At 40.2% G+C, this 288,358-nt stretch overlaps 7 protein-coding genes and 3 long non-coding RNA genes across 34 annotated transcripts; 5 read left to right on the top strand and 5 right to left on the bottom strand.

The window, feature by feature from the left end:
• Positions 1-45,511: 45,511 nt before the first annotated feature.
• On the bottom strand, positions 45,512-77,625 carry LOC115606823 (nodal modulator 1). Of its 2 annotated transcripts, none has more exons than XM_030483345.1 (31): positions 76,001-76,152; positions 75,526-75,615; positions 74,175-74,220; positions 73,639-73,739; positions 73,409-73,515; positions 73,146-73,218; positions 72,474-72,626; positions 71,198-71,335; positions 70,324-70,413; positions 69,589-69,694; positions 69,002-69,152; positions 67,549-67,726; positions 66,661-66,802; positions 65,670-65,801; positions 64,816-64,952; positions 64,454-64,541; positions 63,484-63,547; positions 62,320-62,415; positions 59,695-59,904; positions 59,289-59,371; positions 58,121-58,280; positions 57,873-57,999; positions 57,137-57,250; positions 56,334-56,461; positions 55,629-55,770; positions 54,669-54,752; positions 53,077-53,187; positions 51,098-51,199; positions 50,777-50,896; positions 49,947-50,039; positions 45,512-49,043 (listed from the first exon to the last, which is right to left on the bottom strand). In XM_030483345.1, exons 1-31 carry the CDS (start codon positions 76,142-76,144, stop codon positions 48,912-48,914), a joined length of 3,642 nt encoding a protein of 1,213 aa, XP_030339205.1. In that variant the 5' UTR covers positions 76,145-76,152; the 3' UTR covers positions 45,512-48,911. The 2 variants fall into 2 exon arrangements, with proteins under 2 accessions (XP_030339205.1, XP_030339206.1); XM_030483346.1 differs by lacking the exon at positions 76,001-76,152 and adding an exon at positions 77,556-77,625 and having other exon boundaries at positions 47,224-49,043.
• LOC115606821 (multidrug resistance-associated protein 6-like) lies at positions 76,253-100,913 on the top strand. 5 transcript variants are annotated; one of them, XM_030483341.1, is made up of 31 exons: positions 76,253-76,387; positions 77,515-77,691; positions 78,044-78,169; positions 78,557-78,694; positions 79,770-79,895; positions 80,472-80,533; positions 81,346-81,477; positions 82,065-82,277; positions 82,979-83,156; positions 83,615-83,776; positions 84,799-84,891; positions 85,300-85,503; positions 86,102-86,248; positions 86,979-87,066; positions 87,351-87,420; positions 88,113-88,239; positions 88,679-88,855; positions 89,290-89,457; positions 90,823-91,006; positions 91,470-91,533; positions 92,060-92,180; positions 92,486-92,693; positions 93,796-94,106; positions 94,845-95,044; positions 95,505-95,631; positions 96,246-96,347; positions 97,083-97,229; positions 97,751-97,909; positions 98,148-98,314; positions 98,767-98,961; positions 99,506-100,913. In XM_030483341.1, the coding sequence occupies exons 1-31, from the start codon at positions 76,346-76,348 to the stop codon at positions 99,612-99,614; spliced, it is 4,524 nt and encodes a 1,507-aa protein (XP_030339201.1). In that variant the 5' UTR covers positions 76,253-76,345; the 3' UTR covers positions 99,615-100,913. The 5 variants fall into 5 exon arrangements, 4 of the variants coding, with proteins under 4 accessions (XP_030339201.1, XP_030339202.1, XP_030339203.1 ...); XR_003991010.1 differs by lacking the exon at positions 98,148-98,314; XM_030483342.1 differs by lacking the exons at positions 92,486-92,693; positions 93,796-94,106.
• LOC115606825 lies at positions 79,582-81,402 on the bottom strand. Its single transcript, XR_003991015.1, has 2 exons — positions 81,320-81,402; positions 79,582-80,529 (listed from the first exon to the last, which is right to left on the bottom strand). It is a non-coding gene; the product is annotated as an uncharacterized LOC115606825 (long non-coding RNA).
• Positions 91,473-98,839, bottom strand: LOC115606827. 2 transcript variants are annotated; one of them, XR_003991018.1, is made up of 2 exons: positions 98,761-98,837; positions 91,473-92,621 (listed from the first exon to the last, which is right to left on the bottom strand). It is a non-coding gene; the product is annotated as an uncharacterized LOC115606827 (long non-coding RNA). The 2 variants fall into 2 exon arrangements; XR_003991017.1 differs by lacking the exon at positions 91,473-92,621 and adding an exon at positions 93,597-95,052 and having other exon boundaries at positions 98,761-98,839.
• A 5,017-nt stretch (positions 100,914-105,930) lies between the features above and the next one.
• ABCC1 (ATP binding cassette subfamily C member 1) lies at positions 105,931-159,951 on the bottom strand. Of its 5 annotated transcripts, none has more exons than XM_030483340.1 (31): positions 159,779-159,951; positions 146,513-146,689; positions 145,620-145,745; positions 144,124-144,261; positions 142,874-142,999; positions 139,758-139,819; positions 138,702-138,833; positions 137,448-137,675; positions 136,603-136,780; positions 135,727-135,888; positions 134,867-134,959; positions 133,391-133,594; positions 130,783-130,929; positions 130,318-130,405; positions 128,795-128,864; positions 127,755-127,881; positions 126,346-126,522; positions 125,149-125,316; positions 124,593-124,770; positions 119,458-119,542; positions 118,057-118,195; positions 116,931-117,138; positions 115,852-116,162; positions 114,817-115,016; positions 114,231-114,357; positions 113,772-113,873; positions 112,673-112,819; positions 111,300-111,458; positions 109,632-109,798; positions 108,679-108,873; positions 105,931-107,402 (listed from the first exon to the last, which is right to left on the bottom strand). In XM_030483340.1, exons 1-31 carry the CDS (start codon positions 159,824-159,826, stop codon positions 107,294-107,296), a joined length of 4,578 nt encoding a protein of 1,525 aa, XP_030339200.1. In that variant the 5' UTR covers positions 159,827-159,951; the 3' UTR covers positions 105,931-107,293. The 5 variants fall into 5 exon arrangements, with proteins under 5 accessions (XP_030339200.1, XP_030339196.1, XP_030339197.1 ...); XM_030483336.1 differs by lacking the exon at positions 159,779-159,951 and adding an exon at positions 147,495-147,515; XM_030483337.1 differs by lacking the exon at positions 125,149-125,316 and having other exon boundaries at positions 159,779-159,916.
• Positions 127,030-140,785, top strand: LOC115606826. Its single transcript, XR_003991016.1, has 3 exons — positions 127,030-127,041; positions 129,660-129,662; positions 140,643-140,785. It is a non-coding gene; the product is annotated as an uncharacterized LOC115606826 (long non-coding RNA).
• A 450-nt stretch (positions 159,952-160,401) lies between the features above and the next one.
• CEP20 (centrosomal protein 20) lies at positions 160,402-174,446 on the top strand. Of its 6 annotated transcripts, none has more exons than XR_003991013.1 (7): positions 160,437-163,051; positions 163,566-163,763; positions 164,923-165,007; positions 165,870-166,009; positions 168,226-168,288; positions 171,658-171,756; positions 174,377-174,446. XR_003991013.1 is itself a non-coding variant. In XM_030483347.1 (6 exons), the coding sequence occupies exons 1-6, from the start codon at positions 163,024-163,026 to the stop codon at positions 171,684-171,686; spliced, it is 546 nt and encodes a 181-aa protein (XP_030339207.1). In that variant the 5' UTR covers positions 160,437-163,023; the 3' UTR covers positions 171,687-172,041. The 6 variants fall into 6 exon arrangements, 3 of the variants coding, with proteins under 3 accessions (XP_030339207.1, XP_030339209.1, XP_030339208.1); XR_003991012.1 differs by having other exon boundaries at positions 171,655-171,756; XM_030483347.1 differs by lacking the exon at positions 174,377-174,446 and having other exon boundaries at positions 171,655-172,041.
• A 25-nt stretch (positions 174,447-174,471) lies between these two features.
• Positions 174,472-235,411, top strand: MYH11 (myosin heavy chain 11). Of its 2 annotated transcripts, XM_030483335.1 has the most exons (42): positions 174,472-174,551; positions 181,035-181,393; positions 185,972-186,128; positions 194,041-194,068; positions 201,639-201,741; positions 205,852-205,944; positions 206,866-206,929; positions 208,298-208,396; positions 209,414-209,557; positions 212,247-212,342; positions 212,725-212,843; positions 213,009-213,161; positions 213,583-213,756; positions 213,945-214,118; positions 214,582-214,696; positions 215,616-215,809; positions 215,974-216,095; positions 216,211-216,280; positions 216,426-216,586; positions 217,477-217,585; positions 218,512-218,643; positions 218,950-219,156; positions 219,549-219,686; positions 220,344-220,467; positions 220,928-221,099; positions 221,679-221,891; positions 222,031-222,175; positions 222,264-222,470; positions 223,519-223,623; positions 223,739-223,891; positions 224,308-224,556; positions 224,823-225,035; positions 225,718-225,930; positions 226,579-226,740; positions 227,406-227,534; positions 228,113-228,201; positions 229,003-229,126; positions 229,292-229,500; positions 230,061-230,169; positions 230,562-230,734; positions 231,817-231,848; positions 234,710-235,411. In XM_030483335.1, the coding sequence occupies exons 2-41, from the start codon at positions 181,052-181,054 to the stop codon at positions 231,842-231,844; spliced, it is 5,811 nt and encodes a 1,936-aa protein (XP_030339195.1). In that variant the 5' UTR covers positions 174,472-174,551; positions 181,035-181,051; the 3' UTR covers positions 231,845-231,848; positions 234,710-235,411. The 2 variants fall into 2 exon arrangements, with proteins under 2 accessions (XP_030339195.1, XP_030339194.1); XM_030483334.1 differs by lacking the exon at positions 231,817-231,848.
• Positions 235,412-240,396: 4,985 nt separating this feature from the next.
• Positions 240,397-261,062, bottom strand: NDE1 (nudE neurodevelopment protein 1). 4 transcript variants are annotated; one of them, XM_030482030.1, is made up of 11 exons: positions 260,109-261,062; positions 259,293-259,394; positions 257,292-257,411; positions 251,657-251,786; positions 250,495-250,648; positions 247,281-247,429; positions 246,806-246,942; positions 245,621-245,800; positions 244,357-244,448; positions 243,174-243,310; positions 240,397-242,017 (listed from the first exon to the last, which is right to left on the bottom strand). In XM_030482030.1, exons 4-11 carry the CDS (start codon positions 251,740-251,742, stop codon positions 241,924-241,926), a joined length of 1,029 nt encoding a protein of 342 aa, XP_030337890.1. In that variant the 5' UTR covers positions 251,743-251,786; positions 257,292-257,411; positions 259,293-259,394; positions 260,109-261,062; the 3' UTR covers positions 240,397-241,923. The 4 variants fall into 4 exon arrangements, with proteins under 4 accessions (XP_030337890.1, XP_030337889.1, XP_030337891.1 ...); XM_030482029.1 differs by having other exon boundaries at positions 259,293-261,062; XM_030482031.1 differs by lacking the exons at positions 257,292-257,411; positions 259,293-259,394; positions 260,109-261,062 and adding an exon at positions 256,606-256,684.
• Positions 261,063-261,150: 88 nt separating this feature from the next.
• Positions 261,151-287,393, top strand: MARF1 (meiosis regulator and mRNA stability factor 1). 6 transcript variants are annotated; one of them, XM_030482024.1, is made up of 27 exons: positions 261,151-261,212; positions 262,547-262,758; positions 264,309-264,974; positions 265,862-266,036; positions 267,059-267,285; positions 268,191-268,308; positions 269,036-269,208; positions 270,015-270,449; positions 270,972-271,141; positions 271,248-271,409; positions 272,116-272,305; positions 273,015-273,193; positions 274,090-274,170; positions 274,522-274,758; positions 275,534-275,653; positions 276,014-276,189; positions 276,433-276,653; positions 277,375-277,517; positions 278,923-279,056; positions 279,610-279,812; positions 280,290-280,517; positions 281,328-281,558; positions 281,660-281,872; positions 282,650-282,710; positions 282,804-282,944; positions 283,982-284,152; positions 284,678-286,864. In XM_030482024.1, exons 2-27 carry the CDS (start codon positions 262,612-262,614, stop codon positions 284,905-284,907), a joined length of 5,232 nt encoding a protein of 1,743 aa, XP_030337884.1. In that variant the 5' UTR covers positions 261,151-261,212; positions 262,547-262,611; the 3' UTR covers positions 284,908-286,864. The 6 variants fall into 6 exon arrangements, with proteins under 6 accessions (XP_030337884.1, XP_030337885.1, XP_030337887.1 ...); XM_030482025.1 differs by having other exon boundaries at positions 261,184-261,236; positions 262,551-262,758; XM_030482027.1 differs by lacking the exon at positions 261,151-261,212 and adding an exon at positions 261,215-261,236 and having other exon boundaries at positions 262,554-262,758.
• Positions 287,394-288,358: the final 965 nt, after the last annotated feature.

Here is a 288,358-nt window from a genome sequence, read left to right as displayed (position 1 = left end):
TCCCAAACACATCAATGTTTTGCATATTGTAAACAGAAGTGCACTTTTCCTGCTAGTAACATTGTGCTGCAGTTTGGCAGGAGTTCCAGGCCGAGCAAATTACTCTTCTCCCAAACTAGAAAAGATTTATTTAAAATAATTGCAAGCTATCAGAAAGTCATCTCGATTTCAACTACATAAAAAAGAAATCTCTGGGGCTCAAGCATGTCTTCTGAAGACATTAAGCCAGAGCTGCTTAATCAGAGCTCCTGGATTCAGGCTGACTGCCAGTGTTGAAAGTGCTGCCACGGTACCACATACAGGGGAGGAAAAATAAAAATAATCACTGAATCACTGCATTATAATGAAAGGGGAGTTCACAGTCTGCCTGGTGAAATAGGAAACCTTCTTCCCATTATAGATTCTGTCCAAAATGTTGAGCATGGCAGTAGCAGCGTTAGAATTGCAAATAGTGTGCTGCACTGATTGGTAAACTTGCTAATTCTTATTTGATTTTTTCATCCAAACTACACCATTACTGGAGTAAACTAAAATCAGAATGAGCAAAGAACCTTCCTAATACTAGTAGCAAACCAGTCAAAGTTGGGAAGAAGCTTGGTCCTCAAGTTTCCAATTTTGGCTACTTTTCCCTGTTCAGAACTGTCTTAATATATACAACCAAGGAAACTAGACAGAGGAATCCACTACCCTGGTGTGTAACACATCAGTTTGTGAATGGAGGCTTCAGGAGACTGACTCTGTATACACACTTGAGGATCAACATGCACATTTACAAACAGCACCAGGTAGGACAACGCTGCAGTCAAATGAATCTGAACAACCAGCAGTTCTGGATAAGGCACTCAGTTTAGTGCCTAAAATGTTTAGAGAAGAGAGTGGCCTAAAATATAAGCTCTGTTGATAAAGGGCAAAAGGAATCTCAGTGGTCTTTGTGGCACAAAGGTGAATCTGGGATGTGTGTATATGTACATAACGCAGCTACTGAAAGGTTTGGTGTGACCAAGAGATATTTTAATAGTAATTTTAATCTGATGCACAGAAATATTGACTTGCACAGCATTTGCAGACTGGAAGGAGCAGGCCAGAGAAATGCCAGGAGATAGATCAGAGGGCTAACAGAAAAAAGAATCAAAAAGAAAGGATGTGTTATGAAATACCTTCTAGCCCAAACGCTTCATTGCTGGTAGGAGGGAGAAGTATGTCTGGATGTCACAACAGAGAACTCTGCTACAGACACCCACTGAAGCCAACCACAGAGGTCAGTGAACTGGAGCAAATTGATGAGTTGGAAGAGCAAAAGGGCAAACCAGCAAAGATCTGAGCTACAGACCCTAGGCACCCAGCAGGGAAGCCTAAGGGATCAAAAATGCAATTAAAAGTCTGCAGACTGGAATGGAAATATTGACCAGGAAAGTTACAGAACTTCAAATGTAGAGACAGCAGGTAACTCCACAGAGAAGGGGAGAAGCATTAAGGTCAACCTAGGCAGGATTTCAATCAAGAGGAGCAAGGTAACACCTGGTCAGAGGCTAAGAGGGTGTGAAAATTAATCTCCTAATGCTGTAGAGGAGCTAGCCTACTGAAAGAGGAGAAGTCTGCTTTAAATTGGACAAGTAGAACACAGAACACTAGGAAGTACTGCAGACACACTATACCAGTAGAATTGCCTGACCCTGGCTAAATATTTTTATTAGATCAACAACTGATTGCTGCTTACTATTTCAGATAAAGACAAAAATATTAAGAGAACAGTAAAGACTTTTATTCACTCAGCAAGCACTGCTGACATTGGAGACCATGTCGCCATCACTTAGCTATGTGAATATAGCTCCCATTCCATTCAGAAATGGACAGCCAAGCCATTTCTGTTACTCTTAGCAGAACTTGTGTTTTGTTAAAACATCTCTTCCAGAAAAGCTATTTAGTCCTGTTTCAGCAATGCAAGTAACTATATATTAGTGCCCTAGGCTTTTTCTTCATTCATTAATACAAATGCGTTTTCCTTTCTTTGTAATGAAAATCTGCACGACTCACATCGAACATGAAGTTCATTCGCATGACTTCATGTTGAACATGAAGTTCAACAAGGCACAATCATGCATATGGATCAGGGCAACCCCAAGCACAAATACAGGCTGGGCAGAGACCGAATTGAGAGCAGCCCTGTAGAGAAAGACTTGCGGGTGATGGTGGACAAGAAGCTCAGCATGACCCAGCAGTGTGCGCTTGCAGCCCAGAAAACCAACCGTATGCACTTTGGGCTGCGCCAAACGGAGTGTGACCAGTAGGTCAACCCCTAATTTTGCAACATGTATTTTAAATCTCCAGGACTAGGTGCGACAGCGAGACATTTTCCTCAAAGCCCTGCTCATTACTGCCCAGAGTTCTATTTGTTCCTGTCGCTCTGGGGCACCACACTTCTCTGGATTGCCCTGTATATCACTCTCCCAAGAGGATATTGTTTCTCCAGAGTAGGCATTTCATTCAACACCTATCACAGCTCATCTACAGACTTAGGCCGCAGTGGATGTGACAAAAATCCTCCTTTATTGAGCACTCCCCTAACTCTCATGTCATATCCAAACAATACTACAAAGGTTTTATGTTACTTTGTGATCACTGGATAAAACATTCATCATCAGGTTTAAGAACATGCCCCACAAAAGCTGATCTCAAGGGTAGATGCCAACATGACACATATCAGTTTGTCCATTCCTAATACACATGCTTAACAGTGAAACCAATAAAGACTTCTAAGTTAAGAGTCTTTAAAGAGTTTAAGGGAGTTAAATTAATGCAATTATACCCAAACTTGTAATCTCAGGAGAAAGCTCTAGACTTGCCATGGGTTATTTTCTACAAAGCCATGTAGATGGACTTTAATTAAATTCTTCTACTTATACAACTGGTATTTCCCCAAGAGCTTTGAGCTTTTAGACATCCTTATTAAAAGTTATACAAATTCCAAAAATTCTCCTTACAACTGTTCTTTTCCTAGAAACATAAGACTCTGCTTTTACCACCAACTGCTCAAGGACTCTCCCCTTCTGCTTTTATTTTCACTTCCATGTCTTCCTTTTAATATTTTTAAATAGTTTTTAACCTTTCATTTACATTTATTACCTTTTACTTCCTACTTCTCTCACCACTCTGTTGGTTTACAATTGCTGGTTTCGCTTCACCATTGAATGAGGAAGTTCTTCTGGTTAATGCCATCATCCATCTTGACTAAGGAATTACATTTTCGCTGCGCAATGAACTTCTCCTTGGGAAGTTCCAATTCTATGTTCTCTCTTAGAATTTTTAAGGTCTTAAACTTTAAGAATTTCAAAAAAAATAAAAAAGTATTATTTTTCCCCTCAGTCTGTGGATGATTTGCACTTTTGAATCACCAGTCTTAGATCTTGAGGCAGAACATTGTGTCAGACATACCATGCCTATCATAATTATAGTACATACAGTGATATTTTTCGCACATGATCTTATGGGAGCAAAGTGTTATTTTTAAGTGCCTTTATACCATGTTCCCTTGGCTGATAGTTTTACCAAATAGGACAGACTGCATAAGCAGTTGACATCCATCAGCCAGCTACCACTTCCTCCCCTTTGGCCCTGCAAGCACAGAATGACACTCAAGGTAACAAAGATGTGTACCGGTGGTATGGCAAGCCAACAACAGTACTGCTGCCTACAGCTTCTCCTTTACATAGAATACATCTGTAATGTAGGAAGCATAACCTGTCCAAATGCCACAGATCCAGCAGGTGAAGGCTAGAGAAAATGCTTGGGTCTTCTAGGACAGCTGCATTTACTGAACTTCCACATCATACAACCAGAGGTCAAAGGAGATTGTTATGAATTACTGAGTGAAAGTTTCTGTAAATACAATTGGCAATCAACAGCATAAATGTAGATTAATACCGGTTATATAGAAATTACTACCCCTTTTTAGATAGTAGCTTGAAACCAGGATAAAGCTTACACTGATGCTCCAAGGTGCATTTAAGTAAGCAGTAGCTCTCATCAGTGGTGCTGACTTTGCAGACTTCATTTGCCTGTCAGCCATGCTTTACTCTTATTATTACTTTGCCATTTGGGCTAGTCATGTCTCAGTCACATCACTAATCAGTTTAACAGAGATGTGAAATAACTCATTATACTAAAGTCTCAATATACAATTAGATTGCATTGTGAAAGACAAATGCAGTGGTCAGACAGTTATTTAGGCATAATGCATTTAAACCTGCCTACAAACAAGCACATCTAAGAAGTGTCCCAGGAAGGGTAATTACTTTCCCTTTGTAGTTAATTTACCTTTCCCTGAAGTAGTATCACTCCATCAGACCTTTAGGAAAAAAAATCCATAGGACTTACTGCACCATGAACTTAATTTACCAATCAAAAATTAAAACTCCAATTTGAATGCTTTTTGTTTTTCCCCTCTCTCCCATCCCTTGCTTTCACAAAACACCCAAGCATAGCTTTTAGCTTCTTACACAGCTACTGAGAGCTCCATTCTGCTGTTTGTACATTACAGAGTCTATTATACTTTGGCTGATATCTAAAATTGATGAAGATTTTAAAGGGTAAGTTAGTGAGTTTGGGATTTACATAGAACAGTGAATTGAGCACTCCAGGGGACCTGGAAAAAAAAGAGTAAAAAAACCCACACAACAAAAACCTGCTGAAAAGTAACAAAGTGTGACAGTAGTACATACCAATTGTACTGAAGGTGAACTGTTAGATAGTGGAAAAAAGTTACAATAGATGCATCTCAATCTACTGCAACACTAAACAAGTAATGTTCTCTTTCCAATCTAGGTTATTGTTGAGCCTGCAGTACCATTCAGTATACAATTGTGTGAGGTATTACATCTGCAGCACCATCCCGTTGATAGCAGATATCCCACAACTACTGCACATTGCCCAGTGCAGCACTTGCATCTAACCCCAGAGCACAGCCTGTGCCCCCCAGCAGCCAGCTCACCTTCTTTGCTATTGGTGAGTTATGAAGTGGTAGGAAAGTACCAGGCAGCTGGATCATGCTGTTTGGCCATCCACAGGTCACAGATAAAGCAGCACCACGCTACAAACTTTCACAGGAAAGATGGCAGCAATCCTGACAGGAATTCCCTTTTTGAACACAGTCCAGTTATGACCATTTCTTCTTTGGTCATGCAAGTCCTTCCTGGGATATAGCTCTCCATAAGCAGAACCATAAGAAGTTTTTCTTGCTGCATGAGTCACTTCTCTATGCTTAACATAAACACCTCAGATGTTACTCAGAGCATTCCTGGAGATGCAGATCTACATGAATAATATATGCACTGGGTTGGAGGCAGAACCAAAATACACATTAAAAGTTCATTCAGCTCACGCAAAAAATAGAGTATTAAGGTGTTTTAAAGGAAGATAAATCCTTCCTTTTTTAGGTCAATCTAGTTTTACTCTGCAGGATTTTTGAGAACTAAAGGTTTAAGAATAGCTTAATTGCAAACATTTATTTCTAAGTTTTAACAACCAACATTCCTGAAATTTTTTCTGCCACTTTTGGAATACTGCATTATGTTTGGGGAAAAAAAAAAAAACCCACAACCTGTAACCCAAGTTTAAGTGATTTGACTCCTCAAAAAATGCATTCTTTAGTAAATTTCTTCTCCAGAAGAAAATTCTCCAGTCCTAATTGCACATAGATGTGCTTGACTCCCTGCTTTTCAAATTTCAGAGCTGAGACTGAATGAGAGTCTTTAGTCCTTCAAAAAAGGCAAGTTAGCTCTAGCCTACATACATGCATGTTGGAAAAGCATATCCAAGTTAAGTTTTCCACTCCTTTTTAAGTGCATTAGTTAAAACATGAAATTACTACATGGACTCCCACTCTGGCAGGAGCTGCGGACGTCAGCGTTTGTACCTGATGTGTGACCTTGGGCGTATCCCCTACCATGGGGTACATGGGAAAAAGGGATCATCACCCTGGAAAATCCTGCAGCATGCAACAGGCCTGAAGATGCTTAGCCTTCCTGTACTTTATAAAAAGTAAGATAAAGCCGAATCAATACCAGATTAGGCTGTTACACAGGGCACTTAGACATTTCAAGTTACACACGAACACTCAATAAAACTGTGCCTGTGCACCCATATTACAAAGCTCCTCATTACTGCACAGCTTCATCTAATCCTGCACAAATGTGTTTACCTGCAGAGTCTTCACCAGCACCCTGTTTCAGTCTATGCAGTCTTTATTTCGGATATGTGCGTGTTCTAATGTGTCTGTTTAGAAAAGTGTTTAGGACAACAATCAGCTTTCAAAGCATATTTAACTATACAGGGAAGATACACTTGCTGCCTGTCCGCCTTCCATCAAGAATTACCCAGTGGTAAAATGCCGTGTTCTAATGCCATGAACAGAAAAATACGTTTTTGATATATGGGAGGGAATTAAGAAAATTCACTACTTGAGGTTACCAGCTGTATTTCAGTGATAAGACCTTGAACTGTCTCCTTCTGCAGTTTCAGTATTAATGCATCAAAACTGCCAATCTAAATGGTCTTGATACTTTCTTTAGATCTTAAGTGTACATCTATTTATAAATAAAATAAATTATAACACACACAAACTTAAGAGATGTGGGTCATTACACAGGAGTATAATTAAATCTGACTGGGTCCCTACAAGAAGCCATGATAAGATCTTCTTGACTTGGATTAAAAATAAATTACTGAGTAAATTAGATTTCCTGGTGTTTTATCTAATTAATCCACCTCTTAACTCAAATTGGTTGGCTTTTTAATTACCAGCTAATCTCTCCATATGATGAGGGCTTTTTCTGCTCATACCCTTTCTTTTAGGTACGCTACAGTTTTGGTGGGCCTGGGGGTTGTGGGGTTTTTTGCTTGTTTGTTTTGAAAAAGGGGTCTGGCTTATTTACTTGCATGGGCATATTTTTGAAAACCAAGACTTGGGTGATGTAGTTTAAGGAGACTGTAATTTGTGTTGCATTCTTCTACTTTTACACGACAATTTTGCACAACTATATAGTTGGGATGCAATTCCAGTACATCTAACGTATAAAAGTCAAATAAATTACACTGCTCTGCAAAATAAATTAAAACTCCCTGCGTTAAAGTCTCACAAACATCTCTCTCAGTTTCCTCAAAACAGCACTAGAGGATGATAGTTTAAATGCAATTCTTGAATAATTTTTAAAAAGCGATCTCTGTTTCCCCTTTTCCTCCTTCCTGAGCCATGCGGAAACAGCAGACTTGAAAGCAACCTCAGTTTTTAGGATTTGCCTGGTCCAGGAGGGAAAAATAAATTCAAGTAAACATGAAGTCACCAGGGAATCTCAAAAACTCAGGTAGGTTTTACATTAATTGTAAGTTTGCTTGAATCCTGTGGGAATCTCAGTCAGATTTAGAACGTTGTAAGCTGCAGGCAGTGTTATCTTGACTCTTCTCTTTACACTTTTCTCATTTTTACAGGACAGTCTCAAACTCACAGAAAGCATCCTCCTGCACCACAGCCATTCCATTTTTCTGTTTGCTCTAATGTTGGTGTCTGCTTCCAGGAGGTAAAGGTAGGAGCCTTTACCACTTTGCATGGACACACCTTGCTTAATCCCAGAGGGAACTGCAGCCTCCAGGTAATCCCTTCAGTGACAACTTTTATCTTGCTGCCCATATGTCCAGCTTGCCAAAACCCACAACCAACCCCAAACACAACCCTACATTTATTCTTTCACCCAGACACACAAAAATCAAGAAAAAGATTTCCTTGAAGAGGCTGTACACTTTACTCATATCTGTACATATTTGCTTTTACCTTGGAAGCCTTAGCAAGTATTATCGAACTAGATATCTTGACCTGTGGATTGGGTAGGCCTGTCTCAGGCACCAGCTCCTTTCTACTGGTCACTGCCAGACAACATCCCCCCTTCCACCCTTAAAACACTGCAGAAAACTCCCTTAGCTCACCTTTGTCCTACCCAGGCAAGTGTTTCTGTATAACACTTTCTGTATAAGCTGTTTATCATAGCTTTCCTCAGAGAAACAAAACTGCCTGTCTAATGGACATTCAATTTGCCTGTTGTTTCCTCAGAGAATTTCTATTCCTCCTTACAAAGCCTTCTACCTCTATTAATCTTCTCCTGCCTTTTAACTGGCTGAGAATTAATTATAAATTTAGATCAATCCTACTTTCCCTTTCACTCCTCCAGCCAAACAATAGATACTAAATCTGTTGCCCCTGGACATTACAAAGGTAAAAAAAGTGCAAATGGGTTTGAGAGATTAGGTGAGTCCATAGTGCTCACCAGGGATAAGAATCATGACACTCAGTCTGCAGATCCCAGCTAGGGTGGCACCAAACCATAGACTCCCAGAGAGGAGACTGGAGAACTGACACTCTGTACTTTTTTATATTCCCCCCCTACACTTAACATCTATCTGCTGAAGACAGAATGTCTGTGTAGAGGCACCTCTTATCTGATCACACAGATAAACTGAGGCGTGTGTGTCATCCATCAATTCCTATCACTCCCTTCCTAGGCACTGGATGTTTTAATCTTGCATTTTATTTAATAAGGCCAAGAATAGGCACCATGCCAGAGAAACGGTGATATGGCCAAGCTCCATGTCTCACGCTTTCAGAAGTTCCGAGGAAGCAGCTCACTTTGCCTTTTTTAGAATTGAAGAAGTCAAACTTGGCTCATTCTAGGTATATTAGAGATACAGGCTTTGTAGGAAGTCAGCAATGTGACACCACCAAGGAGAAAAATAGGCTTCTCAGAGAGACTGAACACATGGTAATATCCCAAAAAGACAAACTTTGTTGTATATTAACAGCTTATTCTTCTAAACTGAAAGTCAGTTTTCTTTAGTTCCGTAATCATTCATGGAACACATTGCCCTCTTGTTTAAACTCTGCCCTGAAGCTAATCATATGAAATACCTCCCAGATTTTCTCATTTACAGTGCTAGCTAAACCCTCCCTGCTTGAAGTATTACTTTATAACAGTAGCTAGATCAGACTAAAGTTCTGATTCCTTGTCCCTGGGATATAGGAGCAGCACAGAAGTCCTCCAGGTTAGCCATTGATTTTTTTTTTAATATAGTGCATAGGGTTCTGGAAAAGTATACTGGCATGAATTTACAGAACACTGTAGTTTAGTATTACACAAAGAAGCCAGAAATTTAAAATAGTATATGTAAAGTCACCAAAATTTAATCTTAAAAATAAAACCAGCTCTCGCAAAAAACCAATGTTGTTTGAATGAAATCTATTACCTCTAAACCCTCAAATGCAGCTCAGATTTCAAAACTTTGGTCTGTTGACTTGATGTCTTGCCAATACATACCACAATACTTTTCTAGGTTACATATGAACAAGGAGGAAGTGCTAAGCTTCATTCATTAGCAGCCTTCATTCATTTTTTAAGTGTCTCACTCTTGCAAGGAAATTGCATTTTCCCCACCAGAAGCATCATTCACAATGCTTCCATCCACATCAGCTGCCACCTTGCTTGGTTTACACCACTTCAACCAAAATAAAAAAAATAAAAAAAAAACAAACAAAAAAAAACCCCACCAACAAAAAACCTTCAAACCTGAAGTTTAAATACTATAGGCACTCCTCTTGGCCATCCAAGAGTGTTTTCCAGCATGAATTCCCCAGTATTTACACAGTCATGTTTCATGCAAGTTTTATACATCCCTCACAGTATACAGCTCTATCTGCCCAAGTTGATCAAACACAGAATCACACTTCTTAAGCTTTGCTAACAACACAACCTTAAATAACACATTTCCTTTGCAGAAATTGTGGAACAGTTTATGCTGCTCTCAAGGAACTCTCTGTACAAGCACCTCTGTCCTGTTTGGCTGCAGAGGAAGAAGCAGGGCATATGAATTGCTATTAGTAAAGCATATTTATTGGGTAATCAAAACATTAAACACTAAGAACATCCACACACTTTTTAAAAATACATTAATCTAGCTTTATACAAACCAAAGGAATTGCAAGATAAATGGGAAAACAAGGCCACTGCTTGATGTATTTGAGTCTCATTGAATTATGTCATTTGATAGTGGAACCCCAGCACCTTACAAGATGACGCTACACAAAAGCAGAGAGCTGTCTTCTGGCTACCCTGCAGATCCTGCTCCTCTAAGCCAGTTGCAAGGTACCAGGTAAATCTTGAGCATTGGACATTCTTGTTGACTGCCTGTCTCAATCCAGACTGCAGTCTCAGAGTGAGACTGGGATTTTACACTCTTGGGAGGGGGGAAAGATGTGGTGGGAAGGGGGACATTCAAATTTTAAGTTCTCAGATCTCCATCCAGGAGAGTCAGGAGGCAGAACAAGAGGGCTGAGCATTCTTTATACTAAAAGATCTCATGGCAAGAGACAAACAAACAGCCTTCAAAGTATAGCAAAAATAAGAAGAAAACATTACTTAAGAGAACCTCAAGGTTTCCAATAGCAGCAAAAATTGAGGCAGCAGGATCATTTGCCACAGTCTAGAAGCTAGCAAACTTCACTGCAGGTGCATTCATCCTGGCAGTATCTCTGATATCTTACAAGTCAGCTCTTCAAGGGGCTAGAGTTACTTTATACACATAAGCACTCACCAGTAAGATCCAAAATTAAAATTAAAATACAGCAGTATAAGCGTAAACAACATCTCAGAGTCAAAACCAGATGGGGCAGTTGTTAGCTCGAGAGCTATACATAAGGCAAGGACAGCTTAAATAGGGAGAGACTGACATGGCAAAAACACGTTAACTACATTCCTACTTTACCTTAGGAGGCATTTTGACAGGATTATATAAAACAATCAAGTTTTCATGAATAACCTTCCCTGCAGATTACAGCAATATCTCCATATAATCTCTCTATCTTTTCTGGGCATTAACATTTGTATGTCAATTTCCATAGAGACATGAGGTGACAGCAAGATCGATGCAGACATTTAATACATTTTCATAGATTTGTTGAAGGGGAAGATTAATCCAGTGATGTACAGTCACAGAGTTTGACACTGGAAAGTCTGCATAAGTGGCTGCAATTCAAATGCATGGTATTTCCATTTGAGTGAAACCTTTACAAAGCCTAAGCAATGATTTATTGTGCTCATCAGTCTACTCTCCACATTTGAGGTGTGCCAGAGTAGTTTACAAGAAAACAGGAGAGGTTATGTGTAGTTAGTAAATACTAATTTAAAATGGCTAATTACACCCTGACCTATTATGCTTTCATAACCACAGGTGAACATATACAGCCATAATGAACAGTGTTATAGCAGCACTGATGCACACCCTGCCATGGCTGTTCGTGGTGGACAATTACTTCACATCACACGCTGGTTATCTCCTGCTTTGACCATCACTGGCTCCAAGCTTTCTAAATTACCTAACTTAACCCCTGAGCTTGCTTGCTGAAGCCTCTAGAGCACTCCTTCACTGCACTGCACACCACTCCTCCATACTGTGGACAGAAGGATTGCTCAGTGGGATAACACAGTATTAGCACTATGCTAATATACTCTATATTATAGATATAGTATATTATACTCTATAGAACTCTTGTTCTATCTTTCCAAACAACCACTAACTCCTTGAAAATATGTTGCCTGTGTCTCTATGATACCAAGATAACTGTGTTTCCTCAGTTCAGTAGTAAACTTTCTTCAGTGTGTGTGCTCATTTTATGGAATTATTTTAGAAAAAACATACAAAAAAACTTTTTTCTGTGGCCACTTAGAAATAAGTCAATATCCCAAACCTGTGCCAGACAGAGACACCAATGATGCTGGGCTGTACATGACAGAATCACACCTTATGCTGTTGGTGATGCTTCAGGTGGAAGGCTGTGTCCAGGTGGCAGGCACCACACCTCAATATTGCAGGTCCATTAGAAAGCCCAGAAATTAAACAGCAGCTAATTCAATAATTACAATAATCAGCAGTTTAGAAAATTATCTGCAAGGAAGACTGAACATGCTGTCACTGTTTAATGGGGGGGGAGGAAATTACCTCCTTCCCATCTCACATTAAATACACCTCCACTGAGACTCATGAAGTGTTTTTGTAAATACAGCCAATTGTCATCATGGAATCATGAAATGGTTAGGGTTAGAAGGGACCTTAAAGATCTTATAGTTACAACCTCTTTGGATCTTGGTGGCAATCATAGAGACTACGCTATGTGCAGGGACACCTTCCACTAGACCAGGTTGCTTAAAGCCCCATCCAACCTGGCCCTGAACACCGCCAGGGATGGGGCAGCTACAGCTTCTCTGGGCAACCTGTGCCAGTGTCTCACCACCCTCATTGTAAGAAATTTCTTCCTAATGTCTAATCTAAATCTACTCTCTTTTAGTTTAAAGCCACTCTCCTTGTCCGATCCCTAAACGCCATTGCAAAAAGCTCCTCTCCAGCTTTCTTGTCAGCCCCTTTAGGCACCAGAAGCTGCTTTAAGGTCCCCCCAGAGCCTTCTCTTCTCCAGGCTGAACAAGCCCAGCTCTCTCAGCCTGCCTTCATAGGAGAGGTGCTCCAGCCATCTTCATGGCCTCTTTCAGACACGCTCCAACAGGCCCATATCCTTCTTATGATCAGAGCTCTGACTCCTCAAAGAACAAGCTCAATCACAACTTTAAAAAAAAAAAAACCAAACCAAAAACCCCAAAAATCTAAATATTTGCTTTCATTGCACACCCCTTGTAAAACCTGTATCTTTAACATGTTGTTAAAGATCAGACACTTAATCTTCTGGTACAACTACACTTTCCCATGTGACAGCAAGCATGGAGGAATTCTTAGGTTGGAAGACAAAGTCAAGTAATTTTTCCAGCACTGCCCTTACACAATTCGTCACAACAACCCATCATAGCATATATAGCATTGTACTTTGAATGATTGATATTGTGTGTAGTAGTGAACGTATATCATGAAGCGTTGTGTTACACTTGATGATAAATCCAAATAGTTTTCACTCAAAGCTAGCAGGCTAAGGTTTCCCTTTCTAGATACTGCGTACAGTGTGACAGCTCTTAAAAATCTATTTAAATGCCCCTGATTTTTAATACAGTCACTGAGCTGAAATTCTGATAGTGCTAAACCCTGTATTTGTGGTCCAATGACTTCTTAATCTTTCCCTTTTACACACAGATTATAGAAAGAAGTTGATGTTTCTAACCAGATTTTCACCTTTTTTCTAACTATACATATTTCCTTCTGACTAGATCAAAACACTTTCCATCAACTGTCTGTGACTTACAAAAAAAGTAAGATGGATGAATTCATACCGTTTTCAAATATATTGACAAAATCTCACATTTTTCATTTCCACTGATTCAGCATTTGCTGGCAAAAAAAAAAAAAAAAAAAAGCAGCCCTTTCTCTTCTGCAATTTTTAATACTATTATGCTTAGTAGAGCCAATGGATAAAGAATCAAGGATGCATAAAAAATGAACCTGGTTTTCTCCAAACTCATCCTTACTTTCACCATTCTTGCATTCACCTGGGTGTTAACTGTTAGCCACAGGTTACTCCTATCTGACAAGTCAATGGATTCCTCAGCCTGGCAAATTCTAGACCTTGCTGTAAGTTCACAAAATTGCAATAGCCCTCAGGACACTAGAAGTTATAGCCCACTATCTACAATTAGTCTGTCATTTGACATTCTTTGGTTGGGTACATTCTGTTAAAGGTTGAATTAAAAGTTCCCTCAGACCAAGATGAAGTAATACCATCAGAGCTGCACAAAACAAAAAGCCTCTTCCCAATCTATATGCAGCATGTCTTGCACTAGCCAAATTCAATGCTATTAATAACTTACTTTTACAAGCATTCATATAGCACTATAATAAAACTAAACACTGAAACATGCTGAGGTATATTTATTATTTTTCAAATCTTCAGTGCTACCTTGCTACCAGCAGGGTTACAAACGCACAGCTTGGAAGCAAAGAATAAAAACAACAGCTATCAGAAGTTGTGTCAATCAGAGAAATACCTACTAGTCTTTTGTTCTCAGCATGCAACTTCAGTGCACTCCAATGCAAACCAAAGCTACTGTGCTTGCACTGGATTTACACAGAAGAAATTCTCGTGTGCTTCATTCATAGAATTATAGAATGGTTTGGGTTGGAAGGGACGTTCAAGATCATCTAGTTCCAACCCCCCTGCCACAGTTCCAACCCACCAAATTCAAACCACCCATTCAAGCAAATTGAACTTATTAACAAATCATACTCATCCATAAACACTCATACAAGGAGGCTCTTAAAACCTGCTGGGTTCATTCTGTCTTGACTGGTTCATTCTTGCTGACTTGAATGTACATCGAAGTACCACTGCCCTGAAAAAAAGCATACTAACTTCCACATAAGGCCAAGAGCAACTGCAAGCAACACAGAAGACCATATTATTTGTTTTATTTTAAGATAAGTTTTTTCTTTATGTGTTTTCCACACCTAAGAGAGTGATTTTCAGTTTTTTTCAAGGGTAGAAATGTCTACAATGTTCGGTACTTAGTAAGCTTGCACTTTCAAAACATCTCCTAAGCATTAGAGAGGCTGCTTTGTGAAGACATTCAGAAACAGACTCACAGATTAAATTTTATATATATATAAATCAAGGAGATATTTCCCTGTGTCAGTTTCCCCACCTGTAATCTGGAATTAACCTGTTTTGGAAATAGGAAATAATTAATACGAGAAGACTTTTCAAACCACTGTTAAAGCCTTAGGAAAAAAATATAAATCCCTAACTCATAATTCACACCTCCAGCACAAACAGACATTCATTCCTATTTTGCTGGTAGAGAAAATAAGTCAGGGAAGTTGGGCGAAACCTCTTCTGATTTGCATACTACAATATTAGGCACCTATATTTCCATATAGATAACCACATAAGTCATCAGTTACTCAGAAAGTAACGCTGTGTCCAAAGTGTCTGGTACTGACAATAAGGCAGGCTTTTCTGTTTACTTATGCAACTCCATCTTCATTTCTTGAGTTTCACTTCTATGGCAATATCAGCATTTGGCAAACAGTAATCTAGAGATGTGTCCATTTTCTTTTTACTTTGAGGCAAACCTTTTCCTGACAGCCAGTGTAATTATTTCTCCAGGACCCTGCTCCGCCATCATTAGTTATGTTGAATAACCTTTTCAGCCATGAACGGCTATAGCAAGTCTAAAGCAAGTCAAGGTGTTTCCAGGCTGTGCCAGGGAATGCAACATGCTTTCCATGTGTATGTATATTCCTTACTGTGTTTTCACAAGGTAGGCATCAAACAGCCTGCCTAGGCTAGCACATACAGAGGTAGCTAGTTTCCCAGCTCAGTCACTCTTAAATAAGAAAAAGTTTTAAACTTAGCAAACAGGAGAAGAAAGGGTACAGAGGCACCATGTCTAGCGAGAAGCAAGAAAAAAAGATGGCTTGGGAAATCAGAATAAATGTTTTATAGGATTTAAACAAAAATAAACTGGATCAAACCTTTGACAAAATTAAGTCTATGAACCACTTCAAAAGGAAAATTGGGATTTTGAAGGACAAACTGCAATAGATTAGGACTACAAAACTGTTTTAAGTACACTAACTGTTCCCTGTTGGTAGCTCAATCAGTACTGCTACCCACAGGACAGGTTTGCTGAGGGCCAGTCAGTGAACCCTTGTTGTTTGCTCTGCCCCCTGGGAGGGCAGCAGGCTGAGTTTCACACCTCACCCACCAGGAGTCCCAGCTGAACGTGAGCAAGACAGACCTACAAATGTACAGTCTGCTCCATTTATTTAAGGCTTGCAATAAACATTTGCATGACTTGACATCTGAGAGAAAGCATACAATAACCCACAGAACTCCTGTATAGCAATTACACCACAATGGAAGTTCAAACCAAGGCTAATTTAATAACATCCTATTTTTTGCTCATAATTATGTCTTCCCTGTGCTCTTGCCTTATCCCTAACTTGGAGAAGCACAGGCTGCAACCCAGCCACTAGAGCTTTTTGTATGTTGCCTGTAAGCAATAGCAATAAACTCTGGTAGACTATGCAAGTATTACAAAGCAGCTTCTGTAAAAGGCTGTATATAGTGATTAATCTGATTGTTCCTTGAATATCAGAGAAGCTGAACAAGGTACACGGACTACATTTGAATATTCATAGGACTGTCACTGCAACGTACCCTTTTCAATATAATCTCTTTCCACTGTTATGACAGCTGTTGAACTTCCAGTACTAGAGTCTTCTGCTGTGCCTTTTGATTTCTACATAAACAGAACAGGAAGATGGCAAAAATCTCCATTATTTAGAAAAGGGTCAAGAAACACACCAGAAACTAAAAAGCATAAAGTTTAACATCTGTTGCACAATAAATCTTGGAAATTGTCTTGAGATGTGCAGGAAGAACACCTGGCCATACACAGTTGATTAACAACAGGCTTGCTGGCATTTCTGGGAATAAGCTACCATTTTAATGCATTTCCCAGAAGCATTTAAGCTTTAAGCAAGCAGCATACTGTTCCCAGAGATGCACTGGTTTTGTGTAGTGATATAATCACTTAGAACTTTTACTGTACGGGAAGAACACACAAGAAGGCATTAGAGGTCTGTTGTATCTGTCCATCTTGAATGCCTGCCCTGCTGAACATATCCTTTCAGAAACTGGAGCCAAGTAGTTAGATAACACTCGTGCACTAAAGAGACAAAGACTCAGGTCACCAACAGCTCCTTCTTAGCAAGGAGATGATTTCACAAAGATCACTGGTGACTTGACTCTGCCAGTATATGTAGCCGTCCACACTAAGCAGTCCAAGCTAGCATGCTTGGAAACTAGTTGTAGAGGCTCAGACCAACAGAGAGCCAAGAATAATATTTTCTGGAAGACAACATGCCAAACGAAGAATATTAGAATGCACCATGAGAAACCAGCAATGTCTCCCCTGTTTGCACCAAGTAACCTAATTTTGTTCGAGGGCAGCAACTTTTAAACCACTAAGAACTCCAGTCAGCTTACAGAAAAGCAAGGGACCTCCTCCAGAATTTCACAAGCTCTTCCCTCATGGCTTTACCTAGATATGCAAACACTTGTTCGAGTGTTGTAAGCTCAGCAGTTCATGAGGTATGAGAATCTGGCTCCACCAATTCCTGTAACAAAACTCTTAAACATCATCCATGGATACAGATGTTGCTGTCTGTACGCCTGTCATGGCACACCATGAGATCAAACCTCACAGTGCTGCTTTTGAAATCTGATTTCTAAACTTCTTCACATGGAAAGCCTCTCTGCCAAAACACTGAACATAAATTTCAATCCTAACCCTCAAATACATGTCTAACAATAAAATCTGTATATGTTTCTGTATAATGTATTCCTATTTAAAAGGAAGCTTTCATTCACAGAGTTTTCAGTTACTGAAATTAAGACCAAGCTGTGACAACCCCCCAAAAAAACCCTCACATAATGTAGAGAAGGCAGGGACAAGGGAACAATATAAATGAGTTATTTTTACGTAGGAAGAATGTAGATGATCCCACATCAGGACTCATGAAAAAACATTAAGGTACAGAATAGAGGCTCTGAAAGCAGGATGTGTTTCAAATGCAGCCACTGTACCCATGGGCTCCTTGGTCATTACTCATATGAAGGATATTAGCAAGCCCTGGTCTCACACCTCAAGATACAGCAGCCAGTCCAGGGAAAGATGTCTTTGACAGCTCTTAAAAATGAACTGCTTTCTTTTGCTCTAGAACTGCAGTACTCGATAGGGTTTGTCCACAGACCATCTTGCAACAACAGAGCAGTGACTGACGCATACTGGACAACAGATAAAAGGTCACACAGAAGGGTAACAGATGATGCAGCCAGAGTAGGGCTTTGGAAATATCTCTTTTTAAGGCAAGTCTCACAAACCATGCTTAATCATCCTCACATCTGACCTGTAATGACTGGCAGCCTCAGCTAACCTATACATGTGCATGCACATGTATAAGCCCAAGCATATGTGTGCAGTTACATCCACTTAACTTGTAGTCAACCTCTCATCTATTACCATATTAAAACATAAAATACGGCATGATCTACCTATTTTTCATTTTCTCTGCTAGCTAAACTTTAAATCCTGTGCTTATATCCAAGATTGATTACCAGAACTTTCTCTTATAGCACTTCAGGAAAATAAAACACTCAGACTGAGGTCTTGAGGAAAATTCTTCTGCTGGGCTTCAAATTCAAAAGACAACAACGATGTGTTCCAAGCCAAAGTATAACTCATCTTACAAGAACAAAATGTCTTGTAGAGAATATGCTATGGATTTCCATTACCTTGGGAAGAGAGAAGGAAGTTGAAGGGAAACACTTGTGATGAAGAACTTAAAAATTAAATACCTTGCTTACACATATGAAAGTATAGATGCGGTGTAAGAAGAAAGTGAATACAAAAGTAGGTGAACAGAACATATCAGCCATGACAAGAAAAACAAGTATAACAATTTAGTGACATAACCAGGAAGGTGCCTCTTCTTGTCCTTCCAACCCTTAAAATAATCAGAAAACACATGAAAAGCCATTCGGATTATGGGAATTGTAACACTTGGTCAGATTCCAAGATCATATACCAGGAATACAAGAGGTTACAGATCCTTAGGGGATCCAATTCAAAACAAACCACTGCCTCCATACCCCTGATACGGAAAGCAAAGCTGGATTCTCCCAGCAGAACCACACTGGTGGTGGCTCCATTTACCATATCCGTGTAGACCTGGTGCGCAGCCAGCTACCATACCCTGAAGGGAAGGCTCCTTCCTACACTACAGCTTCCTTTTTGCAGTGAGGAAAAAAAAAAACCAATCCAAAAAACAACAAACAAACAAACACACACTAAACCAACCAACCAAAAAAATCACCAACACAAAACACCAAATTGCCAAGGGACTGGCTCTAGTCTTCACCCAAGAGACCAAAAGCAGACACTCATATCCAGAGAGAAGAACAAAACAGCTCTAGAAAGCAGAAATCCCTTTTTTTTAAGCCCATAATAGAAGGAACAAGTGATTAGAAAAGGGGTTGTTCAACAGTCACTGTCTTCTCTTTTGCATGTGTCTTTCCTCTTGCAGACCTTGTTCACACAAGCTTAAAGGGATCACTGCTGCTGAGGGAACACCCATAATTTACTGCAAAGACAACCTTTATATAGAACCGCATGAACCGCATTAAGCTTCCAAATGGGACTGCACTGGGTGAAGCGCCTACAACGCAGCAATCTGTGCAAGGGACAGAAAGCTGTCAGCCTCTGGATGTCTCACATTCCAGGCCCAACCATTCAGTTCTATCTTGCATATTCCCTCCCAATTCTCTTCCTCTCCATCAAACCTCTGAGCTAAACACATCTGCTATGTCTCTCAGCCACTGCCAGACCCACCCACTGTGCAGGTGAAATACAGGAGATCAAAGAAATTAAGTTTCTTTAAGAGGAAGAGGAATGACACCAGTCAGGTTCTGCTACACCATATTTGCCTGCAACAGTGACTTCAGCTTCAGCAGGGTTGTAGACTGCTGCAGCAACAGCAATAATTTCATCCAGACCTAGCACCCTCAGGGGCTGCACAACAGAAAGGCATGGTGTAGAGGAAGGGAGAACAGGCCTCAATGTAGAGTATGTGTATAGTCAGTGTATGTGCATGGTAAGCATCATGTAGCAATATAGGTTACAAAAATCCTATCCTCACTGATCAGAATACCTGACAATATCATTATAGAAGTGCTTCATTATTAGTATGAAATTATACAGGGCAGAACTCTTAATCAACATTAAGGACAAATGCCACGTAACTTGAATTATGCACACCAAAATCACTCAATATCAACTGTGCCTCGGTCATAAAAGGCCTGGAAAAGCAGAAAAATTATTTCATGAGTAATCTGAGCCCAGGTGAATCAGACAGAAAGATCTTAATTCTCCTGTCTTCTCTTAACTCTCTTGTGTGAGATTTACCATCAGGCCCCCCCATGTTTTAATGGCTTGATGAATCCCCTTGCAGCAGCTGTCCCACTAGTATTATTTGTAATTTCACTGCAGAAGGGAGTAATGCATTTGTGCTCGTACTCTGTGATATTTTGTTTGTCATAAAAATCAATAGAAATTTTCAGAAAGGGCATTTTGTGCTCCAAATGTGCTAATGTGACATTCACTGGGCCAAATTCATTCCTAAAGTAACAACTGGCTTCCTGGAGTTCGTGCTGTGCCTGATTCAACACAAGAGCACGGATTCTTTTTTTCCTGCTATCTGCAACAGGGAAAATCCCACCCTTATCAATATGCAGAAGACAGCAAAGAAGTTACGACAGTTCCACTTCAGACTTGCCATCTCTGTTTCAGTTTGTCATTCTCAGGCTTTTCCCAAATAAGATAGAGAAGTTTTTCTCCTCTGATTCACCCCCCCCACACACACCCCCTTTCCTTGTAGACTAGCACTGCATCTCTTATTTCTTAGAGAGAGTTTCACACACTTATGCTGATCCACAAACATGTTATGTCTACAAATCCATTGAATTTGCATACTGAAAACACCATCCTGGCCAAACCCTCAGACACCCACACTTCACAGCACATCAGGCATTTTTAGGGGTCCAATTTACTGATGGGCTCCAAGAGCAGGACAAGGATCTTTGATTTGGCAGATATGAACAAGTAAGAGAATGAGTTTAACCACAAACCTGATTTCCCCAGACCCTCAGGAGAAACAAGCTGGCTTCCACAGAGCTGACAGCTGTACTCTACCCTTCAGGCCAAAGACTCAGGTATATCAGCAGGACATACCTTCTGCTAAACCTTGAAGGTCAGCTTTGAACATCACTACTTACCACTAGGACTTAAAGATTGATCAGGTGAAGGTGGGTTAGAGCTCTTGCCAAGGCCAGGTGGCAGAAGGCCAAAGAAAAAGCTTAATTACAGATGACATGCAGGCTTCCACAAGGAACAGCAACAACACTGTGTCAGAGACATGAAAACAAATAGCTTTCAAAAGGCTCAGAGGATGCAGTTCAGCAGTCACAAACCAGTAATCACTAGCAGGGCTGTGCTAAGGATTGTTCAACACAAACATGTTAAAAATCACAGGTGATTCCTGAACCAACACCTAAAAAAAAAAAACCAAACAAAGAAACAAAAAACTTTTAACAGCTCTTTTCAACACCATTCTGCTCCTTTTATGAGCATCTGTCCTGTGCCCCTGCAGCTCAGCCTCACACCCCCTCACTGAGGGCTGCCCACTCCCAGCAAGGTCTCTGGCTGGGCACCTAGTTTTGTCCCAGGCTCACCCCCTCCACCCAGCACCAGCTGACAGTCCTCTGCTTGACCACTATAGTTCAGCAGCTGGGTTTTCTGGGGTTCAGAAGCACAAAAAGGGTAGCCAGCTCTTCTACAGCCAGTCCTGGGCAGTTCTGTCTACAGCCAATTAGGGTAAGATACAGAAGCTGGCAAACACCCGGGGCAATCCCGTTCACCTCCACTGCCATCTAGTGTAGTTTAAGAGAAAATACAAATCCACAACAGCAGCAAACATGGACCAGCGGCAACATTTGCTGCAAATCACGCCGGCACTGCTTTCCATCTCTAAATGAACCTAGCCTTCTCTTAGCACCCTCCTTCATGCACCCTGGAATCCATAAGCACTGCCTTAGAGGACAAGTTACTTAAAGTAGAGATGGTCCTGAACTGAAGCTAGGGTCAGAGCATGCCCATCTGCCAAGGATGGTGTAAAAGGATAATGCAAAAGCCTTATTTAGGGCTCCACTGATCAGATTCTCCGGTTTGGCAAAAAGAACATCCTTCTACACATAGTCTTTCCTCAGACTGATGGATACGTGCTGAACCACCAATAGCACCAGTTCCTCCACAACCAAATGGCCAGTCCAAAGGAAGGTGAAGGTAGCAAGGGAGAGGAACATAACTGCTGGCCACAGAAAGTCACTGCTTCACATAGATGCAGTGAATGAGAACCCTGCCAGTGTCAGGAATTGCCTATGTGTTGATGGATTTTCAATATCCCACAAGGAAAATACCACATTAATACAACACCAACCTAGAAACCAGAACTCAAGCAACAAGAACAGCCCAGCCTCCAAAAGTCTTGTGTAACACTGTACTGGTGCCTCAGTGTTGACCATGGATTACTGAAAATACAAAGAGATTTGATCTCATACTGAATTGTTAAAGAAAAGGGCTTTGGTTTACTGCTTAAAAGCTTTTAGAGACCGGGTATATAATTCATCTAAACAGTATCTGCTCTATCAGACATGAATTCTGGACAGGTTAATGCCGACCTGTCACACTTTTCAATAAGCAGCGTCCTTATCTTGCCCATGTAATTCAAATATTGTGCATAAAATGCTGGGAGGAAAAAACCTGAGAGATTGAAGAATGTTAAAGTGAAACAGAATTAAAATGCATTTACAGTCAGGAAAGCAATGGTAACAAAAGGCACACTACTCCACAGCAAAGCTGTACAAGCAAATTGATTTTTGGATTCACTGACGGGAAAAAAGAAAAATGTTTTTTTGACTCAGACTAACCAGTGTTACTTTACCCCTATTTAAATAAAAGTAGAGCATTTTGAAATTTAGTCTTTGCAAGTGAATAATCTAAATATTATGCTTTTAACTTTCCTCCCTGACCCTAACAAAAAAGTTAAGTAGTTTCAGTTGACCAAAATTTTCTTGTTAGTAAGAGTGGAGCAAACATCTTCCTTTCAGGAAGTCTCAGCAGACCCAACCACTCTGCACATCCATAGGTGTCTGTCTGTTAAAATATTTGCCCTCACGTGAGCATCTTAACTTTATGATGGCCTGAAAGCTCCCCAGTCACACAGCCTTGGTAATAACTCTTTCCTGATATTGAAAAGCTGGAGAACACTTTTGGACAATTAGTGTTACCAATCTACTGTGATACTGAAGAGTTGGACAGTTCTTACTTGCACACAGATACATGTAATGTTTAGGAAAGAAATGTGATGATTGTGCCATTGTTCCCCCCTCACCTCCGCAATAAAAAACTGGCTTAGGAAAACAGGTGAAGATTAACCAGATTACAATTGAGCACTTATGAACAACTCACAGCTGCAGTAGTTTGTGTATAAACACAAGCATCTACAACACACATTTTAGTGTCCACGTATACATATTAATCACAAAGTACATCCATACATTTCGGGGCTCCAAAGGATACTTAAGGCTTAGAAATATCTTTTTCTTAAAAACATTTTAATGTAAAAAATTCTATTGTCAGCTGGTAAATAGCAAATTTAATAATAAAGTTCAGATGTCAAAGCTAAGCAGTTAGTCTAAATTTAAAATGTGACCTTTTTGAAATTACTAACATCAAGCAGGCATTATTTAAACGCCAGCTTAGAGGTTTTTTCTTTCATGACTTTGTCAGAGTACTGCAGAACAGCTATTTCACATAGAACACACTCTGCATCTTTCCTAAGCTGCTATAAATAAAACATTCCAAAAAATCTCTACTCCAGTGATTCTCTTTTCCATCACAATTCACTTGCAGTGTTATTAAAAAAAAAAAAAAAAAGGCTATTGCACAACAAAATGTAAGTGGAGCTCATGTGTTCAATCTGCACTCCCACCTCACAGGAACAAATTCTATTTTCGATGACATTAATTACTTTTCTTAACAGTCCTCCTCCATTCACAGCTCCCATTTTAAGCCATTGCATAAACTTCTGGCACGGTAACCCCTGTTTGAGACAGATTAACACAATAAACTATTTCAAATTGATTGGTTTATTATTTACTGAAGGATCAACTCATTGCTGGCAGTCAGTAAATGCATGCTATTTAGGAAGCAATCTAATTATTTGTTATGTTTCCAGTTAAACCTGTTAATAGTCCATGTCCATGTAGTGGTTTGCGACTTATTCCTCAGTAAGGTGCTCAGACTTGGTGGTGGGGGTGATGTTGCACTGCATCTGACATCATAGCTAATATAGCAATAATGCGTTTCACATTGTAACTGCTTACTAGCAGTGAGAAAACACCTAGTCCCACTTCAGTGAATAAAGTGTTGCAGCTGATTTCAGTGCAGCCCGGGTTTATGTATCCTTTAGTATTACAGTAACCTTTCATGTGAATTTCTAGAATCCAGCTGTTTTCAGAGCCTTAACATTGCTCCTGTGCTGCCAGGTAGGAGGAAGTTTAGACTGGTATGACAAGAACTCAGGATTTTGGTGAGTAGCCAGATTTCAATTCAGGTCTAACTGCTACAGCACTACGTACTGCCAAACAGAGGAAAAAAAAACCAAAACCAAAAACCTGGATAAGTAGAAATAAAAAATGTTAATATAAAAGTCATGATCTAAGCGTCATGGATACTTTTTCCTACTGCAATATCCAAATTGCTCTTTTCTTTCACTCAAGCTTCCACATATCCAGTGCAATCAGGAATTTCAGGATACAGAACAACTAAAGCTTCCACCCATAATGGTAATTGGGTGGCAAGAATAGGGTCAGACTGACTCTGTCTGTATTATCTCGTAATTCAGGGCTGCAGTAGGCAATCAGTAACGAAAGCAGTTGGTGCTAAGGCACCAACCTTGACACCTTGTAAAATCTAAGGCTTTTTTCACTTTGTACTAGACTAGGCCTATGTGTTGTATATTTCCACCATGCATGTTTTAAGATGTCCTGCAGACTTCTTCAAAGACCACCTGCATCAAGAGGTGAAATGCACCTACAGTGGATGATCTCGATTTATTTTGGAGAAATCTGAACTATCACATGCACTAAAGTTATTTCCCAAAAAACGACGTGTTTTTTGATGGATACATGGATGACTGGAAGATTCAATTCAGGATAATCATGCAGTTTTGAAGTGAAATGCTAACAGAACCAGTCTCATTGCCTCTCATGGCTTTTCCTTTAAATCTCCACCATTTCATCAGCAATTTACCCAAAACTGTAAGAAAAGTCACACAGGAGTCAGATTTCTGGGCCAACTATTGTCTAAGTAAAAAGGCTGCCCCCAGGAATCTACAGAAGCTATAATCACTTTATACCTGTGCAGTCATTGTTAGGAAATAATGTCATGTTTGTTTTAAGTAGGCAGGAGGTTTTTTGCACCTTTACCGATGGGTACCTGAAAAAGAAAACATGCCCCACTCTCACTAGATAATCCCACCTGTTGGGACTGACACCATAATTATCAGTTAATCAGGAAGATCTTATTCTGTGGCTTTACACACTGGATAGTTACTAATGACTGTCCTGTAAATCTCATAACAGAGTTGAATGGGAATGATAAATAGTTAATCAATACTTCTTAAAGTCTCCCATAAATATTAGAATACAATGCTACAAAAAGACCATTTGTATCCTAAGAGAAGATTTTGTCATCTAAATGCACTAAAGATGAGAAAAGAGAATATTAATGCTTATTTTACAAGTACAAAATTACTATTCTGGCTTTTAGAATGAAGAAAGAATTGGTAATCTGAGGATTATACTAACCTGGGCTATTTATTTAATTAGAAAGACATTCTTTCTGTATCAAACTTGTGCACAGAAACAACTTGGACATCACCACATAATTACCAACATTTTTCAGGAAAATTAGCCTGAAATTACCTTCGGCAATTTCAATAATTCAGGAAAATTATCTACAGAAAACTACCCATGTGAAACATCTGACACACAACAGCAAGCAACAGAAAAGATAACTAAACAGAATTACAAGCCATCAACAAAGTTTTCTTTTCACATAATCCCATGTCCAGAGACAATTGATACATTCTGTTTAGTTTCCTTTTATACTATCCTATAGGCAGCAGGTGGTATTTGGTCACCAACAGCCAGACCAAGGGTTATGGCTAAACAGTAAGGAACAGGTCTTTGTATTTTTGATCATTGCCCACATCTCTGTGATATTACATCTTTTGCTTTTATTATTCACTAACAGAATCAAGCGTTTTACCCCATTTTGTGGTCAATATAACTCCCATCTGAAGACAGCAAAAGGCTGTAATCTTTAAATGAGAAAAAGTAGATATTAGGTATTGATGTACACTTCCGACTAATTCTGTAGACTTAGCAAATGTAATATTCTCATCTCCATACACATTCTTCATCATGTGTTCAAGTACGATTATACAGACTCTAATATTTCTGAATTAAGTAAAATGAGCCTCTTGTGGCTAGAGGTGTTTATTATTCTAAGTATTTTAGGTTGTTCGGCTAATTTTATTTAAATTACTATCCCCTGCCTGACACCCTTCATATTTTTTATTTATATGCCTTTGGGGTTGTACTTTACCCTAAAGTCAACTTTGCTGAAGCAATAAATTCCCTTTCAATTTACCTATAATTTTACCATTACTAATTCTTCACAGATGTTCCAATATAGCACATCCCTAATAATACTCAGTGATATGGAGACACTTTTTTTTACCTATTCCAATTGGGTCAAAACCAAGTTGTCAGGAAGAGCATGCAGCTCATAGTAGTGCATTCTGCCTCCTGCAGTGCCTGCTGCCCAGCCACTTGCCAACAAGAGTGGGGCTGAGCACAGGCCAGACCTTGCTACATGCACATTCAGCAGAGCCAGGCTGGCTGATACCAGAAGAGCGCATGGCCCTCCAGAGAGCAGCAATTTCCTAATGTTCCAGAAACTCGCATACTTTGGAGTAACCTTGGTAGTGATTTCTTCCCAACCTTGTCATTCTTACAGCTATTCATGACTTCATTTTGTGATCCACAAATAACACTAAATGTTCCACACTACCTCCTCAATCAAGCAACTCCATTCGGAAGAGACAAATCTTAACATTTGCAGCCTTAATTTTCCAATCAGTTTTGTCATTTATAAAATAACATGCAAACTTTAATTCATGAGGCTTTTTGTTCGCACAGTCAAGCTTCAAGTGACATTTTTTCAAGCTCTCTGCAATACAGTTGTCTCTTTGCTCCCCGAAAGCGATCAACTTCTCATCCTTCAGTGGCATCTCAGCCCCCAGCAGGTCTCATGTTGCAACCACGACCAGAACACTCACTGCCCTGCTCACATCCAGACATGGCAGTTCAAGAAATACCCCACATCTCCATTGAGACTTAGAGCCAGCTAACTACTTCAGGTAGCGGTGGGAGCTTAGACTGCATCATCCCAGGAAAGCTGCAGGGAGGTTGCATTGAACAGTAACCACACTACTCAAGAAGGGGACAGAGATGACCCCTCAAGAGCCACACCACTGCAAGGAAACATGCCACACTTTGTTCCAGCCTCACTGCCATGCTTAACATGTAACTGGTATAACTAAATCCTCAGCACAATGCTTGGTTTTCATCATTGGTGGTATCAAAGACCATCAGTTTGTGTATCAGCCAACTAGTCCATTCAAACAATGCTTTCCTATCAGCCCCCCACACAACAGAATTCAACTCATAACTTTTCTGCCACATACTGTACAGTATTTGTGGTAATAAATATTTGTCACTAAAGGGTGACTGGGGAAATCACACAACATTAGCAAAGCAAGGTTTTTAGTGCAGAATAAGAAACACATCATTTCTAATTATGAGTTTTACAATGACTGTGTGATACAGTAATTGGGATGGATTTGAAGTGCCTTCGGCAAGCGCCATTTAAAGAAAATTTGAGATAGCGAAAAGCAATATTCATTATGTTCAGCCATTAGTAAATATTCTCAACTAATACAGTAATGGGAAAACACAATTCCTAAAAGAAACATTTTTGGTTTTCCTACAATTACTGGAAATCAAAACGTAGTTGGTACAATGAAAATTAATTACTTGCCTGCATTGACAAACTTTGCAGCTATGCAGGGTTTAGTTTGCTTTTTTCCAATTAATGAAACATTGCTTCAAGAACCAAACTCATTTTCTCATTTATTTCTCCACTCCTATTCACTCCTTAGATTAACAAGATGCTATTTCAGAATTAAAGCATTATTCTCCTAATACTGTGTAACTCTTAACATTTATTGCAATGACTACACACGCATTTGAAAAGCTGAACACATTCAGAGGCATCATTTATTGCTTCTAAGTGTCTGAAATTTGGAATAAAGTATCTGAGCCTTGTGGTTTACTTTCAGCGCACATCCAAGCCAGCAGCATACTACCAAAATCACTTAGAGAAGATCTGATGAATAAAATGTTATTCTGTCAAAGGTACAGTAATTCAAAGCCACTACAAAAATCAATAGGAATATAAACTGATTTAACATGACACAAACCAATGTATGTGCAAAATTCTGAGCATGTGTAGAATGTTGGTGCCCCACCAGTTTCAGTTCATGTCAGCCAAGATCCCAGCTCCACAGCAGCCAGCCTGTACTTTATCCTCAGATCCAATGCTGGTTGTGCATCAACAAAGGAAAGTATGACAAAAAACCCACAACACAAGGGAGGCACCAGTTGCCAATTGACTACATAGTGTGTTCACTACTCTGTGTCTTAGCCCTTACCACTATTTTCATTCAAGAAAAACACAAAGCACATGTCAAAATTAATTCCCACAAGTTCTTTTGATTTGGAATTGTTCTTTAAACTGGCATGTCTGGTCTGTGTATTAGACTGCATGATAAACTAGCTACAACATCTTGTGATAACATCACATACAACAAACACTGCCATCATAAACCTGATGATTTCTCTAATATGATTTGGATATTTTGTCCTTGTCCTTGCAAGTGTAAATTACCTCCTTTGCAACTCTGTTATCACTGGAAGGTCATCACGCTATTATCAGCCACCATTCAGAGAATGCCAGTTTGCCAATAAAGTGCTCAGTGAAGCCTTCCATCCATACATCCATCTAAGGACTGGGGGGGAGCAGGAGCTGGAAAAAGAATTATGCCATTTGAAAACATAATTCAGTGTCAAACTGGCTTGTATGCCACAGTATCTCAAACTTGCAGCTCAGATGTGTACTGTACCATGACTACATCCTTTGATATAATCATGGTTTTCAGCAGGTAGCTAAGAACTCATTCACTGCATCATGCAAATTTTACTCAAGCATGTCACTGGAACACCGAATCTGGCTAAAACCAATTTGAGGCAGATACCTCCAATGAGATTCTCAAAAGCTCCAACAAGCCAGATGCACACCTTCAAACAGGATTCAGTTCTGTCTAAGAGACACTGGCCTCCCTCCCTAGCTCCAAATGCATATCTGCACTCAAAACATTCCTGGTGATGGCCTCCACGCTGCCACCCTTTACAGCAGCTCCTTCTAAATGAAGTGCTTGGAGGCTTAGCTAGAGTTTGGAAATCTAGAGCTCAGGCTCTATTGTTCCCTTTACGATAAAGATAAGCTAAACCCTAGGAATAAACCAGAAAGTGTTAAATGTGCCAGGAAAACATGTACCCAAATAATTATAATATGTCATTAATAAGGATTAAACATATTAATAAAATTACTTGCAGACGGTTCAGTCAATTGCTGGTATCTTTCATGTTAATTAATACTTGGCACAGTATAAATACTCAGACTGTATTTTACTCCATTATATTCATATGAGACGGTTTCCAGAACATTTTTAGGTAGCTGCTAATGAGAAATAATGGTTGTCTGAACAAAGCATTGGACTAAGTTGAAATACAAGGCTTAGTTCCAGAATTTTAAAATTGCCTATAATTCCTGAAATGAGGACTTTCACTCCAACTTTGATTTAGACCCACAGCTAGTGCAGATGGGCAAGCTTCCCTAGATGCAGGAGCTCTGCCATACACATCCATCTTTATCTAATTTGCAGGACCATACCCCGTACTTGGGATTAGCCTCAGAAACATAGCGGTTCTGTGTATCTGCATATATAAATCTCTTCCGCGCACCTCTTCTACTTACAAGAAAAAAAAGACAGGCTTAATTCATTTTTCAAGATCTAAATACACATTTGTGTCTTATCTGCAGATCAAATGCTAGAAGAAGTTTGTCTGGCATCTTCATCTCTCAATGACCACCACAGCAGCCCTCATTTTGGCACACATTCTTTCCAAAAGGGACAACTGGGACCTATTTAGCTTCAATCTGGCTGCATGAAATAATTCATTTGGAGAGTCAATAATGCTACTCTCCAAAAGGCCAGACAAACACTGCCAGCGAGAGGCTAAAAGGCCTTCAACTCAAGCTACAATACTGGCTGCTTCACAACTCTGAAGTTCAGATATTCATTTAAACAGCAATTAGGCACCCTGCAGTAGTGCTTACCGTGGCTACAGAATTATCTGACCTGTCAGATGGGAACAGTTGTCCCTGCTGACCGTGTATCTTCACAGCTCCAGAGCGGCACATCACTTGGAAACATTGCCTGCTTCTGTACCCAGGAATCATCCAGTGCCCATTTAGGATTTCATCTGATCTGTTCCCAGTTACACTGCATATCATCTACTCACTTTACCAAACTGAAACAAACTGTCAGTGCACTGCCAAATTCACACATTAAACAAGAGGGGTAACGTCAACTCTTCCCCTTCAAGGGATAGGTATCTCTGGTAGCAATAAGATTTCTGAAAGAAACATGATACTCAAGCTAATTATTTCATTTTTTCCACTGATAATTAAACTGTAATACTTAGGTCAGGTTGTCCTTAGTGGCCAGTCAAGATGCTCTGGCTTTATTTCTGCAAATGCTAAAACAACCCTTCATGCTGCAAGAAAATAGTCATTCCTTGGAAAAGTAGAAAAAACCCACAACTTCTCCATATCCTCCCTAGGTCATCAGGATTTTTTCTGGTCCTGCCGAGCTGAGAGGACGACAGCACTAGACAGGTTATCATCACACTGTCAGAAATTCATCAAGCTGCCAGCTGCTGCTACTTCAGCCTGGTTTTCAATAACCACAGCTCACCATGCTGCCTGCCAAAGTCTTCCATTGCTGGCACACAGTCATTGCTGACTGGCAGGAGTGCTTCAAAGAGGAGAAAGGCTTTGCTAGATGTCTGCTCCCCACCTCCTCAAGGAGAAAGTGCCATTTAGTGACAGGTCCCTGTCAGCCAGAAATGACTGGCAGGTTGCTTGCATTCCTCTCAAGAAAAAATTTTGTAAATACGTGCTTAAAACTTGTAAGAGCCCACAAAAAGTTTAACAGTAGTTCTTCAAGTACAAGGACAACTTAAGGTTAACTGCTTCCTTAATGTGCAATAGTAAAATAGATTTACATAAATAAAGTACTTGGATTTCAAATACCACTCTTTCTCCTAAAATAGTTCCAGAGGAGACATGACCTCATTCAAGCACCCTTTGAACTAACAGCATAGGAAATCTTTCAGATGCGAGAGACACAAGCTTTCTAGATTCAGCTGACTAAAGGAACTTTCTCCCTACAGCAGGGAAGAAGATCAAACATTTGTGACAGGTTTTGCTCAATAATGAATAGGTTTGGTGGAGCAAGGAGAGAAAGCTTGGTAGGGACCTAGGCTGCACTGGTACAGCCCATCCTGCAGAAGGGCCAGCATAAACCACAGCCAGGCTTTTATATATACCACACTCAATTTTACACATACCAGGCTTTTAGAGTATACTAGTCAGTCTTTTCCTCTTTGACTGTCCTTTCCTACTGCCTTCTCAGGCAAATAGAAGATGATACAGTACAAAATGCCATCTTTTCCAACTCCCACCCTGGCTGGTTGCATGAGAGTTCTCATCTGAGACTTTGCTTAGATTTCAGTTGAAATCCAAGGCAAGGGTACACAAAGCACATTTTGTAGCACCCCTGAGGAACCATGGCCAGGACTCTGCACGTACAGGAGTTCGCACTCTGCCAATATTTTTAGAAGAAAAAAAAAAACCACCCCAAAACAACAACAACAACAAAAAAACCACCTCACAACCAAAAAAACCACCACCACCAAACCAACAAAACAACCCCAAAATAACAGACTTGCCACAAGCAGCAGAGTCTAATCTTAGACAAAACTCATGAGATAAGACCCTGATCTAGAAAAACACATCCTTGCAAGTGTTTCTTACTCACGTTTGCAGGGTTTGAACAGTCACCAAATGCTTTGACTGGCATGGGTTGGAAGCAAGTTCCCTAAGGACAGCAGCAGGCACCTCCCGGCCATCTTGTGGGGAGCAGCAGTTTCCATTGTGTGGAGAGAGTGGAAACCTGAGGAAAACATGCTTTCCTGAAGGAAAACACTCATATACCCTAAAGCTTGCTGGTTCTTCCAGCTGCAACCGTTGGTCTAGCAAGAGATATTACATGTCGCTACAAACTTTGCTTTGCTATTCTATGGGCAGAAAGAAAATCGGGTTATCATTCTGACACTGTGATCTTCCTCGCACGTCTTCCTCCGTTCTCATACAGGCACGCTCAGTACTGAGCCACAGGGGTCACTAGTACCTCAGCTCGGCTATCCTGTCCCACACGACCTTCCTTTTCCATCTCTGAGGTAACACCAGCGCCATCTTGTGTGCCCGGAGCCATGTCGAGAGATGAACATTGAACACCTATTTTCAGGGGTGTTGGCTGTTGTTAACACCTCTAGGTGCCGTTATGAGCCTTGGGAGGAGCAGCTTGCACCCACACAGAGCACTGAGTCTCCACAGCCCTGGAGAAAGGCAGCCCGGCCTCCGCTGCACGGCATCTGCCGGGGCCCTACATGTGCAGCTCCCCTCACCCAGCCCGGGCACAACCAGTTCCAGCCAGCTCCACAGCCCTGAGAGGCACAGGGGATGAACCCGCTGCACCACAAACGCTTCCAGCAGGGCACTGGGGAGGAGGTCTGCAGACAGCCACTTCTCATGAAGGAGCAGAAGGGAACACAAGGAGTGGGATAACAACACAGTCACAGGCACACAGCCCCACTCCAACCTCTGATCGCCTTGGGGGAGGCATTTTGGCATCCACGGCAAAGATGCAGAAAGTCAAGATTAGGGAGGGGAGGTGATACTTTAGCCCCTGTATTAATTTTTCCTCAATACCCAAATCAGTGATCTGAAGTTTGTGCTGGCTGGCAGCAAGTTCAGTAAGATACCCCTCACTGGAGGCTGTGCTGCCCACAGGAGGAGGCAGTCATGTTTCCCTGCTGCAGCTCTCCGCCAGCATCGGCTCTGTGCCTGTTTCTGTACCCAGCTGCATGATACTGGGTCGTTCACAAAGCACCCTGTAAATGCTTTAGATTAAATCATTGATTATTACAGTCATTAAGATCCCTTTTCAAGATTTATCTTCTTCCTATATTCCCATTAAACTAATTGGGTGTTAGTTTCCAGTTACACATTTTGCAGAAGCAAATCCATCGGTGAACAAATACGGTATTTTCACACATTAACTCCAGATCTCTCCTGCAAGATAGTTTGACTTCCCCCCCACCCCCTAATTTCCAGGAAAAGGGATGGGTCAGTCATACAGAGTACTGCTGCCCAGGCACTGTCATGGAAAACAGACCCACATGAGGAGTGACATGGCTTATGAGATCAGATCCTACACCACACCAGAATATGCCTCAACAGTCCTCCAGAAATAAAAGTGACCTAGAGACGCTTATTGGAATTGACTCTGCTCAAAAGCAGAGGCCTCCTTGAGGCATTCTCACACAGCAAACATGAAATCTTAAAGGTGTCTCATTTGGAAGTGATGGATTGTTTGTCTGTAGCACTGTTTCCAATCATGTGGAAAAAAAATAATAATTTGTGTAGAAATTAACACAAGAGCATGTTTCTAGTCTTTCTGAGCTTTCCCAGTGCCCTGCAACAGTCTGGGTTCTGGTTAACACATCTGTGATAGTACTCAGTGTGATTAATCCTGCACTACTCCAAAGGATGAGAACAGAGAAAACATACATGAACCTTATTTAAAAGCAAGAAGGGGGAAGAATTATATTCAAGAAGATTAATCCACAGACAGAAGTCTGGCAAGTAACTACACAGTTCCATTTAAGCACTTAAATTCCTTTCTTGTTTCCTTGTAGATCAGTCTCATCCAAAGCACACAAGCACATGCGAAATTAAAGTGAAAAACTGGACCCTAAAGTACTTGACTGGAAACACCTGGCAGTGTGGAGCTATCAAGTGAAAGTTTTCTCTGAGTTAGTGAGATTATGAAGTGGATGGTAGTCAGTCCCAGGAAAACCCCTAGAGCTGAAGTTTGATGCCACTCATTGCTATAGGCATATGCCCAGCAGATGTGGGGCAGGAAAGCCATAAGGAAAGCAGCTATATGGGAAGCAGGCTTATGCACAGACCTACAGCAAGCTTCCTCCAGGACCCTACAGAAACTTCTCAGGTAGTTGAGTCTTACCGGATAGGCAAATAGTAACTTGTTCTACAAGCAGGCTGAGAACTGGACTACTGCAGTTAGGTTAGAGTCAGCTTAGATATGTTCACATGAGCTGCCATTAGTGAATAACTATACCCTGTGTATGTAGGGTGGGTTCATACAGCTGTGTGGTACTCAGTCCAGCACAGCAAGTGCCAGAGAGTGAACCTACTCCTGTTCCCTCTACTACAAACCTTCCAGTCTCTTAAAACAGAATAGAGAGTTTGTCTAATAGATGAATTCTGGATTATAATATTGTTTTATGTTTGCCCCTGATAACACTTCCTCTCTTTCTCAGACTGCCAAGAGTAGAAAAATCACTGCAGAATTAAAGAGCACATCAGATGCTACCAAGGCTCATTCTGATGTACTTTTTACGGACAGTCTCAAGACCAGTAGCTCAACAGGTTATGAGAAGAAATTGGCACAATATCAGCAGTTAATTTAATAAGCATTGTCTGTTATGTTACGGACTCAGAATTCTTCCCTTTACATCCACAGCATTAGAGTTGGATATTTGGACAACTTCTGAAAACTCTGTCAAAGTCATTGGAAATACAAGCAACATATCAGTGAGCCAGAGAATAATATGTCTTAGAAAAACATGATCTGCACAGCAGGTGGAAGTTCCACCCCATCCTCCAATGGTTCATACATTATTCTCCAGTTGAGTATGAAGATCATGATGGATAAGGGTGCAGAGAGGACATCCAAATTTTGGGGTTTCTCATCTTTTCTTACAATTAATCGTTTACTTTTTTTTTTTTTTTATTAAACTGAAAGCATCTTGGTTTATGCTATTGGAAGACTAATGACTACAACATTCAAGTACCTCAGATTCTTAAACAAAACCCCACAATCAAGCAAAAGGAACAGTAACCAACATAGTGAGCCTAAACTCACAGAAAGTAAAGCACGGGAAGGTAAAGCAGCAGACAGAAGCAAAAGGTCCAGTGCAGTTTATATGGGAGAGCAGAGGTAAAAGCAAAGATCTTTCCAAAATCTGTGTCCCTATCCTAAACTCTCAATGAACCTGCCTCTCTTAAGCCTTCACCACCAACTCCTTCCTCCAATTCTAGAAAAGGAGGAAAACACTATTTTGATGAATTTTCAGAATTGAAGTAGTGTATGTTTTGGAACACATCTCCAGGAGATGCAACTCCTTTTGGTTTTGGTCCCCCAACTCCACTTCTGAATTCTGTTGTTTGGTTCCACTGTTATGAAATATGCATTCCAGTAACTCTGCATTATTTTTGGTTACACTATTTTCCTGATTCTAAAAGTGCATGAGTAGGAGAAATTCTTACAGTTCTTCAAAAAACAAAACAAAACACCCGCATTAATCATCCTTTAAAGGCTCAGAACATTGAATCGACATTCTGAATAATGGAATCTTGCTATCTCAGTCCCATAAAAGCTCTCCAGCAGGGTTAGAGAGGGTAGAGTCAATGGCTTTCCATGCCTGTCAAGTCAATGTTTCTCCTGAACTGATGGACACTGATGCTATACCCAAGAGAGATGCACTACTCTTCAATAGGAAGCAAATTGCATTCTCCATTAAGTTAATTTCCAGACTAAAGAATGTGTCTAATTTTAATTTGTTACACGGAGATGATTGACTTTGTACTGAAATTGCTGTCATTTAATGTTTACCATATTCAGATCTGATGAGCAACCTGTAGAAGTAGAGTAGAAATTACTCTTCCCAGGTTTATTTATGATATCTTTTCTGCTTACTAGAAACAAAAAAGAAAAATCTTTGGCTCATTCCCAGTACGCACATTGAGTCATCCTGTGATGACCATTTTATGTGTGACATACCGTGAAATTACGTTTGTTTATCACACTTATTCAATACTATTTGCAGAGATACTATGTTATTACTGCAGCTGATACTTTAATCAGGAATGCCAAGATACAGCTTTTGTTTCACCCCTAAATTCTTCCATTCTTTGGCTCTTCACTGTAGCTCACTTACCTACTGCTCTGCAACTTCCTGTTCTGCACAGATTAACACCTACTCATCAGAAGTCTGTACAGCATCAATCTGTGCTCCAGCATGGTCGCACTCAGATATTGCACAGTTCTTCCTACCACTTCAAGAAAGATCAGATGTGTTTTGATACTTCAGTTCTCATTGTATCAGCAAGACTATACTCTTCTTTCTTGAAAGCACTCAACACTAAAGATACTGCTTGGCTTACAGCCACATCATCTCATATTGCAATCCTGAGAGAGAACATATGCACACTAAGGATTATGAAAAGCAATGACAGAGAGAACAGTTGTTCTAGATCACAAGTAGCGCACAGGAGATGATTTTTGTTTTAGATCACAGTGGGTCAATATGAAACCCTAACTTTCTTTTTCCCATTATAGAAGTTACATTTTAAGTTTTGCATGCTATCTGAATTGATCCATAATTATATCCTACTAAAATTCCATTATCTATCCAGCAGCCCTAGGGTTTTTTTCTGTTTTGGGGCATGCTGTACCTATTAAACAATTCTTCTGCTTTGAGACCAAAATAACGGGCAGGAAGTAGAAGGCAGGACTTCTGAGAGATGTCGCTATTGCATAGGAATTGTGAATACCAATTATTTACAAAGGTCTAGGGAGTACCAGGTTGTTCATACTACAGAAAACACATAGCATTTTGGGAATGGCAATATGGCTCAGCACAAAATGAGAGCCACTTGGTAGTACTTCCTACTGGAGGGCATATGTCATTACCACATGGCAAGTCAGGAAACTGTGAAATAGGATTGTTATGATCTCCTGCCCCCCATTCTGAAATAATGATAATGAAAACAATCTATTCCTCACTCCTCCCAGTAACAGCAAGATGTGAAAAGGAACAAGAAGAATATTAAAACAAAAAATACAGGGGAAAAAAAGGGATTTTTTCAAAGTTAGTTCCAAAACAATCTACAAGCTCAAGTGCTTTGCTTGCAAAGTGTATTTTCATTTTAGTAATAATTAGATCCCCAGTCAAAAGAAGCTGTATTCAACAGAGTAGTACTCATTCACATCAACTGCAGCACAGTGCAAAATAGCACCTGAAGAGCTCAGACTGACCAGGATGTTCGGAGCTGAGCAAAGGAAGCCTCAGAACACCATTTGCAATGAGCAATCTTTTTTTTGGTCGTAGAGAATCCAGAATTTTGCTACAGAGTTCCTTGCTTTCCAACTCACCTCCAGACACAGCGGACTCCTAGAACAGGTCAAATAGGACTTGCAAACCACTGTTAAGCTTCTGCACAAAGTGCTAAGCCCCAGTCTTCTGGGGAGAACATAATTCTTCATCCATAAAAGAAAGTGCCCAATACCAGTGAACAACACCTCAGTAACTCCAGGAACTGGAAGCCAACTCTTCTGTTATTACCCCGCTGATGGCAGGTATATCTGCTCCCATATACAGAAGTGCTGAGGCACAATGTGTCCCCAGAAGTGATAAAGTAGCTAGTAGGGAAACTTCCCTCATTGTGCATGAGACGAGCTTGTCTCTTTGCTGTCTCCTTCTCTGCAAATTCAGCTTGCACTGCAGCCTTCTAGAATAAAGTTTTTCTTCAAGAGACTACGATGGTAAACCCCTTATCTCACACAATATGTGTCTTTTGGCTGTAAGGCAAGTTTGTTGGGTTTTTATAAGTTTTGGAGGGCTTAAACATGGCCTTCTCCCATGGCAGGGGAAAATTCTCAGGCCCTGTTTCTGCAGGGATTTCAGTTACAGACAGGTCCCTCCACTGCTGCCAGCCCCAACCATGCTTGCAGCTCTAAAATTGTCTCAGTCCTTCCCCCACAAGCCTCCTTTCTCACAAGTTCACCCTAAACCTAGGCTTCACCTCTCTGTGGGCTGGGCCTTTTATACCAGCCCACAGCCACAATTCATCTTGCTAACGAGCAGGGTTTTCCCTGTGAGCCTTTTGCTCTGAAAGGTGAACAGTCCAGTAAACCTGCTGCTACCAGCATAAACTTAAGCAGTAAAGCTGTGTAGCCAGGTTATTTAAAAAGTGGGGAAAAGGAGAGTAAAAGTGGTGGCCCTCTGAGATAGTAATCAGGGAAACTTTTCTGAAGCAGGAAGGTGTGGTGGTGTTCTTTGCGTGTATGCTGCTGACCAGCCCAGGAGGAGCATGTGAACTAGGGCTCATATTTATTCTGCAGAGGGGAAGGAGCACATCCTGTAGGAAATACTTCTGCTTTCAGGGGTTTACATGAGCCTAGTGATGCTGCAAAAGAAATACTGCTGAGCAGGCTGAGGCCACCTCCCCCTTTGCAAGACTGATACCAGCAGTTCAGTGGTCCTGCTAACACCACATGCATTGCACAGACAGAACCACAGAATGGTTTGGGTTGGAAGGGACCTTAAAGGTCATCCAGTTCCAACCCGCCTGCCACGGGCAGGGACACCTTCCACTAGACCAGGTTGCTCAAAGCCCCATCCAACCTGGCCTTGAACACCGCCAGGGATGGGGCAGCCACAGCTTCTCTGGGCAACCTCTGCCAGTGCCTCAGCACCCTCATAGTATAGAATTTTTTCCTAATGTCTGATCTAAATCTACCCTCTTTCAGTTTAAAATCATTATGCCTTGTCCTGTCACTATGACCATGTCATGATTTCTCAGGAGGCTACTAGCATCCATGCTCTGAGTAATAGCCTGTCTAGTACTTTACATATTATGAGCTTCAATAAATCTGTCTGGCTATTTATGTCTTTCCCTGGTTAAAACATCCTCATGGCAACAATAGGTTGGACTATTCAGAGATCTGGATTTTGTTAATCCTGGCCCCAACTCCAGTACTACCTGGGATTATTGTTATCTACAACTGCAGAACATGTAATTGTTGTTAGCTGAGGGGATGCTCACAGCCACCTGACTGCAGTGTATTGCACAGGCATCTGAGCTCCCTAAAACTACTTCTCTTCAGTGCCAGTAGCCTTTTAACCAGGGTGCTGTGAAGCTACCATCCCTGATTTGTTTATTCAGCTTTTCCTGTGCTGGATTCAACACTGCAGCAGCTAATTCACAGCCCAGATCTGTGTCTGCTGGCATTACGTTTAAAACACCCTCTTGAGATGCTGAGATTCCCTTCACACAGTCTAGCAGGGAGGACTGACTGGAATCTAAATGATTTTATACTCTCTAAATAATTGCTTCAAGTGGCAAAGGTGGGACTGGATGTAAAGAAGTGGGAAATATTTCAGGGAAAAACCGAGGAAGGGTTTATTTATATCCTAGTCTGGAAAAGGAAGGCAAAAATTTCCAAGCTCCGAACCACTTTAGGGATCTGGAAAATTCTTTCCTGCTCAGACCTAATTTACCTTCCTGATAGATTTCCCCTGAGGAGGGTGAAGGATGAGGCAGCAAATTTCTGCAGGGAAAGAAGCTTGTTTCTCACAATGGCAAAGACATAGATGAAGGACTCTAATGCCTGCCAGGAATGCCAGGTGTATCACGTACCCACCTGAATTTCTCAGATTAGACAGCTGTCCTCTGTAAATGTGAGCCTTCAAGAAAAGGCTTGGCTCACTGCAGAACATTCTGGGTGCTCTGACTGGAGCCATTTGAATATACAGGTTTCCTTTCCAGGAGAAAGACTTGGCAATTTCAACATGGGGGGGGAAAAAAAATAAAATCATTCAGTAAAATTAAAATTCCTTTAATTTTTTAGGCAAATACAAACCTGCTTTTATTAAATTAAAAAATCTTGCTCCATTTTTTATTTTATCATTATAGTGTAAAATTTTCTGTAAAAGATAGAATAGAAAGAAAAAAATGAAGACAAAAAATTTACCAGTATGTTTCTTTATTTCCAGTCTTATATTGAAATCAACACTTCCTCGTTAATTTAATCCATCACAATTTTTTTAGATTCTTATTCCCAGCATTAACCAGAGTACTTAGCTTCTGTAGATAAAAATGTGATGACACGCTGTAAAGTCACAAAGTATTTTCATCTGGAGTATAAACGGAAGTAACCTTTCCAAACAGAATATATTAACATACACTGGATAATCCATTAGTTATTCTGAGACCTCTTTCTTTCAGTCTTTAATCACTAAAGCCATCATTTCAGGGTCGGCTTTACAAATGGCAAAAGGACCAATAGCTCTCTCGAGAATGTGTTTGGTTTTTCTTAATCTGGGCAAGGTCTCACAAATGTGCTGTATTCCAGTAATTATTTTTTAAGCAGAAATGTCATCCCGTTCCCTAAAATGATAAACAAATCTGATTCTTCAGAATTCCATTAAGCTCCTTGCAAATGAAGTAATCCTCATCTGAGAAGTACAAATACGCAGATGGCTTCACCCTGTTATATCTTACTCTTTTAAACAGAAGGAAATCAGAAAAAAGCAGAAACTAACAAATATTCTCAGGCAAGATTTGCAAGACCCTGAAGAAAATGGAGAAGTACATCTGTTGCACTTCTCCTCTTGTGAGACAGAGAACGAAACTTATACACTACACCTAAAAAGGGGTCATGTAAGGAGAAAGGAAATGCAGTAAGTTGCCAACCGCTCAGGAGAGCTGTAACATCATGTTTTTTAAAAAGACCAACTCTCTCTGCTCTATCTTACATCAATGAAGTGCAAGCTCCTGCCTTTAGGAGAAGATGCAAAGCTAAGGGTTTCAGTGGCAATACGTGCTTTCTTTCAGTCCCTTTTTTCCAGATCCCATAAGCACCATGCTGTCTTCTTGAACGTACATCCAAGGGCTTTATCCATTGATGTGGGGGTGTGGATCATTTAGCAGGGAGCAGCTACGTGGAGACTGGGCGCTGCAATGGTCAGTGACTGTGGCGGATCTTGATCTGTTCTGATCTTGGTGGCAGTCGTATAGACTCTGCATGAGCAAGATCACCTTCCACTAGACCAGGTTGCTCAAAGCCCCATCCAACCTGGCCTTGAACACTTCCAGGGGTGGGGCAGCCATTAACTTCTCTGGACAACCTGACAATAAAGAATTCTTACCCTCACAGTAAAGAATTTCTTCCTAATATCTAATCTAAATCTACCCTCTTTCAGTTTAAAGCCATTCCCCCTTGTCCTGTCACTACAGGCCCTTGTAAAAAGTCCCTCTCCAGCTTTCTTGTTGGCTGCTTTTAGGTACTAGACAGCTGTTCTAAGGTCTCCCTGGAGCTTTCTCTTCAATTCGAGGTGCCAGCTCATGGTTCATCTCCTCAGGGCTGCTCTCAATCCGTTCTCTGCTCAGCCTGTATTTGTGCTTGGGATTGCCCCAGCACAGCTGCAGGACCTTGCACGTGGCCTTGTTGAAATTCATGAGGTTTGCACTGCCCCCTCTCAAGCCTGTCAAGGTCCCTCGGGATGGCATCCCTTCCCTCCAGCATGTCGACTGCTTGATGTCGTCAGCAAACTTGCTGAGGGTGCACTCAATCCCACTGTCCGTGTCACCAACAAACATCATCATCACTATGGGTAGGATCTACAGCAACCTGAACAATATGGTCATGCCATGCACGCCCAGCCCTATCTAATGCTGTGTTCTGAGCGTACAGAAAAGAGCTCAGCTGGCTAAGAGCACATCTGTGTCTGTAGTCAGGACATACTGAATGTTTTGTTTTCAGAGATACAAATCACCCAACATGTAATCGATGCAACTTGTCTGCCTCAGTTTATCTTGCATAATATAATAAACACTAACTAGCATTGGCTATTTTTATGAAATTGCACTCTTTAACTTGACACTGTACTAGCTCTCTGCTTCCCTCCCAGCAACAGCCCACTGTACAGAGGAAGTTTGATTTGGAACAAAAATCTATTTGTTTATATAGATCAAGGCAGAGGTATTATTTCCTATATAGAAATTAATGAATGCAATAATCACAGACAGCATTCACTAGCAGAAAGAACATAGGCTCATTGACCTAGCAATAAGCTCAGGCAGCAGATTAGTGGAGTTTTTCACTAGTTTGATGGAGAAAAGAAACATTGCACAGCATAATGAGGAATAAAAGCTAAATAGCCAAATATGTTATATGTTTGTGCCCTCATCTTTTATCTTCTCTGCCACTTCCTTTCCATATTTATTCAGCTTATATTTAAATGACTGAAAACTATAACAGAGAGGAAGCCGCCTAATTGTATAAGCCATCTATTCTTTATTGGTATAATGAGCTTTTTCAGCGTTTTGCATTTTTGCTGTAGAAGATCTGTACAAATAGCTGAAGTGCAAGAGAAACATGCCTAAAGACTGAAGCTATATTTACACACAGGCCCACATCTGAGCCTGAAGCTACACAACAAATATTTGTCTCGGGCATAGCCTCAGTCTTCTGGACAGATCATGCTTGCAGCCTGGTAATAGGTGTTTGACTACCCAGTGCCCTTGTGGTAATGGAGGCAGGAAAAACAACAGCTCATTTATGAAATAGTCATCTATTCTATCTATTTAAGACACAGCAGGGAGAGCTGGTACCAGGTTTCAAGGACCAGAAGCAGAGAAAGGTAGCAGGCTGCTTGTATTTTAAGGAAGATGACGAAAATGTCCATGTGGGATAGCAGAGCATCCAGCTAAGGATGATCACCACTGGGCTGATCATGTCTGAGAAGCCACTTACTCTCTTACAATGAGAACGAAAAAAAGAAAAAGTGAGCAAATAAGGATAAGCCAGGTGTCTAATTCGACTACCAGATAGGACAAATGCCTGTAAGTCATTAAATTTATTGAATATTCATGTTCCATGAAGTACATTATAAATCTGTTGTTTTTATTGAGGGTTTTGTGATGTACATGCAAATCGGATTCAATACTGATGATATTAATCACGCCGTCTTCCTCAAAGACCTATGGGTATCCGTTGTCATTTCCCATAGTGACTAGCAGTACTGTGTCTCTGTTTCTTGCTGTTTCTCCCTTCTGCAATGCGGCAGTTCTGTAACGTACCATGTAGAAAGGGAGAGATTTGTTTTGTCTTGTTCACAATGCCTGAGCTGCTCCAGACACACGGGTCAGCCCAGGATCTGAATCTCCATGAACCAAAGTGTCAGCTCTTAGAGTTACACACAGACCAATAAAAGTTAATTCCCAAAGCACCAAAGTCTCCTTTGGTCATCTTCTGCCGTGGTGCTCACCAGAAATCAAAAGCTTTGAAAGCAAAATCGTCCATCCATACTATGTAAAGTGAAATTCATGGTCTTATTTCCCATCCTTCAGTCAGTGCTCAGTGCTCAGAACCACCACGGCATCACTTAGTCCATTCTCATACCTGCACCAGAGAGGCAATAAAAAATTTACTGGAAAGTAAAAATATAAACACAATCACAGAGATTTACACAGCTATAAACATGAAAAGTGTCACATTAATACACTTTTTAAAAACTTGTTTACTTTGTGAAGTTCTAACTTTATTGTGTATCACCAGTTCCACATCTGCTCACCATGACTTGAGATATCGCTGCTGGATTGAGCTTTGTATGAGCACACAGAGCCACATGAATCCTCATTAAAACAAGCTTACAAAACTTTACAAGCTTGTTTCAGAGCTGACACTTACTAAAGTTGGTCTTTCCTTCCTTTATGCCAGAAAGAATGAGAGAGTCCCTTGTATGCGTACTCTGCAACCGCAACAAGCCTCCCCAAGGATGATAGTACATACAGCTGGAGCACAGAATAAAAGGGAAACACCATTCCTGATTTTAAATGCATAAGCAAATTTGCATCCAATTTCCATGCTTATTAAAATAATTTTTCTCTCTGCACGAGGGGCTCGGCTCCTCCAATGACAGAGCGGGCTGTTTCACACGGGCTGGGAATCGCAGGTGCTGGCTAAACTTTGTCAGGCCTGTCTGCACAGCAAAAACAAACAACCCAGGCCCCAGCCTGCAGATGTGCACTTAATGAACTCTTGAGTTCATCTGCAAAGTGAAATCATCCATGGCTGTGACACATTCCATGTACTGAGGAAAGGGGAGAGGAAGGCCCTGGTGGCATCCATCCTCTCCTGGAAGAAGCAAGCCCTACAGTACGGAATGGAGCACACCAATCCATCATCTTTCTGATGGCTGATGTAGAAAACGCTTCAATGCAGCGAACACTAGAGACCATAGAAACAAAATAATTCCTTTTCACGTGTTTTACTTAAGCCCCTATTAAATTCCTTTGTGCCTGAGAGCAGGAAGGCTTGGAGTGAAGGTTTGCTGATGGTTTACCACCAACCCTATGCTTTAAGAAAAATAAAAAATGTAGCTAGAGTCAGTGTGATGAGAGACCTGTGAAGAAATTAGAGCCTTCATGATGGGGATTTAATTATTCTAGTATTGACAAAAATGAGAATTAAAGGAGGAATCAACTTGCTGGCTTCCACAGGCAGTAAAAAACAGGTTTATCTTTCACTGTTTATTGAGCTCATAGATATGATAAATTCAATAATGGTCTGGTGGGTGTTTAGTGCTTTACAGTAATATATCACTCGGCTTGAGGTAATCATGGTCTTGGGCTATGAAGGTAATGAGACTTCAGACAGCATCATGCTGCTAAGCTCAAATATTCCCAGAAAGATGTTGGGAGAGGAGGGGGGGGAACAAGGAAAAAGTGGTATTTAAAGCACACAGAGTAAATAATGCAATCATATTGATGCCAGTAATAGCTAACAGTTAAAAGTGATAATGGAAGTTACTGAAGTAAAGCAACAACATATCAAACATGGACAGAAAGCAATTACAAAAGGTACAGTAGAAAATTGAAAGGACAAGCTAACTCATGTAAAAAGCTCACAAAAACTCTGTAAAACATTCAAGGGGAAAAAGTTGCACTTGCTAATAATAATCCATGAAGGTTTAGGGAATGCTAATTAGCATAGAGCTGCTCTTCGTTTGTACAAGGACGTATGGTTCTGTTCCAGGTTTGAAGAAATGACTGAATGGCAGAGACTAAACTCATTGGTGTTCTTTTAAAAGTGAAAAACCCCTAGAGTTCTGGCATTAGTCAATAATGTGCCAGAAATACATTTACTGGATTTTCAGAGACTTCCAGAGATTTTCTAAAACCACCAAATCATCTGCAAGGAAAACATGAGTTACCACAGGTAACGTGACCCCAGCACTGGGTGAGATGTGAGCCAGTGCTGTTGTGCTCAGCTCAGATTTGCTCCCTTTCAGGTCTTTCCTACATCACTCATTTCATTGCTTCTACCTTTCCAAGAAACCCAATTTAAATTACTTTTGGACTGGAAAAAGTAGACATACAGATACCATACAAAGCAGTGAATACTGAACAGGAGGAAAGTAAGACACCAGTCCTCTCAGGGTCCAATTCCATGTTCAGCCTCAGCTTTTCTGGACAGTTCAGTTACTCAGATGTCTTGTAGGATTTTCAATGCCATTTTGACTTCAGAAGCCTCAGTGCTTAGTCCATGTTTTCTCAACCCAGGGTTGAGAATAGTACTCAGTACTATGAAAGGGATAAGTCTATAGTTGCCCTTTCAATATCCAAAGAACAAAATTAACACAAGGAAGATTCATACAACCATGTATCTTACATTAAGTAATGCAACTCACCAAATATTTAGATTTTAAAAATAAACACAACAAAGACTATTAACCATGAAGAAACCTGTGCTTCTCCACCCTAGCTGAGAATGCTAATTTCTCCGTTTTAAGTATTTGTTTTCTTGCTTTTAAGCTCATTTGTTTTTTTTAAACCACTGTATCTTTAACAACATTTTGTTTATGCATCGAAAACACTTGTTTTGGGAATCTGACAGCTATCTAATGAAGATGATGCTTTAGAACCTAAGCTGAACCGTCTATGAAGAAATTTTAAAATTCAATATTAATGATCCATTTCATTCTTAAACAATAGAATTCTGTGCATCACTGATGAGCCAACTAAATCTATGTAATACTCACTGTTGCTTTTGATAGAAAAATCATGCCATCTTTATCCAGATGGCCTTACTCTCATTCCCAACAGAATTCAGCCATTTGCCCATATTTAATTCACCAAGCAAAGGAATTAATCATTCTTTCACTATTGTGCCTGCAAAAAGGAACAGTCAACGCTTAGCCTTGAATTTTTTCTAGCAGAAGTCAGCATCTAAATGTTAGTTCCATTCTGCATTTGTCTTTTGTATTAACATCAATTCATTAAAGATGCAACAAGCAGCTTTAACAGACATTTCAATAGGAAATACCTAAAAGGCCAGCCCAACTGGTATAGAAGTCTTGGTTTTAAGAGCACAAAATCAACTGCAAACCACAAATATGCAGAGCAAGCGATACCTAAATATTCAACAGAAGAGTACAGAAGGCAATCCAAAACTGAACCCAGCATTTCTGCACCAAAAAAGCACTGTAACGCTGTCACATTGTATGAAGGAGATCCTCTAGAGCTACATGTTCTAGAGGATATATATGATAGGTTATGTATATGAAGGCAGAGCTATTACCACGCCAGGTCTATAGGTAAAGGGCTGTGAAGACAGCAGAGGTACCAGGTGCCACCTGGAGTGGGCAGCTGAAGGCAGGAGTTGTTTGCCCATGCAGACCACCATGTCCACACAAATACTCCCTCCCAGTGCCCCAGTCAGCCTGTCCATGGCCAGCATGGACAGAGCTCTGCCTAGCCCCATGTTATGTGTGTGGCTCTGCGAGTTTGGGAGACCACACTGGTTTTTCCGCTTGGGTCTGTGTAGTTGATTATTGGTTTCTAAATATAATTGGAGATACTGATTTCTTGGCATTTAGTTCTGCTTTAGGAAATTATCTCATGTGTTAGTTTTCTCCATGTTCTCAAAGAGCACCATGACTTCTCTGCCAAGTAAGAAACTGCAAGCTATAGTTTCTGTTAGGAACAAACACTTCAAAAGCAGAATAAACCTTGAAACACAAGCGTTGGAAGCAAGGAGGACACCAGTGTGCTGCAGAAGGCAAAGAAAAGAAAATTTTGAGAAAAGACATTGGGCAAATCCTGGGTTTAGAAGCACTAAATTAGCAATCATTAGCACTTTTTTCTTTTTATTAACAGCATTTCCAACGTTTAAGGTAAATCATCAGCAAGTCCCACAGTTCAGAGGTCAGGATATCTGGTACTCTCTGAAGGCACATGGACATGTGCAATTCTTCCTCATGCATTCCCCCAAAGTGGCAATACTTTTCTTAACATTCACTAGCTTAAAATAAAGATGCATTGAAAATGTACAATGTAATTACAACACTTTGTTTTTTCCCCATATATTTCATCACAGCAATATAAAATTCAAGGTCATTAAGCAGTGAGCATGACACTTGTTTATTAGAGCTTCATCTCAAACTCCATACATGCATGCTTTGTCTTCTTTTTTATTATGATCTTGATAAAATTTCCCTCAGAGAGATTAGAATGATCACCGAATGAAGTTTTAATTATTTAGGCCCAAACTAGTACAAAATGCCAACAAAAATAGCATGAAACCTGTAGCATCCAAATTTCTAACAATGATAGAGTTTGTAAGCTTCAATATTTAAATGTAAAAGGACTTTATTTCAAGTACTGTAAAAGAGAAACATTGCCACTTACTGGCGGTACCAATGTCTCTGCAATATTTGTAGGCATTCATGTGCATCTTTCAAAAGCTCTATTAACCTTTATACTATTTGTCAATAAAAAGCCCCATTAACATTTAAACTGTGTATGTCCAACTGTTTACTTCAAACAGGAATCAAAAGATAGCCTGTAAGAAACAGCTGTTTATTACAGACTACATTATTGGGACTGTACGCATTGGAGAGTTTGAAAAGCTCACATTTCTTAAAGTAAGGAAAAAACAAAATTAAAAAAAGTAAAAAAAGAAAAAAAAAGTCAATCACTTGGCAAACAGGCTGCTCATGGCTGAGCAGGAGATGTGACAGCCACGCAGGTGAATGGGTATCACCAACAACATCAAACAGCTTTGGAAAGAATGGTACAATCAGCTGGTGCCACTTCAGGAATACTGGAGGTGTGAAAAGATCACACTGTATACAAAACTGAAATTTAAACACTGCTTTTGCAGTAGGATCATCAGAACTTACCTGACATCAACAATCTGTCTTCATCAGGCAAAAACCTGATTTTAATCAAAGATAACATAATCATTGGATAAGAACTGAAATCACAGGTGTGCAGATGACAGACTCTTCAATCAAGCTGCTGAACTGGAAGTGAAAAAGACATAATTCACCAGTTCATGTATGTCCCCCAAAACTTTGTTTCAAGCACCACCGATTTAGTAAAATCCCTACCTGCTGCTTCTGTAAAGTTGGTGTCAAGGCAAAAAGATCTCAAAACATAGAGACTGAAAGTGAAGTCAAGCAGTCTATTACTACTGCTTGTACAAATCATTAATAAGGACAGCATGACCTGTTCCACTGCAGAGAAAAAATAAATCATTAATTGTCTTCAAGTATGGGAGATGCACTCACAGTGACAATAGAGGCATTCATTTCATTACTTTAAAACAAGGAAATCTATAGACTCCATAAAAAATTTACAACCAAAATGGAGCTAGTGTGACAAACGGTGCTCGTATAGCAACGAAAATGTAAAGTCCACAAGTTCAACAAAAGTGTATTTCAGTGGCTTTGCTTCCTCAGGCTCCAGTTTGACGGAGCACCACTGCATGAAGTCAGTCCTTTCATCTCACGTCCGTCTTGTCTTCTGTTTTTTTGTTTGCCTCTTTGCATCCTCTGAGCCACCTGCATCAGAACCAGTCTGTCCGAGAGCACGCACTCCTTGCAGCCGTGTTGTCAGCTGTAGCAATAAGGGAATAAGCTGGGCAAAGAAAAGGGTAAGCAGGTTGTGATTACAATGGTATGTAAGGTGCGAATGATAACCTTCCTCAGACCTGTGCATCCCCAGACAAAACAGAATTTATTGCAAAAATGGCACATATACAAAGATACCAGAAAATGGCAGCAAGTCTTGGGAAGGAATCAAACCAAACTTCTGGAAATTTCTGACAATCAAAAACTAAAATGCCTGTCAGTAACTTTTTTTTTCCTGCAGTAATCTAGCCAAGAACAGCAGTTTGAGTCCTGAGTCTAGAAAACCACTGCTGTTTTCAGTGACAGTAAAGAATATCCCAGAGAATCCCATGTTCTGAGCTCTTACCTATGAGAGGAAATCAAATGGCACAAACTTCTTTTCTCTTATCAGCAAAACAGAAACCCAGGCATATCAGTGAAGATTAGAAGAGCGTGGCCAATTAGCAAAGCCAGAGGGGTTATATAGTAGGTAGTTATGTTTCTCTTGAGAGCTTTTTCCCTAGGGAGGGTATAAAGCTAAAGAGACCAGACTCAATGACTTGCAAGATTCTTTCCAGTCTGATTGTTCCTGAAGCAGATCAAATAATTATTTTCATTCCTATTATCACTGAGTTTGATTATCTGAATTTGAATGGTGCTACATTGTTTTTTTTCCCAGAGCCATCAAATGAGAAGATAAAGTTCAGAAGTGCCACAGGAACTCACCATCACACTAAGTGTTTTTTAAAGGAAGGTAATTGTCCAATAACTTGGCTACATTGTGGCTTTTCTTAAAATGTGTCACAAAAGGGGACTGCTGACTGCATCTCTGTCTGGATAACAACCTCAACAAACCCTCACTTAACACAGTACAAAGTATTCATTGATAAGACAAGGGTATTTGGAGAAGACAATACCACCCATGACCTACCTTATCGTGGTTGTAACCAGCCAGCAACAGAAGCAGCGTCAGTGGTAATGCGATGTAAGATCCTTGGGCAATATCTTGTTCAGGCAGCTTTCTCTGAAAACAGTGGGTACCATGGATTTTTTTCTCTCTTCTTTTTTAAACAGTCATTTTGCCTATGAAATCCCTCAGCTTTAAGCAACTTCAGCAACCGGATCATGTTGCATGTCCAGCCCTTCCCATCTGACTTCCTTCTAAGTGCTGCCTTTAAGATTTACTTTAGCTTCAACTTCAAAGCAGTCCCCTTGGTGAGATTCATTCATATTTTACCTTCTTCCTGGGGTTTGCTGTTCATTAAAGCTAACTCACTAATGGTCAGTCTCCACTTTACAGTTTCCTGGTCTCCTTAGATTTACCTGCTGCACCTCTGTGATCCCTGTGATCATACTACAGCAACCATACTAGCACAAAAATCTTTCAGGTACATATTCATCCTTCATTTATAACTGCCATTTCAAGTTCCCCTCATGTTCTGCTGGCATCTGAGCATGCAGTGATGCAGAAGATCAATTCAATATTACAGAACAAACACTTCACTAAATTGACTGCACTATGTTCAGAAGTGCAAAAATACACACCACCTTCCTGACCTCCTTACCTGCCTCCCATAACATACCAAGTGATGCCTTAAATGTGGCTACAGCCAAATTCATTGTCACTTTAATGCCTTTCATAAACCTCTTTATATTTACATTAATAGAAAGTTTGGCCAAGACCACAAAATACATGCAGGCTACACTACCAGCCATTGCTCTCAAGGTGAACACTTGAATATTTAAGTATTTTGTACTTACAGTGGGACTGAAAATCAATGTAATATGTTTATGATATCCAATAGCAGTGAATGAAACTTGAGGCAGGGTGTAATCATACTGTGATTTAGACAGTGTAGAATCCAGGAGCACCACATAATTCTGTGGGTAAAAAATACACTCAGTATACAGCATCAGTAGCAGCCTGAGACAAAATCAGATTTAAAGGCAAACGACAGTTTAACAGGCTTCAAATCTTCTGAGACACTGGTCGCTTCAGCATGAATACACCAGAAATAAACTTCCATGTCTTTAGAGAAAAAGATTAAATGACCTAAGCTCATTATTCATCAATGTCCTTACCTCACCATCTCGGAGCAGTGGTGGGAAATGGAAAAATAGGGATAGTCCCAAATTGACTGTATGAATTGGGTTGTCAAGATTTTCACTTTTGTAGAGCTTCACCTATGAAGGAAAGAAGAAAGCACAAACCAGGTACTTTTAAGCCTGCAGTACAATAGATATTTCAGACATCCCACATCTTAAGGGATAAAAGCACTTCAAAATTCATCATGTGTTTTGTAAACAGAAAGTTGTCAAGTAAAAACACCTGGAACTGTTCTAATCTGGGATGCGAAAAGTCACAGAAACAGTCTTTTCACAGAAGTTGAAATAATCAGAGTAACTGATGTCTGACATTTTCACTATCTATCTAGTGTATTAAAAGTAGCCTGTGCTGTGCATCAACCAGAACCAATTAATTCTTTGAAATAATCCCAGCAGCTTCATAGGAATTTGCAGCTGGGGGTTGTTTCTATTTCTCCAACAGGCTCATTTTGCTTGATTCCAATTTCTCTACACTTAAATTTAACAAGCTAGACATTCTCAAGCTATAGAACAGGCCTGAAGTCCACAGCAAATACAGTTTGCTTCGTGACCAACACAATTTAGAGAGGGCTGTATCATAGTCAAGTAAGGCTGGTAGAGGCAGCAGCACCTCCTTACATGAGGCTGCCTGAACACACCACCGTTTATCAGCCACTGTGCCTCCTCCAGAGGACACAGTAAGCAAAGCGATGGGCTTTGTGGACCACTCTGAAGCAGCATCTATACCACTGTTTGTAAACCTCTGTATCAGGTATCTTTCAAGACTCGGCTCTCCTTGCAGGCAGAGCCCAACTAAATTCTCATTGCTTCTGCTCAGTGCTACTGCGGTTGCAGCTCAAACCACAGCTCAGCAGAGCATTTCCAGTTGTTTCATCAAGCCCACACAACCAGAAGGGACCAGACCGAGGTCATAAAACCTCTCACTTGTGTCTGTATCAAATCTCAGAACATCTTTCAAAGACAAAAACTTCTGCCTTGAAAACAAAGCGGATGATACGCACTAATCAACAGCACATGTGCATTACAAGCAACGCAAGACCCAACCTCATATGAAACATGTACAGGCTTGGGCAACTTCCTTATAATGAAATTTTGACATCCATTCCTATTTGCTTAGGCTGAACTGCAAGGGCCTAAATTTCCCCAGAAGGATGGGAAGCTTGCTCAGGTATTCTTCAGTAAGGCGATACATCTTCCCTTCACACCTTCTCTGAGCATTGGATCCTTTGGATATCTCCCAAAAACCCAACAGCTTAGCATGAGAACTTGGCAGGTGAGATGCGCAACACGCTAGTCTGAAATAAATCCAGGCATTGCATTTATATTTGTAGGTAACGTTTCAAGAAGCTTTCAAACCTCAGAAGTGGTACTGTAACTCCTACCACACTAATGCCTCTTGTAGATGCTTCCAGCGTTTGCATGCTAAGCCAAAGGGATCACGGGTGTTTAGCAAGTTTTTTTCAGCTCATAGTGCAGTCTTTTGAATTTTGAAAATTTCAGCTTTACTATTTGTCTCTCTTATAACTGTATTTTAAATTCATGTGTCCTATGGCATCATTGCATTCACATGGTATCTTCTTGCTAGCAGACATGCATGTCAAAACTTCCAGGTATTTCAGGAATTAATGCAGTTCTCTGGTACAGAGGACTCATTTCACCTCTGGTGCCTTGCTCTCCCTAAGGACAGGGAAAAAGACCCACAAAGGGACAGGCCAACTGTAAAAAGTATTTCTTAAACATACTCCCATGAAAAAACATGGAAACATTAAAGCAAAGCAGTCAGGAACACTGGAATCTTAATCCTACCAGGAATTCAAATTCACTTTCATTAAAGTATTAGTCATAATTTGAATTAAATGTGTGCTCTGGCTACTGAACAATTTCCAGTGACCTTGCAAAAAACTATTGTGAAACCAATGGCAAATACACTTAAAAGATGAAAGGCTTGAACTTACACACAACGTGGAGAGATACTCAGAAGACGTAATTACATTTCCACTTAAATCAAATTGATTAATTTGCCGAAATGCTATAATATTTACATCACCAATGTCACTGTTCCCAACCTGCAACATAAAACACAGTCATGTTTTTACCAACAGAGAAGCAGTTAACAGGACACCCAGCACAACACAAATACTGCCCAACTGTTTAAACAAAAAGCGTATTTTGTTCTATACTAACCACATGGAAACTTGAAGGCTTTCCAAGTTTCTTTTCCAAATACTTTTCCTCCAGAGTGAACAGCTTGCAATTAAAGACTTGTGCATTATCAGTACAAGACTGATGGCATTAAGTTAAACTAAAAATGGAAGAAGTATCAAAAGCATGCATTATTTTGTAAGAGGCTGAGTTACACACAAAGGAAGGCCTGGTATCTGAACACTGGTCTCCCTATTTTGCATCTGTGCTGAGAGATGCATATTACTATGCTAGGATGTTTATGCAGTTAATTAATGAAGAATATGCTCATATAATATAACCTACTTTGAAAATTCATAACTTTATACTCTTCAAAATTGTTTAAAATATGAAACATTTGTGTTTCTACATCTGAACTCTGATCAGAGCAAGGAAAGACATTTACTCAAATAATAACTATGGCAACAGACAGGTTATGGTTAGGCCAGGAGCTGTATCAACAGTCTGGTGCCACTAAGGCTGTACATTTTTCCTGCAGGTATCTTTCAGATCCTGGAGAAAATGGCAGGCTAGCAAGGATACTATTAGTACAAGCTGCTGCATACAGCTGTCATTTGCAATGCATAACCTTCAGATGATTTTCTGGAATTTGGGTTGCTCTTCCTCTTCCCAACCAGCAAGCACTCTTAGCAAGAAGACACTAAGGACTTGAAAGATTTCTGCCTTTCTGTTTTGCTGCAAAGGAAGGCACCCTGGTCTGGGGAGTGTCTGAGCTCAAATAATGACCATCTCCCACTGAAAAGTTCTGTACAACTAATGAAGGCTAATTAACCTTTGCTGGATGTCAAGAGATAAATGCAAGGCAGCTAATATGCATCTGCAAGGATGGCAGAATATTTAACAACATTTCATCAGTTTTCAATTCAAAATTATTATTACGTTTTATAAAGATTTGCTAGCCTGAATGACAATTTCACCTACATCAAGACTGCAGGATTTGGACAAAATAAAGCGTAACAAGATCTAGCTATCAATCAATAACTAAATACACAGATAGGAAAATATGACAATTTATGACATCCTCAAGTCACTGCTGCTTTGTTCCACATCATAAAGAAATGCTGAAAGGTATTCTACACATTTACTCTCTTGTTTCTTGATGTATAGTTTTTGTGACTGTGAAAGAATCTTTTCCACTTGTTCACTGTTTGGGCTTATCTTACTTCAGTTTTAAGCTATGGTGCTAAAACACACAATATGGGGCCTGTATTTAGGGAACTAACTTGCTGAAAGCTGCTTGTCTAAACAGAATGCATTCAAGTACATCGCTGCTGACAGAACAGACATAATGCCCTGACAGATGCATTTCATAGTTAAGTTATAATACAGAAAAAGAAAAAATTACCTCAATTGCCCGATGCTGTGGTAAAGCTCTTTCAATGTGATCATTACCTTCAGCTTTGAGTTGCACATGATACACACAACCAGGCTAAAAGCAACATTCAGATGATAAATCCCACCACTGAATAATACACATTTTAATTTTAGAAAACATTAAGAGCATTTTCTAACATTCCATTTAGGATACACCACCCAAACAGATCTAACTTTACCCAGTTAAAGTCTTCCTTTTCCCAAGTAGAATATTTAACTCAAGAACACTATTAAGGGTGTTTACTGTCAGCAAATATGAAAGGGCTATCACAGAACTTTCACAAGTTTATTACATTACAGCGTTAAATCATCTGCTGTGAAGTGTTTTAGCTAGAAAGAAAATGCATTAAACAGGAGTAAAACCTGATCAAATACTGCTTTCTACTTCAGCAAATTGCTTACTACGCATATAGTGGTCCAATAAATTCAGCTTCCACATTTCCTGCAGATCAGCTTACTTCAAATACATGCCGAACAATCAACATCAGACATACACCAAATATCCTGACCCAGTATTTTCACAAGAGAAACGAAATGCTTCCCCAGATTCTTTTGCCTAAGGCAATTCTCTGCTCTAACACCCGAACACTGCTGCACAACTGTTAAGACATCTTCAGTACCTCGACTGGGGGCTCAGGTCATGTAATGAGAACTGTTCAGTGTTTGTGGGAGGCCATCAAAGTGTACCAGCAGCAGGTTCTACAGACTTTAGTACTAAAAGTCTGTTCTGCTACTGGTACTTTTATCCCCCTTTCCTAGAATCAACATTCACTACACAACAGTGTTTCCTAACACAGACAGCCTCAAGGGAATCTGAGCTAGCAAATGTGATGGGGAAACAGAAATTGGTAGCTAATTAATAAAACACGTTTTATTGCTTCATCATCACATTAACATAGAAGTAAATGACAGAGAGCACTCTAATCCTTACCAGAAGGCCACGTAGCCTGAATTTGCCCTCTTCATCAGTTATCGTGTCTTCTCCATAGATGCTACAATCCTTCTGCCCCACAGCTTCTACTGAGATTCCCTGCTCAGGCTCTCCGTTTAAAGAAGAAACTGTGCCGTAACAGCTAGAGGTATAAAAAGAACCAATTGCTACAGATATGCTGCAAATTGATGCACATTTTTAATATATTTTATTGGTATAAATGATGAAAAAAGCACTTAATATATTCAGCATAGCATGGAGAAAGTGAATTTGTAATGTATAGAATTGGCTGCAGTTCAGAGTACAACTTCAGTAATCCAAGTTCCCTGACCTCCGTGAACAGCAGCACTTATCCCTGAGGGCAAGAAAAGGAAGGATCTTGAAGTCAGGTATATGAATTGATCTGCCATCCCTAAAATAGTCCTCTTCCACTGGATGCAGCACAAGCCACTTCCAGTGCCACCGACATAGTGCTTTCATAGCAATATTTCTCCTTACAGAGCTGCCATCTGGGCTTAGCTATGTATCAACATGCATGAGAAAAGGCTAAGAAAAGTACTTACACACAGCATAACAAAGTTAAATTGTGCTTTCAGAAGTACACTCCAGACCTTCAGAACAAAAGTATATTAGAAGACACATATTTTGCACAATGCCTCCCGACAGAGTACATAGCATTTTGCATGGCATTTCAGCTCCACTGACCTGTAAGCTGTTCTGTATCCAGTTATCCGAATTTTGAGATTCTGTCCTTCCTGCACTTCAATCATTTGTGATGATGGTTCAAAGCGAAACTCTTTCATCATGGGTTTAAAGTAATACTGCCCTGGGCTCTGCAGAGAGGCATAAACCAAGCTGTTTACTGATAGCGGCACAGAAATTCACCAATTCCAAACAACTGTATTTCTACAGGAGATCCCTGAAGAGCTCAAGATCTCTGTCCCAGCTGTAGGTAAACTGGTCAAAAGATGTGAGCACTGAAAAACAGTGAGCACGTTGGGCAATAAACCCATGAAACTCCACTAGGTGATAAAGCCTGAAGGAGGAAAGGAAACTATGGCCCTAAAACCTTACCACAAGACCTCAAGGACAAGGAAGTGACCAGGAGAGAAGGGTGTCTGCAAGGAAACTATACAGGCATGTCTATGCACATATACAGATCAATAAATCTGATTAGATTTCTTTCCTCTAAAGACTCTCAAATGACCATCAACAAATTGGCTTGTTTCACGTTTACAGACTGCAAATTAGTAACTGAGATCCATCAACATCATCTACTACCTGTTGGGGAGAATCTCTTATTAGGTTAGATTTTGCATCTTTCACTTGGTAAGAATTTAAGTGCTGTCCACCCTGAGGGACCCACATGGCTCATTGTGGGCTTCAATTTCAAAGGAGGCCATACATCCCCCTACCACTGAAGGGAGCCAATAGCACCCCTATTTTGGAGGGCAAGTAACACAGCATTGCACATGCAGCCACAATCAGAAGAATCAATTTCAACTCACCAGATTGGAAAAAGTCAGCATGCCATTATCCTGTGTAAGGAGGTTGGACCGAAACACCCCTCCACTGAGAGACAAGAGAACTCCAGCAAGAGCCTGGTCATCCTCTGACTTGATCTATTTTTGAAAAAGCAGTAATTTTAGGTGTAAGCGAGGGCTGCTTTACGAAGAAAGGTTCAGTTCAGAAGCCCTTTGCAGAGTGCACAGATAGGCTGGCTCTGAACGCTCGGCCACAAGCAGAAGAAAAGTAGCCACATCTACAGCACATCCCCTTCTGTGAGACTGCAGGGCTACAGAAGCTTCTGCTGACAACATCTGGGCAGTCCCAGCCACGCATAGCATGTGCCACCAGAACAGTCATTCTCTATCACTTCACAGGACATTTGGGGGCCAGAACAAAGTATCCCAAAGACTAGAAGCAGACTGTACATGAAAAAAATCACCTTGAGGGATAAAACTCATTAAGAGAAAGTGGACCAACTCTACATAAGCAAACAAACCCAGTCTTTTGGTCTGCAGGCTCTAACTTTCACTCTAAAACCTTGCAAAATATCTTTTGCATGGCAAGTCATGCTCTACAACTAAAGTCATCCACTGAGATTTGTTTCCCCATGACAAAATTATCCCCAAATCCCACACCCATTTGTGTTTGGCTGGGAGATGTGAGCTAACTTTTTTACCTGTCTAGCTCTAACTGCACACACTATTCATTTAGAACCCGAAGTGATTAGAACATTACCTCAAATGTCACCCCAGCAAGAGCAAAAGCTTTGAAGTCCCCAACTGTTCCTTCCACTGCAGTCAAAACAAACCCTTCTTTCTGAGCAGTAACTGTATATTCCAAGTCACTGTGGAGTGGCCCAACACTTCAAAGAAAAGGAAAGAACTCATTTGAAAAAAAGCACCTGGATGGCACATACACGTTGTCAAGTCACCATTGCACTTTAATTACAGGATCCAAAAGATCAAAACTAATCTGTTAATTACCTGTAAGCACCTTTGTCATCAGTGAAAACTGTGATGAGTGGGGAAGTTGCTCCCTTTTCACCAATGATAATCTCAACACCTTCCAATTCAGGATGAATTCGCCCTTCCAGAAATAAGCCTGCTTTTCCATGAATCTCTATCAGCTTTCCAGGACAACTCTCTTGGTCGTTGCAAAGGGGATTTAAGATAAACAAGAAAGTCAAAATACACTCACCATTCTGTCTTACACCAAGAGTTTAACTACTTCCAAAGTGACCGGTTGATGTTCTTTAACCTCAGAATAAGAGATCAGCCCAGGCAATTGCATGGCCTCTCAGCACATCTCAAAACACCTGAACATTCACAAAATCAATATCCGAGTTCCAAAGCTATAAGCACATCTCCAAAACAAACATTCTGGATTTGCTAAGTGCTTCAAGGATTCATTAAGTTACATGTACTGCAGCCATGAATTGGAGAACATTCCAACAACATGCCCTTCTAGCTGGTATTATACATAACTTTGACAAAATTCTTTTGAGTTCATATTCGGGTCAGCATATTTCATGTTTAATGACATGAGCAGCATTTTATTTCCCCCCTCTCCAGTGTATTTAGAACAGGTACAACAGAGAGGCATATAAAAAGAATTACCTAACATTATCTAGTGATTTCAAACGAAATCTCTTCACTTAGCAACCTGAGGGCAAGATGGACACTGACTTACAAGTAGCATCGACTGATTGATGATAATCCTGACAATTTTGAAGTTTACTTTTTTGTGAATATTTTTATTCTTGTAATTTACTACCAAACAAACCCTAACAAACTTAACAGAAACGTGAATTTGGGATCAAACTCAAAATACAAACATTGCTTTTGCACAACTATTTTTCTAAATGAGAGTAATATGAACAATTCTGAGCATCCAACCCAGAAATCCAGCCCTTCCTCTTGTGTCAGGTGGTCTTTCAGCACTTGAAAGCATATTCTGCTGATACAAACTGTAGTTGCACCGTCTACCAAATACCACGCTTCCAAATTCCAGAGTGAAATTGGCCAAAAGAAACAGCTACAACTGGAACTTTCCTAACATTACCTTTGAAGAGCTATTCATACATTCATCTGTAAGGATACATTTCCGCCTTAAAAATCTACTCCTTTCAAACTAGATTTTATTTATATTTACCTCCACTAACAACTGTTTCCACATACGGTGGGTAAAAAAGCAGCTCTTTTGATGATGGTGTTACAGTAATTTTCTCTCCAGACCTGCAAAACACAAATAAGATACAATTAGAAGAAAATCGAATTAGCAGCTCCCATGTAGAATAGAATATTCTATTCTATTCACAATATCAACTGCATATTGACCCAAGAATCCATCTAAATACCCCAAGGAAAAAGCATCAACAATAACCTAAGCAAAATTCATACTATATGGTACTAGTTTTCATTTAGCTGACAGTCAACAAGAACAGGCATGGGAACCCATACGGCACCTTTCCTGAATGGAATATATCACTATTCCGTTTGGTGGCAATGCTGAACAACAGAACAAAGATTACACCTTGTCCACTGGAGCTTGGTATTACCTTGCCCAGTAAGAAAATTCATATAAGAAAGGTCCTTGGAGTTCCTCCACCATTTCTTGCACTGGTGGCTTTGTTCCTTCCTCCTCTTGACCCTTCTTTTCTCTCTCCTGTCGGCGGGTCTCAATTTCTGCCAGCTGCTGCTCCCTACGTAACTCCTGTACAGATTTCAGGGGCCCCAAAACTAAGGCAGGTTCACTGTCAATGGATGACCTGAAAACATGGGGGAGAAAACAAAATCAGCTCCTTCCACATGGAGGGATAAAAGCTTGTTATATCTGATAATTATTGCCTGCATATCACAGCAGACAAGTGCCAGGATTTATTTTTTTAAAACCCATTCCTGCTACTTATTCCAATCACAGCTAAAACTTTTAACCTCCATATCAATCAGCTACAAGAAAGGCACATTCATACCATCTACAGGTGACCTACCTGGCCTGGCAGGAAAGGACCTACTTGCAACTCTCACAAATTCTACCTCATCATGCAATAACCATTTAAGAAGCTACATCCCTGTTGCCTCCTCCTCCTCTCTGTGTGCCTCAGCATTCCACTGCAGAGCCAGGGTCACATGCCTACATCTCAACCACCTTGCATTGTCCTGCATTTTAGCTTAGCTTATGGTAAGTAGAGTCTTGATTTTGCACCAAGTACCACACACCAGCTCTGCTGCAGGGGCAATAACCTCCCACAACAGCACTGACAAGCCAGCAGGAGTGATAAATTTTTTGAGCCAAAGGACCAGTCTGCAAGCGCACTTTTAACAAAGCCCTAAACTGAAAGAGAAAAGCTGGAATTCCAAACCTGACAACAAGCTTAATACAGAAAGGATGAGTTACACAAAATAAATAAAAAGACAGGTAAGCTCCCTTTTTTGATTCATACTAGGACCTTTCCCTCAGAACCTACCTCTCAGAAGTATGTAAGGAGAAAACAATTCTATCACAAATAAATACTTCCAATAGCTGGCAATTCCCAGGAAGAGCTCTGAGTTCTAGCCTATCTGCCCTATAGATTTGAACTATCTGGCTATCTTGTCACTGTCCACTGAACAGATTGCTAGGTAAGTTTAACCACGTTCTTTCTATCAGCTCAGAACAATGTTTCCCTTTCCCGGATCTTACACACTCTCTTTCCTAGCAATTTCTTCTAGTCTCCAACCATCCTTTGTATCTTATCTTCTGTCTCTTCTGCAATAGCCTGAAAAACTGTCACAGAACATTGCAAAATTCTCTGAGTGACCTGCAATGATCACGATTACTTTCCCTACAACCACTTTACATTATCAGGATAGTTCTGTCTCCTGCTTCAGTCTTCACCTATATTCTGTCTTTTTTAAGAGAAACAGATACTATTGCTCTATCACACTGAGTTTCATGAAGGCTTTAAATTACTTCTCTGCAGTGCAGAGACAATGCAGAAACGTATTAAAAAATACTGTCTTAAAACCTATTAATAATATGCATAAACACACACTCAGTCTCACGATATCCATAATAAATTACTACAGTGTTATTTTTCAAGCATAACAAGCCATCATCAAAAATTGTTAACAATCAGCTTTATTTTTAGTTTGGGTTGTTCAGATTGTTTTGGTTAACTGAAAGTTAACAGGTCACTGCCATGGATCTGGTACACAAATACAGACTTGTAAAAAGGCTTGCTTTTAAATCCTGAGCTATTCCTTTTATTTTGATGTCACTTCACAAATTGGACTTTGGCTGAAAAGCTTCAGGTAGGCTTGAACAGTCTGTGGCAACTGAGCTGCTTTCAAAGCACTTGTCTCAAAGAAACAACCAGCCTAGAAGGCCAGTATAATATTCATCTCCTCACTAAGTTGTTTTTGAAATCCTAATGGCATTCTGCTGTCTCAATGTTTCTGTTCCAACTGCTGTAGTTGCCCAGCAGTTGCAGCTAGAGGTTAAACAAACTCAGGGAACTCAAGGGAATGCTCTGCAGGTAATTTGTTCTCTGAAAAGATGTTTCTACACTCCAGAAAGTTTAAGAAACCGTAGTCTAGAACAAGGAGACATCAGCAGAGCATTAATAAAGCGCTCATCCTCAGACACTTCCAGGCAGATCTGGCACCTTATACAATTAAAGCTGTCCACAAATCAGTGCTCTCTAGTGAGCTGTCTGCTCAGCTAAATATAAACTGGCACATTAGTGTGTAATCACTCTGCATGGTTTTCCTTTTATAACCCTCTTCACACCAGCAACAATGCTCTAAAGCAGCAGATTCTCATTCTGAGGAAACAAAAGAAGAAAAAAAAATAGATGCCAGTGCTGAAGAGCTCACATCTGAGCTAAAGCAATATCCCTGAATTCTGAAATTTCAGTTCATTAAAGTGTGTAAAAACTCAGATAATCATTCCTTATTATGACACACAAGTAGAAAGGGGCTATATTGAAATGAAGAGACAACGTTCAAAACAAGGGCTAGAACTTATTTATCTATCTACAAAGAACCAAAGCGCATCTCAGCATAAAAACCTCTTGCAGTCCAGAATTGGATGCCACCTCTTTAGAAAGCAGCCACTGTGGTATTAAAACCAGAGTAAAGCTTTACGAGAGAGATGTCTTTTTCTTCCACCTTTTATAGCACCAAGATTTCTTTGTTCTTACTTAATGGTAATAGTCACATCCATCAGTTTATCTGTTACAATTGTGCCAAGGACATGGTGTCGAATCGCAGTGAGCGTCAGTATACTAGGAGAAGACCTGTAAATCAAAGTTACAGAGGTGAATTCAAGGTCCCCCTCCTAAAGAAAATAACCATATTTAGCAGAGTTTATGCTCTCATCTCTAACTTAGAAGTGCTTTATAAAAGACAACATACAAATTACACAGCAAAGTTGCAGTGCTGAGATGACAGCATATTGGAAAAGGAGCATTTTCCAACTTTGAATCCCAAACCATAGCATGACAATAGGCTAAACCAATTCCTTCCTTTGTTCCTCCTGCTTCTTCTCAAGCTAAAACTGACTTGATTGATTTCATATGTACTTTACACACAACAGAAGGACACTCAAAAGTTTGTCATATTAGACATAGTTCACCAAGATGCCAAAAGCCTAATGGTGCTTTGCTGCCAAGAGGGTTTCTGCTTCTATCCATTCACTCACGCTGTGCTGACTCTCCTGTTGAGCACATCACTTTTGATTCACTAACACAGCAGAAAAGAGTAAGACCTTAATGCTGAGTTCGTTTTCTGCCATGTTCATGAATTAGAAGTAGTTTGGGAACAGAAAACCTCTTTTTGGAAGCAAAGAGCCATTAAGCACATTGCCAGACCACAACCTACAAACAACTAATAAAACATGGCTGACCTAGGAAGATCAGCACTGCTTACTTGTCAGTAGGGTGAATATTTATTCAGCTTGCAAAAACTGGAGAGAGAAGAATCAAATCACCAGAGAGTCATGGCTCTGGGGATGTACAACAGGTAGTATATACCTCTGAGTAAACTTACTATCCCATCTTTTGCATTTCAACTCTCTCAAGTGATCAACAGTTTCCACTGAAACATCTCTCCTTTGTTACAAAACAAAAAAACCAACATTAGACAAAAGGCTGACAAAAATATCCAGTTAAAGTACCAAAAGCATCTTTAAAGCCTATCATTAGTTACTTTTTTAAGACTAGAAAAGGCAAGAGAACATCTGATACACTTTGCTGAAGCTCCCCTCTATTGGTCAGAGACAGCCATAGCAATACATCCTGAATTGCTGAAAATAAAGTAGCTGCAGCAGAAGGAAGCTTTATGAAAGCATATTGGTAGGCTCTTACGTGTCATAAGTGTAATACTCATGTTCAAACTGGTGGCAGGAACGTGGAGTCACTTCATATACACCTGTAAACATTAAGTCAAAGAATGATCTGCTGAAAAAAATCAAGGTTAGTGTTGGCTGCACTCTCAAGAGATTTGAGGTATAGAAACAATTATAAAATCTGACTGTACATCTCCTCCCTTTCGCACAAATGCTTGTCAATTAATTCATCTCTGTTCAGTCAGAGATCACTACTGGAAGCTGTGCAATTTCTCATGCATGCTGACACAAAACACAATTAGGCCTCACCACAGATAAACGTAAATACAAACAGAACAAACCAAACAAGCTCAGATGTAACCTATTATGGTCCCATAGCTGATACCCTTTGACTGATTATAGAACCATTGTGTTTTTGTATTGTGAATGAGACCAGTGGCTCTAAGGATGAAATATTCAAAGTTGAAAACTGGATCGAAATTAAATAGATTTGTTAACTGTTTTGCTAAGGTGGCATAACAGAGAATTAGCTCTAAGATGTTAAAAGGAGGAAAAAAAAAAAATCAAATTTAAAAGTCTTTTTTTTTTCCTGTTATAGATAACCCTGTGGTACTTTTACCAGTTATACCTCAAGAATCCTGTATTCAAATTCAACTTCTATTTGTCGGTCACATTTTCATGTGAGTGACAAATGGAACCCATATGAACAAGAACACTTTAACATGCTTTTCATTTATTGAAGATCAAAGCCCTTCACCGAGCAAAAGAAAATAATTATTTTACTTCTGGAATCTGTACTTAAATAAAGGACTAAATAATATGAGATTTCTAAGAACTTAGAGCATTTATATACATATATATGTATATATATACATACATATAAATGAAATAATGCCTCTCAGAAACCACGAGAGATTTTTTTTAATACCCAGCAGTATTACTTGACTGGTTCTTTTTTGTTTTTTAAACTAACATTTTAGAGCTGTTACCTGGCTTTGAGAGACAGAATCTATTAACTCCTTTGGACAGGTTATAAACACCAACATTCTCTGGTCCATTTCCATCTTGATAAAATTCCTGCAAAGCCACAACACAATTCACTGTTACTAACTTCCAAACAACAAAATTAAAACAGTATTTGCTTAAAGATACATTAATGCTTCTCCTTCATCGCAGCTAACAACATGACCATTTCACTAGATCCGAGAGACTAATCTCAAAGCACTCTAAACATGAATGTTGCTGTGCTTTATGACTCCCTAGAGACATAAGAAAGCCTTGATTCCAAGCATATCCCAACCTGCCTTCACAAATTCACTAAAAAATACAAGTATGTCTGTTATCTACTTACCAGTGTAATTGCATGAGAAAGAGAACACCTGAGCATATATCCAGTCTGCCTGAATTCTACTCCTGAAACATCTTCCTCCATGACTTCCAGCTCCAAAGACTTATTCTTCCAGCACCAGTCTTCATGTACAATGCTTACTAGAATATACATCACATGAAGCATTTTAGTAATGTAAAACTGTGTGAATAAGAGCAGGTTCTGTGGTATACAAAGTTCATATCAATCTACCTTCCCTGACAATAAACTTCAAAGCCAGATAGACAATGACTGCATGAACAGACCTGTCTCACAGCACTGCAGCATCACCAGGAATCCAGCACATCTCATAACAGAAAAGCTATTATAAAAAGGATTAATGAAGTCTAGTCACCCTGGGAAGTTCTGCAATGTGCACTACCACTGTGACAGTCAAAGAAGCCTAGAGGACATCAGAACCTAACCTCCAATTTCACCAGGTGGAAAGATGTTCTGACTCATGTATAAAAAGAGCAATCTGTACACACTGCTTCTACACCTTCTCCTGGGAAACAATTTATTCTCGTAGTAGGTGAAGGCAGGCTGGCCAAAACACATGCTGCTCTTAGGAGAAGTATTCTGGAAGCAGGGTCTGGCCCTAATCTTAGGCTTGGGATAAGTCAGTTCATTATTAAGTGAGCAGCTGCGTGGTTCTGAGTTACCAGCTGGGTTTAAACCACGACAACTCTTGTATAGTATTCTTCCAGATTCTCTCAAGTTTCAGAACTAGTTCCATGCTGGGCATACTGCAAATGGTATCCATAATAAGAGAAGTATACAGATTGAGTCACAAACTTAGCTACTAAGGTAAGACTTCAAGTAGTTCCCCATAATCCAACCTTTGTATTTGCCAGGTAGCACATTTTCAAATGTGAAGGCCACTGAGTCCATGTTTCCAGAGAGCTGCAGGTTGCGTTTTTCACCCTGGCGGCTCACAGACTGTAATGTCACCACCAGATCACCACAAGTATCTGTTCAGAAAAGACAGAGAAAACGAGACTGCATTCTGGCTTGCCAGCATTGCCTCCAAAACCCCCCCTCCAAGCAAGCTTCATGTGTACTAAGGTTAAAATGATTACTCTCTTCCAGTAGAGAACGTTTCCAATTAAAATTCTTATATCTTAAGCACATGTTCTCCAGTGCTTTTTTGAATTTGTCAGGAAATTTGAGACTGTTAATCATATTCTTTTATTTATTGGCAAGTAACAACCAGAGGCCAACATTAAATCCCTGGGTCCACCTTGCTCTGCAGATGACAGAACCCAGTAAACACCTGAAAGACAGAACACGAAGTGCAGAGAAGATTCAGAGAGAAAAAAGAGGTAAAGTCAAGCTCCAATCATCACCTGCTGAAATCAGTGGGTAATCAAGAAAAATGGCAGCAGAGAGGAACCTTAGACTAAAATAAAGAGTAAAAGCTTATGAAAAGGAACAGAGATTGCAAGCTTCTGTCGACAGCTTGAGGCTCTAGCCTAAAGGTTTTTACATGCCTTGCCTTTTTATTTCTTGATGTCTTTTCGCCTCCAATACTCCTCTGATTGATGTACAGTACATCTAGTGTCAGCCAGGAGCATTTCTTTCTAGAACTTACCCATCTTCTGAGGAAAAGGGGTCAGAATTCCTTCCTGGGGAAGGAATACTTGCTTATTCCTAGCAAGCATTAAAAATAGGTACATAATTTTACTTCAAACTTTATCAAGGTACGTTATTAGGCTGTAAGGTTTCCCAAAAAAAAGAGCTGATGTGTCTTGATCTAAACAGTACTCATTCAAACATGCAGTGCTAAAGTTCTCTGTTCCCATTTCCACTTCACTTTCAGAACTGGCTTACCTAAACAAGAGATCTTCCCTGAGACAGAAGCCAAAAACTGAGAGAAGGTCACATCCATTATTGGTCTGTCTGTAACAGTAACAGGGAACATTTTGGGTTTCAAAGCCAATCCTGCTCTGGTCTCAGCCTCTGGAATAATCACCTGTAGAGTATATGACATGAAGACATCACCAGCTTTTAGATACCAGTTCAAATACACCACTCTGCTGAGTTCGATCCCCTTACCAGAAATTAGAAAATGGAAATTTACCGTAAAACCCAGTCAAAGCAAAACCAGCTTCCCAAATACGCTTTCCAAAATGCCGTAATAAAAATCTTCCAAAGAATGGCAATAAAACTGAGCTAAAAATCCTCCAAACAGCTCAGTTTCAAAAGTCTGAGTGAACTTCACTTCAGGATGCTTCTGCATTAGCCTATTTCATTATCTATGAGGACAGTTAGAGGCATTATAACCATGCACTTCCTTGTCTTCCGGCCTGCACTATCTTCCACAATGCAAGATTCATGCTGGTTCTGCTACAGGTTCTGCTGTGACCTATAATCTCAGGAACCATTTAGGCACCTGAGAAAAGTAAACATTACATGTCTCACAGGATAATATATTAAGAAGCAGTCTAAGGGATATCACAGCTAAGAGGAGAGAGAAATAAGAGCTTTCAACCCAAATGGCCTGATCTCCTTTTAACAAGTGTAAAGAACAAGGAGCATGGGAATCTCAGCTGATTAATGGAAAAAAAAAGGAAATGACTGTCAGTTTAAATAGTGCAAACAGGAGAGAAAGACCAGGAAAATCTAAATTCAACTTCTCAAATTTTAGAGATTAACTGTTTAAAATCTTCTAAAACCTCCCAACAGCCCTACAATGAAGAAATGGAAGCTTATTCTTACCTGAACATTGTATGTACCCGATTTTGCCTTAAAACAAAATGCTCCATGAGGGTCGGTTTCTGTTGTAACTAGTGATGCTTTGTCCTTATCTTGAGGCATCATCGTTACCTTGTATTTACTAATCTGTTTGACTGTGTCAGGGAAACGAGTTACTGAGATCCGGCCACACACACTGAACCTGTTAAATAAAAGCCAGCCCTCAGAATAAGTATCTTGATTTGACAAAGCTCATAAAAGAAAACCTTGGTTTAAAACATCTTCCTTAAAAAGTAAACCTCACTATGTTGAGGTACTAACACATGAATTGAAATGGATTTCTCCTGAAAGAGTATTCATACGAAAGAGATACTATAAGCAAACACAGTGGAGCAAGCGCAAACTCATGTGCGAATAATGGGATCTTTTCTTTTACAAAGTCACCATGATGTTATGTTACATTTTTATTTACAAGCAACTTGTTTCACTCTTCCCTACCACCAACCCAAACACTTCAAGACTTTTTTCTTGTTTTTCTTTTTCTTTTCTTTGCCCCTACGCAGCAATTGACTTAGGATTACCATCCTTCAAGTTTAAATAGTTTGAAATGTTTTGTGTCAAAGACCTCAAATACAATAGGTAATTCACTGGAACACAATCATAGTACACCTACACTTGTGGGGAAAAAAAAAAAACCCAAACAAAAAATAAAACAAACCAAAACCAAGACAAGATGCCTAATCAGAAGTTGCTAAGTTTTACTTTTCACCTTCAACAGCACAATGTATTTAGTGACTGAAAAAAAACTTGTAACTGATCATTTCACGTCACACAGGGGTTTTTTCTATTTAGCTAGCTGATTCTGTATGACCTAGCTGCCATTTGCCTTAGCAAATTCCTAGTTTTCACTTTTCTGGGAGGTTGCCACTATTTCCTCCCCAGGGTAAACTCCTGGATGCTGAACCATGCCCCATTTGCCTTCCTCAGCTCATGCTGTATCTCCCACCACTGCACAGATTTACACTTCCAAAATCATCCTGTCACCATTACACAGGCTGATGCCCAAGAAAAAGATTATTCACATAAGACAAACTATGACCTTGAAAGTGAGCAATAAAATGTAGAGATTTGGTACACCACAGCGCCAGACAGGTATGTAACTCCACTCTTGCACATAAGACTATCTGACACACAGCATCAGTGGCAGAAAGCCACTTGGTTCACATGCTGTTCTAAAACTGCTCAATATACCCATATCTTGGTGTCCTCATTTGCAAGGAAGAGGTTAAGAGCATACTCTAAACCTTAACTAGTACCGATAAAAGTATTATCCTATTAGTACTCATGCTGTCCTATTTACCTTGAATTTCTCAAGCAACATTTAGCTCCTGACAACAGTACATAAATCTGGGAATGACATGGGAAAGGACCCTGTCCACATAACAAATGACATTTTCATCACACCACCAGTACTTACCCTGTTGCAATGATGTTTGCTAGCTGAGGTGTGTTTGGTGCAATCTTCACAGTAATAGTATCAAAGAACAGATGCTCTTTCCTGGCATGAATTGTGTATGTACCCGTTGTTATGTTCTCAAGGCGGAAAGAGCCATCAGCTTTTGTTTTTACTGTAACAAATAACAAGAAGAGTTAAAAAAATAGAGCATGTGTTGATTGTCTATCCTTACGTGCCAAAAGACCCAAAGGGCATGCACTGCTTTAGGCTATTTTTAATTTATATTGCACAACAAAGAAACAGTATTAAGCTTCCATACTAGAGCAACATTCATTTCTGTATTTCAAAGCACAATTTGGCACATGGTTGAAAGAAACTAAGAAATTTTCAGCAGCAAAATAAATGAACACCTAGTTTTCTCATCTAAGCCAGAAAATGCAAAATTAATCAACTGCATGAAAACCACTTTACTATTTAAAATAAATGGCAGCAAAGGTAGTGTATTATCCTGAAGGATTAATTCCATCTCATACATTACTACTACTACTACTGTACTTGAGCTTAATAAAGGCTTCCCTGTAGCAACAAAGACCAAGACCACTGTATACCTTTAATCTGATTGTTCAGAGTCACAGTGGCATCAGGAACTCCTTCTCCTTCAGGACCATTCAACACTCTGCCTGTGACAGAGAAACCCATCACATGGAAAACAGGCTGAAACGGGGGAAAAAAAGTTAACATTAATCTTTACTCAGTAAAAGCAAACACACACCTACACCAATCAACACTGTTTCACACACACATATATAAAGGAAATTTATTTCCAGCTTTAGAAAAAAAAAAATTGTACCAGGATAATCACAATGAAAGTACATATCAATCTCCAGGCATACCATTTCCCTACGTACAGGAACTGATTCTCAATTTATCTGCATGAGGACAGTTTAGAAGACCCAATCACAGATCATAATGCCATTACATAAGGCACTCTGCAAACCTTAAAACCCTACAGGCCCTTCTCCAGAGATCTGACAATCTGAATGAGAAAATTTAAGCAACCTGAAAGATTACTGCCCTGTTTGCAACACAGACATGGAGGTGAACATAGCAGACATCTTTTCCCTATCTTGTTTCTTCGTAGTAAAAGGGACTGAAGTGCAGAAATACAGCATGATGCCAGATATTCTCTTCAAGCTGCTGTACAACAGGGTATGCACCCTCTTTAATGTTTTCAAACTTCTTACAAAGAAGGTTTTTCATAATACACCTGTGTTCTGCTAAAATCAGTTACACTTTTAGAGGAATGAATGGCAGAAAAAGATTATTTCCTCTGAATGACTTACCTCAATCTGTAAACTGTCATGCTCTACAAGGAAGTCCAATCTAGACGGCGCAACATCAAAGGTAATTCTCTCTCCCCTGTAGAAAGGTATCTGAAAGAAGACAAATCACTTTGACTCCTAAGAAGCAATGATGACAGAATTGTTTTCCTTCACCATTTTCCATGTCCTTATCACCGTCATACACCTCTAAGAAAGGTCAAATGGGCTGCAAACTTCCTGGAAAAAATAACTCAGAGGGATGGAGACAAGAATAAAGGCAGTATTTCAAGAGTGTTTGATGAAAACCATATGAGATTATCCAAAGAGGCATAAAAGTAACCCTCTAGTCAGAATACAGGAAAGGTACTTTGATGTCCAAGAGCTTACAGATAGGAGACTATATGATCGCTTAGAAGGGTTAAAGGAATGAGAGAAGTTTGAATCCCACTTCTAAAGCATGCAGACTGAGAATGCAGGGCCATCACTTTAGTGTTGCACTGACAACCATGCTCCTACACTACCTGGATATAATAAAGAGAATGGGCAAAAAGAAAACAAGAGAACTTAAAGTACATGAGGCTGTAGCCAACTGAAACTTCCAGTCTCCCAGCAGCCTCTAGTGTTGTTCCATGACTGGCCAGTGCATTCAGGTAACTCAGAGCCTGATTTGCAGTAGTCCTTCCTCAGAAACCACACCAGAGAGCCCTATCACAGCAACTTATTTCAGTATATACTTTAAGTTGGAGGTTCCTATTCTGATTATTTCATCAAATTCAAAATATTTCAACTATTTATGTTTTAACAGCTACAAAGTTATGCAATTAGAAAATGAAAGTTGAAAAAAAAAAAAAAAAAATCAATGGACAGACAAACAATGAACTTCCTAGATACTTACCACAGTGTATTTCCCACTCGGGAGAGAAAGAAAGCTGAAAGATCCATCTTCTTTTGATACAACATTGCACAAATAGGAAAGAGACTCATCTCTTGACTGGAATCCATCTACAGGAGAAATACTGCAGCCCACGACATCCTGTGGCAATAAATGCAATACAACTTTTTTCTCATGAGAAAAGAGAGAAAGTAATCTCGGCGAATGTAGGAGGGTTCAAAATACTATACTGTGAATGAAGACTAGGAAGTACAAAACCATTTTAGAGGCAAGGTTTGACAGCATGGCTTAAAATTCATGTGTAGGTAAAAGGCAGAAAAACCAGCCAATAATCATAGTAACAAGGACACAAAACTGGGAAATTCAACATCCCCTAGTACCCCAGAATTGCACTGCATGTTTTAACATTAACTGACTTCAGTTCTGTGGACATGGTTATCATTACAGAACAGAGTTCTACGAATCACAGAACATGTCCAAATGTCTCACACTCATTTCATAACACACTTTTAAGGTGGCAAGAGAAGCTGTTGAACTTTGTCTTCACATCAAGAGGTCAAAAAGCAGTTAGGACCTCATGCTGAAGACAAATTACAGCTGCTGTACAGTGAATTTCAGGATATGTCTGGCAACATCTTGTGCCAGAAGCTGGTCTTCCACCATGGAAAAGCATCATCCTCGTGAGGGAACACATACACTAACCAACATTTAACATGCTAAAAGGCGTAACTGGAAAAATACTTTTAAAACTGCAGCCCTCAACCCTGCTGACCCACAAGGAATATACAGATCAATAACATGCTGTGAACTGCACTATATTTTGCACTTGTTCCCTGCTTCAGTTCAGATCTTAGTTTTCTATGCCCCTGAGCAGCCTGATTGTTGAGGAACCTGGTTATTTGAAAACAATAATGAAGAGTTCAAAAGAGTTGAAATTAAAAGAATTTTCTAATTTCTTGTGTTCAAAAAATATGTAGACCTTAGGCCTCAATTTTGCCACCATTTAAACAGATGGCTATTGTGTTACACATCATGTGAAAACTCAGCATGTACACAAATGTTGTATTACAAGGGCCTTGTTGAAAAAAATAAAGGGGGGAAAAAAAGCAAAGAGCAAACAAAAAAATACAGCTTAAGGGGCTGTACAGTTTATGTTTTCTATAAGCCAAGCTCAATGAAGGACAGAGATGAGTATCAGGACAATACGAATCTAGAAGCTATTTAGCTGTTTCTTATTTATGTCCATACTCATACTGAAAAGGTACAGATACACCATTACCTCTTTAGCGACCGAAGAAGAGAAAAGGAGAAACATGACCCCTTTCATTGGTTCTCCATCACTCCGTACTGACCCAGAAACATTGTAGCCTGCAACAACCAGAGGGCTAGCAGCGTAAGCGTTAGAACTCGTCACCCGTACCACTGTGTTTGACTGAAATACAGAAACACATACATCTCCATCAAAAGCAGGCATCTCATTTACAGCACCTAAGTAACAATCAGAAGCTGCACACGCAACAACAGAAACAGAAGCCAGAGCAGCAGTACTCAAAGAGGCTATTCAAAAACACAAAGACACTAAAGCAAAGATACTTTTCAAAACAGTATTCTTCCTGGTTTACTGATTTAGGAATTGGTTGGGATCTCAGAGCTTCTCAGAAAGCAAGCAGTCTGAGAGGGAGGGATTAGAGCATCTGCTACAATATTCAAGCTCTTGCAAAATGTGTAAGATTAGAAGATCGAAAGCAAAAGCTCATTTGCCAGTCCTGCCCTGGTTGACTCTACTATCTCCAAACTGGGCCTGCATGAGGCAGTTTCCTGACAACCTAACTTAAATGTATATTAATCTTGTCCACTCACAAAAACCCTTCCTCACCCCAGTTGATCAATACAAGGTCTAGCAGATCCACCCTCACTGAACAGGTAAAATAGAACTTTTGTAGGCGCTAACCTCTTTCAACATCCAGGTAGGATGAGATGCAAAGATTTCATATTCGCCAGGAAGCACTTTAAAGAAAGCAAACCTGTGGGGCGAGAAAGGGGTTACATCTCTTCAGCAATAGTCACAAACATCTGTTTATACAAAAACAACTCAGACTCTAGGCATATTAGAAAAAACATTTCAGAACTGCTGTAATCCCAGTCGATATGGCTGAATTGAAAGAAGCTTGTGTAAATGAGCAGATGAATTAAGTATGTAACACCCACACTCACTTTCCTCCAGGTTGTGTAACAGTTGCTTGTATGTTTACGTCACTGCCAGCATTTCTCAGTACAACCTGGACTCCAGCAGGACCTAATGTCTGACCTTTACTGAGAACCTGTCAAAATGAAGACAAACCAGGGTGTGAATGGATAAAAATAACTTGCAGGGCTGAAGTACAATGTTTTTATGAAGACAGAATTAGCATAAAATGGAATAAAGAAAGATAGAGGAGACTAACCTTTCCATTCACAGAAAACCCTGTGAACACAAAGTTAATATCACCTCCTTTTGTGCAAATGTCATTAATGCCATCCACATGGATGTCTACACTGGTTGGTTCTGGAGGGGAAGAACAATGAAACAGTGTGGTAGTTAGTGAGAGAGCAAACATGAAGCAATTCTACTTTAGCTTTACAGAAGTCTCACAGACATGCATTAGCTCAAGCACACAAGGGTTGCTCTGGAACTCTTGCCTCAGCAAAGTTAAAGTACCCACAGACCCTGATGTTGAAAATCCTCTTCCTCCCTCCCACTGCAGCCATTTTTGTCAAGAACCCACATTCCTTCGAATCAGTTCATGGGTTACTTTGTCAGTGTCTACCTTATAGCTTTATTATCCTCTGGTACAGTAAGAACATTTTAGTTATTAAAACCATACAGTCGGGCTTATCTCTTTTGAAAAGCACTTTATTTTCCCTGCCAACTGCAAGTCAAAGACAGTTAAGTCCCACATTGCGGATACACTATCCTATTGTAAGACATACAAGCACTTACCAAAACTCCACCCTAGGGGAGGCTCAATTTTAAGAATGAAATCCCCCTAAAAATGAGAGGAAAAAAAAAAAAAAAATAAAAATCAATAACTGTCTTCACTGATCTAAATACAATTTAGCTAGAGGATGAAAAAAAAAGAAAAGTTGGAACATAAGCATCAAGCTACAGAGCAACACAAGGCTCAAGTGTCCATCTTCTCCCTTCCTCATACCTAAGATACTCTGTTTAAAGAAGCAGTAGTATCTACCCAGACAGGCTGGGATGCTGGGCTCACATCCAGCCAGCTAAGAGCAACATTAAGTATCATCATATTTATACTGCTTCCAGAGCAAACCTGGCTCATGTTCAAGCAGCTCAGTGTTAGAAAGTGTTCAAATGTATCTCTACCTACCCCAACAGATGTGCTCTAAATCAGCCTTTAGTATTTCCACTAGGAGGTCCTGCTCAACCATTCTGCCCAAACAGGGGATAAAAAAATTTCAATCCTACCAAAAGCTTTGCGCCAAAAGAGTATTAATCTAAACAGGGATCCTCTTAAATCAGTGTGCACTGCATTATGTTCTGCCACATTTCTGTTCTGGAGTTCATTCATGGAAAGGCTCAAAGACCTAAGAATGAAAACACTGAGCTCACAAAGCATCTCATGTTCTTAGATTGGGAAGGGAAGGATTTCTTTTGAAGTTGGACTAGGTGACCTTTAAAGGTTCCTTCCAACCCAACCCATTCTATGATTTTATAATTCTATCTCTGATCCCTAAGTTAACCAGCTCTTTAAAAGAGCAAACACTTACACCATCTGAGGGCAGCCTGCGTTTAATTTGAATGTAAACATCTTTCCAGCCTAAACGGACATCAAACTTCTGATACATTCTGAGCTTCCAGTATTATTTCATTATGACATTTTTAACATCTGCCATTAGTTATTCAAGTTATTTTCAATTCAGTCAGATCAAAACACATTCTTATACAGATTTATTTTCACTTCTATAGGTAACTGAAAGCTTTGTCTGTACTGTGTAGGAAGCTGCACTTTCTGTGCAGTATTTGCACTGCTGCTAGCACATGGCTGCTGGCAGTAACTCAGGCTGTCAATGCTGCAGTCATTCAGAGAAGCAGCACAAATGCAACACTGCAGCTAAAATTACCTGGATTTTCTCATAATACGTAGCACAGAGAAATAAAATAGTTGCACTACAAAAAGAAACACTTGGAAGTCTGGTCGAAAACAAAACAGATGATGTTCTGTTTCAAATGTTTCATGGGTAGGCAGTGTTCTGCTGGCAGATCTGAACGTGAAAACAGCTCCTGCCTCCAGCACAGGGCAGACAGCACTGGTATTTCAGTTTCTTACCTTATCATAGAGGGGAATCATGAAATACCCATTGTTTGGAGCACAATCTGTCTGGTATTTCAAGGTACCATGTTTTGTATACAACTTAATCTAAAAGAAACAAACAAAAAGATACTTTAAGAAAACGTGAGCAACGCCTGAACCAGGCGTTCTCCAACCAAGTGTTTTACACAGCAGCGCCCGAGTATCCCAGCGGTTAAGAGGGAAAAGGTTTATTGCAAGAAGACTGCAATCTGCCAGGCGAAGCCGGCCGAGTTCAGCCCCGGACTCCTGAAGAAAAGCCCACTTCAACTGAAACCAGGCCGCAACCACAGCCGGCTCAGACAGCGGCCATGGCACAAGGGCTTCGGTCACGCCGAGCAGGCGGGCGCCCAGGCCGCGGCTCCGCAGCCGGGCAGAGCACAGGGAGCCAGGGCCGCCAGCCGCGCTGCTCCGTCCGGCCCGGCCGGCAGAGGGAAGGGGCGGCGGCGCCCACCTCGATCAGGGAGTAGTTGATCTCCACATCGGACTTGACGAAACCGCCGCAGCCCACGACGATGTCCTCGGAGCCCCGCGCCAGGGCGCAGCACAGCGCGCACACCAGCCCCCGCGCCAGCCCCGCGGCCGCCGGGACCCGCATCCCGCCGCCACCGGCTCCCTGACTCAGCGCCGCCCGCCGCGCTGCCGGAAGAGCCGAGCCGGCCTGGGCTGGGTGCTGCCCCCTGCCGGCCCGGCGGGCTGTCCCGCCCCCGGCTTCCAGGAGCTCCCGAACCCGCAGCACCTCCCGGCGCCCGCAGCCGGGACGGGACGGGGCGCCCCAGGGCACCGAGCGGCGGGCGAGATGGCTTTCGGCGGCGCGCTGTGCGGCTCCGCTGGGTTCTGGGTGAGTGAGTAAGTGAGCGAGCGCCGCGGCACCGTCCCGCCGGCCAGAGCCCCTCCAGAGGCCTCTCAGAGCCCGGCCCGGCCCCACCAGCCCGCGAAGGGAGCGAGCGGCGGCCAGACCCGACCCGACCCCGCGGTTTGCGGGTTCCGCCTGCGCGGGGCCGCTCCACGGGCAGCACCCCCGGCGGCAGGGGCTGGGGTGTATCGAGTAAGGCAGCAGACACAGTGTGAGCAGCGAAGTATGTTCCCATCAGAGAGTGCTGGTGTGGTGGACTTTGCCTTCCTGGGGCTCACCCAAATCCCTGGGTCTCTGTCGGTTACAGCAAATCTGATGGGAGTTATGTGGGAGCCAGTCCGGCTGCACTGCTGGAAGGGTACTGAAATCAGCCCCTTCCTGAGTGACACATTGAAGAAATGCCTTTAAAAGGGCTCTAATGAGTTACCAGTGCAGACTCACATGGATTTCCATCCTCAAGGTTGATAAACTCCTATAAGAATTTGTGAGCCATTACCTGCCTCCTCTTTTTATCAAGTGATTCCTTTCCCCATGTCTTGATTTTCATCATCTCCCTCACAGAAGGGGCTCAAACCACTACAAGATGCTGAAGAAAAAATACCCTTTCCTGTTCATCTACAACATTGTTATGTTTGCAGATGAGATCTAACTATTCAGTCAAAAAATTACAAAAGAATTATAAATAGAGCTGAGGAAATGCAGTTGTGATGCACTTTGTGCACTAGGACACTTCTTCCCTCCCCATCTCCATTTCACTGGTCATTCCCTGCTGACTATGCTGATAGTTCCCAAATGCTGATAATACTTTTTGTATCCAGATTACTTTTTTCATTCCACATTCAATAACTTAAATTTTTTCCTTTTTTTTTTTTCCTCTCTAGTTGTAATAAATGATGCCCTTTCTTTGGCATCCTTCACTTTTCCAACATCTCCCCTCTTTCTACTTCCATTTGCTCCAAAAGATATTGCTGAGTCCAAGAGATTTTTACATTTGAAATCCTAAAACAAATTTCTCTAACATTATAGTAGATCTCAATTATACCATTAGAAACTTGCATTAGCTGGTGAAATTCTGCATACATTCTTTCACTTCCATGTTGATTCTGTGACAGGACTGGAACCAGACATGGTACACAAACACCCCAAGATTTACCCGGTGTTTTGAGAGTACAGTCATTGCTTGGATCCCTTGTGCCTATCTTTGGATCTGTTTTCCTTTCTACTACTTGTATCTTCGACACAAAGCCAAAGGCTATATCAGGATGTCCCACATCTTCAAAGCCAAGATGGTAAGGGGTTTGATCCTAACATTATCACAACTTCAATGCAGAACTTGAACTTAATTTTTCTAAATCATCTAACTTTTCTGATGATCCATCTCTGTGTTTGCTTTGACATTTACTGACTCAGGTGAAGTCTGGTCAGTATAAATCAAGGAAAATTTTAGGATGACTTGTCATAAAAGCTTCTCCCCTGTACTTTCATTTGGTTCCCTCGCTACTTCCATGATGCTCTCTGTCCCAAACCTGCTCTTCCACCTCTATAGTCTTACTGCCCAGGCTGCTTGGAGCACTCAGTTTGGTAGATGGTCTCATCATCGTTTCAGTCCATTTCAACATGTGTTTGCTGTCTCTGACCCAGGTCCTTGGATTCATGCTGGTAATACTGTGTTTTACTAATGTCTTCTTCATATTGTGGGAGATAAGCCAAGGAACCTCATGGGCTCCAGTGTTCCTCATTAGCCCTGCTGTAGTGGGAATCACAATGGTAATTTTTCATTTGTTTTGTCTGCATGTGGCCCAGCTTAACCATGTAGTTACCTTAACTATGGTATGCAATGTGGTTTGGTTTAGAACAAAACGGGATTCCTGTTCAACCTAAATGCCTATTTTCCCCTTCTGTCATTGCGTCTTTATAGCCTAGATCCTCCCACAAGTTTTATTACTTGCCCTTTCTGGAGAGACATTCTTGACTGTAAAATTGCATATAATGCTTTTCAAGTTTTAGCCTTTTAGGAACAATACTGCAGCTCTGAATATCTTGAAATGTTTGGGCAAGGAACTGATTTTCCCTTATTGTATCTGATAATTTAATAGTAATGTTTGGCGTTCCGTGACCAGCTATTTATTTGGACAAATTTGTACTTCGTTGCAGATCCTTGCCATGTTCCTTACCCAAGTAGAAAGAATGATGGGCACCCAGTCTTCAGGCATCCTGTTGATTTACTGGCTACTCTCATTCGTGGCTGCAGTTGTGATGTTTAGTTCCAAAGTCCAACATGCCCTGGAAAGAGTAAGTGAAATCACATATCTTTAACCTGCAGGGGTATGAAGTTTCTAAACAACAGGGCACTTTTGCTTCATTGATTGTGAGGTGGAGAACCAAACTCCTCTCTTAAGATATGTGCTGAGAAAAATGATTAATGACACTTGTCATCTCTATTCATGGTATCCCTTTCAATGTAGACAATATAGTTTTCTGGGAGCTCGTTGGATTTCATATATGAATAAAAGCAAAAGAAACATGAACACCATCCCTAAAAACTGGCCTTATATCAAATTTTGTATCTGCATAAATATGCTGATATATTATACATTTTTATTATTTGGGTATTTGTGGCAAATGTTTATTTGTGGAGGAGTGCTGGGTAGGTTTACACATCTGACGCTTAAACATAAGTGGCTGTTTTCCTGAGGTGAACAGTTGTACCTTTCCATCACAACAAGGAGTAGACAAAAGTTTATGTTACCAGTGTGTTTAAATAATAGGGGAAAAGTATGTGGCCACTAAACAAAAGACAGCTGGGAGCTTGCTTGTTCCTGCTGTTTTGAATGGTACTTGGGCTGCAGGTCTCTTGTAGAAATAATACTTTGCTACTTCTTGCTACCAAAATACAGCTCCAAAAACATTTTTTTCCCTGTTTTTTCTCTTTTTCACTCATAAAATTAATTAGAGCACCCTTCTTGGCGCCTCTCAGACACACCATTTATAATAAAACCTGGAAAGTGCTTTATTTTATCAACAGCTCTTCCCACTAAGTGAGCAAGGAGCTTCTGTCCCTCAGAGCACCCAAGTTTCCTTGAATAATGCTGCAATGTGGATGTCTGACTTGACTAGACTACTATGAAGTCTCGTAATAAAACCATCACTATAAATAATAAATATGTCTATTATTTAGCATTTTCTGATATTTCACTTTTAGGAATTATCTATTTAAGTAGTTCTACATAACTAACAGTTTAAATAAATGCATCTCATGCTTCAATCCAAATCTCAGAGCTTATGACTAGTAGAATAGAAGTTATCTTTCTTAGTTGATTTCATGTGAAGGTTCTTGCCTCATTCTCAAAAGTATTTTGTTTCTTAGGGTTTCCTGGAAGACCATTTCCACCACATTACAACTTACCTTTATGGTAGCCTGGTGTTAGGAGAACTTGTGTTATTCTGCTTAGTTGATCACCCTCCCTTCTTCTCTAAAGTTGTCAACGATCCTGTAAGTATAACGTAGCTTTTCGTGAGGCACTGCTTCATTGCTCAAACAGGAAGTTAAATTTATGGGGATACACAGGAACATGAGTATCTGGGAGATACAAAATGCATCATTCTGTGTAAAGGTTGGCAGTTTTAAAAGGTAACCAGCAGAATTTGGGATAACAGTACTCTGTCTCTCAATGTGTGTTTTGAAAAACTAAACCCCTCTTCTATCCATACTCATCTTTATTTTCATTGAAATGAGTAGGTAGGGCTCACATTGCTTCCCCATTCTCTCTCGTACAGCAGTACTCTGAGGTATGTGTATGGCAGAGCTGTGTGATTCAGAAAATAAATGTCTTGGGGTATGAAGAATGATGTTCTTTGTTCCTCCAGCTAAGACATTATTCAAAGTCTCATTCCGCAAAATCCCCCGATCCCATTGATCCTCCACAATACATTTACACTGCCAGGGTCAATGAATGGGGTGTGTGTAACTTCAATTGCTTTTTCTGGGGAAGCACAGAAAGGAATTATATTTATCTGACACAAGCCCTTTTCTATATATAAATATCACCCATGTTTTTCCTCCCATCAGAATCAGTGTCCAGAAGCCAGCAGCTCTTTTCTTTCCAAAATCACATACTGGTGGTTCTCTGGGTAAGAAAAAGATGTGGTTTTGCTAGAATATCAGAAAAAAACCCCAAACAAACTCAAAACCAAACAAACAAGCAACATAGGAGAGGGTCTAGAGAGCCAGTAGGAAATAACTCAGCCCCTGAGTTTATGCAGTAAGGATTTAAATTCTTTCTCTGGGGACTTAAGGTATTCTCACAAGATCAAATTATAAAGAATTAACTTACTTTTCTCAAAGTAGTTTAAAACACAGATTTGTGATTTGTGATTCTAGATAATTCTCTTCCCCCTTCCAGCTACCCTTCCAGTACCCTCCCAATCTTGAAATAGACCTCAGCAATCTCAAAAGATCACTGCACAGCAACCACAGCCCTGTTTTGCCTGCAGACCTTCCCATAACAAATGCTGGGCAAGGTGAAAATAGTGAGGAGGCCCAGCCTGCTGCTTAGGAATCAGAAGTAAAATGATTACATACCTTAGGCCTAATGTCTGCTATGATAAAACCTCGTCTGCATTTCGCTGAGCCGCAGAGTAAATTAAACTGAACTTTGTCGTCCACTGCCTAAGACCCAGCTCTCAGTATGGATTAGAAATTGGGGCTTACTTGCGAATCCTCATTAAGTTCACGGAACATAGCACAGGGATTTGAAGCAAAACTGCTGTTCCTGACCATTCATATTTATTCTGGGAAAGGGCAGCCCTGAGTAGTGTTTTATGTGAGTAGGTCCCTATGTGCTCACTATGGTGCACTAACTTAAAACCCATCTGTTTTCAAAATGTTACGAGGGCCACAAATCCTTCTGTGCTTACCTTACAGCAGTCTGTGTGTTCTCCAGGCTCCTCTGGAAAGGCTGTCAGCAGTCCTTGGGGGCAGATGACTTGTGGCCAGTGAGGAAAGAGGAATCCTCTGAAGAAATTGTTGCCTGGGCTGAAAGAGAGTGGAAGAAGTGTCGTAGCAGAACCCAGCAGTGAGTACTTGATGGAGAGAGTGCATCATGGGCTCAGCTGGGCAGTTTCTCTCTTGCCTCTAGATAGCACAAGCAAATATGCTCACTGATGCTGGTGTGCCATCTCAGAACAGGCTATAAGCCCCCCCATTCCCCACAAAGTGCTAGACAGACTGCTTCAGCATATATTCAGGCTCTGAACGTAAGCTCTGCTAGGTGCTTCCTGTCTGGACAATACAATAGTTGAAAGAGTCAATCCCACTGATTTATTTGTCCATTAAACAAGAAGCAGAAAAGGATAGTGTATATAAAATGGTCCAAGTAACACTCTATGAAAACTTGGGGGTCTTAAGTCTTCAGTGGGTGAGTGCTCAGTGACTTCCTTTGTGCAAAATATGATTTCAAGTGTTGAAATCTGCTGGAGAACATCTTTTTGTTCCTGGAAGCACAGAATTGTAAATTTTTTGTGAGAGGGATCATTTTTTCCTGAGCATTTTTACTGGACATGGCATGAGACCCAGTGTGAGATATTTAAGGATTTTTTGAAAGCACAGGATTCCCAAGCTTTCTCCAATTGTGGTTAGTTTTCTCATTGCTTCTTTCTTTAGAAAAATGGAGTCTGCTGCATTTAAAAAGGGTCAGAAGAGTGAAACTGGCGTAGCAGAAGCTGAAGAGACAGAGGTTCTACTGCAATCAGAGCAAAGTCAGAGCTGGCCCTTACTGAAAGTGTTTTGGAGCATGTTTGGAACCTATTTCCTTCTTGGCACTGTCTGCTTAGTTATCTGTGATGTCTTCTTGTTCTCCATCCCAAAGTTACTGAGGTATGCACATATTTGTAATGTGTTTCTATGACATGTGCAAGATTGCTGTGTGCATGAGCTCACACAGAGATGTCTGTATTCCAGCAGTGGAAAGGGCAGGCTGCACTGAGCCTTTTGACAGCTCTACATGGTCAGGAGTGAGTTACTGGATGGTTCATATCACATCATTTGCACAGGCTGTCAGCCACATGCTGCAGTCTTAAGGCTTCATGTCCCCTGATTAATTCTAAAGAGCACAGCTCTGCATCCTATACATCTTAAATCGCTCCTTTAGTCAGCTGACATAATGCTTTGTGGACTGTGTTGGTACAACACAAACGTGCATTACAGTATATTTTCAAGGGCAAAATCACTTTTGAGTCATTAAGAGTAGTTCTGGAAATGTCAATGATGACTTCCTTAAATTATGGTTCTCAATTTGCATATGACTGACAAACTCATAAGATTTGGGAGCCATACTTAACACTGAAAATGAGGTCTCGCCTGAGAAGATGCTGAGATCAGAGATTGCTTCCAAACCAAGAATAGCTCAATATCAAAAATCAGGATATTATACAAGATACTCAGCAGTTTTTTTCAGTTCTTCTCCTATTTTACTGATGAACATCAGCCAGAGAGAATACACAAAAATTCCTGGCATTTATGCATTTTTGTGTGTCACTTCTACATGGATTCATCAACATTTTGCTCCTGTCTTGCAGCCTTTTCCTGGAGTTCATTGAAGATCAAGAAGCACCTACCTGGCATGGCTACTTCTATGCCTTCACCATGTTCCTTTTGGCTTGTCTCCAGACTCTGTTTGAGCAACGATACATGTACATGTGCCTTGTTCTGGGGTTGAGACTGAGAACTGCAGTAACAGGGCTTGTGTACAGGAAAGTGAGTCTGTAGCTTCCTTTCAGCTTCATTGTTTTCTAGCCCTGTGTTGGTAGTTATGACATTGTTGGTACATTGTTTGTAACAATATCAGGGGAGATGTTATTAGAAACTGCTTTTGGGATGGAACTCTGTGCTATATTTGTCTCTGAACGGTATGTGGGAGGAATTTTACTACTTATTTTTCGGATCTTACCTTAATGAAAAGCCAAAAAAAGGAAAGAGGAAAAAGCAACATCAGCTTTCTTATGCTGTAGATGATGGTTGGGGAAAGGAGTAAATTCTTCGTCTTGAAGTGAAGTCATATCCCAGGCAGCAGCATGTTTTCAGTACCTAGGATTTGGCATTTTTCTTCCTTGCTTTTTTTATTTCCTTCTTTCTTTATAAGGAAAAGAAAGTTTTATTTTTGGACCAAAGCTGCTGTTTGATGATGCCTTTCCTTTCTTCTCCATCCTATCTAGATCCTAGTCATGTCAAATGCATCAAGGAAAGCAGCAACAGTAGGTGAAATAGTTAATCTGGTGTCTGTTGATGTCCAAAAGCTAATGGATCTGATTATCTATTTTAATGGGACTTGGCTTGCTCCTATTCGGATCATTGTCTGCTTTGTCTTCTTGTGGCAGGTAAAATATGATGGCAGTACTTATCAATCCCTTTCTATTCTAGGTATAAAAGGAAAAATGAATTTCAAAATTCTGCTTAGAGCGGAATTTTCTCAGCAGCATAAAGGCCTATTTCTTAGAACCTGTTTTTGGCAGCTCACCAAAAGGAAGTGTGAGCACTATAGAGACAGCTGATTCCCAGGAAGTTTGCAGAAGCCTTTGAGACCTTCCTTTGCTACCCAGGGTGGACTGTGCCTCATGTCTGGCAGGATACTATGATGCTGGAAAATTAGTAGCCATGGTATAGGCTGTTGAAAAAGGATCGTCCCTTTTCTAGAAATGTTGACAAGTTGAATGTGGTTGCATGTAGCTGGAGCATAATTAACACTATTTGCTAGTATTCATAAACCATTTGTGTAGAGAATACTTTTATCTCTCTGGGTATACCAGAACTCACCTCTCCAGCAAACGTACGCCATCTGATGTAACTAAACCATTTCTGATATGTAAGTCGTTATGAGCCCTGTTATCCAAGACCTGTCACGAGTACATGGCACAGTATAATGCTACCATTTAATCTCACTAGTTGATGTAAATTCCGACAGGGTGGGTTGTTTGTGCTGCAAGAATAGTTTGTTGTGGGTTTGTTCTTGAACCAAAACCTGGGGTTTCGGGTCACTTACTTAGGCCAGCCACAAGATGTCCTCCTTAAAACATCCAAGAGCAGATGGAAAAAAGAAATTACTTGAATTGCCAGCTGTGTGTCTGGATCTCTTTCAACACTCATCTAGTTCCTAAAAGGGAAATGAATAAATTCAGCAGAGCATGGTGACACGAGTTACCCTGCCTGGAGGGTTAACAATCCAGGGTGCTTAGGGAGCACAATTGTCAGGAAAAGCAAAAGCAAGATTAGAGTAAAGCCTTAGCCATGAGGGATGTTAGGCATAAATTCAAGTAAGGCAGAAGGTGGGCAAGGGGAATGTAAAACACTAATTTCTAGTAATCACTGGAAGTTCTTCCTCTTTCATTTTCTCTCCTGGCAGCTTCTTGGGCCCTCTGCCTTGACTTCAATTGTGGTATTCCTTTTTCTTCTGCCTCTGAATTTTGTGATCACCAAGAAGAGGAGTCAGTTTCAGGTACATTTTGCTTCATAAAAATGAAGTGGCTTTCTGACTTGAATTATGCGATGGCTTAATATTTATTATTCATGCTTATCATGGCTATATGAAGGAACATAGGGGGATCCAAAGCCTGCAATGTTTCTTGAAGTTTACAGTAAGCTCTTGCATGCATGTTCAGTCTTTTACCTGGTTTGCCACCTTTTCTGTGTTTTTTATGAATTGCCAGTAAAAATAAAGCTCTGAAGATGAAAAGCAAAATATTTCCCAGCCTGGAAGATTATGAATAAAAACAGTACACACTGCTCAACTGCAGGGAAATTTATTCAGGACTCATAGGCAGGAATAAGGTGGTTCTTTTTTCAGAATAATTGCACTGTTAAATATTCAACCTATCAAATGATAAAAGTCAAACATTTATTACAGGAGACCCAGATGAAACATAAAGATGAGCGAGCCAAACTCACAAATGCCTTTCTCAGTGACATTAAAGTAATCAAACTGTATGGCTGGGAGAAAACCTTCATGGAGAAAGTGCTTGGTATCCGGACGCAAGAACTTCAGGCCCTAAAAAGATCTCAGATTCTTTTCTCAGCATCTCTAGCTTCTTTCCATTCATCAACTTTCCTGGTGAGTGGTTCACTTTCCTATATAAAACATGCACTATTACTTCCATTTCTCTTTGCACTCCTGTCTGCACAGATTTTTTGTGTGGGACAGTCAAATATAGTATCTGCCTGGAGCAGTTGGTCTCACAGGAGTTGCTGAGTTCCAGTGGAATCAGCCACACAGATAGTTGCACTGTCCTAACAGTTCCATGGACAAGTCATCTGGTCTGGCAATGTGCTCCAGGCAGACTGAGCCTGCTGTGAAGAACCACCTGGAGACCTCATGGCACAGTCAGTAGCTGCAGAGGCCACTTTTGCAACTTGCTGTTGCAGCTCAGCCATGTGTTTTCAATGGGAAATGGCTGTGCTTTCACCCTGCTATGGTTGCAGCACCAAAACTGCCTTAAAGGAGAACAAATGTCAAATGATCAGTCTTGGTTTTGTCACCAACATCCAAGACCTTTGCTTATGATACTTGCAGGATAGGTACTGTGTATATGTGTGATAGCCTGGATTTAACTAAATGGGTTCCAGAGTCTTTAGGAGGAGGCTTGTCACTCTTGAAGCATTCTCTTCCTTGTCTGAAGCAAATGGTTTGCTTTTCCTTTGCTTCCTTTCAGATTGCATTTGCCATGTTTGCTGTCTACACCCTGGTGGATAACACTCATGTCCTGGATGCTCAGAAAGCCTTTGTGTCTGTAACACTGATCAACATTCTTAACACTGCGCACTCCTTCCTGCCATTCTCCATAAATGCTGCTGTTCAGGTTAACTGCAGCTATGTTCCTTTTTCTTTGGCCATGAGTGGGTTTGTTACATATCACCATTAACGGGTAAATGTTGGGATTTCTTAGGGCTCTGAACGTCAGCTATTTAATTGCTATTATGAAACAGTGAAGTGCAAGGACTTACAGCTAAAGGTACTTTGTAATACTGTTTTTCAGAAAGGCTTCATATAAGGCATAAGTTAGTCAGCAGGAACAGCTCTGAAGTCTTTCGGAGCCAATCATAAGCACCATTAGATCTCAGAAGTGCTTCTAGTTCTGTTTCCAATCACAGAAATCAGAATAGATGAGGAAAATCTATGGTAGATTAGTGGAAACTCTGCTAGCACAGGCCAGAGAGAAAAGCAAGTCATTGTCCAGTAAGAAATTAGGAAATTCATTTCACTCTTGCACCCCAAGAAGACTGTCACAACTTTTCACATACAGGAGCAATCACTGGAAAGATTGCAGGATGAATTGGAGAAAAAAGCACCAGTTTTCACTGTGTGAACATAAGGGAAAACGCAGGGAAGAATATGGGGTTTTGCTAAGCCAGGTGGAAATAATGCCAGTTGACATAAGGAAGAGCTGCATTTGTCCACCTAAACCTACAGCATCTGCAACGTAGCACTTAATCAACATTCTAAGTGGATCTTCAAGTTGAGTCTTCACTTTGGGTTTTAGCTCCCTTTCTATTCTAAATCTTACTCTTTTGTATGCTTCTTCATTTCAGGCCAAAGTTTCTTTAAACCGCTTAGCAGCTTTTCTAAATCTGGAAGAACTGAATCCTGAGAGCTCAAGCAGAAATACTTCTGACTGTGGTGAGTTTTTGTCTTATGAGAGGAATAGCTTCCATTGATCAGCTTCCACTCTTAGGGTGCCTACCATAGTCATAAGAGAAAAATGTTTGCCCCTTACTGTCACTTTGTCTCTCAGGCCTAATTATTTCTAATGATGAAATCTAATCTGGTGATTAACCTCTTCTTTTCATACTTAAGGTTCATTTTATGTAATGTAAATACACACTGAAACATAGTCATGTAAATAGGGATGCACCTACCCTTTGCATTTACAAGTGTTCTTTCTGTTTCTCCTTGTATTTCAGCACAGGCAAGTATCACCATAAGAAATGGGACTTTTTGCTGGAGCAAAGAAATTTCTCCTTGTCTTAGAAGGTACAGACTTACCTTTAGTCATCTCAATTCTGTAGGTCAGGGTGGATGCTGAATGAACTAATTCCTCAAGGCCTAAGTGAAACTAGCGTGAAATATCTAAAGAATTCTGAGTTTGCTTCATATTTAACATTGAATTCCAAAAATTATAAAGTCAGACAGAATGTAGTCTTACTTTTATGCTTGGAAGCACATAAAGGGGAAGGTTCCTGTATCTAGATATTTCCTTAATATACAGAGACTACTTTCTTTACACAATTTTCTTGTCCAAATACGGAATTGCAGCAATTGAAGTCAAAAAACTAGAATGCAGATATTATATGACATCACTACATGCTTATTTCAAAAGGCATTGCCATGTTAGAGAAGAAGCAGTGTTGAAAAGTTCTCATCAGGAATGTTTCATATCCAGTGCTTTGGGCTAGCCAATCTCCAGAGCGGTGATCTGGGTTTTAAACTCAGATGGGAATGCAGATCAAGACTTTCTGGTTGGAGGCACCTTTGAAGGGATGACTCCTGCTGCAGAAACTCAACATGATGGAAGAGTAACCCTGTGCAAGTGAGGCCTCAAGTATGAAATCAGGGGGTTTAGTTGGTACATTTTAATTGCTACAAGACAATAGCAAGAATTTTGGTGATTTTCTTTTCAGAAATTGTATGTAAAAGGTGGTAAGAGACTAATCTTTTCTCAATAGGATAGATCTTACCATGCCGCAAGGCTCCTTGCTTGCTGTAGTTGGCCAGGTGGGTGCTGGAAAGTCCTCCTTGCTGTCAGCGTTACTTGGTGAGCTGGAGATGGTGGATGGCTGTGTGAGCATGAAGGTAAATTTTCCCTTGAGCGTTTGCTTCTAATTAGGCTGTCTGCAGGAACAGTAAGGTATGAACCAAGGCATCAGGTACTGGATGAAAACCCATTTACTGCTGAATTTTAACAGAGGCAGTATGTAGCAGCCCACATTTAATTATCTGAAGATGCTTAAGACTTCTCAGATGAGCCTGACCCTTAAGAATGGGAAGCCTGTTCCATTTCCCACTCTGACAGTGAACTGAAGTGGCATCCTGGTAAATCACATCATGTATTTGCACCTCTGTTTCTTCTCTGTAAGATAATGAGAGTGCAGACTCATGTTTTGCAAAGCCCTCCAATTCCAGATTTCTATAAATCTAATTGGGAGAGTTTTTCTTCAAAGACAGGTTCCCACAGTGTCAAGCTGAGCTTATGAAACAGATTGTTAACATTATTCCACTTCCATTTTTATAGGACACTGTAGCTTATGTCCCCCAGCAAGCTTGGATACAAAATGCTTCAGTGGAAGACAATATTCTCTTTGGGAAAGAGATGGATGAAACATGGTTCAATACAGTGATAGATGCTTGTGCACTGAAACCTGATTTGGAGAGCTTCCCTGCAGGGCAGAAGAGTGAAATAGGAGAGAAGGTACTGGCTTAGGTTGATATTTTGGCCAGCTTTTTCATGACTAGTTACAACTTTGGGTGTCCTGTTTAAAACACCTACAAAAGCACTAAACTTGCAGGAGGCAGGTTCTCAGTAATTTCTGAAAAGTCAGGCCATGATTTAGTGGGGTCTGAAGCCCGCCTCCTGACAGTTAACCTAACCAGAGATACAAGAGATGCTTAAGACAAAAAGCAACAAATCCAGGTCATTCTTAGATCCTCTTCTGTAGGAAAATCGAGTTGTTCAAGAAAATCTGTCTCTGCATCTCAAGAGCACTATTTGGACAGAGGAAGAGAGAGAGGAAGGTGCACTAATGTAAAAATAAGGAAGTCATAAAACTGCAGTGTAAAAATGGAGTCAACAGTTGGCAAATATACTATAGCTTTGGAATAAAGACTGTCAATACATTTTTACAGGGAATAAATATATCTGGAGGACAGAAGCAAAGAGTGAACCTTGCTCGTGCTGTGTACCAGAAGGCTTCGGTTTACCTACTCGATGATCCCCTCTCAGCTGTTGATGCCCATGTTGGACAGCACATTTTTGAACATGTTCTTGGACCCAATGGCTTACTGAAAGACAAGGTATGTTATAAATCCTGAACTTTAAAAGATTGCGCGATGTATCTAACTAACAGGGCCCCGAAATCTTTCCAAGTAAGGTGGGTTACTCACTTTTTTGCTAGTGGCAGCAGGTACTGCTGTTAGCAACAGCGGGATGGGTAACCTCTGCAGTCCATAGAGCACCTGGAAGTCCTGTGGTGAATCTCACTTAGGAGGAGGAAGACTGAAAAGTTAGGTTCTCCTGAAAGATTGTCTTTATCCTCATGCAAACCACATGCCTTGTGCCAGCCTTACTGCTACAGCAAGTTTATAGCTCTTTGGTCTTCCACTGACATTATCCTATTCTCTTTTTGAGATTTACTTCTAGTATAGTTAGGAAGAGCTGACTGATCTCTTCCAGCTCATCGTATCTTATCATAATGTCTAATCACTTTTGAATAGTTCAGTGGCATCTTTACAGTACAGTTCATCACTTAAGTATTAAAATCCATCTTAAGCACTTCCATTCTTTTTTGCATTGGTTGCATTCTTTGGTATTTCTCTGCTGTCAAGCAATCTGGGTAATAAATGTGGTTACATAAGAAGGAAGGCAAGAGCAGCTCTTTTTGCTTGATGGTATTAATTGCCTACAAATACTTGATTCAGTTTCACATTGTAGAAGAAAAACAGGTAATTTCTTTCATTAGGAAGTCCAATTAAAACAGATGTCTGATGACAAATACCTTTCTCTTTTCTCTTCATGTGGATTAGTTGCAAGTATCAGAATGTAATTATTGTATTGAAACAGAAAGACTGGGGGGAAAAAAAAGGTATTAGACTTAAGCAGTATTCAAAGGACTTAACAGTATATTAGAAATATAGAACATGTCCTTTCTTACCTGTGTAAATATGCTCAGAAATTTAAATGAAAAAGAGGTACACTCTAACTCCATTCAGGTTGATGAAGTTTTCAGGCACAAACTTAATTTTGAAATAGTGATATCAGTGACAGTAAGTGTGACATGCTTCCCAATCAACATCATTCTACTTTAGAGCTTCAGTCTGGGGGGAATCAACAACTTGGAACTGGTCAGTGAGCCAAGCAAAAGGTCCCTGCACACAGAGTGCTAGCCTCGGGCTTCAGGTTTCAGCTCCTATCCTCACTCTTTTATGCTGTGCATGACACAAAGCAAGCTGATTCACCCCTCCAGTCCCAAGTTCTTCAAAATGGGCACGAAGCTGTGCTGCAAAGTTAAACTTCATTGAAGAGGCAGTCAGAAGTGGAATAACAGAAACGTCTCCCAGTTAGCAAAAAAGGACACTGAATACATGTCTTTCTTCAGAAGACAGCTGACTGACACAGCAGGGGAACACCAGAACAATTGTAACTGTTCCCTCTTTATTCAGACTTGTGTGCTGGTGACTCACACAATCAACATTTTGCCTCAAGTGGACAACATTGTTTTTCTGGTGGATGGAACGATCTCAGAAATTGGTTCCTACCAAGAACTTCTACAGAGAAATGGGGCCTTTGCAGAATTCCTTCATTCACACGTTACTGCAGAAGAGAACGCAGGTGCTGGTTTTCCAGGTAACCCAAATGAGTTGAAATAATTCTTCCTAAGTCTATCAGTCAACTGTTTCCTTAGTAGATACTTAAAGAACTGGGGAAGAAGGGGAATCTGCTGCTGTTCACAGCTGGGAAGAGAGATAAGAGAATAAAACTGGAAAAGCCATTCTTAAATGTTTTTTTATAGACATTTAAAGCCAAGATCCAATCACAGTAAGCTGTCACTTCGGGGAAAAATAAGCTTGTCAAGTTAGCTGACTCACCACCTTAAAATTGGTTCTTGAATAAACAGTTCTATCTTAGTAGACAACAATCATGCCATAAACAGAATAAACTACATGTGCTATTCTTCAAGCCTCACCTTGGTATTTCTACCCTTAGAAACAATTCCTTGTAATGCATCTTTGTGTTACCGGTCTCTCAAAGGCCATACAATGCAAAATGGGATTCTAAAGCATTTTTTTAAAAAGCATTTATTTCACAGGTATAGGAGACACCAAAGGCACCATCACCTCTAGAAATGATTCATCGCAGGAGAAGCTCTTTAGGTAAGCTTGAAGTTGTCTCAGATACTGAAGAACTTGCTCCAAAAGCTCCTATAAGCCTACATGGAGGCTGTTACTGATATAATACAGGTTTGGGATTGATCTGTAAATTAATAATGAGAGCAAACTAGCAAAAGTCAAGAATAGATAAGAAACTGCTCTTGAATGCAGAGGTTAACTAACATTTTCTCCGTATTTCACAAGGAGCCAGAATTTGTTCCAGAGCTCACATACAAGGCACGTTGGTACATTTGCTTGCTGTTCACTTCTCAGTGGAGCTGTTAGGTCTGACTCATCTCAACCCAGCCATGGCTACTGAATGCTTAACTCAGCTTTGCTTGTTGATAGCTTGGCAGAGTCCAGTCCCTGTGACAAGTGTGGACAATGGTTGGGGTCGCTTTGGAGGACCCTGAAAACTGCAGCCCTCAAAATAAACACAAATACAGGGGTGAATGGGTAAGGAGATCCAGCTTTAAAATACTCATTGCCTTGGCTAAAAATTGAAAGGATTTTTGTTTTCTTTATGAAGTGACAATTCAGCCAAGTCTTCTGCTATGGGAAGGGAAACCACTCCTGGAAGTCAAGACTGTACCACTGCTGCAGACGCCAAAGGAAGATTAACCAAGGGTGAAAAAACTCAGCATGGCAGGGTAAGCAAAGCACCTTCCTATAAAGGCAAAGGCACATACCATGGGTTCATTACTGACCACTCACAGCAGGCAGGTCAGCTCACTGCCTAAGTTAAACCAGTACAACTCCAGAGAAGTCAGCTGAGCTGTACAAGTTTGCCCTATAATTGAGACACAGTCATTTCAGCCTTATTCTACATGGCCCCTTCTCTGCAAACTGTATCTCCCTGGATGCCCTGATCCAAGCACTGGTACCAAAACAGGAATAATGCACATACATTGCAGAGAGCACATGATGGAAATGAGAGGGAAATGTTTCACTCTAGGTTCATACTTCGATTTATGCAGCCTACCTGAAGGCAACAGGCTTACCACTGTGTGTGTACATCATTCTGTTGTTCACGTGTCAGCAAGTGGTGTCATTTTTTCGTGGTTACTGGCTCAGCATGTGGACAGATGACCCTGTTCACAACGGGACACAACAGCACACAGAGCTGAGAGTTGGAGTCTTCGGTGCACTAGGAGTCATTCAAGGTTCGTTTAATTTGCTCACCTAGTTCTCTGTATTTCCATCTCCCTTTCCCATATCCAGGATGTTTTCTCAGAACATAAACAAATTCATACCCATGGGCTTTTAGCCTCCCAGGCTTTTGGCACCAGCCCTAAAGGTTTGGCATGGGACCTAAATCTACAGGCTCTGACGCACAGAGAGGATTTCTAAGGGATCTGAACAATATTTCCAGTGTTACTGCCTGAAATTCTACTTCATGGTATGCTAGAAGCGTTCTGTGCTTTTCAGCAGATCATGATCAGTAGTGTATTCCTCTATATTTCCTGCTGAAACTAAATGACCTGAGCCCTTAAAAACCATTCAGCAATGGAAGAACTACAACATCCTTATTTTTCTCTCCTGCCCCTTTGTATCCAATATCTTCTGCATACCTTTCTTCTTCTTACCCTTTACATTCCTCCAATATAAATAAATCATATCAAAGTGCAAGCAGTGGCTCTTCTCCATGCTGGACTAAATCTTGGTTTAGGTCTTTTGAGTGTAAAAGAGAGGGAAAAAGAGGAACTTGTGGAATTCTACATTTCTTTAAATCTTTCTTTTTTAAAATTACCACAATTCTTTTGGTTACTCTTAAAAAAAAGAAAAAAAAAATCGGAAAAATCTCAGCCCGAGTGACAAAAAACTGGAAAAGTTGTGAACAAGTTGAAACAAGTGGGAAAGTTGGGTACCTTTTTATGTAACTGAATCCGTAGGCAGGAAACCTAAGATTGAGTAATTCAGTGTAATTCCAGCCAAGCTCATTTTGTGAAGAATAAAGAATTTGTCCTGCATGTTTAAGTTGCTGAATCCATGGCCCCTGTCAAGCTTACTTAGAAGGTCTTCTGCCCCATTTTAATTACTTTACCGAAAACGTAGTTTACACTGCAGCTCTGAGGCTTGGCTTAATTATTATCAAAGAGAAAGTCAGCTCCTTTCACTAGTACGTTATTCACAGTACTAAGTGAAAATTGTGATATTGCAAAGCAGAGCTCCAAGGTGAGTTTGTTCAGACCTAGTGCTGTGGTTTAATTCTATCCCAGCCAAAACCAGGACAGCTAGTAATAATGATTATTTTTGGTATTGCAGCCCTTGGCAGATTTGCCTCCACAGCAGCAGTCCTTCTAGGTGGCGTGTTAGCGTCGCAGAAGCTCTTTCTGCAGTTGCTGAGGAACGTTGCTAGATCCCCAATGGTCTTCTTTGAGCAAACACCCATTGGAAACTTGCTGAACCGCTTCTCCAAAGAAATGGATGCTATCGATTCTGTCATCCCTGACAAGCTGAAGTCCTTGCTGGGATTCTTGTTCAACTTGCTGAAGATCTACATTGTGATTATAGTGGCTACACCAAGGGCAGCAATGGCCATAGTGCCCTTGACTGTTCTTTATGCTGCATTCCAGGTAGGAACTCGGAGAGATAGACAGACAGGAGAGGCTGAAGCAGCATAGCCATGTCCCTGCAGAACACCTCCTTCCATTTCTTAGGAGCAGTGACATGCAGAAACTAGTTTCATCATCTCAAATTGCATCTGAAGAAGAGCAATGTCCATGGCTCTTCCTGCATCACCTCAGCCTTCCAAAGCATCCCAGAGATCTCACAAAGAGGCTTGTGCTTCTCTGATACCCAGATCAGACCCTACCTATATTTCTTGTCTCCATTAGTGGAAATGCAATCATATGAGGACAAAAAGCATTTTACCTTTCCTCAAGAATTCCTACACTGCTTTTTAATATATCCATGTATGCCATGCAGCTCTCCAACTGGGCTCTGAAATGCTTTACCAGCTAAGACTGAGGGAAGGGCAAGTAAGGGTGCAAGTATGCCTCTGTTCTCCATCAAGCAAAGGGCTGGCCTGCAGGAGAAAGTCAGTGTGAGCATAGAGGCTTTGCGAGTTCAGAGTACCCTGGCTTCTCTGCATTAACTAACCACAGGGTTATTCTTAATGAAGATAGGACATAACACAGGCAGAATCACTACCACACCTTTTAAGGGCATCTCCTACCTGCACATTAGGTTTTATAACACTAGTATAGTATGTACTATTGCACTTGTTGAAGCCTTCCCAAATTTTCTGTGGAGCACCTCCATGGAGGCATAAGCCTTCTAATCACTTCCCCTTCCATTTCTCTTTGTACCAGCACTTCTACGTTGTCACCTCCTGCCAGCTGAGACGCATAGAGGCAGTCAGCAGGTCACCCATCTACTCCCACATTTCAGAAACCTTCCAAGGGAGTAGCGTGATCCGTGCTTACAAGGACCAGGAGAGGTTTATTTTGAAGAGCAATTTCCTAGTGGATGAGAATCAGCGAATATGCTTCCCCGGAGCAGTTGCTGACAGGTAGAAATCTGCAGTGTGAAGAATATATATATATATATTACTCTCATGGCCTTGGTGAGTGGAGATACGAGGCCCACCATCATATGACAGAGTGTATGAGGCCTCTGGTATATGCAGAACCCAGCAGACAATAAAGCTATCAGCAATCAGTCACAAAACAAATGAGTACCACTAGGAGTGAGAGATGTTAAACCAACTCATCAAAGAAACTGTGTGCTGGCTGCTCTCATCCAAAAAACCTTGGAGAAAATCCTAACAAGACCACAAGCCAACTAGTTTAGGCAGATTGTAGCCATTCTAGAGCTCCAGGGTAGCTGGATAAGAGCAACCAGGGCATGACAAGCTTTGTTGAGCATCCTGTACCCCAGCAGCTCCACAAGTGTTTTGCAAAGTAATCACAGATTCTGTTGGGAGAAAGGAAGAGGGCACCCAGTAACAGCCCTGTGCTCTCCTCTTGCAGATGGCTTGCTACAAACCTGGAGCTTCTAGGCAATGGCATCGTGTTGTTTGCAGCACTGTTTGCAGCAATGGGCAGGACATATCTTAGTCCAGGAACTGCTGGCTTCTCCATTTCATATGCTCTTCAGGTAACTGAGTGTTAAAATAATACCATGCTTGCCTTTCATCAAAAGCAACTTGCATTTTAATTTCTGCTACCATTTAATTTTTAAGAAATCATGAATTATTTCTGTGGCTGGCTAGATGCCTTGTCCTACCAAAGCCTGCTGTCATTGCTGAAACCCAGAGCATCTGTTGGACATGGCCCCTTAAAGAATGAATCTCAAACACATGCACCAGCCATCTTTTTCCTCCTGTACTTGAACTCACACAGAAGCCTCAGCATGTTCTGAGCAACTGAAGCAAGGTCTTCAGCATCTGTCTTACTTGCTTGTAGACTAGGTACACAATAGCCTAAGAAACAGCTACACATTCTTTTAGCATCCAAGTACTAGCATATCCTTCTCTAGAGACTGGCTGAGAAGAAACAACGGAGGGAACTGGCTAGGCTCTTTAAACACAGCTTTATAAACTTTCACAGGGATCCATGGTTATTTTTTAGCCTTTTAAGGGATGATTTCTGAAGTAATTAGCTGATAAGGAGGTCTTCATAAATAAACACTAAGACAAAGTACCAGGTACCTTAGAAACACAGGTCAAGACTTATTTTATCTGCCGTAATGCTTCTGTTACTTTCTGCTAGATAACTGGTGTTCTGAACTGGATGGTACGCTCCTGGACAGAAATAGAGAACAATATTGTTTCTGTGGAGAGAGTGAGAGAATACTTGAGGACTCCTAAGGAGGTAGCTAACCAACTACTGTCCTTACTAGCAGAGGTCAACACAGGTGAAAACTAAACAAGTAACTTCTCTGTTCCACCTGGACAAACCCTCTAGTTTTCTCCTTCTAAAAGGCCAGTTATATTTCCCTTAAAGAAAGGGGAAACAAAGGCATTTGGTTTTTATCCAACTGACTAGATTTGTTTTATAACCTCTGATCATCATTATTTCCTTAAGACAGTTAAACATTAGATTGCCATTAAAATAGCTTCACTTGGTAACACTCATGGAATGAGCTGTATTTTCTGCCCATATTTGGAGTATTTATTGTGCGAGTTCAGATGCAGCCTTCTGATAACTGATGGCTGCTAGATAGCCTTTTAGCCACTACAAGTCTCCAGTGCAACCATTTCTATTCTGTAATCATTAAAATTATTTCTCCATATGCTGCCCTGAGATCCTACTAAAGGAGACTTTTACAGGACCATATAAATCTTTTTTTATTGAACTACTCAAAATGTCATAACTCTGACATGCAAACAAATGTTTATCCCCATTTTCAGTTAAGACAATTGGCATCTTTCTATAAAGTCAACATTTGCAATATAAAAGTCAGAGGCCATTTTCTGTGGTGAAAACAGTAAACAGATTGGGGAAATTTCGCACAGATGTCTTCATAAGCTGCTTGTTTCAGTGTGGCTACTCGATTTGGTAATTTAAATTGGCTTTATCCACTGCTGTTTGTTTTCATCTATTTAGGCACCCTGGACTCTGAATGACAAACCTCAAGGTCAGGTTTGGCTCACTGAAGGAAAAATTGAATTTAGAAACTATAGCTTGCGATACAGGCCAAATTTGGAGTTAGCACTGAAGCATGTCAATCTAAGCATCAAAGGGCAAGAGAAGGTAAGCAAAGCCACTTGGTTCAGAAGAGCTACAAAGTATGAGCAGTACTTTGCAGTGATCAGATCGGGGCAGATAAAGTCCCTGCCCTACACCAAGGTAGGGTAAATTATGAGCCCATCTACTGCACTGCACACCTCTCCTAGTATGAAGTAGTGTTTCCAGGATTGTTGGATATATACACACGACATTGTTCTGAGTGAAGTTTCATTTCACAGAAGGTTAGTAGTTACACAGCAAAGGAATTTCACTTTTTAAATCAAGGCCATGTTGTAGCTGCTAAGTCTGGTAGTTATTTTTCCCCTCAAAAGCTTTCAAGATTCCTTTTCATACAAAACAATTATGACTTACAAATTATTCCCTTTAGAATGTATTGCTAGACTGTGAATCTTGAACAGTCCTGAAGATCTGATCCATGCAAAGCTGTATCTCTTCAAAAGGTCAAAAGGAATTACATGATAGGTCTGCCCAACTGTGGAAAACTGTCAATATCAGAATCAAAAGGTTTCCATTGCTCTTTACAGATTGGCATAACTGGAAGAACAGGAGCTGGGAAATCTACTCTTGCTGTGGGATTGCTGCGATTAGTGGAAGCTGCGGAAGGAGCGATCCTAATTGATGGACTAGATATTGCTCAACTAGGTCTCCATGACCTTAGATCCAAGATAACTGTCATTCCCCAGGTATGAAATTAATTTCCAAAATGCTTCAGCAGTGTTGTAGGTCTTAACACCTAAGAAAAGTTTATAAAGATTCTCTGAGGGACATTTGGAAATGTCAAAGTTGGAAATAACCTCTATGCCACGCTAGTCTCCTGTTCAATGTAACATTAGCCACAGGTTTTCACCCACAGCAGGGAAAACTGGAGAACTCATTTTTGTAACTCATTTCAGGAGTTGTTTGTACTGTCTCTGTGTTCAGGATCCAGTCTTGTTTTCTGGCTCTCTAAGAATGAATCTTGACCCATTAAACCAATACACTGATGCAGACATCTGGACAGCTTTGGAACTGACTCAGCTCAAGAACTTTGTTGCAGATTTGCCAGATCAGTTGGAATATAAGTGCACTGACCAAGGGGAAAACCTAAGGTACCTTATCTGCAGAAAGACAGTGGCAGGGCAGCGCTGGCCTGTAGTCTAGGAGAACGTGGAGCTAGTGGGACAAGGAGTCCAATTCATAAAAACAGAAAAAAATGGTACCCAGACAGCAAATTGCTGCATTACTGTCCTGTTTAACAGCATGAGATCAAGTCATAAGACACCAAGTGGAAGACCGTTGATACTTAATCATTGTGGTGGCTTGTGTTTGTGCAGTACTTAAACCACTGGAATCCTGTTCCAAGTGCAGATCTCCTGGGGCTATAGTAATACACTCCCTTTGTTTCCTTAGGCTGTTGCATGCTGTTACCTGCAGTGCTGCCAGCCTCAATCACCCTTTCAGAGAAAGGGAACAATCACCTTTTTATTATTATTTTCAAATGAATCACATATTCTGATCCCACGGAAAACTCTCAGTTTACCATCCCTCTTCTTACTTGCAGCACTGGTCAGAAACAGCTGGTTTGTCTGGCCAGAGCACTTCTTCGGAAAGCCAAAATCCTCATTCTGGATGAGGCCACAGCAGCAGTAGATTTAGAAACTGATCTTCAGATTCAGTCCACCCTGAGGACTCAGTTCAAAGACAGCACAGTGTTAACAATAGCTCACCGGATAAACACCATCATGGACTGCGACAGGTAATATCTTCAGCCACTTACCTAAGGAGCATGAAAGACAGACACAGGCAACTTGTGTGAACTAGACAAACCACACAGTGTTCATGAACAATTTAATTTCTGTCCTTTTCTTTAAACCTCAAAGCTTTGCTTTAGAGGTTGTAGGAGCTATCTTAAATCAGCTAGGCACCAGTAGGTTAATCAAAGATCATTTATTCCCACGTGGTTCATTTCATGCTGTGTCATACCCCTCTTTGCCCTCCACTGACTACATGTGTGACTACAGCTTTGCATCATCTTAAAATGGTGAAACTAAAATACACGTTCACAAATCTTACTCCAATCTCAGTTGCCAAACAACTCTCCCTCCCCCCCCCCCAACTCTGTTCTTGAACAGTCACTCATCAGAAACCTCTTTCTATCCCACAGCTGTTTCCTAGCTGAAAAGCTTGGTTGAATAACAAGCAAGTACTGAAATTTATTTTAGAAATCAGTGGAAATAACTTAAGTTTATTATAACTGCTGGTACATCCCCAAGCTTACACTTGTGTTTTAATGTTCACAGGATTTTAGTCTTGGAAAATGGTCAGATAGCTGAATTTGATACTCCGGAACACTTAAAAGCTGAGAAGGGACTGTTCTACAAACTGATGGAAGAATCAGGCTTTGCATGACTCACTCATGGAGTATGCCACAGGGCCACCAATATCAGGAATAATTAATCTCATAATTGTTATCTTGGTTTCACTCTAAAATGCATTGCACAACCAAATCTTGGTTGAGCTATAACTGCAGTGAGTAGATGAAAAGGGATGACTTGGGATGGAGGTTATTGCCATAAGAAACTTAGCAATTCCATTTTCATTATGTTTCCGGATACCAAAACTTCACTCTTCTGTTGCAAGTGAGCCAGTAAGAACTTAAACACCTTGTTGCTTTTATGATATAAAAGCAAACAAGCCAAAAGACCACAGCATGTCCAATTATACCATAAATGGAGTCCAAACAAACTGTCATACTTAAAGATTATACATATTCTTTTTAAAAGCCAACAAGGTTTTATGGACAGCAAGCAAGAATTTAAATGGTAGCAAGGAAACTTAACTGTTCTACAGCTTGTTCTGAGTTCCAGGCAGAACAAATTTAGTCTTTTGACAATGTCTTAATGGCTGCTCACCTGAACGCTGTTCTTGCATAGATGCGGACTCCAAGGCAGCAGGTGGATCTAGTCACCCAAAGTGCACAAGCATGGGGCTATGGGGTGACACCAAGCATGAGAGCATACAGGCTGCCTATGGGCCCCGTCTCTTTCTGTGTCAGCTTTGGAGGGGTCCTGAGCGAAAGCATGCTGTGCAGAGGGCTGACAGACTGCTGGAAGAAGGGAGCCAGCTCAGACACGGGCTCACTGATGCAGAAGAGAGTAACTTGGCTGGAAGTGGGCAGCAGAGTGTCATTCCTTCTGCTTGAAGGCTTGGAGCAGCCCTGCTGCCAAATGCCAGTCGGTCACAGCAGAGCATGTGCAAATGCGAACACCATGTCCAAACTGAATTTGACCACAAGGAATATTTGTGTGGTGGGAAGCATCCTCCTCTGATCCCTGCAGCATGGCAGTCTGGCAGATGGGGAAAGCAACAGGGACTCACTCATCTGTCAGCCTGGTGGTTCATTCCTGGTTTTCTTCTTGTGTGCAAGTTTACCTCCTGCATGTGCCACCCTGGTGCTGCAGAGCCTCTGGCATGGACATCTTCGAGATGTTGCTTTAACAAACCAAAGCAGCAGCTGAAAGCAAAGCCTTCCTGGGCTGCCCGCAGTGCCAAGGAGCTGCAGTCAGATCTGTCCCCAAGTCTCTCCTCAGGAATCACAAGACAACGTGACAAACAATCACACTGTGAAATACTGCTGTTTACTGTGACTTTTGTTAAAGCACTTAATTTTCTAGAAAGCTGAAATAAAACCAGAATCAAGTATTGAAATGGGTCTCTTCAGTAAGTTAAAGTAAATAAAGTATAAAAAGGAGTAATGGGGGAGGGGATGGGAGAGTTCAAACTGGGAAGAGTCAACCCAGACCAGCAAAACCCAGCAGTTTCTTAACTGAGAGCTGTTCTGTAGCCTGTTCACCCATGTTAAGAGCAGTTAACAGTTTCTGCTGGACAAGTACCTAAGATATCGAAGTCCAGTGCCTGCTGCCATACTGCTGCTCAAACACCAGGAAAGGCAATTTTTTTCCCTCTATTTTCTCCAAACCTTACTCAAGGGCAGAGACAAAAGAAAAATTCAAACAACAAATGCAAGTTATGAGCACTTGAAAGGTTTATCAATGGATCTCAAAACCGGGAGCATCTAGAAGTAGTGGGATAAAGATAAGTTAGATATTTTTTCTTTTTAACTGAGGTCAAACAGAAGTGACCATGTTGCTGGGTAATTCCAAGACAGACATCTTTTAGCATACCATAATCTCCGATATAAACATCTTCCAAATGCTTGCTTTCCGTTCCTAAGTTGGTAATGAAGAAAGAAGGCAACAGAAGTGGAAAATAATCAAAACATTCTTTCACACTGGTAATCTTTGAAAGGGCGCAGTTTTGCTGTTGGCTTGCACAAAGTAAGAGCAGCAAAAATACCATCAGTTTTCACATGTCAAGCTGTGCTTGAAAAGGCAAAAGGGATTCCCAAAATTACATGTGACAAAACCCCCTGTTTCAGATGAGGCAGAGTCCTCAGCTTTATGTCCAACTGGTACTGTAAGTAAGTGACAAACTAGGAGCTCCAGTCTCACAAGAAAAGTAATAGTCATCAGAAGGAAGTCATCTGGAACTGGTTAAAGCAAAATATATAAAGGAGTTAATGCTTGGAGATACCATCCTCTCTTGAAAATCTAGTTCAAGGAACAGAAAGCACTGTTTAAAAGGACAGGTCTGTTGGGTCTTTCTAAATGTACTTCTTTGATTAGACTATTTGATTGAATTTTGCAATTAGCACAGGAGGTAACTACAGCAGGCTCAGAACTATGCTAACAGCCTATTTCATAAGTTGCGCTGAATAAATGTTAATACTAAGAAATAAAAGCTTGCCCAAAATCTCCAGTAATGTGAATATCAAGAGGTGCTCAAGAGGAGAACCTGGACTTCCCCGTCTACACATTTGCAGCATTCATTTTTAATAGCTATTGTGCAGCACAAGTGCAACAATACACAGAGCAGCTGTGTTTAGCTCAGCCCAAATAAAATCCACTAATCTAAAGAGAGTTTATTAACATCTCAGTGGCTTTCCAAGTCTATTTTTCTCTTTGGAGCAATGAGGTCAAGGGCTTAATTAGTACTAGCACTGTTCCAGTTGTCTGTCCAATCTGGACATCAAGAGTTAGTGCTTTCAATTCCAATTTACTTCTTTTTTTCCTTTCCTTTTTCCTCCTCATTTAAGGCTATCTCAAAGTGAAAGCACAGCATTATGCAGGAGAGAAAAATGACATTAAAATACTTGTCTCATGATTCCAAGTTTAATACTGAAACTGCTAAAGCTAGAAAATAAGAATGAAAGTGTCATGCATTGATTTACATGAAGTTCATGCCAAATGTAGTTTATAAGTTGCACTCCTAGTTCCCTAGATGGTCACAAGATGCACAGGAATGCCCAAATGGTAAAGGCATCAGTGAGCCAGAGCACAAGCATTTCTGTGCTACTCTGTGGTTGAACTACTACAGGATATCTTCAAAGATGTCTCCAGGCTGGGGACAGTTTTGTAGGAGTAGCTGTATTCACACACATGACTAACTATGGTGTTACGTGCAGGTCTCCTGAAACTCCTGAGCTGTTTCTTCAGCAGAATCAGCTCTTCCAGATGTGAGATATCTTCCATGCTGCAGCAAATAATGTCAGCCAGGATATATCAACATGCACTGAAATATGGTACAGTAAATTCAACAGTTTTCTCTTACTCTTTTAAAAATATTAACATGTTTATAACAAATATGTTGATGTTTATTAGTATTAACACCACCACTAGCCTTACATGGGCTGCAGTGGCACAGACATTACTGCTGAAAGAGAAGATACAAACCAGCAGGATCCAAACTGGCTTCACAGATCCTTAACATTTTAATGAAGAAATTGGAACAAAATGATTCTGAGAGAAAGGCAACAACTTTGCTTTAAAAGAGAAGGGTCTTTTCAAAGACTGGAAAAAACAGTCCAAAGAGCAAAGAGTGCAGAATGAACTGGAGAGAGGCACAGCCTTGCTCCAGGTAAGAGAAGAGGCCACTTACTTTTGGTCCTGACAGGTATTTGGCAAATTTTTCACAACACACAGAGATAGCCAGCAATGCAGTTAAATAAGGGTTCCTTTTTTCCTGCTGATCTAAATGAAATTAACTGTGCCATCTTTATAAAAAAATCAGGTTGGGGGGAGGAAAACCATGGAGCAAGGCTTCCACATGTTCTATAGGAAGTCAGAACCTACCCACCTTCTACCCACAAGACTACCAGCTATGAAGATCCTCCTGGTGGGCAGATAATTCCCCTCTCCACCAGGAGGGGACCTGGAGGACCAGAACAGAATGAACTCAGGCCATGCCACAGCAATACACTTCAGGGAAACCCTGCTCTGCAGCAAGTGGATGAAGGTGCCCAGCTCACCTCTTTCCCAAGGACTAAGCTGCTCACTGCAGTACACACTCTCAGGACGGTTCCTACTCCTCTCCCACATGCTGTCTTTCAGAGCTGGCATTAGCTTTCCTGCATAAAGGTAAATATGCTGCATCAAGGCATTTGAAGAAAGCAAGTGTCTGCTACATGACTCTCAGCTCAGCTGCTGGAATTCAGTGTCACACTTCTGAATTTACCAGTGCTTCCCCGCCCCCTGATGAGGGGAAAACTCATCCCCCTGGGCTGGGATATCACTGATCCCTGCTGGAGGCCACCAGGCTCTCCAGTACTGGAGGTCACATGCCATCGGGCTGCATTTACATACTCAGAAGGGGTAGAAGTGTCCCAAGCACTAAATAAGCTGAGTTTAATGCCAAATTCTAGTACTTCACCTTGCAGCAAGTTGTATCATTTTCTGCAGTTTGTCCCAGTAACACTACATGCAGGGATCAGCATATGACCCTCTCTTTCCTACCTGAAACAGGACCTCACAACTATACCACTCCTACTCAAGGTACCTGAAAGTACCTATATGACACTGCTCATACACACAGGTTCTGTGGAATAAAGCTGCACTTGTTCAGCCACCCCTGTGTAAAGTTAAGGTTTTCAGTTAAAATTAAGATGATTCAGTCTATCCTGGTCATGTATTAGCACAATTTTGTTCAAGTTACATCCAGCCAAGGTATTAATCATTTTTATGAAGACAGACATTTGGAACCAGGATCATAAATCAATGCAGCAACACCACAAAGCAGTGACAGGTGTTTAGAGCAAACAGAAAAGAGCACCTACTCCAGAGCTGGGGCAGAACAGCTTGTGCTAGCAAGTGTGTAAATACATAAAACTGGGAGAACAGATTGATGCATATTAACGACCACATCAGTAAATAAGAACAAGACTGAAGCACACACCAAGAGCAGACTTCTGACCCCTTGCTGCACTATTTAGGTTATGCCTGCAAAATACAGCATTTTGGACACAAAAATTTGCAGTTCCCCAAATGATGGCAAACAGCCCACAAGTAGGACAGAAAACATCCAGTGACACTTTCCAGTTACCCAGTTTGAGATTGCAAATGCAGTTTAAGTCATTCCTACACAGACAACTCCACTGCAAACACTTTACTCAGCAGAAGCATAATTCTGCAAGCTCTGTATCAAACTAACCATGCTCCTAAGTGCAGTTCCATTGTTTTCCAAGGACTTACTCACATTCATATGTTAAGGCTTGTAAATCTCTGTCTATCTGTGTGCAATGGAAAGCATCATTTCCTCGAATCTGGAATCAGTTTCCACAGAAGTAAGAGCTCCAGCAACATAACTTTCTTTGAATTCAGTGCCGAACCTGCAGAGTACTTGCAGAGTCCCCAGCTCAGCAATGAGCTGCACTAAAGCCACAAGGCTTTTCAAAGGTATTTGAATCCCATCTGAATTTCTTTACTGGATGTTCTCTGCAGCCCTGCCTAGGTGGTGTTGGTGGTAACTTGTTTGGACAGGCAAGGAAAGAGCACAGGGAGCTTTACTGTCTTGTTGACCGATGCCGGTGGTCCCTCTCCCTTTTACTTCCCAGGGCTCTTCTAGGAAGGGGTGGAAGCGGAAGGATCACAAAGTGTTCCTGGAGGATGACTGACCCCAAGCAAGAAAGGTCTCATGGTGGTATCGCGGTTCCTCATCTGGGTCTCCTCTGCAGACAGATCTGTCTCCATTTTAATGCAGCTGAGTAAAACAATACCAGCCACACACCATATCTGAGAAGCTCATTTTTCTGCTCTGCACCCTGTTCCTTACAGTTTGCTCCAATCTTTCCACCCTTCTGTCCATCACAATGCTGTACAAGTGTTGGGCGATAAAGTCCAAAACCCACTGCTCCTCCCCAAACTCCCCCAACACCCCTTGCTCAATCCGTTTCCATGGGGGAAACTGACACCAAGCTGCCCCAGAAATGTGACAAGGCATAGGCCATGGATACCATGGATATGACAATGAATCCTGCTCTACTGATCCATAGTTACTACCTGGTCTGCCCAACAAACTCCAGTACTGAAATTACAAGACAATCCATGAGATGTGGTCCAGCCCTGCCACAGCATACTGTTATTTGCACTCCAGGTTTCTTATCCACTCTAACAGCCCCCAGACATCAGGCCTAGTGGCCTGGCTGGTCTAAGCAGTACCAATAATTTCTATTTTCAAGGTGAAAACCTGAACTACAGAAGCTAACCCTTTGTCAAACACAAAGCAAGAGATGACACATCATGTTATCTTCCAAACGATTTTTTTTACTGCACCTTCTTTGCAAATATTTGTATAGTCATTACAAAAAATACCAAAGAAAATTTCAGTCTACTCAATTTCAGAGAGTCTTAATTTACAAAAAAATAAATATCTTTACTCTAAAGAAGACAATTGTCTAGTATTAAGGTCAGCAATATCATTCACGAAGTCCACATTCTCAGAGTGCTGAGTATTTGAGTCCATCTGACTTAAGTTTGCCTTCTTCCAGCATTTTCCTTTTAAAATAAGACTAATCAGAACATGAGAAAATTAATTTTTCTTCCCATAGAAAATGGAACATTCAACATAGATCTTGCAACCCAGACTCTGCCAATTGAATCGTCAGACCCCTCTGACACACAACTAAAAACAGAAAACTTTTTTGTTTTTTAAACAACTGTAACAGAACAGCTTCTCACGAAATTGAAGAGTCAACAGCAGCAGCATGAAGGGCAGGTTTCTTTGATGTAAGGCTAATGGTCCTTGATGTGGCAGAGCTTCTTCTATTAAAGCACAGAGCTGCCAAAGCCAAGGGTATTACAATCAATGTGACGTCGAGCTCGCAACCTCCGCTCAGGCAAATCCTCACTTCTCAGCCTAGTCCCCACAGACATAACCAGGATTCGCCACCCAAGTCAGAATTCCTGAGTGAAGTGGGTGTAAGATCAGGTACTGCACCTGCAACACACCAACTGCTGTATGAATTTGGTTTTGGAGTGATTGTCATCCTAGACATGCTTGAATACTGCTCTGAAGTTGTCTGTGCTTTTTCACATCAGCACTACTGATACTTTACAGTGAACTTGCTGCTATACACTGTAAACACATGAAACCTTTAGGACAATGCATAAAAGCATTAACCATGTACAGTAAATGCCATAGTGAGATAGTCTGGCACACGTTATTTCACACGAAGAAAAAAATCTTTGGACTATTGTACTCTATGCCACAAAATGTTCCAAGTGCATCCCACAACAGACAGCTCATCAGATGAGGAATCAGCAAACAAGCAAATAACTACCATTTGTAAAACTGGTGTGGTTTGTTGGGTTGGGTTTTTTAAAAAAGGGAGGGGAACTTCAGAGCATAAGAGCAGATGAAAAGAAAAAGCTTTCTGAACTTCTCTGATGAATCACTCCACCTTACATTCCAGCATATATTGACAGATTTCAGGCAAAAATGAAAAGTCTCTGAAGTGTTTTGCACAGTGTATGTGCATCTTCTCCAGATGGCTAAAAATCAATACTAAAGAGAATAAAAAAAAAGAAAAAAAAAAAAGAAAAAACCTGCATTTTCATGTTACTTCCGTCACCATGCCGTGGCTGACTTCACTAGGTCTGAAACTGCTCTGTGTGGTTCACACCAGTTCTGAGGAAGTTCTGTTCTCTGAATGTATCACCTCCCTCTTCCTCACAGGAACTAACCAAGTTCAAATGCTACACCAAGCCTGAATCTTTGGCCATGCTATAGAAAACGCCTTTTTGCTGAAGTAGGTGTTCTGGGCTACCACACTCCACCACTTCTCCTCTGTCCAGGACTAAAACTCTGTAAAACAAAAAGAAGAAGAAGAAAAAAAAAAAAATGGTCACAAGGAGATGCAGAAGGCCAGTGAACACAGATGTGTGTGTACAGACAGAAACCGACTGCAGCGCAACCACTATATGCAGGCAAAGACAGTCCAGACCGTATGAGTGGACAGAGATTCTTGACGCCATCCTTCCTGGCCTCAATGCTGATCCTGCCTGGTCTATTTTATATGTAGCAAATGTTTACCCAGTCATTTTCAGGCAGCCATGAGACTTTCAACTGTGCTCTGAGCCTGCCAGAAACTGTCTAGCAGCACTTCTTGTCAAGGTGAGTCAGTGTCCCCAAGACCTTGCAAGACCTGGGATAACCCTCCCATAATGCTGCACCATATCAACTGCTGTTATACAGCTTCTGCTGACAAGATACAAATACAGACACAGCTTGTGCAAAACAAACCTGCAACTGGAATTAGGAAGCTTAAAAAACAAGTTACCACAGTCAGTAAATCAGCTCACAGTTAAAACACTGCCTTCAGCTACCTCCACTAATCGGCCAGGCACTGCAGGGACGCTTGCTAAGTCCTGAGCTGGTGCTACTGCAGTGTTACTGTGACTGAACTGGGTGATCATCGGTGACGGTGGTGCTGGTGCTGGGCCTGGAACAGGCAATGTTCCTGTCACTTATCTTTCCCTATTGACAGCACAAAGATTGGTCTATAGAAGTACACAAATATCTTATCACTGGTCACTTTGCTCTCTGCCATTCTGTGGTAAGAAGGATAAGAGCACTTAAATTGAAATTATGAGACAACAACTCTGCCCTCAACCACACCTTAGCAAGTTGAGGATGAGGGAGGACGTATGAACTATAACCAACAGCGATGGAAACAGAAACATGGAATAAACTTCAGAAAAGCCCAGGACCTGCCCCTTTGATTCCTTATGCTGTCTGAGCTCTCAAAAGTTCTGATGTCTTGTCCAGCTGTGCCTAAATTAGGTCAAGACCCAGGAATAGACTCATGTCGTTGCCTCCCTCCCCCTCCTAGTTTGCCTGGACAGGAATGGCATAACAGCGGTGCAACAGAGGGCTCAGAGGAGCTTCCTAGCCCAAGCATAGCCACCGCAAGCCAGAACACGCACATCACACCCATCAGAACAGGGATTCCAGCAGCTCTCTGGAGAGGTGGCTAAAAACGCACTGGCAAGCATTTAGCAAACACAAAGATGCTCACTTAAGTAGAGCACAGTACAGTTCACACATACCATTCTTCAAGATAAAAGTGGTATTACTTTACCTTGTGTAGTCCATGATTGTGTTCAGACGATGTGCTATAGTTAATACAGTACATTCTTCAAATTGAGACTTTATTGTTGACTGTATAAGCTTATCTGTTTCAAGATCAACAGCAGCTGTGGCTTCATCTAGAACCAGGATTTTGGACTTCCTGAGCAGAGCTCGTGCCAGGCACACCAGCTGGCGCTGTCCCACACTACACAGACGGAACGGGAGGGTGGAAAAAAAAGTTAGAACAAGTTTGCAGTATTCATTTTGAAGCCTAGCAATTCCTTATTCTTAAGTACAGGTGCCAAGAATCCTGCAAAATAGATAGGGTTGTCTTACTACTTCACTGCAGAGTATCTAAGAGCATCTGAAACTACAGCCCCCTCACAATGAAGTCCTGGCAATGTAATAAGAGAATACATTACAAATGGTTTCAGCATAACTGCATCAGGCTGATTGACTGAATTGATGAGTATTGAGGACTGGACTTCATATGGTTTCTACTGACTGAACATATATCTCTGTTATGGTGCAAAAAGCAAATTAACAGCTTAGAAAACTTGCATCTGTTGGGCAAATGTTATCGTAAATTCAGAACGTCCACTCTAAATAGCAGGCTACTAAAATCCTTTCCAAGCCTGCCCAAGCTATCAAACCTTGCAGCATTCTGATTATTTCTTAAATTACTTTAAATTCCAAAACTTGAGAGTTTAAAATATGTTGAATAAGACCTAGTTGGTTGACTGCCTAGTCATGGATTAGGAATTCCCCAACTCCCTCCACAAATCTCATACAGGGCAGCCCACACTGCATTGCTACTGCTAGTAAGCAACATACAGTCCCAAGTGAGCTGTAAAGTTTCTGGAAATGGAGAGTCTAGTTGCAGATAGGAGGGCACACACACACGTGTCTCAGTTGCCATTTCGTTCTTAAGGCCATTTTCACAAGCATAGCACTTTGACATACCTGAGGTTCTCGCCACCTTCAGCACAATCATGATTAAGTTTAGCAGGAAGGGATGATACAAAGTTTTTCAAGTGAGCCAATTCCAAAGACCTCCAAATGTCTTCATCAGAGCATTGGTCAAAAGGATCAAGATTCATACGCAGAGAGCCAGAAAACAATACTGGATCCTAGTTGCAGAAAGAGGTCATTGAAAATGCACATAGAACATGGCAAATGCTCTGAAAGTATTTCTTAGTGAAAGAAAAATAACATGTCCAGACACAGTTGCAAGCACACTCATCTACTGGATTTAGGAGTGAGACCTCACTTTTTCCAGTAACAGCAAGTTCTTCTCCCTCATCCTTACTCCTTATGCCTCTTCGGGGCCTGACCTCTGCCCCTCTGCAGACTCTGGCACTCCAGACCTTACCATGAGCAGTAACTCATGAATCCAGGAAGGAAAAAACCAAACAAACAAACAAAAAAAAAAACCACAAACAGACAAACAAAAAAAAAAAAAAAAAAAAACAACCCAGAAAACAAACCAGCCTGTTTTCTTTTTACTGGGCTACTTAGTTAAAGAACAGCTACTCCCTGCTCAACCTTCTGCCTGCAGGGACTACTAGGTCAGCTTTCCACTTCTTAGTGAATTACACCATTTGTAGATATTTCAGAAAGCTTCAGCTGCAGTATTAATGGAATGAATGCATTTTTTTCTTCGACATGGAGAAATACTACTTTGGAAATACTTTTGACCTAGTAGTGTCAGACTGATGCAAAGAAAGAAAAGTTCTCCCCAGATTTCCAAAAGAAGCAGTGCAGAAAACCTTCTGCAGTGTGCTCATTTTTGCCAGCGTGCTGCAATGATGATTTATACAACTACATTTTATGATCTTACTGTGAATCAGAAGAGGCAGGCAGTAAAGGCCACACAGTAAGAACAAGACTTAAGACTAAGCCCAGTACTTGTAATACTCTATTTCCAAATGTTTTGGACTATCAAACCCACAGTTGCTGGGCTAGACTGGGATGGTTACGTACAGGTTTCTGTGACTGAACAGTACTGCACACCTCACTCATGAGATCCTTCCAAACTCAGAATTCTTTGTACAAAGGCCCAAAGAGTGCATATCGAGCCTGAAATCGCAATGCAAAATCTCAATCCCTCACAAGTAGACTACACCGTACCTTCATTCCATTTCTAAAAAGAATGGAACTACCTAAAATGAAAGTGGAAACTGATCTCTAAAAAAACCTCCCCTGAGGGCTCTCCCCGGCTGAAAATACTTGGACTTTACTTCCCCTCTACTGGCCAAAAAAGCAATGGTCTCAGTTAACCAAGGGACACCCACCAGGTGTTCATCTGGAATCAGACCTCCCCAGTCAGTAAAAGCTGTCTATAGTAATTAAATAATTAGCGTGGGATTCTGACAAAGCCCATGAGTCCAAAGGCCAAGGTTTTGCTTCCACATTGCAACTCAGCCATAGCCAAGATCCTACTTGTTACCAGCACAAACAAATGGAAGCCAGTCTAGGAAAAAAGCTTGGTTTCAAGTTCCATGAAAGAGCATGCTGAAATGACTCAATTTCATAGCTATAAATCAGAAAAGGAAGATTGTCCCCAGTATATATTACAGCAACAGCATTGTGACAGACTGAGTTCTGGTAATGGCAGGATTTCACACCTACCTGAGGGATGATGGTGATCTTGAACCGCAAGTCATGGAGCCCTATCTTTGCAATATTAACTCCATCAATAATAATTTCTCCTTCAGCTGCTTCATTAATCCGAAACAAACCTAAAGTAAGTGAGGATTTTCCAGCTCCCGTTCTTCCAACTATTCCAATCTGTTGGGAAGAAATACAGGAACAACTTACTCCACAAGAGTTAAAGCATTTCCAAGCATCCACCTGAAACTGACATATTTTCAGAAGGCTGTCATATTTGCTGGGCTATTAAAGCCCCAAAGCAGCATAACAAATTGAAGCTGATCAAAGTGGAAGAAAAATCACTGGATATGAAAAAAAAAAAGGCAAGAACAAAAAGAAGTCTCAAAATTTGCAATCCAATCACTTAAGTTCTCAATTTTTCTAGAAAAGCAGATGGAACTGGGTAGAGCAGGCCAAAGTTCCCTAATCCTTTGTTTGGTTCATGCTTCACAGCCATACTTGCTGACTTGACATTTATCTTGCTTGAATTTATAGCAAACACACACCAAAAGCACTTGGTTTCATCCTGCATGTTTTGCCTCCCAGTTGACTGAAGTCTCCACCAATTCTTTTTTGATTTTTTTAAATAAAAGATTGCTGCTGTGGTCAGTTGATCTCTCTCTTGCCATCTGCCCTTTCTAACCACTCTTGAGGCAGTATTCTGCCCATATAGGTAGAAAGTGGGCACTCAGGAAAAAAACCAAATGCCTACTTGGATACCATAAATAAGGAAGCCAGGCAATAGATCTTGCAGCTACCTTTTATGCTGCCATGCAAGAACACATTATTGTTAGACATCACAGAATCCACATAGGACTGAGGAAGGATGCATGTGAGCACATGTGCAAAGAAGCAGCAGGAGACACACACACACATATCATCGTTGGTTTGGCCAGATCCAGAGAACCTATTCTGAAGTCCCAATTTTCCTGCAGAGCCTCACCTTGCAACTTCAGTCTTACTAGATCAGGGCTTCCCCCCTCTACTTAGTAGCTCATTTTCTTAAGACTATAGTTAATCTCTCTGCAACCTGTACTCCTCTTTGGTTACAGCAAACAAATTAACAAAATTTCCTGGGAAGGGGAGAGAAGACAGCATAAACCTCACCTCCTTATGAATCCAGACCAAAAGATACTTCGCAAGCCCGCATAATAGTTTATCCCATGATGCAAGACACCTTGAAAAGGATAAGAGCCCACGGTATCTGCCAGTTACATTAAGACTGATTCTACAGAAGCTTTTCTAGTTCTTGAAGACACAAGACACACTACAGACCAGGGTTAGACCTCTCTTTGGCTTACGCATGCAGGCTTATGAACAGTAACACTCTACTATAAATTCAGGTTCATTACCTTCTCACCCCCATTTATGGTAACATTTATGTTTTTCAGAACCAAATCCAAGTCTTCTCGGTAACGTAAACCATAGCCTCGAAACTCAATCTTCCCTTCCTCAGGCCAGGTACTCGCTGGGGCAGTTTGTTCAATACTCCATTCAGCCTGAAAGAACCACACAAACACATCTGATCAGTTCCTCCTTCAAGTGAACATGGGCTCAGTATAAGTGTGTAATTTGCAAATGGAACTGCGATGATGATGGGAAAAGAAGGAAAGAGCTGCCTCAAGGCAGATGAAATGGCATATACAGCCAAGGGCTTTGCTATCACAAGTCCCACTTGCTAATTAAACTTTCCTTTTATAAAAGGCAGAATCATACAGGCAGCACGTATTCAAATAACCTAATTGTACACCCCCATCACACTAAGTAAACCACTGGGGAAGCCAGACATACGACTAGAAGCAGTTTATCTGAGGCATAAGCACCAGAAGATTAACAAGCTGGTAAAGTAAACAGCTGCTGCCTCAGCCTCCCACAGAGGTGGGAGAGGAGAGAACCTACCCCACTGAATTCACTACCAGTGCCAAAAGGCTTTTAACTGTATAAACACTGAACCTGAAAAAAAAATTTAGGAAGGGTCCTCGTAAGTTTTGGCTGCAAGTTCAGGTTCAAGTGACAGGCAAGGCAAATAGAAGCCATGGGGAACTCCGTTCTGTAGCCAATTGCAGATAAAATGAGTTGTCAGGCAATTTGAATCTCAACAAAACAAGTAAAGCCTCTTTACTCTCCACACTGAGAGCAAAAAAGAAAAATACAAATTAAAAAAATAATGTTTAAGGACATAGGAAATCAAAACATTTGTACAGCTCTACTGCTTAGCCCAGGGCAGACCAGCATATTTGCTAAATAACGTGTAAGTATCAGTGGATACACTTCAAAAGCAGTCACAGGAACTACCGACTAAGATCTAGACTGTCTCTAGAGGGAGGGCACTGACAGCACTAAGCTCTACCCTATCCCTCAGCTCAGACGACAGCTCCAACCCTGTTCAGCCAAGCTTGAGAACTCAGAACAGAGCAGACTTCTACAGGTGTGGTGGACAACTCAATGTACCTCTTTCTCCATTTCAGCATATTCTTTGACCCTTTCAACAGCAACAATGTTGGTTTCCAGCTCAGACGACATGCGAACTAGCCAGTTCAAGTATGCTGTAATCTGCAAGAAGAAAAGAAGTCCAGAAGCAGTTTACACTAAGTAAGTTCCCTGCAATAAATAAAGAATACAGAACAACCAAAGCACTGCAAGTTCATGGAATGCATAAACATAGACAAGCTCTTGGCTAATCAGTGCTGGACAGTAGGAAAGTCCAGATGCTTTTAATATGCAGGGGATCAGTTGTCTTTGCCACATCCCCTCACATAGGCAAGGCACAGAAGGAACTTCCCATCATCTTTCTACATGCTACTTGTAGTTATTCTCTTCCTATGTTCCCTCTAAAGCCATAGCAAGGTTCCGACTTTATGATGCAGTCTTACAATTCAGAGCCTTTTTTTTTAATTAAGGTAAAATCACCTGTAGTGAGTAGGACACTGAGAGGCCAACCAGTCCTGCACTGAGTTTGTTGCGTGCCATCACTGCAAACAATGCTGCAAAGAGGACAATACAGTTCCCCACGTACTCCAGTCGGACAGCCAGCCACCTGCAAGACAGAAAACTGTAATGCATCTTTTTGGTAATTCACCAAGAGAGTAATTAGAAACATGGTCAACCAGTGTTCTGTCACATCTTGGTTTTGAAAAGATTAATAATATGGCATCTGCATACCACCAGTGACACAGGAACTGAGAGATATCTGAGGTTCTGCTCCAGCAGCATGCAAACCTAGAGGCATCCAAAATTAACAAACCTTTCATGTGCATAAATTCCTGTCTTAGTTCAGAAAGCACTTGTAGTTAACATTGGGGTCAATTAATCAAAGTCAGGAACCCTCAGAAAGAAAAGAAATTCAGAAGATCTTAATTCCATCATAGGAGTTTAAGCAAAACATCTGTGAAATATATATCTACACAGGCTCCCCTATCCTGGACAAATATGCTGAGAGCTGTGATTGATGTCCTCCCTATATAACTGCCTTTCAGTATTTCAACCCCACTGTTACCTGTTTGCAACAATGCTTGGATAATAAGCTTTCTGATTTTCATCCACTTTCTTGTCATTCTGCTTTATAAAACGTTTCTGCTCCTCAAAGGCTCGAATGACGCTGACTCCCAGGAGGGTCTCATTGAAGTGAGAATACACAGGAGAACGACTGACGGACTCAAGACGTTTGAGCTGGCGAGAAGTGGCCACATAAAACCTCTGCAAATCAGAGTATGAGAATTATGGTTACATCCAGACTGCGTCTGAAAATACAAAGGGAATCATAAGGGAGTCTCCTGCTGTTTGGGCTGTTAGTTAGAGGATTCAACTTTCACATGGGAATACATGCCCTCTCCAACACTTTTGGGCCTAAAAGACCATTACATACACGCTGTGGTCTTTAAACAACTGCTAATCAAACTATCTCATGAGATGGCCATTTTCTCCTCTTTCTCTTCTCTGCAAGCTTAGTTCAACAGTAGAAAACACACATCACCACCTTTGAGGTTTACTAATGGAGCATAAGAGATTCACTAATTCATGAGTCTAAGCCAAAATCCAGCTTCTTCTCTCCTATCTGGCTCTACTAGACTTCTAAGAGTAAAGCAAGAGTGAAGCAAGCACACCCTGCCTACACAAGACAGGAAAGGCTGCCATCGTTTCTCTTGCCCTGTAAACAATATTCTGAAAAAACAGGCACACCAGCAATGCATACGTTCCCCTCTAAAGGTTACCCTTTTGTCTGGAAGTTTTAGAAAAGCTCATAGGTTTTCCGTATTTGGGCTCTGAGCAACAAGCTATGCGAAATTTGCCCAAAAATCTAATGGCGTTTTTATAAAGTTTGCTTAGGTATTAAAGGATAACTTTCTGCACAGAAGCCATTCTACAGTTGATAATGGATGAAAACGCTCTGCTAACATCAGCTAATCAGTAAACCATGCAAAGTACAGTCAGCCAAGCATGACTCAAGTCAAACACTAGTGAAGAGTAAGAACTGCCTTAAATAACCAAGGGTGAGTGACTGCTGGTCCCAGTGCCCCCAGGGACTCCTTACCTGCACAAACAAGTAGACAAGTCCCAGAGGTGGAATAATGACAGCAGCTATAGGTGTGGCCAGCAGAATGATGATACAAGCCCCTATCACATTAAATGTTGAACCCATGAACATCTTGATGATTGGTGGAATGGCAGAGTCAATGGTATCTAGCTCCTTAGAGAAACGGTTCACCAGATTTCCACTGGGTGTACGTTCAAAGAAACTCATTGGAGACCTGAGTACGTTGTGCAGCAGGTTAAGGTGCAGGTGTCGTGAAGCAAATATTCCCCCTACTGACACAACCATTGAGTAGCCAAACACAGCAATACCTAGAAAAGAAGACTTGTTTTTAACTGCTTCAACCTCTCACACAAAACATCTTCCTCATTTTGCCATCATTTACCATTAGCACGTGTATAGTATGACAAAAAGAAAAAAAATGGTGAAATCATTGCATTTCTCTCATTAAAAAATTTTGTGTAACATTTGAGTGCTTTCCTTGAGTAAACCCACTGAATTTTAATGTGGTATTTAGTTTTTATTGCAGGATTTTTATGGCAGTTCTGAAGTAGGGTAGCTGGAGTATTAGGTTTAATGGCAAACAAACTTTGACCACAAAGACACATAACGAAAAGCTGCTGAGCTGGACTTGCCGTGGTGCCATAGATAGACCCACAAGTGGTCAGATGAAACACCAGCCTGAGCAGCTCAGCCAGGTTGCGTCTGCAAGGAGGTAACGTAGCCATGGCCTCCAGTGACAAACTGTCCCTGCAAACCAGGCTAGCACAGTTTGTTGACAGGCCAAGGAGCCATTTCTCAGGTCAGACATTTTGTCACCAACTGCTGCTCATCAGCCCCTGCAAACCACTTTTGTTCTCCTTTTGTACAAATGAAAGAAAATCATATTCACTACCTGAATGATTTTACAGGTTGGTTTGCTTGCCTTGTTTGTTTTAATTCCAAGTTTTTCAGCTTTCTATGAAAAACCACACTCAAATCCTTAGCAAACTGCTGCTGCAGTTCTCAGGATACAAGGTCACCAAGAGCATTAGAAACATTCTGAACCAGCTACTTAAAATAGGTAAGAACAAGCAAACCTTGAGAAATTCCCAGTGCTCCATACACTCCCAGTCTGACATTTGTGTAGTGCTGTGTCCCATTGATAACAGGATCATCTGTCCATAAACTCAGCCAGTAATTGGAAGCCAGGGATGCTATATGATTACACATAAAGAGGAAAATGCTCAAGAAAGAGATGAAGAGTCCAATTGCTTTCATATAGTCCCAGTACACTGTTGCCTTTACCTGAAGACAGAAGGAAAAAAAGAAATATTCATTTTGCAGATCAGGTTTCAAAACCAGCCGTTTTCCCTTCTTCAACACCTATTTAAAGTCAGTATCCCTGCATCAGGCCATAAAAACACAACAGCTGCACTCTAGAGAGCCACTGCTTGGGAACAAATGCTGCAAAGCATTCTATGGAGACATGCCAAACCCAACATCCCTTCAGGGCAGGCACACATCATCTTTCCCTTGTCTTCCACGGGAAAGGGAAGAGTAGGGATAGAGCTGCCTGAAATAACACAGAGTATCAGTGGCAGAGCCAGAAACTTCACTAAGGAGTTCCAGGTTTTGGCGCTCTCTTTTTACCACAAGATTATATGGCCTTTAATTAGACCCTTGCTCACATGGCTCCTATCCTATGATCTATCTTTAACCAGAGGATTCAAGCAACATTGCTAGGAGGTGTAACTGCCATTTTCCCAGGAACCTCACTCTCAGGTTTCTCAGAGAGCCCTGGGTATCCTGGGATTCGATACTTGTGTCTCCAGTGGAAACTTGGCTTAAATTCATCTGATTCAATTCCAGCTCCTTACACTGAAGGGCACATTTCATTAGGTCACCTCATTTGTCACAACCTCTCTCCAAGAAACAGTTGCAAGGTTTTCAGTCCTTTTAAACTTTGATGCGGTCAAGCCTGTCATCTTAAACAAAAGGTTTGGTGTCAGCACTCTTTCTGTGGGCAAACCTGGGGCTCAGCTTCAGGAGCAGAGGACACAGCAACACTTTCATGAAGTACTATACAACAGGCAGCAAGTCCAAGAATACACTCAGCCCTTTCTCACGCCAGTTACATGGGCTTCAGAAGCTATTTTTTCCTGAACCCTGTGGATTTTTCTGAAACTGAAAGAGGGTGCAGGAAGTGGGAATAGGAGACCTTACCCTCCCTGTCTTCGCTGTGTCAGCCTCCGTCAGTTTCCAGGAATTCTTTTCAGCCAGTGGCTTCTGCAGCTCTGCTGTGCTGCTGTGGTGCTGTGACTTCCCGGTGTCCCGGCTGTATGTTGAAGAGTTACTGAGTTGCCTGTTTGAAGACATGTGTTTTTCAGTCTTGGCATGATACAGGCCAGGTATGTGTTTACTTCATAAATAGACTTGAACAGTCCATGGCTCCACCTCAGTGTCTTACATTACGATGGTCATAATCAATCTCCTAACCAGCCGTCATCAGTGGTTATTAGTGCTTCCCTCCTCCCCAAACAGTGCACTCCTAATCCTCCCTGACAGCATTCAGCTCCCAAGTGCCCACCTTCAGATATGAGTAACAGGCTACCCAGTCAAAGTCTTGGTTGTGTAATCAAACTTCAGAAAGAGAAACGCCTGGTAATCACCAACATCAGCCTTTACAAACCCTATAATCATATACACACTGCAGCCACTGAAGTGCAAAAAGGGTACCCGCACTGGCATCAAAACGGGCAATTTTACTGCCAGGCACTCATTAGCTTCCAGAAATACAGGATCTCTAAAGTGCCGTAAGAATAAGGCTATCTCATAGACTATGAGATGATTGGGGGAAGGTATAATCAGAGTGATTGCCTTTAGCCTCTCTCAAGCATAACAGCAGCTGTATTAGGTCAGACTAAAGGCCTGCTTGGCACTTTATCCCATCTGACAGCAATCAAATGCAGAAAAAGCCTCAGGAAAGCATACAAAAGCTGGACTAGCCAGTGCGATACTCTCCCTTTTATGCAAGAAAACCCCCAGTTCGTTATAACACAATAGTTTCTTCAAATGGAAAGAACAGCATGAGAGTGCTATGTGTGCAGACACAAATGCACAACAATTTGTACCAACAACTGGAGCGTGGCTCCAGCCTCAGAAGCTCATATAGCCAGGTATGAGCAACTGGGAAGACTGGGATCTAGGGGCAGCTACTGGGCAGACTGAGCATCTAAGCCCATCTACTGGAGGGATCCAATGTGTACATACACATATAATATATTCTCACTAGTGAACCTCCATCCTGCTCAGCCAGAGATGGGAACAGGATGAGGCCATTTGGTGCTGTGTTTCAGGGATGCTCTAAGTGTCCCTGATCTGTGTGGGTGGCCATGTGCATAGTATACTCTACATGCACATGTCTGATGGTAGTACACCTTCATCCTTCCTACTGTTGGACCTGGAGCCATGGAGCAGCAGAAGCCTTGACTGTCTCAGGCTGCTGGATCTAGCATGATATATTTTTCTCTAACAAACACTATAAACACCAAATTACTGTTTGTCCACAGCTGAGTAACAGGATGGAAAAGGGATGGAAGAGAGACAGACAGACAGACTACACACCTATGCATCAACTTTCCAGGGGCTTCATTCACAAGGATTCCATTTTCTACCGGCTTTCCTTCCTTTCCAGATGGACTATTTGTATCTGGAGGGATGAAAGCGTAAACAAGGACACAGTGAGGCAGTGAAATACAAAGGTTTAATTTCAATCCTAAATACCAGGTGTGGTCCTAATGTGCCAAGAAACCAGGGAACACAAATATTTACAGATACCAACAGATAACCGACCAGGTGAACAAATCAGTTTAGTTCCATCTCCAACAGGATTAGTTGTTATTAGGGAACATTTATTTTTCTATCAAATGTAGGTCAGTAATGATCATGTAATGTAATTGTGAGGACTTACGTTAAAGCATACAACACCAAGTCACATTACGATTCATTCAGGGGAAAGGGGCTGATGGGGACACCCACTTCAACCACTCGTCTTCAAACCACACCTTTTACACAGTTAACTATAAATTATTTTCATCTTAGAACTCAATGAGATGTTCTAGTAAACGAAAAAGCTGCAATAACAGCAGGCATGTACTATTAATTTTAGTCTTGTTATCCCACACCATCCCATTTGCAACAAGATGCAGCACACGAGACAATTCTCTAAAACACTTCACAGAACCTGTTAGCTCGAAATATTAAGCTTTCTCTGAGCAACTTAATTCAGTGTAATACAGTGCCACGAGTAAAACTTCAATGTTCAACTTATGTTACCATTTTCCTAATATAAACCAAATGATTGACTCCTAAAGAATTAGCTGTCAGGTGAACGGAACTCTATTTTCAGGTATGAAAGTCAATCCAGAATCTGTAGCAAAAAGAACTTTGCATTTTAAAGGATCTATGCATAATTTATGCAAACAGAAAGCCCCACCTGCATCTATTCAAAAGATATGCACGAACATTTGTGTCGATCTGCAGTCTGAAGGTTTCATGGTTTTATACTAAAGCAAAATATATATGTATAAAAAAAACAGTTCATAAGTACATTAAGTGTGGACTGCTTGAACATAAAGCTGTTCCCTCCTGTGTCTGCAAACTGAATATTGGTTTATTACTCTAAACACCCAAAGTTAAACTCTTCAGTGTGATCTAGAAGAAGAAAAAAGGCAAAAAATGTGAAGTAGTGAAAAGTTGAATGACTCAGTTCTTATTTATATGGATAAGAGGAAACCAATATGGGACTACTGGTTATTTTAAGCACTGGACAGCATTTATTTTTAAAGGCTCCCTTCTGAAAATCAGCAAGCATTCCAGCCTCATATTGCTCAAGAGAATCACTGAAGTTCTAAACCCACATGAAGAAAGTAATACCACAAATAAACCATCCTCCCCTAACAGCTCTTAAATTTGATTTCATGTCATAGGCTACAAAGATATCCTTCCTGCTTATACTGCATTTAACTTTTGAAAATGAAAAATGCCATAGTACATCTGGCATGTGCACATAGGGAACAAGCTCACTGAATGAGAGCTGTTGAAAAATGTGTCTAGAAATTCTGAAAGGGAACAGCTGCAAAGTACAGAAAACACGAGAACAAAAAAGACCTTTGGGGCTCAGTCCCGAATGATGCCTCTTTGGGTACACTCACTACAGTCTTAAGTCCAGCATGCATCTTTAAAATTTATCTAAAGCTTCCTCATGGAAGTGTTTGAGATAAAGAATTCCTGCTGATCGAATTACAAGCTGACACATCAACTGTTGCAGAATCACAGAAACAAGCACCATGCAAACCAAGCAGTTACCTTCTAAGGTGCAGACAAAATTCTTCTAGTAACAACTCAATCACTTGTAAATGAACTGCAGCTACTCATATTACTCCAATGCAAGCACTAATACAAAGTCACATGGCAAAAAAGCAAGTTACCTGTTTCCAGAGGTTCAACTGTTCCTTCTAATGAAGGATCTGAATCTAAAAGTATATGTAATTAACTTTTTCCAGAACACACTCAGCCATTTTCAATCTTTACAAACACAAACACATCCAAGTAGCACAACCTAAACCACAAAACCACAAATGCCCAAGGCAGGATCAAATTTGCTGAAATGGACTTCTTTTTAATCCCAAGCCTCATATACAGCCAAAAAAGACAACCTTGAGGAAAAAGAAAAAATCCAAATCAGACAGCTCCCAGTGAATGATCAAGAAACTTCCTTTCTTTCAAGATATGCACTAATGAAGAGAGAATCAAAAAAAGTGACTCTCAAGTGGCCTCATACTGACAATCACAGAAAAACCTCACCGTGTACAGGGAACTACCATATGCATTTTCCCCAGTAGTGACAAAGAGACTTCATTCAAGTCTCTGAGCTTAACATTGAAGATGCAAAGCATCGTTTCATGGCAACTTTTGTCCACATGGCTGTATCTCTCCTCCCGCAGCTCTGCTATTCTTAGAGGAGAGCTGTAGTAGTACAGGTTTACTTAATCCTATCTACTCTGTAGTCCCCAGTCATCATCCTAAGTAGACAGTTTATGAAACAGTGAGATACTGCACCCTTCCAAGCATCTTGATACCCTAACAGCACCTCATCTTGAGTGAATATTTGTTTCTACCATTTGGGGCAGAGGCTGCAAATAGCTTTTACTTTATGAGAGAGAGAGTCGAGTTTTGCTAGAAATAAAAAGAATTTAAGAGAAAGTCAGATTATTTCCTGACACAGACAGGTGTTTCCTGAATTACCACAACATTTGGAGAAGAGCCAGCACATTCAATGCTTAACTCTTGCCTTCCAAGGAGTCAGAAAGAAGCACCCAACCATCCCTACAGGCATCATACAAGCTATCTTAACTATCCAACATTGCTATTAAACTTATTCAGCTCATGCTGTTACAAAGAAGCACAGCCACAAAATAGAGGCATGCCGGGCTATACTGGGAGACCGTGTTGATCATGAAGCACAATGCTTTTCCTTACAGATATGAAATCCCAGCTCATAACACCAAATTCATTTTTATAATGAAATACACACTAGGTACAAAGCCAGGAAGCTGTCTTCCTTTCAAATTCAGCACTTGAAAAATAAATATTTTTTTTTCCTTGCTGCTGCAATTGGGAAGCAACTTATAGAGGCCAAGCAAGGCCCTGCAGATCTTACTCCTGTACCATACTAGCTTTTCCAGACAGCACCCTTCTACTTTGTATGGGAGAAGAGCTGGCATTTGGGGAGCTAAGTCCACAAAATCTAAGAAAAAAAAAACCCAAACCAAAAGACATTCAAACTGAATAGCTACCAGTGACACATCAAGACAATTCCTTTCAAGATATGTAGATAGTTGAACCAAACTGTACAGTCCAGACAGTTAAAAAGTATTTCAACCTTATGATGCAGTTTCAATTCTATGGAGCCACTCTTACTCCCCACAAACATTGAATACAGCTCTAAGCTTTCAAAGGACAAACCAAAGTTTCTGCTGAAACCATTCGGAAAAAAACAGCAAAACCCCAACCCCCTCAACACGTTAAAACAAAAATGAAATCTGCTGCATTAGTTTGTATGAGAGACAAGGGAAAAGAGTCATAAGAAAGGTGATCTTAAAGTAACTATTTGCTACCTCTAGACCAAGAGGTATTACAGGAACAGTTACAGGGTGGGGACGGAGGAAGGGGGAACACAGGACACATCCAGATGGGGACATAGGATGACACCAAAAAAGACACGCACTCACAGGGGTCAAGGGCACGTCCATGACTCCAGACCAATCTGCACAGGCAGGAGTAGTACTGGCATCAGCAAATCAGCCACACTAAATGCCAGAGAACGGAACAACCGCTAAAAGCAAACTGAATTCGGATGCTTTGTATACAACCTGGGAGGTTATTTTACAAGTAGTTCCAGTTACTTTGGAGAAGATTACACGCCACAGACGCAGTAGGACATCCATTTCATGTACCCACAGCTGAAAGCAGCAGCACTGCGCATTGCACTCCCTGTGGCTGAGCAGCTACTGCTGCCACTCTTGTCGCTGCCTTGTGCGTCAAGTAGGATGCTCAAGAGGAAGAGGGAGCTCACACATCTCCTCTGAGCCATCCTGCAGACTCGCATGGGGGCAGCTTTCTTGAGTGGGGCGTTTTTCCCCACTCAGAAGAAATCGCATGAAGCTGAGGATGGGAAGGGAGGCAGTACAGCACACTGACAGCAGGTAACCCTCAATGGGAGAGAAGGCCTGGGAGGCAATGGGAAGCAGACTTGCAGCCAAACCTCAGAGGCTGGGTAGGAGTAGAGGCTTTCCCACTCTTGAAGAAGCAGAATGTATTCCAGTGAGAAAGCTCCAATCTAGAATTTTCTATTCTGCTCCATCTTAAGACTTCAGACATAAGGAAGCCTCCCTTTCAACATACGTGTGCACATCCTTTCCAGCTAGCTCAGGCTGACTCCCATCAGAGATTACTCTGTGTTTACTCAAGAACCTGTGATTTTTTAATATTTAGTGATCTCAATCCCTTCCTTGTTCTGGAGAGCCTGCTCTCCAGCAGTCAACAACAGGCATTTGCTACCAATGAGGCCTCAAGCACATGGCAACAACTTAACCCTCAAGCAAAGTGAAAGCACCCCTCATACTTTTCAGCATGAGCATATGAGGGAGTATCAGAAAGTCACCACAAGCAAACCACTGAAGAAAACAGGATGGAGGCAAGAGACTAAGTTTCCTTTTTAAAATCCAACACGACCATCTACAGCTGAAATATCTAAAGTACATTCCTGTATCAGTGCAGCTCTACAGCTGTTTTGTAAAGCAGAAGCAGGAGTCGAGTATCTGTTAGAAAAATGAGCTGCTGCTTCCTCCTCCCCATCCCCAACTGAACTATCTGCATAGAGAAGACATATCCTAATAAGCACAAGAAGGGTGTATAAACCCCTGCTGGCCTTTACTTGATCTCACAACCATCTGCATCATGCTTTAAGTGAAAGCAATTTTACTATAGATCTGCTTCACATTTTGCTGATTTTTAAGAAATAATGTGCATTTAATCTCAACTTCCAATGCCCTCAAGAAATAAGCACCTTTACGTATATCACAAGAAATAGTAATTTCTTTTAACCTTACTTCCACTGCTGATGTTTTTCCATTAACATGACTCCCTTAACATGTCGCACATCACCTTATCCCAAGAAAATTTATTTGTAAGCTTACCGCTGTTCTCCATGCTTTGTTCAGCGTTAGCATATGTACGAAGAAACTCGGCAAAAGCCCGATCTTGCTTCAGCAGCTCCTGGTAGGAGCCCATCTCAGAGATTTCTCCATCAGACATTACCAGAATCGTGTCCATTTGAGGCAGATAGTTGATCGCATGGGTTACCAAAACCCGGGTCTAAATAGCAAAAGAAAACCAAAGGTTTTTCTAACATCTCAGATTAGTAAATACAACGGTGGAACTACTGCTCATACTGCTTGAATTCTGGGTGTGATACAGTAAGAACTGTGGACAGGCATGTAGCATTTTTAAGAAAAAATACTGTCCTTGTCTTGATTTTTCTATTAGAGAACTGTGAATTACAGAAACCAGAGCACATTTCATTATAAAAACTCATGTGTTTTATAACAGTCCTCTAAAATCTCAGAAGGATGCTTTCATTTCTCAGACATTTGAGACAAGTTTGAATATGCAACTTGACAAACTTGGAATCTTTTAAACTCAGAAAAGAAAAACAGATCATTCTCTAGAGACAAGTATCTCATTATGACATACTTTATTTTTCAGGATTCCTTTTGGTCCAATAACATTTTCAAAAATATGTTTCCCAACATGAGCGTCAACAGCTGATAAAGGATCATCAAATAAACAAACATCTGCATTACAGTAAACTGCCCGAGCAAGACTGACTCGCTGCTTCTGTCCTCCAGACAAATTCACACCCTGGGGAAACAAGAAAATATGATCCCTTTACTCACAGCTGGAAAGAGATGTCTTGCCAGTTTGTGCATAAAGTCACAGGTGCTTTATGCAAATTAGCAAAATTTCATCATTGTATGAAACAGATGTCCATCGCAAATAATTTCACCACAACAGCAAAAGCAATCACAGTCAAAATCCTCTTGGAAAGAAGCACATCTATTCAGTTCTCACTGTCAGTAAGGGGCTAGTCAAGTGGTTGCTAGTCTTACAAAGCAATTAACCCAGACCAACCTACCTACTCTGTACATTCAGAGGCTACTTCTCAGCTGTATTTCTGCAGCGCTGCCTCTCATTTAACAAACTCTGTTCACACTCTACAATTTGGTTGGCCTACTGAGCAATAAGGAAGATAAAGCTGCAACCTTTACTGAATCTGGGGCTGTCAGTTGGCAGCTATACCCCTCCTATAACTAGTCAGCAGGCAAAGCATATACCCCTGTCTTCTGCAGAACATCAGCCCAGCAGAATACTACGCAGGTTACATACCCATAGCCTGCTAGCTATGTGGCTAGGGGATGACTAGTCCTGCTTCCATAGCAGAGCACTACAACATCCATGCAAGTTTCTAAATCCCACACCTAACATGTTTTCGCAACTAAGGGCCAGTTTTGTGTGGTAGCTGGTTTTAAGTTTTGTTTTGGAGGTTTGGGAGGGTGGGGGTGTTTGTTTTAAACGAAGTTACAGCATTCAGAAGATTCTCCTCCTCCTGTTTCCATACATTTTTGTGCTCTACGACCATGGCAACTTAAGAGATAATAAAAAATTGTCATTGCAAGATGCTTTTGCATTTGTAATGGGGGAGGGGGGTGTCCTCCCCTTTGAGGCTTAAAGACAAGGAAAACATACTACTCAAATTTGCCTCTTATTCTAGAGGATTTCTACTCTGAATGTTTTAAATTCAATACAACTTTAAAGATAAAGTAGAATAGAAGTCATACAGCCTTAAGTACAAGCAATAGCAGTGATATGGTAGAGTGGGTATTTAAATACCTTTTCTCCTATTTCTGTTTTGTCTCCTGCAGGAAGAATCTCTATATCAGGCAGCAGTGCACAAGCCTCAATCACACGCTTGTACCTGCTCTCATTCATCTCCCTTCCAAAGATAATGTTATCTTGCAGAGTTGCATTTTGGACCCAGGCTTGCTGAGGAACGTAGGCTACTGAGCCCTGCAAGAAAAATAAAAGTTCCTTATTTAGTACCTTAGACTAAAAGTCTGCACACAAAGTCAAAGCACAGCAGAGCTTTGTGAGGCAGGCAGTGCTAACCACCTCACAAACTGCCTATGGTCATTTCAAAACTTCGCCAAGTAGTTGTTGGGCTACCACCTCCTCCAAAATGTTATTTTTATAAAACTCTATATAACTGAATGTAACAAAGTATGTTGGTAGAAAACTGTAGAAAGTAAAAAACACAGAAAGTATGCTGGTAAAAGAAAACTTCAAATAAAATATGATTCTCTAATGTAAACTTGAAGGAAACATTTGTTTAGAGAATGCCTGCACAGTTATTGAATGTGAAAAGTCATTAGTTCTTTCATAAAGTTATAAATTATGTTCTGCATAAAACAAGTTAATCTGGAATGCAAGTGTTTAACAAATGCATCCCTGCCAAGAGACTTCTGCAGAAAGAAGGGGAAGTAGTTTTCACGTAAGTCACTTCAAAGGAGGAGACTGAGGTATTTCAATGTATTTTGAGTATTAGTTCTGCCTTCTCTTCCTGCACAAATAATCAGTGATTCAGATCTCACATGCTTTTATTTTTCCAGAATAATTTTGGAGGTGACCACATGTGCATTTTATTAAATGCAACATACTTGTTTTGTTCCAAAAATAATTCCCTTTCCACACATTACAGCAGCAGAAAAATCTAAACCAATGATTTTTTACTTATTTACTTACTTACAGGTCATTTTTCATCTGTTAGCTCTGCGCAACTCTGATGTTTAAGAAAGTACAAATTACAACAGCAGCTTTTCCCATGTTTGGGTAACTGGGTATACCCTCTCTCCTTGTAGTTCTCTGGTGTCTAAGAAGGTATGAACCAATACTGTTGGTTCATATAGGACTTCTAATAGGAGGAGGACTCCTAATAGGGTCTTTCCACCTCATTCCTGCCTGCCAGCAAGACTCACCAGACCAGAATGCTTACCTTTGAGACTTCCTTCATTCTGTCTATTTGGCTAAAACTGAAACCAACAGATTTAGAAGTTGTTGGGTCAAGGCTTAACAGGCAATCACACAGAGTGCAGGCTAAGGCATACACATGGCTTGCCAGGAAATCAGGCTAAAACTGCATTTATTTGAGAGGCTGTCTCTTACCCTCTTCAGACCACTGGGAAATCTAGAATCCCTCTGGCAATACCCACAAATAGCTGAACAGTTCTTCAGACACATCATACCTTGACAACCACATAGCCTTCCTTTTTGTCCATCTCCCCCAGTAATGCAGACAGCAGCGAAGACTTTCCACAGCCAACCTGACCGACAACAGCTACCAAGGAGCCTTCAGGAACAGTGAAATTAATGCTGAAATAAAGTGCACATAATTCAGCTTTGCTTACTGGCACATCCCAGTAGTTAAACAGTCCACTGATCAGACCATATAAACCCAGGTGCAATCAGAACATCCACTGCAAATGCTGACATAGCATAGAAACTTTGACTATATGAAAACGCAAACCTCTCATTCAGAAAGCACCAAGGGGCCCTCTTCTTAGGACATAGCATTTTAATATGTAATTAATCAAAGGGGGAGGGGAGTGTGTAGAAAAAAACAAACCACAGACCACTGTGACAGCACCTGTCCAATATTTCTCTCTCATCCAAATACCAATGGATGCTTCCCAAATAGTATCCTTGTCCCAAAGAATATGCAATTTAAGGCCCAATAAAAAGCAGCCAAAATTAAAGAAGGGGACAGGGCACAGGGAAGACACAGCTTGTAGCTGCATCACCCCAGTTTCTTTGTTAGTCATACCACATGCAAGGCTGTTAACTAGTCTCCTCCAGCACGGGAATTAAGAATGGCTACAGTTCAGCGAGAATAAAATCTTAAAAGGAAGACTCTGAGGACACAGCGCAAACAGAAGAGACCAGGGATAATTACAAGGAGCTAATCTGGCTGCTTCCTCTAGATGGAGTTCATTCCATCTGCAGCACACAGCAAGAGCTTGTAATCTCTGATGCTTTCTCGCCTCCCATTACACCCATTGCTACTCCCCTTTATGCATTCCACACATATAATATACTTTGTAAATTCCTCTAGTTCATGAAACCCCTGGTTTAAAAAAAATAATATATATATATATAGAACAGACATTATTTGTTCTCCTGTTCCTCTACGGCAACAAACTCTTCTGCATATAGATTTTATAATTCAAATACCAATCCTTTATGATGCAGCAAGACTATGGACTGAATAAAAAGTACTAATTCTTACCTGTTCAGTAAAGGAGGATCATTTTTGGACCAGCTAAACGTTGCATTCTTTACAACAATGCATCCTTCAGCTGAGAAAAAGAAAATTCATATTTATAAAAGTGCCACTGCAAGCAGCTGAATTGCATGCTTTGGAACGTGCCACAGAAGATAATCCAACCACAGAGAGGAAGAGGTATAAAGCTACTTTTCCAGCAAAACAACAACCCACTGCTTAGCAAAAGCTTGTGTTCTGCTTTTACTGAATTTATCAAGACAGCAGAGGTTCTGAGGTTACACTTCTTCAGTAACCAGGAGATGCATGAATGTCAGCTACACAAAGATCCTGACTTACTCAGCTGTACCCTCCTTTATTCAGCAACTCCACTGCAACATGCAAAGTCAATTCAGGAAACAAGCAGCCTCCATTTGACTTGTGCTTCATTGGAAGCATCAGCTAAACTGCCAATTCTAAGGGTGAAGCCAAGTTAATACAAGAATGACAGGGGAAAAAAAAGAAAAATTTCAAACTACCAAATAAAATAACCAAAAACACTGTTCAGTGAAATGTTGCATGGTGCTGGCATCTGCAGATTTTTATAGCAACAACTCAAAATATACCACTCCTAATTCAACCAGTATGCAATGAATACTTCGCCTAGATAAATATGTACATTAGCATATAAGTGCCACCCATTATTGGACAGAAAAAACCCCATACACTAAGGATTTGTGAGCAATGTATTCATAGTTATCAGCTGAGAAAGGGGAAGGGATATTCCCAAAAGGAAGCTGCTTATCATAAAGCCAAGTGACTTAAATCATAGAATGATTTGGGTTGGGAGGAACCCTAGAAGTCATCTAGTTCCAAATGATACAGAGTTCAGCTAGTCGCATGAGAGGGAGCAAGTGGGATTTCACCATCTTTGTAAAAAGGATATAAGAAAAACAACATTTAAAAATTACTGACTTACATTTTGTTTTGCAAGAAAAAGGCATTAGTTTTTCAGTATATCTGCCTTCATGCTTATCTGTCTCCTAAATGGCTCTATGTAACTGGACCAGCAACACTGGATACTAGTGGAAGTGACACTAGGAGTGACACTCCGCACAGAACCGAAAGCAGAGGCATTCGCCTAACTGGGACTTAATCTTTTCTACTTCAAGAGTGCTAAAGCATTACATGATTACTCTTCAAAACATTGGGGTTTGGCACAGCATTAATCATTCAGTTAACTGCCTACAAAGTTCAAATGACTACACTGAAAGCAGTCTAACAGGTAATTTTTAAAGTGCCCATCTGTGTCTGGATGTAACCATTCTGTGGTTTGGACAAAGGAGTTGGAGAGATGAAAGAAATACCTGAGAAGGCATTAGAAATTTTTCATATATTTTCATTTTACAAACTCCCTTCTCTCCTTTCTGGCTAAAATTTATCAGTGAAATACACCAAAATGCAGTAAATCTGTTACAGAAAGCAAAAGAAACACTGCAAAGCCACCTAAAACCTGCATACACTGATTTTCAACAGGAAAAGAAACTCACCTGCTGTCATGGGACCCCTAATTATGCTGTCTGGATCTAACTCTTCATGAGACAGGAACACCCTAAGGCGCTTCAAGGAGACGCTGGCCTGCATGGGAAAGGGATGTAAAACTATCTTACGCTCTGCTCGTTATATTTAAGAGCTTGCTGTTTTGCACCGCATATGTATTACATCATTATTATGCACTTCTAACCCCTCCTTGAATCCACTGCACAGTTTCTTGGATAGTGACCAAACTTGCACTTCCCAAACACACGAAATATGGTTGATTTCAGGAACACCCATCCACCATAACTGAGATTGATAATTTTGCTTGCACAGCACTTAGCACACAGGAAATGCAAAGATCCCTTTCTGAACTGGCTGAATTTCACCAGTGGACATTCTTTTAAGCACAGGAATGTAATCTTTCCACCCAGCAGCTACTTCTGCACAGAAACACCCATTAATGACTAGAGTCTTACTTCTACTATGCTGCTGATAACCATAGGAAGCATGTTGAGTGGAAACCTGAGGATGTTGAATAAGGCTAGGGAAACAAATGCCTTCTGAGCATCCAGGATGTTGTTCTTGTCTATTGTGACATACACAGCAAAGGTGGACAAGGCAACCTGAAACAAAGTGTAATGAATACGGTTAGGGTAACTTTAAAGCCACTAACTCGGGAGTCACACAGTCTGACAACTGGAATCAAAGAGTAATGTTCTAGTAACTTCCTTGTTCCTGGTAACACTTTCTGCAAAACAAACATTTGATTTAAATCTATTGTTGTAAAAAGAAATTGATGGCTCCTCTTGGAAAGGTGTCAAGTGCTCACTTTCTTCATACAGCAAGTGTGAAACCACAAAGGCAGGAGAAGGGAAGGAGAGGCATGATCACTAGTCTTCCTTGCTGCTCTTTCAGCTTTGAGGCACTCCCCATGGTACCAGATAGTGGATCAATAACATATATAGACAAAAAAGTTATAAATACTCCAACGTTAACCCATTTTATATTTTGTAAAAAATACCACAAACCTAGACTTTCAAATACAGCCCACTTTTAATGGACAGTTTGTTTACCAAGAAACTTGAAACACTACTGCGTTACAAAGATGAAGCTTTATAGTACCTCAATGGTTCACAACAGAAAAGCTTAAGATCCATGCTGAACAAGAAAATTACACTGAAACATTGTTAACATCAAGCATAAGGAATAAAGATAATCTTAAAAAAATCCGTATACTTATTTACTTATTAAAAATGTATTGATTAAATTATAGCAAAACTAAACTAAATAAAGTAAAACCAAATGTTCACCTTCAGATCTATTCCCCTCACAGTGTTTTCTTCCATGGTAACAACACTCATACCCCAGTATAACACAAGATCCAGCAAGTCTTTCCCACCAACTGCCACTTAAAACAAGAAATGAAGGTAGGCTAACCTTTAGCATTCCCCCTCCCGCAAGACTTGAAACAATTAGCTCAAATGCCTAAGGAACAGCCTCTTCCAAGCCCAGCATCCATGAAGACATTAGTATTTCTGTTAAAAATATGACTGCTGTGAGGACATGTATTGTTCTTCTTACAGCATCTGACTCCGCTGTGCCTGGTACAGTAGCTTGTTTGTACAATCCTTAGTTTGGACAACCATATCCCAGGGAGAGAGCTCTCCCACAGAGACCAAAAACAAGACAGGGTCCAAAGAACAACCTCACAAGCAGCATGCCTGCACTCTTGTGTTACCAGCAACTAGTCTGAAACACACCCTTATCAGGACACATAACAGTAGGGGAGGCACTGCAGAATGGTTTCCTGGTACCGTTATTAAGAAATGTTTTACAGAGCCCTGGCCACAGGAAACAGAAGGAGTAGAGGAAATAAAAGTTTTGCATGTCAAAGTAGGCACCTGCAATAATTCTTTAATCAGAAGTTCAGAAGAACACATACAAAAGAAAAAAAATCCAAGAAACGGGATGTTAAACAGCAGCCTTGCACTTGGGGCTGTACCCCAGTGGCAAATACCCAAAGGTGTAGAACCATACCTACACATTCACAACATGTGCTGGAACAGAGCTACTCATTAGGCAAATTTGTCTTCTCAGACTCCACAGAATAGCATTAAGGAGTCCCCCTGCAGAGTTTTATTTAGAAACTTCATTTAATAATGTATTTATATTAAAACCATCTCAGACTTATTTTAGAAAAGCATTCACTTAAGAATGCAGCTGATGTTTCCTATCCAGGGCACTGCTGCTTCTGCCTTTCATCATGCCCTAAAGATAATGTAAACACTAAAAATGTTTATTGGGAAGGAATCTGAGACTGGAAAGTACACTTAGACACCTTCAACTGGAATGGCACATATTTTATCCTAATGTAGTCATGCCTTTTGTTTGCTTCAGACAAGCAATGGCCCATTGTTCCAACAGGGTCTGAAGACATTTTGATGTGATCTCACCCTTCTCTCCCTTTAATTAGCATAAATGTAAGCTAACCACAAACACAGTGGGGATGCCTCACATATCGAGAATATCTTTTTTCAAATGAGAATCTGAAGCAATCCCAGGGTATGCAATGGCTTTACTTCTCCACATTGTTCTTAAACAAATGCTGGGAGAACCCAGGCCAGAGGTACACCTGGTGCACAGTGTCCCACTCAATCAAGGAGTCTACCTAAGGACCTGCTGCTCTCAAAGATACTGAAATAAGGGAAGTTTTACTCTCAGCCACAGCTACCACCTGGAGGGTACTGTGCCCATTAGTTAACTCTTCTAAATCTGACAGTACATGTAATCTTCTCGAGTACACCACCAAAAATAGAGGGGGATGCAGAGGAGATTTTTATTGTTTTAAATACTTCAGCCATTAACTTCTAGAGTAATTCTAACTACGATGTTGCTAAGTTTCAAATAAAACAGTAGTGCCTTCTCATAGAGAAGTGGAGACACAAGTGTTCAGTTTCTCATTGCTGCAGAGGGCATTTTGATTCTTCCGCTCATTAAATCCATAACCGAAACAAGTTCTCAAGCATTGCCTCGGAAAGCATGATCCCAAAAATAAGGGCAGACTTCTAGATTTGTTTCACTTACCAAAAAAGGAGCACAAACCCAAGTGAACGTTGCCATTGCAGCAAGGTAAGCAGATTTTTTTAGGACTTTGAGTTCTTTCTGTCTGATCTCTAATACCTTCTCTCTGAAGGCTAATTCCCAAGCATAAAGTTTCAGAACTTTAATCCCATTGAGAATTTCATTCATCAGCTTAATTCTGTTGTCTTTGCTCTTCATTTGAGCCACCTAAAAACAACATTGCAAAAAATAATTAGCAGAGCACAATACTTGGCAGAGTCACAAAGTTCTGAGCTTCGTATTTTGCAATGGCAAAATTTACCTCATTATCATCAAACGCTTACTAGCTTCCCAAGCAGGAAATCTGAGATGCTATCTGAACAAACAAACACGCAGAATTAACAAGATGTTTTAAACAAATTAAAAGAATGATTCCTGCAACTAAAAATCCGAACCAAGATCAAAACAATTGTGGCACTGGTTCAAAAGAGCTTAACCTTTCATCAGGGAGCCCTGGGGCTCAGGTTCTTCCTAGGTAAAATGCAGTTAAAAAATAAGCCACTATAATCAAGTTTCAGCAGTGTGCAGTTCACATCCAACCTTAGACCAAACTTGAGTTTGCTTCATTTTCAGCATTATTAACGGCTTTCTGATGGTGTGCTAAGGCAAAAAGCTTTCTATTGAGCCATAAGATGAAACTTCTGTCTTCATAAAGTATTTTAATGAGGGCAATGTAAAGCTGAAATGATGTTCTGACTCAGCACTAGGCAAAGTCAGTAGACTGCACTGGTACAGCTACCCCAGACAGCTGTTACTAGTGGCAATGTGGCTGTGGCAGGCTTGATATCCACACTTCTTCCATGTGGCAACTAAATGCTGTGGTATATTTTGATGAATGTTCAGTAAATTCAGTTAGTAGTGAAGTCTGTACCTGAAAGCACATGGTGGGGTAGTAGTTTTTGCAATAGAAAAACATGAGAGTTTGAGTCTACATTTACTTATGTGTAACAAACTGACCCCCTCTAACTAAAATCAACAAGGCATCAAGAACAGCCAACAAATAAGACTTCTCCTAGAAGACAGATGTGAACAAACCACACCCCCTACCACTGCAACAACCATCCTGGAAATGTGAATATTTCACTCATTAAAGTTCATTAGGCAGAAAGTAGTTTACATTTGCACTTTAGTTCTTAGGCAACGAGATAATACTAAACTATTTCCAATCCAATCATCAGGTATTTCATGAAGCTGGTTAACCTGCTACCCTGGTCTTAACTACTGGAAATTTTTTAGACCATTATGTACAGATAGGCTGAAAAATACGTGTGTGTGTTTTTTTCTGCGTACACAGCACCTCTGACCTTTCTTTCCCTTCCCTTTTTTTTAAGGAATAAATAGAGGGAAGGAAAAAAATTAAAAGGACAAACCACAGGAACAAGCCAAAAGGACAGAACATGTTTCTTAAAAGCACTCTGACACATGTATAAAGGTTCTAACCTGATAGGTTTTTGTCTTCATTGCCATCACAGCATTTATTGGAACCAGAAGGATCATGACAGCCACACCCGCCAGCACTGAAGGACCTAAATTCTGAAAGGCACTTTATTGTAAACACTTATTCAGACCCATTTTTAAAAATCTAAAGTCAAACCACTGTACATGCTACCGAAAAGCATTCTGAAATAGATTTTCAACCTCTTCTTCACTTTTCAAAAGCAGCATGGAGGAAAGAGGATCAAGTAAGGGCTTGAGTTGATGTTTATGTGCTTTGAGTTTTGAAGCAAACACAAATATAGCCCTCAAATAGAGAAGTATATTGAGATACAGATCTATCTATCCATATATATAAAGCTCTATACACAAATCCAGAGATCATTTAATGTTTTCCAATTTTCACTGGTTTGTGTCTTCTTCTAAAATAGAGATCCATGCAAGGAGTGGCCAACTTCTTGGGGAATTTCATTACCTTTCCAACTGATAGTGAGAATTGGGAAGTCAGCCTGGTGCCTACCTGGACTAGAAACAGCAAACATCTCATATGGGAACTCTCAGAGTGCAGAACCAAGACCACTTCTCTTTAAATCAAGTGAAAAGTGAGATAGATGCCGCAGTCCCTCAAAAGATAGTAGCCTGCACCTGCGAACTCTTCCACATGCACTCAGCACGCAAATTAAGAACCTCCCGCCTTCTTTCTTGAGCAGAGACAAAAGCAGCACTGAATGGCTTCTAAACAAACAGAATTTTTTGCACACTGCTGTAAACCCTCCAGTAGTCTGAACAAGAGCTGTCTGTAGTCATGACCAGAAGCAGCATCACGTTGCCCAAAGGCAAAACAATAAACAACACGCAATACTCACCTGCCACAGTAAGTACAGTGCTAATATCACCTGGAAAGGTGCAGACCAAATCATGTTTATATAGGTAGCCAAATCCATGAATCTCTGGGCATCCACAGACATTAGATTCACAATCTCACCCACAGTAGAAGTCTTTCTAGCAGAATTGGTAATAACAAGTGCCTAGGTGAAGATTAAAAATAAAAAACAATTAAGGCAACATGAAAGAAGACTTGACTCATTTGCATTTTCTTCACAGAATTCAACTGCTTTATAGAGCTTCATTTTTAGAAGTATAAGCAATCCTCTTCCTGCTTCATATTCTGTTTAACCTGCACATCTTACAAAATGCAAGTTGTATAGTTTGAACCAAGCAGCTGGGTTTAAAAGTAATACAGAATTAAAGAGAACAAGCAGTCTTTGGGGTTAGGGCTGGTTGATGGGTGATTTTATTGCTTGGGGGTATTGTTTGCTTGGCTTGGTTTTTAGTGTAAGAACTTTCACTTCTTATCACACATTTTTCTCACACAGAGCAATCAGTCCACAGCTTTCCAAAATGTTCCAACTTATTCCAAGATGAGGTAGCACTGTTGCTAAATCCTAAATGAAGCTGTAAATGTAGATGCATCCTAATTTCTGCAAAAACTGAAGCAGTTTCACATCCCTGCTCCAAACAAGACAAGGTTTCTTGTTTGGCAGCAGGAAGAAGGTGCCTGAACTAGTAAATTAGAAAGTTGTTCTACCTTAAAGGCTTTTATTTATAAATGAGACACTCTCTTATTTCTATTAAGAGTTAGGAATCAGCCTAACAGTCTCCTAACTAATTTAATTATTCACACTAAAGTAATGCATTTGCACAGTCACCAAGAGGTATTGTGTATTTAAAGAAACACCTACCTTTCGATAAATTACACCAACAATAGCTGTTTTAAGCCTCATTCCAGTTACAAAGCAAATATGAAAATACTGGTGAAGAATCAGTGTCTGAAGACAGGCACAAACAAACAGCAGCCCTGTGTAAAAGTAGCCTTGCCAGTCTGGGGCTGCCTTGTTATTTACGAAGCGGATCAGCAATCTGTGGAGAGAGGGATTAGCTCTCTTGATATATGAAAATGAAATGTCAGGGTTACAACCTCAGATTACGCCAAATATTACATGGGTCATGCAAGCACCCAAAATACCAAACTTTAGATAAAACATTTCAGCAAACTTCTTAGAAACGTTTTATAGTAGCACACATCACTCTTCTTCTAACAATGTACTACTTCAAACTGAAGTATCACATACCTTACATGTGCAGCATTCTCTTGCAGCTACACTAAAACATCTCATATTCCCTCCAGCTAAAATACAACTGCTTACAGTTGTTCTACATCTGTCACCTTCAAGCAGTACAACTCCTCCTACCCTCTTAGCTCTCTGTTGCTTCACATATTGCAACTTGTAATCCCACAATCATTACAGGTTAGAATTAAATAAACTCTCCCGCTGTTGTTGACTAAGTTCCTGCCTGGCCTTCCTAGTGTTGGAAAGGAACATAAAAAGTCAAACACTTGATATATGATGTTATAATTTTTGAAAATCAGTGGACCAAAATCACCCACATGCATGATCTCTAGCTTGCATGAAACTCTTCCCCATTGAACCAGCTGAAGGCAAAGCAGCCTGGTGAGTCAAACATCAGTGTGTTTTAAATTCTGTCCACATATTTTTAATACCATAATAAAGTATATAGGTCTTACTTCAGAATTTCTGGGCCTGCAAACATCAAGAGATCATGTGCAGCTTTAAACAGGAAGCTCATGAGAAAATATGGTCCAAAGGTTTTATATAACACCTTGAATAAAGATGCTTCAGAGCTCTTCTGAGATGGTTTTATGATCAAAGCTTCAGCCTCTTCTGTCACATCACCATTCGAGTCGCTTGGTTTTTGCTGCTTTTTCGGTGAGTATACAATGTTTAATGGTTGCCTGAAATAAGAGAAGGTATGTAATTTAGCCTTTATTTAAGCATAAAGCCAACTGGGAAAATGCACAGTACACAAATGAGATTTTTATAAGCTGTTTACTCCTTAACAGTTTAACCGTGTTTTACTGCCAATCAAACATCTTTTTAATCATACAACCATAGCTATACAAACTGGCTATTCACAAATAGTCTTCTTTGCAGGGATAAGTAACGTTCCTGCTGAATCTCTTCTATAGGTCTGCCCGAGGGAATAATGGCTGTAACATGTATTAAAGAGCAAAGGACATTATTATTCCAGAACCCAGCATGCTGAACTTTCTTCAAAATCAAAGCCTCACTGTACACTGGAGTTAAAAGCTTGCAGTCAGATTTATTCCAAGTCATCTCCAATGGACTGAACACATTCATTACATACATCTGGCTTATGCCAGACTACGTACTTCCAAACTTCTGAGGACAAGCCGTATGTAAAAATACACTGTGTAAGCAAGCAAGCAATTTTCCTTCAATGAAAAGGTACTTCTATTTCCTGCAGTAAACTATGATGAAAGTCAAATGGAAACTGCAGGCATGCACTCTTTCTAATTTTAGTCATCTGGCTTAGATGCCCAGGCTCCCTATATAGACAAAGGAAAGAAATAAGCAGTTCACTTTTACACCCTGAACTGCCCTCCTGTGGCTTCACTAACTACAGAGGGAGCCCAAGCTCCTAAATTATGACTGAAGTTTGACTGTGTAAAAACATTCCCTCCCTAGGGAAAAAAACACACATCAAAAGAAACAATAATCAGCTTTAGATCATGGAAGACTAATGGAAACCTGATGCAGCTTTTCATAAAGATGACACACGACACCCTACTTAGTTCCTGTTCTGTATGCACCTAAGGACAAATACAGAGCTGCCACTTGGGCCTTACAAAAAATGGCTTGATAACGGATGACAAATACCTCTAAGCAGTGGCTGAGTAACTTGGGCTTTTGAACCTCTACATCTTGGAAGATCCATCAGCCAGGATAACTGAACTTACCTCTTGGCCTTTGCCCACTCTTTTGTCCAGTTTCTAGCCAAACCTGGCACTACCTCATCTGATTTGTCCTCTTTATTTAACGACCACAAATCCTTGGCTTCCAAAGGTCTCCGGTAACCCTGAACCATCAACCTGTGTTAGAAAGAATCAGCACTATATATTTAAGAACACTAGAGATACGTGTCTACGTGTGCATGTATATATATACACACACATATATACACATATACATACGTATATATGTATATACATATATATACACATGCACATATATGTATGCACCATAAGACAGTGGTTCTTACACCTAGCCCCAAAACGGAGCCAACTCTTCACAAAAATGCATTCAAGAGTTAGCATCTGTAGCAACGGAGGTGCAGATGCTAAAATATACAACCTCCTGTCTTTACTTTGAGAATTAAGACACCGAAACATCTAAGGATCCAGGATATGCCACTGGATTCAAATTTCAGGGAAAATAAAAGAAAGCATGCAGTGATCTCATTTGAAAATCAGCCAGGCCATTAATATTCCCATGCTTACAAAGTTTCAAAATCTTTATTAGCCTTTAATTTTACAAAGCAATGCCTTTCATCTAGCTTTCTGTTGGAACTCTGGCCAAGCACCAACCACAACTATATACCACTATTATTTTACATGTTTCTGTGTTTTAACTCACACGAACATGTGCTGTGATAAAATTATACAGCATAACTAAAGCTAAATTAATGAAAAATAAACAGAACCCACACCTATTGGAGCTAACAGTTTTGAATGCCCTAGTTTCTAAATAGAGCACATAATTTCTATCTTCTTATATTTCCCAAAGAATTTTCATTATATTCTTTCAGCAAACATACTAAATACATACTGGCAAAACTTAAATTACAAAGACTCCACAAAGGAAGTAAAAAAGATTAATAAAATTAAAAAGGAAAAAAAAAAATTTATCTACAAAACAACCAAAATCATTATTGCATGAGTATTGCTAATTTAATTCCGAAAGCAGGTTCCTAAAATGGCATCTAACTGGTGCTTTATGCATCATCTTGATCTTACCCAGTGATCCACCAGAAAGTGATTCTGGAGAGGAAAGAAGCACTGAACTCTGGACATGGATTCTGAAGGAGAAGAAAAGAAATCAATCCACATACAAAGTGAGCAATGCAGAGCCAAAAGAAACAAACCAAACAGAAAAGACACTTTTGAAATTCCTTTTGTTTATAGTATTTATTTTCACATTACTAATCTTGTCATTTATGCCACTGACAGCTTGTTCAGAAAACACAAGCACAGCTTCAGGGCTGTCAGCAGAGTAGACCACTGGGGCACAGGAATAGCAGTATCCCATATTAACAACGCAACAAATAGTTGAGGGAATCTGGTAAGACAGTGCAGGCCAGGCAATCTCTCAATATGTCATGACCAGTGCCTACCAGTAACAATGCAAGGTGTGCTACCATATGACAGCATAAATGTTAAATGGGCAGTTAGTCATAAATTAATAGTTCAGTTGTACTGTTCTAGCAGTTAAGTGTTGTGACTCCATCAGAACAGATGCACAAATGAAAGAAAAAAAATTGTAAACTCCATAACAGCATCCCAAAACAGTCCCTTTTAAACCCCTGCATTTCATTCATCAATAAGCATGAGAAACTTCAGTAGCCATAAAGGCACACAGCTAGCTCATATTCTATATCCAGACTAATGGCTGTCTCTTTTAACTACTCTTCAGGTTAACATCCTCTCCTAATCTGGTTGGATTAAAACAGCAGAGAGGAAGGCTGGAAGAATTTCAAAGGCAGTAAAAGTGATTCACTTGCAGAATTCCAGTGCAGATTTCTCTCCTCCCTCTTCCACTGCTCTCAACAGCACATAAAGATGCTAAAACTGGCCACTCCTTCAGCACACAAACCACTAGCTTTTTATCAACTATAATTGGAGCAGAAGTCACCAAACATCATTAGAGTACTGCAATCAAAAAAGCCAGAGCTAAGAGTTTCCAAGATTTGCATTTTTCAACTCATGTTTGTGTAACGTGCCTTCTCCACTAAGCTATAATTGAAGTGTGTTGTAAACATACTACACGAAACAGACTCCTGAATTTCCTTTTCTGCACACGACAAGATTTTGTGCAACTTTGTAGGGAACAATGAGAATATGTATGAGATGGATGCTTTTTGTGACTGGGGATAAGAGTTCAACATTTCCAAAGTATTTAAATACTTGCAACAAAATGGTTGCAAACAAATCCAACACCATCACTTAATGAATAAATACAAGTTTTAAACTCAGAGATACTAAAAAAAAAGGGGGGGGAATGGAGCTAGGTAATTTCAGCCTTCAGCCACACCAGCATTCTTGACAGACACATTTCTACTTCACCAAATACAGAGGATACTTTCAACTTCACAAAATTACAAAATATTCTGAATTTTATATAAAATGATGTATTTTTTTTTTTTCCTTTATACTTTTTTTATCTACTTGCAGATGGAAACTCTAAATTCAAGCGTCCACTAGATCTTATACCAACAAAACCTGGACTTCATTTGCATAAAGCAAAAGTTTTAAACATAAAAACATATTAGATTACAGTTAAAACAGTACTATTTTTAATAAAATTAGTTGTTACACAAAGAACTATTAATCCTACTGACATTCATGCAGACAGGATGAAGACAAGTTGTAACAAGTCTGCACTTCAGTGATGCAAAGAAAGAGGAAACAAGAGACACAACACACTGTTTGACTTCTATACACATCAGCACCTACGTCTCAGAAATTTCACTGTAGTTTTTTGGCTTAAGTAAACACATAATAAGATTTTACTCAAGACTTACAAAAATTTCTGGTTGGGAAATGCTTGGCAGAAGGGAATAAAGCAGAATTTAAGACTAACTTATACGACTTGCTTTGTTCTTTTCCTCATCATAACACTCAACAAACACAACGCTCATGACAAGAAGGTTAACATTTGAAGTCTGTCCTATTTCCTAGAGACACTCCTAGAAATACTCAGAACACAAAATCAAACCACTGTGGTTTCAAAGCACCTTTGTAATTATTTTAACTATGATCAAAGCAGAAAACAAGGTTTCCATAAATTCACAGTATCCTGTCATATACATTTCAACCCTGCATGAGATGAAAAGAACCCAAAGATGAAGAGGATCCAAAGACTGAACAATATACTCTTTCCTCCAGGCACATATACACAGATTGACTGCCAGTGGTAATGCAGAGCATCACTGGCACACTGGATACCAACAGAAAGGTAACTCTAATTTAGTAAGTGCAACTGTTTATTGACCTTTTCCACAGTTAAAGGCAACACTTACTTACACACACACACATATATCACACCTTTCTTCACCAGTCAGTGCCACCTAACAGCCATGAAACCAGAATTACACCTTATTTAAAACAAATAAATAAATAAATCCACAAACATGAGAACTGAGGTTTCTAAACTTGACATTGGCACATCCAAACTCCTGGCAGTGACAGGTGTCACTCCAGTGTGACCCAGAAGGTCTAGCCTAGGGCTAAGCAAGCACTGTAAGGATCCAGCATCCCTTGGGTCCCTTTAGATCCATGCCATATAGCTAACACATACAATTAAGAACATATGCAAAAAGATCACATTTAGACAAAATTACATTTCTACATGCAGACCACCCTATAATGCTAATGCTTTTGCAATTGAGCTAGGTACATTTCTGCTTGACACAAGAAAGCAGAATATGGAAGTCAAATGCATCTATCCAGATCATAGTTTTCCAGGTGTAGACTCTTCCTCATCTTCAACAGGAAGGGAATGCACATCCTTATGAGTTACTGCCTACTGAACAGTATTGGATGACTAGGAGGACAGCATTTAAAACCAGTATTTCCCACTGATTTCCAGCAGCACTTCTGAATAAAATACATATGACTTAACCTTCAGGAATGCTATTCAGAAATGACTGAAACAGTATTTTTTTCTCTAAAATACAACCCACCTTGTTTTGCATGTTACAGGCCTCATCTTCTGCATCACCAACTAAAGAGCAGAAAAAACACTACTGCAAACAAGTCACGTAGATTTTAATTGCTTGGCATCTGGGAAACTAAGGCCCTATAACTCACTGTACAGAATATTGCACATATGATAGTACAGACTGAACACTTACAGGATCATTTACTGTTTCAGAAAACAAAGGTGGTCGTTCTGGAAAACAACACAGGATGAGCTGTACAAGTAACAGGATAAAGTAGATGCAGAAGGTGGCATAACGAAATGCATCCACTTCAGCACCCTACAAAGGAAAGTAATATTCCAATTAGCAGGACTGAGGAATTTCTTTAAAACAACATGTTACTATTAAACATAAACCAGCTGTAAATTCTACAAATGTTACACTACTCAACCCCATGCAAATTAAAGTCAATGTCTCTATTGGTTAAGGGAAGGTAAAGAGAGGGGGGAGGAGATGAAAGATACCAGTTATTTTTAAACAATCGCTCTGATAAACACACAAAGCATGAACTTCTTCTCTGTAGAGAAGTTCTCTTTAAGACATGGTTTGTACCAACACAGCATGCCCCAATTTGAAGTCAAGCTATTCTTTACAGGAGTAAGGCATTTATGCACTGGATGATAAGAAGTTTTCAAGGTAAATTTATTATTTACTATGCAGATAAAAATAAGAATTAGAGGAGCAGAATTTAGATTACAGTTTGTTGCACTGTGCTCAAATTCCAGAGTTTCTTCCATTTTTTAGACTAGGACTGATACATAAAGCATAAGCCACCAAAATCAAAGCACAGGACAGATAGACACACACTCCCACACTCACCAGTAAAATCCCACTCGCAACAGCTAAAGACAAAAGTTGGCTGAAAGTTCTCAAAATTCACATTACAGCTTAAAGGTTTCAAGAAATCAAAGTGATATGCTGTTTTCAGGCAGCTCCACAATTAATCTGATATTTGAGGTGGCCTTACGATAAAGCAGACTGACATAAAAATATTTCACTTGTACACTTTCATTTTGTCTCAGCAGATGAGACTACATAACCATTAAACCAAGTGTTTCCATAAATCCACTGTACAATCAACAGGAAGACGAAGTAAACTCCCAGAACAGTTTTCACATCAAAGATTATACACTTTTATTGTACTCAAGCAGACACATCCTCTTTCTGGAACAGCTAGCAGAATTTTCTTGGCAACTGTTGCTGCAGTTAAGATCACTATGGATTTCACTAGCATCTCTAAGCAAGAGCCATTACGTCTTTCTTATTTTGCTTTTGTTCTTCAAGGAATGAAGGTATACTGAATAAATCATTCACTGACTTGACTGGCACAATTAGAAAGCAACTAGTCTATCTCTGCAGTACTTTGGATTATTTTCAACTGAATGAGGCCAGCAATCACTTACCGTATTTAAGGCATGTTTTATTTTGGATCTAAAAACCACTGTGGCACATGACAATGAGATGAGCCAGAAAATCATCATGATGCCTGAAGATTGGACTCCTTTTATTCTTTCATATTGTATTAAAAATGTGGCAAGCAACTGTAGACAAATAAGATAAAAATACATTTACATGCTTTAAGTTTTACAACATTATACACATATATATTATACAAGGTACTGTGTCAATGTGTGCTTATTTAATATTCCAAATCCAGTATCTCCCAGGAACACCCAGAGATTTTAAGTGTAATTCAAAAATATCTTTAAGTATTAAATGCTCTGGAGCAGTAAAGATAAGAAGTGGACAAAAAAGTGAAAAAGAATCTGTATTACACAGAAGTAAATGACCACATACACAAAAGCACTGTCAAAACCTGCCAGACTTTACTACTTTAATTTTCTGGTTCTATATCACAAGTCAACATGCAGTTATAGTGACACTATATCCTTTCCAAGAATTTCCTGACCAGTTCTTTTTAAAATAAAAATACTTCTTTCCATACAAGCCACAACGCCAAACAACACTGATCAAATATTACTCGATTTCTATATTTTGTGTGCTTTCAGAGTCCTTTAGGAAGCTGGTACAACTTAGTAATCTCACTTGGCTGCTGCAACATGCATTTTCAATCAGCCCAACAACGGCTTGAGAATTGCACTATTAAATGACCACAAACTATCTAACATCATGCTCTTGCATCTGTCAGCATGCTTTAGGGCAGTTGGGTTTTTTTGTTTGTTTTTTATTGTTGTTGTTGCTGCTGCTGTTGGGGTGGTTGTGTCCTGTCCCCACCTTGAGTATCATGTTTAATCACTACCATTCCAAGTCTATGATAAATATAAGGCAACTGTCAATAAATGAATAGCAAGGCATTTTTGCATTTTCCTTGAAACGGAGGCTGCTGGTGTGAAAATAAACAATACTTGTGCATCTAGGTAGAAAAGAGTTAGCTGGGGATACCTGTGTGCCTCGTGGCATTTAAGGCTTTCCACCATGCCATCAAATGAAAACACGCACTTAACGAATGTTATATGCAAGGGTTTGTAGCAAGAAACTTAATAATGCAATGCCTTCGACACTCTTTTACTAAGTGCAGTGTGATTTGCATTATCTAGGTTTAATCAGTTCTCCCAACTCGATTTCTCAGCCCCATGCTTGAGTCAAGCTATTAAACGAACAGCAGCTCAAGCCTGCCAAACTAAGGCAAGACAACTAGCACTGGCTTGTGTGCTGATATGCAACACATAGCACAGCTGGCTTGGGAAAAGGGGAAGGGGGTGTCCTAATTCTTTATTAAAAAAAGTGGACATTTCAGAGTAAATATTTCACAGTTCAACTGCAGACTAAGTCTTTCTGTAAATACTGTAGTTTAAAGAATTGCAACACTGAATAATACTAAGATGTATGTTATTGCTTAAGGCTTCGCATGAACAAAGGCCGTAAAAGAAAAACTTACCATTGTTATACCCAATACTGTCGGCCCAACAAGAAAAAATGGAGCTCGAAAAATATTTTGACTTCTTTCCCAGAAAGAGTAGAAAAGGTCTGCCCAGCAGACTATCCACAGTATTAAGCCCAAAGCCTGCAATACAAAAGTGTATTTCATACATCAGTTCACACAGATTAGGCAGCACAATATATACATGAACACTAGATGTTCTGTGCCAGTAGAAGAGGAGTCATAATTAGATCATCTCTTTTGGGCAATTCTACAACATGCTCAAAGGAAGAGTAATTTGGCTTTACCTACTGGATCCCCACTAGAAGAAAAGTGTTCACTAATCTTTAGTACCATGTAATTCAGTGTATTATGAAGCAGAAAGCTGGTGAATCTCATTGCTGAATAACAGATTGCAGAGGGAAAATCTCTCCAATACACTATTCTATTATAGTCCTTAAAACTTTTCTCTTATTCTACAGGGGGCAAAAAAAAAGTAAGAAAACCTTAAGTACCTATTTCACAACAGAAGTGGAATAGAATACCTGCAGCAGCTCTAGGAATCTATGCTGTGTAACTTAGGAAGCTGACAGGATCATAAATTCTTTTTATTATTGAAATAAAGGCCTTGAGATTGAGTTGCCTTAAAATAGTCTTCTCCATCTGGTCTTACAAAGCATTTGCCTCCTTTTTTGCTCTGTCCTAATATATTTTAGAAAGCCTACTGATAAAAGGGCAACAAACACATAAGGCGTGGAAATCAAACACAAGTAGAAGAAGTAAGTTACAGCCTAAGTGTGCACACAGGCCAAGACCGATGCTCAACAAAAATAGCATGCTAAAACATAGCTGAGAATAGAGTCAAACTTCCAGATAAGCTGAAAAGATTCTGCTTTTAAGAAGTCACATACCGTTTTGGCTTTGTTGAGGTTTGACATCTGTATGTATCCCCTGTCATGATAACGAAGGTACAGGAAGTACACTGGGAAGCAGACCCACAGGTAAATGCAAGGAATCCAGACCAGGACTGTGTTCTGAAAGCACTGGGTGAAGTCTGGATTTTCTGTGTGCCATGTCAGATTCCAATCCTGGGGAGAAAAAAATCAATCAAGTTAAAGAAAAAGCAAACACAGAACTTCAGTGTTAAAATAAATAAATTAATTCATTCATTCATTTAAAAAAAATAGAAATAGCCACTACCTGTCTTCTTGTGTATCTCTTGTTGTGTATTTATTTCTACTTCTATTGAACTGGCTCCATTCTGTGGTGTATCTAATTTTATTGCACTTTTTGTAGCTTAGAAGCTTTAAACCTTCACAAGATGACATTGGTTATACACAGCTACCATAACACATAAATGTAATACTGGGATCTTTCACAGTACTGATCAGGATCTTTAACAGTATTAATCAAGGACTTTCATATTATCATTGCAGAAAAATGACATGACAATGCTAATCTCCCATTATAATCACTGTGCACGCATGTATAAATACTCGGATACACCACATTCCCAAATTTCAATGTGGAAACATTATCTGGCACACAGTAAAAGTGAACAGCGCAAGACAACACCAGTTCACTATTTGTAATGTTGTCTCATAGCTCCCAAGCTGTCTGCAGCAAACCCAGTTGCGACTTTCTGGTAATTCATAACAGGGCATAGAAGGAAATAGAAGGCTTGCCCTTGCAGCCTGTTTCCTACTCAACAGGAAAATGTAAGTCAAAGTAACTCAGTGTTTTCCTATTTCTCTCAACACGATTTTCAAAAACAAGATAAACCACCATACAATCAACCAAAATTTACAGTAATAAAAACATGATCACAATTTCCATTACTGGTACAAGGACTATTTACAATGACAGACTATTGAGTAAAATGAACTTTCGTACCATATTTATGATTGGCTTCAGTTAGGGAAATCTCCTGCAGGAAATTTTACCTTATAATTACTGACTTTGCTGTTAAATTATCACAAGGGACACTTCCTCTCAAGTGCTGTAGATTTCTAACTCTCCAACAAAATGATGCAATACAGAGATATCGCTGCTGTAGGTGGACTGCAATAACCAACAGCCAAAGCAGAGCTGACAGGCTTCTGCCTAAAGGCTGCACAGCCAAGAGTAGCAGTCCCACGCCCAAAGGCTCAGCGTCATTTTCAGTTGCAAAGCATTTTTTCAGCCAATTGCACAGCTTACGACCGCACAGAATACCAGTACCAATACTGGCACATAATGGTAGTCAGTAATCCTCCTCCTCTATAAAAGCCTGAGCTAGTCACAGAAATAAGTGCCACCATCCACATTTTATAGATGAGGAAACAGAACCAAAAGGAGCTGTAGTGTCTGACCCTTCTATTCCAACATCAAAGCTGGAAATAGATCCCACTGCTGAGAACTGCTATACTTTGATCCGTATTTGTCCCCATCTTCCACTGATTAAACAGTTTCAAACACAATCATAATGAGAGGAAAATAGATCTGAAGAGAAACAGAACATACAGCTTGAAAAAATTTCAATTTGAGGATAACCAGTCATTATTTTAGCACAGAGCAGGTTTCCCCTTAAATATGACCGTTCCATATTAAGATGTTTGTTGCTTGGGGGGGGGGGGGGGGGAGAGATAAGAAAAAAGAAAAAACAACCTTCTTTTGAAAAGGTATTAACAAATGTATTTTCTTTCCCCACTTCCCTCTCAATTTCTGTCAGAATCTAGGACTTTTTCTCTGTTAGAAACAACAGACAGTATGCACAGGACACACAGCTGTTACTTTTCTCCTCTATTTTCACAGCATTCTAAAAATTCTTCTCACTTCATACCATTTTTAATTTGCCAGTTAAAAAAAAATTAAAAAAAATAATTAAAAAAAAATCTCTGAACTTAACACAGCCAATCCAAGGAAATGAACACTGGTAGAGCATAAAAATGCCTGATTATGTTTTACTGTGTCTGCATACAGGTCAAGGAAATTGTTCGTGACAAGGCAGCGGCTGTGAGGTACTGTGGGCAATTCACATGCTTATTAAGTTCCCTGACTGCAGAATATCATCAGAAATTTCAGCTGAGTCATCCTTACATTTAGCTACTGCACGAATGTTGTTGGCTTTCTAAGTCCCAGCTGCTCCGCTCCAGCACAACAACCAAGAAAAAGTCTCATGACTCTGCAGAACAGTTTACAATTCACAAATTAAGACAGTTCATAGGATTATACAAGTAAATTGAGAGGATGTAATCAGCTTTACAACAAACAAACAAGAACACTGATATTTTATGGAGTAATTTTTTTTTAAGATCTACATACTGCTTCAGAAAGTTTTTCAGTATTTTTAAATGCTTGTTGTAAAATGAATCAGGCAATTACCAGAAAGGACAGAGCGGGTAATGCACATGTCACTGCCACATGGCTAAATAAAAGAAGGAAGTGCTATATGCATGACTGCTATGCATATTGGCTGGAGGATGTTCTAGAAACGTGCAATCTCTCATTTCACTGTCATACTTGCATGTTTCTGCATGAAAGGCAAGAAGGTACAATGCAATGGTATTTCAGGGTTAAGGACAAAAAGTTGGGACAACAGGGTGGCTTGGAGAAAGATTACTGCTAGGATTTAACAGCTGCAGCAAGATGAGTGTATCTTCTTTCACATTTTTCCAGGATTTGATCCAGAGGCTGTTGATATCAAATAGGAGATTGCTTAGGCTTAAACACACTATTATTCTCTGTACAACAGAAATGGCTACACACAGGTGAGATGCAGAAGCCCCTTCCATCTCACATTCATTTCAGATGACAAAAGATGGGGAAAGCATGCATAAGAAGATAAACATGGTGGCATTTTTTCCTGCCAATTCCTTAGGTGCTGTTCTGTCAGGCTATGTCCACACAAGGCAGTAAGCACAGGCAGGAACAGAGCTGTAGACCAAATACTTCCTGCTGAGCACCTGATGCCCTCACAAGATGTCTTTCCCCCATGTTCACACAATATGAGTTGCAGGCACCCCTGCAGGCTGACCAGACTGTTCATCAGCCTCTGGGAGCATGCTTCCCAGTTAATGCCTGTTCAAAAGGCACTCAGGCCACTCTTGAGTGAACCAACAAGCAGGGCAGGGGACTCTCAGGAGGTCACATCAGAAGCAGGCTACCAGTCTGAATGGAGATGCTAATGCCTTCAGTGTGCAAAGTCAAGAGGACTTCAACCCATTATGAAAGAAGGGCACACCCTAAGTCCTATATGGAGGATACCATAGCTTTATGCGGTTCAGTCGTGCCTGGAAAGCATGTCACTCATCATGAAACCAACATGTACTTCTATTCAAATCACAATGTTCAGTTAAACAAGTACAGACTAATTCTGCCAGTTTAAAGTACACGCTTCTCTTTTGCTTTATAAAAACCCAGAATCAGAGTTTTATTTTTTTTCCCAGCACAAACCAGTATTCTTTATGGATCAACACAGAAACAGTCACTGAAGCAGACCCTTGTACTTAACAGATGTTAATTAGCAATTTAATGACTTTTTTCTGACTTGAGTTTTAGAAACACTGTTTTAGAAGTTCTGTGAAAGCACTAAGTTGCCCCATTTTCACATCTCAAAGATTAAATAGCAATTTTCACTCTGACTGACCAGCTAACCCTTCTACTTTGCAAGAGCACATCAAGTGACAAGAGATCCAAGTGTCCACTGAAAGCCTACATAAACTAGTGGTCTCCTGTAATGAGGGAGGAAGAAAGAAAGGGGTTAGGTTTATAGCTATCAAGACTGTATAATCTGGAAGCAGCCTTTAATTTAAAAACGACTGTAGGAACCCACAGGAGAAGAATCCTTGTGTGACTCCTTTTTCCCTTCTTGGTAGATGTTGGGAGACAAAAGATCTGCTTCATTTTACACTAGTTCAGAGGAACCACATCTCAACAGATGTTACATAGTTTCAGGTTGGGGTTTTTTTCCTTTTAAAATCCACAGACAATTTTAAAGTTTCCTAGAATAGCAAATGCATATTTTTAAATTTATCTGGCCTATTTCTCAGTTTTCATTTCCATCACCAGTACTGCAGCTGAAAAAAAAAAATACCAGTCCACAGTTTTTGTGCCCAACAGCACATTTCCTCTTATGGCACAAAAATCTTCCTATCACACCTGCCGTGAAACCTTCTATCTCCAAGAGCGCAAAAAATGCTTGTCATTCCCCAGAATCATGTGGACTGATTCACATGTAAACCACTTATTTAACAGTGCATAAACTCCAGGAAAATAAAGAACTATATTAAATTTCTATCTAAAAATTCAGGAAGAGGCATGATAAAAATATTGGCAGGGGTGCAAGACAGAAGTCCCAACACAAAAGACCAGTTATTCTGCCTCTGCTGAGGAAAGGAAGACTACAGAAAAACTGCATGGCCCTGGTGCACCCCGCCTGAGGAATAATGACAGTATTCGACCCTGGACAGGACCTTGTGGCTGGGTGCCCCTCCTCTGGCAGCCAGGAAAGACTGTTAAATGAGCAGCCAGCGGCCTCCTGTTCTCACATCAATAATCCTATTTGACACACAGCACATTTTAGAATTCTCACTGGCAGAAAAGGAGAGACCAAAATCGCTGAGTTTCCTGCCTGCTGTGCACAAGTGTGCTAGAGATACAGGCTGCCAACCTCACTGTTAAATTCACCTGCATGAACCAGCTGTGACTGAAAAGCAATATAAACATTTACCGCACACCTATGTGAAAAATTAAATTGCAAAACCACATTGGAATCTTAATATCATGGTCGACACTCCTTCAAATGGAGTTCTACATTGACACTGGCGTGTACCAACTACTTCAGTATCCCCCACAGAAGCACCTCCTTTGTAATACCAAGACATCATAGAATGGTTTAGGTCAAAAGGGACCTTAACAATCATCTAGTTCTAACCCCTCTGCCGTGGAGAGGGACACCTTCCACCAGAACAGGCTGCTCAAAGCTTTATCCAACCTGACCTCATATGGTTTCTCAATCTTATTTTCCTAACAGTAAAAACCATTTTTTGTTTAATGTAATGCTTACATTTAGTAGAACACAAGTAATTAGCTCTCTCAAGCACTAACACTGAAACTGAAGCTGACAACTTTCATTATAATAGTATTGCCACTTTCTCATAGCAAAAGGAAGTCTCACCATCTGGCAGCTCTAGATACGATATTAAAAAATTCCCCAGTGCAGCACCTATAAACCCATGAACTGACTCAACCATTCTGCCTCAGACGCCACGAGGCCATCAGCTTTTAGCCTACACTATCTAAAATAGCAAATTTCCTGCCTGCCTATCCTCATATCTGAGATTGGCCTGATGTGGTTGAGCCTACAGCCCCAGAAAAGCTACTAGTATCAGCAGACAACAGGAGATGGGGGTGCAGAAAAGGACTTCTCTCTTTCGGGCTGCTTTAAAGGAACCCTGACCTTATTTAAAAGTCCCCAATACCACCATTCTTCATTAAAACTAATAGTAAAAATAGTGACACTGTTGACCACGTTGAGAATTAAGGAAAGCAATGAACTACAAAGTGATCCAGGTTTTCCAGTAGGATAGAAGGAGGTCTGTTTTCAAGTAATGAATTTAAAAGAGCTCTCCAAGTTATTTAGTTTGCCGAGTAAGTTTTATTCAATTTAGCTCTAAAGCTAAATTTTGAAGACAGACTGAAATAATGTTCTCAAAACACCGTAAATATAGCGTCTTGATTTTATCATTCACATTTTGGATAATGAAACATGCTGAATCTCACAATTTCTCTAAGAGCATATTTAGAACAGAGCCTACAACAAGCACAACCATACACCATCTTCACCAGTGTAACATTTGGCCTGCTGCACTTGCTGTTCAGGCTAAATCACAAGAGGTGACAGGTTGCTAAAACAAATAACAGATATTCATACAAGAAAAATCCTCCAGAACTCCCAAAAACCGCAGCAGAAACACCCACACCTGCAGCTCTCCTGTCTGCTCAGCAATAGTCACAGGAACAAGAACAGACAATAAGATCTCTGATAGGGCCAAACAAGGGGCTGAGGTATACGACACTACAAAAATCACAAACTTTCTATTTACATGTTTATTAGTCACTTAAAAATACTATGCAGCTTATATTGGAATTATTTTGGAAAAAGTACTACTTGCATTAAAGGATCCAATGGCTCCAGTATCAATTCCACATGAAGTAGCATAATATACAAACATACCTTAGCTGACATCTATTTCCTCTAGCTTTTTTTCTTTACAAACAGTGAGTTTCCCAAAATGCATAGATCTCTCCTGTGACAAAATGTACCTCTGCTGTGATGCACAGAACATGAGCTCATGCTGCATTTAAAGCTTTCAGTACACTGCCAATTCCTCTGAAGTCCTGTACTAACTACGTTACTGGTTTACTGGTTTATTTTATCATCTAAGGGTGAACTCTGCAAATAGGAAGTAGCAGAAAAATTTAAAACACTTGAACAGATTTTACAATAATATCTTTCCAACAGCTACTTCCTACACTTAATGAAAGGCAGCCAGGGATGTTTTTTTATTTTTAGAACTCTCTAAACCAAGATTCTACTAAAAAGTAAAAGTCACACAACCAAATATTTGATCTTATTCCCAGACTCTAAAACCTACTTCTGCAAGGAGAAATGACAAAATTATGCTCCTGCACAGAACTCTACCACTTATCACAAGCAGTGGAAGAAATGAAGCATGCCAGAATGCTGATTTGGGAAGAGACTTCAGGACTTCCCTTCATATTCGCATATGAGGATGGGTGCTCATATCCCCACAAAGTTATCAGACATTTATTAAGGCAAATAATAGCCCGATTAGATCAGTAAGTTTGTGAGGTTTTGTTCTTCTACTGCCATGAAGGCAAAATAAGAAATACTAATGGTAATTACCACATTGGGATGCAAGAATGGAGATCACATTCACCCACAGAAAAAAAACATTGCCACAAAACAACATTGTTAGAGCAAGAGGGGGAGCATTAAAAAAAAAAAAAAAAATAAAAAAATCTTATAATAAACAGGGGTCCTAAAATTTTTAAATCATTTATATAAAGAAGATTGGGGGGGAAATATCAGTAAGTGTTTCTAGTGACAGGTAAACACCCTTAATTTCTCATGTTTTCTATTAGAAATGGTTTTAGCAAGATGAAGTTCTCAACAGTAATGTCTTACAAAATGCAGATTTGACTAGTTAACACAGCTAAGAAAAAGGCTCTACCTTCCAATACCTGTTTCTGAACTTAAATCAGGTGTCTGCACTTCCTTGTCCAAAACCCAAACATCAGTATTTCCTAATGTTCACAAAGAGATTAAATCTTTGGTTATAGACAGCACTGCATCAGCTGAAACTGTGTGTAAAATGACAAGAAGAAAAACAAAAACAAAACCCCATGTTTTGCTTTTGTTTTCCTTTAGCCTAAAATAAGAAGTTCCTGCTGACAAGTTACCAGAGAAAGGTAAATTCCACCTGCAGCTGTGGAATTTACAAGAGCTGATCTTTGTAATCCAAGAACCCAAAAGCCACTGAATTATGGCTATTTTTTTGTGTCAGGGAAACATACGACAGATTACGTCAGCATTCGCAAAATTAAAATGTTTAGCCTCTTTCGACAGACATAGCACTTCCAGACCCTGCAAGTACCATGAGACATTTGGCCACATGACAATATTTACCATTCAGTTTCAGAATCAAAAGGATGGGTTTTACCCATCTGTAAAGTTTTCACTGAAATCACTCTTACTTACAAGGATACATGAAAAAGATTGCTGCTCTCATCTCCTTTTTGCACCAAAACCAGGACTTTTGCTTGATAATAATGCAGCAGCCTGCATATCGAGTTCAAATACCGTGAGAAGTTTAAATACAGCTGGATAATAACCCTACAAAGGGCCTGAGATAACCACTTAAGTTGGCATAAACTGTATCCGAAACTACCACAGATGCAAAGAGTGAGAAAACAGTAATGCATGGAATTCTGACTCTATTAAAAGAAAGCAAAAGGTCAGTACCCGGCAGCAGGCTTTTTAGAGATGTGACCCAGAATGACTTCAGTGCAACCCCGGTTAACCTTCACTTAGTCCCAGTATAGCAAAGTATCTCAATGCAAACTGCATTGTAACTGCATGGAACAGCGTAAGTTATTCAGGCGTTCTGCTGGGGTTTTTTCCTCATTTAACTTTTCTGAGCAACCTTGAACTGGCAGCTGTAGAAGGACAGCTCATCTGTTAAGAAAATCTCCATCCACAACAGAATGTCAGGCTTAATTTTCCTGTATTTCCCGTAAATTGATCTATTCTGGATCAAGAGAAATAAGCTTAATTTCTAATAGAAGTTTAATTTCTATGCAAATTTAGACCAACAGGAATGTTTTACAGGTTTAAACAAGAGAAAGCTGACAGATAAGCTTCTGGTTTTCACCACTAAAAACCCCACCAACCACCAAATCATGAGAATCAAGCTATCAGCTGTTTATTATAATGAAGGCACCGTCTTATGTAAAGGTTTTTCTGTTTAACACACTGCTGCTGCTCCTTCTCTATTCCAAATGCTGTCCACATATGACCTGCCTGTGTCAGCAAGTGTAAGTTGTTTTCTAATCTGCACACTCCTAAAATTCTGATCACACATACATTCATAAACTTGGTACTTTTACAACTAAAGGAAGAGTATAAATTCATAACTTTTATCAAGCTCACTCAGCACCACTCTCAGCACCTCAAACTCCCTCCCTAGCTCTGCCACAAACACACTGAGAAAGCACTATTTTACAGTGCAAAAAGCTGCAGGATTCCAAGGTACATACTAATTTACTGCTTGTCTAATGCATGAAAGCAGAAGCCACAGACCTTCAAGAACATGAAATTACTCCTTACATAAAAAGTTTGGTTTTCTTCCAGAAGTCTGTTTTAGGAAAACTATCAGTGTCCCAGTGTCCTCATAAACAGTATACCCACAGCAGAGGTTTACGTCACACAATATCACTTTACAAATGTCAGCTAATCATTATTATAATTAATTATAATTAATTCACTTATTAAAGAATATTAATGGATTTTCTCCTTAATAACATCCTATCAAGCCACATTATAGTCTTAGAAGATCCTAACATGTCTGCAAACAGCTGAGAGAGGCTGGTAGATCTCCCCTAAATACAACGTCAACCCAAATACAAAACATAATACATTGGGACAAACACTCAAGAAAATACATTTATTAAAGCAGGCAAAACAGTCCTGAAAGCCTCACAACTCTACACAACAGCAAGAGAAGCAGAGCCCAATCCCACCAAGTTGATGCCTGGATTTTGTGTGTGAGGCTTTGCCTCACCTTTCTCATCCATTCTGTTTATGTCCTGTAGTTTGGTTCCATATGAAGAAGTGCTATACTTAGAACAGTATGTGGATACAATTTCTTTATTAACAGAGAAGAGGCTCCACAAATGCTTTCTGTACTAACAGGAAAGAAAGAGGCCTGGGTTTACACAGTCAGACACAGCTTGGACCATTACAGGACTCTACAGTTTTCAAAACAAAACAGAGGAGATTAAAACTTGCTTTTCTCCTACAAGTGAATGGAATTACTTGCTTTCAATTCTCCCTCAACAACCAGAAGTCCAACTAGAAAAAGGGGGGGGGGGGAGGGGAGGGGGAGAAAATCTTCACTAAGTTCCCACTGAGATAAAGAAGAATTAACTTCTACCTATATTAATTTTAAAAAGCACATCTTTGCCTGTGAAAGACATAATAGGAGCTTATACACATATCAGCCATTTCTCTCACATTCCCTTAAGTATAAGCAAGAACCTCAAAATTTCAGATTCTATTTGACTTACCAGCATCTTCTAATGGATACATAACTAAGACTTCCTGTAACTCCTGGCAGAGCACTGGGGGAGGGACTGTCAGGAGCTGCTTGTGTGAGTGTAAACTCACTTTTTCACCCGTATCTCCTACTTCTTTTTCATAAAAGTCATATTGGGGATAGCCTTGAAAACTCTAAATATCACAAAAACTCTTATCCTCTTCCTTGAGCAATTTCAAACATAAGACGACTTCTGTAAACATGGTACTACATAGTTTACAAGCTCTGAAAAACTGAAACTACCGCAAAATTTTACTCCAAAGAAAGGAACACCAACAGGGTATTTCAAAATTGAACTCCACTGAGATCATTGTGTGAATATGCATATATTCAGACAGCTAGGTCAGCAGGCCGAAGTGTACAGCATGTTCTACATCTGCCTTGGTGCTTATCCTGCTCACCTAGAATGACTGAGTTCCTCACCCCACTTCGCTTTTTTTGCATGCTGGTACTGAAGCCAGGCAGACTGCACTCATGCACTAGTGACACCCTAGGCAAAGCTATCTCAGCACATCATTCCAAAAGAGTTTTCAAGTTTAAACAGGCCCTTAAAAGTCACTGAACTGAGAGCAGTGCAAATGTTACCCCTAACCCACTAGGGTTTTTTTTAATCTCTTACAGTCATCAACAGCTATTAGTAAATAGTTACTTTATCTTATGCAGCTGTATCTTTCTTTGTGTTATGGATGGGATACTCATTCTAAGATACTCAGTGATGCTCAAGAGAGGAAGGATGAAACAGTACCCTTCCAAAAAGGGAGTATGGTTCAAAGGAACTAATAAAAACTCGAGTTCTGTAAGCAATTCAAATTGCAGTGAATTTAATATGCTGAGAAGGGGCACGGAGATAGATTAAAGGGGGGCGGGGAAGGTATGAAGGTGACAGCAAGCTTGCTTGTGCTGTTGACCTTTCAGATTAAGTATTAAATAAAACCAATGTTTAATTCTCAGACAAGAACTTTCAACATTAACATTCCTTGGCTGCGCAAAGAATCAAAATCTTGGCCAGCAAGGTTTAAGAAGATTAGCATACAGTCTTTAAGGGATCATTAGGTCCTTTCAACCTGCAAAGTCTCCCCCACAATTTAAAAACAAGCTGCCCCAAACTCAGCACCACCCTTAACAGAAAACACATCTCTTCCTTGAAGCAGAGCTTGCCAGTGCTAGGAAATCCCGCTGCTCCACTAGCAAGCGCCAACCAAAATAGCTGATGCAGATATAGAGCTCACCACAAGAACACAACACATGCCATCGGGTATCTAGCCATCACCCAGCTCTGAGAAGCGGCAGAGTGCAGTCCACAAGACAGGAAGACAGTAGCACACAATACCACAGAGGTGGTATCTAGAAGCCCAGTGAAACACTGCATGTACATAGACATTTTCTGAAACTCCATTACAACTTCAGCTTAAAGTAGTAGCCACAATGGAAACACCAGAAAAGAAAGCAGCCAGAGCATCCATAAGGACCAAAACCAGCATTACTACTCTCCCACTACTGCGAACAATGCAACAACAAAGTGGATACAGACTGCTGTTCATGAGGACAAGTTTGCCAAGGAAGAAGAGTTTTCCAAAGACATTTTACACCAACTGGAATACACAATTGTTCTTTTGCAGGATTAGAAGAATCCAAAACTCAACCAACCACAATCACAGGATCTTTAGCTGGAAGAAACAAAAGGCAGACTCCACATGATTTGGAGAAGGATGACAAATCACAAAGTCATCTATGTTCTTGGGAACCAATGCAACTAGTGAAAAAAATGTGTGAAGTAGTTATGACCCAGCAGAAATGGCTGTACAAGAAAAGTGCTTTCATAATAAAAGAATCTGCCATCAGAAATCCTATATAAACTAGTTGTTTCCAACATCCTAAGTGTAGATCTTGTTTCTACCTAATGTTTCAATCCCCCAAGTCAAAGAACTGGAAACTCTTTTTCTCAAGTTTTTCCATAAACCAAGTTCTGAAACATGTATTCCCTAAAGCTCTCCAAAAGAAAATGTCTCATTCTAGGAAATGGAAATGATACATCTGACGACAACTTGTAATTTAACCCATTCTGAGAAACCTCAAAATTAGCTGAAAAGATGCTATTACATTACAAGGAATGTAACAGGAGGTGAGAGTCACTTTGGAACAGTTGGAAAAGCTAAGTGTCTTGAAGTCCTAATGATTTTTAAAATATCTGCTGAGTAATATCTTAACAGTTCTTGAGACAAACAGCACAATAGCATGTGTTGAGACATCCAATTTTATTTTACTAGTAAGGCTGTTCATTAGCTCAATGCTGGTTTTGGCAAATATCCGATGAACACGTGAGTTCTTTGAGCAGTCTGTGAAAATCCATGTTTTCCTCTGAGCCCTACATTGTCTTCAGTAGCCCCACGTTTTTTTTTCCCAACTTCCAGCTCTCTGTCCTCCTTTCCTCCACAAAACCTCCTTTTCCATACAACCCATTTCCCCCTCAGAAGGATTTTCACTGCCTCTCTGCCCTCCCAGAGGCCTTTCTGCTGCTAGCACCTGTTCACTTCTGCAGAGGAACACCCTGTCTCCACTGACCAAGACCCACTCTTCAACGTTTCCACACCACCCTCCTTTGCACAGCTGGTTTTCACTTCACCTACAACAGGCTGCACTCACCACTCTTCGTTAAGGAAGAGCAAAAATATCGCTATGCAAACACGCGATACAGCTGCTAGCCCGCAGAAAGCGTATCTTTGGCCTCCTTCCCAGTACAGCATGCCGCTTCAGTACGATGGCAGCAGCCAGTCACCGTTACTACCCGCACAGTCTGAGTAACGCAGACAAGCAGTCAAACGCGGGTCACTCAGGAACTCGTTTCCCGTCTCCCAGGCAAGCGCTCGCTCACCCGTTCCCCCCGCAAGAATTTTATTTCCCTGCTGGAAACCCCGCACATGAGGCACGCCAGGTCCCGCTCTGCGACCCGGGAGCGGGGACACCGAACACAGCCAGAGACCCGCGAGCCCCCAGCCACGGCCCTATCCCTCCACGCAGCCCAAGGCCGCTTCACGCCGGCGTATCACGCACGCACCGCTGGGGGCAACGGGGCTGGCGCACGGCCGGGGCGCGCCGCAGACCCCCGAGCTCTGCCCACGGAGAGCGCCGGCGCGGGAGGGTCCAGCTCCCCCGCCGCCGGGGGCAGCCCCCTCGAGCTCCGCCGGAGGCCGGCGACCCGCGACCACCCTCGTCCCAACCGGCTCCCCACCATCCTTCAGTGCCGGCACCGGCAGCAGCCACCGCCGAGCTGAGACCCCATAACCCCATCCCGCTCACCCAGAAGGGCTCGTAGGCGTCCACGCTGCAGAAGCTCTCGATCCCCATGGGGCGCGGCGTAAACGACCGCGGGCTCCCGCGGCAGCGCTGCGCTTCCCCCTCCGCACCTCTCCGTGGCCGGGCGGCGGCGGGCGGAGACGGGCCGGCAGCGCCAGCACGGCGGCCTGATTGGCTCCGCGGTCACGGGGATGCCGAGCCCCAGCGCCGCCGCCGCCGGCGCTGCGCAGCCCCGCCTTGGCGGGGGCGGGCGGCACGGAACTGCGCCCCCCAGCCCAGCCCGGCGGCGGCGTCCCGCGGAGCGCCCATCGCCTCCGCACGCGCGGCAGCCCGTGCCCCCACCCGGGGCGAGGACGGGCCCCGAGGCTGCGAGCTCGGCTGGAGCCCAACACATGCCTGTGTTTGGCTCAGGACGCCCCGCGCCGCCGGCAGCCTCGCCGGGGCGGAAGCGTTGCCCCCCTCGGCGCACCCCCGCCTCGCCTTCCTCCAGCAGCCTTCCGGGTCGCGCACCTCCTACCCGCACCGCCGGCCGCGGCTGCCTGCAAGGCCACCGGCGCGCACCGCGGCATGCCTCTGCTCCGGGCACTGGTTACAGGGACCCCATGCACCCCCCCATGGAGAGGCACCGCGGGCCCGAGCCAAGGCATCGTCCTCGGGGAAGGACACAGTGAAAGCCCTCGCTCACCTTCAAATAGTTCACTTCTCAACGTGAACCAGTTAAACTGGTTTCAAAGCCCTGAACTAGTTCGAGTTGACTAGCATGAACTGAACCTAAACGGCTTCATCCACAACTTAGTTTGCACCAGACTATGTACTGGTTGAAATAACTGCACAGCCCCTAAAGCTGTGTTTGGCTGTGTCTCATGGTGCACTCTTCACAACCCATTCAAAATGCATCGGTTAAGCCCACAGACGGCATCCATGCTCAGCTGACTATCTGACACACCAGAAAACACCAGCTGGAGCATAGATGGCACATACGTCAGAATGGCGTCACACCCTGCAGGAAAGAGCAGAGTGGTTACATACTACCCTTAAGAAAAACACCTGAAACCTTTAATTACATGAGCTACATAAAGAATCTCAATTTTAAATGTTATTTTGCATCCAGAGCAATTATGGTAACGGACAAATTTGTCAGAAGAGACAAAGTTGTCAGAAGAGAGACAGGTCTTGTTTGTCTAATGCGTAACTAAAATGCAAGCATCACATACGAAGAACATATCATAGTTTGCTTCTTTACTCACCTGCATGCCTGCACTGCAGTTTTGGAGCTGTGCTGGTGGTTGGCTGTGGTCATGCTATTCATCCAACTGCAGCAATCCTGGTCTGTGCCTCTGGATCTCTCATTCCCAGGGTGTCAGGTTGAGGAGCAGCAACAGAGGTCAGCCTCCACTGAGATCACGTATGCCATGATGAGCTGACCAATATCATCACAGAAAGATCAAACCAAACAAATTGGGTGTCAAAAGTGCAAAAGTTCGTGTCAGTTTAACCCATACCTTAGTGCATACCAAGTTAAAATCTTCATAGTATTGTAAGAGAACAGTTAAACATTGACATTTGATTCCCCTTATTTTTACTAAGAATATTTGTCCTGTTTTGCGCATTCATCTTTACATTCATCTTAAAATCATAGTAAATACGTTGGTGGGTTGTTTTTTGATGTCTCAATGCTCACTATGACTCCTGTTGAAAAAGTTCTATCACAGCCTCCCACATCTCTTATCCTACTGCCCCTCAGCTCTAAGGAATACTTTTTTTTCCTGGCTACTTTGCATCACATATGAATAATAATAATAACTCTGACAAATATTACAAGCTATCCCATAGCTGCTTGTGTTATTTAGTAGCCCTGTAGGAAGAGCTTTTCCTTTTTAATAGCATCATTGAAAAGACAGTAAACCAGAAAAAAATTTAACTTCTATGAGTTTACAGTTTTACACATATTCTGTGTGCAACAACAGAATATAAACTTACAGTTTATACCACGACAAAATGATACAGCAGAAATTTAATACAGGGTGGAAAACAGCAACAACTTATCAACTGGAAGTTAGATGTAATAGAACAGTGACCCACAACAGCATGGAGAACTTTGGAAGGATGCAGAGAAAAATGCTTTGACTGTGAAAACTCGGTGCGTGTTAGGTAAGCAGTCCTTCATCACCAGTTGCACTGGGGAGCTGGGCAGCAGACTTGGGATAGGCAGAGGCACTTACTGCTGCTGACTCAGTGCAAGTTCATGCTGCGTTAAAGCACAGATTAACTTTGCCATTGTAACTTCACCATTCCATTCCTTCCAAAGACTTCTTTTTTTCATTAATTTTATTTATTGCCCCCCTGCCAGAAATTCTTTGGAAGCTCGTAATAAATATTTGCTTTGAGAGGAAATGTAAAACACCCCAACCAAATAAACAAACAAAAAAAAAAACCCAACAAACCCCACCCCACAGTTCAAGGCTATAAGTGGTTTACTGCTTAAGAAGACTCACATTTTCCTGCAAGCCCAAGCAGGCTGCTCCATCTAGACCATGACAAATCCAGTTTGTTCATCCACATTGGCTGCATTTCCTTTGGGAAACGCTTCATACATTCACAAAAACAGTCGACTCATCCCAGCAACGTGAAGCACACACGCGTGTCTCCAGTCACACCAGGGATTCTCACACGCTTGCGAAACGCCGGTATTCGGTTACATTTTGGCAGGTCCTTTTTAATTAAAAGCTCCTCTTTGGTGAGTCCTTTTAATTAAAAGTTCATCTTTCAGGGACTCAGTACAAAACTGCCACACATCAGGGAGAAAGTCTCAATCATTCTCCAAATTTCACTTTTGCCCTTTCTTTTTCTTTTTTTTTTTCCCCTCCAAATAAAGCACATCATTGACAACGTTTGTAATTAGAAAGAGGATAAAGTACCACAACCCTCAAACACCGCCCGTTCCCCCTCGCCCCAGCTAACAAGACTGAGCCGCAGGCAGGATACCGAACGATAACTCCATCTACACCACGCAAGGACTCCCGGTTACTTTATCCCGGCTTGAACCTGCGCAGGGGACATCCCGGCAGCACAGGGGAGCGCCCTAAAGCCGGGAAGCCCCAGGCGCGGGGAAAACCCCCCCAGCCACCGGCTCCTCAGGCGAAGCGCGCTCGCCCCACCCGCTCCCGCCTCCCAGCACCGCGCCTGCGCAGTGGCCGCCCGCCGCCGCTGGGCTGTCTCATCCGGGTCCTGGGCGCGGCCGTTGGGCTATGGCGACGGTAGCGGAGCTCAAAGCAGGTTGTGGTCGGGGGGGTGTTGGAGGGGTGGGGAGTTCTGGCCGTGGTGGAGGCACTTCGGGCCACCGAAGGGGCGGGCGGCCGGGCTGCCATTGTACACCTGGCTGGGTCGCGTAGTCGCCCCGGGTGCTAAGGAGGGCCGTCGGCTCCTCGCACCGCCTGTTGTGGAGCCGCAGAAGAAACGTCCTTCAGCGTCCACACAATCTGCCTTTAGCGTTGATCTTGGTCTGGTTTTCACTCGTTACAAGCATCTTGATTCAGTTACATCCCACTTCCGAAATTGCTAGAATGTATGTTTACAACAAAAAAAAAGTATAATTGTGGGTGGCTTCTTTGAAGGCTTAATAGTTACCTGTAACGTTCCTACTGTTGTTACCTACTGGCATATGCACAGGTGCAGATATCTTATCTTTCTTTCCCTGTGAATATGCCAAAGCTGTGTTTATATTGTAGATAATAAGAATGCTGCTTGGATAAGTTTGGCTTTATATTAACAGACCTTTTTATGGTAATAGTTTTAAAGGACACACTGGAAAAAAGAGGTGCTCTTGGACAAATAAAAGCAAGGATCAGAGCTGAAGTTTTTAATGCACTGGATGACCAGAGTGAACCACGTCCACCGCTGTCTCGTGAAAATCTTTTAATCAACGAACTAATTCGTGAATACCTGGAGTATAACAAATATAATTACGCAGCATCTGTTTTAACTGCAGGTATTGGGGCTGAATTTTTGTTGTCATCACTGTATTAACAGACATCTGCTGTTCGGTTGAGTAATTCCATTGACACTATGAAATTCATAAGTGGGACCAAGCTGCAGAGTTTTGTCTTCTCTTCTAAATAAATACAACACAAATACTCTTTCTCCGCAGCTTTACTCGTAGCATTAAGCCTAGTCATACAATTAATTTTCAAGAACACTCTTTGTTCCTTTTCCTTGAGGTAAGTGCTTTGACAGAGTAGTTGATGCAGGAACAGTTGATGCAAGAACAAGAAAACCTGCTAGCAGCCTCCAAAATCAAAATACCTTTCTCGAAATCTTTGCTTTTGTCTTGGAAAATTGCTAACTATTTTTGAAGCATATATCACATTTTTATCTCATTGGCATTTTGGTAAAAAAAAACCAAAACCAAACCAAAACAACAGCCTACAAATGAACAAAATTTATTTGAAGAAAAAATTAAAGTAAAATGTACATAAAGTAGATGAGAGTCTGAATTTTAGCAATTCTGGCAATTCATACATATAGAATTTATCAGAAGTCTTGTTAGATATCCTCAGCTTAAATAACAAGTGTAAGAAGAAGATCGGTATTTTTTAACAACTGCAGTTAAGCACTACTGCTTCTGGCTGTTCTAAAAAAAATGCCAGTATTTGAGAGCTGTTTACAACATCAAAAGAGTAGCTGTAATTTATGTGGTACAGCACTTACTTATCTTTGCAGGTATGGCTAACTGTGTTTGAAATTTGAAGTTCTATAGTTCTGCTTAGATACGGTAATTACATATACTATTTAATGATTTTATATATTTCACTCCCCCTTGACAAGAGGGAATGGAGACAGTCTGTATAGTACTTAACATATGGAATCTGATAACAGTACTTCTTTAGAGAGAGAGTTGTTTGCCTGATTATAATGTAAGCCTTCTTTAGTATTTTTTGTTAGATTTCTTTAGAGTGAAGATAAAAATCGTAATATGCCATGTAAATTATATGAATATGAAGCACTAACGGTTAAGTGAGTTCCCTGGAATTACAGTATACGTATGTTAGATATTAATAGTCTAAAAAGGAGCTGTGTGTTCTCATTCTCTTTTGAAATCTTCTGTTAATTGATGATATTTTTCTTACCAGTCTTAATAATTTTTCCAGAGTCTGGCCAGCCTGAAGTGCCCTTGGATAGACAGTTTCTTGCCAAAGAGCTGAACATAGTTGAAGACACAAATGGAAAATCAGTGTAAGGAGTGATTTTGGAATGCACAGTATATTCTGGTTTGCATATATTTTTCTCCTTAGGGTTGTTGTAAATCACATATACATGATCTCACCAATTGAAATGTGACTAATCAAATGCCTGCTTTAACATGCTGGATTAAAATTCACAATGTCAAACGTACATAGGGCCATTTTCAGACATGCACCAGACTAACATTTAATTCTGCTAACTCTATAGCCTTCTCCAGATAGTGTACTTGCATGCCAAAACACAAGTCTCTTATCAGTATAGTCTTTCTTACAGTCAGAAGTAGAAAACAGATATACTCTTTGCAAATCAGTGGATTGCTTTGTAGAGCAATAAAAAGATTATTGTACTCTTTGATTAGATACAAATTCAGTGCTTCGATACAACTGCATTAATGAGCTAGGGTACTTAAGCCGCTTTAAACACATCCAGTGTTTTTTGTAGCTTGTGCTGTCAGAATCTGTCAGGTGCTTGGGAAGAATCAAGTTTTGTTTGTGCAGTGGTGGACTGGGCCTGCCGAAGTCTGATCCTTCATACTGCACAAGTGAGAATGTGGATCTGTGTTCTTGTGCTAAGCATGCTCCGGTTCTTCACCTACAGGGGATCTGGAGTTTAGCTGAGAGGGTCTCTTAGTGCAACCATTTTAAGAGCGTGCTGATGTTCAGGGGGGGCTTAGGTCTGTGCTTATTTATATAATGATACTTGACATAATGTATTTACATATATATGTACACATATATACACATATGTACAGACATCTGTACATATTCTAGAAGTAAACGTTAAGGTCTAAGAAGTGCATATTTTTAATGCTCAGTATTTCATAGACTGGTTTTGTCATTTCTCTCTTAAGCAGACCTCTCTTGTATGGAATTCTCTCTCATTTCTTACATGATGGCAAAGAAGAAAGTACTCAGAATACCCTCCCCAGAGTGTCTTTGCTGAATTATCCAAAGCAGAACCTTGGCAAACCACCTACTGAGAGAACTCAAAAAGGTGGGTGTCATGTCAATTTTGCTAGTTTTATTTGTGATGAGATTTTCTATATGGTACCTATGCTTGTAACAGCATAAACATGCAGATGAACACACTGTACCTCCTCTTCTGTGCAAGGAATGCTTTGAAGTGATGTCTCTCTTGTAAGAAAAATTCTTCAGCAGAATGATGTTTATACTTCAAAAATAGCATTAAGCTGTGTGACCTTACCATACTAGTTGCTCATGTATTCATTTAAGAAAGGTCCTACTGTATCTAACTCAAGAAAGACTCTTTATATGTGCCTTTGTTCAAATAAGTGACCAACTTAACACCAACTCTGCTGCTCTCTGCTAGTATGCTAATGGTGTGCCAATTGCCCTTGGAAGTGCTTGATTGGCCTTCAAATGTGTCACTGGTGGAACTTCCTCTTACATGGGAATGTATTTTATTTATAAACCAGACATTTTTAAATACTGCAGACAGCTGAATTTCTATAAGTTTTCAACAGTGTAAGGTACTGTAACACTCCTGTTACCTTGTGGTAGCTGTAGCTACTTGTTAGATACTAGTGGGAAGGGGAGAAAAACCTAATTGTTTAGCTTTATACTGTTAAGACTTTTGGACTGTTAGAAAACTCATTTAAACCAAACAGCAGTGCTATTCTGATTTGTAGATGGTAGAATACCTGTCGTGCCATGTATGCTTTTACAAACAAGGTTTACTGCTCTGCCATTGCTGGTAAAGACCAGAAAATAGGAATATTCCAGTTCTCAGGAGCAGAAAGGTCATCCACCAGATTGCTTTACCTTTTCCCTAAAAGTTAAAGTGGCCAAATTGTACTCCCTTATACTATTACATATCTGGAATGGGTCAGCTAGAGACAGTCTTACTACACTGGGAATTTAATACAAGAATTTAACCTCAATTCTCAGTAAAATACATTAAATAGTGGGTGTATCTCTTTGTTTTTTATCTGCTCTAAATTAACTAATTTCTATAGGAAATTCTTAACACTTCGGCTGTCAGTTCTGTATATGGGCATAAACCTTTGCTGAGGACATAATTCACATGCCCTTGACTGCAGAAGCTTAAGTTCCGAGTTCATTGCTCCATGGCAGAACACTGCTAAATCTTTATTTTCCTTTTCTGGTCTGCTTTTTGACTGGCTACAATTAATAACACCTAAGCTACAGAATGAAAGGGATTATTGGTCCAGTTTTTTCCTTCAAAGAGTCTGCTTGGCCTGTCACTTTCTAATGTGAGATTTTAGTACTGTTGCATTAGTACTATCAACTATTTATGTTGTATCCAAAAATTTGAAAAATACGAGGCCTGAGATATTATTGACATCTAAAAAGTGTGAGAGAAGTACTGAACACCTTAACAGTTAATTAATTGAGACAATGTTGTTTCTCTCCTGCCAGAAGGGGGGGCTGAAGAAAGGAAATTTCAATACCAAAACTGTTATGAATTATCACTTTGTTAGAAATATTATTCCTATCAGAAATTTCTAAATTATGTTTTTTTTTAAACTCAATGTGTAGAAGAACTGTTTCTGAAGTATACCTTTGTACCTCAGTTCTGAAATTGACTTTGTGCAGGGTCACCTTTCCCTGTTGGCACCAATATAATTTCATGTGGGGATTTAGTTCAGAGTTAGTCTCAAAACTCAGGATTAATCATAAGACATGACAGTATATTGCTTTTTGAACTAAACAACAACAGAACAGCTTTAAGGCTTTTAACCTTTAAGTAACGATAGTCTGAAACTACTTTCTGCATGTGTCTGTGGAATTTGTGTGCAGAGACCTAAAGGCAGTGGGTTTAAAATACTAAATATCTAGCTATTTTGATTAGGCTGCATATTCAGGTAATCTATCCATTCATAAACTCAACCCACCAAGTCTCATATTTAACACCAACTTGCTTTCCATATTAGAAGTTGTTTGCTTATGTAGTTGAATGAATATTCCAACAGACCAGGGATCCTGATAAAACATGTAGACTCTGGTGTTTCTGTTACTTCATTCACTGTAGCCAGGTTGGAAGTTGTCTGGAATCTAACCTTTAGTAATGCAAAGCTCTTACCTCATATAGTTGCATGGAAACATTTATTTGTAAAGTTGCCAGAGTTTCCTATGACAATATTCTGTATCAAAGTTGATAATAATAGAAAATAACACTTACACCTTTGGATGTCCAGCTGCATGAGAGTATGTGTGTTTCATTTTCAGATAGAATTCCAGAACCAGGAAGGACGGCTGGCACAAGCATCGAAGAGCCCGTTGTTATACGAAGTATAAACAGATGATATCTTTTGTGTGCTAATTTCTCATGTAAAGTTCTGGAAGAGTTAATTTAGGAAATTCTTCTTTGCATGTATTTCCCCAATCTGTCCAGTGGGACCATTTCAGCTTGTTAGATCTACCCATGAGACAGGATGACCGAGTCATACATACTGTCAATGAAAAAAATGCTAGCAAAGGCTCTCTTTCTCCAGTGCTGATAGAAGGAAAACTGCATAGGAAGTCAGATTAGTGAGGCCTGTCTCTAGAATTTGGCCTAAAAATGTACTTTGTAAAAATGGGTTTACTTTATAAAAATGTATCAGACAACTTACCGCTTGTGCACTTTATTTGTTATGTGTTTGTGTGTCCATCCTGTATTTCTGGATAAAATTTTTTCTATTTTATTCAGTGTGGAATTTTTAAACTGTTCAACTTAAATATTTTAATCATGCTTTTAAAAGAAAAAACTGCTACTTTCAGATAAGTATGGGAAAATAAAGTTGGATAGAAAATTAAAGTGCTTTAGAGGAATAGATGGTTTTAATTCTCCGGAAATGCAGACTATATTTATCTTAATGCCAACGAACACATGAGGGTAAGTCTTTTCCATCTGGAGTCTCTATAAGCTGTGTAACACTTACACAAGGAAGGAGAGAAACTTCTGTTTTTTTCCCCAAAAGACATGACACTCAATCAGGTAAAGCTAAAAATAAAGTTGATAACAGATTACTGATCCCCAGAACTTTTTTTAGCCAAGGTGTTTACATGTTTTGAAATGGGAATTTATTTTAAGAGCCAAACTTACAGGGGTATGTCAGAAATAACAGATTAGCTACTTATTTTAACAAAATGTATAGATTTTAATGTTTCAAATGACAGAGGAGTTTTGTATAAATACATTTTAGGGTTGCATTCTTAAAAATCTTACTTGTTAGATAAATGGTACAGTAAGCAGGGAAATAGAATAAGAGGACATGCAGTTTGCGAGTTTAAGTGAAAGGACCCTGGGTTGTACAGGGGTTTTTTGACTTTGACTGCAAAGTTCTGCTTTTATCTTGATCTGACCCAGTCGGCATTATAGGTGGTTTTTTATTTGTTAAGCAGCCTAGCCTCTGCTCTGATGTGAAACTGCAGAGAAGAGCTGTATGTCGAAAAGAAAAGTTGCATTTATCCATTTGAAGCCTCAGTAGTGAGCTCACCCCCTTTGTGTGACTGGCAATACTGCCAGCTCCCCATATCCTGATATATAAGTATCTCAGGCCTGTTGCCAGGAGGGGAGGAGATGTGTTTGCAAATACACCTCAATCACATCCATCTTTAAGTCTTTTGTAGCTTTTTATCAATTAGAATTGATAGATTGATTAGAATTGTCTGACCACTGGGTCAGACAAGCAAATTTGTCTCTATGCCCTCAATGCTTGCTCTGTGCAAACGTGTTTGCACCATCATCAGGTTCAACCACTCGGCTGAAAAGCCATCTGTGTAAAAACTACCACTGTGGGACTCTGCCTCATTACTAGGGTCCTTCACACCACATCAGTGCAAGTATTCACAATCACTGATCTCTCAGTTTCTCTGTCTATAAATCCAGTAGAAAAATGGTCTAAAGTGTTATTTGTGAATTACGTTCATTTTAAATGAGCTAAAAGTGCCTCTATGGGAAGTTGCAAAAATGAGCTTTTGAACAATGCAGACATGATTGCTCTGGCCACAGAAATCTCTGAATTTTTAACTTTGATTTTCCAGAGGTTAACTGCTAGACCCCCGTTTTTCCATAAACCAGTGGATCAAATTGATACATATATGAATTGTCTTTTCAAGGGCAAGGAAAAAGGCTCTGGGTAACACAGAAGCTCTAACCTTCTATGTTGTGCAAATCCTCCAGTGTAACCCAAGCCATTGCATATGCTTTCTGTCTTCCCACCACAGATCATACAGGAGCTGCCCAGGTGCCATGGAGCTTCCTGGGAAATAATGGATCTTTCATGGTAGAAGTTAAATACAATTTTTGTTCTGGTTGGAGGCGGCAAAGGGCTGTTTGTTTGGTACTTGCCCTTTCCCAAACCTACAGCTCAGCAGACTCATGGTCTCCACAGCCGTGACAGCAGAGGCTGTTACAAGGATGTCCTTCACTGAGCTTTGACTAGAAGGAATAGCTGAAATCAGAGAAGAAATCTATTTAAGACCAAGGGAATCTTGGGACTATTTTCTTAGGGGATGGTTGCTTCAGCCCCTTGTCAGGATCCTGCGCTGAGATGGTGGGTGGAAGCTGGACCATTTGCTCTTGGTGCAACATGTGCTTCATCTAATTCTCTAATACCCTCACAGTCCAGATTAGGACAATTTCTTGTTTCAAAGTATAGCCATTGTACAAGCAAATTACAAACAGATTAAAGTGTATTTCCCTGATACTTATTTGTACAACAAAGCTTTGAAATATTTCTATTAAAACATACTGGTTTAATCACATTATTAATGGTTTATCCTGACAGTACATGTAATATCAGAGCATCTTTAAAGATGCAGACGTAGCACATCCTATGAATGTCTACTTGCTAACAGATGAAGACGAATTCCAACGCCTGTGCAATATGGCTGCACTTCCCTAAAAAAGTCATTCCTTAAAAGTTCAAGCTAAGCAAGGTCAGTATTTAGATGAAAATAATTCACAATCCTCACATCTCAGCTTCAGGTTTTAGGCAAAATTGCCACATAGGTGAGCATGCACAAAAATTGTTTTCTCCAATAATTTAAGAAGCGCCATCTAGCTTCATTACAGACTGTGATGTCTTGCATTAACTGCCCTTGGTCCTACTGACATCAGAAAGAAAAAAAAATATATATATATATGTATATAAGCGTGTCACAGTTTGGGGGCTTTGATGAGCAAAATGCATTTCTGAGGTTTTTTTGAGGTAGAACACTGTAACTCAGACTGTTACAGAGGGAACTATGTTAAAAGAGGCTGTTGTCTAAGCATGGTATCACAAGTGAAGGTGACAAGGAGCCAGTGAAGTTTGGTGTGGGTATCAGAGCTGGAAAGCACTTTAGAAGAACTTAACTCACAAGATTAAAAACAAATTCGTTAAAACCAAATTTCTGTTCTCCCCTAGAATCAGAGGAAACTGACTATACACTCCACAGCATCCGTGCTGTTTCAGAGGTATTAGTTTCTGTCATGCACAAGAGAAATTTTTTTCTAAGCTTTATCAACACGCTCCAGGGACTCGGTTACGCTTTCCTTCCTGAGCGCCCTTTGTATCAAGCTGAATCTTGGCGTCAGTTGATCAGTTTTCCGGAGGAGCGATTATCATTGGGTGATTAGGAAAAAAAACCCCAAAATATTTGTTCACACTTGCAAAGACACCCTTTCAGTGGCAGCTGGTGTCCAACTGATTCAGAACTGACCTGTGTGCTTCACATACTTCACTTGATCTGCAGCCAGCATTAAGCACAAAGCTTAACATTAAACAGTTGGCGACTATTTTACCTTGTTAGAATACTTCCATGATGAATTGTTCTAGTTTGGACACAGACTGCCTCTCTTGTTGCAAGTGGACAGCTTAACACAGCTGGTAACTCACCGGTGTGCTTGCCAGTTCCAGTTACATTTGTCAGCTTAGACAAACATGGTTGGCAAATTTAGGTAAAAACATTAAAAAAATTGCTTACCTGACACACATCATTTAACAAACTAACATCTCCGTCCATGCTTTTCTTTTTTCCTTCCACTGTATCCAGGTTACACCATGGTAAGGCAGCTGAAATATTGTTTCTTTCCTGCTCCATTCCTCTGGGTTTTTTCCCCAAGTACAATATTTACAATGCAAATTCAGCAAGGAGAGATTTACAGTGCAAATTCAGCAAGGGCTGCTCAATATTTTTTCTAGAAAAATAATTAGAACAAATTTAAAAAAAAAAGATATCAGGGGGTTTTAAATAAAGTGAATTTTGCTGTCACAAAGGTATTCTCCAGTGGGAATCCACAGCTTTCATTGTGAGACGACTTTGTTTTAAAGAAAACCCAAACCACAATTAGGGAACTCCAGCTGGGCTACTATATTAGTATATTCTTACATTAACTTCTAAGTGAAGGTTGGAGACCACTTTTGCACTTGATCAGTTCCTGCCCCATGTGGCTCCAGAGTGCAACCATTTCAGTCCCAGCACTAATATTTTTTAGACTCTCCAGCTCCGTTCAATGTCACATCATATATCACCCTCCGCCACTGCCTCTGTTAAACATACTCCTCAGGCAGTAAGCCTGCACGTGCACATGCAGTGCTCTGCAGACCAGCCGGGATAATTTCCACTCCTTTTTAAGCTACTATTAAAATGTATCTGGTTTTGTGACTCCATTGCATGGGTTTAAAAGGAACTTCTTAGGATAACTTTGATGAATGTTAAAATGATCACAATTTCCAGAGGATCCCATTGCATTTCACTCTTTTATATTAATTATATTCCTATTTAAAAGCTAAGTTTGCAACTGAGAAACTGAAATAAAACTAAAAATAGGGCGAACTACCCTGTGAGGAGTTTTCTGCTAACAAGGGCGAGTTTCTTGGGTTTACGTCCTGGCGATCATTTCCCTTGGCTTTGCTCCAACACAGTCACACGTGCACGAGTCTGATATGACACTGCTGCTTTTCAGGCCCTGGGAGGGCTTTGCATGGTTGCGTGGCAGCCCCGCACCTCAGTGGATACTGACCCTCCATCTGGAAGGACAGACTGCAACTGCTGGGACCGTGTGACTGTGTTGGCAAATCTGGTCAAAGACCTGAACATGAGTCTGTACCTGACATTTCTGAAATGATGTAGGGGAAAACCCTGATGCTCTTCCCCTCTCTCCTCTTTGCCCAAATTTGTTTACCACTGGCCAGAGCTTGAAGAAGGGGCTACAGGTCCATCACACCTGCAAGTGCTGTTACTTTGACCAAGTCGCAGCAGAGGTTTTCAGCCCAGCCTCCACTCAGAGGTATTTTTTTTTAGGGCAGAGACCAATATGATCCTTATCCATCTTACCCAGGAGGGTTTATTTTCCAGAGAAGACAGGGCTATTGATGTCAAGAGAAATTATTTCACCCAGGACTGTGCTCTGATCCTTTGGGTGTACACCATATTTAGTCTGTTGCTGAGAGAGGGTTGTTTCGGTATTTTGTATTTGGCACGTTGATGGGAGTTCCTAGAGGATCCTAGCTTTCCCTTTTCGGGATGTCTCCATCCACAGGTCCTACTGCACAAGGCTGTTGGCTACTAGCAGGGGAAGGAGGGGGGACAGCTGGGGACTGAAGATTTGAGGATGTGCGGAAGGTTTGACGAGGACCAGATCACTCCCTAACCCTTGCAGAGCTGGATCCCAGCACCCTGTCCTCCTCTCCCCTCAGCTCACGGTGCCTGCTGCCTATTCTTTCCACTGTATCCTAGGGACTGTTCCCCTTGGCTATTTATCACTTCTCTTCTTCCTTTTATGGACAGAGGGAGGTATTTCTTATATATGATAAAGTATTTACAGTCCTTTCTCAAGAGCTGAGCTGTGCACTGGATTGCAAAAGAAGCTGGAAAATCCTCTTGGGGAGGTGGGAAACAACCCTCTTGTTCCCTAGGGGCAAAGGAGGCTTAAACCAGCCTTAGGCTCCAGATGTCACATAAACACACAGAGGCCCAGAGCAACCTCCACCCACACATCCCTGCTGCGTTGGGAATAACCCTCCTCTCCCAAGCATCCCCTGAACTCCAGGATTAATCTTAGCCTCAAGAAAACGCACTGTCATGGGTGGAAAACCTGTAGTGTGCAGGATCGTGACCTACCCTTTGCCCTTCTACGCAGGGGGCCACCAGGGCAAGGATGCTGCCAAGGCAGGAAGGAGTTAAAGGTCCATTGGCTTGGCCAAAGAGTTTCATCCTAGGAAAAAGCAAAACCTCTGAACTTGTGAGTTAGGGGTACCCATTTCAAGTTAGGGACACTCCTTTCATGCCTTTCCAAAAGCCAGAACCAGCCTGCTACCCTAAAGAGCGGCTCGGAGCAGGGGCAGCAGCCCAGGGTTAGGCCCTGCTGCGAACGAGGTGCTTGGCTCAGGCTGTCTTTTTAACCCAGGTACTGAGAGGATTTTCCAACAGGACGTGGTTTCCAGGGCCCCTCCCCATTGACAAGATTCTCCTCCTCTATATAGGGAGGCTGCAAAGGCAGTGAGGACTTGGACTGTCCCGGCTGGTGGCTGTACAGGTTCCCGATTCTACAATTCACTCTCTGCTCCCCTAATTGGAAGCCTGTAAGTACTGCAGGGGCCAGAGATCCTTGCTGGGGACGGGGCTGGGGGCTCAACACTCTTTGGGATGGAATAGTTTGGCAAGCTGACTATTACGCTACTTTGAAAATAGATTCAGTGAATTAATGTGCAAATAGCATAGAAATTAGAAATGGGAACAGACCTATCAGACATGCTGAAATGGTTTATCCTGATTTATGTATTTCTGATGGGTTCTGTTTAAAACGTGTTAGGGACCACGCACGTTTGAAAGTGTGCACAGATGTCCTAGCCTGTTCCTTCGTCACTTCTAAAACTGCTATTGCTGAATCGAGCTTTAAAGACACTAGATGCAGAGCACAAGCTGTGCTCCAAGCTAGTAGCAGCACAGCCTGCAAGGTGCTGTGCACTGCCGGATGGTGCAGGTACCCTCTGCAATTAAACATCACATGTGCATTCGGTAATGAAGAAACCTGGTAGCCTGAGCTGCTGATCTTCTTTAAGTATTATTTTCTACGTTTCAGTCCTTAGGAAGGAACTTAGTGCACTTCCCAGGCCATGTAAAAAAAGTATAATGAAATAAAATAGTTTGTCAGCTACTTGTTCTTTAAACATGAAAAATGCTTAAAAATTAGAAGAGAAATGGAAACATTTCTACAAAAATGCCTTAGCATTACATATGCATGTTTTTAATATGCTGGGAATAAACCTTAAGCAAAACTAATCTGTTAATTCTTTGAACTACACTAATTCGAGTTATTTCAAATGTGACATGCCTTTTGTTTTTAAAGGGAAAGCAAAGCAACAAACTTTTAACAAAATATCATAAGTTAAGACGACAGTAGATGGCAGCATAGAAAGCAGCTTCAGTGTCATCCCAGACCTTCACTGGCTTCTTTCACACACACATAAATATGTATCTCTGTGTATATGCCTGCATGCATACCTATATAAATGCTGATATGTATGGGAGAGGTATGTGTGTGCATAAGTAAGAAGCAACCTGAGATATTTTAAATACAAGGGAAATCAGAAGGGTTGTCATTATTATCTAACACATGACATCTCAGTAAAACCTTTTTTAAAGTACACTAACTTAAAAGGAAGCCCACCTTCTCTTTCACTCAAAGCTTTGCCTTGCCAGGCAGCTTGCAACAAGACTCTCTGGATGGACCGATGCACCGAACTCCTAAAGTTCATGGGTCCCTCAAATCACCAACACAGAGGCTGAAACAATGAACTCCAGAGAGCAAAGCACTTGATTAAGTAGTCACTTCAGCCCATGATACTGCTCTGGCTGTATTCGCTTAGATGTAAACAATGATTTTTATTATCTCATTTGCAATTGACACACTAGTCCCTAAAAGGTATTTGTTTTGAATGTGTTATCATTACATTTTTGTGGAACAGCAAGTATTGAGAAGAACATCACCATATATGGTAGCATGCATGGATGTATGCGGAGGATCCCGGCTCTTTATAATTCACTGGGACTTATTAGTTGCAAATCAGTTGGCTTTTCTTTTAAGTATGTTAATTTTAGAAGAAGCCAAGAGCCAGAGATAACTTTCCAACTTGTGCAAAGTCCAGTTAAAATACGGGTTATTTATGAATCCTAATTAACATGCAGAATCTGATTTACTTAATAGAGTAACATTTGGGGTATTTGAAATAGCTGGCATTTTCCAGATAGATTCCTTTTATCTCCATGTGATGCAATTCAAGTATTTTTTCCTTCTTTTCTAATTTTTACAGTTAATAACACAGGTAATAATCTGGGCCAATCTCTTTGCAGTATTAAAAGAGCTATCAAGAGTTTAGAGTTATGTAGTAACCTGCATTAACAAAGACCTCATAGGAGACTGAGATTGCAGACAATTTGATTAAAATACATGGAAAATGCATCAAGAAAAACCAAACAAACAAAGCCAACCAAACAGAAAAAAAAACCCAGCCCTGTGAAATTACTGAAAATGTTCTTTCTTAAAATACAGACTTGCCCTTTTCCATGGTTGAACAACCATAAACTAGTCCTGTTGATACCTGCACAGTCAGATGAAAGTGTCCATGAGGAGAGTAAGCATTTGAGGGGTGGTCCTGGTGACCAGTGGGAGAGGTGAAAGGCCAGGAGGGATTGGTAGCAGTGCTCATGACAAAGCTAACTGTGATGGGGAACCAGTTCCCAAAAGAAGATCACAAGATTAGGGTTCACTCCTAGATTTTCTTTCTTTTCAAGCAATGCTCAGTTTGGTGATTCAGTTAAATACTGGGAAAGCAAAAGATAAGCAACCTGGAAAGGACATAGTCAAGAACTCCTCTAGCCCAAGAAATGCAGTTTGAGTCAAGCAGCAGGTTACTGCTACGCACCTCCATCAGAAACCACTTAGGAGACCAGGACTTGGTTTCTGAACTTAATTCACATACTTGGTTATATGTTCCTCTGTTCTAAGAATTATTCCCTGTAGCACTGTGATAAGCTTTTCTACCGACATGCACATCCTGCAGAGGAAGCGAGATGTGTCCTTTATGGTCCCCTTCAGAGACAAGCAGTTCCTCTAAGCTCTGACCTAGGAGGCAATTCTGCTTGGCCAATAACCTTTTAATGAAAGTGCACTTCCTGGAGATATTTATACTTTGTCCTTGGAATAATATACTCAGGATAAACTGATTGTAAAGACAGCATTCAACTTCTGCCACCAGCATAAGAGAAAAGGCAGTGAAGGTCAGCCTGGTGTACCTGCGGTGGGACAGCAGAAGTAGGAATAGAAAGTAAGCTATGGAAGTATGCATGCCCATGTATATATGCACATTTGGGGTTTAGGCAACTGCGACAGATGGATCCATTTTGGTGTAACATAGCACATTTCTAAGGCAAGAAACTTCATATCAGTAGTATTTTTGTGATCACTTTTCCTCCTTTTTCCTCCTCCCTTTCTCAGAATAGCTCACCTCTGAGTATAAAAGTATTTACTCTGGTACATGATTTGGGCTATCACCTACCTAAAAGAATCACAGAATGGTTTGGGTTGGAAGGGAACTTAAAGACCATCTAGTCCTAACCCCCCTGCACAGGCAGGGATGCCTTCCACTAGACCAGGTTGCTCCAAGCCGCATCCAGCCTGGCCTTGAACACTGCCAGGGATGGGGCAGCTACAGCTTCTCTCGACAACCTATGCCAGTGCCTCACCCCCCTTATAGTGAAGAATTTTTTCCTAATGTTTAAGCTAAATCTCCTCTCTGTCAGTTTAAAGCCATTCCCCCTTGTCCTGTCACTACAGGCCTTTGTAAAAAGTCCCTCTCCAGATTTCTTGCAGGCCCCATTTAGGTATTGGAAGACTGTTATAAAGTCTCCCCTGAGCCTTCTCCAGGCTGAGAACCTGAGAGCCCAACTCTCTCAGTTTGTCTGCACAGGAGAGGTGCTCCAGTCCTCTGAGCATCTTTGTGGCCTCCTCTGGGCTCACTTGAGCAGGTCGACATCCCTCTTGTATTGGAGGCCCCAGAGCTGAACGGATGAGAACTTCTTACCACCTCTTGCACAGAAGATATCGGCCCAGGAACTGGCTAAGGGGTAAACTTTGCCTTCTCAGGGAATGTTCTCAATAAGCAATAATGAATCTTTTCTCTTTGCCCATTTTCTCAATATCAGTCATATGCTGGACCAGTGCAGTTCAGACTCGATCAGAGGTGGACCAAAAAGCTTACTTCCAATTATTAGTCAGAAAGCTTTAGCAGCTCACTAGTTCAGTGCACAGCACCCCACTAGGACAAATGTAGTTGAGTTCAGAAACCTTCCTTTATCATGAATATGCATTAATGAATATTCATTAATCTATTAAACCATTAATAGCCATTAATCCACACTTCATAACTGCATTTCCTTTTTCGCTACAGTGGTACTCAGCTGCTGCTCAAGCTTTATCCTCAGATTCCAGAGTGCACTGGTGATGTGCTTTGTAGCAGAACAACAGTTTCATCTTCGGTTGGGTTTTTGAGGTAGATGATCAGGATGATTCAGCAGTTTGATTTCCACCATCATGGTTTGTGGGCAGCCTCAAAAGCAGGAGGATTTGAGTGTGAAACTCAGCTCTGCAGTTCAGTCTAATTTTTGGTGTTTCTGACAGCAGTACCAAATTCCTACTGATTTGAATGTGCTGTCACTTGGCACTTAGCCACGGGAAGCACAATCCAACCTTTCTGATGCTTCAGGATGACCATATAGCTCTCTTCTGGGACAAGGAGGGACTGAAATCCTCCCACTCCATTGCATTGGCATTTCCTCTCACATTGCTGGGGCAGCGGGGTGAAGAACATGTCTTGCCCATTGCCACCACAGTGGGAGGAGAGAGGCTGCAGCAGGCTCTTATTTGCTGCTCTCTGAGCCCCGTGCTCCTGGAGCCACAGCCCAGGTGATGGGGCAGTGCTCCCTTCGTTCCCTGTCCGGCAGGCTTCACCCTGCGGCCGCCAGCTGGAAAGCTCAGCTGGAGAGAATACCATCTCCATTATTGGAACTGTGCAGCTCTACCAGCCCTCTTGGCAACAAGGGAACATTTTCTGCCTTAATCCACACAGAGGTCAAATAGTTTCCTCTTGCAGCTCTCTTTCAAGAATCCTCTGGGAGCAAGTGAAGGGCCACATCCTACAGAGCTCCCTTGCAGGGACCCCGTGGTGGGGAACACTGCACGGGCCAGCAGCAATCACAGATCCAAGCTGTTAGGGTCTTCCTCATGCTCACCCATACCACCAAACACACTGCATGTGCATGGATGATTTGGGTAAATTCTCCTGCTGGGGATTGCCAGGCAAGGCTGGTAGCTCTAGAGCAAGCACATTTAGAGGAGAGATGTTCTTTTTTCAGCTGGAAGAATTGCCAAGGGAGTTTGAGGAGCTGGGACATCTAATTTTCACTGAATTTCAGTGGGATATCTTCTAACCCTTTTAGGTGCCTCTAAAATCCTAGTTTTGTTTTTAAGCTTTATGTCACCTTCTGCACAATCCATGCTTCTCTATCAGACCCCTCACACTGTCTGGCTTTGCAAAAAAACATGAATCTGTGGGAAGGCTTCAGGGAGAAATATTTGGAAACCAATCTCTGATAGTCCCCAAGCACAGGGTGTCCATTTGGCTGCATACCACAGAGCTTGGTCTTTACAAATACCCTTCTGCTTATGAGTTGATTGCTGACATCTTTAGCAGTCAGTTCTCCAAGCTCCCTCAAGTTTCATGTTTGTTTGAATGCTGTAAATATTAAATTAATTCTCAATAAGGAAATGAAATAGCCTCTGTCTCCTAGAGATGTTTTCCTTGGGCACGCACTCTTCCCTGCTCCCTACTGTAGCTCCTGCCCAGCTTCCCTCTCTGCTCCACTGCATGGCAGGTTTCCTGATCAGCACCACTCTTCTGCCCTGTAGCAAACCACAAGAAGTCCTCTTCTTACTCCTTTGCTCTTTTAGAGCTGTCTCCCCCATAGGGCAGAGCAGAACACTTATGAAAGTTCCAGCATTACCAGCACAGATCTTGCAGCTACATCCTAACTGCCAATGGCCAGAGCAGGAGAAAAGCTGCTTCCTCCCTCTCAAACATGGTGCAAAGCAGACAAAACTCTCTCATTGCTCTCACCTACAGAGCAGATACATCAGGCTGTTTTATCCATGTGTGACTGCAAGATGCTGTTTTATGCATGCGCAACTGCATGACACAGATGCATCACCCTTCCAATTTGAGCATCATGGTTCAGAATATCTAGCAGCTGATGCAATTTCCAGGCTTGTTTTCTGTCTTCTGTCTCTCATATGGTAGATGTTCACTCTTCAGAAATGATCAGCTCCCACTATCTGAACCATGGAAAGGGGATAACTAAATTAATTCTCCTTCACCAGCAGCACTGATAATTTTTTCTCCTGCCTTTTTTTTTTCTTTTGACCTTTTCTTAATCTTGTTCTTCTCCAAATTAAATGGTATTAGAGTGATTGGAAATAGTGCTTTGCAAGAACAGCTAATTTCTGTCCTTTCTGGAACATAGCCTGGGAACTGCTCTTCTACTAATTATTTAATTGTTACACTGGTATTTCAGTAGGCACTGAACAGTATTTGGGTGATGAGAAATTTTGCATACATCTGATTTCAATTAACTTTGTGATTGGCAAGACAGGAGGATGCTGTTCAGCTGGTAGTCTTGGTGCAGTTCTGACAGTCTCATTCCACAGACATTAGTTATGCCTTACTTTTCTCTCTGATCTTCAGTACAACATAAGCAAAATAAAGTAATAAGCCCAGGTGTCTTCATTTGGTTTAGTGCCATGAAGCTTGTGATTTGAGTGATTTCAGACACAGTAACAAAGGAATGAGAATCTGAACATAGATACTCTAAGGTATCTAAGCTGGCACCCAAAAGCATCTGAACCTGTAGTGCTTTGGGTTTACCTCATGGCAGATTTGAATAATGTGTTTTGCCTGGAACATCTCCACATTTGCCTCTCTCTAAAGCACAATATTTTGTTTCCTCAACAGGCATCTATTGAGTCAAAATGGCTCAAAAACCTCTCAGCGACGATGAGAAATTCCTCTTTGTAGACAAAAACTTCATTAACAACCCACTTGCCCAGGCCGACTGGTCAGCAAAGAGACTGGTTTGGATTCCATCAGAGAAACATGGATTTGAAGCAGCAAGTATCAAGGAAGAGAAAGGGGATGAGGTGACAGTTGAACTGGCAGAAAATGGAAAGAAAGTGACACTGAGCAAGGATGACATCCAGAAGATGAACCCTCCAAAGTTCTCCAAAGTGGAGGACATGGCAGAGCTGACTTGCCTCAATGAAGCTTCAGTGCTGCACAATCTAAGGGAGAGATACTTCTCAGGTTTAATTTATGTAAGTAGAATCAAACACACACATGGCATTTCCTATTGCATGCTACCATGTCCCACCACAGGCGAGGTGGATCCCACCACTGTCAGTGATAGAGTCCTTGTGTGTAACACTGCTATGCATGTACTAACTTCTCAGTGATGGCATCTTAAATCAAAAATGTATTTAGTCCATTTTATTCCCCATGACTCTCCCAATTCTTTACTAAATTAAAACACAAGCAGGCTTGTTCCCCAACACTTGCTATTTCTGAAAGTATATTATCGGTTTGGAAAGTACTCTTTCATAGCTGAATAACACCTCAGTCCTGCTGTTTGAAATAAACAAAAAAAAACCAAAACACCCAAACAATAGAGATTTTTGAATGACTTCAACATAAACCTGAACAAGTTTCCAGTAACTTTCAAAAAGAACATATGAAAAAGCCAAGTCATAAAGTCTTTTCTTGGGCAAAACCCCCACTGAAAGGCAGCTGCAAGTTCCGGTTTGGTGGGTGCTTGATTAAAATCTTATGTTTGAATAAATTAGTAAATCCACTGGAATTCAAGTGAAAGTAGTCATAGGCACCAGTATGTTACTGAATCAGTCATGCATCCACTAACACCTTTTCCCCCCTGCCATTGTTGGTCAATTTACAGATTAGACAGGCCTGAGCAGATTATAATCTTCTCCATGTTCATGTGAACTAGGGCCAAGATCATTCTGTCTTCCAGTCCATATAAGTATATTAACACAAGCATATTTTGACATTAATAAGCCTGTAATCTACCTGCACCAACAGTTAGCAAACTGCAGAGTAAAAAAGCCCAGAAAGTTTCCACAGAATTTAGCTGTTATCTTGGATTTTACAAGGAGGTTCCCTATGCTGTGCTGCAGAAAAGTAATTTATAGTTTCAATCTACAAAAATTTTACTTGCATGACAGACCACTGATGACTGAAAGAAAATACAGAGCTCAAGTAACAAGGTTTTAGAAACAGGAGTAGAGCTCTCATTATTCATATGAGGAATGCTAAACTGGAAAGTAGGAAATGAAGCAGAAAATAAGATAGTTTTATATAGTACAACAAAGGAACTATTTAATTGTTATGCATAACTTCAAAGAGCTAAGCTCAAGATCTTTCCTTCAAGAATGTACTAACACACACCTCATCAAGATTCATGAAAGAAGATAGACTTTCTATCCGTCTTTTCAGCATTTGAGTTTATTGCAGGTGAACATACAGATCTATGTGCTATTATGTCAGAACATGCAGCATTAGTTACTAAAATAGATTTTTTCAAAAACATTCTTCATTGTTGCAAGATCTAAAAGAATTAGTAGAAAAATAGTGGGATAAAACGTGGGATTTATTTCTTTGTTGCTGTTCTCTATGTTCTGAGATTTCCAATATGTTTACTTTGTGGATTTTTTGGTGGAATTTTCACTTTCTACAGGAAGAGGAAATTAATTTCCAAAAGTAGATAATGCAATTAGAAATCAAATTGCTCTTCATTGAGACAAAAATGGAAGGGTATCTGAAATTAACTTTTCTTTCTCAAGAGACTAAATTTTAAGATGGTGGTAAATTAACAGTTATGAAGAAATCATTTTTACTTGTATTTAAACAAGCTATTAGTATTTTCAGCTACTAAAACTCATTTAAAACTGTTCAGCCTTACACAGTACTGCCCTGCTAGAGACTGTCAGACCTTTTTGAGAAAAACGAAACAAACAAAACAAATAGGGGACATCTAAACAGAATTTGAGTTTATCCACTTGCAAAACTAGCTGTAAACAACCATCTTCTGGCTTTGCCATGCAATGCCTACATTGCCTCCTTTAGAGTCACACACACACAAAAAAAAAGTGACCTTTAATATTTCCTTGTAGAGCATCACTTACACAAATGGGGATTCCAAATTCTGGTAAAAAGAAAGTCAACTAGATGGGGGGAAAAAATTATATATATATATATATATATATAGTATCAAAAATCAAATAATCTTCCCCTTGCATTTATATTAAATATTAAATAAAAAGATTCAGTGCAGAAATTCAGAGTGACTGTACACTGGAAAAATACCCTTGCTTTTTCCTTCACCACGGATAATTAAGTGGCAACATACTTCTTGCTCTTCTTCGTAACTCATGTTTCACATTGCTCAGAACAAATAATCTGCCTTGTCTACACACAAATTGGACAAAAAATGGCTACATAAACATCAAGAAAATAGTAACACAGCTTCAGTGGATTTGAGAGTAGAATCAAGTTTCTTGTGCCTGTATTCATAGGCACTACTAATTCAGTTTTCACCTAACAGTGAAAAATGCTTTCTTAAATACAGAAGACTATATATGCATATTGGAACCAGAAGTGGGATTCTTCTGCCCAAACCTAGGGATTTACAATGCAGATGTGTGTATTTGTGCCAGGCTCTCTTAAATACACAGTGGTGGCTGTCCAAGGGATACACAAGCTCAGCACTCCTATGGACACTATCCTTAAGATACTACAAATCATGTTCTCCAGAGGACGTCCGAACCCTCTAGGAAGAGATGCAGCTGGGGATCCCCCTCTCTGGATAGGCTGTGCCCGAGGAGATGATATAAGGCACAGAAACTTAGCTCCACACACATTTTCAATGAGTTTTGCCCTGCCTTAATAGCCTGCTTCTTGTGCCTTAAAGTTAGCTCTTCAAAGATATGCTACTGTATGCCTGGCTGTGCAAACAGCGCTGCATGTGGGTAGTCAGGCAAATGCCTAGAACTGTTAGGGAAGGGAGGCCTAAACAATTTCCTGAATTCAAAATTTACTCTCCTATTATTTTGCTTGGTTGGGAATGATTAGTTTATACAGTAAATCCATTTCCGCTGAAGGAAAGGCCTTGCTACCCTTTCCTTAAGGGCCTTGGTGGTCATTCTGGGATAAACCCCTCACTTTTCAAATGTATTGTCCTAGCAAAACTAAAGCTCATTTTGTCTCGATTAGCACAGAGTTTCATTCTGAACTCCAGCATCCATGAAAATCCAGCACAGTAATTATCTACCTTCCGCATCAAGAGTTTTAGCTTGGGGATATTGAGAACTGGTGAAGATATTGAGCTTGATTTTTTTGTTATCCGATTTGAGGCTATGGTGACGCAGTCACAACCTGACACAGTAGGAGAGGTCCTCATCACCACCCAGAGCACCCCAGACGTTCTCCTGTCCAGCGTGGAGCACCCAACCTGCTCCTCGCTGCTGGAGGCCGATGGATGCTCTCGCTGTGTTTGCTGAATACCATATAAAGTGCTCAGGCTGCGCCGAGACTGATTTGTGCCATTTCCTATTATGGTCAGGAAAGGGAAATCCCTGTGCCCAGAGCCAAGCTCCGCAATGCCATTTTACAGTGCTGCGCTGCAGTGCTTGGGACACCAAGGCAGCTTGAGCCATCCCTAGGCACAGCCCTGAGATTAAGGCATGGCAGCAGCTGCACACCACAAAGCACTCATTCACACAGCATGGCCATAAGAAAATAAAATTAAAAAATCCCAAACCACTTATGCCCAAGTCAGAAAGAGCATAATTCCATTATTTCAGTTTTGAGTTGTTTTTTTTTTAACTGGCTTGGTTTTAAAACTTGCGGCCATAGGCCAGTTTAAATATCACAATACCTCTGCAATTATAATCTCATAGTTTCACAGATTTTTATTTGGGGGTTTAATTTTTTTATTTTTTAATGAACAAGCCTTGAAAATTGCTTACTTTTAATAACTGCTACTGAAATATGGCTCACCATCTATTACCATATACTTGTGAAATGTCGCTCACCATCTATTATCATATGCTATTATATCTGCTCCATTTTAATAGCTGGAGCATTCCAAAATAAAGTTAAACACAAAAAATCCTGTCAAAACAACTAGGAAAACCTGGTTGAACAGCTGTCAGCTAGTAGCCAATGTTCTTGTTTGTTTAGGTATATATTTTTATATTAATACCTTCATTAAAACTGTAAACAAACCACATTTTTCCTTAAACTTCTTACAGATATAGTCATGTAGTGAAGGCATAACTATTGTTAAGACATCTATTTGGAACCTGTGTAATTTTTTCCAAGGATTCTCATCAATCATTATTGTTATATGATGTTCATATAATCTTTTTTGAAAAAAGCTTCTAGCATCAATCCAAGCTTCTTACCTAGGATTTCAACTTGCAGAATTTGACACCTGAGCAAAGGACATACGCTGGTATGAAAATACACATATAAAGAAATATTATGAATTATTACAGTTGTTACATCATCACAGATAAAGGCGATTCACCATGTACTAAAAATAACTGAGGTCAAGAAGCTCCAACATCAGATCATGGTGTTTCTATAGATTGCAAAATTCACATACTTTCTAGCAGTTAGCTTTTTAGAAAAAACTATTTGGAAACCACCCATTCATGTACATTCAGAAATTGCTGCTTCATTTGTTGCACTGTTCTGTAGCCAGAACGCAGAAGAAAGTTATCTGCTAAAATCCTGCCAGCGCAATGCAGTTGATGCCTGTTTCCCAGGCTAGACATGCATATGATATTAATTCAGGTTTTATTTGCATTTCCTTGCAGACTTATTCAGGTCTCTTCTGCGTCGTGATAAATCCATACAAGCAACTGCCCATTTACTCAGAGAAGATCATTGACATGTACAAGGGAAAGAAGAGGCACGAGATGCCGCCCCACATCTACGCTATTGCAGACACAGCGTACAGGAGCATGCTGCAAGGTAGGAGAGTTTAATGCTGCAGTTCTTAGAAATTGCTGCCTACTAACGTGGGAGAAAACACCTTATATCTCCACATGGGCTCCTGCAAGAAGCACAGTCAGAAAAGATCTGTTGCAGAGGGCGATACAGGCTTTCTAGAAGTTTCAGAGGAATTCTTTGGCAGGAACGGCAGTCCACAAACACTGTTACTCAAAAAGGAAAAACAATCCTTTTACCCATCTGTGATGAGGCATGTGGGAAGGTTTCAAAGTCAAGCAAATAGTTTTGGCAAATACGGGCATGGAAAATGCTCCCTCTCCACCAGTGGAGACTATTCCAAAGTTAGCTGCTAGCACTGCTGTATCTGTCAGCATTGCTCCACTCTCTCTCTCTCTTTCTCTCTCCTAGCAAACTGAATTCAAATAATGTTTTGGGGCTAGTTTCATTACAGTCTAATGCTTTGGAGCCCTGAGTTAAGATGTACTCTGTTTTCTAACAATAATGCCAACAAGCAGCAATGGGAAAGCAGTCAGGCCCCAAATAGTGCAAACAAAACCTTTGAAATTCACAGTGCCCTCCTCCTTCTGCAGTTACTACTGACAGTTTGAGAGGGTTTTGCTCCGAGAAAATAAGCAGAATTTAGGGCCAAAAAAGCTACTAGTGATGAATGTATGAGGCTGCAATGCCTACAGACTACAGGGACACAACCGGTTGCCATCTCACAGCAACCTCGGGTGCCCCAAGAAACCAGAACGCTACAAAACACTTCGAAATTTAAATGCCCTCATTAGGAGCCTGATCCTGCAGAAATTCTGTCTGGTAACTATTGCTCAGCAGGGTCACACCTTGGCCCTAAAGTTTAGGGCCTTCCAGTTTGGAAGTTAAGGATTTAAGGCTTATGGGTTTTAGATCCAACTGGTGAAAACAATTAACAGCATCTTGAAATTTCAGTTTAGCAGCTAGGTTAGTACCTGGCATTGATTTCTTCGTAATATTTACATACATACCCAGAACACTGTTTCAGAGAAACTAGTCCGTTCAAAACTACTGTGCACTTCATTTGACTATGCAAATGAAGTTACACAGTATTTCTCCATGTGCACAGCACATCATAGTCACAAGGATTGCAGTACTCCTGTACTTGTCCTACTTGAAATATGAACCTGATGAATACACTGGATGTTATATGTAGTCAGTTTGGCATATCCTAGTTAATTGTTATTTTCTAAACCAAGATTTAGACTAGACAAAGTCCTTCCCCACAATGAAAAAGGATTATCTTATATGTGTGGGCCAGGCCATCGAATCCACAGAAGTATGATTAAATTACCCTATTCCAGGCAGACTTCTACTCACTGAAAATGCCAAACAAAGCTCTGTCATTTTTGTAATTCAACTCTAAACCCAGAGAACTAGGTATCTGCTTTACAATATCTTTTTTCTTTTTTTCTCTCTATGGCTCATATAACATTTATTCTCTGGAGCTATTTTAGTTCCTTTATTTGAGTACATCCCAGAAGTCATAGCCACAGTGCAGCAGCAGAGAAGGAGGATCAATAAAGCAACAACAAAAGACATCTGGAAAACAGACCTTCCTCCGTGTAACAGCAGAGTTATTCAGGAAGACAGGCATATCAAATATGTTTAGAATTGAGGGGGCAAGTGCTTTTGAAATAACATGATTCAGTAAACAATATTAGATGTTATCATAGTTATAAGAAACTTACTTGGCATAAGATCATCCTACTAAGCCACAGTCTCATATCCATCTTCCAGATCATCTCTTGAACTCTGTACTCTGCATCCAGCACTGTCCAGGGCTCCAAGCAGGCCCTGAGGTCAAAGCAGTCTTCTTCCTTCAGATTCTTTGTTTAAGCAGCAAGCCTTGCAGGGAAGCTCTGCAAGAAGCCCCTGGCTCCTGCAGGTCATCAGCAGTGTTCTCATTCAGCTGTGCAGAATGCTGCTGCTTGTCCCTAAAAATGGGATGGGGAAAAAACTATCTGCAGGAAAGAGAAAAACAACCCCATAGTACTAAAGCATGTGCTGAAACAAGAGAATTCTTTCAGCCTGACATTACACGAGTTTTCTGCTTAACGTGAAACTAGTATCAGCATAGATCAGCCTGATACCTGCAACATAAGGACCTCTTTCTATTTTCCTCTCTCTGGCTGTTTCCTGTTCTTCCTAACATGCTCTCCCAAGCAGTGGTGAAGCCACTGGATCTGACTTGCCTTTTGCTGTGGTCATTAACTGCACCTAGGACAACCTGGGCTCAGTTGTGACTTCCAGGCTGGGTGCTGGGAAGGAAGGCAGCAAGAGTGCATGCTTCTCCCTATTCACTTTTTCAATGCTCATAATAGTTTTCTGTCCCCACCAACTACTAGGAGACCTTTATACCTCATTATTCATGTGGTCCCTTTGCAAGGAATTCATCTTGACAGCAGAGAGGAGGAAGAGAGCAAGTAGAAAGTGGAAGCTTTAAGAGCTTGTTCCACTACCTCCCATTCTAACCACGCACAGCTGGCAGGGCAGCCAGAGAGCAGCCCCATGAGAGCGTGAATCACAGGCCCAGGACACCCACACTTTACTTGCCTGTTTACTTGCACATGCCATTTTGGAGTCTCTCCATCTCTGAAGAGAGCCCCCACTGGTTTGAAAGCTGTGCTTTTGTTTATAAAAATGAACTCATGTTTTGCGTATAAAACTAAACCAAACCTCAGAATAACTCTAGTTATTCAGCCAAATTATATTCACATTGGAGTGGCGAAAGTGGGTGTCAACAGGATTGTGTTTGTGTGCACGCAACACATCTAGACATAGAGAGCCCCATAGTTTTTTGTAAGTGTATTTACAAATAGAATATAAACAGAAATTCTTACTCATAAACATGGATCAGGGCACTGGATGTTTTTGTGAAATTTCAGTGTTGCTCCTTATCTGGGAAACTTGCACAGTTTTTTCTTGCCAAAGTAAAACGTATCTTAGATTCCTGAGACTGAAGAATTACATTCTGGTACTCCACGAGCAAGGCCACTTGGCCAAGAGCAATCAGCTTGTTCAGATGTCGCAAGGAACCTTAATCTTTCAGTGAATCAAGCCTCAGTGTCTGCAGACTGCTGGTCTTATTGCAGCCTCATCATCTGAGATCACAGCTCTTCACATTCTCACCCCCTCTGTTGGCACGAACATTCAGCAAAAAACATGAGCTGTGCACACTGTACTCCTCCTCTGCTTTAGAGACTTACTTGGTTACTGTATTAATTAGGGATAATGTTTAAGTCCTATCGAAGTTTTTCTAGTAATATCACTTAGCCATGGTTAACAGAAATCAGATAATTGGACTTCTCTTCCAAATATGAAGAAAAGCTGACAGCTCACAGGACACAGGAATTAACCAAGATGTTGGCTGGGTAGAGATAAAATTTCCACTTGTATCAAGCGCTTCTGAGCACCTAAAACACTTTTACAAATCACAGTCATGCTGTCTCATGCTCAAAGTGGGGTGCTGGATGTCTTATTGAATCTACTTATTACCATATCACTAATGCAGTATGATTATTGCCCAGGCACAGTTAGTGATGTAGATTTACAGCTAGAACAAAAATAAACTTTCTCCACTTTAACCTAAAAGACTAAGGGAATATAACATTCCATGGGAGCATTTCATGTGTGTATCTGTCCCCAGGAGCTACCACGCTGAGCTGGGTCCCACTGACTGTCTGTACACACTAGCTAGTTGACTACTATTAAGAGACTGTGATCATAAGAAATCTCCTGAAGCTTCTGCACCCACCTCTCTCTCCTGTGTTTTAGATGAAGTAGCTCACTGGTGGCACAGCTGCCATATGAAGGGCATCCAGTAAAGATGAGTAATTCTGCTGCCTTCTGCCATCTTCCCTGCATGCAGCAAGTAGCAAATAAGTGATAAACAATAATGTGGAAATGTGGAAATGTGGAAAACCAGGTTATGTAGCAGTAATAGCAGCTATAAAGTTTTCATGTGGATGATTGGGCTTTTATTAAGCTCTTTGGCAGTAAATCCTCATGGAGAAGATATATTATGGCTTTCTGCAGAATCAGGAAGGTTATCTATTTTCTGCAAAGCCATTTTTATGCAAGCTTGAGTTAAAGACGGAAAAACAAACAACCCGGTGGTTACTGAGAGGTATGGGAGGGAAACACAGTTCCCAAGATCTTAGAAAAGCAGGCTGCTGTGAAAAGCCATCTGTTTACTGTGTCCTTAGCAGGACTGTACAGAAATGTCCCCTTCAGGCAGCACAGTTATTAACAAATGTAAAGAAGCAGCAAGCAAGCGTTGGAACATGGTTTCAGTCTGGTTTTTTCCTTTTATGGTAAAGCTGCCAACTTGCTGCTTCATTGTGATAAACAATCTGATTTTGTTTGTGATTAAGCAGAGCTAGCTGGTCTATCAAGAACAGAGGGGCATATGATTCTTACAAGCAGTCTGGAGGTGTTTGGTGAAAAAGCTAAGCAGATTCCAGGGAAAAAAAAGGTCAACTGCATGTTAAGGAAAGCTGTTGGGGTTTAGAATGTAAATGTAGATCTCTATGCTATTGAAAATTGAGAAGAAAATTTTAAAATGTCCAAAACATCTAATAGAGAAATACACGGGGTATGACAGTCTTCCAAGTGTCAAATTTTTTAAAAAGACATTAACCAAAAAGATATTGGAATCTAGAAGATATATTTTGTTGCTTTTTAAGCCCCAGGAATTATGTTAAAGGAGTTTTATTCATGCAAGTCATTCCCTTCTGATAGATCTACCCACATCAAGTAACAGACTCCCAAAATAGGGCACAGTCTTTCCTATGTAGAATAAAACATTCCAGAACAGAAATAGGAGTAATTGAATGGGACACCCCTTGAAAGTAAATGGGACCAGTATCTGCAGGCCAAGTCATTACAGAATAGGATTAGACCTCCTGATACGTTTCATCCTTAGCACTGCAATTTGTTAGAACTGCTGAAGGAAATAGAGTCACATCTGGAATTCTCCCTTCATGAGTGTGCGCAGGACAGTTTGTCAGCAGGAGGTTTCACAGGACAGGCTGCACAGTTCAGGATGCAGGGCTGAAATCTTTGAGATTTCATATGGCCACCAAACACAAGGGAAGTTAGAAGGGAGTAAATCCAGCTTGCGAGAATACCATGAGGTTGTTCACCTCCAGAGAATAGGCAAATTGCACAGGTTCAGTCCCAGAAGCCTTTCAGACTACAAGAGAAAGCTGAAAGCAAATAAGTAATTTTGATTTTCCTTCCAAGAACCCCCAATAGCCCTCAAGCAAGTTTCTGTCAATCAGGGTTACAAAGAGCTCTTTCACCAGATGGCATCCTTGCAGAGCCAGCAACAACCCAGCAGACCCTGCTTTCAGTCTGATTCTTTCCAAGACCAAAGACCCATCATTCCTTCCATTCCCCTCTTACTTCTATTTCTGCAGGATTCATTCCCTGTACCTGTATGAGGGCTGGGCTGACCAAGTCTGAAAAAACTCAGTAGCTCTGGCTTGGCTTGCACAGCATGTTCTCTATCCCAGGGGGCAGTGGGTTCACCTTCTGACCTTCCTAATCCTTCTTCTTCTCTTATGTTTCAGCAAAGCTGCCCATATGCATGTACTCATGCAAACCCCTGTGGTGGGCCAGTTTATGACATACCTTCAGGAGGGGCTTTAGCAAAGAGTAGTGAGAAAATACTTGGCTTGGAAGAGACCAACTTTTTCTAACGTTCCCTGAGCTCAGAAATTCCACTGGCAACTCTGTATCAAGGAGTCACTTTTATTTTCTTAATGGTATTTATGGGTTTGTGATGCAATATCAATATATGCCCATGGTTTCTATTTACACAACAGTGTATTTTTAGCAAAAGTTCTACTGTGTTATTACTTTTTTAATTTAAAAGAAAGCCAAGCTTGTATCCTGCAGTGAAAAATAAACATGGCTCACAGCTCCTCTACTCACAAATGTTTATGTGGAAGAGTCCTGCTGTGCTGATTGCTGACAAATATCTCCAATAGAAACACAATGAGTCATTTTGCACCAATTTACTGAATAAAGCAGTTCAGTGGCACCATTTGTGGTGTGAGTGGTCAACAAAGCAGTTAATGCTATAGCTATCAAGGAACTGGAAGTAAAACGATTGTTTAATATCAATCCCAGCCACAGCAGAATCCTCCACTGCTTTTCCTAGACTGGCTGTGGCCCAGGCAGCAATTACAAATTTCAAGCTTAATAGGTCGGATTTATCTCCATTATCTTTACACAGTACAGAAAGCTTCCTTATCTCATGGTATTTATTACATACAGGGCAGTGACAGGGGCAAGCAGTCAGATAGATAGCCCCGCAAGTTACCCCACACACTGAATAGAAGGAGACGTTCAAGTCTTGACCTGTGACCAGAGGCTCCACTGGGCCAATGCTAGCTCTGCATTTGATAAAAAATGCTGAACCATATAGAAATATTTGCTTCTGCCTTAATCATCTGCCTCAGGTCTCACATTTGTAAACTACGCACACTTTTCACAAATGTATTTGAGCTGCCTGGGAATTTATTTTCCTAAGTCAGAAGGTTTTTCTACAGTCTGTACAAGGCAGTCTGTGACAGTCTCACTCAAAGAATGGCCATCTTCAAAGCCAGGGCAGGTTGCTCAGAGCTTTGTTCAAGTCTGTTTCCAAACAGCTCCAAGGGTGGAGATACCACGCCTCTCTGGGCAACCTGTCCCAGTATTCGGCCATTTCCACGGTGGAAAAAAAAAAATAATCACAGAATCATAGAATCATAGAATCATAGAATTGTTTTGGTTGGAAGAGACCTTAAAGATCATCTTGTTCTACTTTAGAACCGGTGACAGCAAACACACTGGTCGTGCATCTTTACATAGATGATAAATTGTAAATCCTCATTACCACAGACTTTTCTGGAAGCCTTGCTTCAATGGAGCTTTACAAAATAATTTAGCATTGTTGAGCTCATTATGAAACCTGAGCAGGTGTTTATTGTCCATCACAGCCTAGAGATCTTAGCCTGAGACCAGCCTTTTGGTAGAAAATTCTGTGTAAAGGTTCTGAAGGTAAAGAGAAACTCTGACTCCAAAAGCATAAGCAGGGAGGGATGCTGCAAGAGCAGGTTATGCGTGTAAAACTAAACCTTCCTGCAGCATTGCAGCTCACTGGACTCTGCTGTGCAGAAACCTCTTACATGCCTCATGCAGTAGAAATGGAGATTTTGGCCCACCTTTTTGTAAATGTCGATCTAAAATGTGTTTGATGGTCCTGTTCATAGTTAAAAGCATGAAGAATGCTTAGGTACTTGCAGACATGCTGTTGAAAAATATGTGAAGTATCTTGGTTTATCTTATTCTTTGGAGAACATCTCGAAGAAATTAATATCCTCTTGGTAAAAGTTGTCTCTCAGTCTGAAATGAAACACAGTACATTATTCAGGTATTCGAACTGCTCTGCTTTCAAAATTCAAAGCTTTGCATGATCAGCTTAAAATATTTTATGTTTTGATGCCTTATCTATCCAGACTTTGTCTCAAATGGGCTGCTAGCCATACTTTATAAGCATAGTAAAAACCTAAGAGTTTCAGGTTTGAAATTTTCAGTTATAATCTTCTTATAGAGAGCCTGATCTCTCCGCTGTCCTCATTACAGTTCATCTCCAATGGAATTTACAAAAACTGGTTTTGAACTCTTAACCTTTTGTTCATTTTTGGTGCAAAATATTTCCTTTAGAGATGGTTATTTAAATGTGAGGGCAAATTATATAAGATATGAACCCAGTACTTTTGACTAATCATGAATGGCCAGATTTTGGAAGCTGTAGGCTATTCAATGTAAATCTTTATAAATATAAGTGCTTGTGTCAGGATAACCATTTTCCCTAATTAATGGATTTAATTATTTTTATTCACAGATCGAGAAGACCAGTCTATCCTGTGCACGTAAGTAAACTATTTTAGTATAACTCAACATTACAGTGTCTGTCTTTGTTCAAAATTGGTTCAAATTCTGATGGAACAGACATAGTCTCCTCACCTTCAGTAAGCTTTAACTCCAATCCTAAATCTGCTCCAGTAGATATGTCGATAAAATAAAAAGCAGATATCAGTGTCATAGGAAGTCTTTAAGGCACAAAGTTATTTCTTTAAGTTGACTTTCTGAATTTAGAGATTTAAGAGTTTACAATCAACAGTTGGGGAGTGTGGTTGTAAAACTGTGTGTAGAGAGAACAAGGGATTTTAAAAGGTTCCTAGAGGAAGCTGAGGAACGGAGAAAACTGAGGAATACAGAGCATCCCAGATAGCTACCATACTCTTTTTCATTTTTAGCTGTTGGTGGCTCACCACAACTTCTTAATTCAATTGTCAGTGCCAAAAAGTGTGATCATTCTTGTTCATGCTGTTGTTTTGTGCTGTTTGCATATACTGTAGCTAGAAGGGGAAAGGCTTGGTACCTCCCTGCTGGCAGAGGCCACCCCTGAGCCATGCACGAAGCAGGGCTGTGCTGGCTAGGAGGGCTCAGTAGCACAGCGCAAGCTGGACCCTTCTGCAGCCTCTGTGTGATTGGTTTAGGCAATAGTGAAATACCAGCTAAGCCAGCCCTGTTTTGCACTCTGATTTCATCATGTCCTGGCTTGCTGAATGCCTGCTCTTTGAGTTTTGACCTGCCAGTGCTCAGACAGAGCCAGCAGGGGGGTTCAGTTGTTGTATCGTGTGTCAGGCAGCGATTTCATTGCAATAAGCTTTGCTTTGCACAACTTACTACTCCACAAAATCCCATTGGTTTATCATCCCTACCTATTTTGAAAAAAACTCAGACTGTTGAATTGGGCAGGGATCTCCTATTTGACCTTCAGGTTTGACCATTTCTCCATTCCTCTGTTGCTATTTAGTTGGTTTTATTTACTTGAATGACATCAAAGATGCCTTTGACACAATTTTGTGTTTGTTGTGTTAGGCATCTTCCAGTTTTCCTGATCAAAGGTAGGATTTGAATCTGTATAAATAGTAATTATTGTTCACAGAAGATGTCACGCATATTATTTATAGCAGGTTCATGCAGTGATGCTGTAGTCTGTCAAATATTGTATATATACATAATCTCAAACTGAACTGGTTTTAGGTGAAAATGTGGCTACTGACTGACTGAATATATATTTATACTACTGTTTTTAAAAAGCAATGCTACTGCTCACCAGCCATACAGTTAGTTAGAAGTGCCAGTGCTGACTGGAAAAAATTATCACCTAAGGAAAAGTAAAATTCTATACCATATCTGGTACCACAAGGGCTAGCATAGCTCTAGCCTCTGTTGTAATATGTAAGTAAGTATAGCAATCACAGAGCTGTCAAAAAATGCATTAATACTAAAACAAAATCCAAAAGTGCTGCAATGATGAAATAAAAATTGACCATCATGTTCTTCCCAGGATGAAATATGTTATGGTAATTTACAATATGCATTTCCTCCTTCTATTCTTGTACTTCAGTTTATTTTTCCATTGGTAAAAACCTTCAGATCTTTTTTTAACTTTTTTCTTTTTTTAACTTTTAATATTAGGATTTTAAAGAAAGGGACTTCCTTTTGCAAATCTATGTCTTTTTCTTCATGAAAATCAATTAAAGGATCCACTTCTGACAGTTATTTAATACTGAAAATACCTTTTTTTTTTACCTGGCCAGCTAAGCTGGAAACCTAAGTTGTTTCACACCAGTAATACGTAAAATAGATAGAAAGAAATGTCTTTCCCATTTTGAAAACAGCCACAGTAAGTGATTCATTGAGATGTTTAGAATAACTGCTGTGTGTTGGATGGACATCACAAGCCATAGCTTAAAACAGCCCTCACGTCTTTTAAACCAAAAAGATTAGTCAAGCTAAAATCACTGTACACAATTTAAACCACTACTGGTTTATCATTTTGTTGGCCTTATTTGGCTGTACAGAAAGCAGAAAGTTCACTTGGCTTTCAGCTGGGCAGCTGTCAAGTGGAATCAATTTGCATTATTTTATAGAATTGTTAAATATTCTAAGGAATTGTCTTTTTGCCTAAAATATGTAACAATAACTGAAGACTTCAAGGCATTGATTAGCTGGGATATTCTCTTTAAATAGCTACAGACTCAAACTTTCCAAGGCCTGGTACCTAAATTGTAACAAATGTAGCTGTAAGGATTCATATATAAGTAGCTGTGAATCCTGCCAAAAACCCACTTATGTTTAGTGATGCTGCAGTGTAGACTCCTGCATTCTTTCACATATTGCTACCCATATCCCACAAATAACTTTTTAACCCCATGGGAATTCAGCAGGATAGCCAAAATACTGGTATGAAAATGCAAGCAGGAATTGTGCACTTCATTTTTAAATACTTTGTGCTGTGTGCTTTGTACTACTACTACAAGGTTATTCCACTGTTAGTGGAGCTCATCCGTAAAGCAAAGGCCTGGTGAGATGCTGAGTGCCTGGGACTTGCCTGAAATGCTGCTGGGGCACAGGCAGAGGCATAGATCTGAGAACTAGGCATGGTTCCATATTTCTGAGTATAAATATACTCATTCTCAGGTCTTCACCCTTAGCTCATTGAACCTACCCTCATGTGGTTAAGTATTGTTTGCATTCTTTTTCAATCCCTACCCTCTGTGTGATTAACTGTGGTACACTTAAAATGCTCCATCTGTCTTTAATGCTCATGGGTTCTAATGCTTCCTCAGAATTCCCTGTCTTTCCTAGCTCTCATTATTCCATCTACATTTTATTAATAACTACACACATACTGCCTTTGATCTGCTCTCCTCTGTGCACACATCCTTTCTGCTGTTAGCTCATTCTCATGGGCAGCATCACTGAACATCCTCTCATGTCAATTGCTCTCTGCCACTTCACAGTCAGCATTAAAACCCACATCCTATCATGCCCATTTACAAGCTGCCTCTCTGGAACATGAGAAACCTTATACCATGGCTGTGCTTACTATTGTATCTGTGGCTCCATTATTATAACGTAACATGACATGACATAACATATGTAATACACAATATATAATACTGCAGTAAGGGCATGAGATCTTATTATTTTGTATGTCTGAAAACTAAGACAGTTAAGACTTTTCCATCCTCATGTTTTGGTCCTTGTACTGTTATGGGCGGCCTTCACTGCTCTCCCTAGCTATTGGGATTCCCTGAAACTCCTGCCTGTGCTTAGGCCTCCCCCAGTGCAGTCTCTCTTGTTCGGCATCTGAGTTGGCTGTGAAATATTCTGTATTCACTGTTGCAAAGACCATACTGGTCTGTGTTGACCAGCACATTACATGTTGCTGAAGAAAAAATCCCAAGACATCTGTCCAGTTGCTCACAGACCAGAACAACCTCAGTGCATCAGCCATTACGCATGAATTGGACTAAGCAATGGCCAGTGAACACGCTTGTGACTTTTCAAGCTTCTACCAATATAAGTAGAGACACCAGCCCTCAAAGGAGAGTTCTGGTCTTTAGGTTGTTTGATTTCTAAAGATGCAAGTGGATTCTCCTGGAGTTTTCAAAAGGTTTTTTACTAAAAATTCCACAGGTGCCTATTTGTTTAGCTAAGCATGTGAGTGTTTTAATGATCTCCTCCTTGAACTTGTCTTGTCTTGAGGTTATCATATTTTAGCCACTTCCTGAAAACAGTGGGTATAATGTTTTCAACAAAGCAGATGTGGCTAAATACACAAGTTTCAGTTAAGCAAAAAAATCACCTTAAATGAATGAGAAAAAAATCTGATCAAAAATCTGATCAAGAATCTGCATGTTTGGGGTAATGTGAAGCCTGTGAAAACAAATGCTTGTTAAACATTTGATTTGTACGTATGATCAAATCCTTTTTATTACCTTTTACTTTTTTTTTTAATACATGCATTTAGTTTGAATAGCTTCTATAAAAACACACGGTAGGAAGGTGCTATTTCCCCTTAATTTTATACAGTAACAGACAAAATATTGGGTGAGGCAGTGACCATCCTGCCCTTTTCCTCTTCCCCCCCTCTCTCTTTTTGGACAAACTTTCCAGAGCCTCACCCAGCCATGGGACTTCAGCCCACTGTCTCCCCTGACACGTGTCAGGAAGCAGAGACATACAGAACATCCTCCAATCTGCAAAGCCCCATTAGTCAAAAGACTCCTCCACAAGAGACCTAAACTCTTTTCTTTCCCAGCTCACTAAATCTCAAAGGCTGGAGCTGTCAAGCCTTGCTGCCTGGCCCTTCTCCCATACAGATATCTTGTGTAGCTTTAGACCCAGGGTGGAGCTTGGTGCTGAACCAGCTTGGTCTCTTTTGGGAAATTTTTTATAAGTAAACTAGTAGGATCAGTAGACTGGCTTCTGAGACAGGTCTCTAGTGGGGTACAGCTGGTCTAGGACAAAGATGTTTGTTATCTTTGCACATCTTGTACTGCAGGATGAAGCCTGCCAAGCCCTGATGTGATTTAGAGCACCTCGCTGAGTGCTCTACGCACAGAGGCTTCCAGCAGAGCCAGCATAGCCAGATTAGGAGACGTGTGAATGGGCAATTTTTGTGGTTCATTGCTTACTGAAACAAATGGTGAAAATAAATTCTTCTGTTACTTTTTAGATACCTCCAAAAGTGGAATTAAGCTAAGTCTTATATTATAATAATGTAGAAAGCTCTCAAATTTGGGGGGGAAAAAAAACAAACCCAAAAAAACCCCCCAAAAATCAAATATCTTTTAAATTGATTTTTCCGTTATACCCACATGTACAAGAGTCCTAGCTACACCACAAGCTCACCCCACAGGTGGGGCCAATTTGTTAGACTCACCTTGTCGTGATTTGGAAACCTGTTCTAACTGGGGTAATTTTCGTGTGAGGTGAAGGTAATCATAGAATCATAGAATCAAGTAGGTTGGAAAAGGCTTTTAAGATCATGAAATCCAACTTTTACCCCAGGACCGCCAAGTCATGGAGGATTTAGTAGTTTATGTGGTACAAAAACTGTATTATAACTGAGCACTATATATGTGAGCTTATGTGCTTTAAATCCTATATTGAGTTCCTAGAACAATGCCTGGCAGCAAATGAGGGAAGAATAAATTTAAAATATGCCACACAGTGTGAGAGTGGTGTTTTTAAAAGAGCAAGCCTGTAAGCCTAATGGACCTTTTTGCTCTGGGAAAGCCAAGGAGTTTCTTAGGACAAAAACATGTATGGAAAGTAGATAAAGCACTGCATGTATGGAAAGTAGATAAAGTGCTGATGAGAACTGTGCAATGGGACCTGCTCTTGATCTGGGTTTTTTTGTGTTGCCCATCTGAGCTCGGTGCGAAGGACAGCACTGGCAGTAAATGTGCTGCCTCTATGTATGGCAGGCCACAAGAATGATTTGAGATGTTTCGGTAAAACAAATGACCAGTCTACTCCCAAAAGATTGTGATTAGTATAGTAGTAACAGCATTTATATGGTGAATACCCACTTTGGAACATAATTTAGGGGCAAATACTGATAAAAACAGGCACTCAGAACAGAGGAGATGTCTCCTTGGAGTGAATACATTGTGTATGGTCCATGCCAAAACCACTGAAAGACACTTGCAAGGAAAACACCCATCTTTAAAAATTCAGTCACTGAGCTTGAGAGAGCATGTAGATTTTTAAAAATGTGGGACTCCTCGTACCAGCTCACAATCTGATCCTGTCTGTTCTCCATTTCATGTTGAAGCATTTCCATTTCATGCTGAAGAACTTTTTATTATCCACTCCAGAAGGAAATAAAAGCCTCAAAGTTATCTGCTGAAAATAGGAAAACCTTCAGCCTGTGCAGGAGCAAAGAGTTCAGGATGAAAGCACAGGATGAAAGCACAGTTACTTAACATCAAAATGTTAAGTAACTTGAGCATTACAGTATGGTAGGATAATTACAAGTAAAATGATGCCATATATGGCAATACTTGCAGGGATTCAGGGGAAAGCCAAACGATGGGCACTGTTGCCCTGGGAGAAAGGAAATGCAATTCATGTAGTGATGAACTACAAATAACCTTTAATAAAGTGAAATAGTTCAAAGCCTGGAGTTTGTTTGAAGAAAGTTTTTTGGGGTTTTTTTTCATTTTTTTCCGAAGAAACAAAGTTGTAAGGTAGATTTATTTAAAAACTTTTTATGCATATGTTTTCAAATTGGTGTGCTTGGTTTGGAATTGTTCCCAGGACACTTAATTTTTATCAATAAAACATGGAAATGTTTTAGCACTGAAGCCCAGGCAAAGATTAATCCAACCTCTAAACAGTCCAAATTAACCCAGGTCTTGTGAAAAGGAACATATTCATCTCAATTATTTCTGATAGAACTCTAAAAGCCAGAAGAAACACTTCTCATCATGTCGTACCTCAGGCAGGAATTGTTTTTGGTTTCCTAAGGTTTACATCAATGTCATTCCATCTTGGAAGTTCTGCCCAGCACTTACCCATATCTTTTATGTCTATTTATCACTGGTCCCTTGGTAGGGAAAATTAACTCCTGTATTTCCTAATTAGGAAAAGAAGCAGAACTGCAATGGATCCAGCTAAATAGTTTCAGCTTCAAAAGAGTTGACAAATATCCATGGGATCTTTGAATGTATTGGGTTTTTTATTTTAAATCCATTTTAAATGCAAAGAAAAAGAGGTCCAACTTACATTTAGACTGTTGCCCTCTTCACAGCAATGATGTAATGTGAAAGGGAAAAGTAGACTGGAAATGTTCTTCTGAGGAACGACTGTGTAAATCTGGCCCTTGTACCTTGAAAATCACTATTTTACTTTAAGAGAGGGCTTAAGAGTTGTAAATAAACTTAACCCTGGAAGTCCTCTGGGAGGTGAAAAGTTACCACTGTCTTCCTGCTTCCCAAGGGACACTGCATAGAACACAGCCAGGCTGCCAGTTGCTGGTCAGACATCTCCGCACACGAGAAGTCCCTTACTACCTGGCTAGCAGGGACACCTCAGGCAGCCCCAGCTCTGGCCCCAATTAATTTAAGGAGTGTTTGAACAAGTAGTTCAGAGGAGGCAGGATCATTTTCTTGTTCTCCACCACCAATACAAGCTGTTAGTCTACTTTAATGCTGAAGTTTCCAAAGAGAAAATTGTTGTATTATTGTTGATGGTTTTTCTTACTGCTGTACCACACCACAGTTAATGTTGGGTTTTCTGGTCTTAAAATACAAGCAGACTCCCTGCCAGCTCCACTTCTCATAAATGTTCGGATGCTGCCAAAGCAAGATGAACTGTCGTTCAAAAATGCATCATGTTTTAGAATTGCCTTAAATGGCCCAATGTCCAGTCAAAATACTAATGGGGCAGAGATATAGCTCTGATAATGCGTTCTTTGCATGCTGAAGTAGGGTGGACTTGGGGAGATGGTGTTCTGGGGTAAATACTGAGCCGGGCAGTTTCCAGTCCTGTTTTTATACACTAAATACACCACATGGCAGAAGGAATCCACTAGTTACCTACCTTTTTTTGTGTTATTTTCTTTCCCCTCAGAGGTGAATCTGGTGCTGGCAAGACAGAAAATACCAAAAAGGTTATTCAGTACCTGGCTGTTGTTGCTTCATCACATAAGGGCAAAAAGGACACTACCATCACTGTAAGTGAGCTCTTCCATATTCAACTCTTCTTCAAGCCTGTTAGGACTGTACTGAGCTAGCTGACTGTGCTAACACCAAGTCAACAACTGTGGCTTGCCAAACAGTCAACATATTAAGAGTACATAATTACGTCACAGCTCTATGTTTATGGAAAAACTTTTATATGACACCCCCTTGGGCATCAAATCAGAATGTACTTCACTAGAAGAGAAATATTCATAGCTTTCCATATGCATAGCACCTATTTATAGCCTAGTATGAGGGCCTTGAAGTCTGCAAGGGCTCAGGTCCTTATTTTACCCTTGGCCCCTAGCAACTAAGAAGTTTGGGAAAGCCTTTAACTAACACATTGTCCAACTGCATCACAAAAATGTCTACCAGTATTTAAACTTCCAGAGTTTTGATTGGCTTTGTTAGCAAGTGACTTTTCTTACTAATTACCGAAAAGTCTTCATATAAAACTTGTCTTTTTACTCCTCTGTGAGAGAGAATAATTTTGAAAGACACACTTTTTTAAAAAGTATTTTCTACCTTCAAAATTTGTAATAGTTTTGCCTTGGTGACTGAAGTTCATTTTCTTGCTCAAACACGTAATACAAGTTTATATCTGCCCAGTTCCCAGAGACCATTAGTGTGGCTGAGACTTCAACTGTCTTTGCTGTTTTCAATGACACAACTCCAGGTCCTACATGATTTCCAGCCTTTTGAATGTTACTCAAACTTCTGCAAAAAAAAAAAGTAGCAATTCACTTTTATGACAAAACAGGCTTAATTCAGGAGGACATTTCAGTGTGTCCCAAATGCAAGACTGTGTCCAAACTAAGTAAAGAGCAGGGTTGTGGGGGATGAAGTAAAAATCTCCTGAGCACACCTCTGCTGGGTCTTGCAGCTGCCCTTGCCTACCCTGTACACTGGCAAAGGACTCCAGACCACAAGGTGTGCAGCCTGGCCTCTTCCACCATAAATAATCGTTGTTTATATACATCAGACTCTACTTTGGGGCAGAGGAGGGAGTAGATGTCCCTCTGGGTACTATTTTCTAGAAATCTGTGATTAAATTTAGTGGAAACAGTCCAAGGGTAAAGGCATCATTTTCCTTTGTTGAATGTTTATGCAAAAAAATTATTTCTTCCTAATGGCTCCCTGCTCAGTGGCTGGGGGAAATGAACTTGTGGTTTCAAGGCCATCCCTAGCGGGCATGTAACTGCAGTTACTGCTGGTTCCTCTCAGGAATTATGCAAGTCTCAGGATCAAATTGACCCTGAGATGGACCTTAAGGGAAATATCCACCAGATAGGAGCTGAGAGAAAGTCTAAGTTGTTCTATAACATGCTGACAAATAATAATTCAGGGGCTGCGACTACTGACACTGCAATTTCAGTCATTAAAAAATAATAAATAGCAAAATGCGTCAGTTGCACTAGAGAAGAACTGGAGATTTACCATTAAAATATCTGTCCTTGTCAGGTCCTGGGAGACTAACCTGGGACTGCATCCAAATCCCATCCCTTTGCTTCAGGGTTGTTCTTTTTTTTCTTCAGTGTTGTTCTTTTTTTTCTTCAGTGTTGTTCTTTTTTTTCTTCAGTTATAATGTTTTGTATATGTTAATCATATTTGTACTCTTGCTGTGTCTGCAATCGATTGTTTGTATTTGTGCTCTGGGTTTATTTGCATGGAAACTGTGTATTGGTTATTTTAATACAGGAAAAACAATAAAAATATCTGTGTAATGGAAATGATACTGACACATGTTTTATACCATGTTATTCAACACAGCAAGGTCCATCTTTTTCTTACGTGAGTAACTTAGACTGTTTGATGTGTGTTTAAGGCACTGAGTGTAGATCTGCATGCTATTGTTGCACCTTGAAAATTTAAGAGGCATTATGTTGAAATATGTTGTATGATATGACAAAAAGCAACAATAGCGCCAAATGCTCTCACAAATCAACCCTAACTGTGTCAGGCTCCATGGTAAAAATGAGGCCTGACACAGGCAGGGCCATCTTTCAAGTATCACTCTCTTCTATATCTGTGTGTTCAAATTGCCATAGTTTGACTGAAATTTCCCACGATCCTGAAAGAGCCACTCAGCCTGACATTGAGCAATGTGATTTCTCAATGAAAATACCCAAATGCTTTCTGTGCTTCAGGTTGAACTTTTTAGGACTGTTGTGAAATAATTCCTAAACCTCACAGTGTTTGGTTTGTTTGGCTGCATGCTTTCCATTTGATATTGCTGTCAATTTTACATTTTCATGTAACTGTTGAGAATTGTTCACATCCACAAAAGTTAGCATGTTCTGGCTGCTATGACGTGTAACAGAGCAATTCCCACTGCAGTGTGTGTCTGCAGGTGTATTACAGCAGTTTCTTACAGGCCCTCATGGCCCCTCCTGTATTGTGGTGTGCCATATCAGCATACCAATTTGCCAGTTTGCTGGCATATTCTTTATATTTCTGTTCCAGGCAAATGGGATCTTTATTTTTTTTTAATGGGGTCTTTTTTTCCCCATTCTGACTGCTGCCTCTCAGACTTTGGCTATGACAAAAGGCAATGTGTTGCCCCTTAGTTAATTTAGTGCTTCATTTGACTTTATTTGCATTTGGCTCTGCAAAAAACTTAATTCATTGGTGGCACAGGCAACTCTGGAGTCCAGCTGCATACAATGCTGCTAATTTGGAACCACAGTTTTATACTCTAGGTTTACGGCATAGTTCGGTTCTCACTAGAAGAAGGTGGTATCTGTCTCAGTTTAGCAGACAAGGCTTTGTTCTTGCTGCCACTATCTGATTACAGCAACACCCCATGCTTATAGTGGAGTTTTTAAGTCTACAGAGTATAACTGGAAATAGTTGCTCAGTACAGAGAAATTTCAGGGACTTTTAGGAATTCATTACTTATTCTTGGACTCCTGTATTAGCTTGTTTGGAAATCTTCCTGCCCTCTTCCTCCAGCTCTTAGGTAGTAGATCTGTGTTCTCAGGAAAGTGCTCCTTCTCCTGTCTCATGACCATGCAGATAAGTTTAGCCATTTGTTAACTATTTGAATGACATTTTTGAGGCAGCTGTCATCATTGCCACATAGGTTACATGACATTCAGGAATGGCATTTAGAAAAAGGTTACCAGTTTTGCACACTAATTGGGAAGCACTTTCATTTCCTGAATTATTTCCCCTAGATTCAACCTAAATATTGACTTATTTTCTAATTAAAATTTTTTACAATTATATTATATTATCTATCAAGGATTTTTTCCTTTTCAGGGTGAGTTATTTAAAACAATGCACGCTACTGCAGATTAGCACTCAAAGAATAAGGTGATGAGAAGCAAATGTGAAAGTGAGCAACCTCATAGGACAGAACCGAATTAAAGGTTCAGAAAAGCTGTATTCAAAGCAAAGGATTTTTTCAACTTTATTGATTTGTTTAGAAATAGAAGTATTAAATGCATGCTTGTTTCATTGCATGATTTGTTTCATTAGCAATTACCAATCACAATTAACAATATAATACGAAATTTGTGTGTTTGCATGAGAATTCATTATCCTGGTTTGAAATAAATCAGTGCATTTCCATATTTAACCTAAATAGCCTTGCATGGATCATTATTAATAGACTTGATGAAATCTGCTTTGTAGCTTTGTGCTGCATTACATTAAAATGATTCTCGGCAAGTTATTCTAATTACATTGTCATTTGCTAGCAAAGGATCTCAATAAACTAACTCAAAAAAGACATGCTAAAGGTTCCTTTAAGAATATCCCTTCTAAAAATTATATTAAACTGGAAAAAAATATATTTCACATTGAATGACCCTTTTCTTTTGAAGAAAGGCCAGTCATGATGCTAAACAGATTGATAGACGTTGATCTGTCACAGGCAGCAGGGCTGGAAAAGGGTCATGCATACAGGACAGCAGTCAACTGCACAAATACATAAACACAAAAATTAACAGAGAATGAAAACAAATCCACACGAAGTGCAGTATTCAACAGAAAAAAAAAGAGGCTTAAATTATTTTTCACATTTTTCTCCAGTGTCCATATGTTGGTTTTAATTAAGCAATTACAAAGTTTAGGGTTAACTGCTTCTGAATGAATTTTAGGGTGAGCTGGAAAAACAGCTTCTACAGGCAAACCCTATTCTTGAAGCTTTTGGAAATGCCAAAACTGTGAAGAATGACAACTCCTCCAGATTTGTAAGTAGAAGAAATCAAGTTGGGTCTATGGAGGGGGGAGGTACAACATCTTCTAAAACACAATGTTCAGACAGCGGCCCTCATCACTGCTTCTCTCTAAAGAGCATCTTAAAACTAATACCTTAAAAACAATTTAGAATTCCTCTCTAAAATACAAATTTGGCCTTATAGAAGATCAAAGATCAAGCTCAAACATGACAGTACCACTGTCCTCTCACAGTTTAGCAGTCTGTGTGTGGCCTTCCAAAGTCAATTCCTGCTCCAGGACATAGCCACCTTCAGAATATTTGCAAACAAAATCTGTACTTTCTCTTTCTTTGCACCACTGTTGATCACATAGCTTCTAAGGTGTGACTGTTACTTAGCAAGAGTGGTTAATATATTAAATTAAAAATTACAGGAGAAAGAAAAAACAGTCAGACAGATCCAAGTTTGATGTGAGCTGAGTGAGGGCTATCACTATTTGATAACGCTTTTTTCTGGGAGTGCTGGCAGGTGCTTGTTTTCCCTGCAGACCCTCTTCTCCTACCTCTGCTCTCTCCCTGCAAAGCTGAGGGATGCATGCAGATGAATCTTAGCAGAGGAAGTTATGCAGATCCAATGCTATTCCTTCATTGACCTCGTGGAAATCAAAGTAGAAAACAGATGTGTTCACATCCCCAGCTTCCAAAGCCTAGCCCAGTAGGGAAGACTCCTTTCCCTCTAAGTACCTGAATGGAACGTGGGGACAAATCTCTTCAGCAGGAATATTAGAGAAATTCACTTCCTTTCAGGCTTTTCCATGGGTTGTCCCTGCAGGAGGGACATGTTATTCTTAAGAGGATGATGTATGTGTCTTATTAAACAGGCTAAATACTAATATTGGAAAACCTGGCATAAACTGAAAGAACAGCTGAATCTAAATCTTCTTTTCATTCACAGGGCAAATTCATCCGCATCAACTTTGATGTGACAGGCTACATTGTGGGAGCAAACATAGAGACTTGTATCCTTTTCAGTGAGCTGCACTGGAAGCTAACTAGGGTCAGCAGAAGGAAGTAAGATAAACAAGCTCCATTGCATGTCTAAGAAAGGCAAATATTGCTGGGGCTGGTATAAACAAAGATGGAGGGAATTGGCTCCATTTATGCTGATACCAGCTTCTCGGTTTGCCTTACACTCATGTTTACATTTTCAGATCTGTTTTCTCAGCTATAGGAAAGTCTGCTGTTCCCCATATATAGCTTCAGAAATGGAAGCACCATACCTAAAGCAACAGCAGGGACTTCAAAAGCAGAGTCCCAGTAATACAATAATGGGAAAAGATTGTTTTGTGGTTAAGATTGCATGTGATCTTGAGAGCTATATTATCATTTTGTCTCATATCAGTGTGATCCTGCACAGGTTCCCTGTGGTCTACATTTCCAGCTGCATAAAAAGTCCTGAAACTTTACTGTTTCTTACTGGCGCTGTGACAGGCACTTTGAAAATAACACTGAATGATTGGTATCATCACTACAATTTACCCAGGAATTTGGAGAGTGCTTCCCAGTTCCAAGTCCAGGTTTGGTACTTTATCCTGGTCCTGAGGTTAGGATGAAGTCCAGGTGCTCAGTACGATCTCACCCTCAGCACTATACACCCTGGCATCTGTAAGGGAAGGGTCCTGAGCTTTGCATAGAAAAGGACATGCTTACTCCAATAAATGAGAAAGAAAGATGCAGCTATGAAGAAGGACTTTAGTTCTTGGATATAGCACCAAACAACAGTTTATCTTTCTGCTCTTATTTTGACAAGTGATCTTTAGAAAAAAAACAGGGCTTAATTATTTTGGTATTAACTGACATTTTACCTACAGCACTATAGCTTTTAAAGAGTGAACAACTGACATGATGAAATACACTATTACCAACTTCATTTTTAGTAGTTTATATTCACAAAAATGGACCATAAATGAAATTTGCTTTTATTGCTTTTATACCTACAATGCTGGCCTCAAGAGCTTTTATTCCAGCAGCCCCACCTTATGCTGAAAGTATCATATTGGCATTTCATTTTAAAAGAGGTGTGAATTATATTGTGAATCCTATTTTTATGTATCTGATTTGTGAAGCATTTATGTCTATTGTTGTGCTTATTACCATGATTACCAGCATTTACTATTCAAAAGGAGGTACGAAATTAATCTACTTATTGTGCTGAGAACGATACCAATACCAGAGCTCCTGCCACAGAATCAGATACCTGCCCATGTTAGACAAACTTGCAGCAAATATTTCTATAATGCTCCTGATGGTTCTGAGGCTGACGGCACCATTAAGAAAGGACTGAAATATGTTATTGATTTTTTTTTTTTAACACGCTTGACAAACAGATTTGCTTGAAAAATCCCGTGCTATTCGGCAGGCTAGAGATGAGCGAACGTTTCATATCTTTTACTATTTGATTGCTGGAGCTTCTGAACAAATGAGAAGTAAGTTCCTTTCTAATGATTCTTAGATCTCATTGAACAGTCTGAGCAATGGCTTACTCAAGTAATTTATCTTAACTTCTTTAATTATATGTAATTCCATCCTTTCTATAAATAAAGAGCTCTTTAGCTATAGAAAATAATTCTCTCAAGTGAATTATAAGAAAGCTTCAGCTGATGTGCACCTGTTTAAGCCAGGTTGTTTGCAGTTTACAGGATGGTTCAATTTACAGATGTAAACCCATTCAGATCCCACCTTGAATGACATTGAGGTGATGAATAGGGAAGAGTTATTCGTAATTTTTTTACAAAGAAGAATTTGGGGATCGCAATAAAAATATTGGCTTGTAGTTTTAAAATAAATTAGGATAATGTCTCTTCCATGGCATATTATTACACTGTGAAACTTCAGAATGTTGAGAAGGTGAAAAGGGTAAGCGGATCAAAAAAAATGGATTAGGCATAATACATATTGGAACATCATGGTTCAAATACGACATCTTTCCCTAAATCACTGGTTGCCAAAGAATGTATAAAGCAATGGTTAAATCTATGTTTTCCCTGGTTTTTATGATCCTTACCTAAGAATCTGTTGTTGTCCCCAAAAGCCAAAGAGGCTTTTGGTCTGGCCCAATATGGTTGATACCTGGTTCAATTTTCGTAATAACCTGATATGAATCCCCGTAGGAAGAGATGTAATTTTGAGTAGGTTACGTGTGGCATTATATGAAAGATTTTTGGGAAGAATGGCTCAGATTTGAATACAGAGAGTGCAAAATTCCACCAAGGGGCAGAGACATTCCCCAGTTCGTAGAGAAAACTGGAAACATGACACAATCAAGCTTGCTAAATGAAGAGTTGTTTTGAAAATACTTGTGCACCACAAAACCCTAAACTCATCATACAAGCAGAAAACACTGGTGAAAACACTAGGTGTTTCCTGTTGTTCATTGGGAGAACTCAAGAACTAAGAGCATTAATTTGATGCACTAAGTAAAGCTTTTCTTCTTTGCTTTTTAGATGATCTGTTGCTGGAAGGCTTTGGCAATTATACCTTTCTATCTAATGGCCATGTGCCTATTCCTTGTCAACAAGATGATGAGATGTTCCAGGAGACCTTGGAAGCCATGAAAATTATGGGCTTTACTGAGGAGGAACAGATAGGTGAGAATTGTTAGCAAGATTGTGTAGAAGGTATACATCTGCAAGTGACACTATATAGAGATGCAAATGCAGAGGTTAATTCTGTCCAGAATAATCACTTTTCAAAATAAGCATATGAAGTGAGATTCTACATTCATATAAGAAAATTAAGATTATTTGGATTTTATGTCCACGTTTCTCTGGAGAAACATACATGACCTTGCATGAACCACGAACTGGAGGATTCTAGATGTACCCATGTAATTTATCCTCTTTGCCTCTTATTTCCTCTGTGTAAAACTATAACCCACCGTTACCTACCTATTATTTCTAAGTGCACTATGAATTAGTGCCCATAGATTTCCCTCCCTCTCTGGAGACATTAGATTAACTAAGCTATAAATCTGTTATGGAAAGAGAATGAAGGTTCTCTCATGAGTCGAAACTTCTCAAGCACAGATTTGTTTCTACCTTATGTTAAGAATAATATGGGAACTCAGCTCTGTGCAATCAGGATCAAAGCAGGATCTAAACACAGGATCAAGATCACATAACACAAGCAGCATGGTCAGAGCCAGTGACAACAAGCAGCTGAACTGGTGGCAGTACCATGCCTGAAGGCAACAGAAACCCGCAGCAGGAATCTGGGAGAAGATGGCAGGGGCTGAGAACAGACTGCCAGTGAAGACACTGAAGCTACTGCCAGAGATCCATGATACGAAACACTACCAGCCTCCTTAGAATCACTGCCACTTTTGTATTAAACAGGATGATGCTTCACAAAGTCTTGTGGGTAATAGAGTGACTGTTCTTGCCTTGCAAGGAGAACTAATTGTGATCTACTGCTTTTAGGTGGTTGTTAGAAAAATTCTACTTAAAAAATTACTACAGTGGCTTATCTTTTCCCATTGCTGCAGTGGGCACCAGTGGGAGCAGCTGAAGCCGATAATGAAAACTCTTTGCAAACCACCTCCTTCGAAGGGTTTAACCGGCAGCACTTGCTGGAAACACAGTGAAAGAAATATTGAAGAATCATCACCTATATTGGAAATAGAGTATATATCATCAAAGAGAAATTATCTCTGTGTAGAACAGAAAAACTGGTGATGCACAGGGCAGCTCAATGCAGTAACTGAAACTTGGACCAAAAAAAATAATTGTCACAATATTTGCTGTCCATCTGGATGAAGAATTGCAAGGCTTTTTCTTATAAGTCTTCAAAATTGTGGAGTCCTGCTTATGGGAGGAACATGACGTGCTCCTGACCCATTTGAATTCTATACATCAGTGTAGTTGTCAGCATCCAAAAGTACTATAACACATGGTGTTTTGAAAGGTAATTTGTGTTTATGAAAGGGAAGATGGAAGGATGTGTGGAAGAACTCCATACATATCCAAAACAAACTGCTGAATTCAAGCCAACTCTAACAACAGTGACCATTTAAAACCTTTTTCCAGAACTTTCCAACAACTAGCATGAAGAAGTTGCAAAACATTCTGATTTAATTTCGAAAGAAGTTGAACAGGCTCAAATAGCTCATATTTGTATTCACCGATTCAGAGAAAAGAGAAATAAAAGCAAAAGAGCATGAAGCAACAACTAAACTATCGTGAAAATGCGCGCCTGCCAGAGACATGTCTGCGTTGCTTTTACTTCTCACTGTTCCTGGGAGTGCGCAGGGCTTCAGCTGGTGCATGACAGAGCGCGCTGCCCATGGATGCAAATTGCCATGCCCCAAGTGACACCTAGTGGCAGAAAGAGCGTCACCCCGTCACTCGAGCCTTGGACCAGCTGTGGGAGTCGAGAGCAGAGCTCGGCCGCATCCCATCCCTGCATCAGTGACTGAGGGATGCTAGCAAAAAAGGTCTTGTCTTGCAGGACAGCAGTGCAAATCCCAGCTTTGGTAAATTCAGATCATATTACTGATGAAGACTTGTGCATTCTCCAGTTGTTGGGGTGCATGTATTGGTGTCAACAGCAGCACTATCCATTACAATGATAGGAGCCATTATATTACTATCTGAACCCCTTTGATTTCCTGCTCTAAAACATAAACCCTTGAGCACTGCATTCTTCTCCTGTGTAAGTTTACGAAGTAAACAAATAGAACTCCCTAGATTCACACAATCTCATCTGTAACATATCAGTAGATTTTACTACGTGAAGTTAGGCAACATCACATTTATATATATTTTACTAATCAAAAATTAAATTACTTTCCTGTACTTTGAAACTAATCCTTCAAAGATTTGTATGCATAGTTCTAGTTGCACGACTAAATATTCCCATGTTCCTGCATGACTGGAGCCTCAGAATGCCACGCACTTTTTTTCTTCTTTTTCTTTTTCCTCATTTTATCTTAAAGACAGATGATATACACATTATCTAGTGACTGATCAGGGAAGATGCTACAGGCCACTGTAAGTGGGAGATGAATTCCTGAGACTTGGAGGTCTGTCTGGGGAGCCAGCACACCTTAGCTTGGAGGTGCTGGTGCTCCCAGATTGGCCTGTTTACTCCACTGCACAGATTGTTGCTCAATCTCTCAAACTCTTGCAGTTTATGGCACAATCTCTTAAAGCAAACCTAGTTCTTTCCATAGAGGTACAGACTGCCACAGGCAGTAGAAGAATCTTCGTTATTGCAGAGAATAGAGCTTTCCAAATGTCTCCATCTGTTCCTCATTTATATTACCTGTTTCTTTTGCAGCTATACTGAGGGTTGTTTCATCTGTCCTACAGCTGGGTAATATTGTCTTCAAGAAGGAGAGAAACACTGATCAAGCATCTATGCCAGACAATACTGGTATGATTTCCCACTTTAAAAATACAGTTAACATTAAGAAATTAATAAAATAGCAGCTGAATAAGCACTCTTTATCAGTATTTTATTTAATTGTTATTATGTATATACTTCATGCACTCTAAAGGATATATCATACTTAAAATCAGCTCAATTGTTATTACCTTTTCTAGTAATCTTGAATCCATAAATAGACGAACAGTGAATTTGCTGCTTGGATCATAACTAACACTTTTATGGCAACTGGCATCTCTTGTATGTACAATAGAGGAGCTTTTAAGGAAGATAAATAACTTCCCATACTTGCTGAGCTGCTCATATTCACACTTACTGACCTGCTAAGAGAAAATTCATTCTAAAATAAAATCTCACTCTTTTATTCTAGCTGCACAAAAAGTGTGTCACCTGATGGGTATTAACGTGACAGATTTCACAAGATCTATTCTAACCCCAAGGATCAAAGTAGGACGAGATGTTGTTCAGAAAGCTCAGACCAAAGAGCAGGTATATACTTGCAGTCTGCTCAGCTCTCCTGAAACTATTCTCTTCTTCTCTTTTCTTACATCTTGTCTAAAGGGAAATGTCAGTTTTCTGTCTCATTATCCCTACAGAAATTAGCAGCTAATTGGGTTTCTTCTTTCACTTGCAATTACCTCTTCTTTATTTCAGGCGGACTTTGCCATAGAGGCTTTGGCCAAGGCACAATTTGAACGTCTTTTCCGTTGGATTCTAGCTCGCGTAAACAAAGCTCTTGATAAAACAAAAAGACAAGGTGCTTCCTTCTTGGGGATCCTTGACATTGCTGGATTTGAGATTTTTGAGGTATCTTCTGTGGGGGACAAGCTGGGTAAACTCCCTATTAATATATAGTGGTTTGGATATAAGATGACAAAAAATCTAACATCAGAGCCAGAGGCCTACTATACCTGGCTACTTGCCCTTCCTTTGGGGCTGGCAGCATGCTCCGCTGGGCTTCTGCAGGGCTCAGTGTTCAGTGCCAGGGGCTGGGCCTTATGATTTATTGATCAGGCCCAGTACAAAGATTTACCTCTTTGGAAATTTCTGTAATTTTTAGGACCTTATATTAGAAAAATATGGATCCTTATACTTGAATTATTGCAATATGTAAACAGAAATAGAAGATAGTAAATTTCATCTTGTCATTTAAGTTCCCTCTTGAAGGTCTCTTTCTAGCATTAGGAATTCACTTTTTTCCTTTTTTTTTTTTTGTTTTCCTCCTCAGATCAATTCCTTTGAGCAGCTCTGCATCAATTACACTAATGAGAAACTTCAGCAACTTTTCAACCACACAATGTTTATATTGGAGCAAGAGGAATACCAGCGAGAGGGCATTGAATGGAATTTCATTGACTTTGGCCTTGACCTGCAACCTTGCATTGAGCTGATTGAAAGACCAGTAAGTATATGTCTCTATAGGTGGGATACTATGTAGGCTGTGTCATGGTCAGTTGTATATCAGTACAATGAGAGAGCCATTTAAGGATCCTTTGTTGGCAGGATTCCTACCATAAGGGGTGAAGAAGGTGGTGCTCTTTCTTTATCTCTGCCTGTGATGACACTGATCTTATATTGCTCACATTGCAGACCAACCCTCCAGGTGTCCTGGCTCTGCTGGATGAAGAGTGCTGGTTCCCCAAAGCTACTGACACATCCTTTGTGGAGAAACTAATTCAAGAACAAGGCAACCATGCCAAATTCCAGAAGTCCAAGCAACTCAAGGATAAAACAGAGTTCTGTATAATGCACTACGCAGGAAAGGTACTGGACAGATTGAGCTATTTTGACTTAGGAAACTTTGATTCTTTGATGCCCAAATGATGAAAGAGAAACAGTCCGGTACCTGCACTGATGAGGGATGGCTTTAGTTATGTAATGTATATACTGTGTTTTAATTATACGAAATAAGATTTGTAAAATGTTCATGGTTGTGAAGCTCACACGAAAGCAAAAATAAACAGCACCAGGGTTACTGAAAATCCAAGTAATTCAGATTCCTTTCTAACAAGCAGATGTTTTAAAGGCGGATACACTGCCATCAATACATCTGTACAAAGCTTTTCAGATGGTAGTACATGTAAAAATAAATACTCAACTCGGCTCTCAACCATATAAAGCTTTTCACATTATTATTTGTATGATTTTGTGTTAAAACAGTGCCCTGTGTCCTTCGGTACTCCAGATTTCTTTCTCAAGTTTTTTGACGAAGCATTGTTTCCTGCAGGTTACCTACAATGCAACTGCCTGGCTTACAAAGAACATGGATCCTCTAAATGACAATGTGACTTCCCTGCTGAACCAGTCTTCGGACAAATTTGTAGCAGACCTTTGGAAAGATGGTATGAATCACAACTCTAGTTTAAAGGGAGAAAATGCTATCAGAACTTTTTGACAGCCATCCCTTTCTGGCAGGACACAATTGTGAAAATTATAAGCATAGAAGAGACTGAACTTAATAAAAATAATAATGTGTTCTAAAGACATATGTATGGAAAGTGCTTAAAACTATCTAATGATGCTATAAAAAAATTTCCTTACTTAATATTATACAGCAACAGAATAAAAATCATTCATTACACTGTTAGAATGTTGCTAAATATGTGATATTGTGTACTTCATTTAGTACAAGTTATTGTTGGGTTTTATGAATGACTTACCTTACACATTGCTCTCCCAGAAGTCCTGCACAGTTCTCCCCAGTGATGTATAGTCTCAACCAAACTCCATCAGAAGAATGTCTGTATGCATCTAAACCACTTTGCTTTTAAAAACTTTATATGGATCTTTAACACATATACTACAGTATAAATATTTAATACATGGACTAAACATGCATGCAAACACAAGCAAGTGGCTCTGGATTATCAAATAACTGAGGGGGATGATTAGCTAGACTGAGAATCACTGGGTGAAAGATGGAAGTCAAGAGATGTTGGTGTTCCTGGTTCTGACACCAACCTACTAACTGGGTATTTTGCAGAAGGAATGTCCTTTTCAGAGCAAGCATAAAATATAGTATGTATATTCAGTTGCTCCATTCTGACACTAGTTAGCAAAGATCCTCATTTTCATGTTTGACAGAAATAAACTATTTACCCAAAAGGCTCTTCTAATACTTTTATTAGTAGCCTTCTACTGCATCAAAATACACTGGTCCTCTTTGGGAAGCTGCAGTTTAACAATGCCAGTGACAGGTGTAATGTGAGGTGAGGACAGTTTATATAAGCAGTTCCATTCATACTTTCTTTTATATTTCAGTGGACCGTATAGTTGGGCTGGACCAGATGGCCAAGATGACTGAAAGCTCACTCCCTAGTGCTTCAAAAACCAAGAAAGGCATGTTCCGTACTGTTGGACAACTCTATAAGGAGCAGCTGACTAAACTGATGACCACCTTGAGGAATACCAATCCCAACTTTGTCCGCTGTATCATTCCGAATCATGAAAAAAGGGTAAATTTCAAATACTGTTTTCAGACTCCTGGCACATTATTCATGTTGAGCTGCTCACTTGTACCAGCATATCGCAGAGCTGAACGATGTCTTCAAACAGATACAGCTGGTAACATTTATGTAGATTTTTACAGTGCTAAAAATACTTTCTGTTCCCTTTTCAGGCTGGCAAACTTGATGCCCATTTAGTGCTGGAGCAGTTGCGCTGCAATGGTGTCTTGGAAGGTATTCGCATCTGCCGGCAGGGATTCCCCAATAGGATCGTCTTCCAGGAGTTCCGTCAGCGGTAGGAATCCCTCACTCAGTGCAAACTCCGGGTTTAATACTGGTGTTATATGTATTTGTCTGTGCAAAATAATCTGATGTGTTTCAACCTCGCTAACATCAATGTCTTTTGGCAGATACGAAATTCTTGCTGCAAATGCTATTCCTAAAGGATTCATGGATGGAAAGCAGGCTTGCATACTGATGGTGAGGAAACCATTTTTGATCCTATTGATTATCAGGTCTATACTTCTTATATAAAAGCTGTTGAGAGTAAGCAGGAATGAAAAGTGATTTTTTAATACCCTAAACATCAGCACTGCAGTTAATAAATATCCCTCTTTTCCTCTAGATCAAAGCATTAGAACTTGATCCCAACTTGTACAGAATTGGACAAAGTAAAATCTTCTTCAGAACCGGCGTTCTGGCTCACCTGGAAGAAGAGAGAGACCTGAAGATCACAGATGTTATCATCGCCTTCCAGGCACAGTGCCGAGGCTACCTAGCAAGAAAGTAAGAATATGTACTAAGAAAAATAATGTCCTCTTCAGCAGAGTATCTACAGTAGCCTTTAGTTTTCTGAATAACAAACTGAAGATACTAAGACACTTTGTTACTATTATTTGTATTGCAGTAGAACTCAATTTGTGTCCAATGAAGGACTTACTTCCTGCACAGAAGAGGCTTATTAGTATAATTGTAGGGAAGTGATTACATTGTGAGGCTACTTATACCCTCTGTACAGCAAAAGCTCTCGGAAGCAATGCCTATCCTTTAAACATATTTGTACAAGGGGGAGAAGGAGCATCCTAACCTGTGACTAGAATCTTATGCACTATTACAAGCAGCAGTACCACTGGCACTTGGAAAACATAAAATAATTTCTCACAGAGCTTGGGCATGAAGCACTGATCATCTAGCATGATCTCAGTTAATGTACATCACAAACCTATTAACAATAATGCCCTTTCCTGCACACTACCAAGGCTTTCAAATTGCTGAGCAAAGAAATTTAAATACAATAGGTTTGAAGGATGATGAACAATAAAAGTTCTGAGTGCCCATGTACTCTGGAAAGATGTTTACACCCAGAACTAAATATATATACACTTTGTGGTTTGTGCTTACTTATGGTGTGCAAACAGCCAAAAATCAAACAAACAAATAAAAAACCCAGTGAAAACCCAGAAGACTAAATGAAATACCAGAAAGCTAAACAGAATTATCACCTTCCCTCAAGAAAGCACAGGCACTGTTTAAGCAACAAAGGAATTTGTGCCAGACTTCTCAAACCATGTGGCTAATCATCAGACTCTCAGGCCAGAGTTTTACTTAATGTGCATACCTTGTAAATACCTCATATTCTCAGACTGAACCTATTTGCTTCATGTTTTTAATCACAGAGCCTTTGCCAAGAGACAGCAACAGCTGACTGCAATGAAGGTTATCCAAAGAAACTGTGCTGCTTACCTGAAGCTGAGGAACTGGCAGTGGTGGAGACTGTTCACTAAAGTGAGTGACTGCAATCAGTGAATCTCTCCTCATCTTTCCAAAAGAAATGAAATGCACAAGATACTGAGGTATATCATGTCAGGCATACTGCTTGTTCCAAAGTCCACTGCAGCTGATGGCAAGAGCCTCGTTAGCTTCACAAAATTTTAGGTTAGAGATACTCTGGATAGTTATATAATGCCATTATCATGAAGTTTGTTTTCTTCTCAAGCTAGAACTAACTAGTTAAGCAGAGATTCATAAAAGATTTTGCATGTTTGGGGACTTTTTTTAATTGCCAAAAATGAAATCATTTCATAGGGGTGGGTAATGAGAAGACAGAGTAAAACTTAATTTTGTGAACATACAGAGTTATGTACCTATGGGGGACTCGGTAGCTCAGGAGTTCCCTAACTGGGATACTAAACATCCTCCTGCTAGACGCTCAAGCAAATTAAGTCTATTTTCCTACTGAAAAGACCTGTTTGGGGTTTTCAGTTTGTTTTGGGGTTTTTTTCCCCCCAAGAACAACATTCAATTTGGATTCAGAAAACTGTTCCTACTTGCACTAATAGCAACCTCCTCTGCAACCGGAAATAGGCAGTAACACACCTGCATGTGAACATTGACTTTCTATGCAGAATGTGTAGCTTTTGTACGTTATCAATGGATGAAAACAGGCTTGAAGCCATTCAAAAAGTGACACCACTGGAGGCAGAGGTGCTCACAAGGCTCCAAGAGTCAACACAGACACAGCCAAGAGCAATACTTCTGAGCCTTGTTGATTTAAAGATGCTTAACGTCAAGCTTGGCTGGACAGTACTTATCCACCATTTGAACATCAACAGACAGTGCTACCATTAGTGCCAGTCAGCCTGGCATCTTTAAGTACCATGCTCAGTACATAAATACTGACAGGAAACATTCTTAAAACTCTCTATTTTCAGGTGAAACCACTGCTGCAAGTCACCCGCCAAGAGGAAGAAATGCAGGCCAAGGATGAAGAACTACAAAAAACTAGGGAAAGACAGCAAAAAGCAGAGAGTGAATTGAAGGAGCTGGAACTGAAACATACACAGGTGATTTACAGCTCTGACCCTCTGGGCAACTCTAGCCGTTCTTTCACCATTTCTAGAGGATATTAAAATAAAGGTGTATTTTTATTTTGTAGTCATGTTTGCATCCACAGCAATGGTCCAGAACAAAAGTTCAGTGCAGACAAACTCCCAGTTACGTCAGCATAGGCCTAATGTCTATGCAAGAACCTGTGGTAGAGCTGCCTGCCCATACACTAGGGCTATCTAGTAAAAAGACACTGTGGGACAATTCACAATCAAAGTCTTAACTTCCTGTGCTATTCCTTCCTTCCTATTTTATTTGTGTAGCTTTGTGAAGAGAAGAACCTCCTTCAGGAACAGCTTCAGGCAGAAACTGAACTGTATGCTGAAGCTGAAGAGATGAGAGTCCGTTTAGCTGCTAAGAAACAAGAGCTGGAAGAGATTCTGCACGAGATGGAAGCCAGAATTGAGGAAGAGGAGGAGCGCAGCCAGCAGTTGCAAGCAGAAAAGAAAAAGATGCAACAACAAATGCTGGTAAGGAGGCATAAGTGACAAATACAGACAATAACTTGTATCTCACAGAGAAAAAACAGAGACTGGCAAACCTCAGATCCTATGAAAGTGCTTGCTCTGCTGCCCTCTGTAGAATATGTTTTTGTGACACTGAAGTATGAGCAATCAATTAATGCTCTTTCCTCCATAGTTCTCTTCTTCCCCATCTCCATTTTAAATAATCTTTTCTCTAAAAATAATTATTTTACCAAATTCTAAATCACCAAGCATTACAGATTGTCTAGTTCTTCATAAAAACAATCAAGTCTACAACATACCCCACATACAGTGATAAACATTAAGCATTTCCAATAATCTAAGTGGTATTTTATTTCCAAAATTCATGTTTTGTGGGTTTCTGTTTCCCCTCAAAGGACCTCGAGGAACAGCTGGAAGAAGAAGAAGCTGCAAGGCAGAAACTGCAACTGGAAAAAGTAACAGCAGATGGCAAGATAAAGAAAATGGAAGATGATATTCTCATAATGGAAGACCAGAATAACAAGCTAACGAAAGTAAGTGTTGTGGGTTCATTTTCTTACCTTGTGAAAATAGTGCAAGATGAGAAAAAACCTTCTCTTCTGCTAGAACAGGAATACTCTTGACTACATAAGCCTCATGGGCGTATAGATTCACCAGACCATCAGTCCAGCATCTACCAAACAAGTTCCTCAATTTTTCCATGCTTATTTAAGCAATTCAGAATTGTGTAAAACTACTGGTTTTGAGGTCTATTGTGGTAACAATATCTTTAAGCGAAATACCTACAGCAGTCAAACAGAATCAATGGAAGTCATGTCTTCTTGGCCCCAATCAGAGTGAATAATCCTCTTGGTTTTTAACTAATTTCAATAAAACTTCATGATTAAAACTGGAAGTAAGCATGTATTCCAGTACTTTTTAGAAAGCGATGCTCCTCTGAACTGGGCCCTGTATTTACAGCCATTAGAGGACAAGATTCTAATAGCAGTAGATTAGAGAATATGGAAGTCACAGACATCACTCTTCAGTTCCTCTGTAATTTAAATGTATCAGAAATTTAAATGTATCACTACAATCTCAAGAAACAGTATAAAAAGACAGTATCTTGGACATTTTTACTTGGCATAGAGTTGCTTCACAATCACCAATGCCAGACGCTTTTTTAACAGAAGTATTTTATTTTTCTTAAGGAAAGAAAACTCCTTGAGGAAAGAATAAGCGATCTAACAACAAATCTTGCAGAAGAAGAAGAAAAAGCCAAAAATCTTACAAAGCTCAAAACCAAACATGAATCTATGATTTCAGAACTTGAAGGTAACATGAACAAAACTATTTTATATCAGGGTTTTTTTTTGTCTTGGCACACAATAAAAAAACCCAAATAGAATCTGGAAAGAGCTAAAGAATTTGTTGGGTGGTTTCCAAATTTCTTATGCTGAAGCTATTTTGTGCATGAGAATCACCAAATCACCAGGGTGCATAAACCATAGATACATTTTTTTGTTTGTTTGTTTTTGGTTTTTTTACATACAGAAGAGTAAATTGAGAAAAAAAGCAATGCTGATTCTGGATAAAAATAAATAAATGATTCTTTGTGATGGCTAGAAATAAGTGATGACAATAAGGTACTGAATGTTGCTTCAGAAATGCAGTGGCTTGTACTTAAATGTATGGCCTCACTAGAGGCCAGAATATTTTTTTGCCTAAGGTCAAGGTAGGATTAAGAACTCCTTGTAGTAATGCAGTCCCATGACCAAAATCCTTACTTTTTCAGTGCGACTGAAGAAAGAAGAGAAGAGCAGACAAGAACTGGAGAAAGCTAAGAGGAAGTTGGAAGGGGAATCAAGTGATCTACATGAGCAAATAGCAGAGCTCCAGGCACAAATTGCTGAGCTGAAGGCACAACTAGCCAAGAAGGAGGAAGAGCTGCAGGCTGCTCTAGCCAGGTATTCACTCCTGAATCTGCATACAGGTTGAAAACCCAGGCTGGAACATATGTCTCTCCTCTTCCCAGACACTGAGATGCTGCACCTATGAATCTCATCTCTCAGTTACATCCTCCCTCTGTGCTTTCCTTATTTTCCAAATTTCCTTTTGCAAAAAGTAATTATACTATTGTTTGCCCATAGACACATAATCTTACCTCCAGATATGAAAACTCCTCTTCCCAATGGCATTAGCAGTCAAGTAAAGAATTAAATGTAGTAATACACTTCACAGGCAAAAGGCAGAAATTATGTAAGAGTTGGATCTCGATCTATTCCAGAGTCTCAGTGGATTTTCTGTACAAATTTAAGGACAACACCAAACCAAAACTTTTGCTGAATCAGCTGATCAGCATCTCCAGGCATTGTATCCTGATATAGTACAGCTGCCAGATCCTTTTTGTATCAATCCCCCAAAAGTACCAATCTCTTTGGTACTTTCTTGCACAGAGCCTATAAACCTTTAGTTCTGTATACTGATTTCCTGAAAGGGAAATTATTCTTTACACACATATGTAAAATTCAATACTCTCTTTCAAGGCTTGAAGATGAAACTAGTCATAAGAACAATGCCCTCAAGAAGATCCGTGAATTGGAATCTCACATCTCTGATCTCCAGGAAGATTTGGAGTCCGAGAGAGCTGCAAGAAACAAAGCAGAAAAACAGAAGAGAGATCTAGGTGAAGAGCTGGAGGCTCTTAAGACAGAGCTTGAGGATACTTTGGATACCACAGCCACCCAGCAAGAGCTCAGGTATGGAGATGTAGCACACGGGCCAAAAATAGATGTCACCAAGCTCAGTACTGTCTAGTAACTGTGCAGTAGTGCCATTTTCCCAGTGGCCAGAACACCCTTATCTGCTGCTACTCCATTTATGTGTATTACCTTCCAGAGCAAAGCGTGAACAGGAGGTCACAGTTCTGAAGAGAGCTCTAGAAGAGGAGACTCGAACTCATGAAGCTCAGGTTCAGGAGATGAGACAAAAGCACACTCAAGCTGTGGAAGAGCTAACAGAGCAGCTGGAACAATTTAAACGGGTAAACAGAAATCCATCTTATTGAAAACTATCCACTAGATAACATGGCTTCATTTTATAGATCATCTTTCTTCACTTCATGGTTGTAGGCTAAAGCAAACTTGGATAAGGCCAAGCAGACACTGGAGAAAGACAATGCTGAACTAGCTAATGAAGTCAGGAGCCTGAGTCAGGCCAAACAAGATGTGGAGCACAAAAAGAAGAAGCTGGAAGTACAGCTACAGGAGTTACAGTCCAAATACACTGACGGGGAGCGTGTTCGGACAGAACTCAATGAAAAAGTTCATAAATTGCAGGTAGGAAGGAGTTTGACCTTCTGCTGTGACACCTTGGGTTTGAGAAGACCGGTTTATATTGTTCTGTGAGGGTATATCTGGAGGAATCCTAGCCCTGTCACCTTGAGCTGAAACGATCATTTTTTTGTCATCCGTAGGGTTCCTACCTTAAGTTATCCCATAATTAAACAACTACAGCCACTCTATCTCATGGAAATGAGAGCTTTTAGTCTCACTATCCCTCTGTACACATTGCAATCTGTAATACCACCAGTAGTTCAGTGGCTGTGCTGCATGTTTTACAGAGTTTCTGTTTATTCATTTTTGGGTAGAGGGGAACATTGATAGGAATGTGGCTTCTGGAAATGGATTAGACAGCTATTAAACAAAGAAGATGTGTTTAATAAAAAATTACAATGAAAGGAGAATGCTCACTTACCTATAATTTAGCGTTTAATAAGAAATAACTAAGGAATTTAAAATGGTTCTTTGGTAGGTGTTCAATGTCCAGCAATACTAATCAAGCTTATTGTTACAACTTTGTTCTTAGCAGCAGTAAGCTTTCTTTATTAAGTTAGTAGATAAATATTAAAATATAATCAAAATGCATCAACTTCTGTCAAACTTGTGAAGAGGAAGAAAAATCCACAAAAATTCCCATTTCTCTTTGCAATTCATTGAAAGGAACATATTAATATTGCCTTATGAATATGACTAAGTTTTGATATATAGTAATAGAATACTAAGATCAACCAGACAAAAAATGGCATTAGATCTTGGGGGTCTTAATACACAGGTTACAAAGATGACACATACAGACACTGCAGAGTTTGCATGTAAGATTTAGTTCCACAGAACTTAAATCCCATGTATTTTCAAGAAAAATTATGGCAAAATAGTGAGTTCCAGTTAAGCTAGAAACACTGTTGATGCTAGACGGGACCCAGAGGCATAAGATCAGATTCAGATCCTGTTCAAAGCTAAGATTTCAATCTAGAGCAAACTAAAGTTTGGAGGAAGATTTAAGTTGTTCAAAATAACTGAGTTTATTCACTGTGATATCTCACAGGTTGAGGTTGAAAATGTTACTGGTTTGCTCAATGAAGCAGAAAGCAAGACAATCAAATTGACCAAAGATGTTGCAACCTTAGGATCTCAGCTACAAGATGCACAGGTAAACTTGCAACCATTACTGTAGGTGAGTAACAGCTCACCTACAGTGTTTATAAAATGCGCTATAAAAACACCTAAACTAATGACTGTATTACTGATGAATGTGGTGACTGCAGGAGCTGCTTCAGGAAGAAACACGGCAGAAGCTACATGTGTCTACCAAGCTTCGTCAGTTGGAGGATGAGAAGAACAGCTTGCAAGAGCAGTTGGATGAAGAAGTAGAAGCAAAACAAAATCTGGAGAGACATATTTCAACACTGACAATACAGGTATCAATGCCATAGCTAAATCACTAGCTTCATCAGTCAGAGTTTTGTCAGTGATTCCAAAGGTTTCAGAACTGTAAAACTATCCTGGCACAGCACATGGACCTTCAGAGAACTAGTGCTGTTAGCCCAGATAGCATCAGTGTAGCTTCATAATGGAGTAAGCTGTCTCCCTCTTTGTTGAAGTGTGATCTTAGGGGAGGTACAAACGCAAGGTAGCTCCCAAGGTAGTCTGGTACACTAGGCCTGTATGTGTATACCAGGTCTGTAGTGTGCCTCATTTTATGAAGGCTGGGTGATGGGTAAGTGGTCACTAGCTTCACATGGGTCAAATTAGGTAAGATATCTGGGTCTTAGTTGTCTCTGCCAAGCTTTGTTGTCATTGCTACAAACATTTGTCCTCTGAATCCAAATTTCAGCTCTCTGACTCTAAGAAGAAGCTACAGGAATATGCTAGCACAGTAGAAACCATGGAAGAAGGCAAAAAGAAACTTCAGAGGGAAATTGAAAGTCTCACACAACAGTTTGAGGAAAAGGCTGCTTCTTATGACAAACTGGAAAAAACTAAGAACAGACTTCAGCAGGAGCTGGATGACCTGGTGGTGGACTTAGACAACCAGCGTCAGCTGGTCTCCAACCTGGAGAAGAAACAGAAGAAGTTTGATCAGGTATGAATTTAAGATTCTCTTTGTCTCTTGCTGTGTTACCACCTAACTTCTGTGGAACACACAGAGACTCCACTGGTTTAGTGAAAGACAAAAGCAGGGACAAAAAATAAACAAAAATGCAATTACACATACACTGGTTAATTTTGTATTTATATACCTTTATCAAAAAGCAAAGATTTTTCTACGTCATTAACAACTGACAAGACAGTTGGAATACAAAAACCCTGTTACTAATGACTCCCTGTATTAACATTACCTTTTTACAGATGCTAGCTGAAGAGAAAAACATCTCTTCAAAATATGCAGATGAAAGGGATAGAGCCGAAGCTGAAGCTAGAGAAAAAGAAACAAAGGCTTTGTCGTTGGCCCGAGCACTTGAAGAGGCTTTGGAAGCCAAAGAAGAACTGGAGAGAACGAACAAACTGTTGAAAGCTGAAATGGAAGATCTTGTTAGCTCCAAAGATGATGTTGGCAAGAATGTAAGTGTTGGGCTTAGAACAATTTCCACAACAATAACTTAAAATAGCAGCTACAAACAGATCGCTGTTTTCAGTGTGGGAAACTCTCTGTACCACACAAATCCATTCAGCAGGAAATGGTATTTCATACAAAATTCAAAGGTTATTCTATTTGTGCCCAAACTTTGAGGAGACTGGCTAAGTAACTGTAAGCCATCTTTATTTTTAACATGACCTCAAGCATGAAGAATATTCTTATCAATTTCTAAGACTGCAAAAAAAAAAAGCTTCTAAATAATTTACTAGTTTATTAAGCATCTTTGAAGTTATAAACTCTAGAAATCCAAGTTAATTTATTAGTTATACTTGACTTGCCATCAGCCTAACATTTACTTGTATAGCTGCAGATTTCCACTGATGCACTGCCAATCACTTCTTTTATTACAGTGATATGACAATATTATTTCTAGCACTAAACAAATCCAATTATGATACTTGACTAGATTAAAAAGGACAGTTTGGGATAAAGAGAGTCTCAGGTTAGTTTAAGACAGATTGGAAAGTGTACAAAAAAATGATAATTAGTTCATTCATTGTTCACAGCTGATCATTTAAATGTGGCCTATACTGCAAGTGGATTGCATTAAACTAGAATTATTTTTATTTCATATAACAAGTCTATTAAATTCTCATTGATCGAAAGGTCCATGAATTAGAGAAGTCTAAACGGACCCTTGAACAGCAAGTAGAAGAGATGAAGACACAATTAGAAGAGCTAGAGGATGAGCTACAGGCTGCTGAAGACGCCAAACTCAGGTTGGAGGTTAATATGCAGGCCCTGAAAGCCCAGTTTGAAAGAGATTTACAAGCCAGAGATGAACAGAATGAGGAGAAGAGAAGACAACTCCTTAAACAGGTGCCATTTCATTCTCTATTATTGCCTTTGTAAATATTTAACCAAGCCAGTTGAAGGTGCCCAGACTCATGCCATTATTAAATGCACCTTACTATAATAAGAAAATATTATATTGCCTTGTGCTTGGCAAATAATAAAAAAGTAGGTTATTGTACTCAAAAAGGCACAAAACTGCATAATGTTTTTATTCCTGATTCAGTAGCAGATACACAACTGCCAACAGATGTAGCAATTTAATACTACAATCAATATAATATAAATAGTATGAATTGTTATTTCTTGCACAGTCAGAAGAACCTTCCTTATCTATATTCTCAATGCAAGTGAAAAAACATAGCTTCTAATATACCTGCCTTCCCAAAGTACGTTGAATGGATACAAAAGCATTGGAAATGAAACCAGACAGGACACTGCCTATCTGTATAGAAGTGTTGTAACTGCAAGGACAGTCTTGCAATACACATATTTCCATGAATTGCTGACTCCTTTCAAGAATCTTTGATTTTTGGACAAAATGGAAATCTATTTTAACTGCCAGGGAAATCATAATTAATAGAGATATAAGAGGCTGTACACATTATTCAGACATAAACAGAGTGTTTAAGAGTGCTCAAGGACTTTCCTAAACTTGTTTTCTTTAATGATCAGCTCCATGAATATGAAACAGAACTGGAAGATGAGCGGAAGCAACGTGCCCTGGCAGCTGCAGCCAAAAAGAAGCTGGAGATTGATGTTAAAGATCTAGAAAGCCAAGCTGATTCTGCTAATAAAGGTCGGGAAGAAGCCATCAAACAACTCCGCAAATTACAGGTATGTAATCCCATGAATAGAGTTTTTCCCACGGCTGCTTTTTGTACAGCCACAATATGATAGTTAGGTGACATCTATGAACTTGATGCTTAGTTTGAATGACAGTGGAAAACTTCACATGGCAAATTATGAAAATCTTAAATTTCATCATTGCAGATTGCTTCCAAAATTCTCTGGCCAACGCTCATCTGCTATTGACTTATCCACATGAAGGAAACAGATCCACATGTAGAGAAAGGGCTACAGGATAAAAACCTATTATAGAGCTTCAATCCTGGTTCTAACACTTGGCTCAAAACCATAAAAGGCTGTTCAGAAATCATGTCTTCTCCAAATTAGCATTTTCCCATTTATACTGTAAGTCTCTGTACCAACTGTTATGTCATATTCTGACAGCTAAACAACAAAAAGTGATACATCAAAGATTAAGACTGCACATGTACTCAAATATTCAGACAAAATATGGACAATAGGCATTACAAAAGCCACAGTGCGCACTTCAGACCTCCCCAACATGTGCTAGCTGATCTCTCCAGAATATACAAAATTTAAGCAGGCATTATGACTATGTAAATGTGTATGTGTTCTACTCAGTCCAAACTTCCTTCTACTGCAATTATAATGAAGACAGTCAAAAACAAATCTCTGATATTCTTTTCAATAAGGCTCAGATGAAGGACTACCAACGAGAGCTGGATGATGCACGGGCTGCCAGAGAAGAAATATTTGCTACAGCCAGAGAAAATGAGAAGAAAGCAAAGGGCCTGGAAGCAGAGCTCATCCAGCTTCAAGAGGTAAGATTGGAAACTTAGAGCAGTATGAAGCAGACTACACACATGACCTTCAGTAGCAAAACAGAACTGCAGTGAAATAATATAACAGCTTTCGAGGACAGAAGGCTACAAGCTGCACTTGTAACAAGTTCCACGTGCTCCATACACTCCACTAAAATTGTTGGAACTACATCTGAGCATAGACAGATTAAGCTGAAAAAAAAAAAAAAACAAACCAAAAAAACCACGAAAGGCACAGTTCACCAGTCCTAAAGGGAAATGAACTGTATGATCCAACACAAATTGTTTTCAATAGCTTTAAATTCCTGAAGTCTTGTTAGTGTTATTATTCCTACGTGTATTAAATGGTAATCTTGTGACTAAAACCAATAAAATAGAAACCAGCTGACAGGCTGGATAAAGTGTATTTCATTGTATTTCCCATGGATTTATGATATAACAAGAATTTATTCCCATAACAAGACAACCTGTCATATCAGTTTTAGAAAATTTACCGTCCTGTGTATCATGATATAACTGTTTGCCTGAACAGTTATTTGCTCATTTCTTTACTGTGGTGCCTTTTCCTTTCCTCCTAGGAACTGGCTGCTGCAGAGAGAGCTCGCAAACAAGCAGATCTGGAGAAAGAAGAGATGGCAGAGGAACTTGCAAGTGCTGCTTCTGGAAGGTAGGAATAGACTGGATTACTCCCAAGTCTGTATACATGCTACTGAACATTCCATGGCTGCCAAGAGAATCATAGAATCATAATATAGTTTGTGTTGATAGGAACTTTCAAAGGTCATCTAGTCCAACCCCCCTGCAATGATCAGGGACATCTTCAACTAGAGCAGGTTGCCCACAACCACATCCAGCCTGGCCTTGAATGTCTCCAGGAATGGCGCATCCACCACCTCTCTGGGAAACCTCTTCCAGTATTTTACCACCCTCATAGTAAAAAAATTAATCTATAAAATATATTTGATTCACACATAATACTGCAAGAGTTCATGCAAACATTATTGCACTATGCAGTTTAGTTAAATGAGTTCCATAAGAACAGATAACCTCTATCACGTCTCAGTTGTTATAAAGTAACCACGAAGATTGATTCTATTATTGTTAGCAAACACAGTACAACTTCACAGCTGCAGTTTATTCTAAGTCCAGATTTTAAAAACCTGGATTTTAAGTAATGGCAGTCATGAAAAACTTGAATTCCCTTACATTATATTCTTACCAACAATATCCCAAGTTTGAAATAGTCTAAAGCTAAAAAACTGGTGAGTATGCATCCACTTGTGAAAAGCAGAACTCTTGTTCCTTCTCCCAACAGCCATCTGGTCTTGACAACACAACATGCACACACTGACTAGCTTCATTGAAATATCTAGTTCTCTTTTCTTTATGAATTATTGGTAGTTCATAATAGTTTCAGACACATTCTACCGGTCAGAGCCATAACTACACGTTAAATTTAAACTTACAGGACAAGCCTTCAGGATGAGAAACGGCGCCTGGAGGCAAGAATTGCCCAACTGGAGGAAGAGCTAGAAGAGGAGCAAAGCAACATAGAGGCAATGGGTGATCGCATGAGGAAAGCAGTACAGCAGGTAGAGCTCATTTCAGTACACATCACTTTCTGTTCATATTCCAGCAAAAAACTTTTGTGATTCTGAATATATATTTTGAGAATTGCCACCCCAATTTGCCCCAATTTGTGTCATTTCTCTGAAAGCATACAACACTTCTGACAGCATCTATTCTCATCCTTGCAGGCAGAGCAGCTGAACAATGAGCTGGCAACAGAGCGCGCAACTGCACAGAAGAATGAAAATGCTCGGCAGCAACTGGAGAGGCAGAACAAAGAGCTAAAGAGTAAGCTGCAGGAGATGGAGGGAGCTGTGAAGTCCAAATTCAAAACCACAATTGCTGCTCTGGAGGCCAAAATTGCTTCTCTTGAAGAACAATTGGAACAGGAAGCCAGGTACTGGTCTCCCAGAGGGCACAGCTGTCCCTTTATTGTTCCAGTTAATGAGAGAAACTAAACAAAGGTGTACAGGATTTGTATCATCAGGGTCTCAGTGCCATTAAGGCTTGGTTAAGTCTCTCCTTCATTTAACATTTCTTAGACATATGGCCAGTAACTGGAGCTGTTACAGGTTCTGATTAAGAACCATTTTATTGCTGAAAAATTCTACTGTTATCAAAGGCATGGATCTGCTCCCCTACGTGTTAGGGTAACTGCCCTATGATCCTGCCAAGATAATTGCCATAACACATTGTGCCATTGGTAGGACTATTTCCTGAGGAAATCACCTTGTGTTTTGGAACATATCTCCTGGAGCACCTCTAGCATATAGCAAAGACACATACTTGCTTTGATCAGAAGAACATGACCTATAAGTTTTCCTTAGAATTCATCTGTTAAATTCAGTAAGGCCTTTAACATATGGGTCCTTGGTGCCAGTTTCAAGAGCAATATGCCTGAGGCAGATGAAAACTACAGACCTTCAACATCACCAAATGTTGCATTGTCATTTGCAGAGACAAGCAGGCTGCAGCCAAGACATTACGCCAGAAGGACAAGAAACTGAAGGATGCATTACTGCAGGTGGAGGACGAAAGAAAGCAAGCAGAGCAGTACAAAGATCAGGTATCAAACTGTGTCATGAGGGTCTTAGTCGGGGCACAGGGATTTTCAGGTTTTACTCTAAGAAAAGAAGATTCCATGTTTTGCATCGAAATTATCCCTCTAGAAAGCAGACTGTCTGCTTGGATTCTATGCTGGGGGAGCTATAGAGCCCTTTGCTAAAAGATGGGACAATATAATTCTCCTCCCATGCTGAAGCATGTGCCAAAGCACTAGTCCTTGTCAATCAGCCAACTGCAACAGTCTGACCATGCAGTTTTTAGATCTTAAGCTTCTAACTTTGATTCAGGCCATGTTTCAGTAAAACCCTCAACAGAAATATGAAATTAAAATGAGGAATGTAAAGCTTTTAGATCTGTTTTCAATTAAAGCATTACTCTAAAATTTCCCTTTAGGCCGAGAAGGGCAACACACGACTGAAGCAACTGAAAAGGCAGCTGGAGGAGGCTGAGGAAGAGTCTCAGCGTATCAACGCAAACCGCAGGAAGCTGCAGAGAGAGCTGGATGAAGCTACTGAGAGTAATGAAGCCCTGGGACGTGAGGTTGCAGCACTGAAGAGCAAGCTCAGGTACAGCGCCCTTGTTTGGGATAGCCATTCCCAGCCACTGACAGCCTTGAAATTTAGAACTGGAAAAGCAGAAAAAAAATCTGTTCAAGTCAAGAACAGACACTGATAACACTGCAAAGAGTTACTCCTTTTGTTAGCTTCGCAGATACGACGACAGGCCAAAGTCAGAAGGTGAAGTGTATTTCATAGACTGCAGCAGTCTCAGGATTTCAGCTGAGGTGAACAGCTGTGATAAAATGGCACGGGCCTCACTCTTTTTCTAATCAAAAGTCCTCCTGCCTTAAATAGGAACAGAATAAGGTTTGGTTGCTTTTGAAAACACTCCTTATGTGCTGCATCTATTTGTGCAGAAGCTCTCACAAAAAGGTAGAAATGCTTGTGCTTTTCACACATGTACAACTCTCACACAATGACACTAAACAGTCTTAGACAACATCACAGGTGGCAAAAAGCAGAGAATATTATACAATTCTTATCCAAAAGCCGCTTTGGACTTCACCACAAAGGGATTCACTGTCATCAGACCAAGGAAAAGATCAGTATTTTGTTGTTAAAACTGATTGGGAAAAAGATAGAGCTGTGATCAGTCAGCTGCATACTGGAGTTCTGCACTCACTGGGTTTGAAAACACCAACTCAGTGAAATATAGAGACTGACTTGAATTATAATAGAATTGCTCTATCTGCATCATCACAACAGAAAATTTTGCTTTCTACCTAAACCCAACAGCATTTCAGATGAAAGTAAAGCACCTGCCTATTTGTGTTCTTGAAGCAGTTTACCGGGTTGTTTACCAGTAACATGCATGAACCTTCAGATTTGGGTTTACTTCAAAGTGAAGAGTTAAGGGCTGTGGTGGTCTTTTCCATCTTAGGTGGTGCATGCCCCTGGCTGCTTTACAAAGGAGCGGCTGTGTCCAGTCCATTTTACATAGACTAGCATAAAGCTCATTTTTGGTTTATTTAAATGTAATGTAATTGGCTGTAATGTACTTTGTTTAATTATTTAAAATTAATCTACCTACCTCTGATCATGACCGTGTGCTTAGTATAACTGCCCAGGACTCTTTATCTCTGTTTCAGAGGGACACAGGAACCTTCGCATGACTAAGCAGGTACCATGCCTTCAACTTTGCAGCTAGCTTGTCTTGCACAAATTTCCATTTTCTTTGGCCCAAGCAAAAATTATGTGAGGTTCCTGCAAACTGTGAAGGCTTGGATATCTTGGCATTAATCTATTTTATCAAAAGAGACAAATATTACAATAATCTAGCTACCATCAGCTAAGCGATACATCCTTCTTACAAGTAGGTTATGTACTGATACACACTTACCAATGTTGCATTCTCACAAGCTCTACCAACAGAGTACCTAATGAAGTGATTTTCTGCATGAAAGTTGTCTTTTTTGCACCACATCTTTGTGCACAGCCACAAAGATTAAAGTTTTTCAAATCAAATACACCATAGATTAGTAAAATTGATTAAAAGGACTAATGAATATGAAGTTTCACAGCATGTCATCAGAATTTCACGGTATTTCTTACACATTGTAATGTGGATTAAGGTAAGATTCCATCTAACTCACCTGAAATTTGGGAAGATCTTGCTTGCATGTGATTTATCACATTTACATCACACAATCACAGACAAAAGACAAAGTCTCGCCTTTCATTACACAGCACTGTAATACTGTGGCTGTATTGCTTACAAACAGCTATTACTTAGGCTTTTAGAGCTATTTTGCAGGCATTACGTTGCTTGTCTACTGTTATTAAAAAAAAGCACACAGAAATTAATACTGACACTGTAACCTAGCACAGCACTATATTATACTTTAACATGTTCTCTGGAGATCAAAATAATACCTGCTGTTTGCAAAAATTAAAGAGCTACTGCCTTGTAATATTTGTATATCTTCTATTTTACATATGCTGGATTTTGCTGTGAATACACAAATATTTAAAGATGATGTCTTGTCCTTGCATGTGCCTTTTAGGCAGCCTAATATTTCCAGTCAGACTGGTATTCAAGCACTACTCCAGTAGCACTTGTTCAAAGGTACATTAAACACAGAGATGCTAAGCAAACACTAATGCTTAAGGCTTGCCTCAACTATTCTTATTATTCTAAAGGTACTAATGAGAGTGACCACATGAATATATCAAATCTATAAACCTGTTTAAGAAGAACAGATATAAACAAAAATATTTATCCACAGGGCCAATACCAGTTTAAAGAAGTGTTAAGTTTATGCATACTGCAACAGCTTATGTTAATAAGTGGTTAGTGTGTGATAGGGAGTCCAGTTCTTTGTAGCCAAAACTGTACTGTACAATTTGGTTAGATTCTTGCTATTACTCTCCACCAGTCCCATGTTCTCTTACAGCATTTCAGTGAATTACTGCAACATACAGAGAGTTATCTTATAAATGACTCATGAGTAATTGAGTCCAGATAAAATGCTCTTCCTTTATTAACAAGAATTAATAGATTTACTGACCTAACTAGAACTTTCTTTGTAAACAATAATAATAAATATTTGTTATCATAGAATAGTAGACATTGCTTAATAGTGTCTATTAATAGTGTCTAGACTCTGTCAAACACATGCCAGGGTAAAAATGACATACCCTTTTGTTCAATATATGCTGTCAGCACCAGAACAACTGCAGTTAACTAACCACAGATCTTAAATGAAGCTTTATTATCCAGCTAATTACTTGCTCACACTTAAGCTGAAGGGCAGAATTGTGGAAAACAGACTTCATCTCACTTTTCCACCTCGGAAACAAAGACTTGTGCCTTTAAAATAAGTTAGTCCAGCAAATGTTCCTACCCACTTCCCTTGTACAGAACTTTGGACTTAAATAGCTGCTTCAGAAAGGACAACACTGGCTTAGTCTTTTGCAAGGACAAGACAAGCCTTTAAATATTTATGCATAACTGCTGTACCTAGAAGTACAGAGTCACTTCTATTTAACACCAAATTAGTAATTTCGGCACAACGTTCAGTGATTGTGAATTTATTTTATTGCTTATGTCTGTGGTCTCAAGCCTTTACAAAGGTTTGCTTAATGAGGGGCAAGTGAGAGGCCATGTTACAAAACTTGAGTGTTTTGTAGCACAGTAGCAATGGAGGCCAAGAAGAGAAAATCACATCTTCTGTCTCACTTGCTCACACCTCCCCAAAAAATTAACCTTGAGGACCAAAGCATCCCTGCCTTGCGATGTGGCTGTGAAATATATGGGGATGGGAGGGAGATGGGAGAGGAAAAAGGGTGGGGGAAAAGCATTTTCTGTAAGCTCTTCTGCAAGACCCTTGCTCTGTTGAGTTTCAGCACCCAAGTTATGACTCAGTTCCAAAGGAGCACTGGTTTCCTCTCTCCACTGGGAGACACTGGAGCTACCCACAACATAGGATACCACATGTGACAAAGCACCTGGGGTGCTCTGACCAATGCAGCCTCTGCAGAGAGGGCCTAGGGGTTCAAAAATGCCTCCTGACATCAGCAGCATTGCTCCAGTCCCAGGTCTTGTGGGCTTTCAGTAACTGATGGGCTTAGTCACACTGCAGGTCAGAAATTCAGAACAAACTCTCTCTCCTTGCTCTTCCACTGCTACAGTAGGCACAAGCAGCCCCTTTCACATTCCTTCCAGTTGCAGTCCCCATGAGGCAAAAAGTGAAATGAAGGAAAGAGTGTGGGGGAGTTGGGTTAAATGAGACTATTTAGAGAAGAACTTTAAGCACAAGGAACAGGAATCCCATCCCAGTTCCAAACAACTGGGAGTCTCAACCTGTCCACGAATTACTCTTACATGCTACAGAACAGAAAGTTGAATCAGAGGCCCGTAGTTCTTGGCTGCTCTGCATTTAAAAACAACAGCCCCACAAGTACTGTTACAAAACTCTACGCTTATTTGTGAGGACTGTAAATGACTTAACACCTGATTTTTTTTTTTTCCTTTTACTGCAGGAGGGGAAATGAGCCAGCATCTTTTGCCCCACCACGTAGATCTGGAGGCAGGAGAGTAATTGAGAATGCAACAGATGGAGCTGATGACGAAATGGATGCAAGAGATGGAGATTTCAATGGAACAAAATCCAGTGAATAAACACGCTTAAAATTGCACTGCAGCAAGGGGAGGGAGGACAATATTTAGCACTGTATAAGTCTACTCTTAGTGTCAAGATCACATACACCCACTCCTCTGACAATGATAAAAGCACAACTGCCTTGTCTCCAATGTATAGATTGATGTTAAAAGTACTCCAAAACTTATTTTACCATTAAGTGTATTTGAAAAGGTTGGAGTTTTTTAACAGCATAATTAACGTTGAGAATCTTACAGAAAGTAAGTTCTAGTAGCTCAGATGACTTAAGTCCCAGTGAACTATAGTTTACACAGGATTTGTGAGACTGTTGCAGGGAAAAGAAAAAGAAGGGCATCAGTCAGTTAATCTTTTCTTAAACCTTCATTTTGTCTTGAGTATTCAATTAATATAGGGTTTTTTTCCTGGTTACTACACCCCTGATGCACCATTCACAAGGTGGAAGTGCCTTTTAATCACTTACTGAAAAATAAAATATCATTTGTTCAAATTAAGTCAACTGTTACAGTTTTATATGCACCATGGATGTGCTTACACACTAATAAAAGGCTATAAAAACTACTAATATTCTTGTGTACAGGTGTCACTTGGGTTCAATACAGCATGTCCAAAGAGAACGGGGGATGCAGAAGAGCTTCTTTAGAACTCAAATACTTTTTAGAAGGGGTAATCTGTAATCATTAGAACAAAAAACCTGATTTTCTCTTAAACTACTGCCTTTGAAAAAATAGGAAACACAAAACTCCAAAACCAGACAAACAAGGCAAAAAAAAAAAAAAAAAAAAAAATCACCACCAAAACAAAAAACCCAGCAAAAAATCCCACATATACACTGAGCTGAGCATAAACTGACATGAAGTATTTGAGACAGGTTTGATTACCTCGTGGACAAATGGTGCTTACTGAGGTACCCTAGGATGTAGCTAAGGGCTGACAGATGTGACACATCTGAGGACATGGAGGAGACTTGCAACATTCTGGTGCAGCAGCTGGGAAGCAGGCAGGACCCTAAGTGTGTATCTTTAGCCAACTGAACCCCTTCTTGAAGTCTGTACGTGTAGAGTTATTTCCAACTAAAACCTCTAAAAGCAGGCAGAAAATAGTTAGGAACAGCAGCCCACACTGAATGCAGCGATCCAAGCCAAGTCATTCTGCGTTAAGGGATTAGCATGCAGTTACATTTTATGTTTGGAGCACTCCAACAGGACCGCAGCCCACTCCTTGGAACTCCGAGGACCTACCACAAACAAGGCGGCTCTAGTATTTCCAGATAGCAGCGAGCTCTGTGGTCACAATGGGGCAGTATAGAGCCACGCACAGCAAACTCTAGCAAAGCCAGGGCTAGAATCACTCTAAATCGAGTACTGAGAGCTTACTTGGTGTCTTCAGTTGTACAGCAAGTAAGCCTTAAGCACTGTGAGTACAGGGAGAGCAAGTCATGCAAAAAAAATCCACCTTGATAGCTAATGCAATCATCTTCTAAACCTAAGCATCATTCCAGAAGGCACAGAGATCATGAACTGGAGATTCAGGGTAGGCATCGTTTATCCTGCAGAATAAGAACCTAAAGAATTCTCTCTGCTCATGAAAAAGTAAAGGAAGAGCTTAAATAAGAATCCATTTACAGGGATTAGATGACAAGCTGCAGAGGAAGGGGGTTAGGAGCTAGCAGATAAGGCCTTTCCGTTGCTTGATCGGCTATGCAGCCCAGCTCTGTAAACATGCTCCAGAGCTGGCTTTTAAACACACAGCTTGTAAGCCTGCATGTGCAGGAACAAGGAAAACAAGGAAGTCAGATTTTATATATTTATTTAAGCACCAATGCTAAGGAGCAGAACCAGCAAACTGATCCTCATTCTGCAAAGCTTCTGACAAAGGTAGTTTGTTTCCTTAATAACACCACAGAAAGCACCCTTCTGTAAGTGACCAAACTAAAGTTCCTCCCTCCACTCCCCCAAAAAAGGTCCTCTCTGTAACATCACAGAGGTGATTGTTCTGGACTAGATTATTTTGACAATTCTCAATAGTATATCCACCCCTACTCTCTCAGGTTATATCTGCAGTCATATTAATAATGTATCTGTAAATTACGTAATACTAGCATGGCCACATTTTTCCAACTTTCTACCTTATCTCAATGCTGTGTCTCAATCTCACTAAAAGCCAACTTGCTCACCAAGCAGGCAAATTCTGGCAAGATAAGGAAAATGCAGCTTGTCTTGACTGATCCATCCAGGCTACAGAGTCCAGGGAGTCATAGTCTATATGCCAGCACAAGTGTCCTCATGGGAAAGAAAAGTGTTAACTCCCTGTGTGAGAGGACAGGGCAAAAATCACATTAAAACAGCCAGGGTTCAAGATTTTAAGAGAGTGCAATGCCAATGCTAAGCACTGTAAATCCCAGAGGCATCTTTAGCTATTTCAATATTTACATTCCTTAGGGTAGGAAACTATGAGAAGAGAGAGGTAGAAGAATCTTTGCATATGATTCAGCAAAACAATGTCTCTTTCAGCTTCATTGATCAGAAACAGATGAGAAACTGGTAGCAAACATCTGCACGTAAACCTCAGCAACAACTTGCAAAAAACTCCTCAACACTCATCAACAGCTAGCACTCAAAATAAGCTTTATTCTGCCCCCGGCATAGCCAACAGGATGGCAGGTAGTGTCACTCATTATTTATTGAGGCATGGAGTGAATCTGAGTGAATCCAAATTCTCAGAGGAATGGGCTCATGACAATTGGTGTAATTGAGAAGTCATTGAAAAGCATGTAAAGGCCACACAGAAGATGGAGAATGAAAAGGTGTTATCTGCAGGGTGCTGGGTACCCATTTAGAAACTATGTCAAGAAAGGGAGAATAGACAAGAGAGGACCTACAGGACGAAACTGTAAGAGTTGGTGACTGAATTAATGCGGTCTTTAAAAATGGAGCAACTGCAAGAACAGTAACAAGAATAATAAAAAAGACAAAATTTGGGAGAAAGAGTTGTAATAATGCTTCTACAGGCCCCACACCCCCCTAGTATGGTACATATTAGGAAACTAATAGTATCCCCTGAAGACTGGGATAGTGATATCTGGGGTGATCCCAATGATAGTGAACCAGAAGAGGACTATCCCTACAAGCCCTCCTGAATATGAAGCCAGGCCAGTTGTTAAAACAAAAAGAACTGGGGGATCTCGGGGTGGCCATCTGTGACATACCATGCAAACCATCCCCGGGATGCCTTGCAACTGCCAAATTTACAAGAGAAACAGCAGAAATTCAGGTGAAACAAGCTGAAGACTTGTGGCAAGTATGGCTAAGTGGCAACAACCATATAATGTTGAGCAAGGACAAAGCAAACAGCTGTTGGGGTCCAGCTTTCTCGAATTTAGGACCCGACCCAACAAATACACCCCATTCTGTCACCAGCCCAGTAGCTTCTTGGGCTGGAGGGATAGATGTTACAGAGCGAGGTGAACCCTGCCTAATCCCCATTAAATCTCTAAGCAAGCGCTCTACAGCTGTCATAAAAGCCGTCTGCATACAAGCCATGCACAAACGAGGACCCCATGATGTCCCACTTACTGCTACAGTAGTTTTTTACGATGTTAAAACCACTGATTAGAGGAGTCTCAGCAATTCTTAAACTCTATGTAACTGCAGAATGGGGTGAAATTAAAAGAGACACCAAATATAATAAAGACCAGGACAATAACATTCCTAAGGCACTCCCTACATGGGCAGAATTAATGCATGGACTGGTAATTGCAGTCATGAAATAGGCTGGGATGATACACCAACTGAAAAACAAAATCTGAAGCCCCATGGAGCAGATCACAAAGATCCATGAAACAGGGAACATAAACTAGATTAAAAGTAAACAGGTTTAAAAACCCATGAACAGAATCTCAAGAGTGGATAAATGAAATATGGAGGAGTGTGTTAGCACTAGATATTCATGGAGTCATGGTTCAAGGTCAGCTTACCAGCATTATCTTAAGTCCAATTGAAGCATTCTGAGGAATGAGGTAACAGTGAAAAGAAAGAGAGTATTTCAACTTCTGTCTCCCCTCCTCCCTCTTAGGAAGTAATGGAGGGTGGCAAGACACTGGGACACGTTGCCAGGAGAAGCTGTGACTGCCCAACCCTGGCAGTGTTCAAGGCCAGCTTAGATGCGGGTTGGAGCAACCTGGTCTAGTGAAAGATGTCCCTGTCTGTGGCGGGGGGGGGGGCAGAATTTTATTAAAATTATGGGATGCCACTTATTTTAGCTCCTGTTATGCCTTATTGCTACAATCTAATTATACAATGAGTCATGATTGATTGCCTACCCCCATGGGAATAACTCTTACATTGGTGAAGAAACTATTACAATTCGTACACAAATTGTACATTGTGTACAAGTTGACACAATGACCTGTGTCGACTGCCAGAGTGTATTTGAAACAAGGGACACAAAACTCTAATCATTGTTCATCGTGATACAAATTAGATATCCGTACCTTGGAAAGAGTGAAGATAGAGAACACCACTGATGGGAAACTCCTCTTGAACGGTCACTGACAGCGACAGGAATTTTTAATTTCATACTTCACCCAGTTGTGATTTTGTTAACTCTAATATGTCTAATTACTTATTACTTATATTGCATATAAAGGTTTGGTAGAAGATAAAACAAATAATCCAACTTTAATCACCCCAAACATACAAATTTAACACATAACAAATAGTAGTGCTTCACTATCTACTTACCATGAATCTGTAAGTGCCTAAATTATCCATATACTTTTTATGGCACAGAGCCAAGAGATGACTGCACCACCATTCTGTGAGGGTAAGACAAATCGACTATAGTCACAGAGTCACAGGGTGGAGTGTGGTGCTGTGCTTCTCCCCCCTTCCCTAACCTGACCTTTATTTCCCAACTCTGCTCAAGTGATAACCATCAGTGGTGGTGGTAATGGATAGGTCTGGGTCATGATAAAGGCATCTGACTCAATTCTGGGGAGATGGGTAACACCACAATAGCCAAAGGCCTGATCTGAACAATGGCACCACCGCCACCATCCCCAACTATAATCCTGTCAAGGCCCAACTCAAGCCAAGTTTCTGTAGTAGATATGCAAACATGACCATGAGTCAATTGTCTTACTCCATAAACAGTGGGCAGCCCAGAGCCCATTGAGCTCTCCTGCACAGCAGCAGGCTGCAAACCAGGATCTCTCCTGAGTAGGGCCACCTCTCAAAAATGCTCCTCGAGGTTGAGAGATTCCTTGCTGCAACAAATCCTCAGTAAGTGATTAATAGCATGCTAACCTCTGCAATCTTAGCTACGTGATATAAAGGATTGATTGCACATATATAATCCTTCAGATATAAACCATTGACCAAGTCTGAGACTAAGTCTGAATCTAGCCACACCCTGACTCTTCTCTGGAAGGAGTTTGGAAAGCAAGGGGGTCCTTTCTGAACCTTGTAACTGAACAGAAGGGTCTCCCTGACAGTTTTGTCTGATCCTGCCCTTTATGCAGTAAATAATCAAGTGCACATCACCATTGAATCTTGTTAAATCACTGTTGCATTTACTAAAAAACTTTAAGTCAATGGTTTATATCACTAAACATTTTGCTGCTTCTCTCTTGTGAGTGAAGTGCATCACTCCTCCATCCGCAACAGCTCCCAAGTTAAGCCAACTCTGTACATGGCCTGAATAATGGGAATCCTCTGTGTTTATTTCTTGTTCCAGAGAAACAGATGCATCAGTGGCTGTTATCACAGCATTTTATAAGAAACAAAAAAACAAAAACAACAAAACAACCCCAAACACAAAAAAACTCCACCTCCCCAAAACCCCCTCCAAACCCCCGCCAAAAAAAACCCCGCAAACCAAAAACCACCCACTAAAAACAACAAAACACAAAACAAAAAAACCAAACCCATTTATGCATTCTTTTGTCAAATAAGCTCTTCCTACCCTCACCCTCCAACAAAAAGAATATAAGAACTGTTTAATCATTATTAGCTTTGCAAGTACAGGCTTCCCCAAGATACATTAATACTGTCAGTGAACCTACTCCATTTAAAAAACAAATGGAAATTCAATAATATTCTGGGGGGGGGGGGAATTACTTTAAAATAGTTTTCTACTCATATACATTTGTCTAACATGAAGGACTTCTCAGGTTAAAAACAAACCCACTTCTAATTATAACAGCTGAAACCATATATTCTCATAGAAAAATTAAAAGAAAAAAATCACTAATACCCAAGGCACATTAATAAAGAGAGCTTTAGAAAGCAGTAAAATCCACCTATTAAAATGTTTGATCTAGCAACATAATCAGGTCTCTTGCTTCCTACAACAGCCAGGCTTTATGGGCCACAATATGGCAAAAAAAAGGTGTCTATATGCTAAGCCAGGCCAAAGTCTCCTACCTTGCTTTTAGCTCTGGTAACTCCCAAGTACTACTAAGCACTAGGCATCCCTCACCTTTAACCATGACTTGTTCTCAATCGCGAATCATTGCGTACAAAGCCATCTTAACCACTAGAGAGGTAGGTTTTTGTGTAACAAGATTCTGACCAGCAAACATCCCACAAAAAGCTAAGCAGCTTCCTCACAGGAATACACCTTCCTCCACATAAACACACTCCTCTAATTAGGGCGACTGCAGCACACAACAAACATGATAGAAAGCCAGAACCCCATGCTGCTGTACTAACACCAAAATCCAAAGCCTGAAGAGCTGCATAGGGAATATGGTCTCTATTTTAAGTAGAGCAACAATGGCTTTGACTGGTAGTGTCAAAAGAAGAAACTTTCATGGAGCTATTTACAGCGACTTATGTAGGAAGCAATTCTAAGTCCTGCACTGCTAGGTATCATTGCTTTATCACACCACCCACAGAGTTCAGCTGACAGGTCAGACTGGGCAAGGCCACAGGAGGCCATTGGCAATTGCAGCTTCTTGTTCGGTTCTCATCGACACTGAGACTGCTGCATGATTGCTCATTAATATTCTCTTTTAAAAGTAAAGTTTAAAATATGTATTATTTTTTTCTCCTTTTCCAAAGTCAGACAGGCTTTTCACAGTAGCATCTTGACAACACTTGGTGAAGGATGGCTCATTGTTCCTGGCATATTTGGAGGTCGTGTTCCAAACTCCAGGCGTTTCACTAACCTACAAATACAAAAGAGAAGTCAGTGCATTTCTTGCTCAGTGTCACCATCTTCAGATAACTGGTCACTTCCAGAGTACACCCCTCAGCTTGAGAAATCAACAGATAAATGGATATCACCCTGAGTGCTGAGCCTGTTACTTATCTGGGCTGAGTTTCCACCATAACACAAGGTTCCGGTTGCCTCCAAGTAGTGAGGAGGTATCTTTTACAGGTGTTGGAATTTCAGTTCTAGCATTACAGTGGCAGGTGTATAATCAGCTGCAAGAATATGTAAATGTACAACACTTGAGGCTTTCTTATAGAGAGCTTTCATGAGGTTTCTCCCCAGGCTGGGATAGCAAGTACAATGTGGAACGCTCCTTCCATACAGCAACTTTGGGTACTGGGTGACAGGACAAACCAGTATTCCCAGTGCAAGGGTCTAGCTGAATAATTAAGTCTGGAACAAACTGTACTACAGACACTTAATTTACAGAGACTCTAAAGAATGTGCAGTACAAGACCAGCAGAGTTTAAGCAGGTGCTGAACTGCAATTTGCAATATCCTTGCTGATTTTTCTTCATTTGCTTAAAAAAAACAAAAAACAATAAAAAAAAACCACCACACCCAACCAGTTCAAGTGTTCACACAAATATGAAAGTTGAGTCAGGTACGTTCCTGTCAGGTTCTCCTTGGAAACACATCCTAGCAACAGTAAAGCATTCTCATTGAATGAACCCATTATTTGCCTAGTTTTCCAGTTCTCCCATAAATGAGAATCTTAACCGCGATAAGGGAAGTCCCTACATGCCATAATGTTCCTACACTATCACATGTACAAGAATATAAAGCATAAAGCCAATAAAGCAAGAGCTCCTCCATTGTACTTCATCCCATTTAATAATGGGTTTATAATACATGTATCACATTTGCTGCGAATTTGTGGTTTCCAAAACTTGATTCCAACTAGTCTTCAAATTTCAGCAGCTAGTGATTCCAAATTTTAAGCTGATCTGAGACATTCAAATCGTAATCCTAAATAACTAAAACAAAATGTTCAAAACAAATCTGTCCCTACCATAACAAAGATTAAACACAAAACAAAACAGCACCAGTCACTAAGTTTTAACAGCAACACTTCTCAATAAGACACAACAGCAGAGAACAGCACTCACCCTGTATCACACAGGGGCTGATGAGGACTCAGGCGTGTTTCAAGGACATCTCTGTTCATATACATGGACACCGTGGTTCTGTTTGGAGACTGGTCATACACAAAGTTTCGGCAAGATGCAAGTTTGGACTCCAAAGCCTAACATAAACACAGAGGAGTCAAGTGTCAGATATCACCCTTCTCTTTCACAAGATGACGTTGTGGCACACTAAAGTGGCATTCAGAGTGTTTGGGGTTTTTGTGGGTTTGGTTTTGTTTCTTTCTTTTAGAATGAGTTGTCTAGTAGAAGAACCTGCTAGACTCTAGTGCTACACGAGGGCTGAATTTTTGAAGAGATGAAGCCAGTCATCTCTCTAAAGCTGAATCTGTTTCTGTAGGGCAGGTTAAGGAGTTGACACTGTTCACCAGCAGGAACACAAAGTCTTCAGCTTCCTCAGGGAGATTCTGACATCTTCCTTAGAGGCATCACTTTTAGATTACTAAATGTTTGAGCTATCTGCTTTCCTAGATGCATTAGGTTGTATGGACTAGGTGGTACACCACAGGGAACTGAGCCACAGATAACCTATTCTGCACAACATGCTCCCACCCTAGATGACTCCATCCTTGTTGCTGGGTTACCCTTCAGCTGTATCAATTCTGCAGTTCAGCCCATCAAAAAGTCATACAAATGCTTGTGCCAACACAGCACTGGGGCATAAGGGAGAAAATAGAAAGAAGGCAATGGATATTTTTTCCAGTATCAGCACTAGCTTAAATGTCAAACTACAGCTTAACAAGACATTAGGCCTTGCTCAAAAGACTACAAGACTTCTAAGAAAAATTTCACCAGAAGCCCTCTGGACAGCAAGCACCATCCTACTTTTTCTACTTTTCGTGGAAAAGGAGCCCTTCTATTTGCTCATGATGATTTATTGTTTCTGCACATGTGCTTTCACAAATTTGTAGAGGAAGATCTCATCCATATGGGGATAAGAACTTAGGAAAATAGAGCAGGGTCCATCTTTATGTGGGGGTTGGTCAGAAATGTACAAAGTCCAAACCAAATTTCAAGGCCACACTTAGCTAACCGTGGGACAAGATACTCTTTCCAGTCTCCCCTGAGCAGCAGCACAGATAGTGCTGGCTGCAGTTTCAGACAGCTCTGCCTTTCCAAGAGCATTGGCTAGCAGGCAAGCACTCACCCCCACTTTTCGTAGCAAGTCCCCCACAATGTTAAGTGCGGATATTCTTGCAGCAGGTGTGAGAGGGGTAGCACCAAAACTGTCCTCGAGACCTGCAGGGCAGGTTAAAGGAGGATTTTTAAAAAAACAAAACAAAACAAAAACCAACCAACCACAAAAAAAGAAAAAAAAAGAAAAGAAAAAAAAGAAAAAACACCAACAAAACCCAAACCAAACAAAAAACCCCAAACCTTTGAGACTGGAAGTCAGAAGACACCCTGACATACAGTGCAGAGAAAACAATTATCTTCACCTTTTTGTATCTCACCTCTAGATCTTTCATATTCATTAAGAATATGAAGGACTGTCTCCCTGAGCTCAAGTTACACTGTCCTGAGCTAAAGTCTCTAGACATGCTGTGGCTTAGGTTTCTAGAGATCTGTTCTCCCAGCCTACTTTGCATCTCTGTCGCTGCAGTGGGACCAGAGGGATGTGTCCTCAGAGAGGAAAATCATCTCTCATTTTACTACAAATCTCCAAATCCTCTCACTTTTACAGAAGCATTAATTCCTCCACACAAACCACAATTTTAGGTTAAGGGTACTGAAGCCCACAATTAAGCTTTGTTAGTGTTCAAAGCTATATCATCAAATCATCAGAATGTGACAGTGCAACTCCCTGCATTTACACATAGATATGAACAGTGTTACACAAATTTCTAGCTTTTTAAGTAAAAAGATGATGAGAGTTAAAGGTTTGAAATATTGAAACAATCAGTGCTTACAAAAAATAAGCAACTGATACTGAGATGAAACCAGATAGAGAGTCATTTAGTACAGACAGCTAGGATGACTTGTCAGTGTCCTGCTGTTCCAGCGTTAAAAGAAAGCCTCTCCTAAGAGAGCATCTACTCTCACAGAGAAGCCAATTCAAGTAACAAGAGCATGACACTAAAGATCACACTCAAACTTTTAAAATCTTTCCCCAAAGTTAGCCCAACATCTCTGGGACAGTTGTGAACTAATAGTTAAGTCCTAACAGATCACCTTGTCCTTCACAATTATTATTACTGGACAATTCAAATCATACGGAAATGAACAGCCTATGAATAAACCTCAAAAATCAGTGTCTATGAAAATAAGACCATGGTGACTGCATTGAGGTGTATTTTACTGAAACACTCAACTCTGCTCATTCCCCCTTCTTCTCATTCTCCTTTAGCAAGAAACTATAGTAAAAACAAGAGCAGCAAATAGTAATTCTGTGCTGGTTCCCTGTCAGTCACCTCTCCTAAATGTCATAGGGGTGGGTATGTTGATGCTGGGTGCCCAGTGCACCGAGGGAGTTGAAGGCACAGATAAGGACGCTTGAACTGCAGTGTCTGTTCTTTCTGTTTCCAGGGTAGTTTGCATGGGGGTTTTGGGTTTCTCCTGTTTCTGCTGCACTGCAAGCTCTTGACGTAGATCTACAAAAGAAGCAACACAAAGCAAGCTTTCGGAGTATGTATCCACCAAGATAAAAACTGGTGAGAATGTTTTGCTCAAAAGATTATTCCCCTTGTTGAGGTGAAGTCACTTATCCCTGTAGAGATTACTCCAGGCATATGTTCAAAATCCAGATGATCACTAAAGGTTTTTCTGGGATTGTGGCTGAAGATGTTTTTGTAGTATCCCTCTGAGGCAGGGAATCACCTCCTTTCCAAACGTTACAGGGTGGTAAGCAGAGGCACATCAAGATTGAGGCTAGGCAACCTGGCACACCTTGGCTACATTCCAGCTCCCTGCCAGGTTGAGGTCCTACCTATTGTATCCTTTTCTCTTCTACCCTGGTTTCCACATGAAGTAAATCTGAGCTGACGCCAGATGGAAACCACACCATTATCACTTCTGTCCCAAAGCCTGGCTATAGCTTACAGAAGCCACTCAAGGGCACAGAATCTGAGAAGATCTGAAAACAGAAGGTACTTTTCCAGCTCCATGGTCTCTCCTCAGCCAGCCTTAGTGATTGATATCAAGAAGCTAGCACATGAGCCTATTCAAAGGTAACTAGAAGTTAGTCACGGCCCTCCTGTTTTACTGCCCCATTAGTGTTTCATTAATTCCACTTTTCACGGGCCAGGAAACAATGAGGTTAATGGTTATTAAAACTGACCTTCATAGGTTACAGGAAGCCAGACCAGCACATGCCCCAGCTGGACTGGCTCTTTTTTACCCCCCACAGCCCCGAAGCATCACCACAGATTAGAAGGCTGGAACAGACTTTTGCTTCTGTGAGCTGCTCTGAAACAAGGTCACAGGAGTTGACAGGGGGGAGGAGGGGGCAGCCTTGAAGCTTCCTCATTTGTTTCTACATTTCAAATAGCTTTAAAAGATGCAAACTTAAAAGCCAAGCTCTAAGACATATGGAGAGGACTGAACAGCTACAAGCCAGGAGGGGAGAAAGGAAAAGATACAACCAATTTCTCTCTAACCTCTAGCTTCATCTTTCAGGCGCTGCACGGACTCCAGGAGGTTTTCCTTCTCATCCAGCTCACTCTCCAGAAAAGCATTTCTTTCAATAGCCTGGTTTAAACGCTGTTCAAAATCCTCTAGAGACATTATAGTGGCTCTGAAAAAAGAGTGCATAAGATGTCACTACCAGACCCTTCAAGCACAGAAGAACTTTCTCTCTCTCAACAAAAAGGATAACATTGCATTTTAGTTTTTTTGCTTTTAATATTGTTTTTATTTTAGCTTGTAAGATATGAAAGTGTGCAGAGGGAGGAGTGGAAGGGAAAAAAAATTATCATGTTTCCCATCTACCACAAGCCTCTTCACCACAATCATCACTTAAGTGATGAGTTCAGAATGGCAGTGCTAAGGAGCACAGCATCACAAACAGCTCAGTGTCACCATGATCACAGGACAGAACAAAGGTGGAAAAAGAAAACACAGAAGTTGGATCACCTTTTTGCTCTTTCCAAGTCATCATTTGCTTGCTCGAGTTCTCGAATATATTTCTGAAGTTGATCTTTAATAGCTTTTGTCTGTGCCAAGTCATCTTGCAGCGCAGAGATTTGCCTGTATCCTTCTGAATGCTGAATTTCAATCTTTTCCTAGCCAAAGGCAAATCAAAGAGCATTATCAAGGACTTAGCAATGCACGTGCTCGTTCTGTAGCATTGCCTGAGCCTCCTTAAAGGCAGAAGTAGATGCTGTGATGTTTTTTTTGAGAAACATTACCTTACGTATGGCAAAATGCCAACAAAGCCAATTGCTCACATAGTTCTGGGCTGTCAGTAGACAAGAGCTCTTCCTGTCACCTCTTAACAAAGAATGGTGCTGCGGAGCAGTTCCTGACCTCCACAGCACAGCACTGTTCCTTGCTCTCCCAGACAGCAAGACTCAGCATAATTTCTGAGCCCCACAAGCTTTAGCAACATACAAAGCCCCTTCTTTTCAACTCTAGTAAAATCAAGTAGTACTTCAGAGCCTAAATAAGAAAAAAAATATCCAAGTATAACACTGTTACATACTGCTCTGAACCAGCAGGATTCTCCACTGCCCTCATGGTTTTATTAGACCATAGAGTTCTAGATCACAAAACATTTCGGGTACAGTTATGCAACATGCTTTGGATGTAAGCCTAAAACAAACTGTCTTCCTTTACAGCATCTACGCAAGAGCATATTTACAACAGACACAGGTGGGGAGGAAGGCTTAAGCTTCTCCATTAAATATCTCTCTCCTGCTACTGCTGCTGTATGTGGAATTAGCTCCACATCACATGAGGGGGAAAGCTTCACAGCACACAGACTACTGCAACACTTTACACTCCACCACCTTGCTATCAGATCCCTTCAACAAGCCAGATTTATTTTTTTTTTTAAACTCCAAGACTGCTGTATAAGTAGCATTCCAGAAGCACTTTCTCCATCCAGAATTTAAGTACAACACAGTTGAAGACACTTAAAACAAATCCATGCACTGGAATTTGAAAACTATGGCATGTAGTCCAGCATGACTGATAATCTGAAGACAGCTATTTTAGCACACAAAATACATAAACAAAGGGGAGGCAGGAATTCTTAATTCTGAATTAAGACATTCTAATTTGATTACAGCATGGTGACATTACTATAATGCCAGATCTCTGAAGCATAGTTACATGCTGAATTTAAGAGCCTCCAAGCTCTAAGAGGCAGATTACTTTCAAGTAGGCTTTCAGGACTCTCTAAACAAACCCTCCAAAGCATTATTTCCATTTATTTTTAGGTGGTGTGAACTCTGGTTTCCAAGGAGGGAGCAAGTACACACACTAGGCTGGAAGCTCAAAGCCACAAGCTGTGTGGGCCTGGCAAAGTTCACTAGTGTTGACCTAGATGCAGACACCAACCCTTGATGGGCTCAGTTAACACTGCTGCTCAATAGCTTCGCGAGTTTAATGCTTTGCTCTTGAATTGATTCAGATAAAAGACTAGAACTGCAAGGTTAGAGTCTTTGTTTTTAGCCAACTGTAACAAACTATCAGCTGATCTGGCCATCAATGGCGTCTCTGTTCCTTCACAGCAGGCTGTTATTGCAGTTTTCGGGCTGCATGAATAGCCAATTGTTAAAGACGTTCGTTTCAAGCAGAATATGTTTTAATAATCTACTATGAAGGATAACTTAAGATTTTCTAAAATATATTTACCCTCTGCTTTTTGAGGGTCTAGTTGTTTCCTACTATTTTCATTCTTAACTGCTTCAGCTGCTTCATTATTCCTTCCCATCATCCTAGCTCCTTTGAAGCAGGAAAATAGTCCACACCCTCCTCAAATGAACTGTGGGTTTTATTTTTGTCAAACTTATGCCTTCACCCCAAACCCACCAGCTTATATGGATTTATGTGGCTACATGGAACAGTAAACCAGTACTCCATACAACATGCAGGGCATTTAATATTGCTAAGGAGCTAATTCAAGAACAATAAAGATCAGTGCAACATAAACACAATGAAACAAGCCTTGGAGCTTTTGCTATCAAAGAGCAGGGGGCAGGAATCAGTACGCTGGTGCTAGAGGGACAAGACATCTGCTGGGAACGAAGATTATTTTCTTAAGACAGTAATTTGGACAACAATTTAGACAGAAGGCATTGCAAACCTGGATTAATCCAATGATGAATCACTGAAGTGATTAATCACTTCTACAAATACCTTCGCTCCCATTAGCTCATTATTGCATCCAATTGAGTAGAAGCACAATTACATTAATCTCTGCTTCCAGAGATATTGACCTAGCCCTACAAAATACAGCGTAGTGTTTCCTGGGAGACTATACCACACCTTTAAGCAAGAGGCCAACAAGATCAAACTTTAAAAAGGCACACACCAATTTCAGTGCCAATTCGTTTTCAAGTTTTCTTAAAAACTTACCAGTATTTCCTAAACCTGTCAACCAGCACAGGGGACTAGCAGCATCTTTAATGAGACCAAAATGAGGCAGACTCATCACTCTTCATACTCTAGATAGCTTCATGATCTCATAAGTCACTCAGGTAAGAAGTTCCATCTCAGTAAGTTCATATTCCTTATGCTTTATAATTATGGAAGTTAACGCTTTTCAGCTGGTTCTTAGTTCCACAGAAGGCTAACCAAGTATAAAGAGGGTACATTATTCTTCCCCAAGTATAGACAGATTCATTAATAAAACCAGGACTGAAGCTATTTTATGCCTCTCAATTCTATACATTACTCACCAGCTGCTGCTTCCCAGCTTATCTGGAATGACGATTAATAAATACACAACTATGTAAAAACAGTTTAAAACAAATTACTTATGTAATGCAAAAATGCAGCTGGAATGTTTGTATCTTGATTGCTCTGCAATATTATCTCTGTCTGCACAATGCAGAAAGCAAGAAAGCTATGAACAAAAGCACTAAGTAAATGGAAGAAGGAACAGAACAGCAGCTCAGATATGTTCATGATTGCTCTCCACTCTACTGCAAACAACTTTCTCCTGTCTCAAATCTATCCTGACCAATAGTCACAACCTGCCAACAAGGGTTCACAAACATTACAGAGATATCCAGCAGCCTCAAAGCAGACAACAGATAAGGCAAGCTGAATCTGCACATGCCTGTCTAATTCACCTTTGCACTTCGGGTGTACAGATACTGTATGAATCATCCACTCTTACCTTAACTGACTCCAGTTCCATTCGCAGACGATTGTTTTCTGACAGAAGGTCTCTATTTCTGGACTCTGTTTGCTGCAGCTGGGTCTCCAGTTCGGCTTCATACTCTCGACTCCCTTCTTGGAATTCACGCAATTCCTCCTGTGTATTCTCAGCACTAGAGAGCAATTCCAGCAACAGAACTCATTATAATGAACAGGGGAAAAAAAAAATAAAAATCTCTCTTGTACACTCAAGGTTAAGAAAAAAAAAAATAATGCCCTTCTCCAACATACATATTCAAAAGGAAGGGAAGACCACAGGCAAATGTTTTCCCATCAAGCACGGAAAGCCACCCCACAGCAAACTGGTAAATAAGAAAAAAAAAAAACCAAAACCCAAAAAACCAAGCCCAAATAAATGGAAAAATCTCAAAGTCTGTCTTAACACTATAGGTGCTGAAGACACGTGGAGTCTTTTTAGGATGTACCTTATCCACTGCCATCTGTGTGTTTAATCTGTTATTCAATTATTTATTTGAAAATACGAACAAAGCCATTTTTTATTAGCAATAAAAAGCGAGTAGAAAGATGGAAGGAAAGATGTTCTTATATTCTATTAAAATAATCCTCCAGCAAGCCAAACCAGCAGCACTGAAAGGTCTGAACACCTGGTCTAACACCCAAGATCAGTATCTAAACGTATGGATTTTTTTCAACCTTTACTGCATTTAAAGCAACATACTGAGCTAAAGTATGTCCAGTCCCAGCCAGGGATCCGCCACCATTTACATGCTGTCAAACCATTCTTGATCCACAGAGAGGTGAATCAAGCATCTCTCTTTCTGCAATGGCCCAGATCATCCACCCCCAATGAGGTTCTGCAGTGAGTTACGTTCACCCCAGATGCCCAGAGACTGCAGTCAGAGGCACAATTTCAGCACACAGTCCTAATTCAAACCACAGCAGGGATCAAAACCAGCAGTGCTATAGAACACAGATTCACTGTTCGAATAACCATAAAGGACTCTGGGCTGCTGTAGTTTATGCAGAAGCGTTGCTACTGCTACCAGTCAAGACAGCTGAATTGCCTTGAATATCCTTCCCTATGTGGTGCTATGTCTGTCTTTGCATGCAGTGTTATGCACCCCATTCAACAACTTAGAGGAATGAAGCCACTGCCTTACCACTGCTTGTATTTCATAGCCAACTCTTTCCAGTATCTGGTTTCCTCTTCCACTGAGCTGAAGTTAAGTCCTTCTGAGTCTTCCATTATGAGTCCTCAAAGTTTAAAACTCCTGTTTCATTTTTCAACCCCTGGAAAATTAAAGGATCAAATGTAAGAACTAATGCAGTGAGTTACCTCAGTACTTTTTGCTGCAGAGTAGTGCACCCCTCTTCCCAGGAGGTCACTGCACACCTGGAGACCAAGCTGAAAAACAGCCTTTACAGGGCTCTGTCGGATATACCATAAATGTTAAAGAATATTTTATTTCTGAGTAATCAGGTTCTTTTCCCTGGTTCTCACAAGGCTGCCGCATGCTTACATCACATCCCCAGCAGCAAGCACCTTCCCCACCCTGTGACTACACAGCATGGAGCACCAAACCTCAAACTTCAGCTGCACCCACCCACACAGAACACAAGTGAACAGAAGAAACCTCAGGCACAACTTCAGCTCCAAAGACAGTGCAATTAAGGTCAATTTCAGCAACCCTAAAGACACTTATGAAATTAAAAAGAAACTTCAGACACAGATAAGGTGCTCAAGATACTAATTTCCTGTGTTAACATTTCCAGGAACACCTAAAGCTTTTTATGGATGTAACTGCTGGACACATGGAAAACTTCTTCCTAGGTCAACATAGGAAAGCTACCCAACTTTAAAAGCCTGAAATATCATAATCCATGTATGGCAGAGAGACACCACATACTGTGATACCTCAGAGAGCCATGGGAGAAGGGAGCTCCAGAACTTCCCAGGGAAATGGGAATAAAAGCTCTACAGAGGTTTTAGTGGGATACCGCCTGGCTGGACTAGGTATGCTGACAGATTTCAGCAACCCAGTGAGCAATCAAGACTACCCAGCTGTCCCTGTGCCAGCATAAACCCAGTCACAGACATAGTCCCAAATGGGAACAACAAATGAAGGAGCAAGAGGGGAGTAAAGAATCTTAAGTTGCTCACTCCTGCCTGAAGTCTCAACTATTTAGACACCAAAATTAAATAAGTGCCCTCTGATGTGTGTGATGCACTCTAATAAACAGGTCATTAGCAAACATCATTTTATACGAGCTTGTTTTGACAATGGAGAAACAGCAAACCTAATGCTCTGGATAACCTGCCCATGTCCAACCCTGGGTGAGGCAAAAATTCCACATAAACATTACCAATTTAATAGAAACCCAAATAGATCAAGAAGAGTAAATAAAGGTGGAATCAAACAATTTGTGACAAGAGCAGTTGTCAAAAAATTGTATAGCTGAAATCTAATGACTGAGGAAACAGAGTTGTTCTCCCAAGTTTCAGCGCCAGAACTACTGTGCAAAACACTTCCTAGAGGTAACCCTGATGGAATAAAGAGGGGAAAAAAACAGCCAAAGCCTCTGAAGATCATACAGATGACGGTCCCACCTTCTGTTCTTCTTATTTATGATATTCAGGAGATGCTGGAAAAGACCTTCTGAGCAGCATGTGATACCTAAAGAAAATGTGCACCTACTGCACACTGAACTCGATGGAAAAATTAGTCATAACCTGTGTTTTCTCTCCAGAGAATCACCTGGTTTAAACAGGATTAACAGCCATCTATCTAGCAACTCTACTGAGACAAACATAAGTAGTTCTTACCTCTACAACAGACAACAGTATCAAGTACTCAAAGTAGTCTGGCAATCTAAAGCCCAATTTTTACAAACCAAGCAATGCTGCAAAGCATGAGTCCTTTTCATAGCCTAGGTGATTTTCAGGTTACTGAGCAAAGAGTAAACAGTAGTTACAGCTAAGTGGGCTGTGCCCACACACCTCAATGCACAGGATCAACTACACTCTTACAGAAATTACACTATTATTTAGAAGGGGAACTGGTGAGGGAAAAAGTTACTAAGCTTTAGTTTTTATAGTTCAGCTTCTTGACACAAAATCTTAATTAAACAAAGCCACATGTCTTCCTCCTAACAAATAATCCCCCTATGTGATATATTGACACACTTCCAAGCAAGAAGCCCCAAGGCTGCTGCTCTTTGTATGTACTTACAGAAGTATTCGCTGGAGAAAAAAAGAGAGGAAAAGGAGTGTGAGTAAGGAGGAGTGATTTTTCCAAATAATATCCTTGCCCATTAACAAGAAAATCACAACCAAGCATAATTAACATTCTTGACCTAGGACAGTTTACAACACATCTACTCTATTATTTTTAAGTGAACTGAAAGTGCCTTTGATGTTAATGAGCATGTCCTTATGCTCAGGGCACTGTGTACACACACACCAATCCTTGCAGCACACTTGTGAAGAAAGAAAATTCTCTTTTACAGATGAGGGATAGGGATGAAGGGTCAGACACACAGAAGTGATGCAGTGATAAAATGAGAAACCAAGGACCAGCATGCATTACTGTAGTCAAACGATTCCAGAGAACACCAAGGCAGAGTTTCCTTTAGATGGTTATTTCTCACCACTCACAAAACAGAAGTTTCTGTATTTCTTCAAGAACAGAGATTCCACCCAGAGCGTGCCTGGCTTTGTAACATAATTTACAATATATTTCAGAAGTCTCCAAAGAGGAATTATTCTGACACAAACATTAGAATAAATCCCAGATCTATGTTCTAACAGTCAAAAAAAGAGTCAGACAAAATAGTGCAAGACATCTTGCTCCTGCAAGCTTTCCAACAACCCTTTAGAGTAAAAAGACACAGCTCCTGTTGGCCTCAAGATCTTGAACATGCTCCTATCTGGCTCTCACGTGTGTTTTTACACTGCACTTTGGAATGACTAAAAGAATGTATTAATTTACATTTTTTTAAGATAGTCACATACAAGACAACTTTCCCTAATTGAGCCATAAGATTTATAAGAATTCAATAGAACCTTGATAACTTTCACAGAAGCATAAAGATGCTGTGCCCTTCTGCTTCTGTCTTTGTAAACACGAGATTATGGACCCACTGAGGATGTTTGCCGTTAAGAATACTCTGTTTCATGGTTACCATTACTAAATAGTACTTACAGTTAAAAAATTGTTAAACTGCAAATACATGGAAGGATTGTGGACCTATAATACTTATTCTACATAGAAGACAACATGGCAGAGATTGTTTCACTATTGTCCAATGCCACAAGCACATGTTTATCTGCAATGCACAAGGAAGACTTATTAGGTTCCCAGTACACCTCCACTACATTAGATCACAAACTAATCAAAGATGCAAGATACAAACTCAAACTGAAAAGAAAAAAGCCAAGTTTTAGACACAGTATTAAAACTCTTTTTTTTTTTTAATTTCTGGAATCCGTTTTAAAAACCCCAAACACTCAAATCTTTCTAAACTGCCTGTAGAAAGGGTAGGGCTTTTTTTTGTTTTTCCCCTGCTGCCTTCTCCCCTTGATTTTTAACAGCTTGGGGACAGCATGCAAAACACCTGAAGAGTAATTAAGCCAATTAGGAACTCCTCATTGTGTAGGCTCACTATAAGAGGAGGGAAGGCAAGGGGGGTGAAAGAGGTTTTTGTTGACACTGGCAAATGTAGGAAAACCAAGGAAAGTCACAGCCTGTAAGCAGACACACTGGCTGCACCTTACTTGTTTTCAAACACACAAAGCCAGGAGAGAGATCTGGCCAGACTTCCTGCATGCAAGCAGCCCAAGTGCTGGTCACAGACATTACAAAACCTCTACATCATACAGGAAGTGGAAGTGTTTATGGGTGGGGAATGGACTTTTGCAATAAGAAAAACACCTCAGCATAAATGTTGCAGGAAGCAACTCCATACAAGTGAGAGCAGAACAGCAAAATTCTTAAGGAAAAAAACATCAAGAAAGCCACACACAAGATTATTCCTAATTCAATTTGGGAGTTAGAGCCCAAGTTCACCAAACTCATGAGGACCTCAACTTAGAATCTGTTTCAGACCTAGGAGATTCAAAGACTCAAGACAACCCTGCATACCAAACACTTTTTTTAACAAAAGAACGCTTTAGCTTGGTGAACAATGTTGGCCTGTCTCTGTATCAATGCCTGATGGTCTGAGTCAAAGAAATTCATATTACAATAAAAAAGTAAAACAGTGCTATACATGCTACTGAATTATCCATAGCAGAGATGATGAAGCTCCTATTAGACATTTTTTCTTAACTGTAAACAAAAACAACCCCCCTCTTTGCTCCTGAAAAGTAGCTTTCCCATCCTATAAAAAAGATATTTCTTAAAATAGTCCCGTTGCAAGGGTCTTCCTGTAACAATAAGGGCCTATTTTCTTTTGTTTAAGCAGTACAAAAGAAAAATCACCACAAGAGAGAAAGAAAGAGAAGAGGTCACCAGAGTGCCAGGATTACTGCAGAATCCCACAGCCAGCACTGAAAAGAGTTACCAACTTCTCAGGGTCTTCTCTACCAAAAGGCTTAATTCGGCAAAGCGCTCATCTTTTCAGATACCAGGTCAGCTCCAGTACTTTCGAGTTTCCAGTGATTCCCAAGGAACCTCTGCAAAGTTTTCTCTCCTGAACCGCCCGACCTGGATGCTTCCAGCTGTCAGCCGAGGTCAGCCCATTCCCATTCGGAGCACGAAGCCAGGAAGGAGCTGAGCCACCGGCCACGGCTCCCACGCTCCCTTCTCCTCCCCTCCCCGCCCGCAGCCGCAAGAGCAACTCCATGAGGAGATTCAGGTTCGCACGGAAGGGTCCGGGAAGGAGCGGGGGCCGCAGACAGGCAGGGTCCCGGCTCCGTCGCCCTTTGCCTCCCCGACCCTGCCCCGGTTACCACAGCAGGACGAAGGACACCAGGAACGGCTGCACCACACTGAAACCGCTCTATCCCTCCTCTACCCGCGGCACAGACACTCCGCCCGGGCGCTGCCTGCCCCCTCCCCACCATCGTGCCGGGCAGCGCACAGAACCCCCGCTCTCTCACCGTACCCACCACAGAGCGCACTCTACACCGACAACCGCCACTCTCCACAGAACAAGTCGACGCGGCCACCCCATTGGCTGTCGGTCACGTGCCGCGGGGGACTCCGCCAATCAGCGCCGCTAAAACGCGCTTGCTGGAAGGTTTGGAAAGTTTCGTTACTTTCAAAAGGCGCTCGGGGGCGGCCTCGGCCCCGCCCGTGCTGGGCTGCGGGGCGCTCACCTCAATCCTCCCATTGGCACTTCAGGAGCTACAGCGGACACTGGGCCTGCGCCTTCTAAGGTGTTAAGGGCGTAAATCAGCATTTGCCGCCTTGCAGTAATGTTAAATATGTGTTTTCCCTGGAAACGTTCTAACAGAGGGAAAGCTTTACATCAAATATTGGGGGTTTAGTGTTATTCCAAAAGCTTCTTCTGAAAAAGCAACCAGCGAGATACTGACTGTAACTCTTTAATGCCAGTGCAACGTTTTCAGATTAAACTCCCCTTTTCACAACCAAGGAACAGGCTGCTGTGTCACTGAAGCCCATGTCGCAAGGACAAAGCTGCCTATGCAATATTAGACACCTGCACCCATCTACATCTCAGCATGACCTCATTCCCGAAAACGAGCCACGAGCATCCACAGGGGGAAGGAGCTCCCCAAAGACGATGGGACACAGCTGTAGCTCACTGCAGCCAGTAAATTACCTTCCCTACCTGTGCAGGATGAGTCTGGAGGGATGGAGGTGTGTGGAGCTTTCCCAAGGGCCCCAGGCCTGCTCCTACCCAGCAGCATACACAAACAGTTGGTCATTAGGCACGCCTGGCATTTGTTTCCTGAGTCAAAACAAAAACACGAATTATCACATACACATGGCTCCAGCCCACATACACAGGGCCGCGTGTCACCCAGTATCACTTCACACCCTTGCAGCACGATTTACAAACTGCTCGAGGATAGGCACAACCGCGTAGGGGCCCCCATCCCAGTTTCAGTTACTGCTGTGATGCAATACCAGGCCTGGAGCAGAGCCTGATTCTGGAAGAGGCTTCACTGTCTACACTGGGAATGTGCCTCTCCCAAAGACTTTGTAGAACAAGGGTGCAACAGAAACAAAGAGGATGGATGCTTTTTCTATAAGAATATTCCACTAAAAGAAATCTGTCCACAGCTAAGACAACTTCAACTTAAAAGGATGAGAAAAACAAGTATAATTTCAGGTCAGGTGTTCAGCAAAACAATTATATTTTGTGGTTAGATGTTCAGCAGAAGTAAATTGAGACAAACTATTAAACAACTATGATCAATTATGTATTTATAATTCAAATTATAAATACATAATTGTATTTAAATACATGAATGTATTTAAAAAATTGGGTTAATAACAATTTGCAGTTCTGTCATTACTCAAGAATGTTCTTATTATCAGCTAAGTTACAGAAAATAAACCACATCCTTTTGTAGTATGTCCCCAGTAATTAAAAAATGTAACTTTTGTTTGCAAGTCTGGGACAAAGGACATTTTACTTCAACTCTTCAAACCAATCTTTGAGGATAGTGTGAGTACACAGGTGCATCAAAGGTACATTTAGTATTTTTAATAGTTCTCATCTCGAAATACTTGTAAAAAAACAGCAAAAATTCTCAGATTTCAGAGGAAGCTGTTAGCCTCACATCCAAATCTGAAAGTGTAACAGCACCGTAACAAATGCCAGAGGCACTAGCAGAAGCACTCCTGTACGCAGGCAGTAAATATTAGAAAGAGGTTACTATAATTACTATCACTGCCTGTTTGCAAGAGAAATGAGAACATTTGTTTTAAAATTAGCAGAGGAGAAGAAGAAATTATTTTATGCATTTATTTTTAGTTTGCTAATTAATAATTGACAGATTTTTGTGGCGGTAGGGTTATTTTAGGTGGTGCTGGTTATTTTAATGACAATGCCACACTGTCTCTTCCATGGAAGATATGCAGGGAAAAATGTATACACTGTAAGTTCTGGTGAGGTTGCAACACCTTATCTTTTGGCAAGAGCTTCTTATGGGGAAAAAAAGATTTGCTTTGCTGCAAGTATTTAATAACTCAGAACCACTCAATGGATGGAACAGGAACTGCTCATCATTTGTCATTACAAACTACTGAACTTTTTTTTTTAAATAGATTACTGATACCCATAACAAGATGCGGCAAACATATGTATTAGAATATCAAATGGAAGTATTGCTGTCACTGAAGGGCAAGTATCTAACGTCATTGAAACCTACTTCTGCCTCTTTAAAGATGTCATATAATTCTCTGCAGCCTGTATACATAAAATTGGATTTGCGTATGTTTAAGCAAGAAACAGATTCTCATTACTAGAAAACCCTCCTGATATCTTGAACTGGTAATTATTTTTCACAAAACTGCCAAATGCTCATGAATAACACTGGCCGAATAGCACTGGCAAAACACCACCACTCAAGAGCTTAATGCACAGCAGCATTACACCCTCATGGAACATGGGAGCAGGGGCAAGAAGGGATGTAGATATGAGCATTGCCACTCAGAAGACTCAACCTTGCTGGTGGCTGCAACCCATTAGGCAAAGTTGAAGGCAAAATGACAACTTAGCCTATTATCATGATGTCACTTGTGATGAGAAGATACTGAGCCACCAAAAGTGGACCCTCACCCTGTTCTGTTGCTACCCCCCCTCCTTGAGAAGCTCAGCTACCTGCATGCCGAGGAGCAAGCCCAGCCTGGATGATACAGATTTGCTGCATGATTGTGGCTCAGACTTCTGAGGGAACTGTTAAATTGTGAGACAGAGCTGTGTCTGTAGAAAGACAAGAAAAGTAAAATTACAAATAGAGACAGAGTTGTTGAGACAAGGACTATTAGTAGTACAAGGATTCAAGAGAAAAATATCAGTGTGTAAAGTTCTAGGATCTTGAAGTGAATAAACCCCAGTTATCTTCACTGGGTTGCCAGTGTCACCCACATGAACAGATGCAGTGAATTACAAGTTATTAAAACTGAGGTATTAGTGGATGCCCACGCTTTTTTTGACGCTTGTTTGGCCAACAGACTTCAGGTGTTTTATCAGAGGGTGGGGATCACACTAACACCTCATCCAGCAGCTTGTTAAAAACTTTTCTTGTTAACCAGTAATTGCTTTATATTTTTAAGCTGTGTGTATCTTACTTGGGGAATTTCTTTACACACAGTTAATGATGCCCAAAACCACCCAGAGGACAGTACAAAAAGGTCAGACACTTCTGTCAAAATAAGCCAACAGCAGATTTCTGAACAGTACTAACATTTAACTGCTGTCCTCAGGCTTCAAGGGAACTTCAATACTGAGTTCAAGGGAAAAGGCTCTCAAAAACAGTTAAAACTGTCCAGCCCTGGCAACCACCAGGATATTTTTTTTCTGGGGGGAGGGGGAAGTTTCAAATGAAAGCTTAAATTCTACACAAGGCACCAACTATTATTGCCTGCAAGAGCCCAGTTCAACACTGTACCAACCTCCCTGCTGCCTGTTACACACCTAAGGGGTGAGCACAGAGGTACCTGCTCGGGTACCCGCTGGGAGGCGAGGGCCCCCACCAGGCCTCCCGGAGACCACTCCACAGCCCAGCTCCCGACACTCTGCATGGCCCTGCAGGCTCAGGTGTGCCTTGACATAAGCTGGGGGAAGGGGTGCCCTGGTGTGAGGAGGAAGAATCACAGAATCAACTAGATTGGAAAAGACCTTTAAGATTGTCAAGTCCAACTTTTCCCCCAGGACTGCAAAGTCCACCACTAAACCATATCACTGAGCTAAACCATACCACTGAGCTGGTTTCTCATTTACAGGCTTTTTGAACACTTCCAGGGATGGTGATTCCAGCTTCCCTGGGTAGCCTGTTCCAATACCTGATCACCCAGTGAAGAAATTTTTCCTAATATCCAATCTGCACTTCCCTGGTGCAGCTTCAGGCCGTTTCCTCTTATATCACTTGTTACCTGGGAGAAGAGACTGACTTCCACCACACTACAACTTCCTGTCAGGTAGTTGTAGAGAGCAATAAGGTCTGCCCTGAACCTCCTTTTCTCCAGCCTCGCGTCCACCCCCCGCCCCATTTCCTTCAGCCGTTCCTCATCAGACCTGTGCTCCAGACCCTTCACCAGCTTCGTTGCCCTTTTCTGGACCCGCTCCAGAACCTCAGTATCTCTCTTGTACGGAGAGTTACTGAACACATTATTCGACGTGCGGCCTCCCGAGTACCGACTACAGGGGGTCTGCTCAGCGGTCCCGGCAGGGAGGCCCCAGGTGCTCTTGTGCGGGGCCTGCCGCCTCTCCTCAGGTGCCGCACCCATCCCCTCAGGGTGGCCCGAGGTATCCTTCAGCTGGCGCGGGCACCGTCGCAGCCCCGGGCCGGGTATCGTCCCGCCCCGCACACCGCAGCCCCGGGCTGGGGCAGGTTTAAAACGCGCGGCCCCTTACGCGGCCCGGCCCGCTGCGCGCCGGCCAGGAGGAGGAGGGAGCGGAGCGGAGCGTTACGACAACTGCCTTTGCGGCAGCGGGCTGGTTTTCGGCGCTTGGTGTTGCTTGACGGCAGAAGGAGCTGAGAGGGAGGAGGGAGGACAACAAAGGGGTGTGAGGGGCCGCGGCGGCGTGTGAGGGGCGGCTCAGGTGAGGCGCGGCGGGCGGGAGCATGGCACAGACAAGCCGGGACCGCGGCTCCCGGTGCCCCGCGGCTGCCTCCGCTGCCCTGCGGCGGCGGGGAAGCCCGGGCGGAACACCGCGGCCGGGCGCGCGGGGACGGGGCCCGCTCCCATCGCAGACAGCAGCCCGGCCCCCGGGCGGAGCTGCACAACGGGCTGGGCCCGGCGCCGCCCCGCGGGCGGGAGCGGCCGTTCGCCCGGCAGCACCTCAGGGCGCGCTGGGGCTGTTTGGGCGGGGGAGGGTCGGGCCCCGTCGTCGCCCCCCGGGCTGCGGGCCAGGCCGAGCTGGAGGCAGCGGGGGGAGCGGCGAGCCGCAGAGGGCACAGCGTGGACGTATGTGATGAACATAACTGCTAAATGTTTTCAGTTCCCGTTTTAATTCCCGAACGAATTGGTGCTACCAGACGTTTTTTAAAGTAGTGTACTCTAGAGCTGTAGAACTTGATTAACTTAGTATTTTGTTCAGTGTAATTTTGGGGTACTTTAGGTTCCTGTGTATAAATGCTTTTGCTTAAAAAGTTAAACTTCTTTTGTGGTTAGAAATAACACAGGGACAAGTGTAATGCTATGTATCCCATGTAAAATTAAATGCAAAAAAGCCTGAAGGAGCGTTTTCTAATGAATGCAGTATATAGTTGGAGGATAAGAAGATTTCGTTTCTAATACTATAGGTTTTCGGGTGCAGTGTGGCTGAGTCTTAAACAAGTTGCTTTGCTTCTTTGTGGTTCTGTAAAGCTAGATTGATGTGGTGTCCTGTGGAGTAGCTTGAGAATTAGTGGAAGTATTTGTAAGTAATTTTGATAATTTAAGGCTCTGTTTAAATACTAAATGCTGTGTGGTTAATACAGGTATGTATAGTTTTGTTAGCCAGTGGAAAAACAATGAATATACAGCTTAACTCTTTCAGCTGTGTTCAGTGGCACCTATTTTGTATTTGCTGATGAGCTGTCCTTGAAAACCTACCTCCTGGCTTCTGTTTCTAGAAGAATGCATTGAAAATTTCAGGCAATTATTTGTGTCAGCAGCAATGCGTTTCTGGGGCTTTAGGTAATGCCATGGACTTAAACAGTGTTTTCCTCAGACTACTTCACCTGTGTTGCAAGTCATGAGGAATATTCCTGTACTACATGGGAATAGTCAAGACCATGTTCCATATGCATAATTAAATTTAACATGAATAATGCAGGTTCAGTGATCTAGCAGTAGTGGAATTCATAAGAGAATTTATTCTGTCTTACCTTAACAGTTATATAAAGAATGCTTTTTTTTTTTTCTTGTTTAGCAGGTGAGAAGAATGAAAGGAAGGAGGGATGAAAGAATGTTGAACCTTTTTATTTGGCTGTATGATGGAAGGAAATAGGACAGAGAACCTCTGCAACAGATCGTTCGGATGGCTTCAGCGACAAGAGAATGATTCAAAACCATGGCTCTGGAAACTTTCTGATTGCTTTTCTGCTGCTGAGAAGTCTTTGCCCTGCAGTGCGAGAACGGTAATTCATTGCTTTACTAAAGGCATAGCTGATATCCTCCTGTAGAGCAGTATAGCTAACTGCAGTCCTATTGCTGACTAAAGGGGGCAAGTGGGGAGCAGAGAAAGAGGAGACAGCAGTTACCACATTAAGTACAAAATCTACCTGAGAATTTAAGGTCTCTAGTGGTGGTCACAGCTCTCATCTATGTTGGTGAAAGCAGTCAAGTTGCTTTGCTTGACAGGCTCCACTCCTTACAGCTCTGGAATAGTACAACTCACTGCTTAAAAAGTCTGTAAGGCAACTTCTTGAAAGCTCTGTGTAGTTATTGCTGGAGAGCAGGGTAGGGGACTAGTCTTTACTCTTCCAGATTCTTGTCAGTTTAGTTTGGAGGCAAATTTAGAAATTTCTGAATTACTATTATATAGTAGTTATGGCAGTTATGGATACTGTTCTTCATGAGTGTCTAATTTTCCCTTGTTTCCATTTCTTTAAATGTTGCTGTTCCATAACTGTATATAGTTATATATTGGAGATGCAGAGTGCTAAGGAATAATACAAGACCATGACCTTTTTGAGCAAGCAAGCTCCAGCTGTTAAGTAACACTCATTCATGTGTGTTCAATCTGACTTTCAGTAAAAGACATGAGAGAAACAGATAAGCACATATCCTGTGCTTATTGTGTTATATAGCAACATATATTGTGTTGCTGTTCTCATGCATCACGGGCTGGGAAGGCAGCTGCCATAAATTCTGGAATTTAACATCTAAGCAAGTTCAGACAGATTTTTGGCAGAGCGCATCTTCGTAAGACATGGCATCAGGTAGAGGGGAATGGTGTTGAACTTGGGTAATCAGTTATTCATTACTGTGCAGTAGGAAAAGCATTACATTCGATTTGGAAAGTAAAAGTTGTTCAAAAGTACCAGCCTAAAGCTCTGGAGCAGTGAGTTGTGTGCGTGTTAGCTCTACTGACCTTGACTGTTCCAGTGCTTCTCATAAGTTTGTTTAGTCTTCACTGCTGCCATTTAAAAAAACCCCTGTATTTCTGTGTGTGCCTTTATGTCTGTACATCTTGATGTCTTAAATAAGAGTAGGCAAAAAGTACTTATGTAGTTGTGAAAATTTAGTGTTTTCTGTCCTCTGTTAGTTTATCTAATTGATATAATTTCAAATTTTTTGAAGTCTTAGTCTTTTAATGCATTACTTCTAGAACTTTAACACAATTTTAAGGTCTTTATTCAGACTAAAAGATTGTTATGTACCTCCACACTGTGGGGTTGTTTTTCTTTACAATGCATCCATCTGTTGCAGAATATCTCTCAGTCTTAGCCTACCAGTGCTTTTAAAATTCAGAAATCCACTGATACCAATATACCTCATGCTGGCACATGTAACTGGCATGTTTCTTTTAATATTTTACATGTTCAGATGGGTAATAATAATCATAAAAGTAACACTTTTCAAAATTTGATGTCAACAAAATCATAATAATCTAAAAATATGCTTGTTTATACTATAAAATTTGTTTTTTAATTCATCTGAATGTAACCGAGTTTTCATTTTCCAGAAAGATTACATGGAGAACAAGAAAGCTGCTATAGAATTGAAGGATGCTTCATTGCCTCATAATGCTGTCTCTAAACTGTTTCCAGCAGTTCCACTTCCTGATGTTCATCCTCTTCAGCAACAGCAAATACAGCTTTCACCTGGCCCGAAAGTAAGCTGCTGTGCTCATGGCTCTGACTCTTCTTGTACTCCACAAATGCATTGTGGTGGTGGTGGTAACTTGATTCACCCTGGCACAATATTAGACTCAAAAAGCACTGGGACGATTACTTGTCAAGTAGGGTCAGGATTTACTTATCAATCTGCATCTTCACTGAAAACCCCTCCAGCTAGAAGCAATTTGGCAGGCATTGCAAGTGAGTTCCCAGGCATGTGCGTAGAAAACAGTGTATCTTCCTGTCAACATCTTCCCTGTTGTGGAAAACTCCATTTCCAGTCCTGTCATGGTAACGTGCACAAACTGCATCAGTATCCAGCCCTTCAGAGCTGCACATCTTCTGGCTATTTTCCTTGTTCTGAATTCACAAGTGGGGCTGCAGGCCACTTGGATGAGCATATTGCACAGTCGGAGCTAACATCACATGTGTGCGCCAACCCTTTGCACCTAAACATGGCACCTTCAGTTTGTTTAAAGGGCTCTCACTACTGCAGTGACTGCTTGAGCAAGGTTTGTACGCATCACATTTCTCATTCGTTAAGTATGGTATATGGCTAATTGTTGAAATAATGTTGCTTGAGCAAAACACCAGTTTCCACAGGTTGCACAGTGTTTTAAGTTACGGGAGATCTGTTAATGTATTCAAGCAGAATTTTGTGTGGATTTGAAAGACAGTTACCTCTTCTTTACAGCTCCAATTAAAATGTTGTGTAGTAGTGATTCTTGACAACGAGCTAACAAGAGTTAATATGTACCCTTGGGCAGGTGATCAATAAAGATCCATTTGTAACTCGGGTGAAATGTCTTATGCTATAAGGATATTTTAGTTTTGGTTTGATAAGTCTTATATAAGTCTTAAATTTGTGATTTTAAACTTCACTACCGATTTGGTACACTTTAGATCTGATTCCTACCAAAATTCAAGCACAATTTTAATTTCAAGTGAAATAATATACTCAACTTTGCAAGATGTAACTTAAACTTCCAAATTGAGTTTCCCATAGAAAAGTGAAATGTTTTCATTTCAATAAACTAAATGGTGAATTCATTATGTTTGGGATTATGACCACTATCTGGTGGCGGGGGGGAGAGGCAGGAGGAGGTAATTCAACCTTGTGCTCTTCATTGTGGTGATATCACATGCTAGGTGATGGCACCTCTTGATGTGCTGAGTTTAATAGTATCTTGCCTCGCATTTGGAAATCGAGAGGTAAGTATGCTAGGAAAGACTCTAGGATAGAAGCTTCCTTCATGCAGTGATACTGTTAATTAACTTTTTAGAGTGTATCTGAACTTCCATTTGTTGTAGAAGGGAAACCGAGTGTTTCTGGCATAGAACAGTATGTGTTAATATTGTATACTAAATGAACATGTATTTCAAAAAATTATCCCAACAGCCAACCAGAAACAGCCTAGTTGATGCTGCTAAAATCTGGCCAAATATTCCTCCTCCAAGTGCACAGACTGCACCTGTTCCTATCCCAATATGTAATGGCTGTGGAACCAAAGGAACAGGAAATGAGAAGAGTTTGCTATTGGCAAGCAGCCTTGGAAAATCACCACAGAAATATGGTAAAGCACATTTGTTTGAAACTTGCACTTAGTGAATGTCCTCCGTGAATACCATTGTACATGAAGAGTTCTCTTAAATTTCACTGTTCTCTGGCAACATCTGTAAAGTCATAGAAGACTAAACAGTAAAAATATACCTGGTTTCTGTTTTGCAAAGTCATAACTTGGACTGACCTGTTTTGACTAAAGCAGTGGTAAATGCTCCATCCTGGTAGTGTTCAAAGCTGGGTTGGACAGAGGCTTTGGCAACATGGTCTGGTGTGAGGTGTCTGTCCCCATGGCAGGGGGGTTGGAACTGAATGATCTTAAAGTCCTTTCCAGCCCAAACCATTCTATGATTCTGTGGCTGACTAGATAATGTATTGCTTGCATTGAGTTTTGATTTTTTTCCTATTATATATTTTTTTAAACCATTTTAAGAACTAGAAAAATAAATCCTAACAACTTGGAAGCTATTTTGTTCTGGTGGTACAAGGAAATTATCTTCAGCCATATTTTGAAAAGCATTTTCTTAGTCTGTAGTGTCTGTTGTCACTTTACATGCAGTACAGGAGTAATGTTTATAATTACAAGATGGCTTTTTTCTGTGTTCTTGAGAGGGCAATATTGTATGAAATAATTACATGGTATTTCTACAGTGTTAGTACTGCTTCAATTACAAGATCATAGCTAGTATGAAAGTTAAAAAAAGTATGGAAGAATAAGAAATTGGATAGCTTTACTAGCATTTTAAAACCACACCAATTTTTAGGCTTTTAAGGTGCAACACCCCAATTAAGTGTCCTTACAAAATGCAATTCCAGTGAACCTTGTAAAAGAATAACTAGTCAACATATACCCAAACAATTTCTGTTTAAGACTGATGTTTCTTAGATTCCTTAAGAAAACAGAACTGAACTTGCATTCCTGGGCATGTCATTCTGTGAAACTTAAAGCTTTCCATGTGCAAAGTTTATAGGATGCTAAGTTTTACGGTTTTGGTATTTGAGATTGAAGTGGGCTGTGTTGTTAAACCTGTACAGGATCTCCAGAAGTTGCAATAACAGGCCAAGTTCTGGAAAACTTGCCCCCCATTGGAGTCTTCTGGGATATTGAAAACTGCTCAGTTCCCACTGGCCGTTCAGCTATAGCAGTTGTACAGAGGATCCGTGAAAAGTTTTTTAAAGGTCACAGAGAGGCAGAATTCATCTGTGTGTGTGACATTAGTAAAGAAAACAAAGAAGTTATTCAGGAGCTAAACAACTGCCAGGTATCAAAACAGCATCTACTTGGTGTTCTTGCTTGAGATTTTGTGTACTGAGTGTGCTAATAGTGATTCCTGTTCACTAAAGCTTTGTGTTAACTTCTGTGGCTTTTAGTGCATGAGCTTATTATTAGTTTATGGGTGGGGTCTTTAATGCTGAACTGTCTGGTGTGATACTTTTAAGAAACTGCATTCTGTTGTGTAGATGACTGGTTTAGCTTTAGTTTTAGTGTTCACAGAGGATTTTGATTTCATGCAGTAGTAAGTGATGGTGGTGTTTCTAGCGTTATCTTTCAAATCTGCAACTATATAATTAACCTAAAAACTATGATTCTGTGAACTTGACTTTTTGTTACTTGGTGAATACTATATTGATTAGTGAGGACACTTGTAAATTAGTGGTATTGATTGGAGCACCTTTAACACTACTTATTTTTCCATCAATGTACTTTGTTTCTTGGTATTTTTTTTAACTTTCTGTGCAAGTTTCTAAGTCGGAAGGTCCTTTCCCATCCTCTAAATTGCAGATATAATAACAAGTTGACAGTTTATCTGCTTGTGTGAGTTAAAAAGAATTGGTAGCAAGTATTTGCCATGTTTGTCGCCCCTCTATTTCAAATGAGAGTTTATGAAATGTTTTTAAGGTATGTAAACTGTGATCTTTAACACAGAACAGCTAAGTCATTCCTAAGACATTGCTGAACAACTAGGGTTGAAGTTCACAGATCATTAGAACAGTTTGAGAGACATACATGTTATATTTCAGGCACGTGTGTGTTAATTTATCCAAATAAAAGGTGCATTTGAAAGCTTGTACTTAGGTTAATTAAAAAAAAACCCCTAAATTTAAGCAAGCATAGTTCACATTCAAGATTTTTTTATTTTTGAGCATATCTATGTATTTCCCACAGGTGACTGTTGCACACATCAATGCTACAGCAAAGAATGCCGCTGATGACAAACTCAGACAGAGTCTTAGGAGATTTGCTGATACACATACTGCACCTGCCACTGTGGTTCTTGTGTCAAGTAAGTGTTTGTGGTGCTCATCTACAGTGCAGAATTCACTTCCTCTCTTCAGTAGTATTTTTTGCATATGACACTATTCTGATTTCCAAGGGTTGTGTTTAGAATCAGCTTTAATTAAATCACTCTAGAATTATTAATAATGTCAGTAGCAAGAGAAAAGTAGGGACAGTAAGATGAGAACTTGGCTTAGTTCAGTCAGCTCTGGAATCTGATGTCTTGTTGAGTGTCAATAGGTATGTGTGTAGATACTGTCTCAAGTTAGACAGCTTCAGCAGGAAACTAATAAAGTAAAACTCCTGAGTCTTCCATATGGTAGTCTGTCAGAATGCTTTGAGCAAAATGTGTTTGATTTGGTTTTTATTCTTGTAGCAGCATGCTGTACAGTTGTATATGCAAGCCACTCAACTGTTTAATTGCTGTGTGTTGCTTTGGGCTTCTCCCTAAAGTTAAACAAACGTTTTCTTCAAATATACAGTGCCAGTCAAATGCCTTGCTGATAAATAGCTAAAGTTGCTAATAAAAGGAAGCCTTTGTCCAAGACTGAATGCTGACTGTTCATTTAAATTATGTCTACCGAGAAGCCTTATAGCTGTTGGTGCTTTTTCACTGGAAGTGTTCAGTGATAAATAGAACTTGTCAAGTGAGACCTGGGGTTTTGCTTCTTCAATCTGGTATTTTTTTAGCTTTTTCACGTTTCCTTTTTCTATTTTAATTTTTTTTCCTTCAGCGGATGTAAACTTTGCTTTAGAACTCAGTGACCTGAGACACAGACATGGCTTCCGGATAATTCTGGTACATAAAAACCAAGCCTCAGAAGCACTTTTACGTCATGCTCATGAACTTATTTGTTTTGAAGAATTCATTTCAGACTTGCCACCAAGGTTACCGCTGAAAATGCCGGTAAGGGTTTTTAATCCTTAATGCAACAGATGCTTCACAGTGTCAACTTCCTTTCTCCTCTCACACACACCTCACACCCCAGTTTAGGGAGAGAGCAGGCCGAAATTACTTGTGTTTTTTATGGTGAGACATGTCTGCTGCATTTTTGACCATTGTCTGTATTTCAGTTGCTGCCATGTGAATGTATGCTTTCTGCTTTAAGACTGAGAGAATGAAATAATGAGAAGTAATTAACTAAAGTAAAATAGCAAAGTCACATTCTTATCACTAAATATTCTATCAAATGATGTGTCTTGCATGCCTTTCACTGGCAGAAAGTCAGGGTAAGAACTTGGTTGTGCATTAAGACAACTCTGTGATGCTTTCTTAACAGTTTAGAGAATGATTGTCTTACTGTGTTCTTGGGGTTTTTTTTGTCTTCCTGATGATTCCCTCTGGAGTTGCTGTGTTGTCTTTGCATAGCACTAGCCACCTTTTCTTTCTCTGAAATAACTTCCTGAACTATGTGTTCATATGCACATGTAGAATATGTAGAATTCTTGGGTCACAAACAGTAATATTTTCTTTTCTGGAGAATCAATCAGGCATTGATCAGGGACTTTGCAGTCTCTTTTAACTTTAAATTATATTGGAGATGGAAGTTTGGTATAAGAGTTTACCAAACAAACTGAACGCTGCAAAAAGAATGACTTGGCGGAAGGAGGGAGTGAGGGTGAGGGTATCACCAGAATCAATGTAAAAATACTGGGCTTGAACAAGAGAGTATTCTGAGATAATCAAATTAAAATCTTGCTCTCTTTAAACAGGCATGCCATACGCTATTATATGTTTATAATCTGCCAGCAAACAGAGACAGCAAAAGTGTTAGTAATAGACTCAGGCGTTTGTCAGACAACTGTGGCGGGAAGGTGCTGAGCATTTCTGGAAGCAGTGCAATTCTCCGGTTTTTAAATCAAGAAAGTGCTGAACGGGCTCAGAAACGAATGGAAAATGAAGATGTATTTGGTAACAGGATTGTAGTGTCTTTTACTCCCAAAAACAAAGAAGTTAACGAAACAAAGAGTTCTGGCTTTGTTGGAACTGAAAAGGTGAAGTCTCCCAAAAAAATTAACAAGAACACAAAGCTGTGCCTCCTCAACAAAGACTCAAGTGATCAGTCTTCTGGTACCAAAGGCTCTGCTGGAAGAGGTTTCCAGATTCATGGATCTGTCACCAAACCCACAAATGTTAAAAGTTTACAGGTATTGTTTTACCTTGTTTAGTTCTTTTCCTTATGTTCTGATGGTTGCTTTTGTTACAGCTTTATTGTGAACTTGTCAGTTCTGTTTAATAAGTGGCTGATGTGACATTCCTGAGTGAGAGCTGTATTTAGCTGCTTGGAAAACAGATAATGAATTTGAAAGTTGTTTTTTTTTCCCCCATCTGACACCTTTTCTCAATTTGGAAATACTGCTGGTACTAATTGAGTCTCTAATCCTAGGCCAGTTTTGACTTTTGTGTTGGTGTTGAATATGACATATAGAGGGATCCGCTTTGCTAGTTTTAAGGAAAACTAGGGTAGATCTACAGTGTAGCAAAAATATTTCAACTAGGTGATGGTTTATGGTATTTGTTACAGAAAATCAAATATTCCTGTTTATGAAGTGCCAATGAAAATGCTGTTGAAGAAAAAAAAGTCAGTTAACTAGGGTTCCATCATAAGGAAAGCTTCTGTTAAGGAATGTCTGGTACTTTTATTCTGACCTTTCATCTTTTTCATATAGGAGCTGTGCCACCTTGAATCAAAGACTATCAGTAGAAATACAGAAAACCAACAAGAACACTTAAGAGAACAAATTCCTTCTCCTCAGAGTAATTCTAATGCAGTGACTCCTGTCTCTCTGGCAACCAAAAAAAGTGGAATGGGAGAAACATCCTGTAAAAGTAGTCAGAAGTATGTTTAAAAATAAAAAGTCATCAATGTTAGCTACATTTTTTTTTTTTAATGTGAATTCTGCAATATAATGTGTTTTCTTTTTCTTACATATGATTGTAAATAGGAAAGAGACCTCTGCTTCCAGGAGTGTTACCAATTCTCCTGTAGATAAAAAAGATAAAGATGAAACTGTATTTCAGGTCAGCTATCCCTCTGCTTTCAGTAAGTTGACAGCCTCAAGACAACTCAGTCCTTTACTCATGTCTCAGAGTTGCTGGTCATCTCGGTAAGTGTCTGTCTTATTTGGGAGGTGAAGTCTCACTTCACCTATATATATATATATAGATTATTGCTGCATGTGGAGTTGTGTATGCTGAGCACATTAATACTGATTTATGTGGAGGCAAAAGGAAGCTGATGGTGCTGTATAACTGCTAACAGAGGGTAGACGTAAATATAAGATGGAGTGAACTCTCTTTCAGAAACATACTGTGTGGCAGTTGTTTCCTGGAAACTTTAATGTTTGCAGGAAACTTTAAAAAAAAACTTCCGAATAAGTCTCCAGAGGTATTACAAGCATCTTACTTCTCTTAATTTCAGGGCTTTTGACATTCCCAGCAGATATTTATCTGGGCCTTTTGATTTCTTGTAGACTTAAATACCTGCCATTTGCCAATTATTAATATCATGTAAATAAGTTTGACTTATTTATGTCTTAGTAAGAAAGTAGAAGACTAAGTGCCAAGTATATTATTGGCACTTATATTGGATTTTTGAAATGTAGTATGAATTATTTCCTTTCTTTTTGTAGGAAGTATTTATCTTGTTACAATGTTTTGCTTGTGGTGAAATTTGTTTTGCCCACACATGCGTAGTAGAAAATACTTTTAAAGTGCTGTTTGCACACTTGACCTGTGTGTGTTTTCTGAGTAATTTTGAAACCTGTATATCAGAATTGTGCAATAGCTCATAAATGTTTGTATTTTACCCAGGAGTATGTCTCCAAACCTCTCAAATAGATCATCTCCGCTCACGTTTAATGTAGTAAATCATACCAGTGGTACAGACTGCCCTGAGCCCTTTGCAAATGGTGCAGACATTCAAGTCAGCAATATAGATTACAGATTGTCCAGAAAAGAGTTGCAGCAAAATTTACAAGAAATTTTCTCAAGACATGGCAAGGTAAAAGCTAATGTACCTTTATTAAATCTGTTTTTTAGTACTTTGTTTATGTGATTATGGACATGTTTGTGGTCTAGCTACCTAGAGTAGGCATGGAAATCTATTGAAATATGACTTTTAAACTTTGTTAAAAGGAAGTATTGTCTTTTTCCTTTAAAGAGACCAGATCATCACTTATACTAGGTTCTTAATTTGCATGTGATGTTCATAAATCTGGTATTCTGAAGTTTTGTGTATAAAATTAAGTGGTTTTATTAGTCATGCAGGGGAGAGACTTATGCTTTAGCTGCACAACATTTTAAAGCTGTAAAGCTGAATTCCTAATGTCAGCTTAAAAATAGCAGTAAAAGCTGAGTCCGTTTTGAATCAGAAGTCATCAAAACGAACATGAAGAATGTGAATATGTAGAAAGCAACTATGCAAAGAGAAGTAGCTTCTGCAGCAGTCTGATCTGATCTGTAGATGACATTCTTCTGGCATAGTCTTCTATGTGGGAAGATGATGCTTGTGTTAAAGGAATAGCATGGCCTTGCCTTGTCCAAGGCTTATTGCGCTTGGCTCTTGTCATGTCCTGTTGGCCGTGGCTCATCATACTGAGTTTTATTTTTCATTGTATTTGCCTCTTGGCCAAAAGTCTGTACTACCCTTATGTGTCTTGCCTTGGATTAATATTCTGTGATAAACGTATAAGGTGTTTTCTTCCTTTCAGGTAAAATCTATAGAGCTCAGTCCTCATACAGACTACCAGTTGAAGGCTATAGTTCAGATGGACAATCTGCGAGAAGCAATCGGTGCTGTCAACAGTCTTCACAGATACCAAATTGGTGGTAAAAGGATCCAGGTCTCATTAACAACAGGAGCTGCTAGTAAATCGCTTGCTCTACTTAGGTAATAAGTGCTATGGCATCTTAATTGTTCTAGCATGCATGTAGTAACTGAGAGATGATACAAAAGACTGCGCGAAGCAATGATAGGGAAATTAACCTGTCTTATGACCTGATTAATATGTTAAATATAATTAGGCTACTTTTCAGGTTAGCATTTTTACGCTGCTTATATTTTAAGTTGCATCTGAAGAGAGACTAGATCTATGTTTAATAGTTTCTTAAGTTTTACTGCTACTCTTTCATAATACTGATATACCTTGATGACTCTGTGCAGCTGAGTTAAGATTATGTTTGGCTTCTTTACTTCTTTCCTCCAAGAAAATGCATATGAATTTTCTTTCTGAGAACGGGATACACAGTTTAAATGCTATTGGTGGTTTTGATCTCCATTTTCTGTATGGAAGATGATAGAACTAGAGTGCTGATGCTAGTGAGAGTATGAGTATTTTCTGTTTTAACTTCCTTACTGAAAGAAAGCATTAGGAAAAAGTTAACCTTTTCACGAATGCCCCAGTGAAAATAGTGCTTGGAGTGTAGAGTGTTGCCATTGTATAATTTACAACTTTATTTCATTCTCGCCTTTTGGTTTATGCCTGTGACCAGGCTGGTAACTTCTAATGTTGCAGCTTTAATGTTGTATTTTATAGATGCCAGAGATCTTACTACTACCTGTGAAAGGTGCAACTCCTTCAGAGTTAACGAATTAGCAGAAATGTTACTACTTGCACTCCCCTGATCTGAAGTGTTAGCTTTTGTAGTGCTGGGATGGAAGGGAATGCTATTTTTCCTGTTACGTTTATAATTCGCAAAATGCATCTGTAAATATTTCACCAGTTTGGGCTGGAGACTAATACTAACAGATTAATTTGTGCTGATGTTACAAAACTTGTTTTATAGCTCAGAAACGATGTCCATTCTGCAGGATGCACCTGCTTGTTGTTTGCCTGTGTTCAAATTCACAGAAATCTATGAAAAAAAGTAAGTTGGTTTTTTTCCTCTAGGACTTACAAAAAGAATCTGATCTTGCAGATTGTTTTCAGTGAATTAGAGAGTAACAGAATGGAGTGTTATAAGTGTTTGTTGTCACATATTGCAGCATATTACTATCCAGAGGCAATGACTGGAGGCAATTACTGTAATACTGGCCTTTCTTACAGGGTTATGTTTTCAGTGTTTTACTTTGTTTCCTATATTGGGATGAATAGATGTAGTTACCTTAACATTTTGCATGGAATAGCATGGTCTTTTTTCTTAAACAAACAAAAAAAAAAAAGGCAGTTTACAGCATTCTGTGTGTTGTTAATGTGTGTTTCATGGATTTTCTTCTAGATTTGGGCATAAATTAGTTGTATCAGACCTATATAAGCTGACAGATACTGTGGCAATCCGTGACCAAGGAAATGGGCGGCTGGTGTGCCTTCTACCCAGCAGCCAAGCCCGGCAGAGTCCTTTGGGATCTTCACAGTCACATGATGGTTCATCAGCAAACTGTAGTCCTATAATATTTGAAGAGTTGGAATATCACGAGCCTGTTTGTAAGCAGCATTGCCTGAATAAAGACTTTATGTAAGCTGTGTATAAAATACTATAAAATCTTACAAAATATTTGAACAGCATTTAGCACTTCCAGGTATATTAAAGTTCAGGTATATACGTTTGTATAGTGTGCTCCGGTCACTGTTTATGTTTACCAGACTAAGGCAGGAAATAGCGAGATGGCACGTTGAATTTTCTAGGCAGTCCTCGTGGGTCAGTCTGTTCAGGTAAGATTATTGTATTCTAGTACAGCTGCCAAGATTGAATACTACTTAATCAGAAGCTGAAAGGGACACTACCTTGCTCTAGTTTTATAGGAAGGTTATACATATTAGAGATTTCTATTAGCCTGAATTATGTTATTATGTAATTATAGTTGGAACTGATCTTTTTTTTTTTTGTCCTCCAGCTACATTTAGTAAGTGATTCATACTAGGTTGAAGATTTTCTGGTTTTTGATTTATTCGGCAGCAGGCAGGTTGTGCTGCTAGAGCAGTTATTAAGTGTTCACTGTTAACTGCCTGGTATGTGCTGCAAAAATTTAATTTTAAAATTTTAATCTGATGATGATAAAAACGTGGTATTCTAATATTGCTTGTCTTCTGGAAATTTGCTATAGCTGTATTAATTTTTGTGAAGAAGAAAAGATGGAACTTGCGACTGTATATTAGTGGTATTGTCACCTAGTAGCAGTGTATTGTATGTGTGTAGTGTGTTTACTATGGGTGTGTATGTGAGCACAGGCTTACTATGCTAAAGCGACGTGTAGAATGAACATGTAAACTTCAACCTCTTGTTGTTACAGTGAGCGTGAGTTTGATCCAGATTCTTATAAAATTCCTTTTGTGATTCTGTCTCTGAAGACATTTGCTCCCCAAGTTCACAGTCTTCTACAGACACATGAGGGTACTGTGCCTTTACTAAGGTAGTGTTTTAATTTTGGCTTTTAGTGTAAGGGTGGGTAGGTTAAAGATTTAAAACTTTATTGATGGCTGTTGTAATGCTCTGAAATTACCTGTTGTATAAAACTTCCAGTTCTTACGTAAGGTGGTATCTTTTATTACAAATAAGTGCCTATGAAATTGCTACTTTTTAAATTCTTATTGAGCAAACAAGGCACATGTATTTAAAATATGCATTTTATGAAGACTTCTGGAATGTGCTAGTAAGCTGCTGAAGCTTCTTGCTTAGGAAGTGTCTCAAAAGAATGATATTTTTAGGGCAATTGTTAGTGATATTTTAGAGTATAATGGAAGCTTTTTTTTTTTTTCTCTCTCTTCTAAAGTTTTCCTGATTGTTATATGTCAGAGTTCAGTGATCTTGAAATGGTGTCAGAAGGCCAGGGTGGTGTTCCTTTAGAACATCTCATTACCTGTATCCCTGGGGTTAACATTGCGACTGCCCAAAATGGAATTAAAGTTATTAAATGGATACATAACAAACCACCACCTCCTACTACAGGTAAATATTTCTATTTAAAATTTTGTATGAATTAATATTTATACTGAAAAAATTGAGCAGCATAAAGTAAACATCTTGTATAATTGTTAAACCTTTTATAAAGGGAAACTTTTAACCTGAATGTTTGTTCTTGGGTTTGGTTTTTTTTCTCCTGTGTTATAAAGTGCAGTGGTTAGTGGAAGAATATTAGTGAAAGGTTCAGTCATATGATGTTTTTTTTTTTTGTTTTTTTTTTTATTTTAGATCCTTGGCTTCTACGTTCTAAGAGCCCTGTAGGTAATCCACAACTTATTCAGTTCAGTAGAGAAGTGATAGATCTACTTAAAAGCCAACCGTCGTGCGTCATACCTGTCAGTAAATTCATCCCAACATACCATCATCACTTTGCAAAACAATGCCGTGTGTCTAACTATGGGTTTTCTAAACTAATGGAGCTGCTAGAAGCAGTGCCTCATGTACTGCAAGTGAGTTATATGGCACTGTTCCTTTTAACTTGGGGAATTGTATCTTCAACTATCTAAATTACTGGTTGATAATGTGTAATAGGTGCTATGCCTAGTCTGCCTTGAAAGAGATTGAAAGGTTAACCTTGGGGTGTAATTGTTCTCTATTTTTGAGATGTTTCTATTTTGTTGTTTTTATTGTCCCCACCCTTCCAAAACAAGTTCTGGGTAAATTAACTCTTTATTCCAGAGGCTTAGATTAAATAAAGTTTGAACCTGCTTTTAGCCTGTGGCTAGTTCTTGGATAAAAGGTTTTAATGGTGCTATTCATCATAAGAACAGAGCAAAGGCTGGGTGCTGATCAGATAGGCTGGGATGTGTAGCCTATGACTTGAAGGATTTCTGTGCGAAACAAGTCATGCGGCCTTGTGTTACAAAAAAAGAAGCACTATTGTCACATTAACTTTCTATTTTGAACACCAGCTGGTTGCAGAATTTTGAAATAACCAGTAGACATGTGCAGCAGTTGCAGTAACACTCCTGTGGGAAGCACTTCTGCATTTCTAGATGTTATATGCCATAGTACAGAAAGCATGTGGCTTCATGAGGCTGCCTTTCCAAACACTGGCTGTGTTATATCCTTTATTTCTAGCCTATCTATACTAGAACTAGCTGTAAATATCTTGTAAAATAATTTACTGAGGATGTTAGATGTGAGTGATCAAATAAAATTTTCTTGCAGATTCTTGGTATGGGTTCCAAACGCTTGTTAACTCTAACACACAGAGCTCAAGTGAAGCGCTTTACTCAAGACTTACTGAAGCTTCTCAAATCCCAGGCCAGTAAGCAAGTTATTGTAAGGGAATTCTTACAGGCTTATCATTGGTAAGTTATCTTTAATGAAACAAGAACAACTGTGAAAGGCATGACTTTATTGCTTCCTTTAGTACTAGGTTTATTTAACTTTATTGGAGTTTGAAATGGGTGATTGTATTTCATTAGTTCTCTTTTGAAGCCGTGACTGTGAGGTTGGAGTTAAGTGAGCAGGTAATGGCACAGTACCATGAACAGTAAAAGGAAAACTTAGCATGAGGCTTTCTCTAGAGGGAAAAACAAAATAGTGATTGTCAATAGATACTCTTACTTCTTTAACTGGATTTAGTAATGACATAAAAATTAGGAGTAATGCTTATCTTGCTATTGCCAGGAAGAATATGGTGTTCTAGGATGTTTAAAAATGGGTGGTGTGTGTTTTGGGGTTTGGATTTGTCTTTTTTTAAGAACTGAGAACCATGTTTCCCTTTAAGAAGGTAGAAAGTAGTACTGAATGTGCTTTGAAACCATAGCATCTTAGTGCTACATGTGGTCTACCTTTGCATGTGTGCTGTTGTGCTGCCTGTGCCAACACCCCTTTTTGGGAATGCGCATTTCTACTTATGTTTCCACTGTTGGCAAGAATATATTATTAGTTGTTTCTAAATCTGCTAAATGTTTATCTCCATTGCAGTTAGCTCTGGCTATTTGTTGAATAAGAATATATATATAAAGTGTTCTTGCTTCTCAGAGGCTCCTGTCAGGGATGTGGGGAGAGTAAAATACCTTTTAATATGCTTAATATGGTGCTTTCCAGGGAATGGTCTCTGCCGCCTCTTGGGACCTGATCTTGTTTAAGAAGAGCATATGTCTAAATATTAAGCAAATACAGATTGTTGGAAGTGTAGCCATATGGAGCTGTTTAACATAATTACATTTTCTTAAATCACTTAAGTAATATTTTTCAAGCTCAGGTTTTAATATTATCACTTACCATGACTAGTTTGAGGTTTCCACTGGTTGATGCATACAGCTCTTTCTTCCAGTGTCATGTGAACCATCAGTATACTATCAGCTTCTTTACTGGAGGGTGACTGAGCATTGGAATAGGTTGCCCAGAGAGGTCGTGGAATCTCCTTCTCTGCAGATAGTCAAGGCATAAGCTGGACACAATCCTGAGCTCTAAGTGACCCTGCTTGAGCAGGGCAGTCAGACTAGATGACCTCCAGTGTTCTCTTCAAACCTCAACCATTCTGTGATAATGTATCTTATTTTTGTGGTTAGAATAGATAGATAATTTGAATTAAGAATATTTTTACCCTTTGTTTCACATGTTAGCATTATTTCCAATATGCGTATTATGGGTTTTCTGGGATTTGAGGTGTATTCTCTCAATTGACATGTTTGCTTTTTTGGGTTTTTTGGCCTACGCTGCATGCATTAATAGCTGTGTTATACAATTTTCTAAAACTTCTAGGTGTTTCTCTAAGGACTGGGATGTTACTGAGTATGGAGTGTGTGAACTGGCTGATATTATATCAGAAATCCCAGATACAACCATCTGTTTGTCACAGCAAGACAATGAAATGGTAATTTGTATTCCCAAAAGAGGTATGTCCATGTACATTGTCTTTATTGTTGCCAAATAAATTTGTTGTTTGACTATTTTAAAAGTCTTCTAACTCAAGTATATAGGAGTAACTTGGATTTTTTTGATAGTTGTGTTTCTACCTTCGTAACTAAGTTATGAACTTCTAGCAAATAAAGAATTTGCCGTCCTAGAAATGCTTGCAATGGAACAGATATGAAAGCAGGTGACAAAACACATAATACAATGGTACTGCTTCTGCATGTACTTAAACTTTCTGTGGAATGGTTAAAGAGTGGGTTGTTTCTACACATTAAGAAAACACCAACATATTTGGCTATTTAAGATCTTCCAAAGTGATTATTTTGGACATCAAATGCGTAAGCTTAGTCAAGGTCTTTGGTGGTAAAAGAAAATGACTTGATGTGTTACGTGATTAAGCTGAAAATCAATCTCCATATTTTCTTACTGCATTCTGTTGCATTTTATAATTGTATTGGTACATTGCTTTTGTTTTTTAATTGTTGTGTTAATTTTGTTTTTTAAATGTTGGTACATCTTGTTTTTTAATTTTAGAACGTACACAAGAAGAAATTGAAAGAACCAAATGGTTTTCTAAAGAGGTGGTAGACTTACTGCGCCATCAACCCCATTTTCGAATGCCCTTCAATAAATTTATTCCTTCCTATCATCACCACTTTGGTCGCCAGTGCAAACTTGCTTACTATGGTTTTACAAAACTAGTTGAACTCTTTGAAGCCATACCAGATGTCTTACAAGTAAGTTCCAAAATCTTAAGCTGTACTAAAGCACTTTTCTGAGATCTGTACAACTGTTTCGGCAGGGGTTATATTTCTCATTAACTTCACTGTAAGTTATAAACTGTGCACCTGTAATGTTAGACAGCTGTATTGAAGAAAGTCTTTGATACAGCTATTTTGGTAAAATTTGGTAAAATTCAGACTAAGTTTGCTAGCAAATTCAAGTTTTCTAAGCTGTATTACATAAACAAAATTCAGTGCACCAAAATTAGAGCTAAGTTTCATTGAAGTTGTTAAACTTGCTTAAAAAGAAAGTTGATAACTATTTAATGGCCTATGTTGTTTTAGTTTTATTTGCAATATAGGTATCTCTTGAAGTAGCTGAGCCATGCTACGTAGCGAATGAATGCATGCAAGCACTGAATTTTAATTGTAGATTATACTTTTTTCATCCAGATTAGGTAAATCACTTAAAGACTATTTTCTATTTTGTAGGTATTGGAATGTGGGGAGGAGAAAATTCTCACCCTTACAGAGGTGGAACAAGTCAAAGCAGTTTCTGCCCAGTTTGTTAAACTGCTGCGGTCTCAGAAGGACAACTGCCTCATGATGAGTGATGTCCTGACAGAGTACCGCAAAACATTTGGATACACACTGCGTCTTCATGACTATGATGTTAGCTCAGTTCCAGCTTTAATGCAAAAACTCTGTCATGTTGTAAAGGTAATGTTTTATCTTTGTAGTTTATCCCTCTAAAAGGTATGTAATGTTAAGGAATTACCTGTCTCAAACTAATAGGTCTCAGTGTGCTTACTATTTTACTCTATAAACAATATTTCATTAAGTTGAGGGGAGAAATCCTAAAGGGATTTTAAATATAGCTTCTATAGTCCTATGATGTTCTCTTTGTTCTTTTGTAACCTTTCAACTTTCTCCTGGAAAACTCATGCTTGTTCAGCAATAAGTAGTAAAAAATTGTATTATAGTACTTAATTTAACAGTAGAAATTGTTGTGGGTGTGGGGTTTTGGGGTTGATTTTTTTCCATCTGACTTCTGTGTAAAAGCAATCATTTTCTGATAACCAAGTAGTTACCAGTCACTAATGTTTTATTTTAGTTTATGTTCCTAACTTTTTTTTTAGTCTATAGTTTGAGGCTTTGACTCTGAATGTAAATACATAGATAGTCTTACATGTCAGTGAAAAAGTTACATTAATAGGTTCAGTTTCTCCAGTTCTTTTAATTTAGCAGCTGGTGTTCAGGCTGGAGTTCAGTCAGGTCCAGCTGGCTTGGAACAAAGAGTAAAATTGTGTCTAATCATGTGAATGAACTGCTCCTCAGCTTTTGTACATTTAAAATAAATTTTTCAATGTAATAAGCTTCTTTATCCTGTGTGCTTTTGGCTAGGGGACTATCAGATGCTGGTATGTAATACCAGATACAGCTGTGCTCAAACAAAACTCCAGCTACACAACTTATTTGTAAATTAAGCTCTTCCCTGTCCCGAACTTCATTTCCAATTCATTTTTCTAGGTTGTTGACACAGAGTCTGGCAAGCAAATTCAGTTGTTAAATAGAAAATCTCTGCGAACTCTCACTGCCCAATTGCTAGTCTTGTTGATGTCCTGGGATGGAACGTCCTTTCTCTCTGTGGAACAGCTGAAACAGCATTATGAAACAACCCATAGTACTTTGCTTAATCCGTGTGAATATGGATTTATGACCTTAACTGAACTCCTGAAGAGTCTGCCTTACTTGGTTGAGGTATGTAAGCTCTTTTTCCTTTCTGGTCTTTCATACTTTGAAAAGACATCGTGACTGGATACAGAAGTATGCACTCTAATTCTCCTTTCTTTTTCTAATAGGTTTTTACCAATGGTGCAGAAGAAGAATATGTGAAGCTTACAAATCTGTATGTGTTTGCAAAGAATGTAAGGTCCTTACTTCATACTTACCATTATCAGCAGATTTTTCTTCACGAATTCCCAGTAGCATATAGCAAATACACGGGAGAAGTGCTGCAACCTAAAGCATATGGATGCAATAATTTAGAAGAGCTCTTGGGAGCAATTCCACAGGTGTGAAGATTTCCATTTTGGCCAATTACATTGAGATTTTTGCATGGAGTGAAAATAGTTACACCTCTGTGTTTTCTCTTTATTGGTGTGAATTACTAGAATCATTACCTTCTCCAAAAAGGCTTATACCAGTCATATTTTTAATAGCTTCTGAGAAATCTGGACTGTGTAATAAGAAAAAGAAAATATTTTTTACGTGTTTTGCTAAAATTTTGCTTAAGAACCCTTCCTGGTGAGGCTGCAGCATCCTCAATTCATCAATTGAGATAATTGATTTCTGTCTTGAATGAAGAGCAACTGTACCGTACTGAAGCTTCATTTTGATCAGGGTAATAATCTACCCTGGTTTTAGGAATGAAGAGTTGAGGCCTTGTCAGAAGTGTCACACAAAGGAATCTTGCCATGGCATTTTCTTATCATCCACATGTCCAAAGTGCTCTGGGATAATTTAGTGATCCAGTTTGTGGCTTAAAGCCTTCCTTTAAGTAAAATAATCTTTTCGGAGAGTGGCAAAATAGAATTTTCTAACTCCGTGTTTAAACAAAGAGTTTTGTTAATAAATGGTGCACTTTCTAGCCTGATAGTTTGCCTTTGGCATCAATTATTTTGAGACAAAGCTTTTACTTGTATGGTGTAGCACAAATTGGTAATATAGTTTATTTTAGAAATAGTGGCAGTGCAAAGCTAGATGAAAGGTGGTGAGTAAGCTGCTTTAGACTTTGAGCTTAATCTATGTGATGATGATTAATTCTGCCTTTTTTTTTTTTTACCCTATAGGTGGTTTGGATTAAAGGACATGGTCATAAGAGAATTGTGGTACTAAAGAATGATATGAAAAGTAAGCCATTTAAATTTTGAGCAGTATCTTAGTTTCCTTTTTTCTTTAAGAGTGACTTGAGTAAATGAACCAAATGAACTTGCCTTTTTGTAGCTTGTTTTAGCTCACCTAGTTTTACCCCTGCTGATCATGTGGATGATCATGGAAATCAACTTGCTGACAATAATGAACATATTATGGAGACCCCAGGATCCGCTTCATCAATGGAGCCAAGTCTAGGAACACCTAGCAATGGTAATGCAAAATTAATTTATATAAGAAATTTTTTTCGTAAGGAAAATAGAATAATCAAAGCAGCATAGGGAAAGCTGTGTGACTTGGTCTCAACTTCTGTAGAAATGCTTTGCGGCTTGAAAGCTGTTGTACTTCATCCAAAGCATAGAGTTAGGTATGTGTCCTCTTGGCAAGGGCATCTCTTGTCCTCAGCTGTCTGTTGTGTTTGTGTGTATATATGTAGCTGCTAGAGTACCATTTCCTGTGGATTTTAGTGGAAATCCACAACTTTAAGTGTAAAGCTACTGAGCAGAGATGGTCAGTAGCAGCTTCTGCTAGAAATATCTTGTGATGAGAATATAGTGCTCTTCTGTTTTATGTTGGTTTTGTGGTGTTAATTATTTGAAAGTAACGGCAGTCCTGTTGGTATAAATCCATCCCTAAACAAAAGTAACTGGGAAGTGGTGACCTCATATCTTGCTGTGGTCTCCAATTCTTTTACTACCTGCAGGTTGTAGAACTTGTGGAATGGTTCTTGAGTTACTATTTCAGAAGTCTAGGCTTGTCCCTTCTACTAAGGCCAAGTCACTTTATTTTGAAAGTATCAGTTTAATTTTCATATTTAAATGTGTTAGATGGCACATAAATAGCGATAAGATATTGGTATGTCTGCAGGGGAGTTGTCTGGTAACTGGCCCTTCTCCAGTAAAGCGTGTTCCTGTAGGACTTGTTTCCTCAGCTCTTCTATTAATCAAGTTTGGCAAATACCAGATCTTACTATAGGAGTAAAACAAGCAGACAGGCAATAGGCATAACATACTATTGCTTTGTCTGCTGCACTGTAATTAGTTACGTGCTCTTAATCCAGAAACATAACTCTAGAATGAATCTGAGGTAGGTTAGCATTGATTGAATTAGTCTGATATTAATATTTCAAATGAGGCACAGCTCTTGGATCCTCAGAACTGCACCTGAAGACTTTACATTTACCAGCTGTGAAATAGTGACACCTTCACAACCTTGCAGATACTTTGAAAGATGTTCCCTTATTTTTGTAGCTTCTAACCAAACTGAGCAAGAACTTCTTTGCCTCACGAATACATCTCCCGTTGACCTTTTGTGTGAGCCAGTTCCTTCTTGCCTACCATCCCCACAACTGAGACCTGATCCAGTGGTTCTTGAGTCTGCAGACCTCATTCAGTTTGAGGAACGCCCTGCATCTCTGTCTGGTAAGAGTTTGCTTATGTTGTGTTACTTATGAATTGTAACTCATACAATTTGGAAAATGAACCATTTGTTTGATGCTTTATTACATAAAGTTCTATTTAAATACGTGTATATATATTGCACAATGTGATGTGTTGGAAATGCAGGTGGCTTCCATCAGAAACTAGGTACTGACTGTAAGTACCCTACTTTGATTCTCTGGGATGAATTTTAAAAGGATGTTATCCACCACTAAAATTGCATTTTGCCAACCTGTAGTAACCTTTTCACCACAGTAGTTTCATAGTGCTTTTTTGAGCACTGAGTGACTTGATATGTGAGAATTAAATTCAGTCTTCTAAACAGTACATCACGCAGACAGAGCTAGAAGCAGACATCATATCAGCTGCAGAGATGAACATGACATACCTTCTGGCTTCAGATCAAGCTCACAAGTTCTTTTAAAATATTTCACTGCCTATTACCAGAGAAATATTCTTTATTTTCAATAAGAGCATCAATAAGTTAAGTTTTCTTATTTATTTTAGAGATAATGATTTTAACAGAAGAAGAAAAACAGAGAATTGTTACCACAGCCGAAGAAAACCTGCCCTCTGGATCTGTGGTATCTAACACCACAGAGAATGCTTCAGTGCCTCCCTGTCAGTCCTCTGAAACACAACTAAAGGTAGTAATGGACAGCCCAGCCAAAAAGCAACACAAAAACAAGGTGAAATTGGCAGCGAACTTTTCACTTGCACCTGTAACCAAGCTTTAACTCTTCAGTGTGAAAGACACGTTATCTATGAACTCTGCACAAATAAAGCTTTTTGCTAGCCCTTATGTATTTTAATGAAAGGCCTAGAATTAATTTGTATTTAATGTATTCTGTGAAGGTTTTGTTCCTTTTACACTGAACACAGCTATCAGCAGATTTTTTTCTATTATTTTGAAAAAAATTCTGGCATTCATTAAATTATTCTTAAATTTTACAGTTTTTCATAAATGTGTGTTCAGTAAAAGCAGACTATTAATTCAAGTAAAATGGAACAGATTTTATTTTCTTGAAGCCTTGGTGGTGTAATCATACATGTAGCATATTGTATTCTATAGGCTGTTGCTTACTGGTATTGTTTCAGACAGTATTAATAAAATGCATGATCTGTCTTTCAAAAGCCTGTTGAGAAATTGTAACTCACTGACCTGAAATGACAAGAGTGAGGGAGCTGATTGTCCTTCAGAAACTTGTTCTCTGACCTTTCAGATGACTTGTAACTGCTTTGGAAATTCTTTTGTCTAAAGATGTCTGTAGAAGATTATGCGGATTTTTGTAAAACTTGTTTTAAGTGTTTTCTGTAGCTTTCAGTTCTGTTTAGGAGCTTTCTGGGACATTGATGCTTTAAGCTTCCCTTTTTATATTTAGTTCCAGTCTGGCATGGATTTGGTTAAGGAAAAGACTGTCTTGGTGTCATGAGTTTGATACACGCACATTTTATTGTGTCTAGAAATGAAGTTAGGAAGATTCTGATATTTCTGAAATATGCATTCAATGCATAAATCACAGATAATGGAGCAGGTCTTACTTAAATGTTTTGTGATAGAAGGTATTGATGCTATTTCCACCTGTAAGGAAAGTTCTAACTACATGTGGAAATGCTAAGGTTGTTCTGCTTAACCTTGTTTTCTATTTTTAAGCATGTTCAGTAAATGGGAAGCTTATTCTTTGATGTGTGCTCTCTTTAGCTGTGTCTGCTTTTATTCTAAAACTTGCTCCTAGCGTTGGAAGCTTTTTTTCAAGTTGTGGTACCTTGTGTTGGCTTTTGAAAGGGAACAGCTTTGGAAGAGATGTGAAGTCAGTGGATGACCTTGACTCTAGTTAGTAGAAATATCCAGTGTATGAGACTTTATACCCATTCTGGGTAACAATGGCATTTACAATGGGGTTGTATTTGCCAGGCAGCAAATAAATTGCTTGAGGTATTGAAATAACCTATACTAGAGGCTTTCCACTGGCCAACTGAATATTGTTTTAGGTGGATTCTATTGTAATATACAAGAGATGGAACACGGGCTCTAATTTCTCAGCCAGCAACAAGAAATGCCACTGAATAATGGCTATAGACGGAATTTTAGTAGTCAGATTTTGTTATAAAATCTTTTAAACTTAAGCAAGTATTATCAGTAGTGAACTTATAGCCATTGTGAATGCAGAGAAACACTTGGAAGTTTTTCTGAGCATTATGGCACAGTATTTTGAGTCCTTTAATAAACCTCTACAGACGTACTGCTATAGAAAGAGAAATTGAGAAGTAAGCTTTTTTGGAATGGTTTTGATGAGTCAAATGCAACAACATCTGCTTTCACCTTAAGTTTGATAAGGTTAACACTGATCAGTCTAGATCTTTGTTTCAGAAGAGCATGCACTGGAGAAAAGACCAACCTGAAATTACATTTTCATGACATGCAGCTACAAGTCATCTGGAATTCTAAGGAAAACCTTTTGCTTCAGAGGAAAATATGGTATTTGTCAGAGTGAGTGTGGTGGTTATTACCGTTTATGGAGGTCAGCATAACTCTTCTGGATTCATGTGTGATTCTGATGAAATTGCTGTTTGAAAGTAATAGAATAATACTTTTGAGAAGTTGTGTTCATAGTGTAACAAAATAGCTAATTGAATTGCAATATATTTTTTTACCCAAAGGGTTAAATGAATGATGTGACTTAGATTTAAAAGCATTACAACCATGAAATCCTTTAATTTAACACTGAAATGTACTACTTCAGATTCATGTCTGTTTAAAAAAAAAAAGTCACTGAAGCCCTCAACGTATGCACTATCTTTTTCTTGGAATGGGAGGGAGAAGAAAGAATTCTTTTCTTAGCTGTCTACTTTGTTTGGACACTTTCTTTTGTGGCTCAAGTGCTGTTTTGTGTGTTGGGACCAAACAGTTGTGTCAATAAAATTTTCAAGCAAGCATAACTCTTGTCGTTGTCTAAAGACCTGCAAAAAAACCTGTCCTAGAATCCTTAACTTGCTGTGTCACATTGAGTTTAATTATCCAGACAGAGCAGAGAGCTAAACTTTGGGATTTAGTAAAGACCAATTTTTGCAGTTCAGCTGGCAGCAGATGTACTCAGTATCTCTTCATACAGCATAATGTTTAGGGTTTATTTTGGAAAGAAACTCTGCTATTTATCAGACTAAAGAGAAAAATGGAGAAAGGAGTGTAAATGGAACAGGTTTGAAGTAAAGTGTTCCTTCTGAGTTCTAGTCTCACTTTGAAATGTGAAAATTTATGTGAATAATGTCATATGGAGTGTTACTGTGCAATAAAGTTAACAAATCACTTTTGAGTTAAATAGCCTTGTTTTCCAGCTTACTGAAGATAGTAATTATCCAGGAACAAGTCTGGCAGGCAGGTTTCTTTTGCAGCTTCACTAGAGTGCTTTGAATTCAGAATAATTAAATAATCTGCAACTAAATTGGACTGTTCTCCCATCTCACACCTTTATGGACAGAAGAGCTGATGAGCTGCTCCTGACTTTCTCTTTTTTTGTGGTCTTATTACATATTCTCGCTTAATAGAACTGTTAAGTGGAACAGTCTGCTAGAGTAAATGCCAGGCCTGTTGCAGGTAAGCATTCACTTGACCTTGCAGAGTACTTGCTTGTTCAGTAAACAGTTTTAAAGTAACTACCTAAGCTTATTTAACAGAAAACTCTCTGTAAATAGTGTAACAAATAACCACTCTTCAAGAGGAGGGGCAGGCAATTTATAAGAACTTTCTATAGTGTCTCAAGCAACACCACAAACCATATAATCACCACTCTGTAATTTCATTCTTTCAGTAGCTCTGAATGTTTTAAGCATGCATGAGTAAAATCCTTCACAGCACCTGATATGTGATTACCTTCAAAAGGTGAGTTTGATATTTATTTTTTTTAATGTTCTTTTATTTGCTGCAAACATTCCCACTTCTTTTGTTTTCATTTCATGTTAAACCATCTGTTTAAATTAGTAAGCAGTTTAAAGTCATGATGGAAACAACTGGATTTTTTTTTTTTTCCTCAAATTTAATACAGCTTGTTTAGTCTGCCATAACGTAACAGGATAGAGTGTAATTGCATGGTGAATTGTGGTTTAACTCCTATTTCTATTACCTTTAATTAAAAAAAAAACAGCAGGAGGAGAGACTTGGGCCTAATGCCAGAGACGGGCATTAGGGGA

The sequence above is a fragment of the Strigops habroptila genome, chromosome 4 (assembly GCF_004027225.2).
Source record: "Strigops habroptila isolate Jane chromosome 4, bStrHab1.2.pri, whole genome shotgun sequence".
NCBI classification, from domain to species: Eukaryota; Metazoa; Chordata; class Aves; order Psittaciformes; family Psittacidae; genus Strigops; species Strigops habroptila.
The sequence above is the reverse complement of the archived record's forward strand: the minus strand, read 5'-3'. Positions and strand labels throughout refer to the sequence as shown.

Excerpts from the sequence above, each read along its gene's own strand:
- LOC115606823 (XM_030483345.1), bottom strand. The coding sequence starts at position 76,144 with ATGCGGGTCCCGGCGGCCGCGGGGCTGGCGCGGGGGCTGGTGTGCGCG. Across the intron at positions 72,627-73,145 it reads CTACCTGGATGTTGAAAGAG|TCAAACACAGTGGTACGGGT; the intron begins GTTAGCGCCTAC and ends TCTGTATTTCAG. Across the intron at positions 57,251-57,872 it reads TTGCTGGGGTGACATTTGAG|ATCAAGTCAGAGGATGACCA; the intron begins GTAATGTTCTAA and ends TTTCAAAAATAG.
- LOC115606821 (XM_030483341.1), top strand. The coding sequence starts at position 76,346 with ATGGCTTTCGGCGGCGCGCTGTGCGGCTCCGCTGGGTTCTGG. Across the intron at positions 89,458-90,822 it reads ATGGCTTACTGAAAGACAAG|ACTTGTGTGCTGGTGACTCA; the intron begins GTATGTTATAAA and ends CTCTTTATTCAG. Across the intron at positions 92,181-92,485 it reads AAAAAACTCAGCATGGCAGG|GTTCATACTTCGATTTATGC; the intron begins GTAAGCAAAGCA and ends GTTTCACTCTAG.
- ABCC1 (XM_030483340.1), bottom strand. The coding sequence starts at position 159,826 with ATGGGGATCGAGAGCTTCTGCAGCGTGGACGCCTACGAGCCCTTCTGG. Across the intron at positions 139,820-142,873 it reads CTGAAACAGTAAATGATCCT|AATCCATGTCCAGAGTTCAG; the intron begins GTAAGTGTTCAG and ends CTTCTCCTTCAG. Across the intron at positions 137,676-138,701 it reads GAGTGGGCAAAGGCCAAGAG|GCAACCATTAAACATTGTAT; the intron begins GTAAGTTCAGTT and ends CTCTTATTTCAG.
- CEP20 (XM_030483347.1), top strand. The coding sequence starts at position 163,024 with ATGGCGACGGTAGCGGAGCTCAAAGCAG. Across the intron at positions 163,052-163,565 it reads GGTAGCGGAGCTCAAAGCAG|TTTTAAAGGACACACTGGAA; the intron begins GTTGTGGTCGGG and ends TTATGGTAATAG. Across the intron at positions 166,010-168,225 it reads TACTGAGAGAACTCAAAAAG|ATAGAATTCCAGAACCAGGA; the intron begins GTGGGTGTCATG and ends TTTCATTTTCAG.
- MYH11 (XM_030483334.1), top strand. The coding sequence starts at position 181,052 with ATGGCTCAAAAACCTCTCAGCGACGATGAGAAATTCCTCTTTGTAGAC. Across the intron at positions 201,742-205,851 it reads AAAAGGACACTACCATCACT|GGTGAGCTGGAAAAACAGCT; the intron begins GTAAGTGAGCTC and ends AATGAATTTTAG. Across the intron at positions 221,892-222,030 it reads GCCACCCAGCAAGAGCTCAG|AGCAAAGCGTGAACAGGAGG; the intron begins GTATGGAGATGT and ends ATTACCTTCCAG.
- NDE1 (XM_030482029.1), bottom strand. The coding sequence starts at position 251,742 with ATGGAAGACTCAGAAGGACTTAACTTCAGCTCAGTGGAAGAGGAAACC. Across the intron at positions 246,943-247,280 it reads GACTTGGAAAGAGCAAAAAG|AGCCACTATAATGTCTCTAG; the intron begins GTGATCCAACTT and ends CTCTTTTTTCAG. Across the intron at positions 244,449-245,620 it reads CCCTATGACATTTAGGAGAG|GTCTCGAGGACAGTTTTGGT; the intron begins GTGACTGACAGG and ends CCTGCCCTGCAG.
- MARF1 (XM_030482023.2), top strand. The coding sequence starts at position 262,612 with ATGATGGAAGGAAATAGGACAGAGAACCTCTGCAACAGATCGTTCGGA. Across the intron at positions 262,759-264,308 it reads TGCCCTGCAGTGCGAGAACG|AAAGATTACATGGAGAACAA; the intron begins GTAATTCATTGC and ends TTCATTTTCCAG. Across the intron at positions 284,153-284,677 it reads ACGCCCTGCATCTCTGTCTG|AGATAATGATTTTAACAGAA; the intron begins GTAAGAGTTTGC and ends TATTTATTTTAG.